The sequence below is a fragment of the Myiozetetes cayanensis genome, unplaced genomic scaffold (genome assembly GCF_022539395.1).
Source record: "Myiozetetes cayanensis isolate MyiCay16 unplaced genomic scaffold, myiCay2020 scf12, whole genome shotgun sequence".
NCBI classification, from domain to species: domain Eukaryota; kingdom Metazoa; phylum Chordata; class Aves; order Passeriformes; family Tyrannidae; genus Myiozetetes; species Myiozetetes cayanensis.
The window spans coordinates 16,776,151-17,064,508 of record NW_026086826.1 but is presented as its reverse complement, the minus strand read 5'-3'; the positions used below and the strand labels follow the sequence as shown (position 1 = coordinate 17,064,508).

Sequence of the window (288,358 nt, the reverse complement as noted above, 5' to 3'; positions counted from 1 at the left end):
CCATGTCAGCAAAGATACAATTGAAGGAATTTGCTGAAAAAGTTACCCAAGGGTGATGCTTGTTTATGATGATAGTATTAAGGAATTTGAGAATTTATGAAGACACTGCAGTGTTCTTAACCTGATGGGAATGAGGAAGGCTGTGACAATGTCAGTACTTCTGGAGCTCAGGCTCCGTTGAAAAAGCAGGAACATACCGTAATGATTATTAGCAATGATTCAATCCAGAAGACAGTGGCTTAAAGAAGTGGCTTGGGAGAAATTCCTAGTAACTTTTGATAATAAAGTGTAATTATATAGTATATGCAGGGTAAGAGGACCCTTTTAGTAACTGTTGTTAACAATCTGGAGGCCTGGAATGTTCTACTGAGCCTCTGGGATGAAGTCAGGGAAGAGCTATTGTTTGTTGTTGGCAGCCAGTCAAAATATGAAACTTTATTTGATACTAATTTGCTTCTTTCATTTCTAGGCCTCATTGTTGCTCACCTCAAATAAAGTGAAACACAGAAATATTTGATTCACTGCATGACTCTCTTCAACCTCCTGTAATATCAGCTGAGAAATAAATGGTTAACTTCATTCCTAATCCAGACACTGTTTTGTAGTTCCAACTAGAACACTAGAATATTTGCTGTCTAACAAGAAGATATAGGTGATAAAAGCGGAAAATGAGTGAGAAAAGGCCTTTTTTTATTATTGTTTAAAGATATTTTAACCCTTATTGTTTTCCTCTGATTTTGTGCTGGAGGTTCTAAGATGAGTTTGAACTTTGATAAATTAGATTTTTTAAATTTAAAAATTAAAATAATGTATCTATGATTTAAATCCAGTATTTGGATTTATTATACTGTATATTAAAACTAGCTCTAATGACTGATGTAACCAATTTCTTATTTCAGTTTCTTTTATTCTGTCAACAATATATATGAGTTTTCTTTCTGAATGTATTCAGTAAATCATTCTCCCATTTTAAGGTATGAACTGCTAAGGAAAAAAGACAATAACAAAGTTAAAAAGAAGTGCTATTTTTTATTTTCTCGAGTTGAGGCTTTGTAAGAGTCTTCCAATGTTTCAATAGTATTCTGATGATAGAACAGAGTTATTTTGTTGGTTCTAACAATCAACCCCCAGAGAGGAAATCAGTTCCTGCAAAAGGAAAACGAACAAAGCACATTTTCTTGTACCATGGGTATGAGTTGCATCCCTTGAGCGTGTTGCCATCAGGCAGAAAGTGTGTGCCCTTCTAAATAGTAACAGTCATAATTTGTGCTGGTGTCTTCAAGGAAAACTGAATGAACAGTTCATAAGTGTACAGGGTTGTTTCAGACTTTAAAAGAATTTTAATATTTATATAAATAAGCTTCTTCTTTAGAAATTGAATTTCCTTCAGTGCCTGTGCACTTTCTAATTGCAGCAGCCTCAAGCCATCAGTGATTTTATGAGCAGGGTGCTGCCCTTAAAGAGTGAAGATAGATGTCCACCATGACTAACCACTCCAGAAGTTCATGTACCTCCTCAACCCACGTGGAGTTCTCTACACATTTTTGCTAGGTACTATTTTTTATCATGGTTCTACTCCATTATTTTACTACAGTGTTTTGCTCTACTTGAGTTAGTAGCAAATTTAAATGATGTGTTTATTTTTTAACAGGTCTCTGTGTCTCATATTTGAATTTATATGTCAAATTCTCCTTTTCCTTTTGAAGGTAAAAATTCATGATGATTATGAGTCATGAACCTCAAAAACAGAGCATACAATAGTTTAGATTTTGTTGTATCCCTACTAAAATTTCATAAGAATTGCTGAATTTAAAAGCATAAAAATATGAGATCCTGTATTTTTTTAATATTAAAAGTGGCAACAAAATGGATTTGCTTTTATTAAATCCTTTCCAGACTCTGTTAATCAATATATATTTATAGTGTCTGAATGATAAACCTAATTGTGTCATAATAACTAAATGGTTTTTTATAAACTAATGTCTAGTAGTAAATACATCTTTTCTTGGAAATATAGTTTAAAACACAGATTATTCTAATAAATAATGCAATGGTTAACTGCCTTCATTACATGCAGTTAATATCCAGATTCAATGTTAATGACTATTTTATTCAAAAGAGATGCTTTTCCTCTCCACTGCTTTTTGGTGCCGATAAATGTGTCACAGGAAACAGCCTCCATACAAAGGAAAACCACGATTTTTCATGTGTGATAGTGTATCAAGTGCAAAATTAAATGGTGCAGACAATGAAAGGAACCGATCTCTATGATAACATCATCTTAAAATAAGAACAGAAAGCTGTTATTTTGCTCTAAGGTCTCAGTTTTCAGCTGTCAGCTGAGAAATGGCAACGCATCCTTTGCCACAGGTTAACTAGAAGTGTTGATGCAGAAGAATGAGCTTCTTTAGACAAGTCAGACTTCTACTTTGGAAGAACTGGATCCTCCGGAAAAGACAAAAGGTAAAGTGTTAGTCTTTGGATCTCAGCTTTGGACCACGCACTCCACTGGATTAAGTGGCTGGTACATTTATCAGCATATAAAAATCACAATTCCCTCAAAGAATCAAATGTGATCTTTGTGTGGACCACGTTTCTCTCTGCATGTGGCTGGGATTTCTGGCTGTTTATCTTGTGGTTCTGCAGGCTTATGGGCTGCTTTCTGATTCTTCTAGTGGATTCTGAGACACCTGTGTGTCCTCAGAAAAAGGGTCACAGGAAAGAATCAGAGGTCTGACAACACTTGGTCTGTCCTTATTGCACGACACCCTGTGCACCAGGTTGAAAGAAAGCTTCCCTTGTGCTTTAGACTTTAATCCTTTCCAAACTAGTTAGCTCAGACAGAAAGGAATTACCCAATTCAAGGCTGAGGATTTTCTATTTCCTGGGGATGAAGAAAGAATCTACATCTGAGCATTAGCAAAGATGAACTCTGCAGCAAAGGTGATGACCAGTCTCCCCAGTTCTTCCCCAGTGAGTTTATGGGTGTGTAGTGCTTGTCTCAAAGCTCTTACCAAATGGGTGGCAATGGATGTTGATCACACCTTGTGGACCCTACTGGGAAGGGTCTGTAACACTGTTCTGAGCTGTGCACAACAGCTGTCAGGTTTCCTTCTCTAATAATTGTGTCATCTGCCCTTTGCTGCTGGTAAGATTCTTTCTGGCTTTAAAAGTATCAGGCATGCATAACTTCCTAGGTGGTGGTTGGTGTTGTGGTGTTTTGTTTTTTGTTTTGTTTGTTTGTTTGTTTGTTTTTTTTTGTGGTTTTTTTATTGTTCTGTTTTAGAAAAGAGAATCTTACCAGAAAAAAAGTAGGAAATTGTTGCCTGGTGTGAAGCTTTCTACCGTTTTGCTGTAAGGATATGTTGTGCTTAACTAAAGCTATTAGGCAAAGTTATAGTGGAAAAAACAGGACTACTCCAGAAAACTGTTCTTAAGTATGCTCTCTTGACCAAAACAACAACTGCATGTGACCCATCTTGTCTTTGGCTCTGCTGCTATATTCATTGTTGTTATATTTTTGGTACCTGGTTGGGGAGGAGGGAGCAAAGGTAAAGAAGCAAGAAGGGCTTTCCTGGGCATGTGCTACAACCTCAGTTCTGAAGATACTTTGTCCTCTCTCTTGTAGGGAGGAGGAAAAAAGTGCCACGTGTCTGGACACAAAAATCCCATTGCTGTCCCTCAGAGCCCAAAGCCTGTGTTACAGGGTCAAAGGACTGTAGTTTCAAGTCTCTGCCAAAACACACAGAGGCACTAAAACAAACTGAAACACAGGAATGGAGGAAACAGACTGAGAAACAGGCAGGACATTGCTCTGTGGTAAAGCAGTGCCCTTGATTTTCTGTCATGACACGAGAGCTGGTGACTGTTCCAAGTCTGTTGAAAGATCTGGGCAATAAAGTGGTCTTTAATGGAATCTTCTATGTTATTGAATAAGGTGTTTGATCCTAATGTGTACATTTCTACCTGTACTAGGAAATTATTTGTGTTGAAATGAATGGTGACAAACCAAAAGTAAAGGTCGAAGAATGTTAAGCTTATGTGGAAGTCTTTTACCTTTGAGTAAGCACAATGCACAGACAGTTTACTAATGAGCTCAGCAGTGTTAAAGTGTGGATAAAAAAACCCCCACACTTTTTCTCCCTTGCATCTAATCCTTGTTGTAGAGTCATCTACTACCTGCTGCCTCTTCTTACCTCAGTGAGGATGCTTAGATAGTTCTTAGAGGAGGTAGAGAAGCCACTGAGTTAATGGCAATGCTTCAGGGCACTCTGATGAATCCTCACTCTTTCTGGGTGTCCTTTTGAAATGGTGAAAGAGGCATATAATAACCATGGGCACATGCTGCACTGGGCAGCACATTGCTGCTGTGAGAAGGGCCTGTTACTCACTTAGTGACTCTATGGTGGTCTATTTGTAAAATTTATTTTAATTTTTTTCTTCTTTTTCCAGCTTCGTTTTTTAGTGGAGCTTGTATGGCCTCTGTCATTATTTTTTGCCCTTGTCTGGCTGAGGAAAGCTAATCCACTGTATCGCCAACATGAATGTAAGAATGTTTAAGATGTTATAATGATCGGACTTGTTTTAGGTAGGGGCTAGAGTTCTCAGACAGAGATACTGGGACCTGCTTGTGGAGTATTGTTCTGGCAAAAGAACAAACTTTAGTTCAAGTAGCTTAGTTATTTATAGCCATATATTGTAAGAATTACCAGTGAGGAGAAAGAAAATAGTTCTAGTTTTCCTGTGAGGTGCTTTTTGGTCAGACACGCATGAAGTTTCAAGGTTCTACCAAGTTTTGGATTTCTGTAATTCTGTTACTGAGAAGAAAGTACTAGCACACTACCTATTGGAAAAACCTCCCCACATTAGTTCAGAACTTGTTTCTGTTGAAAATACCCTTATTGGTTATATTGGTGACTTCTTATTCTTTTGGTAAAAAATAAACCTATAGGATTGGTATCACAGTCCTTCTGTAGTGAATAGCATGAAATCATGCTATTTAGATTCCCACAGGCTGCATTAGACAGCACCTAACAATTTATATTTTGTGTTTCCATACTCTAGGTCACTTCCCAAACAAGGCAATGCCATCAGCAGGAACGTTGCCATGGTTACATGGCATCTTCTGTAACATGAACAATCCCTGTTTCCGCAGCCCAACCCCTGGAGAGGGTCCAGGTGTAGTGTCTAACTACAAAAATTCCATGTAAGCAGAGTTGTCTGTGTGAGACTGGGTTGCAGCAGTACCGGCCTGCAGGGCAGCTGCTGGTAACCTGCTCTTGGCAACTGTTGAGTGTTCCTGGGCATGAATGATACAAGGAGAAAAGACACAGTATCCCCAACCTGCTTAGAAAGGTCCCTCAGTGCACCCAGGAGTATTTTAAAGAATAGTTCTTTGGTGTGAATGAAAAGGGAAGGGTGAACATTTAATAAGGCACCAGTGTGCAAACAGTGGAATACAAAAATTTTCAGTTCTGGAGCATCGGTTTCATGCTAACAATGGTCAGCAAAGTTGAAACAGAGCTCATGAGGGTGGGTTTGGGCCTTTTGAAAGACTTCAGTTGTATTAGTCTCTAGGGAACACATGTCCATTTAATAAAATCCATCCTTTCTGTTGTTGACTGCTTACTGAATGTCTTGGGACAGACAGATCTTTTTGATATAAGAGCATGAACCCCCTAAGCCTTCTTTTCTCATCACTTGAGTTGTCCCTCCTGGATGAGAGCTCCAATAAAGTAGCAGCAAAGAAGAACCTGCACTGCCAGTTCTTATGTAGCACTTGTTTTGGCTGTATACTTGTGAGACTTATCAGCACAGTAGCCTTCAGTGCTAAGCTTGTTAGCAAAGCAGGAGGATGAGAGATTTCCTGACTGTTATTGAAGAAGAACTGTGGGAGTGTTTCCTTGTGTTGTTTGTTATAGCTGGGTTATGAAAAGCAGCATAGCAGACAAGGCCCCTTAGAATAAAAACCTGTTAGAATAAATATAAAAAAATGCTCCAAATCTCCCTTTGCAAAGTCCACTTTGGAGCATCCAATCATTAAAATTTGTGAGCTAACAATCTCAAGGCCATGGAAGCTCCAGTCATGTGAAAGTCTGTAGCTTAGGGTTAACTTACTAGCTGACCTCGTTTCCTAGTGAACAGGGTTTAAAATGGTCAGCTGAACATTTTTGTGGGATACAGTCGATCTCACAGTGAAGCTAGAGGGGTTTGTTTCCTTTATATTCTGGCTTTCTTAGGTTACTTGTTACAGAGCAAACTGTCACTTGGACTAAATTCAGTGCATTCCAACGGAAATAAATACATTGTGTTTTCTGAAAGAATTCGATCCTTCCTGTTTACTGTTTCCTCAAGCTAAAATAAACCATAAGGACTGATATATATGATTCTATGTATGGGAAAACATAATACTGTTCAAGAAATGTAATGGTCTGCCCTGACAAAAAGAATTTTCTATACTTGTTCATAAACACAGGACCTGATGGCACCCTTGCATGATCTGCGTGTTCTAACCCAGACCCAGCAGGTGAACAACTGCCTGTGACCATTTGTCCCTTGTGTTTTCCTGCCACTCCTAGAAGAAATGTTCTGAAGGGACCTAAACACCAGTGTTACATTGGAGGAGACTGATGTTAGAGAGGGAGGAGGATTCTGTGTCTGACTGATTTCATGTCACTTACCTGGCTGAGCAGAGCTGCCTGTGCCCAGCATGCCCCATTCAACCACTGGAGCTGAGTCTGGGCTAGAGTCAGAGCAGATTTGCACCAGAACTGTGGGATGCATGCAGTCTCAGGAAGGTCCTGTCTCCCCAACAAGATTAGCATGGCTAATGTAGGAGAGGTCAACCTTCTGCAACACCAATAGCCTTCTTAAGCCTTCTACGGACTTCAAATCTAACTGAATCTCACACTACCTGAGATTGAGAACAAAATCATTTATTTTTTCCTCATCCCTAAGACAGAGGAAGTCAACTTTGCCTTTTTGGTGTTTTGTGTTTTGGGGTTTTTTGTTTGTTTGTTTGTTTTGTTTGTTTGTTTTGTTTTTCCTTTTTTTAATATAAGAGGTTCTCAAGAATCATCGGTCTTAAATTATTGTTTGTTCACTATTTCTCCTTTCAGCCTTGCAAGGGTATATAAAGATGCTCAGGAGCTCTTGCTGGAAGGCCCTGAAATCCATGACCTTGGCAGAATCTGGGAAGAACTGATCATTATGACTCAGTTTATGGAAACAATGAGAACTAATCCTGAAAGAATTGCAGGTAATTGTTTTGTCTATATCCTTTAGACTATTTAATTTTTCCTTCTGAGAACTGGATTGTAGTTACTCTGTAGAGTGGCAACGTTATAATATATTTCACATGCAGCTGTTACTCGGCTTGCTGTCAGGGTAAGTTGAAACACTCAGTGTTGTACCACCTGTCATTTAAGAGAAAGGAGAGGGGCAGTCAACTCCATTCTATAATTATCTTCCTTAAGTAACAGTAGACAAAACTCAAAATCCAAAAGGATGGATTTCTCACCACCCAAAGTAAAGCATGTGGCTGAAGAGATTTCATTAATTATTACAGTAGGGGCAGAAGCAGTAAGAAAGTGTCGTGGAAGATGCAGAGGAATGGAAAGCTGGGAACATGCCTGAACATACTCTAGAAGCATAATCCAGAGAAGTGCTCAGAGATGCTTTGTTACAAGTGTTACCTGAAACATGTTTGGAGCAGTGAAGAAGGAAACACTTTCCCCTTGTTTTGATGATGTTTTTGAAAGAGAAGGCATTGAAAACTTCTTATAAACAAGACTGAAAAAAGCAAGTTGCCTGCATTAATTTTTGTTTAAAACAACCTTCCAAACTCAAAACACAGTCCTAGGGAAAAATAGGAAATGGTATAATAATACATTTTTATTTAATATTTGGACTTTAAGTACAGAATTTGAAAAGATACTCCTAAAACTAAAGGCATAAAAATGGACTGACTTTCAGAATTGATATATCCCACCCTCAAATCTTTTGCCATTTAGCAAATGTCAGAGTTGAGATTGCTCCTTTTGCTGATTCCTTAAACCAGATCTCACTCTTGAGTCGTCCTTGCTTGTCCCATTCTCCCCTTGCACTGACACATTTGATGTGTTCTTGTAGTGTGCTTTTTCCTCCATAGTGCCTGGGTGCCAGGAAAGGCATCAGTGAGAATATGAGGGACAGACGCCTACTATTGTTTTCAGTGTTTACTGCTTGAATAAATACAGAGAGGAACAACTGAAGAAGTCCTGCTCAGCCCCTACAGCCCTTAGGCCAGAACATGCTTATTGCAGATGGAATTGTGGAAGTTAGTTGGCAAACTCTGATAAGACTCTCTCGACTTAACTCACAGAGTGAGGCCCCAGCAGCACATTTGTGCTTGTTTATGTGGAGGTGTCTAAAGCTACATTCCCCATGTCAGTAGGATATGTTCTGGTCCTGGCAGTTTCAATTGCCTGAAGACTAGAACTAATGCTTTTCAAGCATTCTTTACCAAAGTTTCATGACGCTGTGTGAACTGACTTTAAAAAAGGCTGTAGTATTTGATGGACATGAGCAACATTAACTTCCCAAGCTTTCTCTTGGAGCGTACTGAGGCAGAATTCCCATTGAAATGATTTGTAACATAGACAAGTTAAAAAAGATTGTCACTGTTTAACTTCGTGAGCAGCAGTATTTTGAATATTGTTATAGGTGGGATTAGGGAAATTTGGTGGCCTCTTATATGTGTCTAATTTAACAGTGGATAGTCTCATTGGTTTGCCTGAAGGTTTGCCAGCTTTTAGTTTAGTAGTTGCTAATCTAGTTTAATATGAAGCATAAACTGCAATTTATGCTTCTCCAGGGAAATTGAGTTTTTTCTCATGGAAGATTCTCAATGGTCACTTTTGCAATGCTAAAGAGTAAGATTAACTAGCTAAAATTATTTGACAGTGAGTGATAAATTAGTGTAAATGTAAAGGTTTGGATAAAGTTATTTACACAAGACCCAGAAAGAAGGACACTAACAACAGTAGTGTACTTGAATCTGAACACTTAAAATAAAACATTGCATTAAAAGAAGGCAGACACTTTCAAATGCAGTCAAGGCTGCTTTCAGTGCATCCATTGCGGTGGCTCTAGTCTGAAATATCTTTGAGAGATCAGATATGCAGAGTTACACCACTCAGCATTTTCTGATTATCATTCCCGAACAAAGGATTAAAATGGTTTTGAATTGCAAGAATAATTTTATACTCTATTAGTCACTACTAAATATAAGAGCCAAAGTACATTCTTTTTGCAGGTTTAAGCCAGGGTATGAGTTGTTCTTTAGCTTCCTTTGTTTGGTATCTCACTGATCTGTGGATTCCTTTCTTCATCCAGGAAGAGGCATACGAATTACAGACATTTTGAAAGATGGGGAGACCCTCACTTCCTTCTTACTGGAAAATGTTGGCCTCTCAGATTTTGTTGTTTTCCAGCTTATTAATGCTCAAGTGCGCCCTGAACAGGTGGGTAGAGCTTAACAGGTACCAAGTTGTTATCTGTGAGGAAAGACTATCATGAGCTGGCTGTGCAGAGTAGCCTCGGTGAGAGCTTTGGACTCGGAGCACCTAAAGTCTTATGGGTTGTTTGTACAACTTCTCCCTCTGTTTTTTGTGAATTTAGAAGAAGAGATGTTTGTTTTGTCTTTTAAAAAGCATTTTGAATATGCATTAAATGTAGATATTTGCTCAGTGCTGTTGTTCCTTCCAAAAAATGAGCATCAAGAAACGATCCTGCCACACTATGCATCCATTCCCATGACTTGACTCAAAAGCATAAGGCATCCTTTTGAGACAGTAGTCCTGATGAATAGCCAGAGAGAATTTTTGGAGGTTTAAATTTATTATTTAAATTCTCTACCACAATGTCAGCAGAGTAATGTGGTGGCTTTTTGGCATTGTCTCACATCATGAACAGTTGCCAGTTGAGAAACAGATCCGCTTTCTTAGATTCTGATTGAATAATAGATCTGCTCAGAAAATTCAGAGTGAATTTAAACCCCTCCTGAAGCAGCTAAGGACTGTTTGACCAAGTCCAGGCTATTTCTGCCTCTGCATATACTGGTGGCTGGGAGCTCTGTGAGGAATGCTGTATTAATGAATGAATGTTGCTGAATCGGAGTTCTGGAACAATTTCTACACTGCAGTAGTGTGTGGGTGGAAGCAAGTGAATAACTGAGCTGAAAGACACAATTCGTCTTTTTCACTGCCACATAAAACACAAATACTGGAACTGTGTGTGGCCAGAAAGAGGGAGGGCATTCATGCACTTGCATGTGCTTCCTTTTTTGGATCACAGATTCCAGCTGGTGTGACCAGTAGTCAGATTACTTATCTGCTGTATTCTTGATTAATACCAGGGAAGCCTGCCCCTCTCCTCACTTTATCATGGAGCAATACCACAAGATCATACCAAAACCGGTGTCAATTGATATATATCCTACTTATTTTCACACCTCCATATCATCTGAGATGGTGAAAATTTGCTTGTGACAAGAATATATACAGATATCCTGCTGGGCTTCTCTTTCGCTCATTGTCCCTAACCTCTTCTTCACAAGAGATCTGCTGTGTCAGGAGAACTAAGTGCTGCTGTGTTAGTTTCTATTAGCTCCCCAGTGGCATTCATTCATCTACTGTTAAAACCTCTGCTTGCCAGTGTATGCAGGACTGAAGTTTTCAACACCACCACTGAAAGTATGATTGAAACCTGCTGGTGTCTTTCTGCTGTATTTTCTGTGCTGATGTAGAAAGAGATGTAGTTCTCTTTAAGCTGGAAATTAAAGAAATCTGAACATTGGTTAGAGAGGAAGCTGGAGGAGATCTGGTGTTAAATACCACTTTTGCTGTCCCCCATACAGTTTTCTTGGTAGCAATAATCTCAGGGATACAAGATCATCTCACCAGAGCTGATTTACAGCTGTGAGGGAAGAAAGTGCTGTGAATACTTCTTCCTCCAGGGGAAACCGATGCAGAAAAACTAATCTTGTAATTTTCAGGAGATGTCAAGAGAATTATTTTCAATGGAAATTGAACACTTTATTTCCTGTGGGAGACAGATTGCTTAGTATCTGTAGAGACCTTGATGAGCAAGTTTCTTGGGCTGGACTTATGTATGGTTGAGGTAGAAGTTGCAGAGCCATAATTAAACCCTAGATCTATGGTTGTCTTAATCGTCTACCATGATGGTTCATCTCTAGCTCTTCATGCTGCTCTGCCCTCTGTTTGCTTGCATATTGCTGTACACTCTTTCCCCCTTGCTCTGATGGCACAGAGCTGAGCAAACTGAAAGCAACTTGTTTACAAAAGCCTGACTGTTGCCAACAGCTGGCTGCAGATCTAGGTCTGAGCCGCCTGGGAGTCAGGAAATGACACACAGAGCTGAAAGCTAAACCTGATCAAACAGCCAACTAGCTGAAAAAATAATTTGGACTTCATCTTACCAACTTTGGCCAAACAGTGACACATTGATTAAAAAAAAAAAGTATTGAAGTTTGCCTCTGAGGACCTGCTTTTTTGAGTCATTCTAAGATAAGGATAAGAGACTGATGTTAAAACACAATGAGAAGTTCAGGAAAGATTGGCAGCAGCCCACCCTACCGGAAAAATTGGAAGGGCGGAGGTTTGATGTTTTTCTAATCCCATCTGTTCATGAACATTCTTGAAATGCAGTTACAGTTTGTAAATAACCTCTTTTTTTTTTTTTTTTAATATGTTTATCCTTCTCAGTGATGTTAATGTCACTGCTTCCTCATTTCCCAAGTCAAAGCAAGGTTCTGAGGCTGCCTCCCTGTGCAGTCCAGTTTCGTTGCAGCTCACTCTGCATGATGAGGACCATGACAGACGAGGCATATATGGCTGAAAAATGCTCTTCTTATCACACACGGCCCCAGGACATGAGAGACTGAACAAATAAGCAAATTCTTTCACTGACATAAACACAGATAATTCCAAATCAAATGTTCCAGTTTGAGGGAGGGCAGGGGTGTTTGGTTTTGAAGGTTTTTAGCAAGACAAACTGTATCTGTCAGCTGCATTCCCACTTTTGCATTCTACCTCTCTCCAGGCTTTCTCTGATCTTAACAGTGCCTTTATATGAGTACAGCTGTAGTGATGATAGTGCCTCTCAGATACTTTTGCTAGAAATCCACATCCCTTTTTTCCAATTTCCATCATAATTCCAATACACAATCTGTGTGTAATTCAGATGCTGTTCTCTTCTTTCCCCCCCCCCAACCTACTGCATCTCCATAAGCTGGAACTGAGGACAGTCATAGCAGACAAAATACAGTGTTGTACTTAGACCTCTCTGCCTCTGGATGCTGACTTTCCACAGCCACACTTGCACTTTTGTGATAGCTTTTGACAGATAGAGCACTTAATGAATAACTCCTCAAGCTTGAACCTACGCTCCAAAACAACTGAGTTAGGTTTTTTCTCATTCCTCTGTGTGTTTAAATATTCTCTTTACAGGTATCACCAAACCAGTCTCAGTTGCTATCTATAGGACTTTTGCAGATATAACACTTTTACAATGTTCAGAATCTCTTAGATGAACTTCCTAATTTGCTTAAATAAGAAACAAAGACGTGTTTATGTCTGACCTGGTATGTGTGTGGTGTGTTTGTTTTGATCCATATGTCTTAGAGATTGGAATGCTCAGCAGATTATTTTTCTAAAGAAAATTATATTCTGGGTAGATTTTGACAATATCTTCTTCTATGCAGCTTATTAATTTCATTTAGCCTAATGATGTTGTGTCAGTGCATAGTTCTTGTTTGTCTGAAGGTCTGTGTTTGTCTCAAACACAGTAGGCATTTACAGTCATCAAAGTGTTCTGAGCTTTTTTCCTTACAATTTGTACAGTGAAAGGAGATGAAGAGAGGATGGGAACATTAGCTCATGAGCAATTTCCAGTGCTGGTTTTTATTATATTGCCATATATTCTGTCCATTATAAGTAGAACGTATTTTAGTAGACTATGAAGGGGATTCCTTAACAGCAGTGTAAATCCCAAGTAAATCTGACTTCTCTGGAGTTATTCTGCCTTTACATTGGTTTAATTATAAACTAATCTGTTGTCAGTGTTGAACACTAAAGATAAAAATTGGGGCTTTTTCTGTTCCATATTTACAATAGAAATGGTAATCAGTAGGTGTGAGTTAATGTAAAATGGCTCTGTAAATTGTGGCTGTGTGCTGTGCACAGTGACAGTGAATAATGGCTGTGGAGAAGCATTGCAGTGGAATGGTCACCACTGTGAAATAAAATGCTGCGGGAAATCAAGCTTTTCTTGGGTAATTGACAGCAAAGACAAAATCAAGTAATCAACCTGAACACAAAAAGTAGAGTGATGTAGCACCGTCAGTTGGTACTGGGAAAATAATTTCAAGCAAGCTGTAGCTCTCCCTCCTTAGCCACAAGGATGGGTGGCATGACTTCATGTGTGCTTAGATGACAGAGAGGAAGGGAAGACAACTCACAAGAACTTTTTTAATGGAAGGAAAAATCACTAATGAGAGGAGGAAAGATGTGACTGAAGGCAAGGTGATCTAGCATAATATCAAGTGGAAGTGATTCAAGAGTTGATGCTCCAGCTGACCACGTTTCCGCCGTTCATTAAAATATTAGGAGGGATTGGTATCAAGGTGCCCACTTGTGATAAGTTTTAATTGTTTCTGAGGCGCAAGAAGGTTTCACAACAGTAAATTGAAACATTGGTTTTGTTTGCAGTTTGCCTATGGTGTCCCTAACTTGACTCTGAAGGACATTGCTTGCAGTGAGGTGCTCCTGGACCGCTTTATTATCTTCGGCAGCCGAAGAGGTCTCCCTTCTGTACGCAAGGCCATGTGTGCTTTGTCCCAGGAAAGTCTACAGAGAGTAGAAGATGCCTTGTATGCAAATGTTGATTTCTTTAAGTTATTTCAGCTGGTAAGTATTAATATAATCATCCTGCCTTATGTTGTAATTTATTTTGGTTGATATTTCACTGCCCTTCAAGAATTTGTTTGTGTTATGTCACCAGTTTTCCAAGTGGTCTTTGTTTATTTACCCCTGCAAATATAAGGATATGGATATGTGATAATTAACCTACCATCAGCAGGATACTAGGCAGTTCTGAGTATGCTTTGGGATGAAACAAATGAAATTCACAGTACAGCAGAACTAAGAGACTGAAATGCAATCTTAAAATCAAAATTTGTGTGGAACTTATCTGGTCTTTCCAGTCTGTGTAGCAAAACGGTATATAGCAAGACCTACAGGGACCTTGCTGAGGATTCTGAAAATACCCCATACAACCCATCCTATCTTTGTCCCATCCAGCATGACAGAATTTTATGCTGCAGTCAAAGCCATGATATAGCTTGAGCTGGCATAGCCATGTGAGCTTTTTTAATAAAAAACAAACAAACAAACTAGGAAGTTGTTCTGGCTTTCGTCACTCTTTTTATTGAAGCTTTTCCTTACCCCTGTTCATTTTCATTGCTCTTCTTTGTGTTATAACCACATCTGCAAACTTGGTTTACTATGGAGATATTATGCCATTTTAAATATATATAAATAAACATAAATTGATACATTTACTTTTGAATGTATAATAACATATAAAATATATATATAATAGCATATTGGTGTGGGTTTTTTCTTCCCTTTCTTCTGTGTTCTTTTCCTAATTTTTTTTAAATATTTCATTTGTATTCTGTACACTGATGTGGTGCCTTCAGGGAACTATTCATAAAGAATCCAAGGTCTCTTTCCTTGTGGTAGTGAACTTAGAGTCCATCACTGTGTATACATCTTTCATGTCTGTTTTCTCTATGATCATGCTTTTCCTTTTTCAACAATTAATTTAATTTACTGGTTTTCACCTTGTAATTTAGGGTCATGAAACCAACACATTGTCAGTTTGCTGTATAGAACTAGGCAGGATATATGAACGACTGCTAAAGTTACATAGGAAGTATTGATTGAACTTTTCTGCCACAGCAGTGTAGCATCATCATGGATTTTATTCAGCTCTGAGTTGCTCAGAACTGAGAAAAGAAGATGCCAGAAGCTTTAATTGACACACCAGCAATTCAGTTGTAGCACTCATGATCGGTCATTGTGCCCATGTGATTTTACCAATCCCGATAAGAATCTGTGGTGAGCTTCTGAAAGCTCCTGTTTTCCATTTCTAAAAATATACTCTTATATTTTCATAAATCTGATGCTTGCAGAAGTAGCAGAGAATTAATGCCATAGTACTTCTAAGGTAGATTTATGTGAATATGCACACTACGCTGCCCAGCTCTTTTACAGGTTGTTTACAATGCCTGTTCCTCTCCTCTGAGAACCCTGTATAATCTTTGCAGAGACTGTTTCCCCTTAGGGGACAAGAAAAGTGTATTTTTAAGCACTGTATGTGTATGGTTCCTGCTTGAACTGCAAGTGACAAATCAGAACATGCTAGTATAAGCTTTCCATAAAAACTCCTGCCTCTGTGACTCCCTGCCAGGTCCCTACACAGTGCAGCTGTCCTCTGCTTTCTTAACCACCTACTGACTGAAGGGAATGGCAAGCAATCAGCAGGGTGTATAGCTAGGCAGTTTTGGGGAAGACTTTTTAGGGGCTTATCTCATAAGTATTACAGCCTAGCTGGCTACAAGGCCAGCTTTTTTTTTTTTTTGGTTTTTTTTTTTTTTTTTTTTTTTTTTTTGTAATAGCAGAAGAAATATATACCTAATAAAGCCTCAAAAAGTGCTATCTCCAAGTGCATATGTCATTCTTTAGACAGCTGACAAAGAAGGATGCAGTGATGCAAACAAAGTGGTATGTGACAAGCACACCATGGTGTCACCTGTTTCTTTTAAGCCATTGATACCGAAAGTGTTAACTTCTGATGGAAAGGCAATTTGGTCAGTCTGCAGGAGCTGGGAAAGCAGTGGTTCCTGTCAGGTCTGACAGTGAGGACCAGACTGTCTCCAAAATCAGCGAATCTCTGAAGTATAAAGTACTACAAGTTATTTACCTCCATGGCAAATGGGGACTTCTGTATCACAACCTTGGCTAAATTTGAAAGTTACCGAGAGTCTGTAGATCTCACTGGAAGAGTGGCCTCTGTGAGAAGCAAATTCTCAGAAACCCCAGTTCCTGCATTCCTCCTCCATCTTTTCGCCTTTTGTTATGTTGGGCTTAGATGAGCAGAACAAATCCCAAGCTATATTTTTAGTGGACTGTGATTGTTTCAGCCTTGTATTAGAAAAAACACTTACGCAGGCTACTGTGTGAGTCTGCATGTGAGTACTGGATTTGTGGCCCCCACAAGATACTGTTCCAAATAACTCAAAGTATTTGAGTTAAAGAGATTCCATTTGGATTTTCTTCTTACTGTAATGGCTGTTGTAATGTAGAAACTAAACAAAACTCATCTGTATTTCTTATGTATTCACAGCTTCCCACTGTGTTGGACAGGAACTCACCAGGTGCTGACCTGAGGGCCTGGGGGAGGGTGCTGTCTAATGTCTCCCACGCAGTGCAAAAGGTGAGTGGTCTAATAATAGCTGACTGTTCTGCATAGCACATAGTCCTTGTTTTCCTTTGCTCTTTTTGTGTTCCATTTATCTGCTTTACCAGAAGGAAAGTAGATTTGTTTGGAAGAGTTGATTCCTTAAATATCATTCTCTTATTACAGAATAAATGTAGACATAAGCATTGGTAAGTATGAAGTGTATTCTTTCCTTCAGAAAAGATGTGAAAGAACAAGAACTGAACATGATGCCAGTGACCAGGACAGAGGAGATAAAAGGAGTGTGGTTCTGACTGCATTCATGCTTTACTGTCTGGGCACAACTGAGACCTCACCAGATCCTTACCCTCTTGGGAGAGCTTGCAATTAACAAAGTCTTGTCTTACTGCAGCTGGCTGGCAAGCAGAGTGTTCAGGACCTTTTGGTGGCCCTGCAGCCATTGCTACAAGCCGGAAGGCCAGGATCCCTAGGCCAGTTGGTGAGTTCCCTGTCGGATCTTTTCTGTGGCTACCCAGAAGGAGGTGGATCCAGAGTACTTTCCTTCAACTGGTATGAAGATAACAACTACAAAGCTTTCCTGGGGATTGACTCATCAAGGAAGAAATCCAGTTATCTTTATGATAATACAACCAGTAAGTTTTTCCACCATACCATTACGAGACTGTAGACAGGTGCAACTTTTGTTAAAGAACCACTGTTCCTTTTATAAAATAATATTTTTAAACAGTTGATTCAGGAAATTAGAGACAGGTGAAATGATTTTGCTTCATACTTACTTCATAGCTGGAAGGAGAGAAGCCCAGAAATATTCATTTGCTTTTAATATGGAGGCATAAATATAGTCATGATCATAATTAAAGACAGTCCCTCTACTTTATCTTCTATTATGTGCTACTGATATCACTAAGGAAAAGATGCCTCTGAAGAAGAATCAGGAACAGACAATGCTACATTCTGGAACTACTTTTCTCCAAAATATTTTTTCTAAATTCAGTTTTTTCTCTTAACTTGTTTGATGGCCTGGAGCACAGGAATTTAAAAATCTCTCTTTTTAAATAATGCTCCATTTGATCCATGGTGGCTGTTCTCTTTCTGCATAAAAGGACGTATATTTTGTAGCAAAAATATTCTACAACATGATTACATTTGATGTAGAAAATATTTCAGCTTTGATTTCTTCACTTCTTGTTATGGTGATAAGAGAGAATGCGAAGAGGAACCAATTTTATCTCTTTTACCTTTTGTTATTTTGTCTTTTTACTATGTCCTCTTCCATTTGCCATTTAGTTTTTCTCTACACTGAGCTCACCAGCAATTTTTCCATACTACCATCCATATTAGAGCTGGTAGGATATTTCCATGTCCCTTCTGCTGTGGTAGAGATGGTTGCACGGTTATAAAGTACAGATGAGCACTTAGCTTATAGAGAGACTCCAACCTTTCACTGTTTGTGTTGATACTTGGCTCTACTTATGTCTGAACCTTCAAAAGACCTGTAAAGGCCCAGTACTTTGTCTCTTCACCAAGGAACAAAATAGTTGCATGTTATCCAAGTAAACTAATTACTTCATAGTGCAGGAGTAAGATAAAAATATTTATGTTAAAATGTTTAATTCTAAATTACTGTAGAATCCAGTTCTGAACTGTTCCAGAGTTCAACATCCAAACCTGCTGGATCCACTTTGTATCAGTATCAACTAAAATATAAAAGAGCAAAGTCATTAGAAATAAAGCAATTAAAGCTCAAAATTACTCAGTGAGATTTGCACTACCTGGTTTCCTTGCATTTGAAATACCATATAAATGACAGCAACTTTCAAATGGTTATTCATGTTTGCTCTTCCAGTTTCTATAGTGTGTACTTTACAACTCCACATCTACTTAATAGTCTTTTCTATCCATTCAAATGTTGTGCTTCTACGTCAGAATGTTCTTTAACCCATTCAGATTCTGAATGCTTTAAACTGTCTATATTGCCAATAAAAAGCCTGACAGGATGTTATGTGTGGTAGGATTTGAGTAAGATTACATAAAGACTGTCTTTCTTTCTGTCTTTAGCACCCTTTTGTAATGCATTGATCCAGAACTTGGAATCAAACCCTTTAACCAAAATAGCCTGGAGTGCTGTGAAGCCCCTGCTGATGGGAAAAATTCTGTTTGCTCCTGATTCACCTTCTGTACGGCAAATCCTAAAAAATGTAAGAAGTTTTGAAATGCAAAAGTGTGTATTTCTAAAAAATTGCATCCTAAAAACACTTTTTGAAAAACAGTGACCCAACTACCCCAGTTTAATCAGATTTTCTTCTCAGAACTCCTTTTTTTTTTTTTTTCTTGATGGCAATCAGAGGAAGGAGAGTTACTCTTTGTTTAAAAAACAGGAGAGAGATCTTCACTGATTCATCCCATCTTGGTCCATGCTACATGCTTTTTCCAGCTCACTCGAGCAGCCTTTTGTTGGCATGATTCCATATTTACAGTAGTAAAAATAGTAATATTTATATTTACTTTACAGAGGTAGGAAAATGAACAGCTCTGTACCAGTAAATATTTAAATGGGGCAGCTGTGAGGCTTGGATAGACTCACTGAGACCTAATACTGAGAGACTGCAAACCAATAGCGACATTAGGGTTTAGTATTATATCTGTTGAAATGATAAATAATTTTCTCTTCAAGAAAATAGGATGAAGCCTGGACTCTTCAGTGAAATACTTGAAGTTGGGTGAAATGAATCTGAGCATTTAAATCAAGGTCACATATGACCGAGGTTTTGGCCCCCTCATAGCCAGCAATTCACTTACTCTCAACATCTATACAAGGCACAGAGCTGCTGCTCATAGTTCACACAGCAGAACATCTCATTTACAGCAGCCCAACATTTCAACTCTTAACTGATATCTTAACTATGGGAGTACCTGTCTTTTCCAATTACCTCTCATTCATTCATCTACCCACATCAGCTTTATTTTTAGTTCTTAATGGAGAGAAATAGTCCAGGGGAAAAAGAAAGAAATAATTAACTCTACCTAAAATCTGAGCATTTAAAGGAATTGAAGTTAACTAGGATTATTATGCACTTGTTTTTTCCATTACATATGCAACATAATTTTATCCTAAGTGACTTTGATTCTGGTTAGATTTTACAGATTGTTTTTCTGAGGATTATTAACATTTCTGCTATTTTAACATGTTTATTTAGTTTTGAAGGTAAAAACCACAGCATTTGTAAGTTGTGGGTTTCCCTGTCACTGAATCCTGGATGGATCATAAATTGTTTGTTTATCTCCTTCGACTTCTAACACTCTTTTCTGTTATTTTTTTCACCAGGCAAATACCACTTTTGAGGAGCTGGAACGCATCAGACTGTTGACCAAAGCTTGGGAAGAAATAGGACCTCAACTGTGGCACTTCTTTCAAAACAGCCTGCAAATGAACATGATCCGTGTATGTTATAACTTAGCAGGGATCCTCAGTAAGAGCAGCCTTTCACCATCCTTTATTTTTACTAGTGGAAAAGATAATTAATTAGAAAGCACAGCCTTTGCAGCAAGGAATCTGTGGCTTTCAAATGTGTAGGTTTGGTTACTGGGCTTGGTTTGAAGGCAAGTCATAGATGCATTAGAGCACTTCTGTGACCAAACCTCAGATCTGGGCAGTCAAGAATCTGACTAACGACTTCTTAATGAAGGCAGCAATCACTCCTTCCCCACCTCTCCAAAATGTTCTTCAAGAACAGACAACTTGATTTTCTTGGATTCTGTACAGGCAAAGGAGGACCATGCTTTTGCTGGGCCAAAAGTTTACTACTTTGGGAAATTGCTTATTTCCTCATCTCTTAGATTTGACTTTGATCAGCTGTGATTACTATTCATAGTTAAAGTTAATAAAGCAGTTTTCAGAAAAAACACTTGTTCTCCCTCATTTTTCTATATTCAATTAGACATTTATAACATATCCTCTTGCTTATAAGGAAGCAATGCTATAAGTAGTCAAGGGTAAATTTATTTTCATCCATTCTTGCAATTACCCATTTGTAAAATTAAGTCCTTAGCCTACCCTTTAGCACTTGTTCCTGTCTCGAAAGAGCTATGGAAATGGAAACCTTTCTAGCTAAACAAGGCTAGAAAGGCAGTCCTTGTAGTGAAGCTGTCCTGCTGTGTTTCTTCAGGACTCTCTGAAGCACCCTACAGTGAGGAACTTCTTGAACAACCAGCTGGGTTCTGAAGGCTTAACTGCTGAACACATAATCAACTTTCTCCACAATGGATCTCCCAGGAGCCGGGAGAAGGGAATGCCGGACTTTGACTGGCGGAACATCTTCAGTGCTGCAGACCAACTTCTGCATTTGCTCAGTCAGTATTTGGAGGTAAGGTCAGCCCACCCCCACTGGGAATACTTGAAGTAAACCTTAAACCTGTTTAGATGTCCTGGGGTCTGTGGTAACAGACAAGAATGTTGAAATCATAAGGCATCTTCATTTGTTTCAAATTTAATCTCATTATTAAAAGCACATGTTTTAAATAATACAGTGGTACCAGAACATGAATGCTTATTATTATGAAAAAAAGTTCAATTTGATGATCTTTAAATACTAAATTCAAAATGTTGCTTGAATGTCTGAACACACTTCACTGTTGAGGCAGAAGGTGAATGCAAACTGTCAAGGAAATATTTTTTTGTAAGTACTAATAATCAACAGGCCACTTGTTTCAGCAAGATTAGGACCAGAGAAACTAATAGTTCTTTGGTAAGTCACCCTTCAGGTTTTTAAGCACTGGACCAAAGTTCCACTTAAGTCAATGAGAGAGTTTCCACTTGTTCTGTAGCCACTTCTGACAAGATGTCTGTCTCTCTTTCCTGGAATCTGTACCCCTCTTCTCTAACATGCTGTTTTCAGTGATGGCCTCTGAGGATTTTTAGAGCTGCAGTGCAGCAAGTGAGTGAAGTTTAATTATGGAAAAAAAAATGCTAAAGATGTAGATTAAAATATAAAGGCATTGTGAATATACTTTGAATGAGAGGTTACTCTGGTATGGGCAATCCAGCTTACTGATGAGTTCATCAAACTATGTCCAATGTGAAAAATGTTATATTTTTTTTAGAGGACTTAATACTTGGGAATTCAGCACTTACCATATGAGAGTCAAAGTCTTTGTAGAGATGAATTACATCTCACAAACATCTCTGAAGGAAAAGTAAATATTTAGTTATTATTTAATGAATAAATAAACTGAGCTCAAGCTCACAGTGAAAATTGGTACTAGTTACAGACAACAGGACTAAACCTAACTTCAGTGTGGTTCAGGCTAAAAGACTATTCATCCCTTGTAAGAAGGCAGGAACTGAGAGTTTATCTATCTGCCTTCCTACAGCTACTGCAAGAGGGAACAATAAAGGTTTTCCACAAAGCTCTGCTGATTCTTTTGGTGATCTTTTTGCATCATACTAAAATTATTTCTTACTCAAACTGAGCGAAATATATTGCTTCCAGCAGGTCAGTGCTGGAACATCCACAATATCAGGGCAGTTACTGTACCTGGTAATAGATCTTTGTGTCCTAGCATTCTTTGTAATGAGCTTATTCTTTTAAGTCTGCTGTTTACGCTTTGTTAGCGTTTGAGAATGTTTTCCCACCGTGCCAAACACAATGGGAACAAATAGCTCCCTTTCAGGGACAGCCTACCCCTTACCATGGTATGCAGTGAGGAGAGGTGTGCTGCCAGCAGCTATCTTTGGAGACTCCAAATCTCTGCTGCAAGCTGTGGTGCAGCTGAGAATACTCTTATAGTAACCTCAAAGACTACAGCAAAAACTTGAAAAAGGATAACGTTTTGTTTCAAATGGACTGCTAAAGAGTTCTCATGGCCAGATCTGTTTTATAGCTGGGTTGATTTTATCTCCTGGATGAGGACTGTGGAAATGGTTCCTGATACCAGGACCTCAGCAGTGCTGCAGCTTTAACCTTTCCAATTCAGATATTTGCCTTTCTGAGGGAATCTTCCAAACGTAGTCCAAGTGGCAGAGTTCACGTGTCCATATCTGGATGATTACAGTGGCTTAAATGTATTTTAAAAAATATTTCAATCTAATTCATTGACGTGGAATGTAATACTCCCTATACATTTTGTACAGGTATATCTAAATTTGCCCTGTCGTGCTTAGATGGGAACAGCAACTCCTGTGTTTGTGGCCAGCATTGCTTGATTTCTTACTTGTCAGGATGGAAATGTCTTGAGTTTGGGGGAAGCAATCCTTAAATATCAAAAATAAGCTACTTTCAAAATTATTCCATCCACTTACACTGACCACAACAATGCTGAACCTGAGAAGTACAGTTCTTTTTAGGGAGAATTATGTTTCTGAGCTTATATTGATAATGCTGGGTGTTTGGTTTGGATTTGTCATAAGAATTAGACTAAGAATAGGGAACCTTTCAGGAGGGAGAGTCAACTTTTAGCAGATTCACCATAAGGTTTTAAAGTAGAAAATAGCAACTACTTCAGATGAACCTACCTCCCTTTTCTGTATTCAACCACTCTTGTTTGCTTTAATGTATATCTCTTACTAGTCTATTCTCTCTGTAATTATTTATAGTGCTTGACCTTGGATAAATTTGAAGGTTATAGTGATGAAACTCAACTGACTCATCAAGCCCTTTATCTGCTGGAGGAAAACAAATTCTGGGCTGGTGTGATTTTTCCAGACCTAGGACCTACAACCAGCAATCTCCCACCACATGTGACATACAAGATCCGGATGGACATAGATGCAGTGGAGAAAACAAACAAAATCAAAGACAGGTGAGTGATGGTTGCTTCTCAGTTCTTGCCTACCATAACAGGAATATGAGACAGAAGGATATAAGAACCTGCATTGTGTTACATTTCACATGAGTGAAATCCAACTGGGTTTGTTAATAGTTACTATGTAATGCAGTGCAGAATGAGTTCCATGTGAAATTTCTTTTGAGGTACTGGGATCCTGGTCCAAGAGCTGATCCTGTGGATGATTTACGTTATATCTGGGGAGGTTTTGCATATCTCCAAGACATGATTGAACATGGGATTATAAAGACTCAGACCACTACTGAAGTGCCATTGGGAATTTATCTGCAGCAAATGCCATATCCATGTTTTGTGGATGATGTGTGAGTAAAAGCAGTTTGTTTTAATTCTGTTGAATGCTTGGATTGCTGGATGTTTTGAGACTCTCAAGCACCAGAATTAATCCTAATTCTAAAGTGTATATGCAAGAGCAATAACTGAGACGTAACTTACTAAATTTGATTTTTTCCTTATCCTGTCATAACCCAGACTCCAGAAGCCACCTTGGCCAAGATTCTACCCCTAATCCCAATCTCGGCCTTTGTTGCATCCAGACAACATCTGATTTTTAGCACCTCTGAGCTTTTGGCCTTTAAAGAATCAACTCCATTTTGTTTTTGGGGTATATTCATTGAAAAATTGCAATGCCAGATTCACAGAAAATGTTTTCAGGTTTTTCACCCCAAAATCTCACTGGGTAATTTCTTTTTACTGTTTAAATTCTCTCACTCCTTTCTTCAATTTCTTTGTTAAGGACTGTCTTCTTGATCAGGCTCTCCTTTTCCCTCTTCTTCTCCTTCTTCTTCTTTCCCTCTGTCTAGTCAATGATATGGACTTGTTGTTCTCCTTATCCATCTTTTGTTTTTCACTACTGGGGCAATTCCTGTAGTTGCTGTTTGGGTCCCCATCTCAGCCATAGTGTCCTCAGATGCAGTTTGGGTCCCTGCCTGAGCTGGGAGTCTGAGAGTACTGAGCCGTGGCTCTGTGGGACAGGCCAGGCCCCGGTACAGGGCGAGAAGCCGCTGGTGTTCACTGGGGTGGCCAGGCACCCTTCCATCAGGTGACATTTCAGTTTGCCACGGTTGGTTGCCTGTTCAGGTGTGAAGTCCCAGGGTATGGATGTGATAACGACACTCGGAACCTGCCCAAATCCTTCCACATGCCCTGCCACCCAGGGACACTGCCCTGCCCTGCCAGGGCACATTTCATTATCCCCTCACCCAAAATTTGCTTTCTCATGCACCAAGACAACATGGGATTCCACAAACCCCATAATACGCTGGCAGTGTTAATTAGTAATAGTAATTAAACATCTCACATAAGGATGGAAAAGGACCCTGGGAGCCTGAATAATAAAATTATCCACGTCAATCACAGCTAGGGAGAGGGAGATGTATTTCCTCATCTTCTTCACAAGATAACTGCCTCAGCACAGCAAAAGGCCATCAATGCCAGGGCAAAGCACAGAGACATTTGTTGTGTTTACATGTTCCCAGACTCAGCAAAATGAAGAGATAAGCAGTGCAACTGACAAACTGTGTCCTGCACAGGACCTTGCTACTTAATAACTACTGTAACTATAGCATCCTTATGTAAAACTGCTGCTGTCTCACCCCGTGTTGGCTGCCAAGGACTGGGGTGAGTTGACCTTGGCTGGATGCCAGGTGTCCACCAAGCTGCTCTATCACTCCCTTCCTTAGCAAGGGAAGAAATGAAGATGGAAAACAACTCAGGAGTCAAGATAAGGCTCTTTAGTAAAGAGCCTTGGTGTTCTTGGTATTGATACTGTGCCAGCACTGCTCAGCAGTAGCCAAAATGCTGATGTGTTATCAACACCTTTCTAGCTACCAATGCAAAGCCCAGCACTATGGGGGCTGCTATGGGAAAAATTACCTCCATCTCAGCTAGATCCAATACCCTGAGTCATGGTTTGTATGAATTTCAGCAACCTTGCTGGCAGCCTCAGGTGCTGATAATGGCTAATTTGTTTAATTCTTTTGCCAGTGAATTTTAGGAGCATAAAAACCAATGACACTCCTAAACTGTTAACATTAGCATATGTCATAAAATATTCTTTGTAGATAACAGTAAAAGGATTATGGCAATTTACTGTGAAGAGAGTTTGTATTTTCATGAGCCACCACATGTTTTGTAGCCTTCAATAACCCTTAGAACTTCTTTGTAAAACAGAAATAGATTTATCTCATGGAAATGCAGCAACCACTAGTTCATTAATGTTTAGGATGCTTGAGAAGTTCACTAGTGACATGTTATTGATGTTTAGACTGAGAATTTCCAGTTCCATATTTAATGAATGCGTTCTTCCCCACTCCTTTTGCTTTCCCCCTCAATATTTCTCTGTTTTACCTAATTTTAATTTATTTCTTCCTTCTTGCTTTGGTAGCTTCATGATCACCCTGAACCGAGCCTTCCCCATCTTCATGGTGCTCGCTTGGATATATTCGGTGTCCATGACTGTGAAGGGCATAGTGCTGGAGAAGGAGATGCGTCTGAAGGAGGCCATGAAGAACAGGGGTGTAACTAATGGGGTGATTTGGTGCACTTGGTTCCTGGACAGCTTTCTCATGATGGCTGTGAGCACACTCCTCCTCACAGTACTGATTATGGTAAGGATTGCTACTCTCAAACTCACTGTTGTGTTTGCACTTCTGATACCAGTTTGCTGTTGAGAAAGAAGAGTAGCTATTGATAGGGAGATGTGAATGGTTGATGGCCTGTTCAGATCGTGACACGTAGCCGGCACATTCTTCTAAGCAGACCTCATAACAGCATCAGCTCTTGGCAGAGACAGAACCAGAAATTCACTAGCTAAAGATTTGTTGTGAGATCCCTCATAAAACAATCCATCAGGCTGATTTCTATATATATTGTATTTTCTATAGGCAACTGCACATCTCCCAATAAATAATAATTGCTTTAAATCAAAGCGACAATAATTTGAAGAATTTTTATCTTGTAACTTACTTTTGTTTTTAAATTTTGCCACTATTTCAATGGAAAAAGAGATTGCAAGACAGAACTTTCAGGAAAACCTGGAAAAAACCAACCCCTTTGGTGGCTCAGAATTATTGTAATTTTGTAACTTTTTAGGACAGTTTGGATGTTGTCTCTGAGGACTATCTCTTATCTCAGTTACCTGAGAACCAAACTCTATATTTGGAGCTTGCTGATATATTTGATTATATAAATCTGTAGCATTTTGATAAGGAAGAATGCCCTTGCATCTTTTCTGATGTGGGGAACTGATGTTGGTGTAAATGCACAGTTGGGGTTCGCTCTGCTTTGTCTTATCAGCATTCCCTGGTGTGTTGTTCTAGTTCCTGGTGGTTCCATTACAGCTTGAGTGTATAGAGATATTAATTTATTTGCTACACTGATTTAATTAAAAATCAAGAGGGAATTAATATCAGGGAGGAATGTGCTTTTAGCTGTAATTCACTTCCTTTCCCAGATTTCACTGTGCCTGTGTAAGGCAGCTCTGTAAATACATCCTTGTGAGAATTGCATCACTACCGATAAAGAAGTCAGTCTGTGAGGCCCAGTGGAATGTTGCAACAATGTTCAGACCTATTTATAGCCTTAAAGACCTATTAGAGCCTTATGTAAGTTGACATAATAAATAGATCTCAACATTGGTTTTTTAGGAGTAAATAGATAATTGGCAGCAGTCTGTGCTCTTCTTGAGAGGGAGCATTTAATCTACAAAGCTTTAATGAAGAAAGGTTGAAAAAAGTTCACCCAGTGGGTTAGTTAGTACACAAGGATCTCTGAGAAACTGCACTTGGGTTCCTCAGCTGTGTTACCCTTCTGGAGTTTGAATATCATTTAGGTGCAGAAGCTTTATAATTTCCTGTGGGTTTGTTGTTGGCTTTTTAAAGATGTTTTGTCACACTTCCTTACATTGTCTCTTCTGCACGTAGAGCAAGTGGATTGAGGAGGGGGTGAGAAGAGATCAATGAAACTTTATAATAAACTCTAATACTTTTATTTAAAACATATGAGTTTCCAAGCAGGCACATCTTGATTGGAATCATTTACTTATTAAGACAGGGGCAGAATGTCTATTTTCAATCAGTTATGATCTTAATTCAGTCATTGGATAGGAATATAAACTCCACAACCTATTGCACTAACCTGAAGTGACAATCCAGGAGCAGGAATAAAGTTAGATGAAGGATTTGTGATTGTAATGACCTCTGTTGTTGAAACTACTACCTGGGAGAGTTAGAAGTCATATTAGGTAAGAAAGATTGGCTTATTATTCATTACATGTTACGTGTCAATGACAATTCTGACCTTTTCTGCCAGTTCAGAAAGCAGCAGTTCTTCTAAATTTTTCTGTTTTCCTTTTGCTTACAGAGTGGACGAATACTACATTATAGCAATCCACTTCTCTTCTTTCTATTCCTACTGACATTCACCACAGCCACCATAATGCAGTGTTTCTTGTTCAGCACCTTCTTCTCCAAAGCGAATCTGGCAGCTGCCTGCAGTGGAGTCATCTACTTCACCTTGTACCTGCCCCACATCATCTGCTTTGTCTGGCAGGACCGTGTGACTGTCAATCTGAAGATCCTAGCAGTAAGCCTTCCACTGGTTCTGTGTTGTCTTTGCTCCCCTTCTCACGGTGCATATGTGAATTGCAAAGCATTGCACGGATCTTGCTCTCTGCTTTTTTGACTCGGAGAGGGAAACCTCTAAATCTCTCTCAAATAATTAAGGATTGCAAGTGCATAAACCTTTAACAGGCCTAGTGCAAGGGGTATCTTCATGGCTTTCAGAAAATTCAATAAAATTTTATTTTACTTTTTGAATGCTAGGAAATTAACCTACTGTTTAAATGGTTTTGAACACTTCCTTAGAAGTCAAAGCAAATTTAACTTCTGGTATGTTTAGTAAATATGAAGGCAATTCACAAAATGGGGAGAGTTACATTTCTCGTGTGCTATAACCTAGTTAACAGCATAATATCTAAGGATGAGAAGACCTCAGGTACACATTTCTTCTTGACCTGACCATAGAGTTAGGATTTGAACCCAAGAGCTAAAGCTCTGAGAAATACCTTTCATCTGAGACGTTGTAGACATTTTCCATGCAGTGCTTCCTTGTTGGTTCTCTTCCATTTTAGCTAAGATACATAAAAAGTCAGAGGAGCTGGAAACTTTTTGCTGTTTTTTGAAATGGAATTGTGATCTTACAAAATGACTCAGACTGATTTTATGTTGCTCAATGAATCAGGAAGGGTGTTTGAGGCCAGCCTCCCCATCTTTGCTGAGCATTCTAACAACACAGGTAAAAGAACCCTCTTCTCCCCTTTGACAAGGAAATCTATGGAAAAAGGAAGAAAGAAAACAAAACACTTGGAAAGCTATACCTAAGTGTAAATATGGCTTTGAATCAGCTTTCTTAACAGATGTACTATACAGATGTAGTGTGTACCTTGTTTAGTTCTCCCAGTTATGGCAATAAAGTACAAAACCTTATGCGGTTGTTAAGTCTGGAAATGAGTAAGGTTGGCCTCTGACAGACTCTGATTTAGGAAGAAATGTTACCACTGGCACACAGTCTAAGCATAAAAACAACTCTCTCTTCACCTTAAAGTGAAGGAGGAGGCATCCATGTAAGAAAGGATGTTTGCTGACCAGAAGCCATGAATATTACTATTTGTTCCTCTACTTTTGTCTTACCTTTGTTGTTCAGAGGTTAATCAGCTGAAGAAGAGCTGATTACAAGGGATGATAAGGGCAGGGTGTGCATCTGTAGGGGGCCTGAAGGAAAATGTTAGTTTTAAGGACAACGAATGTTTTGCTGAAAACCAAAGATTCTTTACTTAGCACACTATGATAATACCTCACTAACAGTTGCTATTGGGATCCCTCATTTTCCTAAGGTCTGGCATTCCTGGCTGAACTGCATGTCCTGTGAAACAGCACTGTATCTCTTCTTCCTCTGTTTTTGCAATGCAACATTGAGGAGGATATTTAGATACTCGACTGGGTTATTAGTTTGTTGTGTGAGAACCAGCTAACATGCTAACATAGCATGATAGGGGAAGGAGTGGTTATGGTTTTCCTTATCCTGAGCATCTGGTGTACTTTCTGTCTTGTTATTCATAGTGACTCTTCCCTGTACACTCAGGAAATATTTTTTTTTCTCCAAAATAGGCAAAGCTATATGCTGCGAGCTTCTAGATGCATCTGTAGTATTTTCTGAACAGAGACATTAATGAAAAAACCCTAATCTGTGAAGGTTGACTAGTAGTTAAAGAAAGTACAACCAAGGTTGAATTCAGTCTGTTGTGGCTAAAAACTGCTTAGAATTGCTTCAATTCAGAGAATTAAATGTTACAGACCAATATAAAAGTGAAACAACTTCTCCCGTGTCATTTGTTAGGCATTATTAAGTTTTGAAGTCCAGTCCCTAAAGGTTGTCTCTTTTTTTTTTTTTTTTTTTTTTTTTTTTAACAAAATACCCCCCTGTCTGAGTTGAATGTAATTTTTCCTTTATTCCAGAGTTTGCTTTCTCAAGTAGCTTTTGGTTTCGGTACAGAGTACTTGTCACGCTATGAAGAACAAGGTCTTGGCCTACAGTGGGGTAACATCAGAACCAGTCCCTTGGAAGGAGATGATTATAGTTTTCTTTTTTCCATTATCATGATGCTTTTTGATGCTTTTCTCTATGGAATACTTTCTTGGTATCTCGATAACGTTTTTCCAGGTATGTCCATTTCTTATCCGTATGAAGTGGTGATAGTTGTTGTAAATGTTAGTCTAATCAGTCTCTGAGTAATTCACTGTAAAAGTAGGGTGTTTGATATTGTAGACCATGAATCTTACCCACTTTAGCACCACTGGTTTATTAAGGTCTTCCACTTTTCTCTCTTTCTTTCTTCTTTCTCCTGTTTTATTCCTGAAAACAATGAAAAAGGAGGAAAGAGTAAAAAGGAGGATGCAATTTCTGGTCCCATTTTGTAATTTAAACAGAAAATAAATCCACAAAAATATCATCTGTTAAAATGCAAATTGTGTACATGTTTTCTTTTGAGAAATCCCAACCATTTCTAATGAGATTTCTTTAAATTTTTGAAAATATAGAAATAATAGTTCTAGTTCACATATATATTATGGCCATTTTAGGCAAAATATTTCTTAAAGGATGGTACTATTTCCTCAGACACATACTTTGTCCCAGGCAGTTGTGAATGTTCATGTCTGAATTTATTTTATTTCTAAAGAGGAGTCATGGTTCTTTTGAGAGTTGACAAAAGGATTTTCTTTGTTATCAATTACAAAATGTTGAAACTTTCTTGGTGAGAAAATGGTTTGTCCTTCTAGCTTAAATGGTTATCTTACTTCATATTGAATATTGTTACAGTATAACAAATGTAAACCCTTATGCTGTAAAAGCAAGTGAACTTTCTTTTCATTTATTACTCCTGCCTGCGAACTGCAGTTCCAAAATGTGTTCTTGGCAGATGGATGTTTTTTCCTTTTCTGCAACTCTGTTTATTTAAAGAAGAGTGGACAATGTACTATTTCCACAAACACAGCAGAAATTAAACAACAGCAGTTTCTTTGTTCATAGATACAAATCGGGGTTTTTTCTGTCATCACTTTACACAAAAGTAACACCTTTCAGGGTTTCTAGTTAGTAGCTTCCCATCTTCCCAGTATTTGCTCTGAGTGTCTTATTGGCTTTCTGCTCCTCTGTTTCTGTAGAATTTCTCATGGCATTTCTCAGTCACACACATGCAGACCTACTAAACCAATGCTCTAGTCTTGGAGGTTACTATGGATAATCCTTTGAGTCATATCCAGTTCCCTGGATTATCCTTTGAGTCATATGGTTCTGTTCCTGCTCAAGTTTGTTCTGCAGATAACCATTCATTGGCACACTGGTCCTTTGGCTGTTTGAGCATTCTGCTCCATAACAAATTCCACTTGGCTTTTGCATTCATCCTGAATAAGAAGCTGTCATTTTAGCCACCAGTTTCAGAGGGATATAGTCCAGTCCATAGCAAGTGCAAGGCAAACTCTTTGTGGATGCAGACAGAGCGTTTACAGGCATTAATAGGGGTATAAGTGGTTGCCTGAAATACAGATAACTTTTGTTAATTCAGAGATGATAGGCAGACACTTTCATAAACAGTGGTTTTCAATTAAGAAAAACTGACCATCTTTCAGTGAGTATTACAAATCCCCTTTGATTATTTTAAATAAGTAGCACAAGGATAATAACATTTGGGTTCACAAGGATGCCAGTTTTAAACATAGCAGCTCTAATTCTTGCATTCTATAAATCAATATGATTCAGGAAAGCAGTACTGACTTGCTGTAACTCAGACCTGACCTGACAAGAATTGATAATGTTATTGTATTTTCTCTTATCCAAACTGAATTAACCTGTGACAAAAACACCCCATTTTTGCTTAAGAAGAGGATTACTGTGTTGTCACTTTTCCTAAAAGGCTGTGTGCTGAAATAACAGTCAGAGTGTCTTTTCTCACTGTGACTTGTAATTTAGCCCCAGGGTAATAAGTGCAAATATAAAAAGCTTTTCACTCGTGTCAACCCTCGAGTGCTAAGTGGGCCTTAAAAGAAAATCCCTGAGGGAGGCTAGGATCCCATTTAAACAGTCAGCTGCCCCCTGGTTGGTAAGGATTCAGGGAGTAGCTTCATTCTGTAATTCAACTATACTGTACTTAAACCAAGGTAAGGCAAATCACATCACGTATTTTCTTAATATTTTACTGCTACCCAAAATTTAAAAAATATCAGTAAACAAAATTTATTCTGGCAGATACTTGGTGGATGGTTTGACCTTCTGATATGCAACAATGGGGTATAGTGTTTATAATTATACTCAGATTTAGTTTAATTGTATTTGTTCCTACTGAGGAGTGGGGTTATGAAGTGCACGTAACCTACTTACTTCTGTTTTAGGGGACTATGGGCTACCACAGCCTTGGTATTTCCCTGTGCAGAAATCTTACTGGCTTGGCTCTAGAAACCCACAAGATGAGAAAACAGCAACTGCAGAAGGTGAGTTCTTTTACAATTCAGGTGTTTAGAAATAACTTCATTGATCTGCTTAAAGGTGATGATGTAGCATTTCCATTACCTGAGCTGCTGCAAAGGGGGGAGACAGCCATGTACTGGCAATCTCAGCAGGTGCCTTTGAACTTCGAGTGGCCTGCTATTATTAGGGTTAGTAGAGGTGAGTCCCTGTTCCATCTGAGAGCCTTTGAAGTGTGGGTTGAGAAGCAGCATCAGACCCCACTCTCTACCCAACATTGTTTGAGACATTCAAGGTATTGCCCAACACAACATTTGTGAAATGTGGATCTTATTTACACTGAGGTTCCTCATCTTTCTCAGCCTGATTCTTTTCTGTCTAGTTCGACACTAATTTAGTCTTTTTACTTTCAGTTTCTAAGCAAGATCGTAATTTATGCCACTCTTGTACCATCTTGAATAAGCTCAGTAAAGAGCCACCAAGTTGATTAGGAGCTGCAGCACATAACATACAAGATGGTGAGAGAGATGGGTCTACTCAGCCTGAAGAGAGAAAGCTAAGATAGAGCCAAACTGCTCAGATGTGTCTAGAGGAAGCATGAGAGGCAAGGGATGTAAACTAGAAAACAGGAATTCTGATTCAATATAAGAAAATAAATATTTATTATGAAGGTAGTTAGAACACTGGAACAGGTTGCTCAGAAAGTTTGTGAAATCTGCATTTTTGGAGATAGTTGCCATGATCTGAATTGACCCTATTTTTTGAGGATTGAACTGGAAACATTTGGAAGTCACTTCTGATTTAAATTATTCTATTATTATCTCAACTAGCCTGATTGTGCTGATAGTTATTTCATCCTCTCTTCTGCAAAACATTGCCTTGGGTTCTCTCAAACAGGGACAATTGGAAAGGTCATCTTTGATTAATTCCTTTGTAGAAGACTGTGATTCTTATCTATTTGAAGAACCAAGACTCTTCAGTGTCTCAGCTTACTTGAACAACTGTAGAACTTTTCTCAACTCCTGTCTTCCCTTCAGGGATAATACTGAGCATTTTCTTAATTTATTGTAAGGGGTTAATGTATTGGGAGGAAAAGTGGATAAGGAAATATCAGATAATGTAAATGCACAGTTGAAAATTAAGATAAACTGGTAAATTATCTTGGTGCTTTTAAAATTTACTTCTATTGGAGCACTTTTGTATCCCCCACTTCGCCATCATCACCAGGTGATGGTGTAACCTTGTTTATGTGGGTATTTGTGCATTAGGTAATTTTATACAGTTTTATGGGCTAAACTTTCGTATAGCAGAAAGTTAGGGTGAAATTTCACTACAAAAATAAGTCCCAGACCATCTAATAAATTACAGTTGTTCCAGTTTCACTCTAGACTGCTAGCTTGAATTTGTGTTATGCAAACAATTCGTTCAGGGGCACCTGCTTTGAACATAACTGTTCTTCCTGCTTCAAGCCTGACCCAATCAGTGATTTTATGTGACTGTTTTCCTTCGTGGCAGCAAGGGCTAAGACCAAACAAGAAAGCCAGAAATTCTTGTATAGAAGTGAACATCAACTCATTCATTCCAACCTGCTGCTCTTGATTCAAGTAGCAGTTTAGCCTTTTGCTTTTCATTTAACCTTTTAATTTTGTTTTTCTTCTCACTCCCTGTAAATCTGGGAAGTGTTTTTATGGCCTTTCTTGTTCACTTAAGAGTTGGACTCAATGATGCTTGTGGGTCCCTTCCAACTCAGAATAATCTGTGAATCTTTATATGGTGAAGGATTTGGTCTAGAGCTGCATAGACAAAATGTCAAACATGCACCTAATATCAGTCAGGATCTTACTCTGAGTCTATAATTGCAAAATTGTCAGTCATCTTCTTTAAATATATGATCTTGACAATGTGAAGCAGATTTTAAGCTAGATGGTTTTGGATGCTGTGCTCCTAACTAATTGAGTTACTGATAGTTAATGCTCTAGGAAAGCTCAAATCTTAGGACTGCCTCCTTTTCCTTAAAATTCCTCTAGAGATAAGAATATATTAAATTTTGGTTCATTACATCTTGGTTACTTTTGATTTATATAGACAAAATTCCAGAGTCAGAAGGCTATGTGTATCAGAAGACCATGGAAGAGGAGAAAAATGAAAGCAGAACAAATAAATCTGAAGAACCTGAAAAAACAGAAGAAAAGAATGACAACCAGGGGAAGAAGGACGGTAAAAACAAACAGTGTAAACACAAACGAGAAAAAGAACCCGGCGAGCAGGGGAAGCCTAAGACAGATGTCCAGGACAAAGATGAAATTAATAGTAAGGAGAGAGAGCAACCTGAGCACTTTTGAGATGCCATACTCATTGTACTTCATAACAAATTACACATAGGAATGATTAGAGCCAAGTAGGCTACAGATGATAGGATGCAACTGCCAGAGCTAAGCACAGCAGAGACTGACTCTTACTGATTCCTCTACATTCATAATCCCTTAGAATATGTTAGCCACTACACATAAGACAGCTGCCTTCCTGAAGAGCTCCATAACTTGTTTTTTACCATGTGTTTAAATGCAGGCTGTTTCTTTGGCAAGTTAGTGTTCATGCTGAGGGAAGCTTCAAAGACAGATATATTGACTCCTTAGAATCAAACAGAACCATGACTTCAATAAAAATACTTATGATGAGAGGAATGTTCTTTCCTCCTAGCCCCACCCCTCCTTTTTTTTTTGTCTATCTTTAGTGTGTCTTGCATCTGTAGGGAAAGGCTGGTTTCAGAGGGATTTATCTGAAGTGCTCTGTGTTTTTGTCTGCAGCCTTTTCTGATGCTGACATTAGCCACCACCTAAGAATTCCTGAGTGACCTGCCTTGTTTTCAAGTCCCAATGTCTTTTTTTTGTGGGGAGCCAGAGGAGTTTTTGTATGTGATGCTCAGAGGAATGCATGTGGATTCTGCAGCACAAGTAACTGCTACTGGCAGCTCTGAGCCCATTCTGACTCTTGAAAAGCTAGAGATAAAAGTGGGGTCATCAGAGCTCCTCACGTAGGCACTGAAAACATGCATTCAGGGTGAATGGAAACAGGACAGGACTTCAAAAGAAAAAAGACAGGGAGAGGTCAAAGGTTATTTCAGTCAATCTTCTCCTAATACTGCCTTATCTTTGTGGTGCTGTACTCATCAGTTCCCATGTTCCAGCCGCTCCATGGCCACAGAGGAAGGACTTTCTGCCTGTCACTGCACAAAAAAAATGCCGTCTCCCCTTTCAGCCACCCACACAGAAACTGGGAGGCACGTGGAGAAGCCACAAACAGACCTAGTATGGTTCACTGATGCAGTTTCCAGAATTGTTTCATGTAAGAGCTAGTGCTTCACCTAAGAGTAATGGGATTGGAAATAGAGAGTGGTTCTAACAGCTTAACTCCAAAACCAGCACAGGTTGGCAGAGCAGGGCAGATGCTGTAAATATGTCCTAATTGCTTGCTACATTTTAAACAGAACTTTCACCAACTCCCTATCCACATCCCCCCAGTGATGGCATCTCTGAAGAAAGACCTGAAGGGCCCAAAATTGCACAGAGGATATAGGGTCAGAATGGAGAAACGTGAATCACAAAACAAGGGAGCTTAACCCTCCACCAGTATCCTTCAGGTGATGCAAAGCAGGTACTGGTGGAGATCATCAGAGAATTTGCCTCAGAACTTACCAGTGAGTCTTGTAGACAAATATGAGTTAAACTCATGATGCGTGTAAAACCAAGGAAGGTGCCTCAGTTGCCAATACATGCATAACTATTTAGCCAGACTTGATGTGGACTTCTGTCAATAGAGATGTTTGTATTTGTCCTGGTAAGGTAAATGGAAACCCAGATTCACAAAGCAAAAGACAAGTTATCTATGAACATGATTTTATTTAAAATAATACTACCCATTCTAGATTGATTATTTCATCTGATCTGTAGTATACACAGCTCTCTCATATGCAGCATGTTTGGGACTTTTTCCTGAGTGTTGTCTGTAGTGACAGTCACACAGGCTACTGAAGGAGGTGGAGCTGGTTTTGCCCAGATGGCATTGGCTGCTCTCCACACAGACCTGCTGGGTACTGAACAATTTAAGTAAACTGGAATTGCAAAACAAGCCTCTCTACAAAGCCTAAAGCATTCTGTGTAAACAAAAGTGGACAGGGTCTTTAGTTTTAGTTTCTCAACTCCCATAATTCACATTGCCCAAGGGCTTAATTTACTTCAAAGGAAGTTTGTTTTGTCTAGAAGCTGATGCAATAAAACATCCTGATGGTGTTATTTACAGTAATTCGTTTTTAATCCTGAGAGAAAACCATCTCATGTAGTGCTCATGTTAGACCATCTCATGTAGTGCTCATGTCTAAATCCTGAGCTGGCCTTAGCAATGGGGTAAATTTCACCTACCAGGATTGAAGGTAAATTGTTTTTGTTGTGCTTTGTTTGTGTTCTGGGGAGATTTTTTAAGTGTCATGGTCAAAGAATGCGCAGCTGGACAGATTATTTGAATGGCAGATTTCAGCCTAGCTAGAAGGGCAACCTGCTGTTTGTTTAATGTAATCTCTCAGCCTATCTAAGTATCTTCAGAAAACAATCCCAAATAATCTTCCAGCTACACAATGAGAACAGAAATCATGTTCAGCTTCACCTGATCCAATGAGTTACCTTTCCACAGACCACCATAATTCTGGGCTTCACTTTTCCTGTCATTGATATGAGGGTAAATCTAAATAAAATTGCACTGCAATTAGAAATCAGGCATCAGTTTGGTACTGGTGTGACTTGGAAAATCTGGCCCTGGAACATGATGCTGTGTTTTGCTGGGTATATGCTATTGCTTCTACTCTTACTGATGTGTCATCATCAAACTAGGGTTAAACCAGGTGTTTTTATTCTCTTTTCATTCTAATTTTTTGCCTTTCAAGTAAATACCTTCTTTGAGCCTGAGCCAACAGGATTGATTCCAGGAGTATGCATTCAGAACCTGGTGAAGATTTTTGCAAACAGGCCCAAGCCAGCAGTAGACGGGATGAATATTACATTTTATGAGGGTCAGATCACAGCCTTCCTTGGTCACAATGGAGCAGGAAAGACAACAACCATGTAAGTCTCTTATTTTAGAAGCAGCAAATCCAGGGCAGTGCTCTATTGCTGTACCCCGAGGAGCAGTCTTCTCTTTTCACTCTTTCCTCGTCTCTCTCCACCCCTGCAGCTGGCTTGAGACACAGATTCAGGCTTTTTCCAGACAGGGAAATGCTGCCCCAAGGCACAGAGAACGTATCCTGGATTAGCTAAAGCCCTGGGAGGGAGGCAATGCATGACACAAACAAGTGAAAGTCTAAAGAGAAGGAAGCAATACTCTCCCCCCCTAGAATTCATTTCCCATGGCCAAACTACCCTTAGGTGGAGAAGGAGAAGGTTCTTCTGGCTGAAAGGGCTGAAGAATTGCAAGCCACCACATTCCATGTGTTCTTGGTTTCTCTAACTGGCTTGAAGTCAGTCACATTTTTTGGTCTGTGTGCAAAGGAGTATAAAATATAGACCCTCTTTAAATAAAATGATTACATGCATGCAGGATCCACGTCCAGATTAAAATGTTATTCTTGTCCTAGAACTCTAGCATCCCAGGAAGCCGGACTCTAGGAATGTTTAATTTTCTTTATATGGAACTTTATTTGGCAAAATAGGATTAATTATTGAACAAAACATTTCATGAGTCTGTGACAAGTTTACCAAATGTTGAAAGAACTGAATGTGTTTCATTATGACTTTATCCAGCAGAATACTTTATGGTTTTTTTACTTTAAAAGACTCTTACTTCTAATGCACTTTAAGTTGCTTTTTAATTTTTTTTATTGTTCCACAAGAAAGGTATTCTACCCAAAAATAAAAGCATTCTAATGTGCTGAAATGTTTTGTAAATTGGGGTTTTTTGTTCTCTGGATAAAACCAATAATTTGTATTGCTTTGAACTTTTTAGAACTGAAAATCCCAATATTCACCCAAATGTAGTAACAGCTGCCACCCATTTGCACCATAACGTTTGGTGCCCTTCTATTTTATAGAAAATAAAGGTGTAGGGCATGAGTCAGTATGGCCAGAGACCTCAAACCATTATTCTCTATCTTCGTCCTAGTGAGCATCATTTTAGACCCCTTTATACATAGGGGTGATGTAACATGCTGAACAAGCTACCTGAAGCAGAGTAGGTGACTAAAACAGTTTTTTGATGGAAACCAGAATCATACAGACAGGTGTATCAAAAATTATGTTAGCAGATTCTCTCTGTAGCAGTGCAAGAGTACTTTTACACATGCTTTTCAAGGGAATTGTTTCATCAAGGCCTGTAGTAAGAGGTCATCATACTCCATCTAGTGGAATCATGCAATGTAGCTTCCTAATCCAGCACCGAAAGATAGGAGAGCAGGAATTTCCTCCTTTTGTTCTCCCAGGTCGATACTGACAGGCCTCTTCCCACCAACGTCTGGAACTGTGCTGATTGGTGGCCTGGATATTCAGACTCACATGGACTCGCTTCGGCACAGAATAGGCCTGTGCCCCCAGCACAACATCCTGTTCACTCGGTGAGTATCATTCCACACCAGCTTTGAGAAGCAGCATCCCAGTCTGCATGTGTGAGAATGCCCAAAGCCTGGGCTGCTTCTCTTACTGTGCTGGCAGTAGATGTGTTTCAGGGGCACTTCTCCATCTCTTAATACTCACGTGGGGTAAGTGTTGTCCTTCTGCAGTGGAAATCTCCTGCATCATTTTGCTGGAAGCACAGTATTTTCTTAGGAAAATGGAAGTGGTCTTGGTGTTTTCTGTTGCAGTGTGGGTTAGCAGGAGTCCATCCTGAGGCTTCATGCACTATAATATAGGACTCCTAAGGAAAAAATTCCAAGTTGACAGTGCAGTAGCAGGAAACTTTTATATCCATTTTGCACCACCATACAACCACTTACTGCCTTCTCAGGTGATTTCCAGCTTCATTACCATTAGTTTGCATTCATCTCAACAGCAGACTCTCTTTCTTAATGTAGCTCCTCATGTTAGCTCCCCTTTCATTCCCAAAAATGGATGGTTTGATGCCTGCTATACCTGTTCCTTTAGTAGCAGGTTCTGTTTTGAAAAGGCAGAGAAAGAGCCTATGACATCCAAGTGAAGTGTGTTGATCCCGAAGAAGATCTTCTAGAGTAACGCAACCTCTCTTCTTTAGCAAGACAAAGCTTGAGTGAATTTACTGCTGCTTGGGGAAAGAACCCAGCTTATTCATTGAAATTGTCTTGGTGCCTTTCTGTCTGATTTCACAGCCTTACTGTAGCAGAGCACATCTTGTTTTATTCTCAATTGAAAGGAAGATCCAGGGATGAAGCTGAGCAAGAGCTGGAAACAATGCTAGAAGACACAGGCCTCACCCACAAAAGGAATGAAGAGGCTCAGAATTTGTCAGGTGCCCACACGAATATTCTAAGATGGTTTTTTCTCCTTCCTTTTCTTTATCTTTCACAGAATGGTTTAAGTTGGAAGGGACTTTAAAGGTCATCTAGTTCCAATCCTTCTGTCATGGCCAGGGACACCTTTTACTTAGACCAGGTTGCTCACAGTTCCATCCAACCTGGCCTTGGGGCAATTATTATTTGACTTACATGTTTGAGGCCATATTCTGATACATCAATGTGCACTGGGGAGATCTTTATTCTCAAAGAGTAAATGGGACTGTACAAGTAGTAAAACTGGCACAACCTGTCCCTGAAGCTTCAATTTCTTTCAAATATACAATAAATTTGAATATACTTAAAGCTATTACTTTTAAGTAAATATATATTAAAAATTGGTTAACATAGGGAAAAAGCAAAATACAATTACTTCAAGGCAAATGAAATATTATACTATCATGCTACCCCACTGTTTGGATCAGTCCTCTGTAATACTGGATTATTTGGTAGGAACAATTTCTTTCATTCTAAAGGTCCAAATGCACATAGCATATTTGAACAACTCTCACTTTCAGATTCAAAAGCTGATTTGAATAAATAGGCAGGTATTCTTATACTACTTTGTCCTGATTGCAACTATAAAAGTGGGCTAGTTTTACAAAAGAACCTGAAAAAGTTACGTCTTCCTGCTTTTGCTTCTGGCAAGAAGCAGAAAATGCAAGGTATAGATGAAAAAAAAAAAAAGTATATATAGATATATATATATATTGAACAAGCTGTTATGAACTTCAGAAGAAAAATTACTAACTTTGCAGAAATATTCGAGGATGGGTTTTGTTTTATTTGTAGCAGTTTGTCCCCATACCAAAAAACAATGTTAATGCATCCCTACCACATATGTAACTCATCTTAGAGTCCTGGATGTGCTGTCTCCGGTAGGTGGAATGCAAAGGAAACTGTCTGTTGCCATTGCTTTTGTGGGTGAAGCAAAAGTGGTAGTCTTGGATGAGCCCACTTCTGGAGTTGATCCATATTCCAGGCGATCTATCTGGGATCTTCTCCTGAAGTATCGCTCAGGTAAGAAGTTGTTTGAGAGTAGAAATTGTTTAATTTTGTTGGTTTTTTTTTAAACTTGTCATAGATGGAACATGTGCCTGCTGTGTAAACCGTCAGGAGTAGTGGGATATGAATGCAAGCAAACAAGATTCTTTGGATGGATACCTATGGCTGTGGCAAACCCGGGACTTGATTTTGGTGCGGAGAAAACCCAGCATTAATTGACAAAAAAACTAAGCACAGCTTTGAGTTCCAGAGGAAGTCCATGCCTTGAACATTCATCCTTGTTCCTTCTAGGTAGAACCATCATCCTGTCAACCCACCATATGGATGAGGCAGACATCCTTGGAGACAGAGTAGCCATCATATCCCAAGGGAAACTCTTCTGCTCAGGCTCTCCTGTATTCCTAAAAAACTACTTTGGCTCTGGCTTCTATCTCACCCTGGTTCGCAAGATGAGAAACACAAGAACTGGAAGGGCTACAGTAAGTGTGTATCTCCCTCCCTGCATATGTACTCTGAGAAATACTTGCACTGCACCAAGGTAAAAAGCAATTAAGTGCTGCATGAGACTGTGTACAAAACAGAAAGCACAGAATCACAGAATGATCTGGGTTGGAAGAGACCTTAAAAATCATCCAGTTCCAACCCTCCTGCCATGGGCAGGGACACCTTCCACTGAACCAGGTTGCTCAAAGCCCCATCCAGTCTGACCTTGAACACTTCCAGGGATGAGGCATCCACAGCTTCTCTAGGCAATCTGTTCCAGTGCCTCACCACTCTCCCAATGAAGAATTTCCTCCTAATATCTATTCTAACCCTATTCCTTTTCAGTTTAAAGCCATTCCACCTTGTTCTATCACTACATGCTTGTAAGAAAGTCCTTCTCCAGCTCTTTTGTAGTCCCTTTTAAGTGCTGGAAGGTGCTGTAAAGTCTCCCTGGAACCTTCTCTTCTCCAGGCTGAACAATTCCAACTCTCAAGTTGCCTTTGTCCATATACAGGTCTTTCTGATACTTGCTTTTGCAGTACACTGATTTTAAACATTATATAGTTTAAGTAAGTAGCTCAGACACCAGAAGAGTCTACATTTATCCACAGCTAAACCAACCTCTCACAGCTTGAAAAGTTGTGAGTTCTGGAATCTTTCTGCTGCTGGTAGAGCATCCAGTCTTAGTAGCAACACAATCTGTGTACTCATGGCCACTGCTGATCGCATTTTCCCAGGCATTTTGCGTGCAATTTAGAAAGAACAGGTATGATTTGTGCAGTGGAATTATGTTTTCTGCATTGCTTAATCCAATCTGCAGATGACTTTCAGTCTAGTACGTTCAAGATGCTCTGGACATATTTTTCACTGACTCGAGCTGTTCAAATACCGACAACCCTTACATCCTGTTTTGTGTGTATCTGAAGCACTTTCATCTTTGCTCCTTGTCCATAGTCACTTTGTAGCTGTGGATCTGGGTGCTCCTGTTCCTGCTCCAGCTGTGTGCACAGGGATGACGAAGGAGCTCCGAGCTGGAACTGGATGGTAAGAAGTGGGATGGTTCAGCATTCCTGCACATAGTTATGTCTCCTGTTATGCTGCAATCTCATCTTACACACCTGTGCTGCCGAGGCCTCTTCTTCGGTCCTTGTGTCTAACATTTGTGTTGTATTGTAACAGGAATTTGACAAGGCTTCTCTGTGATTTTGCTTACCATTGCCCCTTTTTGGTGTATATGTGTTCTCAGGCACAGATGATGAAATGGAACTTTGTGTGCTTAGAAGTAAAGTATAGAGTTTTGAACTACTCTGCACCAAAATGTGTAATTTGGTAATGAAAACTGGAACATATCTAGAGCAAAGCAAACTGATTTTCTCAGGAAAAAAAATTTACTTTTCTGCATAAGAGGAGAACTTAAGTAGGTATTCCTGAAGATTTCATCGTGCTTTATTAACAAACCTGAACTAGTTTCGTGATACATAGTTCCAAAGCATTAATAGTAACATAACCCAGTCTAGTACAGAATTAACTGATATATCTGTGAGTTATGTAATAAAGCAGTCCCCTTTAACATTGTGCAAACAACAGCTTTTGAAGTCATGCTTAGTATGGTTAAATATTCATTCTATGAACACTGTTTTGACTTTTCACAGGAGATCTAAATGAGCTAGCAGAAGTAATTCATCATCATATTCCAGAAGCAAAATTAATTGAAAACATTGGTCAGGAACTCATTTACCTTTTGCCCAATAAAAACTTTAAACAGCGATCTTATGCCAGTCTCTTTAGAGAACTGGAGGAAACACTGGATGACCTGGGACTCAGCAGTTTTGGAGTTTCAGACACACCACTTGAAGAGGTAACACAGATTAAAATACCTGCTGATCTTACCATAAACCACCAAAATGTTTACTGAGACAGTTCCTATTCTTAAACATGTAATTCAGGATTCCTAGTATCCTCTTCAAAACCTATTCACATGTACTGTGGCCGCAGAGAATTTCTGAGAAGGGCATAGAGAAAGGATCCAGGCCTTATGTCACTGTAGCCCTGTGGAACATGACTCATTAGCCTGAAATATGTTGCGTTTTTTGTATCTTTGTTCATTCATTTATTTTTTGAGGTATTTCATAAGAGACCTCTGGTTGTGTAATAAGTTGAAGTACTGAGAAGGTATCCAGATTTTTTTTCTGTTACATTGAAGGATGATGTATGATGCTCTAAAGGTCAGATTATTGCAACTGTTCTTTTCTTAACTGGGAGATGTATTTGTCTATGGCAGGTTTTCCTAAAAGTCACAACAGAAGCTGACCCTGGAATGCAAAAAACAGGTATAGATCCATGAATCTGTATTTGATAAACTTTTCTTGGAACTGTTCTTTATTCTGAACACCCTGTAAAGAGGAGCATCACAACTTTCAATCTTTGTATAGCATTTTTTGACTAAATTTCGTGAGCAAGTATCTGTTTTTAGGGCCTGACGTGATATCAGAGAAACAAGATTAAGTCAGCAGAAAGACTTGGATTTAGATTAGGTGAGGTTCTTAACTATGTAAATAAGAGTGGAGTGTCAAGTACACAGCTGTCAATGATTTTAGTAGTTTTATAAAAAGTACTTTACTGTCCATTAGCCTGTAAACTGCATACATCATTAACTTATTCATCCTGCTGAGTAAGAGGAGTGTTAACCTCCTGGTGTCACTAAATACACCACAGTGAAAACAGTGGTAATAAAACAATCTGGTAATGTGTTATATACAGTTTGTAAAATCTGGAGATCATGAAAATATTTGTGCTACTTTATATATGGAGGATGAAGTGGCTTATCTGCTGCTCCTCATCTTAACCTAGGAGACACTCAAGAAAGTGGTTCTACTCTTGGCAAAACACCTACTGAGAACAAACCAGCTGAAAAAACCACGCTGCAAACTAATGACTCTTCTCGAATGCCAGGAGGCAAAGCAGGAGATCAAAACCAAGGCAAAGGGTCCCGACAGTATAAAGGTTTTCAGCTTGTACATCAGCAGATCAAAGCACTGCTCATCAAACGGTTCCACCGTGCCTCCCGCAGCCACAGGGACTTCCTAGCCCAGGTATTGACTGACTTTTGCTGTTCTTGATTCTTTCCCACAACATCCTGAACACTGTCTTTCCACCAGTGGAAAGCAATAGAGGTACTGCAAATGGATAACAGTGTTCCTAATTGTGTAATTATGATTCCAACTCTTCTGCCTCTTCTTGTATTTCTTTCTGCCTGGAGCAAAATTCATGGTTCAATCACTACTAGCCCAACATTATATTTTTAACATAATACAGTTCTATGACAAACGGAATCTTAAGTGAAAGCATTGGAAATTAAACTTGATGCTCAGGAGCTAAACTAGATCGGATCTGTGTGTTCCTGCTGTCCCTCCTTTGTTTGCATACATTATGAGGTGTGTACAGTATCACTATACAATGTGTATATAATAACCTAATGTGACATTTTCATGTTCCGTGCAGGTTGTTCTCCCTTCTAGTTTTGTGTTGCTGTCTCTAATACTTACAGTCATTATTCCTCCATTTGGAGAATATCCCGCCTTAACATTACACCCTTGGATCTATGGACAACAGTTTACTTTCTTCAGGTAAGAGGAATCACTTAAAGTACATCTATCATACACAGAGCTTTTTCTTCCTAGGATCATGGGGGACCATTTGGGATCATGGGGCCCTGTCCCATTGGACTTTTCTCATCTCTGTGATAGAAAAAAAAGATTAACTCCACTGGAATCAACAGATTTAAAATAGCACAGAATTGGTGCAAGTGGAGAATACAGCTGTTAATGCATCTAACAAATAGTCCTTCAAATACCTTGCTATCTTTGGTAGTCTCTCCTTCCTACCTGAATTCATGATCTCTACACTTACAAAATTACATATCCTGCCAAACAGGAGATCCCGATCTCAGCAAATGAAAATACAGAATATGTTTTTCTTCATCTAATTACTGACAGTGACAGTGCTGAGAGGGCAGAAATGAGGATTCAGGCTTTTTTGGAGAACACTGCTGTTGGCCTATGTCAGAAGTTACGCCTTAATATTAGGACAAAAGGACCATTTCTTATCCTGTTAACCATCTTGGAAGGTTCTGGGGTTTTATATAAAAAAAATAAAACAATGGAATTATCAGCATTTGGAGAGGGGCAGTTGGTTCTGCCATATGACTGTTCTTCTCTAGTTCCTATGTGTATTCCAGTGCAACAGCTTGAAAAAATATTTTATGAAGTCCTATTTTATCCCCTTAGCAATGAACGTCCCGGCAATGAGCAGATGGTCTCCCTTACTCATGCTTTCTTGAATAAACCAGGATTTGGAAATCGCTGCATGAGGAATCAGCCTCTTCCGTAAGTTGCTAGCTAAATTTCTCTTGAACAAGAGCCTAGCAGAGTATTACTAGTACAACTTGAGTAGTGAAAGAAGAATGAATTGGCTTGACTTTTCACTAAGCCAATGCTTCGGATGTGTTGTTGGCAATAATATCTAGTATCAGGTCAAAAGTAACAAACAAACAGCAAGACAACACGGCCACTTGATTAAGAGTGGTTTGCAGGGCTCAGTGTGTCTAACTGGAAACCAGCTCATGTAGCCTTGTACTGAGAGTTAAGCAACCTTGAAATTTATGTCAGTAGGTCAGAGGGCCCAAATCTTCACGGCTTCTGTGGTACTTTCCATGTGTGAGTCCCTTCAGGTTCCTGCTGTTCCCACTGGTGTGTATGGAAGCAATACCTTCAGCAATCGCTCAGACTGGGGAGAATCAATAGGACGATGTCTATGATTTAAAACTACTCTCACTCTGAAGCGAAAGCAACATTAGTAGAGCTCTAACTTCAGCTTTTGTTGTTGTACCTGCCTGTGAGTCCTGCCTTGGAGCCATTTGTCACTGGCTTGCTATGCTTTGACATTTTTTCCATGTCTCTTGCCTCTTTCCTAGTCATTATATCCAGCAGCTTGGTTTTTCTGGCAGTCTTCTCTTTTCCTTTTCTCTCCTCTACCTGGTACAGCAGGAACAAAGAGGAAACTTTAAAAGAGAAAAGATGCTACATGAGCAGGGAAAAGGATAGTTTCTTTGCAAAGATATGTGTCTACTGTGGATTTCTTGTGTACTAATGGGTCAAACGTGATCCCCTTGTTCCTTCAGTGTCCTGTCTGCAAGCTGAAGACAGTAAACTTGGCAGAGATGTGGGAGGGGATTATATTTATTCATATTTACCAAGTACTCTAAAATGCTGTTCTTACTTGTTACTCACAGGATAAGTGCTGAGAGGGGAATGGCTTCTGAGAGCATTGTGATTTTGTGGATATGTGAGTTCTCATGAACTGTTATCTCTGCACAGCTTAAAGCTCTGTTCCTCTCCACAGGAACTACCCGTGCAATCACACACCAACTGCCTGGGACACACCTGCTGTTCATCCCAACCTAAGCAACCTCCTCCTGAGCCAAGAGTGGAGCCCTGAGAATCCATCACCTTCCTGCAAGTGCAGCACTCACAAGAAACTCACCATGCTGCCAGAATGTCCTGCAGGCGCAGGAGGCCTCCCACCACCACAGGTTGAGTCCTTATGCTATAAAACTTTGTAGAAAAATTTCATGGCAAGTGCTGGAAAAGAGGTTACTGTGTAAGTACCTTACCATGCTAATATACATGGAAGGAATTGAGTACATTTTTTTTAAGGGAGTAAGAATTGCTGGGATTTGGAATTCAGTTTCAGAGGTATTGGAAAAGCTTGCAAATTGAAATGAAATTCGATTACTGTTTTCATCCAAATTGCAAACTTCTCATGTAGAAGAAAATCACAAAAATTTTAACAATTTGTTGCATAATTTAAAAAAAAAAAAAAGTCTTACTTTCTATTTCCTCAGTGAAAATTCTATTTAGGTTCCCTTTCTTTAAAGAAGGGAAGGAGGGAGAAAGAGGAAAGAAAAGAAAGAAAAATTTCACAATTTTCAAAAATGTGGAGTGGGGTCATCTTATTAAAATGGAAAAAATAATATTCAGTCAACCCCAAATTATTATTTTTTTTCTGTGTCTTTCAGTTCCATTTGTAGAAAAAATGTTCTAAGCTGGCAAAATGAATATTTGTATGCATGTGTGTGGAGATGAGTAATTTAATAACCACTGATGCTGTATGCAGGAGAATAAAACTACATTCCCACCTGCTCCTATCAATGAATGATCTTAGTAGTGCCCTTTATAAAATGTGCTTGATCTTTTCGAGAGCAAAGGAAAATTACAGCCCGTTAGTGTTTACATTTTATAAATGCTTTTCTAAGAAACTAAACAGAAATGCAGCCACTCTCAGAGTAATATCTCACTAATTTAATGTCTCACCATGCACACTGTTTGGCTTTAATATTGCCATTTGCCAGGCGGCACACATTAGCCAAATGACTAAAATATTTCTAATTTAAATAGAATCATAGAATCATTAAGTTTAGAAAACACCTCTAAGGTCATCAAGTCCGACCAACTAACCCAGCAGTGCATCTTCACCACTGAACTGTATCCCCAACTGCCACATCTAGACATTATTTAAACACTCCAGGGATGGTGATTACACCACTTTTCATGACATGATCTTGTAAAAATACTGATTCAGCTTGCTTTGATCTCTCTATCACTGTTCATAAAACAAGTTGTTTTAAATATCTGTAGAATTCCTGTTTATGAAGAAAAAAAATTTAATTAAGCAGTTGTATTCTGACTTACAGCATCCCAAGTTATTTCTGATTTCCAAGTAATCCCTATCCAAGAGACAGAGTTGAATTTTGCTAATTGCATGCTAGTGTATTTTAAAGAACTCTAGTCTAAAACTTCAATTCCAAGTAAGATGTAGGGGGTTTATTTGTTTGTGGAGATTCTAGTCCTCTAGATGAATTGTGCTTATTATAACATTATCCTGATAATTTTGCAGAATATTATAGTTTTGTATAACTTGTCAGAAAGAAACAGTTCACATTTGAGTCTGCAGGGAAGGCACAGTATGTAAATAATTGTGAATTACCTCTAAGCATAGACAACTCATTTAATGAAAGCACTGTGAGGATGCCACCGGTCTTCCTGTCTAGAATCAGCTAAACATCTGTAACGTGTCTTCTGTGTCAGCCGGCACTGCCTCTCTGTGGACAACTGTAGGAACTTCTGGAAAGTTCGTTAGACTTCTTCTTAGGACATGATCAGATCATTTCAGGCTGTGAGCTTTGCCCTCTGAAACTGCCCAGGAACCTTTCAAAGTATATTCTACCCTGGATAAACTCAGCAAGTGTGAGATCTTGCATTTCACAATGATCCTGTATTTGCAAAAAACTCAACAAATTTGTCATGTGGCATAATTTTCATTTAAAAACGAACAGAAATGTAATTTTCATCCAGAGTATCTAATATGCTAGTGAAGGTGAAGTTTTCCTATTACTTTTTACCTAAAGCTGCTAAAGTGTACAAAACTACCTTTTTTTTTTAAACTGGAGCCTCAGTTCGTTTGAAAAACTGAAGAAAAAGCCTTGAGCAACCCTGACCTGTGTTGCAAATAACAGTTTCAGAGTGAAGTGCAACTGTTTTATGTCGTGCATCACAAACTTGATTTCCTCTGAAGTCCTAGTAAAGCAGGAAAGTGAATGGGCTAGAAAGTGAATGACCTATTCTCTTTCAGTGATACTGCAAACCCTCAGCATTTTATCTGAATCAAAGCTACTTTTGTTGTTTTCCTGACAAACTCTTAGTTAATAACTTTAGAGACTGTACAGTTTACTGTCATTGATTAGGTTTTCCTTTCTTGCCAGAGAGTGCAACGCAGCACAGAAATTCTTCAAGATCTGACCCACAGAAATATTTCAGATTTTCTGGTGAAAACATATCCCACTTTGATAAAAGGAAGGTAGGGGTGAATCTCTCTTTATTTTTCACATTCAGTATTTTGTACCTGGCCACGAAACTTTTATTTAATGATAAACATAACAGCTGATTTGCCACATTGTTCTGTAGACTTGAGCACCACGTCCATATTTCTGATGTAAGACTGGAAGAGGCTGATTTTAGGGGAGTTAAATATTTTCAGTTATACCCCTTTGTGTAATTGGGTACTCCTTTACAGGCAGACTTGTTTCAATGCTGACAGAAAGCCGTGTTGATGGTGACTGTGTTAATGGTGAGAAAAACGGTGCCTTTGCCCAGCATGGTCAGCTGCCTTGCAGAGATACTGGTTTGTCTCCCTGAAGAACTATAGGCACACCAGCATGACCATCTGCCTCAGTTAATTCTCACTTGTTCCCAGAAGTGCTAAAGAGCAGCCAAGGACAATGTTACATGGGTACATCTATCCTACTGATAGCTCCTCCGCTTGCCTGAGTATTGTTCTGGCAATTAGCTGTGCGGGGTCCATGACCTATTATTTCTGATTCTGGCCTTGCTACTTTTTCAATTCCCGGCAGAGTTAATGAAATTGCCATTATGTTAGCTGTGTGCTGCCTGCCTTTGACTCATTCCTCTTAGCATGTGTCATAATTGCTTTAGGTACGTCTTTTAAAATCAATTAATTATGGATTAGGATAGCCCAGTGTGTGTTGCTTTAGGAATCTTTCTTGTCTCCGTCTGACTGGAAATGATCACGTCAGAAAACAAAACAAAACCCCAAAAACACTGCAGGGAATGCCAAAAGTCTTGTCAACCTGACAACTCAAATTAATAAGAAGCACACTGACGGTCTGCAAAGTATAGGTATTCAACTTTAATTTTCATTTAAGCCTGACAGTATCATTGACTTTGGTTTTGTGCATTGAGAGACAGGATTCTCTTTGTCTGTTTCAGCTTGAAGAGTAAATACTGGGTCAATGAGCAAAGGTAAGAAACCAATTCACAGATTAAGGTGGTAAATAAAGGAACAATGTTTAACCAGGCAGCCTCACAATGTTTCTGGAAATGGCCGAGGGGAATTGTGGCAGATAGTGTAGAACAAAGAGATGGCTTCAGTGGGAAATAGGTTGGGGATCAGGAAGGGTCTTATAAAGACAAAGGATTATATTGGTTTGAACTCCCCCAACTAGGATGAAGGCCAGAAGGGCACAATGGAACTATCACAGTTTTATTATCTACAGGAGTCAAACTAATGGGAACTGAGTGGTGGAAAGTTCTAGTACAATAGTGAAGAATGTTGTGCTAGTGCTCTGACATAGCTCTTTCAAAGTGCTGCAGAAAAAAATATAAACCCTCTAAAAAAAGGACCTGAAAAGATGAAAACTAGGCATCAGCCTATCAAATACAGAAGTAACAACCACAATTACTGGTCTCTGCTCTGTACACGTGCAGTAGTTATAAACCAGATTCCCCTAGTGCTGTACACTTAGGGAGAGGCATCAGCTAACCCCAGTTTGATGTCTACACTGCAGATACTAAGCTTAAAAAAATGACTGGTTAGCCTAAAGCATATACTTATTTAATTTTTCATCAGCAGTAGGAGTTCACTTCAAAGACAGCAGCTGGATGACTGGATTCCTTCATGGAATATCTACTTATTCATATGCAAACATTACTTTATATGGGATTAGACTTCAGTTCATCTCATGCAATAATATTTATCTTTATGGAGTACTGGCATTGGTGAATACCTACTCCTCAATCCTGCATGCTGTCTAAACCATTATATGTCAATTATCTTGATTTAAAGATTTTGTACTGTAGAAATCACTGTTTCCTACAGTTCATCTATCTAAATAATTTTCTTACGATGCTGGCATGAACCTCTCAGAAACTGATAGAACTTCTATTATTTGTTAGAGAAAGAGTAAGAATCACTATATGTGAAATACATGATTTATAGAAATTAAACTTGTATTAAGTGGATTTTTAGTGTTTCCATCAATATGCAGTTCTGGGTCTATGGTACAAGTTATTGATGATACTTTTCTCTTTGCTAGATATGGAGGAATTTCTATAGGAGGAAAACTTCCAATGCCTCCCTTCTCTGCAGACCAAGTTGTTGATTTTTTAAGTGATCTTGGCCAAATGATGAATGTAACAGGAGTAAGCAAGATTTTTTGTTTGTTTGCTTGGTTGGTTGGTTGGTTTTTGGCCCCTTACTAAAGCATTGTTACAAAGCTGAAAACCTGAAGCAGCAGATTTCACCCAGAATACTGATCTTTAGCCTTTTTTATTTTAGGGACAAACTTCACTGGCTGCCGCTAAAGAATTCCCTAATTTCCTTAAATACATGGAAACGGAAGATAATATTAAGGTATTTGCTGGAAATAGTGTGCTAACTCACAGTCTTGACATAGACTTCAAACTGTGAGAATATTGCTGGTGGCATTCCCAGATGCAAGAAGATCTGAAATGCTATACTTCCAAAATAACTTGGCATTAACGCTGTATCCTATATTATAAGTAATTCTTATTTATAGTATTTCAAATGTGAGATTTTTTAAAACTATGTTCTCAGTACTTCTTGCTATCCTAAATACTCAAAGTAGTACACTACGGTTTAAAATATGTTTCTATAAAATCCCTTGACAGCAGTTGTCCAATGCTTTTAAAAGCATAGTATGTGAGCTCCTCCTGCAGGACTGTGCCTAGGAACTATGAATTCCTGGTGCTGGGTTCACCCCTTCTGACAGTGCCCACCAAAGTAGATAAAAGGCAGCCAAGTTTTCTCCTGCAGCTCAGGGTTATTAGTGAAGGCTTCTTAAATGAATCTGTGCTTTCTGACTCCTCTAGGTGTGGTTCAACAATAAAGGCTGGCATGCTATGGTTAGTTTCCTCAACGTAGCCAATAATGCCATCCTTAGAGCTAACCTGCGGACTGGCCAAGCCCCTGAGGAACATGGGATCACTGCCATAAACCATCCTCTGAACCTCACCAAGGAGCAACTCTCTGAAGTCACTGTGTAAGTCTGCCTGTGCTCTGCTTCTGGCTTTTACCCCTCCATCTCCTGGCAGCTTGCAAACTCCAGCATACTCACGCTCTGAGGAGAAATAGTCCAAGGACACACTGTGGAGACCTTTCCCTGAAGTTTTATTCTAAACAAGCATGTGTTCCTGTCTCACTATATTCCTGTAAGAGTTCATTCCCACTGCACATAGGAACTATGATCAGTGGTTATACATGATTGCATGCTTCTGTTGATTCCCAAGCATGAAGATTCTGAAATCTTTGTTCATGCTCCAAATCCTATACATGTGAAATAAAATACTTAATGAAAAATGGAATGAGAAAATGTTTTTAACTGACTACTGGAAGGCAGTAGTCAACAACCTCTGTCTTGGTACCAAAGACATCACACAGGTAGATTTTTGATGGCATGCAGTAGGGCTGGTGTATTCCAGAATCTAAAAGTCATCGTTTCTTGAGAAATACATCCCTGAAAAGACAGGACTTTCCCCATCACCTATAAAGTTCAAAATTCAGTAAAACTGAAAACTGTGCATTATAGCACAGAGGCAAAATCTGTGCTTCATCTCAGTGTCTTCAACTTACCTTTCTCTTTTCCCAGCTACCAGAGCACTTCAGCTATTGTGCCTTTATGTCTAGTTTGAGATGTCTCATATGGGAAAGGCTGTCAAACTGATATATATATAGGGAGTTTCACAGAATGAAGGCAAGTGAAAAATCAGAGAATGGTGCCATATTTCTCAGCTACAGTCTCCCAAAACAGCTTGGGAAAATACACCAGCACACTTTGAAGTTATAGAAGTCTTCTTCTTTTAAGAAGTAGCATTGCTACTTCTAGATCTTAAAACACCCTCCAGATTCCCCAAATGCTCCTGCAGTGTTGTGTTGCATCCATTCCTTGCTCAGAGTCCCTTCTTGTGCTCTGTTTTAGACTGACCACTTCAGTGGATGCTGTTGTTGCCATCTGTGTGATTTTTGCCATGTCCTTTATACCAGCCAGTTTTGTTTTATACCTGATTCAAGAACGTGTAACAAAAGCCAAGCATCTCCAGTTTGTGAGCGGTGTGAGCCCTGTTATCTATTGGCTGACTAACTTCACGTGGGACATCGTAAGTAACTGCTGGTCTGATTTCACAGCCTGTGATTATCCTGGGTGTGCACGAACTGGGAACTAATCAGTGAATGAAGTGAAGGTGATTCTAGGCACTGCAAAGTATAAATTTCTTTAAGTGTTTCTCGGACAGCATGCTAAGGATCTGACTCTGAACTAATTACAGATGCAGAAATTAATAAGATGCACAACTCGTTATTCAACTAACGAAGCTGAAATTTTTGTCATCTTAGAACTTCCAGTCCTTACAACTAAATATATAATTTAAGTACAATTTACCATAGCAGGAAAAAGCCTCATTGCTTGGTGCTAGTCACTCCTGTCCTCTTGAAGACCCAAAACATGTTTTAAGATGTTCAAGAAATCTAAGTGGGGAAGATTCACTGGCTGCTGGAACAGTAGCTGTAGGCCTGACAAAACACTCTAGGGTGTCTAAAATGACATAGATATCTTTGTTTAGGCCTCTGTATTACAGTCACTGTAGTGTTCTGAAAAGATTTGTACCACAGGTCCAGGCTTGTTTAGACAGGGCTCAGCTTCCCTCCTGTCACTCCTCCGGCCACTTGGTTGCAAAGCAGACAGTTGTTCCCCTGGCTGAGGCACAAGGGCTAATGTTCTAACCATGCCTACTCAATAAAGAAAGCAGCCAAGGGCTTATGCAATAAGAAAAACAGAAAGTAGAATTGGGGGGGGGGGGAAGAAAGAAAAAAAAAAACCACTTTAAATACTCAAAAAGCCCAAAACTCTTCAGGCTTTGGAAAGTGCTCTCTCAGGAGAAGATAAATCAAAGCATTATTTTAGTAAATGAGGGGAAAAAAGCAGGTCTCTGAGTTCTTGTTCCCTGCTGTTCACAGCATTCTCCCAGCAACTTCCTTGACAGGAATTCTGCTTGGCTGTTGCCCTTGACAGCAGGATGCAAAGGTATTAAGTGGTGTTAGCAGTTCTGTGGAACACCACCTTCCATTCTGCATGGGGAGTTGTGTGCATTTCAGTTCAGTAGTGCTACTAATACTGAACAGAGAAATTGAGCAGCAGCCAAGCATTTAGCCTCCTCCCGGGAATGTGGCTCAAGTAACTAGCTTTTTCCTTTGCATCACCAGAAACACCACTTCCCTTGCATACCCGTGGCCCCTTTTTGTGGGAAGCTTGGTGGCAGGACCATAAAATAATTGACTCACACACCATAATCTAAGAAATAATAAAGTACATTGTATTTTTAAATGAACAGTCTGATACAAGACATCTCAAAAATGTTGAGTGTTGCCAGGGACCCTTTGATCCAAAAGCTTCAGCGTGACTAATCTAACTCCAATTCTGGTGTTCCTCCATATAAAATCTTTTTGGAATGATGTGTAGGATCTGGATATGTTTGCAGACCTTCTCAGGTCTTACACACTGATCTTCACCCTGTGCTGTGGCAGGTGAATTACGCACTGAGTGCTGGAATGGTTGTGGCCATATTCACTGGATTTGACAAGAAAGCCTATGCTTCTCCGACTAACCTCCCTGTGTTTGTTGCCTTGCTGCTTCTGTATGGGTGAGTGCTCAAGGTTATTGCTGTAGTTCAGCCCTGTATTTCACATGGAAATGATTTCATGTTACTGAGCTTGGTACTTAGTGAAATCCAGCTTTAAGGAATAGAACTGAGTGGATACAATACAGGTTAAAACTGGATTCTGCCTCTGCTGCGGGATATTTGCACACTCTGCCTGGACACACGCTGCAAAGGAGATTCTTATGTCACTGCCTTACATTTTTAAGCATTAAATGTGATCCTTACAGGAAAATATATTTGTTCAGTTTGCTGCTTTCTTCCTTGTACATTGTGTAGGAATTTAGTCGTTGTTCATTTGCCACATTCACAGCCACTACTAAAATATCTTTCAGCATTTAACCCAAGGGCAAAGAGTACCGAGTCTTCAACACTTTTTTGACTTCAAGTGAGCATTTTCATTGACAAAACAGCATTTTATAAGACTGACTGAAATTTACTTTCTCTCATTTAATTAGTGATCATATATTTTTATCTATAAAATTATACTCCTGATAGCCCTTCAGCAGATGTAGTCTAGGCAAAGCAATTGATAAGATCTATTTCTGGACTTAAAGAGAGAAATTATCTTTTCATATCCTCCTATGTATATCACAGATGGAGCCTAAGAGGGAACAGTTCTTTTCTGTGCAAACCAGCTTTAATTTTCTGAAGTTATTGTGTTCTTTGAATGAAAATCCTCAGAAAATGCAAAGCATTATCAGCATTTAATCTTGGTAAAACTGCTATCAGAATGTTACATTTTTTTAATTTTTCATCATATCTTTTTAAAGTAGAGTAGTTGTATCTTTAATAAGTTGTCTGTGGCAGTGCATATTTTTTTTAAAATATGATAATTCATGGCTGCGTGGATGGACATCTTAAATGTCTTTGCATATTTTAAAGCATCAGCCAAGATGAAATTTTCAGAAAAAAGTGGCAGTCACTTTTGGCAGTCACTTCAATAATTTCATAATTTGCTACTCAAAAAATGGAAAGAAAAGTCAATTTGTAAAATTGTATGTTAGCCCTTGTGTCCAGCTGCAGTCACAATAGGAAACTTGGAATGATTCTTTCTGACTGCATTTGTCTTGTCCTGTTAAACAATTCAGGTTGATGTCACTGAGTTTTCCCTGGTCAGACTAGTTGTTGCTCAGCATTTTAAGTTTATTCCAGAGGAATACCCCTCTTGTGCTGCTGCATGTGCATTTGCTATTTCCCAGAAATCATGGCACAGGAAGATCCAAATCAGGAATAAAACAAGCCATTAGTAGAGGGCTTAGAAAATAATATAAAAACTTATAGTTTGTAATTTCTTTGGGCAGTTCCAAGGGGTGAGGAATATCTTGCTAAGCAGAACACTGCATAACGTTTCTTTGTTTGTCCCTCCTGGTGTGCAATCCAGTGAGATGGAGTGATAACCTCACTAGCATTCTCAATTTTATCAGTGTCTACTGCCCTGCATTTTAATAGCAAAAAAAGACTGAGCAGCAAAAGATTCTTATGTAGTAACCAGGGAGAGAATACTGCAGTGGATCTCTGGTTGGTTACATCATTACATACACTTAGGATAAGAGGAAAGCTCAACTCTGTGTTTTCTTTAGGCCAACTGACATAAGAATACTGAAGTTACCATATTTTTCCTATCTTTTGGATGCAGATGGGCAGTAATTCCCATGATGTACCCTGCTTCGTCTTTCTTCAGTGTCCCTAGCACTGCTTATGTTGCATTGTCTTGCATTAATCTCTTTGTGGGGATCAATAGCAGTGCCATTACATTCATCCTGGAGTTATTTGAAAATAACCCGGTAAGTCATGTTTTTATTGACCCCTGGCTTTAGAGAGCTGTGCAAAAAGCATTCAAGCATAACCATCTCTAACAATAACTGTCTTTCTCTACATTACCATTTTTTTCTGGCAATAAATGAGTGAGAAACTTGCTGAGTAACTGCGGTACAGGTGAGCAGATAACCAGAGACGTGACTCAGAGCAATTGGGCTGTGCACACAAGGAATGACATTGAGTGTTTTTCATACCTAAGAGCAAACTTCTGTACACTTTCCCAGCTGGGGAGGTGGAGACACGGCACTTCATGCTTGCTTCTGCAGCCTGTGTTGTGTGGGAAGATGTAAATGGTAGGCACTTACTAGTGCTGGTTTTATTGTGTTAGAGGAGACGTTCTACTTATAGTAGCATTTTGAGAATTGCCAAAAAGATGAATTTAACACCACCAGAAACGTGACAGAATACGGTGAGTGCCAAAATTAGTTCTTAGAGAGGCTAAGAGATAATTTTATGAAGTGCTGTTGGCTTGTATGCACTATTGCTATCACCTCTACAGTTGCTGAAGCTCTGCCCAGTACATTTGACACCCATTCTACATCTGACAGCAGTCCAATTAGCTATCATTACTGATAGTGCATTTCCAAACATTTTGTGCTGACCAAGCTATAAAGAAGAAACAGATCTTGGTTAAATTCATGGTTTCAAGGGCCGACTTGACAATATTATCCCTGCTGTTCCTGCATTCACAGACATGCTTCTTGATAGCACAGAGTTCAGTCTAGTGCCATTTAGTCTGTGGGACATCATGGCAGCATTGTTACCTTTGAAAACTTGTCTCTGTTGTAGGTGTATCTCCAGAGGGAAGATGGCCCTTCTCTGGATTCAGTGCTGATGCAGCTAGATTGCTGCTGGCACCTGCACTACTTGCACCGAAGTCTACTGTGTAGTTATGCCCAGACACTGGTACTTTTCAGTATTGTGGCAGCCCTGACCATTGTCATGGTTTTATCCCAGCCATCAACCAAGAACCACACAGCCACTTACTCACTTACTGCACCCCACCCCCACCCCCTGGAATGAGGTAAAGAATCAGAAGACTAAAAGTGAGAAAACTCATGGGTTTAGATAAAGACAGTTTAATAGGTAAACCAGAAACTGCATGCACAAGCAAATCAAAAAAAGGAATTAATTTACCATGTCCCATCAGCAGGCAGATGTTCAGCCATCTCCAGGAATGCAGGGCTCCATCACATGTAGAGGTTACTTGGAAAGACAAATACTGTAACTTCAAATGTTCCCCTCTTTCTTCTTTTCCTCCCAGCTTTATGTGCTGAGCATGTCATCATATGGTCTGGGATATCCTTTGGGTCAGTTGGGGCCAGCTGTCCCAGTTGTGTCACCTCCCAGGTGGGGTGAGGAACAGAAAGGGCCTTGACTCTGTGCAAGCACAGCTCAGCAACAACTAAAACATCCTTGTGTTATCAACACTGTTTTCAGCACAAATCCAAAACACACCCCCACAGCATGTTACCACCAGAATTACATTCTCTCTGCTACATAGAAAAATACTTCATCACAAAGACTATTTTTTCTCCTCATTGACAGTTTTTGAAAAGCACCTTCTCTGGTGCAGTGTATGCCAGCATTCTGCTGTGCTGCGTTTTATGTTGCTTTGTGTGTAACTTGATAAATACTCTGTGTTCTCTGTTGTAAGAACACAGAACATTCAGTTTCTCTGATGTGGCAAGAAACTTTCCACTTATGTTGCTATGTTTTCTTAAACAGATCTGGTTTCAACAGCTTATTATGTTGTTTCTTTTTCTTATAGTCTTTGCTGAAGTTTAACAAAACACTGAAAAATGTGCTGCTTGTCTTCCCACATTTTTGCCTGGGCCGTGGACTCATCGACTTGGCCATGAACCAAGCTGTGACCGAAGTATATGCAAGGTTTGGTAAGTAAAGCCAGTAAGCAACAACTGATGTCCATGTCATGTGTCCTGACCTTGGATGAGATGTTTGGAAGTGTTAGAAAAGTAGTAATGTTTCTGCAATTCTCACCTCTCACCTCTCCTCCATGGATGAGGAGTATGAAAGTTCACCCTCTCTGAAGGAATCACAGCTTCTGATATTGCTGCCAGAGCTCTATGGCCCAACCAGTAGTCTGCATTGGAATGAACCCATTTGTGCAGTGCCAGACTCTGGTGTCTTTTTATCTTTTGTTCAGAATTCCTTAGATCATTACAGGAAAATATATTATGTCATTTCATTTGAATACTTTGGTTAATGTTTAAAGCGACTGCTGTTCTTCAAATACATCCTCTTAGGATGTGGTTGCCTTTGATAGCAGACAACTTACTAAAGGAATAGCAGACAACTTATTAAAAGAATAGTCATGCAGCAGGACTCATCTGTTTTTATTCAGAAAATAGGTGTCTTTTCACATAATCCATGCAATTTTCATGTTATGATACCTAAATTAGTGCATATTCAGATAGCTTGTATTTATTTTTACTCTCATGCAGCAGCTGAGCTTGGAGTGCATTTTGTTAAGAATCTTTGTAAGACACTAAAAAATGAAAACTGTTGGCTGATCATGAACAAATAAAGTAAAGTAAACCATTAGGATTAGACCTTTTGTTCTGAAGAGCAGTGGTTTTTTCCAGCAGTATTTCACCTTCCTTTCTGGTACTCTTTCTCCAAAGGTGAGGAGCATGTTTCCAATCCCTTTGAGTGGGACTTTGTTGGAAAGAACCTGGTTGCCATGGCTGTTCAAGGGGTTGTGTACTTCATTCTGAATCTCCTTATGCAGCACCGTTTGTTCTCCACAAGATGGTTTGTTTAAAGCTTCTATTAATGTTCCTTTGTTAACAGGATGAGTGTCTTTTTTATGTCTCTATGTCCCTCTTTTTTTTTGTTGTTTTTAATTTTTTCACTGAATTTGTCAGCTTTTTACATTTCTATTTACTTACCTGATCTCAATTTATTGACACCCTGAGTCAAGAAAGCTTTTACAAATGTGTATTATCTTGACAGGATTTAAGAATATTTTATTTTAAAAGTTGGGTTTTTTTGAAGTAAGACTGTAATGTAGTTTTTTTTTTTCATTTAAGACACTGCAGTAGAGAGATTTTAAAATTACTTGGAAAGTTTGTAGTGTCCTAAGTACTGTCTGCTTTACCAGAGTGCATCTTCCTTGATGAAAACAGGTGTGAGTGGGTCATTCACTCCTCTTCAAGATTGCCAATGAGAGTACCAATTGGTACAATTATAAAAATACTGTCTTACAGAGAGATCTACTGAAAACTTCTTCTTCTATGGGACTATCACTAGCTACTGAGAGCAGCCAAATAGGGAGAGCTGTGGCTAAGGGGCAGGTTATGTCGTATCAGTGACTGACAAGGCATGTTCTTTTGAGAGAGTCAGTTCCTCCCTTTTTAATATTTAGAGATTAACTTTCAAAGCTCAGGGATTCTCCCAGCAGTGGGAATATTCCAACCAATGTCCTGTTATGAAGTTTCAATCCCACTACTTCCACCAGTCACATTTTTGGCAATTAATTAGCCATTGTTTCACACTGTTATTCTGCACCCAGAGCAACTCAGTATCTTGGGTTTTTCCAGGTTTGCTGAGACTGCCATGTCACCTATTATTTGTGAAGATGAGGATGTTGCAGAAGAAAGGAAAAGAATTATGAATGGAGAAAACAAAACATATATCTTAGAATTACAAGAATTAACCAAGGTAATATTTTGAGAAGAATGAAACAAATAAATCTAGTGTAAATTCATTCTTTCAAAATGTATTTCAGCTGTGGATCCAGATTGTATTGTTTTCAAAATCAACCTCATGCCTTAGAAAATAATAAACATTTTAGAAGTCAAGGTTATTTCCTTTGATTAGAAATAAATAGGGAAGTCCTACAAGGACAATGCAATTCTCCCTGCTTAAATTGGGTTTTTACCTCTAATCATCTGACATGACTTATCTACTGAGTGTCCATTTCTACTACCAGTCTTTTCTTCTGCATTCCTTTTTTTTTCCATAGGTGAGTTTCAATCTCAAGTAAACTATTTAGTTGCTTTCATATTGAGAACTACAGTTATTCCTAAACTGTCTTCTTTCCAGACATTGAAGGCATCTGAGTTATGCTATAAGAATGAATGCAAGCTGGAGCTACACGAATGTAAAGATTGCACACATTGCTGGGATCTCATGAATAGATAACTGGGTATCACTCTTCAGCCTATCTTGCTATCTTGTTCCATTTTGGTTTGCTTGCCAGAGATCCCCTGACTCAGTTGGTTAGAGCCTTGGTGCAGATGATGCCAGCAGTGTGGGTTTGATCCCTGTACGGGCCATTCACTTAAGAGTTGGACTCCATGATCCTTGTGGGTCCCTTCCAACTCAGCATATTCTGTGATTCTGTTATACTTTGTCCCAGCAAAGCATTCAGTCTGTCTCCTAGTGCTAAATATACAAAATAAATGGTTGTAAGCAGAAAAACTGGTATTTTTAGGGATCATCATAGGTTTATTTACTGTAAATAAATGTCTGACCTTGCAGAATGTGTACTCTTATTAATTTTTTTATTTATTCCATAGTTCTAAATTAATTCATCTCAATAGCATTAAACTAAAAAAAAATCAGAAGATTTTCTTTGCTGTAGATGTCTTGAAATAGAAATTATTTTTTTCCCCCATCAACATAGATTTATGCAGGTCAGCACAAGCCTGCTGTGGACAGACTCTGTGTTGGCATCCGTCCTGGAGAGGTAGGTTGTTCAATAACACTAGATTACATTCCATAGATCAGTTCAGATTTTATGCCACTACTGATTTGCAAGTTGGAAATACTAAAGAATGTTATAAATTTTGCAATGTAGTGCTTTGGCCTTTTGGGAGTGAATGGGGCTGGCAAAACAACAACATTCAAAATGCTGACTGGAGATACTGATGTGACATCTGGAGATGCTATAGTGGCTGGCAATAGGTAAGTACCTTAAAAAAACCCCTGTGATAATGCATTTGCTGGGGTAGAATTGTCCAGATCATACTCTCAATGACCCAGCAGCTCTAAGGCACTGAGATCACAGCTAACACACATTTAATACCTTTAACACTCTGTTGTAAAATCTGTGGCTAAGTTGTAGTAATGCCAACAGCAGGACAAGGCAGTCAGATCTAGTGAAAGAGCTCACAAACATAAGATAACCAGTGCAGCAGGGTACTTTGATCTGAGTAGTGACCACTCTGAGTTGAAATCAACTACTTTTTTTCTTCTAGAAATAAACACCATTCTCAAAAAATGAGATCTGAGTGGCTGTTTAAAGAACTTCTTGTTAAGTTATCCTATACTTACACAGGAAAATGGGTGAGGGGAAATGGGCTTACACTCGTAACCAGCACAGAGCTGACTTAAGAATATACTGCTTGCTCTTATATACAGACAAATGTTTCAGTAGAACATTTTATAAGGAAGAATTCACTCTCCTCTTGTAAGAGTTGTTGTCCCAAAAAATAAAGTTTTGATTCAAGCTGTTCTTCTTTGTTTTAAAGCTAGTGTTACAGAACTAAGATTCTTTCCTATGTTTCTCCAGTATATTGACCCACATTTCTAATGTCCATCAAAACATGGGATACTGCCCTCAGTTTGATGCCATTGATGACCTGCTCACAGGACGAGAACACCTCTACTTATATGCACGTCTGCGGGGGGTTCCAGCAGATGAAATCAAGAGGGTAAAGTAATCTTGCTTTTCAGAGTTATAGGGATTATTTGTGATGATTAACTGCATTCATAAGAGGCCAGAATTTCCAAAGTGGACTTGCCATCCTGTGTGTTGAAGTCCTGGGAGTGGTTCCTGTCATTTGGACAGTTAAGTACGAGACTGCACGAACAAATGCAGGTTCTCAGGCATTAATAGTACTTGCAAAACTGTGGCAACAAAAGTGGAAGGCTGAAGATAAATTTACTATGGCTCAGAACTGCACTAGTTGCTGTTTTGTTTTTGTCTTTAAAGTTGTTTACGTATAAGAAAGAAAACATGAAGATTCCAGAAGAAAATAATTTAAATTCATGCAGATAGGAACTTTGCAACTGAGATTGCTTTATGGCTTTCTCTCAAGTAGTTGGAACTCCTATCATCACCATCAATTTTTTGCACTTCCCTGGTCCAGTTCCAAAATGAATATGCTAAAACCCAGGGGACTGTCACGTTCCTGCCAGAAGAGCAGTGTATCAGCAATCCTGTCTGTCGTGCATTAGCTGCTGTGTGAAAAACATGGTCTTTCTCACAGGTGGCTGAGTGGGGCATCCAGAAGCTGGGCCTTCCCTTGTATGCAGACCACCTGGCTGGCACCTACAGCGGGGGCAACAAGCGCAAGCTCTCCACTGCCATTGCGCTGATCGGCTGCCCACCGCTCGTCCTGCTGGTGAGTCATGTCACAGCTCTGTGACAGTGCAGGGAGGTACAAAGAGGTTTATGACAGTCCTTGCAAGCTTGGTTTTGCCCTCAACTTACATGTATTTTGATTTTCAGTTCTTTAATTTCAGGCATAGACTGGCACGCAGAACTATGTTTCCAATGAATCCCAAGTGATTTTGAAAGAAAGATCTTCAACAAAGAATGTTTTGAGATAAAATCTATAATCCAGATAAATCAGAATTTAAATCCTTGTTTGTTTTCAGTTGGCCACTTGTTGTCAGAGTGTAGCTACTCATGTAAAAGATGATCTTCTGGCAAATACCTTGCTGCTGTCTCTAGCAGAACAGAGGAAGATAGCTACCCTTTAATATCTTTGGAATAAATTATACAAACTTATATGAAACTATGCAATGCTGAAATGTAGTTCTTATCAAAAGAAGTTATCAGATAGCTGCATCTCTAAAGGGAAATTATACATGCAATTACTACAAAAATTCCTTAGATTATACTGTACCACCTTAATCTGTAGGCTAAAAAGAAATACTTTAATAACATTTTGCTAGCATGGTTCCCAGTGCCATTTAATATGGCTTTACGTGTATTCTGCCTGAATAGGAAACAGTCAGATAAAATGTTTTCTCATAATTTCTTAAGACAAAATGTTCAATGAAAATTTTTCTATCCAAGATTTTCTTTACATTTTTTGGCACTAACTGATTTATGCAGGACCAGATCCTTAGCTGGTGTAAGTCAGGGTAACTACTTTAGTTTCTTGGATTGAGTAACATCCTATATGTAAGTAAGAAGATTACTTGGTGAGAACTCATTCTCCTCTTACAAGCATTGCTGCTCAGAAAAGGCATTTCCTTCCCTGTAGCTGTGCCCTACACAGACAGCATTGTATTCTTACCTGCAGGTTCTTGTTAGTTCTTTTCTTACTGCTTTGTGCCAAGAAATCCATTGGTACCCATTCGCTCATACACTTCTCAAGGTGTACGTGCTTTCTCAAGGCACAGATTACAGTGGAGAAGCAATTATGTGCTATGGTCCAAACAATGACTTCATTCTAAATAGATTTTCTCTTTTTTGTCTGATTCTCTGAATCCAATTGCCCTAACATTCCTCTTATAGGATGAACCGACTACTGGGATGGACCCTCAGTCCCGGCGCCTCCTGTGGGACTCTATTGTTGGTGTGCTGAGAGACGGGCGAGCAGTGGTTCTAACCTCACACAGGTAAACACAGTTAGAATTCAGAATCCAAGAGTAACTGAAGTTCATCTGTTGGCTTTTATATCAAAAATCTGTTCTCTGTTTTGAAAGCATGGAAGAATGTGAAGCCCTCTGTACTCGTTTAGCCATCATGGTGAAAGGTACCTTCCAATGCCTAGGCACAATTCAGGAGCTAAAATACAAGTAAGTAGAATATTTGTATAGTGTTTTTTAATGAGAAAACTTAGCATATGTCCCATGTACCATTCTTCAGTGTTTAACCAGACCCATTTCTGGATGCAACTCTGTGGTAGCCCAGATAATCTGAGCAGATCTCATTTCAACTGTTACGCTACACATCACTTCTGCAGGGCAAATACAGGGCTTCCTACAAAGCTACATCTTATGCAATAGCTTTCAAATACTGTTCATGTTTTCATAGCTGCGGAAAATTAATTTCCTTCCTGAATGATGAAACCATTTCTTCATCCAATTCCCAAACCCACCCATGCTTTCCAGGTTTGGAGACGGCTACATTGTCACTCTGAAAATCAAAGCTCCAAAGTCTGGGTTGCCTCCAGATCCTGCTCCTGCTGAGCAATTCATACGCATGAACTTCCCTGGGAGTTTACAGAGAGAGAAACACTACAACATGCTGCAGTATCAGATTTGCTCCTCCTCTCTGGCGAAGATTTTTCGGTTAATAGTCTCCAATAAGGAAAACTTGCATATTGAAGAATATTCTGTGTCTCAAACAACTTTAGATCAGGTGAGTAAAAAGTAAAACATCCACGAGAAAGCCTGTCTTGTGAGAATTAGGCAACACAGCACAGATGTGTCCAAACAACTGAAATGCCAAAATGTTCAGAATAGGGAATTATCTTGCACCTTCTTCTCAGGTAAAATTCCCAGGCCTCTCCTCAAGGAGGGTGGATCAGTATGAATCTGCAACTTATTCCCCGTATAAATAGGTGCCATTTGAAAGCTGGTAAGACAGCATTTCCCAGATGACAGAATTCAGACAACCCATTCCTTCAGCAGCATCTGAGCAAGGTCAGCAGTTTGGAATGAGGTTGAGCTGAGAATAACATTTTATTTTAAATAAGAGGTTTGGAAGGTGTTGTGTCAGAGATGCTGTGAGAAGCAATTAGACACTCAAAACCTGGGAAGTCCACTGGGACTTTTGGCAACACCCACTTGCTAGAGGGTATCGGCCCCATCTGTCTGCTTTCCTAAGTAACTGAGGGTCCACATATGCAAAGCTGTCTTTGATGGGATTGCTAGAGAGACATTCCTGGCTGTCTTTCAGCTTCCTACTAAAATATTCTGTCTCCTCTTTCCTATCACAACCAAACTCACACTGTGCAAGAAGTGCAAACCTTGCTGAACCCATCTCCTCCTTAAGAAAAAATAGGATTTTAGTTGTCAGCAAGTGCGTTCAAAGGAAGGAAGTTACAAGAAAGGAATTTACAGGGAAGTTTATCAAAATAAAGGAGGAAATCATGATCCTGGCTGATAATGCAGTGCCTCAGTTCAGTCTATGGATTCCCCTGTCTCCTTCCTGAAGAGTGGTCATTCCAGTAACTCATCTCGGTCAAGAAAATGGTGACCTTTTCTGCTTTCCTCACACAGGTTTTTGTGAACTTTGCTAAACAGCAGATGGAGGATGAGGAAATTCCTTTGCATCCCCGTGCAGCTGGAGCCGGCCGAGAAGCAAAGGTGTCCCCTGCTTTGAATAAGCAGGCAGTTGCATAGATTGTTCTTACAGTCACCAGTGCTTAGGGAGTGCACAGGGCAAAGATGTGTCGTACCAGAGCAGCACAAGGCTATAACAGAGGTTCCCACACTCAGTATTATACTGATTTTTTGCACTTTTCTGAGCACTGTGCTCTCGACAACAACAGCCCTAGCAACAGCCAACTTCTACTGCTCTGCCAAGAACACTACCTGACATGACAGTGTCAAAGGAAAGGCAGGTCCTTGCAATAGAATAAAATCTTCCTCTAACATAAAGTTGATTATAAGATACGAGAAGAGAAGTCTCATTCCTTCTAGTTGACATATAAATAACATCAAAGACAGTTTCTCTGTCTGGTGCTTTCAGGCTGGTAGGTTTTTCTTGTTTAACCCTTATGTCAGCTGCTACCAGCCAGCAGACAGGTCCCAAGGCAGAGAGCATTGCCCGGCTTAGAAGGAGATTCCTGCACGAGACTGCCAAGGTCAGAACATCAGTGCTGGCTGATGGGCCTGGTGCTGGGAGATTGCTTCACTGTCTCACCAGGCTGCCAGTGAAAACAGATGGTTGTCTCAGCAAGAATGGAAAGAATTAATTCAGATCTCAGACCCAGACAAGAAGCATGCTTTAAAAAAAATTAATTGAAATGATCTCATACTCATCTTCAAGTTGCCTCAAACAGAGGCCAAATGTCAAAATGAAGATTAAAAAGAAAGAGAATATATCCAAATCTGCCAAAAGTTTTGTTTTCTCGTGGAGACCTGGAAAGATATCTTTGTTACTAAACAAGATCAAATTTTTCTTCTTTCCTGTGACTGGACATTAAGTGGCTGTAAAGTATGAATAGGTATGTGCTTTCTCTCTCCTTAGAAGGAAAATTTCAACCTGCTTGTACTCCACACTACACTCAGTGGGAAATCATTTGACATTTAACCCTTTTCTCTGGTTCACTAGTTCACAAACTAATGAAAAAAACAATACTGAAAACAAATTCATAATGACGTATTGTTTTAGTTATCTACCAGATCTAACCATTTCTAAGAAATCTTCCTTAAGATATATATACAGAAGTAAAATCTGGGTCATGTATTTCTGCTTTGAAAGGTCTTTTTCTTTAATTGATATAGATATATTTTTTTATAAGGACATTCTTGCTCTGTACTGTACAAAATACTGCAAAATTTCAGCAACCAGCTGTAGCCTTCTCTTTTTGCCATAATTATTTCAATTGATTTCAAAACATAGTCTGGAATTTATTGTGTATTTTGTCCTTACAAATAGTTGCAAAAATCTTTCTATACATTCATTATAGATAAATAAAGTAATTGTGAAACAAAACAGTATCTATGCATTCTCTTCGTATTCTAGAATAGCTTCTTTAAAATATCCTTCAGATAGATTTCAACAGCCTTTTTTACTGGATTTACACAAAACCCAGCTAAGTCCCACTGAACATCTTGTGAAAAAGAAAACACAGGAAGTCCAAAATGTAGCTGATTTTTCTCCCTGGCTCTGAAAATAGGAAAAGCATTCTGAGGACTAGCAGTCACTTCATGTATTTACAAAGTGTATTAAAAACTATTCCAAGAAGCCTGGTGTAAAATGCTTGGGTAAAAGGTCCTTTAGTATCATAAGGGCTTGTTACATGAAAACAGGCCAAATATCAAAGATATAGCATAGATCAGATTGCTTCTGAACCTTATTTACTCGTATGCAATTTACTAATGAAGACCAAAAACAAACAAAAAAACCCAGCGGAGGATGTTACATTCACAAATACGACAAATACTTCTTACTTCAGACTCTTTTGGCAAATTAGGGGTTCGACCCAAATCAGGTTTTTGAGATATTGCCTATTTCTTTATTCCAGGAACCATTCATAATCTTTGGTAATGTTATTTGTTACAAAGCACCTGCCCCCAGGCAGCACGCTCTTCTTCAAGTCAAAGAAGGCAGATCATGCAACCGTCTTCAGGCCAGCTGCCCGTGCTGGCTGAACTGAGCTCTAGTAGTTAGCTGGTATGTCCTCGTTCCAATGCACTTCTGTCTTGCAGAATGCCACTGCTAAATTTGGAGCTGCTTTTCAGCACAGACTTCTCAGTATTTCTGATCCATCAATCTAAATAGACTAGTACAGAAAAATCTAAGTCAGTCAGGTTACAGTGAACTGCAGGGGCTTTCAACTACCGGCTGTGCAATGAAGCTTTATTTTTTAAGGTGCTTGTAAGTTGAGAATTCTTGAATGTAAGGAAGTGTAGCTTTCAAGTGCGTACAATTTCCCTTGTGATTCAACATGCACCAAAATCCTTTAAATTAATTCATTTATTTGGCAGGAGGTTTATGAGGTTTTTCTTCTTGAAGTTCTGTGCAATATTCAAATTGAACCTTCTTTTCTTACAGCAAAAAGGGAATAATTGGCATTCTATGACTTGGATAATCCTTGAATTCTCGTAAGTAGGTGTAGTGTTTATCCTTTGCCCAGATTGTCATCTGAATGAAGCAAAGCAAGGTAAACAGCCCCACTGGAAGGAAAGGAGAAAAAGATTCATTATCAGATGAAAAACTTGCTCTTGCTGCTGACATCAGTTCAGGTTAAAGTACCAAAACATTACTCACCTGGAACACACTGAGTCATGATTGTGAAACTGATCCAGGTCCCCACCTGTTTTGGCCAAGGAAATTTAAAATATTTCTGGTGACAGCATTTGCATTTATGTCTCTATTGATCAAAATAACCTTGTCCTAGTACAGGTAAATAAAAAAGCCAAGATCAGCCAAATCAATTTCTAGTGTTAACAACCTTTAGCCAAGATGGTGAACAGTGCCTTATTATCACAAACAAAACCTTCGTGTTTGCTTCCATAGCTATTACAATAATTTTAAGCATTACAATGTCCTTTCTGTTTCTCTGCCTAATTTGTATTTGTCAGACCTCCATCAGTGCTAGGAATGGTAACTTTCTATAGTCTGAAATCAAATGCTCTTCTCTTTAACATCTGTTAATCTCCACTGAATTTAAAACCTGGTGCTGTCCTTCTGTGCAAGAGTGAATGTTACACTGAATTGTGCTGATTTTATCTGCTTTGGAACTCAGCTGGGAGTTTGGCTCCTGATTAAGGAATACGAAATTATAAATTGATTCAAGCTTCTAAAGCAGTCACCACCAACACAAGTGACTGTGTAACTTCAGAAAAGACTGCAGCCTATTTTCTCTAGCACAGTATCTTCTATTTGTCTGACCCTATCTTCCTGCCTGCTGTGATATTTCTGGGATCTTGTGTTACAAATCTACCAGACACCCCCATCCCCTCATTGCAACACACATTCAGTGGCAATCTCCCTGTCCCTGGTGGCAGAATTTGCACTGCTTTACAGTGTGTCTGTTCAAGTTTAGCCCATCAGTACTGCCTCGGGAGGGGAGGAAGAGCAGACAAGTTCTCATCCAGTCTGGTTTAATGGGGTGTAGAGGAGGAGGGGAAATGTACAGAGCTCAACTGTTTCAGAGGTTTCTTCCATGTTTAACATTCCAAAAGAAATGAAAATATATTCAGCAAAGCTAAAATCTGAATATCTTGTTTGAAAATACATACCTCATATGTATAGTTAGGGCAAGATACAAAGAAAAACAGCCATGTGAAAGGATTCTTTGTTGGATATGGGATCTTACGGGTTTTGGATCCTATAGATTAGAAAACAAATTACAAAATATTCACACTCCTAAATACATTGTTTCCTATAAAGACAACCCAACTCTGTCTACTCCCATGTCTCATGACTGTGAGAGGGACAAGCAGGATGTGGGGAGACAGGATATCCTCTGGACTCACAAGAAGGAATAGGATAACTGTGAGGAAATGTTCTGGGCATTAGAAAGTCATCTACTTAGGCCTTTGATCACAGTCACTCCTGTAAGAAGAGGTACCTCAAGTTTTAAGTTTAGAAGTTCAAGGTTTTCTCAAATTGTCACAGAATGGGATTTTAGCAGGCACAGCTGATCACTGTAAGATGTTTGGCTCATGCCCAAGAAACCCTGATCTGCACAGAGATCTTGTGCCCCCTACAGAAGCCAGTGAAATTACTTTTTCTTGCTCACCAAATCATAGCTTTTACTAGCACTGTTTCCTTTTGCACTGCTAGTGTAACCAATATAACTGCTTCAGCAACACAACCTGGCCCTTAGCAATAAAAATTACTGTAAGATAAGAAGTGCTGTTCAACAGTCTGATGTTGGATTCTTTGCACTGTCTGATCTCCCTTAAAATACAATCTTTACAATGCTGAGTAACCTGTGCTCCCACAGCAGTCAGCTAACAGGTATCAACACCCCCCAGGATCAGCTCTTTCACGAGGCAGAGTAACTTAAGTAGTACTGAATGGCTGAGCAAAATTGAAAAATGATTATTCAGTTTTTACCATTTCTCCGGAGGTCACTGAGTGCAACATGAATGGAAAAATTCCCAGCTTCACACAGCTGCAAGAAAAAGTATGACAGAGTTAAAAATGTGATTCGGTTCGATTTGTTTTTCTTCCTTTTGTTATTTCCTGGGCTCCTTTAAAAACTTAGGGAAAGGAAAATTACTTGCTATAAACATATTAAATATCCTTAACCGAGAGTGCTGTCTGACAGGAGGACGAGATATCTTCATTCAAACGTGAGTCTGTGTCATACTCTGTTACGTATTTATAATATTTTCCAGAAAATGTGGACTCTATGTCCAAAAGATCAAATTTAGTGCTTAGATGATACCCATGAGATCTAAATAAAACAAAGGGGATAAAAGTAAACCAGGAGATACTTGCTTTATCTTTTGGTCATTCTTATGTCTTTAAAAACACCCAAAAATGGATTTGCATAGAATCATAGAATTAACTGAGTTGGAAGTTTTGGTTTCTCAAAAGTTATTAAAATCCCAAGGAAGATACAGGTTGGACTCTAAGTAAGTTTTCTTCCCTAGAGTATAATTGCTATGAATCATGAAGTATAATGGAGCTTCCTTCACTGGTTTTAAAGGATGCTGCCCCAATCAATTATAAGGAAAGTGTATTGAAATGACCCCTTTATATGATTAGGGACAGTCTCCAGTGCCTGCAATGCAGAACTATTAAAGCAAATGACTAGTGGTCAGAGCTCCTGAGTTTTATTCCTAGCTCTGTGCTTTCTGTTATGGAGTCTCTCTAGAAAATCTGAATAGGTTATGAAGTCACAGAATTTTCATACTAGGAAGCTGCTCTGAGATCCTGCAGTCACTGACAATTAATTTGTCAAAGTGAACAGCTGATGTTGTAAACGTGTTACGCATATATAGGAAAAGTCTTTGTATATAGGTGCATCTTTGTTGACTACAGTAACGTTCTTCTGCATGTATGAAACGTTCCTAGGAACTGTGAGAATGAACAGTGATGAAGAATTTTGATTCATAAGGAAAGCTGTAAAATTTTCTGAAGCTCAGCAAAATGAAACTCTATCCCTGGACATTATCAGTGACGTACTTTCTTAGGTGGCCAGTTCTCTGAGTTTTATGATCTGTTGTGATTCTTAACCCTCAACAAACAGTTCACAAAACAAACTCACTGGCTTTTAAACATAGTGTCACAAACTAGTAGTTCCAGCTTCTTTTAAAGATCATCCCAGCAGTTAAATATCCTAGTCTTGGAATGGATACTGAATGAAAATATTCCCTTGTGTACAAAATCACATTAAAAGCTGACAGATTTATCTATTCTGCATGCAAGTGGTCAGCTTTAGTAGTATGTTCCAAATGTTCAAGTATCTGCTTATCCTACTCACTCCTCCACTTATACAACAGAAAAAATAAAGCAAGATATTTTAGCATTTTATAGAAAAAGCAACAAACCTACCAGAAACATGATCACAGCAAAATTTATCTGTTTTTTCCCATAAGCTATTAAAAAAAAAAGTTTACATGTGATTAGTATTAGTATGCAAACACAACAGTACTTAAATCATTGTGGGTTGTTTTGCTACTTACAGGGAGGAGTGTAAAGAGGATGATTGATGTAATATGCAAGCCAAGCTGCAAATCCCCAATAATATAAGCAATTCTGAAAAACAGGCAATTTTTCTTTGTTTTAGTACAATCCTCTAGGCCAGTATTCACTGCAAGGACTGTTGATAACAATGGGCTAATCCTTCAATTTACTGATAATACAACAAAACATGGTAATTCTAAGTGTGGTAAGGTGGGAACAGATAACAGGACATAATAGAAAGGATGTAGTGCTCACAGAGTTGATATTTCGTCTCAAGTATCTTGGAGCTGTTAAGTTTATAAACAGTTTAGAAAGTATGATCACACTATTGAAAACAAATGTCTGGAAAGATACTGGGCAAAGTTGAAGTACATACGCACTGTATGTTAAAGAGAGATTTGTTTTGCTGACAAAAACATGTCTTTGTAAAACCAGATGTAAGCACTGTCTTCTCTTCCCTACTTATTACTTTACACTGCATGCTGTCTTACCTGTCCTCTTCTCCTTCACTCCATCAGTTTGCTTTCTTTCCCATGCTTTAACTTTTCCTACCTAAAATCATCATGCCTGATGCTTTTCTCTGCACTTGCACTGCAATATGTTGACTTTGTCCCTTTTGCTGCTGTCCATCTCCTTCTGTGATCCAGCTTCCATTCTCTAAACTCTGACAGCATAGCTGTCCTTAATGGCTGTACTGACTCACTCCTGACCAATCTCAGAGCTTGTTCACAGGCTTCATCCATGATAAGAACTCCTTACAATGACAATCTTTACCTGTTGTTTGATTTCCTTGGCCCTGCCTCCTGTGGGTTTTTTTCTGATGCTCATTGCTACTTCTGTAACTTGGTGACAGGCTTATCTTCTCCCTCCTTATATATCTGTAGGTAGGGGGGAGGCCCTTTCTTGGCCGCTTCCTCCCCTTCCTCCATGCTGTAACCTCTAGGAGCTGTTTTCTTGCAGGCAGATTTTAACCGTCATCAACAACTCATAAATTTGCCTCTCTTCACTGGAGTCTTCTTCTACCAAACCTGGTGCCTCAGCATGTTTGTTCTGACCTGAGCATCAGCAAGACCAAAACTGAGCTGTTTTCCTTTCATCACTCCCCCTGTTCTTTTCCTTCACCTTATCTTTTCTTGCATCCTATTTTCAATCTTGAGTAAACTGATCCTCTTACTCTTTCTGGTGATGCTTTTCTCTTGGCCTTCCAAATAGGTTCCTATACCTTAGACATTTCTAGGTGTTCCTGCTTTCTCCTTCACAGCTTTCCTTTCCTGCTCATGCAGGCAAAATTCTTGTCCAAGGCTGCATTCTTTTCTGTCTGACTAGTCTAACTTTTTTTCTTTTACTTTGGATTTTGCAGCCTTTTCCCCCTGTATATACCAGAACTGCATTTCTAGCAATAATACGCTGAAAAAGTGATTACCTCAGCGTCTGGAACCCGCACTAGCTGACTGCAGTGTCTGATGGTGCATTTTTCTGAAAATGCTGGTGCCCCCTCATCTGCTGCAAACAGTAGTGTCAAACATTCAGTTGCATTTCCACCTTCTTTTCAGAGTTAATTGAACCACTGAAGTGCCCAGAGACCTTTTGGGTAGGCTGTAATACAAGCACATAGTATGTCCTTGCTCTCAGATTATATATTAAGAGATAACTGATGATAAAGAGCAGATTATTAACCAATAATTACAGGTTAGGTGGGACAAATGAGCAGAGAAATTAAATAACTTCCCTGAGATGGCTTCATTTTTCCCCAGGAAATGCAGGAGAATCAGAAGAGTGACTTCAGTTAGGGACAATCTATTTAGTATCCTATCCATAAACAACTTCTTTCTCCCTAACACTGGCTTCTTCAGCCAGCTCTTACAATTCACTAATTGCTGTACAAACTTAGGTGGAAACAGTTGCTTGTACTCTTAGAATGGTGCCCTTAGAAAAACCTTTCCCTAGTTTCACAGCTTGGCACAGGACAGAACATATGGCAATGGATTTCAGTACAGTAAAATTAAATACATTTATTATAGTGTCTCAGCCCCCAAAAATACACATTGTAATTAAACTGAACAAGTACTATTCAGCCAAAGAACATGATTTACTGCAAGAGTATTCCTCAGTTATAAGAAAAGGAGCTTTAAGAGGAGTCTACCACTGTTAAGGACCTTAGCAGTGATACTATAAATGCCCAGATCCCACTAGAAGCCTTATTGCTCATACCAAGTGAGGTTGAGCTAGGAAGAGCAGAGCACATGCAGACTTCTTAAACTCACTTGACAGAAAGTGTTTCTTTTGAAAGAAAGCAAATCTTTCGTATTCTAGGTGAATAATAAAGCTTTACAACCTTTTATAATGTTGTAGGTCAAGTTCAGGTATTGCAGAGATCCTATAAATAAATTCCTAAATTCATGAAGTTATGGTTAGGATTTTTGTCTTCTCTGCTGCAACTGATGATCCCTATTTCTTGATGTCCTGCCTATGTTTATTCATGACCAGCATGTACCCTTCTGTTTATTATATTGTCTTTCAGTTTAATGATATTTATGTAGGTCTAGCACTTCCTTTCCTCTAGATGTTTTTCTAGAAAGTGATGATATCCCTTCTTTTTACTCATGAAAATGTTCATGGGTAAAGAAAGACCATGTAAGACTAATCATGAGACTAATTTTTAAGGAATTCCACTGGTAGCTTCCTATTATTAAAGGTCTGACAGATCCTTTTCTGGAACTTTCCTTCAATTAGTTTCTTTATCACCACACAATTTCTGTATATTAATCACTATCTTATTCACCTTGAGCTAGTTGTTTACTAAGTCCAGATAAACCTATTCTACCTCTGCAATGCCTAGAAAAATCATGTATCTTAGAAAGAATTACACTATCTTAGTATGTAGCATGAAATGCTTTTGGTGAAGCTACTGTATTGTAGGACATAATTTATTCCCATTTTCATTTGGTAAACAAAGGATGAAAATCACAAATCTCATTATTTATGTCCTGTCTCAGATTTCTGCTTATGGAGACTGAAGTGTCTTCTTTAAAGGCAGCATTCCATTGTTCTTAAAAAATAAGCTACCTATATCTGCTGGTGTGTGATCAAACACTGAAAGCAGGAAAGCTTTGTCTGCCATTTGGATGTGATGGGAAAAGTGAAGATGATGTGGTATTTTTCTCACTGTCACAATTTTGGAGTAACACCACCAAGGTCAATGAAATCATAAAAGCAAATCAAACTCAAGCATCGCTAAGCACTTAAAGTAAGAACTGTGAGCAACTTTACAGATGAAAGGAAGTGCCACCAGCCTGAGAAGATGGAAAAGGGGAAGTGATCACAATGACTGGTACAAATATCAATACTAGCATCAACAGTTTGTATGGTCTGAAAGGAACAAGTAGGTGTCAGAGATGGCATCGAGAAAAAGAAGATTTATCACACTGAATGAATTTTTTTCCAAGGTAAAGTTGCTCATTTATCTGCTGTTTAGCATGCATTAGCTACTCTTGTGTCACGAACAAGAGATCAGCGAACCTTCTAGCAATGCCTGCACTCTTGCTGCAGGAAGCACAATAAATTGCTAGGGAAGATTATTTTGAAGGGCCACTGCTCCACTACAGGCCCTTCTTTCATTTCAAAAGCTACCACCAGAATGGCCAGGGCCACTGGACAGTAAGGAGTTAGCCACAAGGTAGAGCTTCCATGCTGCAAGAATCAGTGCTGTAATGCAGATTACAAGGGACTGTCTAAATTTCAAATGTTAAATACCCAAGTGCTGACACCATAGGCTTTTCCAGTTGAGATGATAATCTCTTGTCTTCCTTAGTGTAAGGCGCTTTTTTTGACAACTAGTGTGTACTCTGTTGCAAAGATTTGTAAAACAACTACAGCCATGCATAACCATGCAGTCATTGTACTACTCTGCAGACATCTGGGAAACAGGGAGTCTGAACCCCAACAGTTCCCCTGTGCCACAGTAGCACTGGTAATGTTAGGGAATGCTCCTGTGGAGAGGAAAATGCAGAACAACCAAGATGCTTCGCGCTGGATCAAAGGTAAATTAACAGTTGCTTAACAGGAAAGAGAGTGTATGGAGCAAAGAGGATGTAAAATGATTGTTACAAAAAATAGTTGTTGTTTTTTTTTTTTTTTTAAAAAAAGCAACTCTCCCAACATTGTGCCTGTCTGTATCACCTTTAAAGTTAACATTGTTACTAAAACCTTCACAGCCGAGGATTTGGCTAAGTGAAAAGGAAGGGTATGCTGAAGGTTGAAAGTTCTAAAATGTAACGAGACTACTATAACATTAGTAATAGTATGGCAGCATGTATGTTATACAATAGTGACATTAAGAAATCTTCTAAAAGAACTACAGCTTTATGGGTGAGGTTGGTTGTGCATTGCTACAAAAGCCACACCAAAAAGTCCGTGCTGCAGAGGCAGAGCATAGGTTGGGTAGGTTGGATTTGTAAGGGGGGCTATGGATAGATTCTGGCACAATTTACCTTCACAATTTTCCTCAGTGGCATAGTCCCACGGGAGAATCGATGAACAAATACTGTTTCAATCAACCTTTTGATGTAGTGGAAAGAATGGCAGATACATGCCAAGCTGGAAACAGCAAGACAAAAGCATTTAAGAGTGCTTAAAAACCCAAAGAGTGGCAAGACATTTGGAATAAGACTACAAGAAATACTGCTCACGCCTGCAAACGGACTTACTTAACTACCGGGTGCGGACTTGATGTAAACCTCTCATCCAGTCCATAGACAAAAGTCATGCGGAAATAAAACAGAAAATAGATGAACAATGGACCTGTATATTCTATCAAAAATACCTGCAAAAAGAGAGAAAATAATTAGACAGCTGAATTAGATGATGGGTTTGCTTTGGTTGCTTTGTGATAATTATTGCAGTGGGATAAACACCTCCACTGACCCAGGATGGCACTAAGAGAGGCAGGGAGGGAACAGCAGGTTTGAGCTTGGGCTATGAAACTGGTAGACATGCACCTAAATATTTTGCAATTATTTGCTTCAGTTGCATTCAAACAGCCATTACCAGTGCAGCAGACACAGTATGGGTATGAAAAGATAATAATGTCAGCCCATAGATCATGACAAACATGCATGCATGTTACGTTTATGCAGCTCTCACCCTTCTCTTGCACTCAAAAACTGTTTCTTTATTTTGGATTAAGATGAAATTTGGTGAAGAATTTGTCTTGAAAAAGAAGAGTTCTGCTTCTACTAAATGAATTTTGTTTAAACTGGAAACAGCTTGTAAGTGTTCACAGTGACCCCATCTGTGTGAACAGTTAGCACAGTAGTTGTCCTGGGAAACAATAATTTCATCCTGTGTTCAAACAATCTTTAATTTGAACCCAAAGAGAAAAACAAAAAAAAAAACCAAAACAACAACAACAACAAAGGAAATCAAAGAGGCTAGTCTCTAACTTGATTTCATTTCAGATAGGTGTGCATTTCTTAGGAACATCACTTTAAACTGAAGTTAACTTTGGACCAAAAATTAACAGTTCAATTTTCCATACTTCTGTAAATGAGGAAAATAGGCCTATACCTCATTTATGGAGAAAGAAGGGAAACTGATTGTACTTCTTTCAGAAAACCCCCAAACACACAAAACCCCACAAACAAACAGAAACCCAACAACAAAACAAAGCAAACAAAAACCAAACAAACAAAAACCAAACCAAAACAAAAAAACCACCAAGCTGTTTTCTACTGTGTTTAGAGTTATTTTGATACTCAGAAAAATTGTGTCATTGACTTCTGTTACAATCAGCATTTTCTCTGGGGCAGATCAGATTTGGTTGTAGATGAAAAGTTCATCTTTTTGATCTGATAACACTGAAGTATTTCTTGGCTTATGTTTGAATGAAGCAACTTGAAGGGCAGGGAGAGCAGAACGTAAAAGAAAGATTATGGAATGGCAGAAGCCTGGTGTTACTCTGCACTGTGATATTTTGCTATATATTAATGTATGTGTGTCTGGGAGTCTACACTGCCATTGCAAGTTTTTGCCTGCCTTCCTGGTTTTTTGGATTGTGTAACAGCTGCCTAATTTATCAGCATTGCATCCAAAGAAATAATGCGAAGATTCAGTCTTGCAGAACATTTGACTTTATTTTACCTCCTATTAATGTTCTTTGCTATTTGTAGTCAACACAAGATTTTATTAGTGTCTCATAGCTAAGAAAGGGTAAATATGTCTTTAAGTTACGGGGTACTTTTCCTTTGATGTCGTGCTGTTTTATTGAAACTACTGTAATATGTGCAGTGAGGACCTTCTAAAGAGTTGGAAGGGTCACTGGTCACCTCACTGCATAATAAACAGCAGTGCTGCATTGCCTGCCAAGGGAGTTGTGATAGAATTTGCATTTGAGCTAAGACAATAAATATGCAGGGTCCTTGTGGATGGCTCCTAATATTGCAGAAATTATCAGCTGTTGTTAGCCTGACACGAGCACCCTGGGACACAGTCACATACAGACTGATCTTGCTGTCTGAATTTCCTTGCTGAAGTGACTTCAAGTGCTGGCATGTGAAGTTACTCACATGCCTCTTTGCAGGAGAAACTCATAGCAGTATAATCCTAATCTTTGTCAGGAGTTGCACAGGTCCTGTGAAGCAGGTCCCCAAAGGCATTTAGATACCGAGTTCCTGGTGATTTTGCAGTAGATGTCTAAATCCATTTGAGAACCTGGACCTTAGTTCTGTAGAGTCAACCTACCCTGCAGCAAATTTTCCACTGCTACTCTCCCAGGGAACTAGGCATTCATAGTAACTGTTACTGCTTTCCCTGATTAAATGAACTGAAGCAATGAGGATTCATTGCCTGCATCCACTATCAGAGCAGACATCATGCAGAAATATTGGAGAGAGACAAAAAGTGGTGTAAGGATTAATTATGGAAAATTAGCCATTGAAAGGGCTCAGACTTGAAGCACAGCTCACCGTAGTCCATCCTATCTGTGGCCCTAAATCTTTAAAGTATAAGGTAGCAGTTGTGCCAACAGGGAGGTGCTGGAGGATTTCTTCATCCCTCAGGGACTTTCCTTCTGAGAAGGAAAGAAGTAATTACATCTCAGTGAAATTCAAGTCCACTTTGGTAACATATTAACTTTATATTGTGCTTTATCCAATCTGTGAGATTCTTTGATGTGGATCCTCTATTCACACCAAGACAGTTAAGAGAATTCTCAATCCAATGTGTTGCCTGCCTATTCTAGTAGACTTGCTTCATCACTGTTAACAGCAGAATTTGCTGATGGGTCACTGCCCTTTATCATAATTCACTGACCTCCTAGTCACCTGCACCTCTCTCTCTCCTCTCTTTTCCACTCTTCCCATTGCTCATCATCAAACAAACAAAAGATAGGATAAGATGTGACTGGAAATCTCTCCTACAGAAATTTTCATTGCCTTTGTTTTCCCAAACAACCAGCTAGGAGGTGATTCCACATGACTTGAGCTAGTACTCAAGCTTTTAATGTCTAGATTTGGAGGAGTCTCCAGAAGTCCAGCATTTTCTCATGGCAGGTCTGACAACACTGAAGGAATCTGACAAGGCAGACCTTTGAAGAAGGAACTAAGGTACTCATGCATCTCTTATCCATGGGTAGACTTTACAAAATGCACTAATCTTTTCCAACAGACTTCTAAGGGACTGTTTAAATAAAATTATGCTTAATGAAAGCAAAGGAAAAAACCATTTTATATTTTATACTGAATACTAAGATGAATTTACACAGTTTGGCCATTAGACTTTCTTTTGTGCACTGAGGCCATGTACTAAGAGGCTTCTAGTAGCAACACCTACAACTGTATTAATGAAGTCAGCCAGCTGGCATCAGCTTTGTCAGCAATTGCTACATCCATTGCAATGTGTTTTGCATTAGCTTACCTCAAAAGAACTGTAATTCCTGCCTGAGAGCAGAGGATTATGTGAATTGATCGCTCAGACTCACAGCCCTTTTTAGTACTCCCAGCTGAACCTCACCGTGGAAATCATCTCACTGCAGCTAAGGGAAAATTAATACCTAGATTCTGTGCTGCCTGTCTTGAAAGCAGAAGTTAGAAAGCTCAGTAGTTAGGAAGTGCACTGGAACAATGTGCAAACTCCTCAGTTAATTACCAAGCACCAGGCACAATCATGGAACTTTGTTCAGTACTTCCAAAGAATTGTATTTTTTCTGGATTCTCTTCAGCTTTCATAGTGCTAATTAACATAGCTGGAAACTCATTTTTAAGAGCTAATAGCCATTAAAAGTACACCTTTCATGCCAGGGCCCTGCTCAGAGTTTAGTTACTCTAATCCTCACAAGTACTTACTTGGGTTAAGTTTTATTGACTGCCTTGCTGGATACCACCGAGGATCTGTAAGACCATACAGAATAGTGTGATACACAATGTTTGGTTTAGGTTATCCACTATTATAATGAATGCAACGCAACAAGATAAGATTTAGTTAAAGATTTTTATGAATATTTATTCCACATTAATATCAATGATAATTTATGCAGCAGAAAATTTACAAAGGTGTATTAGGAGAGTATAAAATAATGATACTGAAATCTCACTGTGATCACATTCATGTGCAGGGTATCAGCACTATGGGTATATCACATGTTTCAAATTATGTAATTTTTTCCTATTTATATAGTGGATATTCTGATGTGATGTGAGCTGCTGCAGAAGTTATACTCACATAATTTATGGAACATCAATCTGATCTCTCTAATTGTGGCATTTGGTTCCACCTAGGCAACAAAATATTGCATATGTAAGATGCATATTTTAAAATACAAGTACTAGGTTTAAAACTATTAAGTCAAATAGAAACGTGACTTAGAGAATGTAACTGTAACTTTTGTACAGATGTCTAGCCTTGGTATGAATGATTCAAAGGACTGACAGGAAAAAGAGAGGACAATTTTTGATCCATGTTTCAGAGGCAACTTCTCTAGCAGTGATCAAGAGTTACTACAACAGCACTGAAAACTCCTTCTGGAAAAGGGCCAGAGTACACGGTAGTTAGTAGGAAGCTCACATAATTGTTGCAAGTGACTAAAGAAAGGCTACCAGGAAATAAAATACCCTTCATAACCATTAATTTTACTTAAGAAAAGTTATTAATTTCTAAAAAGTCACCTACCCTTTTAAACAGATTTGTGTTTTACCTTATCTAGGAAGCATAGCTGTTTCTTTGTCTCCCAGTCAAGGATTTCCACCTGATGGGACACAAAATGATAATTAATAATTATTGGCTAAATACTGCCTAAACTCTTAGTTGATTCCCAAATTCACAACCATTGTTCAGAGTGAGACACCATTTTATTCTGGTCTGCGAATTGTGTTAAAAACCCTCCTGATGTTCTCAAGAGACAGCTTTTAATCATAGCCAGGTTCTGAAAGCACTTCCAAGAAAAAAAAAACCATTATTGCCAAATGAATTGTCTTCCTGGATATATTCAGAAGCAGAAGTAGCTAACTTAGTGATCAAAACACATTGATCCGGGTATTTTCTTATACTAGAGTAAGAGGAACAAATAAGGCATATAGAAATTTCACAGGAATTGCTAGGGAACAGTATTTTTATTATTAATAAAATTAGTTGAGAAAAAAAATTAAATATATATATACATATGCATGTAAGCAAATATTCTGAGTACATACAGCTTAAAGATCAATGTGTATTTTTCCCAGAACATTTTAACTGTAAAGAGGGTGGAAAACATTGGTGGACCTAATGAACAAATGCAGCTAAATATCTGGACTTCAGAAACCCTGTTGTTATAGGAATGCTCAGTGTTACTCTTGCCTCTGAGATCACCTGTTTTAGTAACTACATATTAGTATTTTATATTCCAAGCAGTTGTTTAGCTACAGCTCTGAAAAGGAAAGTTTATTTTCGTGATCAGGTGCACTTTGGCAAAAAGTTATTATTTTAATCAACAGTCAAGCAGAAAAGTCCCCAAACATTTCAAAGCCAACTGCAGCAGGCCACCAAAACCTAAAAATACCATGATGGTGTATTAACTGAATTTGTTCAAACGCTGTAATGGAACTTTGTTGTACAGCTATGAGTGAAAATCCAAAGCTTATCTTAGTACCAAAAGAGTTTGTTGCAGTTGTTGGGTTTTTTTATATACACATCTAGCATTAATTATGTTTGGTATTAACTGGCCAAGAGGATAGATTAACATGAGACTTTAAATATGATTCCTCACTAAAAATAGGAGTCACAGTCCAGTATCTTTCTAATAGGGTTGCTTTGAAGAGATCACTTGTTTAGAGTATCTTGTTTCCATGTTTTACTTGTCCCAAATGGTTCTTTCTCTATTGGTGCAGCAATGGAGCTCCAGCCAGAACTGTCTCCACAAAAGATACTAATGCCATGATATTTTCTACCTGTGCATTGTAAGTCTAACTGGGACATCAGGGGAGGTAAGCGCAGTTCCTCCTTTGTGATATGTAACAAATGTGTGACAAATTATTGGGATATGTTTTCCCTTAATTTTTTATATTTGAAATAGCACAAATTTCAAGTTTCAATGTCTGTTTGTGTGAAACCTCCATGGGAAAGCAAATGAAGTGGATTCCTTTCCCAGAGGACTACTCTTGAAATACGTCATTCTGACTCTTGCAGCCCACAGAACAAGTGCAGGGCAAGGAATGGTGAGAGGCAATGTGTCCACTTGGAATATGGAAAAATCCACATACAAGGAATTTTGTCACCATGATCTCGGCCAAATATTGGAAGAAGTTGCTTAGCGAGGATGTGGAATCTCCATCCTTGGAGGTATTTAAAACTGGACTGGACAAGACCCATTGCCATTTGATCTAGCTGGATCTGCTTTGACCAAGATTTGGATTACATGACTTCCAGAAGGCCCTTGCAACCTAAATTGCTCTTTTTTTTTTTTTCCCCAACATTTCATTTACTTTCAGTTACTTCCAAGATCTAAGAAATATCAAACATTCTTTCCCTTTCCAAAAAGATGGATGCAGGAACACAGCTTTAGATTCCACTCCAGTCCATAGAAAGCTGTGCAACAACAGAGTGAAAGCAAGGTGACTGTTTCCTCGAATTATCACATCTCTTGGCTGTATCAGAACATTCCCCAGTGTGCAGATGTTCCCTGCATAAGGGACAGAAAAGCCTGATCCAGAGCAAGAAGTGGTGTCTTTTCCAAACAGAACGGCCAATCCCGTGAACTGACGTGGCACTGAACACGGTGTTTCCAGTCTTCAGGCACAGCACCAAGCCAGTTAATGTATTGGTTGGCAACAGTTTTAGATACCCAGCAATCTGTTCTTGGAACACTTACTGATGGGTATCATCTCTTTCAAACATAAATTGGTTGCCTCAGAGAACTTTAATTTCTTTGTGTTTTCAAAGCATTAAGCACAATAGGACACCAACGGTTGGTCTGCACTAGTGTTCCATGACTTACAGTCCACTTATTTGGGGAATTTTTAAAGGCGTTTTAAACTACAGCTTCTCTAAAATTACTCTGAGTAGAACTTAATCAATAGGCAGATCTGTGCAAGATGTTAAAAACTTGTATAAGTAACTACAAATATATATCTTTGATGCTTAGAAGACAAATTTGTTCTCTTGCATAAGGATTAAATATTGATAGTGTCATTAATAATAAAAGTAAAATAAAAGTAAAATAAAAGTAAAAATCTTGACCATTACTATTTAGAACAGGTTGAAGGCAAATAATCAATATGTGATATAAACAGCTGTTAAATTTTTCTTCAGAAAATAAAAAGGTAAAATAAAAGGGAGGAAAGTTTATTCATGAGAGAAAAACAGCTGAGAAAAGTGTTTAAAAAGGGTTTTTAAGGTGAGGTGTCTCTGCAATAGGATTACAAAAATATAGTCAATCAAATTCCTGCAGTTTAAAGCCATGTCAAGTGCTGAAGGATCAACAGATCTTCAAAATGATGTAATAACTATTATGGAAATACTGACACATTTATCATGTCTGTGCATCTTAGAAGTTTTATTTGAAGCCATTTGTAAGCAGCAGATAAGTAAACTGTAGCTGAATGAGACTTTGTATGCACTGACATAAGCATACATTGTATTGATTTCTTTTGAAATTACTCAGTTATATAAAAAAAAGCTTACTTCACAGTATAGGAACCAATCACCAGTCTGGGAAAGAGTAATACAGAGTGAATTGTCCCTGAACTGTTGGAATGCTTAGGTAAGTCAATTTCCTTGAATTTAACTTTAAAACACATTCCAGTGGTTGCCACAGTCCTCATTAAATCTTTCTAAACATTTTTCCTGTGGAATTAGCTATTTGCTCTATCTCCTTTGAGTTTTCTGGTAGACTGTGTTGTTCCTGAAGGAAGTAAGCATGCCTTAGTGTGATCTCACATTAGGGTGTATCAAAAATAGCCTTCTTGAGGTCAGTAGTTAAGCCAAAGGGAAATTGCTGTAAGTGTACTTACACTGAAAATTATGTTTGTGCTGCTGCTGTTACAACTGACTCTCAGTCTGAAACTTGCCTTGCACAGGAATGTACTGTTGCAGACGGTAAGTCTAAGGATCCATCTAGAATTGCATCTTTGTGTAACAGCCAGCAGCAGGTGACTCAGAAAATGTAATAAAACAGGGCAAGAATATAGTGACACCAGGGAAGGGAAGAGACAGACACAGTGATTGTGATTCTCCTGCATCAGAAGTGCTGCCTGTGTATTCAGTTACTTTTCATGGGGTTTTTTCCTCAATTAGTTTATCCACTTGCCTTTTAAACCTGTGTAAACTTTTGCATGCAGAGTCGTGAGGCGGGGAGTCCTGTAGCTTAGCCACATGCTGTGTGAGGATTTCCCAAAGCAGAACCAAGGCACATGTTCAACCACAAAGCAGTATTTCATCATCTTACCTGTGATGTGCTGTACCTTATTCTGTAAGTAGTCTAACTACATAAAGCCTTACTTGTCTGAAGCAACTGGCTCATATTCCATGAGACTAGAATCTTATTACATTATTTCACTGCATACAAAGAGAAGAGATACAGTGACGCCCATACTCAAAAGGTTTCATAAAATTAATTTTCACTTTTAGAATTTAGATATCTAACATTTACAGGTTCACAAGATATACACTAGGTACATACTCCTCGCCTTCTAAGTTCTGCTCCTGTGCGAGCCAAGGTGCACCAGTGTCTGACCTGTGCTGAAATTCACCATGCATTTTTATATCTTCCACCTGTTTCAGATTTGTTGGTTAGACATGCTCTCATCTAAATCCCTGAAGACCTTGAGCTGGTAAGCATCTTTATCCCAAGGTCAGCACAATGCACAGCATTTAGATTATTTCTGAATGAAACTAAACCGTCAGCAAAGGAGTTGATCTAGTTCTTCATGTAATAGGCACACTGCCAGGAAGTGGGAAATTGCTTTAGAGTGTCTTTTGCCATTCCCCACTACCCCTCCCACAGAGGGAGACCAAAAAGTACAGGCAGAGGAGGACAGTAGTGTATTCCAGTGAAAAGAGCAGTCTACTACTGCTGAATTTCTTCCTCTCTAGGCTCCTTTAAGCATTGCTCCCTTCCGTTGTAATTCTGTTCAGTATTTCTTTACAGAGGATGCCTTTTAGGATACCATACAATAAGTTGAAGTAGACTTAGATACCTTAACCAAATTATCATATCTCATCATGGAGCTGGGTGCCTAACACAGAGTCATAGCAACACCCAACTCGCTTCATGTGCCTGGACCTAAGGATGATAACAGATATCCTTCAGAGTGATCATCCTTCAGAAGGACAGATCCATTTGTGTAATTGACAGGAATAAAATGAGTCAGCATAAGAATGGTCAGGAAGAAAAAGGAAGGAAAAGGAAGGTCTATTCACTTGGTGGGGAGGCAGTTTATTTTTCAGGAAAGGAAGAACTGTTAGAGGTTTCACAGTGAATTCTGGCTCTTGAAAGTCTATGAAAGCTTTCCAGCTTTTACTAGTACGGCATCTTTCAGGATACACAAGATGAAAAAAGAACCTGCAGCAGTTAATACTGACTCAGTGGGTATTTACTTACACTGCTAACACAGAGCTGCACGTTGCCAGTTCCCCAGGCATACTAAAAAGTCCCATCATTCACTCAGTATCAGTGTCACTATGAAGCTCATTGGAGCGCCTCCATCTGAGAACCTGAGCCAGCTTTGACTCACCATGAAGTTGACATCCGGGTTTTCCAACACCACTGCATAGCCTTTTCTGTATGCAAGAGAATATCCATTGCCTCAGGGCTTTAGTTTATGGAGATTATTTTCTACGATGACAATACTGAGGTAGAAGACATTTACAAATTTTTTTGTGAAATCACAATCATATCTTGTCATCAGCGCTGGGATTTGGAATGTTGAACTTCAGTATCTCTAGTTTCTTTACTAATTTTCATGCATCATTTGGTGTATGGATGTCAAAATGTATATCCAGTGTATGCTTTTGACATGGAATTGAAGAAACAGAAGAGAGAGATTTTTTTTTCATTGTTTTTTACATAGCGGCAGCAAGGATGGCTCTGCTGTCTTTTGTTAGGGGAGGAAGACTGGAAGCCCTGGGAAGTTTAGAGACCTTAGATAGGTGAACTCACAAAATTTGTATTAATTTTTTTTAAAATATACTTCAAAAAAGCATAATTTTTTTCTAAAATATGACTTTTAATTTTGAATTCAAATTCTGAATAGCTTCAGGTACTTCCTGCCATGTAATGTTTTACTACGATCTTCTCTTATGCCAAATTAAGTTCTCTCTCAAGCTTCATAGAGAAAAAAGACAAATTGCTAGTTTTAAGTGAAGCAGCACAACTTAGTGTTGAAAGTCTTGGTAAGTGTGTGGAGAAGTGATAAGAGCAGAGAAAAGGATAATGTTTTTCCCTATCATCTCATCTCTTTCTGTGATAATAGTCTTAAGTGTTATTTGTGAAAACAGAGCAGATGTCCTCAAACAGCAGGGCAAGTTTCAGCAGTGTCCCTTTAAATGTCTGTTCAAATATCTCACATGTGGCCTTGTCTTTTCAGGCAATTCTTGGAGGATACAGAATCTTAAAATGTTCTGCAGTCCTGCTTTTGGCACTTGCTCCAAGTGCTCTTACTTGACAAGGCTTTAGACAGCATAGCTCCGAGTGGGAGAAGGCTTTGTAACAGGAGCTGTGACATCTCAGCCATGCTAGCTGGGCAGCAATCACCACCCCCCTTACATTCAGAGGGTTTTCGTCTCAGACAGAAGGGGGGGAGAACTTTAAATGCCAGCAAGGGGGGTCAGTACATTATTGCTTTTAGACTGTACTGCGTATGTCAGTTCAATCTGTCCTCAGGGCATGAAGACTCCAAAATATTTTTGGTTATCACTGCTCATAAAAAGCACTTCCCATCCAAACCAGTTATGGAAGCAAAAGCACAACTATGCTTCTTATGACACTAATTTTCTTCAGTGTGAGTGTATTTGTTCAAGGATCTTTCCTCTAGGAAGTCAGAATGCCATAGTATTTTCTTTATATTAAATGCTTTTGAGGACCTAAACCTGAGAAGTAGAAAAAAAGAGTAGAATTCATTAGCCAAATTCAGAGGTCTGCTACAGACATTTACATCTGAGCATGTCACCTACACATCCCTTGCGTGGAAAGGAGGAAATCAGGCATTTTTAGGATAAACTGTACCATAAGCTCTGAAACATATCTCAAATAGGTCATAGGAGTTATTCTCCAATCAGTTTGGAGAAATGAGCACTTCTAGAGAACATTAATCTAGATACAAGTCTCTGTCATACATCTTTCAATCTTTGGAGCTGAATCCCCTCAAATTATCAGGTGCAGTATTGTCTATATATATATTTCTTTATAGTTGTCCTTGCCAAGCTTCTTCTGAGCTATTAGTAATTAAAAAAAAACCTGAGGTGAAATTAGAAACATACCAATACCTAAAGTAAACAAGACAGTTGGGTGATTGTAAAATGCTCTGTGATTCTTATCAGGATGCACCCTGGAACAGCAATAAAGGGTAAATGGTTAGAATTGTACAGAGGAAAGTACAGATCTATACCATTCCTCTAACAGGGAATGCTAAAATTTAGAACACCAATAGAGAAGTGGAACACTCACTTTCTCTCTTCTGATAGCTCAGTTTTCAATGTATGGTGGGGAAATGCAATTCAGAATTCAAAGTCAGTGACTTTATAACAGAAAGCAAATCAGCAGAACAGTGCAGAAAGCACTACGTAACAGCACTGCCCAGTGCTACCCAGGCAGTCTTTGTTCACATCCTTCCCCCTGAGCCAGCTCAGACACATATTGGAGGAACTGGACAAATCTGTTTCCACCCATTAGCTGCTGTAAAGAGAAAAGGACTAAGACACTCAGGGCAGATGTGTAAATCCATGAACCATACTGAATTCGGATTAGTGCTGCTTAGGCACAGGATCTCGATTTAGGGCTCAAAAGACCTGAATCTGCTGCTATTGCACTGCCTAGTAAGACAGAACAGGTCATTCAACTTTTGTGTGTTTCCCCATCTGCAAAATCAGATAACAATAATGATGTCCATGCTTTTGAGGTCTTCTAGGAACTAGTGCTATTCAAAAGTTCAAGTAAGGCTGAGGCAGAAGAGCAAACCTGAAGACTCAAGACCAAAGACATTCAGTAGAGTAGCACACAAGTGCCTGCTTCAGCATTTCAATCTCTTGACAGTTTGGGACAGTGGTAGAAAAGCTTGGCTGTTTTTCCTAAAAAAAGGAAACCACCAGGAAAGTCAGCACTGCTGAGGAAAAGGCATTGTGCAGGTACTACATAAGAGCTGTAGGCAGCTTATTTTGATGAATTGTGATGTCCAGAACATTGTTACAGCTTTGAAAAGCAAAATCTGAACTTTCAGGTCATAGTAAGTTACTAAAGGAGCAGACGCTTTTCAGATAGTTTCGTATTCTATTTATGTTATAACAACTGGTTTGTCTGGGGAAAAGGAATTGTGTTCCTCCCGCTGTGCATTGTTTCTAGTAAAGTCGTGATGGAGAAACTGAAGTATAAGCCTGCAGAAACACATTCAGGATTGCTGTCATTTAGCTTGTACAGACGTTCAGCCGCTCTTAAGATTTTTTGTCTTAGCCAGCCTAACTAATTCGAGCAAAGAGTCTGTGTGGCTGTTTATGTAAGTCAATGAGATGTTACCCTTGACGCCCCCCAGATGCGCGTTACCCTACGCTTTCTGTAAGCACAAGGAGCTGACTGTACTGAACTCCGCCCGGCTGCTTCTCGTTCCCCACGCAAGATCGAACACCCCGTGCCAGCAGAGGCCCCCTCGCTCCTCCCGCCGCACGGTGGGCGCAGCTCCGGGAGCCGTCCTGAGCCGGGCCGGGCCGGGCCGAGCCGGGCCGGGGCGCTGCCTCCTGGGCCACGCCTGCACCGGGCCGAAGGCTGTGCGGGACGGCTCTGGGTGCACAGCGGCTGGCGACGGGGTCTTCCGAGAAGTTGGGGACAGAAGGTGCCGAGAACATTCCTCGCTCTCTCCGCACGGCCGGGACGCGTTGCCAAACCCGCCCCGCAGGCTGCCCGCGGTGCTGCCCGAGGCAGGATCCGCGGGAAGCCCAGAGCCACGGATCCAGCGCCTCCGCGGACGGCTGGGAGCTCGGGGATTCCCCCCGCCTCGCTCTCCGGAATCGCGTCCGACGAACACCGGGGACGCGGGGACGAGAAACGGAGAGGGGAACGTGCCCGGGGTAGGAAAACACGGGGCGGGCGGCAGCCTCTTTTGCCCCCTCGCCTCAAGGAAACCCCCGGCGAGCAGCGTTCTCCCCCCGGCTCCAGCGGCGGTCACTTCCCTTGGCAGACCCGGGAGCGGATGGCTCCGGCTCCCCGGTGCTTCAATGCAGATGGAGCGGGAATAGAGAGGAGCCCGCCGGGATCCCGGGCAGCCCCGTCCGCCGCCGGCAGAGATGCTGCGGAGCCCGGTCCGGGCTCGCCTCGCCCCGTCCGCCCCCCGCGCCCGGCGCCGCCCGCACCCACCTCGAAGAAGCCGGCCCTGCCGCCCATCCTGCGGCCACCGCCGCTCCGCCCGCGGCACCGTCCGGGCCCCGCGCCGCGGCCAATCAGGCGGCGAGCGGACCCCCCGCCCCGCCCGGGCAGGGGCCGCTGCCCGGCCGAGCGCGGGGGGCGGCGGCGGGAGCGGGGCCGGGAGCGCTCCCGGAGAGGCGGCGGCGCTGGCCGGGCAGCCGCAGCAGTGCGGGACCGCCCGCACCTCGCACACGCCAAGTTCTGCAGCTCCCGCTGTTCGAAAACGGAGAGAAGAGTGATGTTCACCGGCCGCCGGGAGTGACGAGCCAGTGCCATTTCATTCAAAAAAGGTGATTTATTTTTCTTCCAGCATTACCGAATTACTGCAGGAAATCAACCGCGCTTTTTCTCTCTCTCTCTCTTTTTTTTTTTAAGATCTGAAGTAGCTTAATGAGATAACCTGCAAAAATACAACTGATCATGAGCTAGAAAACGTCTTCCTTTCTTTCTTTGATAGTTTACCTGATGTTTCAGGGGTGATTGGACTGACAACAGAACTCTGCTGAGATCCCTTCTTCTCCTGTGATGTGTTCTGCTGTCACTGACACTGAAATGCATGGCATAAAGCAGTGCAGAGGCTGACGCTGTTTTCCTCCACCCGTTCTTCATTATGTGATATCCTTTTTTCTAGAGCTAAGGTAATTAAATAACAGCAAAATCTACAAGGCTACAAAGGAACATTGCTTTTTTACTGCCATAAATTTCCATTAAATAGAAAGATTTATGCTATGCACTGTTTGAAAACCTTCTGCTATCTCCAAGTTTAACCTGCTTGCATGGCATTATAACCATCAAAGCTACTTAAATGAAATATCAAATAATAAATTTCACCAAAAGAAAAGGCCTCTATTGGAAAGCCAGAAGGCTGATGAGAAAGACCTAACAGAACATCATTCATTACCAGAGTAAATCTGGACAAATATGGAGATGTACACTCCTTCCCAAGCCAACCCTGAGTCTGGAGGATTAACCTTTGGGTCCGGTTAGACCTTCTGGATTTTTATGTTACAGAAAAAGAAAAAAAACATACTGCTTTTCCAAATAAGCTGGCATTTCTTTCAGTATATTTAATTTCCACATGCTCTGTAATCATATACAATGAGGAAAACGTTTCCCAACATGAAAAATTAATGAGAACATAAATATAAGGAACACTTAAACTAACATTCTGTACCATGGAGCGATCAAGCAGTGCTTCAGACAGACAGAAGTTATGCAAATACTGGTTCTCTTTATTAGCACAACATGCAGCCTGAGGAAGGAAAATCTGTTAGAAACACAGTTCAAATTCCGAAGCTGACAGGAAAATTACAATATGTGGCTCACTCTTCCCTTTAGTTTGCGTTATGGGGGGGAGGGGAAAGCTACCTCCCCCGCCCCAATTCTCCAGTATAGAAGGACTTCATAATAGTCAGGATGTGGTGTTCGAGAAGACCCCCTGCTCGTAAAGAAAAATACAAAATTCCCAGACCACAATCCTTTCAGAACCACCTGGTGTAAATGTGGAGTCCTGCCCTGACATTGTTTCCCCCAAATGCAAATACAGCCAGCTGGGATAAGCGCTTGGGTGTCGTGTCTGGGCCTTTTCGCTTGGTGTCTGTCAACGACTACCTGTTACTTGAACGCGCATGATTACAATTCGGACGGTTTCATTAATTTACGGAGCCTGCCCAGCAGCCCACGGCCCGGGGGGCGTTATCGAATCCTCGGCCGCTACCGCCGGGCAGCGCCACGTGCGTCTCCGGTACTCCTCTGGGCGCGACCCCGGGTCCGAGTGCCGCGGCCGCTACCCCACCGGGGCCGGACCCCGGACCGAACCACCGGGCCGGGATCGACACAATGCCCGGCCCCGCAGCCGCCGGGACCGCCCGGAGCGCGGCGGAACCGGGAGCGCGGCCCCGCCCCCGAGAGGCCCCGCCCTGCCCGCGCGCTGCGCCCCGTCCGCCCGCAGGGGGCGCTGCGGGGCGCGGCCCCCGCGCCGTGAGGGAGCGCGAGGCGGTGCCGCTCCCGCGCCGCTCCCGCCGGGCCCGCCCGCCGCGCATTGTCCCGCAGCCCCCGCCCCGCACCGCGCTGAGTCACGGCCGGCGCTGCCCGGGGCCGCAGCTGTCGCCAAGAGCCCGGCGGCCGCCGCCGCCGCGCCAGGACCCCCATGGGTACGGAGGGCGCCCGAGCGCTGCTGGAGCGCGCCGGCAGGCTCACCCTGCAGACCGGCAACCTGCTCAACTGGGGCTGCCTGCGCAAGAAGTGTCCCTCCACCCCCGGAGAGGAGGTGAGCGCCGGGACGCGGCTTCCCCCGGGACGCCGCGGCGGGGGCTCGCCCTGGGGCGGGGGGGGCCGGGCCGCGCCGCGGGCGGAGCGGCAGCCCAGGAGAGCCGGGCGCCGCTGCCCGCTGTCCGAGCGGGATTGTTGTCCCGGCAGGGCAGGGGCTGGCCCGGTGCCCGTCACCGCGGGGAAAGGCTTTGGCCGCCCTCGCTCCGCGCCCGCCGCCGGCGGGAGATGGGAAAGGCAAAGCTGGGGGATGTTCGTTTCGTGTGCCTGGTGCCTCTGCCCGGTGGGGACGGCGGCCCCCGTGCCCCCGGAAGCACTTTGCCCTGGGAAGGAGCCAGCCCGGGCCTCGGGCTCGGGAAGGAAGGGTTAAAACCCTTGCAAGTTTAAGTGCTGCCCGTGATGGCAAAGGAGATCCCTGATACTTCTTTAGCAACGTAAAAATATGAATAGCTATGAGCTTGCATGACAGGTGATGAAAATTCTTTTTTCTAACCTGAAATTAACTTAATTTCTTGGTAGTGACAGGTCTTGGGAAAAGTAGTCATCGCTGTCCTCTTTAAAGAGTATAGCTGTCGTTCTTTGTTAAAAAGTTGAAAAGAACTTTTTAATCACCCCTTTAAAAGTATTACCTTTAGCAGTATATGTCAACACTTAGAACAGTTCTCATAATATATCTGGAGATCCTACAGCCATGAACTTTAGAACCACTGTATTTGCTGTCTCATCATGACACAGTAATCTCAGAATAGTCACTTAATACTTAGAAAACCTATGGGTTTGGCTATGTAGTAACACTGTTGATCACCTGGAAGCTGGTTGAGTGCATATTAGTCATGCACAAATGGTAAGAAAGGTGTCTGGGAGGATGATGTAACAAGAAGGAAGAATTCATCATGCTCTTGTTTAACTGTCATGTGATAATAACTTTTTTATTTGGCCTGGTTGCTTATTAAAGAATCTGTGACCTTTGTGAAAGAGGGCCAGATTCTGTCGCAAAGACATAGCTGTACCCTTACGGGCACCCTTGTGTGAGTAGTTTCTGGAGGGCTCTTAAATAAAGAGTGGCCAGTGTGCATAACTCGTTAGTTAAGAGTATTTAAATCCATTTGTTTACAGAGAAATCTGGCTGCTTTCCAGGGTTGTTGGATTTCCAAAAGCAAATATTGGTATTATCAAAAATAAATTAGCTTTTAAGTCTTCTATTTGGTGTAGTTAGTGTATGTATAGTTCTCAGCGGCAGAAGGTAAGCTAAAATTTTGCAAACTATGAACCCAGTGTTAGGAGTTTGGGATGCAGCTATGTTTGGAAAAGCTGGTTAAAGCAGTCAAATACACATGGCCCGAGGGCAGGGGAGTGCTTTGGAGTCAGAGGCTTGTGCATAATTGCAGTACAAATATGAACTGTGGCAGTTGCAAAGCAGCAACATATAGAGTATATGTATTTAGCACTGTCTCACCTTCAGAAAGGAGAAGATGACATTATTAATTGCATCAAAATAGGATAAAGAGTTATTTTATTAAAGAGTTGTTATGCTTAGCTATTTACTGGGTCAGTTCTGGCCTCTTGACTTTTTTTTTTTTTAATGCAATTTTAAATGACTGGGAAAGAATGTATAGAATGTGCTCACAAAGTATCATTGCTGTATTGTGTCTTTGTGATATGGGAGGGTGTTGACTTCTAGTTTGCACATGGTGTATGAGCTCTCTGAATTAATGGTTGGTGTCATAGGAGATTGCTGTTTAGTGGTACACAGAGTAAGTATGCACATAGTTATAAAATGTACTGCTGAAAGTGAAGTAAAGCAGCAGCTCGTGGAAGTGCTCCTACCTGTGGCAGAGGGCAGTGGGGCAGTACCTGTGCTTAACTCCCAGGATGGATCAGAGGGAAGCTGCATCATTGGTACAGCTGCCACACTGGTGCAGAATGCATTTAATCAGCTGATTTGGACTCAATAGTTATGTCTTGCTATGTTCAAGAAAATGTGTGATCAGAATCTTAGTCGAGTTTATTTTGATCTATTGTCACAGGAAAAATGCAAATGTGGGGTAGGATCTGAAGATTTCCCCTACAGTAATGAAGGACTTAAAAGCCCTAGTAGTTTGGTCTAGGTAGGCAGTAAATGAGAAGAGTTGTATGCATCTTGAAAAGGGAAGTAATTAATATAGTGAGTATTTAGTAATTGATTTTAAAGCCTCATTTCTACAATGTTATAGCACATATGCTCTTATCTGACTACTTTGTAACTTAAAAAATATCCACACTAAAAAAACCCCAAACCACCCAACACCCTAGTTGTTGCTGGCTTAGCATTATTCTTTCTTTAAATATGGCATTGGTCTGAGAAATAAATAAAGTTCAGTACTTGTATGGCTGCTAAAACTCTGTGAAAGAGGAGAGGAAAATATGAAAGTTAGCTAGTTTGAACAAGTTTCAGAAGATACAAAGGAAGAATCTTCTGTAGAATGGTGTTATTAGTTCACCTCCTCAGTCTGTCCTACCCTTGTATTTCTGTGCAGATCTAACATACACTTCAAAAAAATGTTTTGCAGGTGCGAGACTGCATCCAGAAAACACTGACTGAATGGAGCTCAAAGATTGGACAAGACCTAAATCAGGTAGGAGAGATGTTATGCATGTTATCCATGTTACACATGAAATCAGAGAAATGAGTACTTGGTTGCACTTCTGAAATATAAATCAATCTATTCAGTTTCTGTAAAAATATATGCAGCTCCAGATACCTTAAAGGAATATTTCTTAACTTCCTTTCTTTTTCTTAATGTTTAGTAAATTTGGAGAGGTTAAGAAATATCAAAGTAAAGAAAGAATCCTGTTGATGGCAGATAAGCCTGTTTCTTAGGATGATTATGAAAACCAAATCTATGTACCATGGAAGTTTGCTAGCATGCTTACTAAAACTCAGTGGAGAATTCTCTAAACTGTGGAGATCATAGAGAACTGAAGACCATCCCCTTTGGAGGGGATCTCTGAAGTGTAGTACCTGTTGTTTCAGAAATACTTCTGAAGATGCAGAGTTGGCAATTTTCCCTTGAGAGCTAAAGACTTCCACACAAGTCTTAAAGCCACAGACATGGGCATCTGGCATTAAGATCTTGGTGTATTTGCCTGCTTCTCTTCCACTTCTGCTTCTGAAATTCAGTAAAACAATAATAGGTTCCCACTAAATACATTACTTGCTCTGTGAAATGTTAGCATGTTTCAGGAAAAGAAAGGCACCCAAACCACCACCAACAAAAACAAAGCTAAAAAAACTTTCTTGATTGTTTCTTTGGGTTTTGTAACCAGTTCTGTAATGATGGCATCAGCTGCACGTTGCTGCATTCCAGACTGGAGGGTATGAGGCAGTTATTGCTGAATGATTTGTGGAAGAACTAATGATTGTTCAAGAAGAAAACATAAACACTTGTCTCTGTAAGATGTAGTGATCCATTAAAGTAAACTGTTTAATGTAAACTAGGTTTTACTGGCAAAACATGTTAACTCCATAATTCCTAATTCTGTCTTGAGTTATACTGATATCCAACAATTTTTTTTAAAAAAAGCTAACTTTTGTTTAAAATACTGGCTGTATTGAATAACTCAAAGGCTTACTTGAGAATCTTTTGGTTGGGCAGCAAAAATTGCCAAAGAATTTTTGTCTAGGGCAAAAGTTATTTGGTTGTGTGTGCACCCATATTATACAAAGGCTCATGTAGATAAAGACTTTAAAAAGTTACCTTGTGCCAGCTGACATGAAATGAGGTCAGAGGGTGAAAAGTCTGAAACTTTCCTCATTTTTAGTTTCAAAATTACTCTCTTAAATCTGTGTTTTACAGCATTTTCACAGGCTTCAGTGAAATTACAAAATACTCTTAATGCAAAGATGTTCCCATCCAACACTCAAATCTCCTAATTCTCGTGGGTTTTTTTTCAGCTGGTCATGAGGCTTTTTTAAAACAAGGTAGTTTGAATTAGCACAGCGGTCTTTTCACATAATAAAAATCAGAGCTACTAGAACTACTAAAACTTATTCCAATAATTCTTACCTGTAATTGATAATTTTTTATATTGGGGGATTTGGGGCATATAGGGCCTTTCATATATCTTCATTTTTCTGACTTCCCCTCAGAGATCAAGAAGCCTTGGGTTACTTTCTGTCATTGCATTTTTCTACTCTTTTTCTGTCTAACTGCTGTAAGGTGCCTTCTTTTTTTTTTTTTTTTTATAATTCTTAAAAACATTCTTCAGGAGCTTACTGTCTCCTCTTGATGAGTTTCTCCTAAGTCTCATGTACTTACTACAGGAAACACCGGAGGTTCTGGAATGTACTGTAGCTCAAGCTATAGAAAAAATAAATCCTGAAGAAAGGGATGAGCTGAAAGTATCAGGTAAGAATATAGTCAAAAATCCAGTGGCATAAAAAGGTTTCATATGCAGTCATTAATAGGATAATTCATATATGTGTATTTTCTTCTGTGTTTTGTAATTGCAAAGTCAGATGACACCAGTGCATACCGATGTGCTTTGGGTCACCTAGGCATTGGCTAAGAAAGACTTGAATTAATATTGCAGGTTTTAAAGCACCTTGGCATTTTTCTATTTTAACTTGCATCACCTCAAGATATTTTAAATGTATTTTGTCAGTCTTTGACTTTTTTGAAGCAAAATATTACAGATAATACTGGAATTAAGAAATAGCATTGGAAGCACATTCATTTGCATAATTTTTCCAGGTTGAATATGATGAACTTGAAGGAGGCAGTCCAAACTAACACTAGTACATTTTGAGTCTCAGTAAGTTGTGAAGAAGTCTGTTTGTACTATTACATTTGGGGTTTTTATACAGGTTATTACAGTTACTGCTTAGTGTCCTGATGCTTTACAGCTTATTAGATCGTCTAACTGGATGATTTCTTGTTCTGAGACTGCACGGCAACATTGAAAGTTAAGAGAACAGTGTCTTTATTGGGCAGTCACCTTTCAGAAAGCTGGGGTTTTTCCAATTTTTTAAGTAATTGGTGTATATTCTAAAAACCTTTTACCCAAGAACTCATTAATAGTGTATATGGCAAAAGTAAATGGCTATATATTAATAATACCTGGCTTGTTCAGTTATTGATTCCAGTTTCTTTGAAAATAGCAAAGCTTTTCATCGTTGGATCAAACTCTCCATCAATCAGAGATGCAGTTGACCTGGGTAAGTGTGAAACTCAGAATTGTGGTAGGATTTCTTTTTTACTCTAGAACTTTGATGGAATAGGTTCTAATTTTATTTCTAAGAGGTGTATTTAGTCACTGTGACAAGTATATCTTGTTTTCCTATTAAGAGACACTTACGTCATCAAATCTCTTTGCACATTAGTTCAGTCAGTAAACTTACTACGTGTGGATCACTGTGATCTTAGGTCCACAACCTCAAATGTGATTCCTTCCTTCCTTTCCCACAAAACTTGTTAAAAAGTGAATAGTATGTGATGTTTTAATAACAGTGATACAGTAGTTCTTGTTAGTTGCCAGTTATTTTTAACATGATAAACTTTACTACTAACTGTGCAGTATTTCAGAGATTATTTAGGAAACCACATAATGCTGCAAGTAGCTGATGAAATATTAAGTTTTATTGAAAATACCATATAATGTCTGTACTGATACATAAAGTTTGTTGGCCTAACATAGCAGTAATTGTGAGCAGCACAGAACTTCACTGCTTCAGAAAATTGTTGGGCATAAGGAGTGACCAAAAAAGAAAGGGTTGGGTATCAGTCTTTTCTATTGATACCCCAGTTAACAGCCTCTTTATTGTAAGCTGTAGTACCATTTGTTGAACATGTATTAATAGAGTCCTTCTCTAGAAGAAAATAATTTATTTAGCTTTGTTCTGTTCCTTTTGCTGTGCTGAAGAGACCTCATGATGTGCATCTTTCTTCCAGCTCAGTGATGCTCAAAGACTTCCACTTCTCTCTGTTACCTTAAATCTCCATATTTGGTGTGCTTTTAGTCTAACTCCTCACATATATTAAGTAGTTTTGCTAGCCCATGCCCTGTCCTTGAGTTATATTTCAGAGTGAAAGTTACAAATTTTAGAAGAAATTGAAAGTGGAAGAAGAGACAATTTTATGTCACCACTGTCTTCAGAGGAAAATATAGTTTTAACATTGAAAAGGAGAAAAAAGCTTCATGCTTTTGTTCATTTTCTGTTGGTTTTGCTGTTTGCTTTTTTTCTTTCCTTCGCAAGACCTACAGCTGGAACCCGGTCTTTAGCTCCATGTTTGATTCTTTGCTAAGAGGGTTGTGCTACTGTTCTTGACTGCTGATACATTTGCAGTTTCAAATGGTGAATGAGAGGCTGGTGGAGCAAAGCAGGAAGTGTGGGTTTTGCTGAATTTGAAGAGTCATGGTGTTTATGTTTGTGTCTCACAAAAGATTTTGCAGTGTCTTTGTTCTTTTTCCTCAGCGTGTTCTGCCCTTGGAGTTGCTCAGTTAGACTCGGTCATTATTGCCCCACCTCCCATTGAAGATGGAACTAACCTCTCCTTGGCATATTTGCAACCTTATTGGCAAGAACTTGAAAATCTAGTTCGAAACAAAAAGATTGTTGCCATAGGTACCTCTGACCTGGATAAAACACTGTTAGAGCAGCTGTATCTGTGGGCACAGGTGAGAACAAGCTTCCAACTCACAGCATTTCTTAGGACAGAGTAACTGCTTGTTTTATTGGCTGACACACTGTTATAAACATTTGTTATAAATGGGTTTATATACAAACTATTAATTAGCCCTGTAATCATCAGCATTTTATGGATGGTCACAATGTTGTTCGAAGTGGGGGAGGCTCAAAGTGTGACTGTTGCTTATTCAGTGTTCTTATGTACTGACCACCAAGAGCTGGAAACCACAGGTCTGTTCAGTAGCAGGTTCTTTGAAGTACTGAAGTTTGAGTTTTGAATGCTTTCATATTTAGAGAGGAGTATAAACAGTACACCTAAACCTTCAGATTTATTCCAGTGACTCTGAAAACATAGCTCTTTTCACTTAAAGCTGTGTTAATAATAGAGGAATTTCCCCCAGGAAAAATGCTGTTTGAATGGTAAGCTTAAATGTAAAGAGGAAGACAGACTCTGAGGGGAGTAGCATGGTATTATGTTGTCAATGAGACTAATTCATAGAATGGGTTGAAAGATCATTTAGTTCCAAACCCCCTTTTATGGTCAGGGACATCTTCTACTAGACCAGGTTGCTCAAAGCCCCATCTGACCTGGCCTTGAACACTTCCAGGGATGGGACAGCCACCACTTTTCTGGGTAACTTGTTCCAGTGCTTCACCACCCTCACAGTAAAAAATTTCTTCCTAGTATCTAAACTAAACCTGCCTTGACAGTTTAGAGCCATTCCCCCTTGCCCTATCACCACATGCTCTTGTAAAAAGTCCCTCTCCAGCTCTCTTGTAGCCCCTTTAGGTACTGGAAGGAGCTCTTCTCCAGGCTGAACAACCCCAACTCTCAGCTGTCTGCATAGGAGAGGTGATTGAGCCCTCTGATCATCTTTGTGACCCTTCTGTAGACTTGCTACACCAGGGCCATGTCCTTCTTGTGCCGGGACCCTCAGAGATGAGGGAAGCACTCAAATTGCCTCTTAACAGCTGAGTGATGGAGGATGGTACTGCTGTGTGCCCATGCTCACATAACTTTACATGAGAGGGGGAAAAAAAGACAGGAAGCCAGAGTGGGTTAGCACTCATCTTGCTATGGCAGCACCTGAAGTTAGATCCTACTCTTGTTTTGGGCTCAGTGCTGCAGGGAATTGCAGAGTTGCCTACATTCATTAGTCATGCAGAATTAATTAGCCTTGCTCAGACTTCAAAACAGTGGTCAAAGGCAAATTGTTCAAAACAAAATTTCTGTTGTAATAGAGGGCATGGAGGAAACAACTAAAGTAAGTCCATTAGTATATTTTTCTTATAAAAGTATTGTGTTACTTTCAGGTGAAACCAAGCAGCAATCAGGTGAACCTGGCTTCCTGTTGTGTGATGCCACCTGATCTCACAGCATTTGCAAAAGAGCGTGACATCCAGCTGTTAACTCACAATGACCCAAAAGGTAAGACTTTGCCAGCTAAGGTAATAGAAGCCTTCTAAATGCATTTATTCAATACAAAATTGGAAATAATCTTTTAAAAGTTTGTTACATTTGAATCCTGAGCCAAAGATTCTAGAAGTTTCTCCTTCATAAAATATTTCTACTAAGTTCTTGCTGTTGCTTCAAGGAAGAGAGGGGAGCTTCAGATAGTTTCTTGAAATAGTTATAATTAGAGAAAATAGAGTAAATAGAAGAACAACCTACCAAGAAATTTGTAATACATATGTTAAAGAAATTGCATATTTCCATAAAACATAGAATGAAAGGACAGTTCTTTTGCTGAAGGCAATAAATGACAAAAGTCTACTTGCCCAAGACTTGTCTGTGAAATAGATTACATAGAAATGTTAATGGTCAGTTGATTTCTGAGTAGTTTGGTAATACTATAAGATCTGTAAAATTTCTATGCTTTTAGTATGATTCTTTCAAAGTAAAACTTCTTAAAATAACATTATTACAAAAAATGTTTTAAATTCTTCACTTGTTTTATGTAGTAATTTGTTTGCTAAATGATTGAAGAAGGCTTTCCTTTGGGCTGCAGAACTGCGTTTCTAGCTCTCTGGGTTATTATATTAGTTTTTTTCAAACATCATCTAATCTTCTTCACTATAAGGACACCTTAAATATCTTGCTGGAGCATGAGAAGTCTTAAACAATACTTAGTTAATTCCTTCCCTACATTCTTCGTTATGACCAACTGTTCATGGTGATCTTACTTTTCCTTCCTTCTCCTTCCTTTCCATTTGGCCCCAAAGAAAAAACTATATGAAGTGCTACTTCTGAAGTATGTGCTTCACAGTACCACTCTTACAACTAATGGACTTCATCAGTGCCTGGGCATGATTTTTCACTGCTCTGACAGCATGCGAGATGAATTGCCATTCAATCTGACAATGTCCATGTCCTGTGAAGTCCAAAATGCAACTTGCAATTTAATGAGTACTCTCTATTGTAAGTCATGAAATGAAGGAGAAGAGGATTTCATAGAAAACAGCACAAGCAGTGATTCCTTTATATGTTATTTGCTAAGCTTAACTTTTCTGTAATGGCCACCTGAGAGTATTGAGACTATCTTTTGGGAGCACCCCTCATCAACGAGATCGTTCTCTTGACTAACTTTTTGGAGGAAATAAGGAGGATTTGTACTTGCCTTCCTTTCCTGCTTTCTGGCATTTAAACCAAGTTATGGGAGATGCTATAAATGTTGAGCTTCTAGTGACTGCAGAGGTACCTGTGAATGCTCAGTACTTTGCTGATTTCAGCCTTATTCTTAATTCACCTCTAGTTTGTCTATCTAGCTTCTCAAATTTAATTTTCCTCTTCTCCTGCTAATGGCTCTACTCATCAACTCCATTTGATATGGTTGAAATTTCAGTTAATTGGTTTTGTGGGAAACACTCACAGTTGCCAAAAAAGTGTCCTGAAGATTTGCTCTGTAATATTCAGCTGCTTTTCTCCTACATGCATTCTGGAAGAATGGATCTGTGGAGTATGTGGCATTACTTAGGATCTTTGACTGTAGGAAAAGGCTTCTCTTAAGTAAGTGTTGCTTTTTGCAGCTGTTTACATGACATTATTTTAAGCACAAATGTCCCTTTTTAACTTCAGAATTACTTTGTGAAGCAAGTTTCCAAGAAGTTCTTCAGGAAAGCATCCAGAACGTGAAAGCAAGCGAGTGGATTCCTTTATGGCTTCTGCGGTATTCAGTCATTGTTAAAAGCAGAGGAATTATCAAGTCCAAAGGCTATATCATGCAAGCTAAAAGAAATGCATCTTAAAACCCTTTTTTCTTTTTTTTTTTAATGGCTAACTGTTTAAATTTCTTTGGGATGGGGGAACATTGCATTTTTCATAGAAACACTTTTACAGCATTTATAACAAAATACCAAAAGTTGTAATTATTCTGTGTGATGTCAGCAGGAGTGTCTGTAGTGTTCTAACACTCTTTTTCTTTCTTAACCTATTGACCAGTTCATTTAAATTATGAAAATTTTTTTTATTTGAAGCTATCCATAGAGTAACAGTTTAAAATATTTTTCTTTCTATGACCAGTTCACTGTAAAAATTATCATTATATTTTAGCTGCCATTAGGTAGTATAGAGAAATGTATATTTTTGGTTTTTTAAAAAACAAATTTCTCCTAAATAATACTTATCTGATAGGTGCATAGATTTCAAGCATTCAAGGACTAGTTTTTTACAGAAAATTGTCATCTTTTATGAAAAACTACCCCAAAAAATTAAGCTGGTATCTCATTGCTTGGTATGTATATATATGCAAGTCAGCTGTTTAATTTATGGGGAGGGGAAAATTGGTTTATTTTTAATAGAGTGTAAAAGATTTCTATGATTTAGAAAAAAATGCTTCTTCCAAATTACTTTCTGACTGTTACTTGAATTCCTTCTGGCTTCTTTGTGCCTCAATACGCTTTGTTTAGTGTTCGCACAAATGTGATGGCATTTTTACTGTTTGAAATAGAAAATGTATTATTTGTGAATGTTTAAAATGAGATTTGAAAACAAGTGATGAAGAAATCTGTAAATCAAAAACTGAATTGTTCCTGTCTCCTTCTCGACTGTGGCTTGTTTTTTTGATACTTGTGACCTACACAATCAATTGGCCAAGTAGAATAGACAGTAAATGTTGGTGCTGTTCATTATAGGATTGTGTAAAATTAATTACATTTTTGCAGTTGCCTAGGAAACTTTGTTGCTTGCGTGCTGTTCAGAAATGACAAAGCAAGGGTTAGCTTGAGGGTCGGTATCTTTCTGATTGGTAGGAGCTTAGTGCACTGGCTTTCGAATCCCAGAGAGATTGCTGCAGCTAAGGCAAAGCTTTTGGTTTAAGGTAGTCATTCTATCAAAAAGACCTTTTCCTTCCCTTGGCCATTCAATCACAATAGATAGCAAAAGTTCAACTTGTAGTGCAGCAAGAACTCTGATACAGAGTGTCTAAGACAATAAATTTCATTTTGATTTCAGGCAGGGGCATGACCTCATACTGGCAGTACTCATTAATTTAGTTGTACATATTTTGAGACTTGGACTGTGAGGGAATGAATTTTCATCAACATCTTTTAAATTCTGTCATATAGACAACTAGTGGAATCTGAACGCCTGCAGGTAGCGTCTAGAGTGTCAGCCTCATATAGTCCATTCCACAAAGTTAAAAGATTAAGGTTTTTCAAGGTACCTTTCGAGTCCTCAAATATCTTATTTGTAGGTGGTAAACAAGGGGAAATTTTCTTTGCTTCTTCAGTTCTTTTGATAAATGAGAGAGATGGGGAATTGGAACTAGTAATGCATCAATAAAAGTTTGAATTTTTTCTCCTAATCAAAACGTAGTGGGTTTTTTTAACATTGGACCAGTGTATGTCAGAGTTCAAAACTACATGAGTTTAATATTAAACTTCCCTACCATCTATGAGTTGTGTGCTGCTGATGATTAACCACTACCTGTAAGTTCTGTCTCTATTTAGCTGATACATTCTGTATCATGTTAACTTCTGTGTGTGTGCTCAGTTTTATAAATTGAAACCAAACAAGAATTATTCTAAAACAATAGAAAGGCTCCTCTAATGGGATCATGATTTATTTCCTTTCTGTAAACTGTTAACAGTGTGCTTGCTGTACAAAAGGACCTTTTAAGACATGATATTTCTAGAGGTAACCTGATAAAGCGTTACACTATTGGTTTCACATCATCTCATTCGTTTGTTTTGCATGAAGGTGAGAGAAATGGGATTTCCTTCCACGAGAAACCTTTTGAAAGCTTAACTAAATTTTAAATTCTTGTAGGCTTTTTCTTAGCTTGTGCTTCTCATCTCAGTAAGAGCATTTCACGCTGCCACAAATAGTCTTTTGCACTCCTTCAAGTGCCTTACATCCCGCGATTCCCCCTTAGCGGAACCCGCCTCCCCTCCCGGCCGCGTTTCCTGCAGCCCGCTGTTCCCCCGGCGGGGCGGGGCGGAGCGGAGGGGCCGGGCCGGCGGGGCCCGGAAGGAAGGAGAGGAGGAAGGAGGAAGGAGGAAGGAGGAAGGGGCGGGCGCGGCGTGGCGGGGACATGGTGAACACCAGGCGGGCGGCGGCGGCGCGGCGCCGGGAGCTGGGGGCGCGGGCCCGGCCGGGCGGCGGCAGCGGCAGCCCCTCGGAGCCCGGGCCCGATGGTGAACCCCCCGGGGCGGCGGAGGTGAGCGCAGCCGGGGCCGGGCGCGGGGCCGACATCGCCACACACCGCGCGGCCTGGCCGGGCTGGGGTCCCCCGGTACCGCGGGGCCGGCAGGGCCGGGCGGGAGAGCCCCCCCGGTACCGCGGGGCCGGCAGGGCCGGGCGGGAGAGCCCCCCCGGTACCGCGGGGCCGGCAGGGCCGGGCTGGGGTCCCCCGGTACCGCGGGGCCGGCAGGGCCGGGCGGGAGAGCCCCCCCGGTACCGCGGGGCCGGCAGGGCCGGGCGGGGGAGCCCCCCCGGTACCGCGGGGCCGGCAGGGCCGGGCTGGGGTCCGGGGCCGGCAGGGCCGGGCGGGAGAGCCCCCCCGGTACCGCGGGGCCGGAGCGGCGGCAGCTGCAGTGACGGTGACAGTGTCGGTGCCCCCGCCCGCACTGCCCGTGCCGCAGCCCGCCCTGCGGGTTGGGGGCGGCCGCCGTAGGGCATTAAGCCACTTAACACTGCGAGTTAAAGGTATATTTCTTTCCTTTTCCATTACAGATATTTTAGCATCTCTGTGTTACTTACAATAGCTTTTAGTAGATTTATATCTAGTGTTGCGGTTGCTGTGAGGTCAGCTTGTTCCTAAAGCTGCTAAAATTGGTGGGGGAAACCGTTTTGGGGCACATTCTGACAGTAGTTAGTCTTCAATGTTTTATAGTTGAGCAAATAATTGAATATTTCTGAACATTTCTTCTGCATTTGCTTTCTATGGCAACTTGCCAGGACTTTTTAAAATCAGAAGATATTTGTGTGTTTCTTCTCCTGCCTTGACCAAAAGACAGGATAAGCAAGGGATGGTTTGTACACACTTCTTACACATGGATAAGACTACACGGAGACATGTAATATGTTGTCAGTATGAGTAGATTTGTTTAAAAGAATTCTTAGTGATTTTTATAGCATCCTTTTTATAGGGTTATTTCATGTGTCAATAGTATACCTTTTTTTTTTACTCCTTTTCTAGGTGGGATCTGCTGAAATTAGTACTCCTGTTACTAGGAGGATGACTAAAAGAAGAACTAAGTCAGTTCATAAGCCAGAGGTGATTCAGGAATCTCAGTTTGAAGACTTGGAACATGCAGAAACAAAGTCAGATGTCAGTGATAGCTTAGAGGTGCAGGTTACTAGGAATGAGAACACAACTGTTCACTCAGCACAATCAGTTGCAGAACCCCAAGTTGATGGGGATGTGTCAGAAACAGAATCAAACTGCTCTTCTGTGTCTGGTCTCCAGACACCTTTGTTTGTAAGAGTAACACGAAGGCGACAAATTGTAATTCCTCATCAGCCAGATTCTGCTGACAAAAGGAGACATGACAGTACACCTTTTATGAATAAGTTAAGCAGGATTCTCGATGAAGATAATGTCTCTGAAGCTGAATCTTGTTCCTCTGCTGTTTCTGGTGTCCAGATGCCTAATGTTACCAGAACTACTAGAAGCAGGCAAAGCAAAAAGAAATTACAGCCAAATAGAGTTTGTGAAACCCAGAGCGAAGATACTTCTGATGCAGAATCATGTTACCTAAGTTTTGATATGGAACCATCCATCACTAGCAAACGAGTTACTAGAAGCATGCAAATGAAATCACAAGCAAAAACTACTAAGCAGAGTGAGGAAAAAGATGGATTTGTTTCAGAAGATGAGAATTTAATTGAGGACACTGTTAAATCTGAGCCCTTAATAATTTCTGATTCTAGACCTGCAGAACTTATCTCTGACACACAAGATGCTTCCACTGTCATTGAGGGTAATAAAGAACCCACTTCACCTAAAAGCAAATGTTCTTCCAAATCTGCTAATACAACCCAGAGCCCAGATGCAAAAAAAGATGTTTTAAATGATTTGACACCCAGCAGTCTTACAAAAATGAAACAAATTGACACTAAATCACCTGCAAAAAAACCAGTAAAAAACTCAGAGTCTCTTGAGGTAGACCATTCAGAAGCAGCCTGTGGCCAAATACAGGAAGATCACAATAAAATACTTGAGAGGGAAGGGAAATTAGAACCAATGGATATTTCTTTGACTGAGTGCACGAGTCCCAAACAATTTCTAGAATCCCAAGAGCAAATAACACCAGATGAAAGTAAAAAAGTTTCAGAATGCAAAAGACCAGATGCTGAGGCAGATGCACAGCACCCTTTCACACATTCTGATAAATCAAGGAGTAAGCGAACTAGTGCAGTGAGCAGCCTACCAAAGGACATAGCTGTTGCTCAGAGAACTGATGGCATCGATAAAAGCAGGGTGCTTGACAGTGGTGAAGACCAAGCAAAAGAATATGAGGTGTTCCACAGCAGTGAAAGGTCAAGCAGTGGTAATGATTCTGTTGCATTGTTTCTGAGCAACGGTGAAAGTGATGAATCTGAAAAGAGTGATGTGGCAGACATAGATACCGTTGATGAGAATCTGTGTTATAAGAAGTCAGATGAGAGGACTCCTTCCCTCAACAAATCTTTAAAAAAGGGTTCGCTGCATGTTGAAGGTCTTTTTGTAATTGATACTGAGCCTGGCATGAGTTCCAGCCAAAAGTATTATCTAGATGAGATGGACCGAGAGAGCGATGCTGAAAGTAAGCATAAAGGAAATGAAAAAGGTGAAGAATCAGATTTGGAAGAGGATGAAGAAGAATTGGTAGATGAAGATGAAAAAGATGAAGAGGATGATTTGTTGAAAAATAAGATTGACGTGTAAGTATCTTTCTGGGAATAGTAAAGAATATGCATTTTGTTGAAGAATACGCATAGGATATGTACATTAAGTGCTAAAATGATGCAGAATAAATGAAGGAGTATTCTTCTCACAAAAGTCAATTTGGTGTGGAAAATAGGGTTGCACATATTATAAAATACAAATATGGTCCATAAAGTGAGGGTTTCAAGTTTTTTTCAGTTTTTTATATAGCATGAGCAGAATTCTGAAATTTTTTGGCATCTGGAGGCCTTGTATGTGTTCAGCTTAAAAAACAAAAGTGTGAAACTGGGTTAAACTGGTCAGGCTGACTCAACTGTGTATTCAGGTCATAGTTTTCTTAATTGTGGGCTTTGGTGTTTTTTTATTGTGTTTTTTTACTTGGAATGTAAGTAACAAAAAGTCGAGTAAATTCCTTACACATTGCCTAATTAGATCATGCTTTTTAATCATAAACAGTTGCATATAATTTTGTGTGTCAGTTCTTGCTGTGCTGTGGATGGTCACACTTCAGGGAAACCAGCCTAGCATAGAATAATTTCAGTGGGGTGGTACTTCCTGACTCTTGTGGTCCAACTGCTGCTAAAATCCCTTTTTATGCTTCATATGTTTAAAGCGTAATACCCTTGTTTAGGTTGGATAAGTAGGTCTTAATCTTCTTTTGATTCTAAGGACAGGGTTGGCTTTCTGGGCTGTGAGTGCACACTGCCAGCTCATGTCCAGCCTCTCATCCACCAGCACCCTCGAGTCCCCCTCGGCAGGGCTGCGCTCTCTTCATCCCCCAGCCTTCACTGGCACTGGGAGTTGGCCCGACCCAGGTGCAGCACCTCGCACTTGGTCTTGTTAAACCTCAGGAGATTCCTGGGGCCACCTTCCTGAGCTTGTCCAAGTCCCTCTGGATTGCATCCCATCCTTCAAGTGTGTAAAGCACACCATTCAGCTTGGTGTAATCTGCAGATTTGCTGAGGGTGCACTCGATCCCTTTGTCTATGTCATTAATGAGACATTAAATCATGCTGGTCCCAGTACGGACCCCTGAGGGACACCCGTTGTCACTGACATCCGTAGGGGCTATGGCCATTGACCACTGCCCTCTGGATGTAACCATCTAACCACTTTCTTATCCAAGTTTAATAACTTTGTTCCTAGTATGGTTATACAGACAAGGACTTGAACATTCCTACAGTGAATTCTAGTTTGTAGGTTTGTGGTTGGGTTTTTTTTCTTCAGCTAGCAAGCTTCTCATGGTTTGGAAGGATGCTGGTCATGAGTTCTTCTGGCAAGGCTAAGCAAATTTAAGAATTCAAATTTACAGAGTATATTAATATAACATTACAGTTAATATGAAAGATTTGTGGAAATTATTTCACAGATATTTTTCAGTAATAAAATCTCACTTCATGTAATGGCATGAATCCCCCTCATTTTCTGTCACTTCTGAATTAAATATTCTAGATATCAAAAATCATTGCAGAACTGAACCTAAATTGGAAGAATAAGAAAATATTTTTTCTGTTTATCTTTGTCAGAGGACAATAGAAGGTTTAGCTACATGCATGTTACAATATTCTAATAATTAACTATTTCTCTTTTAGTTTACATCTTTCCAGCAGCATAGACCCTGGTTTGAATATCAAGAAGCTTGGAGGTTTATATATTAGTTTTGATGCAAAAAAGCAGAAGCCCAGGTCGAGTGTAATTGAAAATCCGAAGGAGAAGAAGAAAGACCAGGTAATGTGTTTACAATTAGTCAGTTATCTGTGACTGCAGTAACACAGAGATGTTAATAAGGTTGGTTTGTTTACTTTTAAAGAAGTATCCTTTTTGTGGTTTGCTGAGAATTTTCATTCTTTTTGGACTGAAAGTATGGATTTACATTTTAATGGTAAAATTGAAATATATACGTGACACTTCAGAAATTGAAAAGCAGTGCAAATTCCAGCACCCTCTTGTAAAATAAACTAAGGTTGATTATACCTGCAGTTCTACCTAATGGTACATGAGCTGTCAGAAGACATGAAGGTCTTCTGACAAGATATTTAGTCCATAGCCAGAATGAACTCCAGTAAAGAGAGGTCTATACTTTCCCTAATATGGAATTAGCAGTTTTATTTCAAAAGCACCCTTTGAAATAAAGGGAATGTATTATTTTTGTTGACACTGTTTTCTTCGGCTCATCCATGAAAGCCTTCTTTATTCCAGAGCTTTTGCTGTTTCACTACTTCCAGAGCAAGCCAACTGCTTTCTGCTGTTGGCCAGGATTCTGGGTTTTTTTGTGGATACTGCATTTTTTGTGAATCAAAGCAGCTTGAGTGTTTCATTAAAATGCTTGCTTAGATTCCATCTGATTCCTTTAGTAGGTTCTGTAAATATAGTTAAGCAGTTAAATTTGTATCCAGAAGTGACTGTTCTAATGTTGAAAAAAATCCTTACAGCTCTTGCAGAAGAGTGTAATAACTCCAGACTTTGAAAAAAAGGAATGTGTCCCACCCTTCAGGGAATCACTTCACCAGCTAAAGAAGCAACGCAGGGTAAGTGAAGAGCTGATAGTGCCTGAAATAACAAAACAAGCTGTGGTGGAAGGCCTTGTGCTGGGACTGTGTGCATATACAGGCCTCACTGGAAGTGGAGTGATGAACTTCAGTTTAGTGTCTTTGAGCTGTCCTTTGAAAAACCATCTTTTTAGTCACCAGGACAGTGAAGTGAAAGATAATATGCTCAGATGGTACAGATCTGTCATTGGTACAGTGCTGATGACCTTCTTTGTAAAGGTCATAGCATACACCTTTTAAAGGTACGTACTTATATTCTAAATGCTTTATCCATCTTTTGTAGGAAAGAGTTCCCTGTTCTACCCCATCCTAGTTCCTGAATGCAAATTCATTTTTTTTGGTATTGCATCCTAGGCAGAGCGAGAGAAAACAACAGGTGACGGCTGGTTTGGTATGAAAGCCCCAGAAATCACAACTGAGCTGAAAAATGATCTTAAAGTTTTGAAGATGAGAGCTTCACTGGACCCTAAGCATTTTTATAAGAAGAATGATAGAGATGGTCTGCCCAAGTACTTCCAGGTAAGGAAGGAGCAGAAGGTGGCATTGTACTGCTGGAGTTTTGAACAGCTGTTTAAGAATGCCTATTTTGTAGGTAGCCTCTATGTTGATTTAATTTCATATCTTAATTATTAAACCGTTTTGATTACTTTGCTGCAGTTTGCCACTGTTAATCTCTGTATTATATATGTGTATATGCTGGGGTTTTTTTAGTTTTGGCTGATCTCATAGTTGTGAACAAATATCTGACTGAGTCCGTATTCTGAACCCTCAGAGGACTAGATTTTCATTGCTTTTTAAAGTATTAGCCTTTTTAAACAAGCATGTAGAAAATAATTGGCATTTATTTTCTTACTAGCTAATGCAGTTTGAATGGAGATACCTGCCTTTGTGATCAGCTGAAATTTCTGCTGCTGTACTTGTCAAGTGGTTTGCATAAAGAAAGAAATTATGCAGAAGCTACAGAAATAGGCTTGCAGCAACTTTGAATAGCTCATGTGCATGAGGCAATGTTTTCATTTCTCAAAATATTACCACTTCACTCTGAAGCACGGGGGCTCTTTTATGTTTTGAAGTTAGAAAAACTTGGACGGAAGTTTTCCACATAATTAGATCTGTGCAGGTTTGTTTTCAGTGCATGAAACTTGTCCTCCATGTAGCTCTACTCCTGACGTGAACTGTCAGAGCTGACTGACGTGCTGCTTGGAAACACTGTGATGCATTTCAGGATCAAGCCCTTGTATTAAATTAACTGCTCTGTAGTCATCCAGCAAAAACACCACAATGACAGAGACAGGGAAGAGAGTTGAGGTGGTCATTAGGGTTTCCTTTCCCTTATATTTAAAATGTTTAAAAATTGAGAACTGGATTTTATTTATGAATAAAAGCATTGATATAGCAGTCCAGTGTCGAAAACTGTACAGTCCTAAAGCTCAGGCTCTCCTGTCTGCACAATGCAATGAGAACAAAAGTGACTGCATACAAAACATGACCTAATTATTTTGGTACTTTGCACTTTTGTTAAGCAGCTGTCATTCTGATCTGTTCTGTAAGTGTCTTTACACTTGGTGCTGAGGATTTAAACAAACAAAAAAAGCGCAAAATAATCAACATCTTGCTGTACAGTAAGAATGTTTTCATTTTTGCTTTTAGGTTGGAACTGTGGTTGATTCTCCCATAGACTTTTACCATAGTCGAATCCCTAAGAAACAAAGGAAGAGAACAATTGTTGAAGAGCTGCTTGCGGATTCTGAGTTTAGAAGGTATTTAAAAATAGCCTTGTAATTTTAATATCCCGTGTAAGAGAGGAGTATTTTTAACCATATAACTTTTTTCTTGTTTTATTCAGCTTGTGTGGTGGTTCTTTTATACTTCAAAGAAAAAATTTCAATCTTTTAGCACTTCAATAACACTGCCATTTAGAAGGCCTAAGTGATGGGATAATTAGAACTGAGATAACATGTATTTTATCTTCATAAAAGGGTTTTATCCAACTTGGGTTATCGCTATTGGCAGCCACTCCTAAAGACTGATTATTTTTTCTTGGCATAATTGATAGAAAAGAGCAGTAATTCTGTTAATGTTGATATTATTTCATTTTATAAATATATCAGTCTGCCACCTGTCATGGGAATCAAAATCGTGATAGAAGACTTACTTCAAGATTATGATTGAATTAATTAATGTCTGCATAACATACAGTTTTTGGAGTAGATCCTATAGTTGTTCCGTTTTCATATTGGTTATTACATGATGTTAATCTGCACTTCTCTTTTCGCATAATGACATGTTTTCTGTGAAGTAGTGCATGATTTGGGATTATAACGTTAATTTTGTGTGACTTGTAAATTAACTATATAAAATCGGGAAGGCAAGCTAGTATAGCTGTTTCTTGACTAGTTTTCTGGCTTGACCTGATTTGTAAGGTATTTAGTAGAAGGTGTTTTTAAAAATGATTATATTTGAAATTTGATCAGTTAATTTATGTTGTGGTTAATTAAGGACTTTAACCAGACACTTCAGCATTAGTGCAGATATTTGTCAGATTTCAGTGTTGCATTTAAAAGCCTCAGTACTGCTCAGTGCAGTGTCTGTCGTAGCAATCGGTGCAGGTGCATAAGAATCTGTATTAGGGGGATAGCAACTCATAGTCAATGTATCCTCTTAATTGTTTAGCGTTCATCTTATGTCAGTTTTCAGTCTTGAGTAGAGCGAGATTTACTTTCTTGAGTTTGGTGAGAAGGCAGTATAAAAGTGAGTATAATTCACTCACAGTGTTGTCAAAATTGATGAGTCTTCCCCTTAAGAGCAGTAGCAGTGTTTCAGCAAACTGTCCAAAATGGGATTGCATGTGCAATGAGGAACCCCCACCAAAATTAATGATTCTTCAATCCAATTTAGTTCCAAAAAAATTTACCTGCATTTACCATTGACCCAGTGTTGCTTTCCCTTTACCTATGCATAAGTGTATAAAATCAAAGAAATTTGATTCAGAAAACAGAGAGAACTCAGTTTGGCAAATTATGTGTATAGAGTACTTTCCATGTTATCTTTTCCTGAACTTTGGTTTACCATGCTTAAAAATTATCTATTTTGTTCAGATATAATAAAAAGAAGTATCAGGAGATCATGAGTGAAAAAGCAGCTTTTGCAGCAGGGAAGAGGAATCGGAAGAAGAAGAAATTTCACAATTAAGAATTGAAGAAAAATACCAAGCTGGAACAACTTATAAAACTTTTTACAGAATGCTTTGGTTGTGGTGGTATTCTTTTTTTTTTTTAAGATTGCAGGTCATGTGGAAATTGAGATTTAGGGAAATTCTTGCAGTGAGAATTTGGTAGGGAGCTTTATCAAATTATCAGGTATCTAAATTTAAATTACTTTATATTTTAAAATTAATTCTATTTAAATTAATGTTTATGTAAAATAATATTTATATGAAAGCATATTGTTAAATCTGAGTAAAAAATCTGGCTTTGCAGATTGTTTGAACTGAACTGAGGCTTCAGTGTTTATATCAATTAATTAAATTCACTTAAAGTTATACGTGTAATTCACCTTGGCACATGCTGTGTGCCAGAACAAATTTTTCCATGTCTTGTCAGGCACTGCTGGCCGACACTGTAACAGAAGGTACTGAAAAATTGTTTGGTTATGAAGGGTTTATTTCAACACTGACTACAACAGGATTGAGAATGACCCAGAATTCAGTGCCTACACATATACTTTTATATTTATGTGCGTATTATAATATAGATTATATATATAATTTATAAATAAATTTAAATAAGATACAAATTACCTATTGTTTAAGAAATAATACAATTAAGTAATATTTATATTTAAAATTTTAACAGTCACATGTTGTTTTACTACTTTTTTACGATTTGATACTTGTCTAATCTTTTTGAAAATACTGTGCCATTGGCATCCCTTCTGTAGGGTGTGTTGTGCAGGTTGTGGCTGGGAGCTGCCCTGGCGAAGCTCTGCAGGTAAAGGAATAGAGTGAGTCTGGAAGGCCTCTGCTACCATTATGGAGCCAGAGACGTCACAGGCTCAGTTCCCCTTTAGTGACGAGTCAAAGCCTTTTGGGATTGTCAGAACTGTTGTGGCGTTTAGTCGGGTTTTAATTACCTGGTTATTGTATTGCTGTTACAATTAGTGTAACTCAGTTACTCCCCTTTGATTCTTGTAATACTTTCTGTTTTGTCACACTCTGTGCCCAGTAAGTGCCCATGTTCTATGCAGACAAGGTGAGATGTGCTGGACCGTTCCCAGGGCTGCAGGGTAGTACTTGCAGGTTGTGTTGGCCGGCTTGCCTGTCACCTGGAGCCTTATCTCGTGAGCACCCTGTTAGTTCAGGTGCTACATACAGCACCTTTTCTTGAGCACCAACTTACATAAGAGCACAGACAGGTAGTATTTGAAATTGATATAAGGTTTAAGGTGCTGGAGAAAGAGTAAAAACAAAATGAACCATGTGGTTGCCCAGGCTTATTAGGTTTCTCTGGAAAAACAAAAACCATTTTTTACCTATCAGTTGAGAGTAGTATTTTAATGGCTGTCAGACATACTTGTGTTAATCTGTAATTCTGCCTTCATTGACTTAAACCATTGCTAACAAGAAATTTCCCTGAGATAAAAGGGCAGTAGGTAGTGTGTTGGGTTTTTAAATATGTACCTATTGCTGCTTGGGATGTCACTGGAATATTTTATACAGACAGTATTAATTCCTTCCTCCTCTTTCTTTATGCTCCCCTTGGTTTTGTTAGTATTTCTTTTTCAACTTGGGCCAGAGATAATGCACTGGTTGTACAGCCCAGGTAGTTCACAGTCCATCTCCTTAGAGATGGAGCAAAGACTGTGGTAGGGATCAGGCTGATGGTAGCTGAGATGTTGCTGGTATGGTTTGTGAACAGAAGTAAAATAGTTCTTTTTTCCTGTCATGCTTTCATTCTTCACACTTCCTCGTTTTTTCCTTCTTTGGGGGTCTTTAACCTCTGCAGTCAATTTAGTCTCATTAAAACTGAAGGTATCTTCTTCTTATCATTGCTATTTTCCATGTGGTAAAACTGTTCTTATCTCATAATTTTTAAGAAGTCCTTTCTGCATCACAGGGGCCTGCCTAGGTAAGTCTTATTAAAACTTGGAATCTTGCCATAGCTGAATTTGGAAGGGACCATGAGAGTTTGTCCTGCCCAGCCTCCTGCTCAAAGCAGAGTTAGACCAGGTTGTTCAGGGCTTTATCCACTCAGGTCTTGAAAACCTACAGGGATGGAGACTGCCCAACTCCCAGAGCTCCAATGCTTGACTTTCCTCATGGAAAAAAAAAATAAATTCTTTATATCTAGTCAGAAGGATTATTAATGATTGTTGTACTGCCTCATGGACCTTGCATTTGCTTTCTTTTTTTAAAATGACTCCATAAATTTGTAGCAAGCAGCATCAATCTAATTCATAGTGCTTGCTATAATCTTTGAGGTTTTTCCTCCTGATTCTCTTAAAGCATTCTGAAATACTGTGTTGTCTATGCAATATTTTCCTCAAAACACTTTTCATACAAATATATTGTGGAATTGTGTTCCTGTACTTTTCCACTGGAATTCACATTAGAATCTATTACACAGCAGTATCTCAGGAGAGCTGTCCCTGTGCTTACCTCTAGAAAATGCCCAGCTCCTTGAACCAGCACTTTTATTTTTTTCTTTTGGACTGTAGTCCTTTATTAACTTTTGCATTTTTAGAGAATTGATTATGTAAATATTACTTGCAACATGAAAACATGTGTCTGTAAAAGCCTCTGCCTTCAGTTTTTTTCAGTAGGAACTAAGGAAAATTTTATTAAGCTTAAATACAAAAAGTAGGAAGGGAAGCATTGTATTTGGACTGAAGTACACTAGAAGTGACAAGGAGAAACATTTTTTCTTCTGTCATCTGATTTAGTTGCTTTTTATGAGTTTACTGTAGGGAGGTTTTGGTTTTGCTGTTTGCAAATTCTAAGGAAGTTTGTTTCTGTGAAGGACTGCATTTTATAAGTAGATGGCATTTTTGAGTGGGTTATTGTGCTGCATAACAGCGATGGATAATGTGCCAGATAGTGTTTAATTTTCAATTTTTCCTTTATTGTTTTTAAATAAGCATTATTACAATTGGAAAGTTACACGTGCAGGATTACAAGCAATTTATTAAAAAAAAATTGAATAATTCAGGAATAATAAAACAGATTTATATTTTATTCCACTCTGCACAAAATCAAGGAGGTTTGTTTAGTGCTGCTATTGTCTTGATTTACCATCTAATTTGATTGCTATTATTAAAATGGCTCTTCATCTTCTATCTTGTTAGGTACGAGTAAGTCAGAAAAGATGATGTTAATTCAGGTGTTCAGTCCTTCCGTGTTATCTGCTGCATTTCGTGGACTTGTTTTGTTGCTTGTAAGTAACCAGGAATTTATCACGGGGGCCCATTCTAACTGAAGTGCCTCCAGGAAAGACGGCAGCCGTGGTTTTTCAAGTAAAATTCCTTTCCGAGGGCTGTCCCGGGAGCGTATTATCCATGTACCTCTGGGCCGGTGTATCGGTCCTGGCCGCGTTGGCGGAGCGCGAGCGCTGCCTGAGGGCGGCCACGGCGCCGTGAGGGGAAGGAGCGGGGCCCTTGTCACGCTGCATGAGGGCGGCGGCACCGGGAGAAGGAAAGGAGCCCTTCTCCCGCTCCGCCCTCGGCCAGCCCGCCTTCTCGCTGCTGGGGAAGAAGCTTCATGTCGCTGGGCTGAGACAGCACATTCGCTCGATGGCGGCTGATACCGCTGCCTCCGCCCGCCAGGGCCGGCGGGAGGCGGGCCCAGCGAGCCTCGCTGAGGGGAGGCGGCCGCCGGGAAGCGCCAGGCCGGGGGACTGGAGAGCTGCAGCGGTGAGGTAAGGGACGGGAGAGCGGGGCGGAAAGATTTCCGCCGAAAGGCGCGGGGGCGGGGGTGAAAAAAAAAAAAAAAAAAAGAAAAAAGAGAAGACACGACTCCGCCGGGACTCGAACCCGGAACCTTTGAATCCCTTCAACCCTCTAGAAGTCCAATGCGCTATCCATTGCGCCACGGAGCCACCTGTTGGAGTCTCCGCGCGCCGCCCATAGAGCCTGCGTGCGCCGTCAGGCGTTGGTCGTGGACGCTCCGGCTTTTTTCCTCCTCCTCTTTTAATTTTATTTCTGTTTAACCAATACGAACAGGCTTCGTCTTATACGCTGCTGCACAGACGAGTCTTGCGGCAGCCTCTACGTGCCGCCCGAGCGCTGCCCACGGCCCGAGTGGGGCCCACCGCTTCCTGTGCAGCGCTCGCCGTGGCGCGGCGTCCTCATTTCTTACGGAAGAATGACTTTTTATAAGTTCTTCAGTGATCAGTATAAAATATTTGTTGGCATCCCACTCCGGCGTTTTCAGTATTATATGTCCTTATGTTTGGAGGAATCTAACTGTATTCCACAATTGCCTTGTGTTGATGAACTCTTTCTCCAAACGGCCTTAAATTCACAGTAACACTCCTCCTCACCCTGCTTCCCCCCGTGGATTCAGTAAAACAAAATATTCCCTTAAAAGCTGTAATTATAGTCTGAAATAAATCTATGATATTATCTTTTTAAACCATGAGTAGACATAGAAGGAACCCCAAAAGACAAGAGGTTATTCTTTCTTTAACCCTCCCCAGCCGGGTCTTCCAAGCGGAGCTTGTGCCTTTCTGCTCCTGGGGGTCTCCCTGGCAGTGAGATGTGACCCGGGTCATGCAGTGGAGCGGCTGTGTGAGAATCTCGTGCTGCACTCTATCGTAATGTAAAAGTACCAGCATCCATAACAGTAGAGAAGAACATGAAAATGAGCGCATCCTCAAATCCGAGGCAGCAGGAAGCTAATCAAATCGATGTAAAATGACGTGACTAACATACACAATCCACTCCCCGTTGCCTCCAGGGCTGAGATACCGAGGGTAATGAGTAACCGGCGTGACTCAGGCACACGGGCAGCGTGTCCCGTGATTCCCATGAAGTCAGCTGGAGTGCCGGTGGCCAGCAGTAAGGCAAAGCTCACGAGCTGGCTGATGACCTAATAGCCCCTACGCTGCTGCCGAGAAAAGGGGGTTGCTGGAAGGCTTCAGTAGTTACAGCAAGTACCAGATTGGAGGTACAACCCTCAAGTTAACAGTGTTATTGAACCAGAGCAGTTGTAAACACAGACCAAGAATCACTAAATTATACAAGATTCATTAAGTTGTACAGAGCTGGTCGAATTTACAGTCTTTGGGTCCTTATGGTCTTGCCACAACTGTTCTGTTATGGACAGAACTCTTCATAGGTGCTCCTGGTAAAGGAATGCAAAGTGTGGAAACTTTGAGTCCTCAGACCCCCGTACTGCATAATACCCAGAAATCTTGTTTTTAAGAGCTGAGTCTTGAGAACAATAACCTTAAATTAAGGTTTGTTCAACACAAATAAATCACTTGTAAGTAACTAAGAATCGCTGTAAACGTCTTGTAGTTTGTAAATACCTGGGCATGTGTATTGTGGGGTGAAGGGAGTGTTGGTATCTCACCAGTGTGACCTTTGGACAGCAGATGGTGAAGAGTCCGAGTTTGCTGTCAGAAGACTGGTTCTGAAGCTGTAAGAGGGAAGAATCGTGACACTCATATGATTCTTACTTCCTCTCACGTTTTCGTTTGGTTAGTTGCTTTATAAAGGTAGGTAAAGGCTGTTGTTTCCATTCATGCAGGAGGACTGACTGGGGCAGCGTTTGGACATTTTCCAGAAATATTTCAAATTATTCAAGTCATTTTGCTTTTTCATTCTGTAAATGTAGTCCCAACGCAAAGTCCACCTTTGCGTTTGGACAGCAGATGGAGCTGCTGCATGAGAAACAGGACAGCTCTTGGGTCATGAACTCACAAAATGTGATGTGTTGCGCAAAACCGATGGATCTGATTAACCTTTGCTGGCGCCTGGACTTGGATCCGTCCTTTGGACTTCACCTCTTCTGGCAATGTCTGAAGTCCACTTCTGTTGCAAGCTGGCTCTTCAACTTTATGCTCTGTTTCAGGCAGCGGAAGTTTCTTGGAATACAGTTGTGCTTGTTTCAGTTACTGGCACTGAGAGAAATTGAGCTGAGCTCAGCTAGGTGCCATTTCGCTAATTTTAAAGAGAAGGAGAAACTGAGGTAGGAATATCTTGACACAAGACAACAAGTGCTTCAACAGCAGGCCAAAACCAACACTGTCATATTGCACTCTTCTATTTAAAAAAAAAAAAAAAAATCTAGAAATTATTGATGAAATTGAAGTGTTCTTTGAAAGACTTTTTACAACATGGGTTTCAACATTAACTTCTGTTAATGTACTGTAGTGCTGTGTACTGTATATCCAATTACTTTTGGTAAGATTTGAGCTTAAAAATTTATTAAAAGGAAATTTTTGGATTTGCAGAGCTTCCCCAGATGTTTGCTGGGAGTATCATCATCTTTCTCTAAGAACAAGTGTAACTAATACACTTGTTGAAAGCAAGAGGTCAGAGAAGGCTGGAGGCAAAGAAGCTGTCATGTATAGATCACCTAAATGGGACCCTTACATAGTCTGTGTATCTCAGATTCTTTTCTTTCTTTCTCTCTTGGTGTGGGATTATTCCAACCCTACTGCTTTAATGATTCACCTGCGTAGTGCAGCAAGAGAAAGCACTCTTCAAACTGGCAGAAAAATGCTTGGATGCACAAAGGTCTGAGGATACTGAAAATTACTCTTTCAGGGAGTTTCTTTGGGTAATTTACAATTTGATTGGGGTTTTTTTAAATTTATTTTCTTAGCATGAAGATAAATGCTTCACATTGTAGATGCTTCTGCATCTCTGCCTGTTCCTCAGTGGGGCCTGTATTTGCCAGGTGACTGTCAGGGGATTGGAGAATTACCTGTCCTTGTTTGCCAGGCTGCCAGCAGGCAGACTGCTGTTGAGAACCTCTTCCAGTTATCTTATTTATGACTGCTGTTGGACTAATGTATGTTCTGTCCCAATGAGTATATTTGGGTAGAGGGAAGTACTTCCCAAGGGCAGTGCCTTGTGGAGTTGGGGAGACATGAGCAATCATGGTAAATCACTTCTACGAGGGATTATAATGTGTTCATTCTGTGTAGCTCTATTAACAGAGCAGCTGCTGCAAAGCCAGCTGTGAGATGAATGCAGTCTTTTGGGGGAAAAGTTTGAAGTCCTTTCCTCATGTTCCATAAGTAATTTTTTTTCATAGTAAATTTTATATATCTGGTAGGCAGTCCATGGGTCTTAATGATTGTTCTCTGAGATGATACAGTTGGTGAAGAGCCTAGGAACTGGTTAGATTGGTATCACTTGCAGTTCACTCTTACTTGCTCAGATTCCTTCTAATATCTTCTTTTGGAGTAAATGCAAAATTATATTTTCATTATTTGTATTTACAGTTTTACTATGTAATGTATTTATGTGCCAAGCACTTGTTATTAATTTCTCATTAATTTATTCTTTAGGTTATTGTATTTCTATATTTACTGTTACATTTTCTTCTGTAAGCAAAGTACACAAAGCCAGGTGTCTACAGTGACACTGTTTATGTGAAGGTTTTGCCCCCCGTTTCTCCTGCTTCTTGAATATGTATATTTGAAGGCCATTCACTGCCTCTTGCCAAAAGTGGAGTCATCTGACTTCCAAAGAGATGGGAACCTGTTTCAAGACAATTTCAATGTTTTCTGTTGCTAACTGGATCTGTTTTCTTCATCAGAGAATGAACGTCATCAATTTTTTTTTCAGAAACACATAAGATTTGTGTCAGACACCCTTCAAAAATATCTGAAGTGATGCCTTTAAATTTATTTTAAAATTCTGTTCTTAAAAGCCCCCTTCCTTGTTTTTATTAAAAATCACATTTTATGGGTATCTTCATAATTTCATGCTTATTTACACTGGAACTTTGCTTAGCAGACTTATTTCTTGCTTCCTTGGTGGGCCTTTTCTCCTTTGAAATTTTCTGTTCATGTTCTGTATCTTAACACAGAATTAGCTCCCAGCATATTTTCTCAGATTTTACCCTTCTGTAATCTCTCAGCACAGCTTTTTTCTCTGTTTGAACAGCCATAGTGGATGAACACTGAACTAGCAAGTGATTTTTATAGCTAATCCTTGTGCAGCCATTTCTCTATATTCTTCCTTCCAATTTTTGTCTCATAAACCCAGTCATTGAATTAATGCAACTTATCACCCAGCAGAAGTTACAGTATGAAGAAACAAAAAGCTGCACATCAAAGGGTCTTCTGTGCAGACAGAGTAGACACAAAAGCTTCTTTGTGATGAATGTGCAGAGTTAGCTCTGCCACTCTAAATCAGCAGTGAATTTTCTTCAATTCTAGCATTGAAGTAAAAGAATGCCCTTTGTTCTTGTAGGGGGTTTTACTTGTATTTCCAAAATGCTGGCAGGCAGTAAGCATTGACTTTACAACCTAAAAATTAATTTCCTGTGTTCAGAATTGTGATATACTTTTATAGAAGTTTATCTTGGTTTATTCAATGTAGTAATAGGTACCAGTCATTTCTGCAGTGAAGTGAAACAAGCAGCTTCCAGAGTCAGTGACATCTGTAAATCATAGGAATCACTGATAACAAGACCCCTCATTTTTGCCACACCCACTGTAGAAATAATGTTCTTGTTGTTATTGTTATTATTGCAATATATGACTGTATTTAATTTTGTAAATACCTGAATTTGCATCCACTAGAATGGAGAATTCAGAAAAATAGTCTGAAAAAAGCCAAAAGAAATGCCGTCACAGCTCCCATCCAAAATTACAGAGATTAGTGTAGACATTTATACCTAGATAGTATGTCAGGGATGTCTCAATCTGGTTTTGATACAAGTGGCTTTTATTCTATAAGATTGCTACAGAATTATCACTTGCTTGTGTTAGTGTTGTGATGACAGGATATGCTTTTGTGTGCCTAAAAGTGGGAACATGGCTTCTTAATTTACCTTCAAGTGCTAATCCTGCTCACAGCTGGTCTGGAAGGGCAAAAGGCCTTTGGATTTGGTGTTAATTGCTATGTAGTTGGTCTTAGTTATAGAGGCCTCATGTTTTTTGACTGACGAGTTTGCATCTTGTTTGTCAGCAATGCAGTTCTCTGCTAGAGATAGTTGTATGTTTTATGTTACTAATTAGAATGAGGAAAGTGAAGCGGCATTTGGTGGAAGTGTGAGAAATGGTATCTCTAAGCAGGCTAGACAAGTAAATTTCACTGAGTTGAAATTGAAATAGAGAAATCTGGCACAGGAGTTACTTTGGAATCCTTGGAAAAAATGAGAGTACAGGTGAAAAAAAGAAGGGATAAAGGAGAAACTTAAAGACCTGTGCTGTGGAGAATGAGAGTAATGTTGATGGTGCTGATAAAACTTTGGTGGGGGGTTGGCTTTGGTTTGAGATTGTTTTTTCAGAGTCTTCACTCTTACAGTGCAGAATGGGTTTGGGGTGAGCATGCAGCTAATCCATGGTAGAACATGATGAAATGAGTCCCAAACAGCCTATACTAGTTTAGGTCTTTGTAAAATCAGGAATTTGGATTGGTTTTCAGTCTCTGTGCTGGCAGAGCTTGTGTGACGTACATCCAGCATGGGAATTCACACCTGCAAGCCATATATAAGCTTAACTTTAACATACTTACATAAATGACAAAATCACCAGTTTTCAGCTCATGGATTTTAACACTGCTGACATGATGGCTCTCTTCCTTTGGGTCATACCTAAAAGCAATCTAGTGACCTGTTGATTTGCACCAGGAGATACTGATTTGTTATGGTCCCAATAAGGAAGACACTCAGACCATAAAGTATTGCTTAAAACACCATTTATTGTGGCTAACTTTGTAAAGAAAAACAATATAAGTAGTTTTATGTCCTTCCAGATACTGAGTTGTGTGGTACTGAACAGGTCTCAAATCAGAGCCCAGCACTCTGGGCAGATCCTGCCCAGGGAAAGGTCATCTGATATTTTGGTCTTCTGAGCACTTGAGGGATTTTCTTCAAACAATTCTAGTTCTCACTTCTACTGTCAGACAGAGAGCTGGTTCACTTAGGAACTGTTTGCTGCACTTTTAGATAAAGACGAGGATGCCCAGGTGACGTCCTCACAGTACTGAGGGGGAGCTGCCTGTGGGCTCCTCTGTTCCCAGGCTGTGTGTCCTGCAGCCCTGGGAAATGTGCTGCTCAGCACAACTCTGACAGCCCAGACCTGCATGCAGCACAGCACTGGCCTGTGCATCACTAACTCCTCAATAAAGTGATCTTCTGGTTAGGATCAATAATCTGTGACTGAGGAAAAAAATCCCTTGGATAAAGAATTGCAAAGTGATGCAGTTAGACATTTAGATTTTGAGAGCATCAGTGTTTTCAGGGCAGATATACAGCCTAGGTGAGTGGGAAGTGATCCTAACTGAAACTTCTAAGTAGTTTCCATAATGTAATAATCATAATAATAACAATTATAATGGTAATAATGCATGATAATATACATAATAAAATATGTGATGCCTGGAGTAGTTAAGTTTACCTGTCCCTATTAGTCTTTTGTGCTCTGGACTGATGGAGGGTGTTTTGAGCTTGTACGTAGTGTTACAATTATGGAAATGAGTTAACTTTGTTGTTATTGTTTGAGGGGTTTTGTTGGATTTTTTCTTTCTTCGATAAAAATTTTTAAAATATTTTTCAATAGGAAATATTTTTTAAGAAGTAGCCTGCAAAGCTCTCAGCTGAAAGTAGGAACTTATTTCCTAATAACTCATTGGCAAATAGGCAGCACTTTTCTCACTTAGTAGACAAGTAATAATAATACTAATAATTAAAAATAAGGTGTGAAAAAAATTATTGAACACAGTATGTAGATTCCCCTTAATTTAGAGGGGAAAAAACCCAACCTCACTGCTCAGTTCTCGTCACTGTGATTCATCAGCTGCCGTCTCCTGGGCAGGTCTGGCTGCTGATTGGGCCCAGGGCCTCTCAAGGTGTGTCCTTTGCCAAGAAGCTTTTGCATTCTAAGAGCACACAGTAGACCATGATAGCCTCCTTCTGTGGTAAGAACTGTTGTATGTCTGTTCTTATTGTTATGAACAGTGCTTGGTGGTTAGGAACAAATAATTACATGTGCTAGCAGCTGTTTCCAAACCAACTTTTTGTGGGTTTAAAATCTGGAAAGATCTTAATCTTGGATCTTAATTGTGGCAGCTGTTGCTCAATATGCTAGTAATACTTTTTAAAATTCTGAATTAAAGTAAATGTGATTATATAATAATGAGGGGTACTCTCAAATCCACAGAGAATTACATTAAAATATCTTTTCTAATATTGTACAATTTTGAGAAAGAATTGTTTATAATATTTTACGTGGTCTTTATTTTTCCAAAAAATTGTATGTGTTAACTATTTGCAGGTTAAGTAATACATGGAAACTTCCTTCTCATTTTGCATTATGTTGAGGGCAATTTTATTTTTTTCAGAGATATGAATTGCCTTTATATATTTTTTGTCAATTTATCGGTCTAAATTATTTGGAAGAGAAAATTAATGTTACTTTAACATATCTTTGCAGTTACCTTTGAAAAAATAAGGGAAAACTTTGAGGGAAAAATACTGGAGGAATATATTGGATACATTTTTGTTTTGTAATTGATAGTTTTATGTCAACTTTACTATCAAATGAAAAGGTGCCATCATGGCTTTGAGAGAGACACACAGGGATTGAAAAGATTTGCAACATGCTATGTAGACAAGTTTGCATGTAAATGTCTGTGTTCCAATACTGTTGGAGTATGGTAGAAAAGGCTTAGAAAACAGCAGCTGTACTACCCGGGCAGTGTAATGTCTGCTCTCCTACTTTTACAGCATAGTGCTTAGAGCTCATTTCACATGACTGTACTTGTTTCTGCTCTTGGAAAAATGTTGCAGTCATGGCAAAAGCACCAACTTCTTTGTGAGGGATGATACAGTGAGCCATACTGAAAAGAGGGTTTGGTTTTAATATTGCAGTAGTAAAGATCTTAATTTTAGCATAAGATATAAGGGAAAACAATGAACCTTCTAATGATAGCTGATTTTAAGAGACATTTAAGAGTGACTCTTTTACCAAACTGTATCAAAAAGATGAGGATTTTCTGAGATATTCATACAAATGTTTCTTGCTATTGAGTAACATGGATGGGGTTCTAGTGCTTCTGCATATTTCTTAGTTTTAAAGCACCAATTGTGTTGTTTAGAATAATAGGATCCTGCTCTTTATGGACATTAGGAGTGTCTTCAATTAGTAATGTTAGAGTGGATTTTTGCTCAAAATTTTAGCTCAACACCAGAGGGTGCCAAAATGCAATACAGTATTCTGAATTTCCTAGTAAATCAGTATAGATATGTACATAATATACTTTTTCTGAACGGTGTTGTTTGGATCTCTCCCAGCCCTTTCTTATTTGCATATTCACCACTGTGATACTGTAAGACCAGCACACCCCTGGTTCTAGGTTTCCTTACAATGACAGCAGCACACTCCTCTCACTAGCAACTAGTGCTGTCAAAGAAAGATTCTTAAGTATGCAGATAAACTTTACTTAGCTACAACAGCAATTCATGTAATTTGTGTCATGTTCTTGTCTTGCTTGTCCTGGCCTTAGTTCTCTGTGCAGGGGTCAGAGATTGGTTTCTATTTATATATGTTGTGCTGTCAGCAAAGGAAGAAGTTAGTAAGAACTTTGAAATGCATTAATCATTCTTGGGCAAGACTTCATGGTGCAATTAATTTTACAATTCCCTTATTTATGTGATGGTTTTGTCCAGGCTGAAGCTTTTAGGATCCATATGTGTTCCTCTCTTCAAGATCATTTCCTCATGGTGCAACACAAGGGGAACCAAAGTGTGGTTGAAAGAGGCAGTTGCATTTTATGAGCTTAGAAATTTGACTTCAAGAAATAAGATGATGTGCATTTGTTGCTTGAGTGGCAAAATTTAAGATACTCTGACTGAATTACATATTTAGGTAGCTTTTGCTTTCAAAAGATAAAGCATACCCATATCTTATAGTCCCTACTGCTGAACCACCAGAGTGTATTTCTAAATTTGGCTATGTATCTGGCTAAAGAATACTCTCAGACAGTATTTGTCAGAATTGAGTCCAAGAAAATCATGCAGCAGTTTCCAGTCATTATCCTGGTGGACAGATCAGTGAGTGTCTGCTGAGTGCACGTGCGTTCCCTCAAGTGCTCCTAAAAGAGCAAATGCTTCCTTCCTTGTGTCTTCCTCTTTGGTCACACTCAGTAATAAAGTGTATTCAAATAATAAACTGCTAAGTCTAAAACTATTGAAAGCAGCCATTCATTTCATGCCCATAACATGTTCTTTCTGTCCCAGCAGCTGATTGCAATCCCCAGTGCCAGTGTTTGGACTCTTACATATCTGATTTGTTGGATTGAAGACACGTATTTAAGTGCATTATTGGTTCCTGCAGTAAAGTACATTCCACACTGGGAAAGGATTGCATAACCCTTTGCAGTGGGTTATATGCTTTGAATTATAATTAGATGCCAGGCTAAGAACTCTTTTTGTCATATAAAAGGATTTCTGAAAAAAAAAAGGAAAATAATCTAGTCACTGTTGGAGTCTTTTCTGTATTTTTTTAATGAAAGGCCTGCCACTTTATTTGATGGAGTAGTGTCTTCAGATTAGTGCTGCTTTCTTAACTGTGTCTAATCTCATTTGATTTAAGCATAATGGAATAAAAAAAAAATCAATGTAGCATAGGTTTGTTTTGAAGTCAAGGAGGGGGTTAGAAAATCAGTAAACATCAGGTCATCATGTTTAATTAGCTAACAGAAATTTTCTGAAGCTATTAACCAGGACCTTAACAAACAGATTGGATGTAGGCTTATTAATTTATGGGGAAGTTCTGGTGTGGAAACTGAAAACTTTATATCTAACTGTTTTCTTTTATACAGAAATTAGGAAATAGTTTCTCTATATACTTTTAGTAGCTCTTTCAATAATATTCCTTTTAGTACCCTTCCACCAAGCTATGAAATTGAAAAGATTAGTATTTGTCTCCATCATTTGCAGGAACTAAAAGATCATAAACTGAGAAATTCCTTTACATATCAATACATCAAATGCAAATTAAGTGAGCTGTGCAGCGTTAGAGCAGTGACCTTCAACCAGACTCTGTGTCAAGAATTTCTGTTTCCATGGCTTCTCATTATTGCTGAGTATTTTCCTGGCATAATGTATGGATCTTTTGTGGTGTGTTTTTTGCTGGAGAATGAATGAAGGCCCTCTGGCTCATTTATCCTACTGTCTCACTTGGGATTTGAACTACGTTGCTAGAAAAGAACGTCTAGTGCTCTCACTGTCAATTCTAATCCCCCCATCATTAAGCTGTAGCAGTTCCCTGTTGTATGACTATTTTTTCAGCTATAGAACCTAGTGGTAGTTTTGGAGAGTCCACAGAGGCTGAGTGGTTCTGAAGAATAGCTAATATTTACTGGATATTGTATGGTTGTACTTTCAGAGCTTGGAGTTATAAACATTTTGTATCTTAGAATGCGAAAAAATACCTCTATTTTTAATAACTTTATTTCACTTCCTCCATACATTTTCTTTTTTCAGTTTAGCTGGTCTTTCTGTATTGTTGACATAAAAGCTATAGTAGACTGAAAAGCACTGTGGATTGTTTTGTTTGGGTTTTTTGGGGTTGGGGTGTTTGTTGCTTGGTTTTGTTTTAACAACAAAAAAAAGGCTCATTTTTTATGCATTTAATTTTATGCATTTTTATACCATTTAAGAAGAAAAATAGTTATTAAATACAACTGTCTTGATTTCCAAATCAAGGAAATAGGAATTTCCTTGGAATAGATCATGTCTTTTTTGTTCACTACATGTAAGACACAAGAGTTTATACGTAATTAATAAAAGGTTTCCCTTTAAAAATACTAATTAGATCCAAGTGAAGGCAATTTCAGTGTAACCATTGAAATTGCACATAGATTCTGTTTGACGTTGTGTATTTTCAGCGTAAATACATTGATTTATGTGTGAAGTTCATTTAATAGATTCAGAAATACATGCAAACATCTAATCTGGTGCACGTTTTGTTAAGAGTAAGGAACAAATTCCATTTCAAACATTTTTAGTGGGAATACAGGAGACATTTTTTTGTAGTAAAGAACTATTTATATTTATTAACCTCCTGTTAAATTTAAGAAATGGAAATCTATTAGCTAGGCAAGTGTTGATTTACTTCTAGAGTTATTACCAGGTTTACAGACTCTTCCACTAGTGAAACTGCACTATTGCTCACATAAGGGTGGGTGTCATTGTTATGTGACAGCTTTTTCTCTAATCATGTTTTACTACAGGGTTTCAGCTATTTGTTTTGGTCTGTGCTAGATTCTTGTTCTCTATTCTCTTTCCTTACTAACTTTAGCTTAAAATTTTCTTAATGTTTTATGGCTAATTTTAGCTACTGTTTTTCTTCCTCTTTACTGCATCTCACATCTATCTGTCTGTGCCTTTCTTATTAATATGGAGTTTATTTCCTACTTTTTGAAAATACTCTTAGAAGGACTTGTCTAGAAGTGCAGTCTATGAGACTGTAAGAGGGAAAGTGAGAAGTTAATGGACAAGATGGCATGAGGAGGAAGATAAAATAGAGTTGTTTCGCTATACACTTCAGATAAACTGCAATAAAATTTTAAAATATTAGAATTAGCAAAAGGTCTTTAGGAAACCAATCTTATACTCTGCCCATGAAGTTTGGGAACCATCAATAAGTGCAGTGCTCTTGACAGGTGTTCCACTGTCTTTCCGTGTACAGGTTCTGTACATCCAAGCTCAGCCATGTCTTTAGAACTGAGAGCTGAAAATTCCCTTACAGTGTTAAGTATCTTGTGGAAATATTCCTTTTTATTGTAGTTTACAGTACTTGAGAGTCTTTAATATAGTCCTCTCAACTACATACTTTAGTACAATAATTCCTGTGTTACAGACCGGTGCACTTCTTTCATCAAATTTCTGGATTTATCAGATAATGTTAGTGTGACTTTTAAAATTATCATGGATACTTGTGCTAATAAACAGCACGTTTCACAATGCAGTGCTGTCAGCCTTGAAATTTGCTTGCCCTCTTGTTCCAACAGAGAACAGACCCTCCCCCCACAGCAAGCCTAATGCAGGCTCACTTTGAAAGCCTGTGTATTGAGCAAGCCCTGCAGGACAGGAGAGGAGCTAGGTTCTGGTTTAGTTTTGTTCTGTGGGATTCTGCTGCTGATGTACAAGTCTGTGTTACTTTTGCATGCAGATTTGCTTTTGTATTGTAAACACTTGGAATGTCTTTGAAATAGGTGAGGTATTAAATGAAGTAAAAATATATCAAAGCAGAACGGCAGTTACTACGGCAGAGTGTTGTAAATGAGCTGTCTCTGTCTTCTTTTGCTCTTCTAATGAGAATACGTAAAGCTTCAGACAGATGTCAGAGGAAAAGTTTAAGGAGTTAAACTCCAGTGCTTAAAAGAAGCTTTCCTTTCAGGTTGTACTTGATACAGTATAAAATTTGAGATGAGTTTATCTGGTAATTGCAAGATTACAGATAGCACAATCAAAGTAATTCTACAGGTAGAAGCCCAGTGCCTCAGCTGAAATGTGTTGGGATTTTAACCCAATATAAGCTACACTTGTGTCACTGCACAGGTGCTCAGATATTGCTGCGAATTAAGGGCTTGGCTGAAACAATCAGCCTGGCTCTGAATCTCAGCTGAGTTCCTCGAAGTTACACTTGAGAACCAAAGTTCTACTTGAAGGTGTCCTTCACTGCAGCAGTATGGATCATCCTGTCGCTGCATTTGTGCTGTTGTGGGAGCAGATTGCTACAGAATATGCTGAGGCAAAGCTGGAGAAATTTCTGTTGGAGGGGGTCAGTGCACAGCACAGTGTGGATAGAAGCTTGTTATGAGGAATGCTGTAGTACAGAAGTCAGCAGGTAAGAAAAGTTCAGTGGTGATGACAGAAATCAGTAGAGTACAGCCTGCATTTAAGGGTGGTCTGTGGCTTGAATGCAGTAACACTGCATCCCAGAGAAGGAGGGAAACAGGAAGGGACTGGAAAGAAATCCTCTGGGCTATCTGCAGAAATACCAATAAAACTGATGTGTAGAAAGACTTGTTAAAGAATTAAGTTTGCTACCACAAAATTAATCAAAAATGCTCTGAACAAATTTGAATTGGCATTGCAAGTTTAGACTGGCTCTTTATCTATCCGCGGTGTTTTTTATCTGGCTCTAGGACTCCTGGCACTGCTTGTACCATATCTTCAAAGGGAAAGGAAATAGTTTTTTGTTTTTTAAGAGACTTGCCCTGCATTCACAGAAGTATGACTGGTAGCATTTTTGTATGTAAACTCAGTTGATTCAAAGAAATTCGTTACTTGCTACTAGTGTTTTCTCCAGCTAGAACCCAAGTATTTTAACATTTCAGCTCATTAGCAGTTTGGGTCCAAAGGCGTAATACAGGAACGAGCTATTGCTTTTTGCACATATGGTCAGATGTAAGTAAAGGATCTGACTCTACGGGCAGACTGACTTACTAAGAAGGTTGATGAGATTGACCCATATTGCCCTTTATGGCTGAGCCCCATATAAAGCAGCTTCTTAAGTGTTGCAATTTTCAGCCCAACTTATAATGATACTCAGACTGTTTTTTTTTTATTGCTAGTTGTCTCAATGCAAGTTCTGTAGCATTTTGAGTTCTAGCTCTAACTGTCATGTATGCAAGGATGTTCAGTTTAGAAAACAGAGAGAACATCAATCTAAAATTAAAACAGAATTTATATCAAAACTTAATTTCTCACAGCTTTGTGCCAGTACCTTACAGAATTATTCTCACTGAATACAATAGTTTATTCTAGTAAACCTGCTTATTTGGTCTTGACAATCCTAAAGGTTTTTCCCAACCAAATGATTCTACGATTATTGATCATCTTCAGGAAATACACTTTTTTTCTTTTCCCTTGTAATTATGAGTTGATTAAAAAAAAACAGATCAGTGAGAGATTTTACTTTCTGAGGGTATTGAATTTACAATTAAATTGTTTTTAATTTCAAAGTTAATTTATTCTTATTGCTTATTATGTAGCTTTTTGTATATCTGGAGGTAGCAACTAGCATGTTGTGTTCTGCTCTAAACCCCGAAACAGTTCTTATCACTTAGTTGTAAAATAAAAGTCAACAAAAACGGATAGAAAAGTGTACCAGGCATGACTGTGGCTTGAAGTACCAGACTACTGGGGGGGAATGAGAGGCAAAGAGTAGGAAGTAATTGTGGAGCCTGATCAGGAGTTCTGTGTCTATGAACAGCCTTAGTAAAAAAATATGTGGCAGTCCTAACATTTGCTTCCCATTCTGAAGGGCAGAAGAAATGAAGAGGAATACACTAAAGGATAAAACATTTCAGAAACCTATTGCAGTAGTAACAAGTAGTTAAAGAACTTGAGACTTGCTCTCTAAGTGGTTCTGGATCTGCACATTTTTTAAAAATGCACACTCTGCAGGGGAATGGTTCGGTTTTGTTTGTTGAGTAAAATTTGCACCATTGTGTATGTCCAGTTTAGCATTTCACCACACAAACAGTAGACTTATTGCAATGGAGGTGAAGAACTTCTGGATTGCTATGGCTGAGGAACTAAAAGGAGCAGGACTAGTGTTTTTGAAGTTGGATTAGTCCACAGTAAAATTTTAGCAAGGAATCGCAGCTGTAATTTCATTTTCTCTTGATCTCCTCTCCCCATGGAGAGCTTAGCATGCTAGCTTTAACCAGATTTCTGGTTACACGGCATATGTATTTACAGTCTGCTACTATCTGGCTGTTCAAGCTGAGAAGCAGCTGTGGAGTCTTTTCAACAGTGTACTCTGGCTCAAGTTCAGCACTGAACCAACATGCTGCTTGTGATTGGCTTCATGTGCAGGTAGGATGAACTCCTATCTAACTACAAAAGACCACACAGACATACAGAAAGAGGCAAGACTTACTAGACTGTAGTGATCAACACTTTCTATTGAAGTGTTTTATTATCTTAGTTCTATTTATTTATTTAACTGGAGTCTGATCTCATAAATACTGTTACAATTAGCCCTAGCCTTCAAAATATCTGCTAAGTTGCATGTGCTGAATGTATTTGGAGATTTGTATTCGTTTTTTCTGTTGACATGCTATGTTTGTTAGTACTTGATCACCTGATTGCTGTCACATCACGTGCATTAAGCACGAACATTTACCATTCCTGTGAATGAAAATACATGCACAGTACACTGTTCATTTTAACTCTAGGCCAGTTGTGGGAGGATGTACAAAATAGTCTGGGCATAGTGATGGAGTTAAGGAATATGCTGGGTCTGTTGTTGAAGTCTGCAAGAGCAAAGTGACACTTTGAAAATTCTTTGAACAAATTTGTACTAGTGGAGCAGCTTTGTGCCACATCCGCACTGCAAGTGAAATGCAGGAACATTTGCATTAGTCAGACCAAAAGTGTGTAAGTCCCTTCCTAGGACAAGCTTTTGCTTATAGATGTATACAGGGATATTTATTACCCCAGCATGTCACCACAGCTGCTGGTAGTTCATCCTGGTTTTGAGCTTTGGCTTAATAATTAAAAATATGTTGATGTTATGGAATGGAGAAAGTTGCACTCCTGTATGTAAGGAAAGTAAAAGAAGGGTGGTTGGTCTATGCCTTCCATAAGCAGCACATAACAAATGATGAACCACTGTCTTAGTTGTTTCTAGTAAGTTACTGGTGATAATTATTGACTGCTCCAGAGCTGAAAATACCTGATTTGAAGTCTGACATAAGGATAAAGTAGCTCAGTGTTTGTGGTATTATTTGTGAAATGTCTGGAATGAAGATCTGCTGTGCGGTTGCTGAGCTAGTGTGTATTAAAGTCCTGATTGGTACTTTATGGACTATTTATCTTTACATAAACATTGGCCAGAACAGCATATACTAGTTGAGTAATGTTTTGTATTTGTTTCTCTGTAGTCTGCAACAGATTTGCTAAATTTTGTATTGACTTAAACGTCCACATCAGAAGTATCATTTCAGTAACTAGAATGCCAACAATATTTAAGGTAAGGGTTTCTTTTCAAAGAATTCAGTATCCTTATTTCCTTCACAGCAATTTGTCAAAATTTTACCAGAAAAATATTTTGAGTATAATAGCTTAAAACAAATTGAACAAGGAAACGTGAAGCAAATCAGGGACTAAAATAAATGAATGAAAGTATTGATAGTCTGTTCAGCATATTACATGCTACTGCATATTCCTACTAGCTCTGTGTGCTCTGAGCTATTCTTGTAAAAACCACTCCTCTAGGTTCAGGCTGAACAGCATGTGTAATGTCTGTGACAGTTTGAGCCTTGGAGATGGAATTGGTTGAACAGAGTAGTCTATTCAGATAAATGTAGGGGATTCATTCACATGGAAATTATTCCTGGCACAGTAGAAACAAAGTATGAGTGAAAGAGGAAACAAAAAGGAGCCACGGAGAGCTGCACTCCCAGCACCAGCAAATAGCAGAACTTCATTGTTCACGATAAATGTAAGTTACTTTATATCACATTAGTCTCACCCAAAGTTTTAAGAAGTAGTGGTGACTCATAGTCCTGTAGTAAAAGATGGCTTTAGATTAATTTGAAACCTGGTTCTCATCTATGTGTCTAAATAAACCATGTTATGCCAGTATAACAGCAAGCTTTAAAGTGAAATGATTTTCACCTTCCTTAAAAGCCCAGAGATGTTTTCCTATAGTACTGAAAAGTTGGATGAGACTAGTTTAAATCAGAAAAGGGTAGAAAAAATGCAGAGCTAACTAGCACCAGCAAAAACCCAGTATGATACCTATGAAATCTGTATTTTTCCAAGTTTTGTTGTATCAGATGTGTTTCCACTAGGAGGAGTTATCATCATGTCCTTACCCTGTAAGATTATCAGACTTGTGCTTTAAGTCATTTGATGAAAATGCAATTACCTGTAGTGACATTGTGAAATATCTGTAAAGTTTACGTACACTCTACCTAGCTTGTAGTGCAGAAACTGCTAATTGGTATCAATATAAATGTGAAAGGATGCTTGCAGCTTGTGATATCCTACAAGCAAACTTATGTTTGTTATTTGCCTTTAGCACAAAAATTCAGTGCATTTCCTAGAGATTACAATTTATTTTCAATTTCATGTTTTCCATAGAATGTTGTGATAACTTGAGAATTTCAGAGTTTTAAATCATGTTTTAATACAGTTAAGGGAAAACCTTGAAATGAAATGTCTAGAAAGTCCAAGAAAGAGTCAAGAAGGGTAAAGCATAAATCTCATATATACACAGTTTTAGGATTTTTTTTTAGCTCTTTTTTGTTTAATACTTCTGTTGCAAATGCTGATTATGATTCTTAAATGTGATGATTTAGAAGTTCCAGTGGGACATTCTTTCATTTATATTTTAAATGCAATTAATAATGTTACTGCTTGGATTTAAGTGCTTCCTTTGATCTCTTTGCCACTCAAGTGTTGCAAGATAATGGTATACTTGGAGCTACACAGTTTTGCTTTGTTTCTCCTACTGTTTCCCAGTATTCATCTCTTTTCATCAAATCACGAAACATGATTCTAGTAAAATGTATGTTTGGTTGCTTTTCAGCAATGCAGCTTCTGCATAGACTCCCATGACATAGAGAGACCTTCATCAAGCCTTATCCTTTCATTAAGAGAAGGGCACTGTTTAGGAATATATCAACTTGGTATGCTTAAAGGACTTCAGCATATGGGCAACTGCCTAACTCCATCTCTGTGCCCAGACTACTTATTGTACATCTTCCCACAGCAGGCCTAAAGCTACATCTATTTTATATGCTGCTTTCTAAAGCAAAAGAAAAGAGATGTTAAACCTCTTGGGTATCACATATAAAACACCTTTCCTTGTGCTTTTGAATCAGATATGTCTCCATATGTATGACTGCAGCTGTGAGCATGTTTAAGATAACTCAGAAAAGCACTCTGAAAGGGAAAGTGAAGGTCAGTTCAGTAGACCAGAGAGCCACCTTAGGAACCTCCCATTATTACTCATTTGATAACTTTTTAGCAACAACCTAATTTCATAAAAGCCTCTGAACAGCTAGTGGTCAGAATCAGAATGATACAAACCTAGGTTGGATTCAAAATGCTTATTTTTATGTAAAACCCCCTGAAAATGTATAAATTACGGGGGTAGTACTTCAAGACCTTCCACATGAGGATTCCAGAGTAACTTCTCTCTTAAGCTAAGTGATAACAGAAGAAGTCTAACTGAATAAACAGAAGCAAGTCATGGAGCAATAGTGGTTGTATCTCATAAAAATCTGGTGACCTCACTAAACCTATGATGATGTCTTTTTGCAGGTCCTGAGATGTACAGGAATTGACAGCGTTTAGAACTGATAAATAGAACAGAGGTCTTGTATTGCCCTCCAATACCTGCTGTCATTTATATTTTTGTTCCCTTCCTTACTCTGGAAAGGAAGGATATGGGGAAAAAATATGTGCCAAACATCTGCCACACGCCTTGCCAGTGTGTTTATAACCATATTTTGGATCTTAAAAAATGTTGGCATTACCTGTCTTAAGCAAAAGTTAATCCTATTTTCAGAGATAAAAATAAGTGGTATAAAAGTAGAAGAATAATAGGAAACTCCTTCTGCCTAGAACCAGTTCTCATAATGGTATATTTAGTGTTTTTTACAACATATTTTGTAACTTCATTTTACTCTTAACCTTGATCAGGCTATATCTTGAGTCCTGATCACTAGGCTGTACCCTGCATCCAACTAACAGTGTCATATTGATTAAATAAGACTTGTTTGAGTTAATGTTTTTTGTTATCTTTCTTCACCAAAACTACCATTAGCAGAAAGATCAGAAATGCAATTTGTTAACTTGTGAGAGAAAGGAGATTTTTTTTTTCCCCTTTAGCTGTAGGAACCAATTTTTATTAAAACAAAAGGGATAAATCTACACAGGTGTTAACAAAGACTTAATAGCCATAAAAGAATCCCATTCTAGGGTGTAATTGCAGTATGTTTGAAAGCAATGCCTCTTGTACCTCTTCTTGTCATATAAGGGCAACATTTCTTGCTTGCAGCTGAATTTTGTTTTGTATGGGGGTTTAGAGAAGGGGGGTATTGTTATTTTAGTTTGGTTTTCTTTGTTTGGTTGTTTGGGAGTTCTGTTTGGTATAAATTAATAACAGAGCAAATGCATCTGGCCAAGTAAGATTAGACAGCCACTGTTTATCACTGTATTGTTAAAAAGAATGTTCCTCTGTGGAGATTCTGGGATTCCTCTCATGCTTAGTAGAGAATTTCTCTTTGTTCTGGAATGATAAATGTGATGACTCTCCACCAATTCCTGTAGATATTTTCTTTAATTGTCATGTACTAACATGGAATCTCAGTATTCACAATGAAGTACAAAATCTGTAGTCTTAAAAAATATATTCTTAGTGAACTTGTCAATTTTGAAAACAAGTTCCTTTATACAACAAATTTCACGTCTGTTACTTTAAAATATATGAACCAGAAAAGAGCTATTTGTCCATGGCTTTACTTACATTCTAACTGAGTAGCTTTTATCTCTCTGAGCATCATATGGCTTTCATGCTGACCATCTTGCAATCTGAAAGTACCTGTTTAAAGCAAGCCAATAAATGAAAGACATCAGTGGCTGAGCTTGTCCTCGCCTCACATAAGAATGTTCTCTGTGGCTTTCACATTCCTCGAGGAAATTCTTTTGTGGTGTGTCAATTAAATGTTGAGATTTTCTGGTCAATGTTACTCCACAAGATGCTCTTAGTTACTGTAATACCACCCATTCTTTAGATGTTTACTCGTCATCCATAGCCTGCAATATTTTCACAATAATAAAAACTTACAATAAAGCAAATAATAGATCAGAGTCTTTCAGTGGACAGTAGAAGGATTTCACAATGTGATTTGCAAATTAGCAGGTTTGTTCTTTAATAGATCATGAAGTGTCGAATTCCAGAATTCCAGCTTTCCCAGTGTAATGGTGTATGTCTCTCTGAAGTGTAACCATTTTGATTTGTTTCCAAAGTTGAGCACCAAGACAAAATTCATAGAGGCTTCCAAAAACAATGTCTGGTCCAAAACATTGTGTGTGTTACTAATAGTAGCTGTTCTAACTGAAATGCTTCAAAATATTTCTAAGAATGTATTGTGCTTTAACACAGGTAATACTGCTACTGTGGCCTACCTTTCTGCAGAACATTAGTTTTAGGTTTGCAATTTATATTAAAAAAAAAAAAAAAGCTTCAATGCTTTTCTAATGTTCCAAGAATTATGAAAATGCTCCATGGCTTTCCCCATGTGACCAAAAGCAATACTGACTCTTTGCTGACCATTACATGTCAGCCTTTGGGCAGCTTCTTTTGCGTTCAGAGTAGGCAGATGTCTTGGAACATGTGGTCTGTAGCTGGAAAGTCATAATTCCCATTGGTTTATGCAGAGTTAATGAGCAAGTACTTTTCCTGCAGTATAGATGAGAGGAAAATCTTCAACTAAAAATAAAATATAAAAAATGTACAATTAAAGTCACTAGGTGTCTGAACATGAGAATTTCCTGCCTCTGGCATCAGTGTTCTGATAGGAAATGCTCAGATCGCAAGTTACAGATTAAGAATTGGGCATCCTTGAATTGATTTAGGATATGTTCAAACTTGCACATAGAAATCTGTTCAGAAACTCAGCAATTCTTGGAAGCTTAAGTATTTGTCTGTGTAGATCTTGCATAACCACTTACATAAAGCAGTGATATTGAAAGAATATTTTGTGTGTCTGTCTTTTATCTTCTGATGTCTATCATGTGTCCATCTTTTATTTCATTTTAGCAACTGTAACAAAAACTTATTTTTATTTACAGATAACTCAAATTCAGATGACATGATGGAGAGAAAACTGTAAAGAACTCTCCGTTCCTTTTCTTCTTAGAAATACTCCATAATGGGTTGACTTTAACTATTTTGTTTGTCCCATCTTGCACAAACACCCACCACAGAATCATAGTCAAAATTACTGTCTTACAGAGAATGCAGTTTTATTTACATCATTCATATTCCTACAGAAAACACTACTGCATTTGCTATTGCTCTTCATCTAATGCATTTTGTCACGTGTCACGTGTGTAAGAAGAGTGATATTATCACTGAAGGAGTGACTTTGTATTCTCATTGAGTACAAAGGCCGAGTATATTTTAATTAATCCTACAGTATTGAGTGACTCTGTTGATTCATCTTCTAAAAGATTCACTCAGCTATGAGAACTAAACAAAATACAGTCTTCAACATTCCCTGCTTGTATGAGGATGACAATGAACTAAATATTAAGATCCTCATGCATGGATAACTAACACTTTCTTGACTGCGTGGTAAGAGGTAATCTCTGGCCACAACAGTGAAACTTGCGTGTTATGAAGTGCCTTCTGGGTTCACTCCTAAGCAATGTTATTTGTAATTTTTGTTTTTCAGAGTTATAGCCATTGTGAGGTAATAGATAATGAAGTATCTACCCATTTCTAACTGGCTAAGCCAGCTTGGTCTTGCAGAGTATTGCACGCTCTTTGAACAATATGATGGCATAGAGGTAAGAATTGTCCTCTTTTAATAAAACTCTTGAGAAACTGTTAAGCAAGGTGATGTAATACAAATGAATAATGTTCTGTGATACGATGTTGGAGCAAAAAAACCCTTAAGACAGATAGTTTGCTTTTGTCTTGAGAAAGAGGGAAAATGAAAACAATGTCTCTTGCAACTGTCTGCTAAAAGTCACAGAGAAATAGAGTCGCTGGTGGGCTAGATAAAAGGAACATTTTACTTTTATATATATATGTTAAAAATGCTGCTGTAATGTTTATAATGCTACTTGCCCTATTTAGTCGTGGCTGTCTCAGATTGCTACAAATGGACGTGCTCACCAGAGCAAGAACACATAGATAACTTCTGTTCTGCCAAAACTAACAAATAAGTTTCTTAAAATTCAGAAGTAGATAAAAGATGCCAGTTTTTATATGAAGATGTTTACAGGTAAAGGGATTCTATGTGACTTAAAACTTGCTCTACTGAGCAAATGCCACATTACAGAAGGACCTTACATTTGTAATCTTGAAGATCACTAGAAAATTATTTACAAATTCTTAGGAAGCCCTTTTATTATTTATTTAAAATTGTCTTCTGCTTTTCATCTGTGCTGCTTGTATATCAGAATTCTTAGTGAGTGTCGTGGCAATGTCATAATCCAAGGAAAATAAAAAGATAAGTATTTCAAATGTAAGTAGAATATGTCCCAGCTAGAAAAAGAACAGCTTTTTTTACTTTTCCAAATGGATTCAATCAGCAAGTCACTGGCAAATGTTCATGTGCTTCACACTGCTGTTGTAACACAGAGGACAGTAATGTAGAACCCTGTGGCAGCTGTTACAACAACCAACCAACAAACAAACATCCTGCAACACAGACAGCTTACAGCTTACAGAGCCTGAAAGCTGCCTGTAAGAAGTTTTTGCTGAAGTGCAAAACTTAAAAATAGACTTAGTGCATCATTCTGGATACAATGGACTTTCTTCAGTTTCAAGGCCATGAGTCAGAATTTCAGTTCTGCAATATCTGTAGATTACAAACATTCTATGATCTCTTAGTTCTTCAGCCAAACTTAGTATTTTTCTGAAACAAAACTTTAATTTGAAAAAACACCTGATGAGCTTGACTTCACATACCAACCTGCTTAATACTAGACATGTGTTTAAGACCCATGGTGAACCAAGCTTCTAAGTTCTTGAAAGTCTAAATAATTGCCTTTGATGTCTTCTACTTTTAAAAATAATTACTAATAACTATTTACACTGTGTTTTTATCTCTGCAGGAGAAGGTATGATTATATCCATTTTACTGGGGAGGACAGTGATGCACATTTTCTTGACTTAAATTATTTTTTGCTAAGTAGTAAATTCAGGGAAGCAGTAGACAGAGTTCTTGGGTTTCAGTCAACTGCTCTAGCCGGTTCTGAAGCCAGACAAGAACGTGCTTATGATCTTGAATGAAGAAAGAATACTTCAAGGCAGGACACAGTTCCACCTGAGAAATAAAATTTCCACACAAGAATGTTGTCAACTTAAAATGCAGCAAGTTCTTAAAAGCTACTAAAAGAAACCCACCGAAATTTTTGCATTTGGGAAAAGCTAGAAAGAGATAAAATAAAAGTAATAATTACTCAACTCCCTACTTTCATGTCATTAGTTACCTATTAGTTATCATTTGAGAAACACTTAATATGACATTTTCAGGCATGATTAAAGTTCTCTAACAGCTTTTGAAGCAGTGTTAGCTAGTGACAGAAGAAATTGAGGCTTTCAGCAGTTAGAGCACTACTCTAAAGCAAAGAATGCCTTTGCAGTGGGTTTCGTATGAAAGAAAGGTTTTTAAATTACAATTTCAAAACCAGGGGCTCAGAGTAGAAATTCTGTGTCAATTGCCTTATTATTTACATAGTGAATCAATCAGATTTTGTATTTTAGGTTCCTAGGCCTGAACTGTCAAATCTCCGTTAGAAAAGGCTACTCGTAGTTAATGTCACTTGCCAATAGCAATATGGAGTACATTCTATGTGCTTCTCTTTATCTAACTTACAGTGAAAATACAGAACATATTTTGCAATATATTGCAATATTTTCTGTTTTTTCTGAAAGTTTCTGTCATCAGCTGAAGCTTTCTACATGCTTATAAATCAACATCAAATTGAAATTCTGTACTGATTTATAAATAATGCCTTGAGTTATTCAGAAACTTATTCTGAAAGTAAAATAGTGATGATTTTGTGGAGAGAAAGAGTAATAAAAGAGAACAGTTCAGGTTTGATTACCCAAATGCATTATATGGAAATTTATGTTCTTCTAAACAGTGTCACAGCCCATATTATCTACTGATTACAATTAATATCCTCTTCATTATACAAAACTTTACTTCCCAATATTATTATTCCCATTAGTTCACCCTGAGATTTATCTTCATTAGTTTAAGTGTAATTAACATATTAGCACTCTTGGGTAGTTTGGGGGGTTTTTTTGCTCAAAGGAATTGTTATTCTTAGAAATTCTCCAGCTAATTTGACCAGTTTTATTTTGAGAAAAAATTGAGAGACAATGGATTAATGTTTTAATAGAAAAATCCTCATCCCTTCAATGACAGAGCTTACCATGATAAAGGGACTTCAAATAACATATAAATATACTTATGTTAGCTACTATGTAGCTTATGGTATCAGAAACAACAGAACCATCTGAAAGAAATTTGAATTATCCTGTACTACTGTGTATAGTATGATCCTTACTCTGGCATTTGCTACAGGACTTACTCCACCTTACAGAAGTTGACCTTAAAAAGCTGGGAATTGAAAACCAAGGGCACCGAACACACCTCATTTCCAATATCCTGCTGCTTCAGGAGGTAAAAAGAAAGAGAGGTAAGATTTCCTAAAGACTAAGAGAATGAGTTAAGGCAACCCGAGTTCATCATCACAAAGGATGATAAACTGATTCAGCCTAGAACACTGCCCTGACTGCAGATCACAGGGGTACTTTATACAGAAAGTAAGAATAGTTAACTATTAGTTTAACAAAAGTTTAACATAAATATTTTGCCAGGGTTTTACAAAATAATATATGTAGGAGTCAGCATAACCTGTACTTTTTTAAAAAGTTGCCATTTAGAAAAGGTTCCACTTTCATTTCAGTTTTTCTTACTCTCACAGTCTTCAGCTTAATAAGACACAGTAATGATAACATCCCATAATTGATGGAAGATTGTGTCACACATGCTTTTCTCATTTGGAAAGATGGTATCAATAGGTCTAAACCAAGCTAGTTTGTGTATGTGCCATCTCATAAGCTGAGGAGAGCTTACACAGCCAGTTCTGCTCCTTTTTTTCCATTAGGGACTTTGCTATAAATCAAGAGTTAATCACTGCATCATTTGCTGCTTTTATGATGTTTTTATCACTTCAGTATCAAAATTCACTCAAGTTCATGAGAGTTGTAACAAGCTCTGTAAGACATTCTGTTTTGAGTGGCAGGATATAGTGAGACATTATGCAGCTGTGACTTGTACAGGATATTTTGAGACTTGTTCACAAAATGATAAGGCACAGGTATTATACACTCTGGCCCATAATTCTAAAGATCACTGCCTAAGGCTTTTACAAATTTAGTGTGATGCAGTTATTTATTTGGCTAACAAGTAAATAACTTTTACCTTCTCTTAGTCAAGATAAGACTTTTGAAGGATGTGTAGAAATCAAGTATTCATAAAATGTCTTTATCTACATAAGTTTTCAGAAGAAACTAGAACTGGTTATGTACAAGTAGATTAGTGTACGTCTTCAGTGTTTTCTAAGGAGTTTAGAACAGGTTTAACAATTGCATAATTTCTACAGTTTGAAAGTCTTAAAATTTGAATATAAATATGACATTTTTGTAACTGCTACTGTGAACAGATTAGGAAATTATTTAAGTTGATGACTGCAGTGAAACTAGATGTGTTTCTCTTGATACTTGTTTTCATGTGACATTGAGACTGCATTTTGTAGTCTTTTCAGGTACTGGAGTGAGAAATATATTAGTGTTGTCAATGTACCACTTTTTTTCAGAAAAAAAGAACTGTTCAAACTGCCATTCATGTGGTAAATTGATTTATGTATACTCAAGTAACATTTCAATCACCTCATTGGAATGTTCTAACTCATGGAATGTTGAGCTTCAGATATGTTAAGCTACATCTAATCATGTGATATTGATGATGATTTCAGTGAATTTGAATTTGAGTGAAACATTTTTTTTCTAAACTGGTGTGTATCTCTGGGCGTGGTTTGTCCTTCAGACATACGTATTGCCAAGTGACAATTTTAGGATTTGGGGGTTTCTTTGGTAGTTAAGTGCTAGAACTCAGTTCAGTAAAAGTAGCGCTGGTTCATGTTTTTATGGGAAGTTATCTTGAGCAATGTTTCCATTCACTGTGCGGTTTTGGCTAATGAAAACAATTAAGTGTGTAATTGAATTACATGCTTGAAAAAAGAGACAAATTGATCTCTGAGATCTGTTTACACCAGGTTATTTCCATACTAGATAGATTTGCCTATTGTATTAAAGAATTCTGGGAAGATTGCAAAGCGTATTGGTTCAGTCAGTCATACACTAGTGCAGACTGTTTTGTTTTCACAGTAGGGATTAATGGTTGTTATCTGGTCTGCAGTCTATTATGACAGAGCTGTGTTTTGTGTCTGTCTTTGACACAATGCTATGTCTAGGAGCAAAGTGCCTAATCAGTTAGACTGAAATGCTGGTTTTCCAGAACTGAGCTGTACTGTAGTCAGACATTAGAATAAAACTTTAAACAAAATAAACTTTAAAAAAAAAAAATTTATTCTATTAGATAAATACTAATGTCCTGCTAATGTACCTACCAGAACAGAACAAAGGCTTTCTTATTCTGTTTGCTGTTACTATGAGCTTTGAACAGTTTCCACACGGTTCTTGATAAGTCACTTTAATATGTCAGAATTTTCACAGGATTAATTTTATAGGCCATTTCTTTGTCCAGTGAAGTTAAATTTCAGAAATTTTTGTGAAAACTTTTTCTTTTCTAAAATATTACCTTGGTTCTGAAACTACTTTGAATAGTCTCACTGTCTCACTACACTAAGATTTGGATTCATCCTGTCTAAAGTTACTTGGGCTGTGTTTCCACAGTAATTAATACCAAGATCTGTGCATTGACATAAGTTGACTTGGATGAAATATGTGCATGTGGTCACATATCTGTTGAATTAGGCAGAGTATACAATATGAAGTTCATTAGCTTGATGCTTTTACACTACCTTTATGCCACCAATGATAGGGAAGTGATTAGGATAACTGGTTTGGTGTGATAGCATTAGCTAATCAATAGGAAAATAGCCATTCAAAATTGTTAAACCACTTCAGTCCAACAGAATAAATTTTATAGTGGATCAGTGCATAGAATAATGGGGCTCTGATATTTTTGATCAGTATCAGATAACTGAAAGGCTGCTGTGCTGTTGATTCTTGACCTTATTTGAAGCTGGGGTTCCACAATGCCAACCAAAGCACTTTGTGCCTTCTTCAGCTTTCCTTTAGCTACTTTTCCCCATCTCTATATCATTCCTTTTGTTGTCAGTAAAACTATCCTGCAACTGCATCAAGAACACACTGGGGAATATATCTAGCTGGAAAAAAAACTTCCCCCCGCCCTCATGTTCGTCCCCATCAAGTCCCCATGGCAGCTCTCCGTTCAGCTGCTCAAACACTCCTACAAACAAGAATGGCCATGGGGGAGACAGCAGAGCTGAGCCCTGGTGACTGAAACAGCCCTGCTGCCTAAACTGAAACCACAGCTGCAGGTGTTAGTGGGAGGCAAGTCACTCTGCTCCCTCCACCATGGAAAAGAGACAGATGAATTCAGCAGATGATTCAGTTCACCAACTTTTGTAGGGGTCTATATTTTTTTATTGATTGCATAGATATCCCAGGAGGGTTGACTTTCACTTAGCAAATGCTGACTGCTGGTGGAATTAATTTAGGCCTAAGAGCTACAACTGTGGTTGCCTTGTAACATTTCATCTCTTCTTTTGAGTGCAGCCTTACAAATTTCAAGCAAGCATTTGTTTCTTTTTCTCTGAACGTTGAATGATCTCCGATATTTGTTAGTGTTTATCACTAAATTTCATTTCCTTGCAAATCAAAGTATAGAAGTCGAAAAATGTTTCCAATTTCTGAAAACTTCCTTCCTAAGTGCAAAATTGTTACCAGTTCTAAACATGCTTCCTACCACTGTTTCAAGAACAGAAGACCATATGGAAGTGTAGAGTCAAAGTGATAGTTGCTGAAGTCTAGGATCTTTTATCAGGTAGTGGCAAAGTAGATGTCAAGTGAAAACATGAAAGAGCACACCAATCCATAGTGATGCTTTCCCAGAATACTTTCTCAGCCTCTAAGCATTTAATCTAAAAAAATGAAGTTTCAAAAAGGTATGAATGTGAAGAGGCATGAATACTCTTTCCACAGTCCTTTTGCCTGTATCTTGGCTTACCTTTTGATGTGCACTGCAGCACATTCTGCATCTTGATGTCCTACCATCTACTCTCGTAGCTGTTCATGTATTCATAGCATGTTGTGCCTCCTTTGAGAGGTACCTTTTGTTTTCTGCTCCAGGGAAATTGCAGAGTCAGGGGGTGAGGCATCCAAATTTTATTTTTTTTTTCTAAGAAAAGCAGAATACGGGCTATGCTTATAGAAATGTTCTCAGTGGCTACCTAGCACCTTTTTGAAATACTTGCTTGGCATCTTATGAAAGTCAGGAAATGGCATATCCTCTTCTAAAGGTATTTCTTCTGGTATGAGAGAAACTGATGACAAATTAGGTGTGATCTGACTCCTGTATTACTCAAAAAGATCTTCCTTTCCTGAGCAAGAGGCACAGCACTCTGTCCTGTAACAACTAGCAAAGATTGTTTGTTCAGGACAAACATCCTGACAGCTCCAGCCCAGTACTTGTGGAGTAGTGCTCCAGGAAGGAACTGTGGTTTTCTCAGTACCCTCTGACACAACTGAAGCAGGGTTTGATGCTATGTTGATTGGAACAGAGCATTATTTAACCATGTTACCATGTGCTATAGTCCTTAGGAGTATGATTTTTTTACGATTTCCTATGACCTATAGTAAAAGAATAAATCATGTTTCAGATGTGTTGAGGAATCCTACCATAAGGTGACCGACTCCTTCAGTGCAGTAGAAATGTTACCTATAGAGAGGGTAGTGTAAATGTGTAAATGAAAATGTCTATTTTGATACAATTAAAAAAATACTTTGGGTATTTCCAGACATGGAAGATATTTCATGGTTCCTTTATGAATGTGAATTTAAATATAGGATTATATTTGAAAGCTTTGTATCATTTGACTGTTAAAATATTTGGGTACATTTGTATGTATTCGTGATGTACATCATTGGTTAAGTTTTGAGTTTAAATATATATAGAAAGCTAAGTGATAAGAAGCTTTTTAAAGGAGGTGTTCTAAGAGCTGGAACTTTGTTTTTCCAGTACCTTCTTCTAGCAACATGAATTTTAAATAATAGCATTTTATGGCTTAATGTGATTTCGTTAACATCTTGGAGTGTTTTTCTTTGAGAGAAAACAGATACAAAGAATATTTCCCTTTTGTCTCGTACTGGTTAGCTTATGCAGAGTTTTAATAAGATATAATAAGATTTAATAAGATATATATCATATAAATATACTTCATTTATCATACAAAGAAGGCCTGCTTTAGTGGATTTAAGTGAAATATATGCATCGACAAAATTCATTGTGAGTAAATAGAAAATGGAGCCCCTGCTGGTCTAGTGGTAAAGGCGCCGCGCTATCACCGCGGAGACCCGGGTTCGATTCCCGGTCAGGGCCACTCCCGGGCAGGTGGGGCTCGTTAGCCCCTAAAGGCAACCCACCTACGTCCTAAGGACCTCGCTGCCACCGTCCAAGCTCGCTTGGCCCCGGCAGATGAACCTTAGGATTAAAGGGTGGGCTCAGTTCCGCGCACACTGTGTCTCACCTAAAAAATCCAATGCACAGGCTGGAAGGTGTAAAGACCTTCCCCGGATCTTCGCTCGCGAAGACTGGCCATTATTATTAAATAGAAAATATTGTGCAAAATCTGAATTAGATTAAATGCAATTAGTATTCCATAGCTTCCTGCATTTGGTAGGGAAAATAGAATTGCATTTCAATTCTTAGATAACTGTTTCTGCCTATGTTGTATTTCTTGCTGTGCTGCAGTAGTGTGAAGTTAAACATGAAGTGCCTTCTTGCCATGTGAGTCTTTTCCCTGTCTTTATGTAGAAGACCTAAGATGTGTTGTATTAAGAAGGAAGCTGAGCCTGGCTCAGCTTGGGACGATATAAACACAGACAAGTACATCTTCAAAGAAGGTGAAAAACAACTGAGGGACTCCCTTATATGTTTTTATTAAATGACCATTATAATTAGCGTAAATCCATGACTGGTTTTGCCTTGTCAACCCCAAATATCTTGCCTTTGTCACGCCCAGGTAAAGTCCTTTAACTCATTGTGGTTTTTTGCTTCTCTTTGAAACATTGCAAATGCAACCAGAGTGCTTTGGAGCAGTGGTATGTAGTGTCAACCTGTCAGATTCCAGACTCATGCTAAAGAATGCTGGTAGCTTTGCCAATATATGGAGAGGAAGCTGCTTTGAACACTTTGAACTGTGTTGAAGGTGGCATTGCTACCTGTGTGGTCTATTTTGCTCTGACTGAGAGACACAAGGATTTGAAGTTTTTTGCCATTTCTGTTTGAGAAGGTCATAAATGTAAATGCTGTTACACAGTTGTTAACATACACCTCTGACAATACCATTTCAGCTGGTGAAAGTTCCAGATTTCCTTACTGGTGCTTCCTGGTCTTCTGTTTATGCTTGCTTCTATGTCAGTTATGTTCTAAATGGAAAACATCTGCCACAGGCAAAGAGAGGCTGTTAATTCTCCTGTATATGAGGCTTTTTACAAAAACATGGAAACCCAGAAACTTAAAGGAAGTCTTGGCTCCACAGTTAACAGTTCTTCCACTGCTAAAAACAAAGAGAGGAAAACAGACCCTCTGGTGAAAAGGGATACAAGTTGCTTCAATACCAAATTGAAAGAGGGAGAGAGGAACACAACCTATTATTGTCATGGAATCCATGCAATAATTTATGTTTAATAGTTTTTTTAATTATTAATTGGTTTTGTTAAAGATGATTCTCTGTTTTCTTGTATTATATCTAACAATGACTGTACTTGGGATTTTTGGCTCCAGCAGTGGCTGATACCAGCTGACTCAAAACACGTGGAATTCTGTAGCTTTGTGCACCTCTAATAGCTTTAACAGTGAAAATTTTTTTTCAAATTCTTCCAAAAGTTTAATTTTATTTCTGACTTAAGACTTTCAATAGTGATCTGCAGATTAGAGGAGTTTTACAATAAAGTAATTCCTACTGAAAAACACTGATTTGTGAGAACTAAATTTTTAAGCCAGCAGTAAATATCATTCTTCTGGTATCATACATATCCAGTCTGTACTTATCTAGGTGCAAAAATTAAATGTGCTGTAGCCAGAAACTCTAGCAAGCCAGAGCATGTTTGTGTTCCAGTTTGTCACTGAATGAGCTAAGGTTTATATAACTCCTGAAACTTTCTATCCATACTACAGCATTGCTTACAGGATGATCAGCTATGGGCATTTTGCTCGCAAACTGTTCCGAGGCTGGGGATCATGAGGTTTCTTAACACCGACTCATAACAGATAATGCTTTGGGAGTTTCTGAGAGACCTTGTGTCTCCAGACCTAAGGCAGATCAAATAGCAAGAGTTGATATTGGTAGTTTTATTATGGAGGTCTGGATAACTGCTGACTAAACACGCCTGTTTCAGTTGGCAGCCAGGGAGGATGTTAGAGAGCACAGTTGCCACAGCTCATAGTTTGCAAACTAAGTATTGTCAGATTTCAAGTGCTGGAGCATTTGGCATTTCATATTGTCATTCTTACTGCCCCAATATCTTCAATTAATTTGAAAATTACCAGTAAATAAGCTTGATTTCCTAGCCAATATTTATGCTGATTGTTACTTTTTCTGTGTGGCATCTGTGGGAGTTGAGGCTTGAGTGTAGCATTTTGTTTGTTTGCATCCTTTTTGTTCTAAGACAAGTCTACAATAGAAACTTGCTTTGACTTTTGTTTATCAAGGAATAAGAAGAACTGCTGTGTGAGCAATCCATGCATGCCATGTCCTGATCGTGTGTAGTTATTTCTGCATTTTATCACTGCAGCTGCAGAACAGTGCTTTTGGAGTAAATGTATTTTCTCCTGGTTATTTTAGGAAAACTGGAATTCTGATGCTTAAGGTCAAACTGAAAAGTTCCCATGAATCCTTTTGTTTTGTCCCATCATTTTTTTTGTCCCATCATTTTTTATTTCTATAAGCCAGACACATTTGAAAATGGTCTCAAGAACTTGCACACAACTTGGCATAATTAAGGTATGCAAGCTACAGCATCAGTCCTCATTTATCAGTTCAGATAGCTGCTTGTAGAGGTGTCTGGGTACTAGGTGGAAAGGTGCACCTGCACACAGTCCCTTCCTTCAGAAAGCAGAAGTCAGGGGTGACCACAGAAGGGCACAGCAGTGTGTGGTGTGTGGCCAGCCAGGGAAGGGGTATGGCAGGTTTACAGGGAATGCTGTTGGCCAGGGCTTGACAGAGGTGCTGTGCTTCTTTCAGAACAGTGGTGCTTCCAGATTTCATCCCACATCTCAGTAAACACATTTATTAAAGTGGATATAAAGTATGAAAACAACAAAAAGTTTTGCAATGAGGAGTCTAGTCTAGCTTAATTCAAAGTAACTCACAACTCGTGGAGCTACTATAGGCAGTTCTGTGAATTCTTCATTCTTGCAGCTTGTAGGAAAATTCTCTTTTACAGCTTTGCATCAAGTATGTGCAAGGATGGGCTGTGCAAATTGTCATCTATGAAGACAAAGACCAGTTTTCAATTTCACTGGAAGCCAGAATAAAACTTTAGGAAGAGAATGTAATGACTCATGCGAGAGTAATCACAGTTTAGGCAGGGCTGCCCAGCTACCAGTCCCACTACTTAGCACATGCTCATGTTACTAAGGAAATTACTACTCCTTTTCTGGTTCTTATTCATAAAAAATGACAAGCATGACACTACTTCCTATGTAATTACAGCGCCTGAAAATTTCCTGAGTTCTTAGAATCAGCCAATAGAGATCATCTTACGTGCTATGGGATCAGCGTTTTGGGCATGGTTTTAGATGTCTTTTACCTGAACTGTGGAATGTGGGGTTTAGATAGAGAAGCAATCAGGAAAATAATGGTTTGTACTTCTGTAGCATCTTCCATTTGATAAGCTGATAAAGTGCTATACAGTCTTCCCTGTGAAAAATATCTTCCACTCTGACAGATGTTACAAAAATGTAAGTATATGTCATACAGGAAGTAAGTGGGTCAGAGTATTAAACCTGAATGTGGACTCCAGGTAACTCCTCTTTCTCTCTGCTCACCCTAATGCCATTTTTCTTGCACTGTACACATTAATGAGGGATTTTGGTGTCCAAAATGAGATCACAGTTTGTTCTTTGATTCCTTTCCTCTCCCCCTTCTCTTTCCCTTCCCCAAGTATATTTGGAAGGAAAATCCCATGTGAAATATCCTGTGGGAAATCTCCACAGATTGTTACATGTGGCAGTGGAGTTCTGGAATCTGTCACTGTGCCTGAAACATTTCTGGTACCTCTCTATTCTCAATACTTTCCCTTTTTTTTTTTTCAGAAGTGGCAATGACAAAAGCACAGTGCCATCAGCTGTTCAAGATTTGATAGCTTTCCTGGTTCATGAGTAACTCAAATAACAAGGCATTTGGGGAAATACAATTGACAAAAGAATTAAGTGAGGTTTTGCTGTGCTTTTAGGCCTTATTTTATGTAAAATTAGTTAGAATTTAGATCTTCAAGGCTCTGTTCCGTTTCAAAAGAATGTTATAATTTTCTGTTGATTTGTGGGGAGAAAAATATGTAAGTGTAGAAGTCTGTCTGTCAGCCACAAGGGGTGACTTATGTCCCAGCACCAGTGAATGGATCTTTCCAAAAACTGTTGTCTTTCACATTTACCTCAACTTTTCTGGTTTGGAAGTTGTTGTAAAAGGTGTGTGGCAATACCAACACTGATAATGCTTCCCTATTTCTCATGCCTGCCCTCAGGAACCAAAGTGATATTGCTATGGGAAGGGGAGCACCAGTCAGAAATGCCACTGTAAGCTTCCTTTACTGTGGTATATTAGATAAATTCAATTTTCTAATATTTTATGTCTTCTTCTTCTATGTATTTCAGCACTCTCTGCTTTTATTTTTTTCTCTCTTACTTTGTACTAACCTTCATCCTTCTTGAGCTTTTTAGGCAAAGATTCTACTCATACCTATGAAAATTCACAGACTTTCCCAAGAATTTTCATCTTCCTTCCTACCTACTTCTGCAATATACATGATGGCTAAAGAATCTTGTCTTAATGACCTAAATGTTTCTTAAGCTCTAGCTACACTTCAAAAGAAGGTCCAGTGTTTATTCTGGGTCTAATTGCTTAATTAAAAAAATTAATAATAATTGCTGTGAGATATTTTAGATAGCTTAGATTGCAAAATTCAGTGTTCTGGACAATGCATAAACCCCCAAAATATAATGAGGTAGATGTCCTAATCCTACTCTGCGCCCAGAGATGTCACTGTGGTAAGTCAACACGTGGAATTTTAGTCCTGCTGCTGTCACTATTGGATGTAGTTTAGCTTGGTTAGAGTGACAACGCCGTAGTTTCATTTATTTTTGATGATTGGTTTGATAATACACAGAGGTCCTGGAAGAAAAATAAGTGGATCCTTAATTGCATTTTTCATTTAGATAGCTTAGGACCCCAACCTCAGCAACATCGTTGTAGTCAGGCTCTGAAGCAGACACATCAGAAGCAGTTTTTAAAGCTAGTCCTGATAAAAACGGAGAAAGTGAACAAAAGGATTGGACATTAGAGTGAAATGAAAATAGTGTATGAAAAGGTCTTCCAAAACAGAACCACCATACAACTAGTGGGCATCAAATATTTAATGTCAAAATCAATTAAATGTTTGGTTAGGTGGAGAAATATTTGCCTCTGGAAAGCTAATGCCCACGGGATAGCCATGAAAAGGTTTGCAGATTGTTGGCTTCTGAATGCTGATAAGATGGAAAGAACAATGTTACTGAAATTGCTTTGAACAACTGGAATAACTATGGCAAAACCAGAGAAATGTTGGCCAGGCAACCTGGAAGACTGAACCAATGGAAAAGCGACAAATAAGGTGTTAAAGAAAAGTTTGACCCCAACAGTGCTTTAAAAGTCAACTGAGTGTGCCTTAATTTGTATTTAAACAAAAGCCCTCTGGCTGGGTCAGTGGTACAGCTGAAGGTGCCTGAGGTAACTAGTTGAAAATGAAGGTTGTATCTATAATTACCTGAAGGTAATTATATTGAAGGTCTGCTTTACCAAAGGAGCGTAACTGGCCATCTGTTCTGTCAGTAGCTCTCGATCCTGTACAGCTGTTTAACCCTCTGGCACAGAAAATGCGGTTTATCTCACCAACCTGTTGCACGGATAACTCCACAGGACCTGGTGGGACGAGGGGGAAATCTGCTAATGTAAGTAAATTGTGTGTGTAAAGTACACAGTAATAGTCTCCGAGTTGTCCGTGAACAGGCTGGATTTAGGAAACTGTTAAATTTTGCTGTAGAGCTAATTTGAGCGGCGAAATTATGGAAGTCAAGTTCTTAAATCCATGGGAAAGAGCAGCGAGCGGTCACGGCCCGCCAGGCGCTGGTGTGCCGCGGCTCGGCGAGACCCATGCGGACGGGGCGGAGGGTGGGGCCGGGGCTGTGACTGCGGGCCCGGGAGGCTGCGCAGCGCCCGGAGCCGCGGGAGCCGCCGGAGACGCCTCCCATCTCCAGGTGAGCGGCGCCCGGCAGGCTGCACACGGCAGAGACACCGAACCAGCCCCGCACTGACCCGGCCCGGGAGAGCCAGCGATAAGGCGCTCTCGGAAGGCTCCGGTTGAGTCATCCTTACTTAAGTTATCGCGAACTGCGCTTCTTTAGGGCAGGCTGGAGCTGGTGTACGTGCCGGCTCTGCCGCGGCACGGCCAGACCTTGCGCTCTCCCGAGGACGTCCCAGTTCATTTTCTGGAAGCGCTCCGCACCGCTGGTGTTGCGGCTCCGGCCTCCGGCCACCCATTGCTGCTGCCCGGCTGCCGCTCCACCGAGGGACCTGGCCGGGAGATCGCTTCTCCGGGACAAAACCTCCAACTGATCCGCAGAAAGCCTGGAAAGAAGCAGCAGTGATCAGACCTGGTAACTGCGGGGACAGCGTTGTTCTCTCGGGCAGAGAATGAGGAGTTGGTTTTGTACGTGAGTGTGTGCGAGCGTCCCTCTGTCCCCACACTGCTGTCGGGGCAGGGACGGGAAGCAGGGCGAGCCCTGACCCTGCCCGCGGGCTCTGGAAATGCCGTAGCTGGAACAGTGACTACTGAGACGTTTGATAAAGTGCTTAGGTTTAGTGGGAACGGATTCCGTGTAAATCTGTTAAACGCTCTTTAATTATAGAACACTGGTGTGTACTCGAAATGTTTCACAGAGTAGAAAGAAAAGAAATAAGAAACACTGTGTATTTTTTTCTCTTTTTTTTTTTTTTTGTCAGTTAAAGAGGAGCATATGTAAAAGCACTTCTTTCTGTCTGAATTTGTAATTTCCATAAGTTGGTTGTTAGTTCAAAATAATAGTGCTGAAAAGGTCTTTTAAATGTTTCATTTTCAGTTAGAGTGGGTTGTCGGTTTTGGTTTTTTTCAGTAACATTGTGGGAACAGAGGAGCAGGCAAAATAGTAAATGACTTCCTATGCCAGAGAAAGAACAAAAGCTTGTATGTTGAAGCATTAGCTAAAAAATGCTTAGATTTGACTGTAACCTTGGTAAAGTTCTCTGTTCCTGCCAGCAAAATGGGGAGGGAATGTTTATCTTAAGTCAAGGCTTCATACTGTTCAGATTACTAAAATAACTGATTAGGCACTTACATTTCAGAAAATAGGCAAAATGAGATGATCTCCACTTATTATTGAACCCTCTTCAGTGATCACTTTTTCATGACATCTTTTGTAGATATCAAGGCATTCTACGTGTGAAAACTCACAAAGAGAAGTGTGGGGTTTATCTGTTTCTCTCATCTTGGAAAAAAAGAGACATTTCAAAGATAACTTATCCTGGCCTGTGTGTTTTCTATTGTGTGAGAACAATAGTTAAAAATAACATTTTATAAAGGTTGTCAGATTACAGTGCAAAGATGTCTGGGGAGGGGGTGGAAATTACATGACATATATAAGGAGAGAGAAGGAAAGCACGAACATTGTGATAGCACTTCAATACCCTTTGGAAGCACTGACCTGACTAATCTTGTGGGGAGTTTTTGATGTTTGACAGACTCATGTTTTTTTCTGATAGTAGCTTAAAGCCTTTGAACTACTGCGTATGCTTTCTCAGTCTGTGTCTCCGTATCATAACAGGCTGTAGGTTCTTGAACCTTCCTGTTCTTCTCAAAGTCCTGTGACCTGTTTGCTATAGCAGCTACTGCGTCAACGTATTTTTTTAAAAACAAAATAGAGGTTGTAGAAGACTTCTTCTAAGCCATTTTAGGGAGCAAGAATCCTCTCTCTTTGGTTACACTAATGAAGAACAAACACTACATTGCTTCTAGGAAGACAGTTAACATGAAATCCACCTTGAATTTATAATGGCTACGGTTTTAACTGTATTTCTTCCTATGACATGTTAACTTTAGTGCTTTTCAGATATGTTTTTTCTGTTTCCCTAACTTATTCTCTTACTACACTTACTCTCTTACTACATTTATTTTCCGTGTGCATCTGCAAAGTGCATGCGAATGTGCCAAGTAACTTAGCAGGGAAAAGGGAGTAATGTATCTCCCACTCGTCATAATTTATTTTTGCTGATTTTGAGGGAGGGCGGGCGGGAGGAATTTGTGAGGAGATTTGATATGGTGAAAGTAAGTACAGTTTTCATGAAAGTTGATTACATCTATTAAAGACATGAGAACATAAAGCAGTTGTTCTTCAGCTGAATGTATTACCGTGTTCAAGCCCTCTAAGCTTCATGGCACATGTCGTGGTAAAGACATCCTAATACTTTGAGGGAAGTGCTGCCCTAACACCAGGTATAGACTTCAGGGCATCTGATCTAACAGGGAGAATCACCCAGACTGCAGATTGATAAGGCTGAGAGAAATGTGGATCCTTTCATGTCCAGAACTGGTTTAGATATAACTCAAGGTGTTGCGAGTCTGATTTGGAACTCTGAAATTGCTTTTCTATTTCATTTGATGAGATTTCCATTGGCATGAGCATATCCATCTTTAGACTGTTTGTTATGCCACTCATGCATCTCTGAGGCCAAACTGGAGATTTCCCTTTCCCTCACTTCCCTTCCTCCAAAATATTGAAACAATAAAGTAGAAGCCATTGCCACTAGTTGTGTAACACTGTGATATGGAAGGGACACTTACTCCTGTACCTGTGTCTGTTTGAATAAACCATCCGAACACTTCTTCAGATTGTCTGAACTTCAGAAAGTTTTCATGAAGATGAGCTGAACCAGAAACTTTGGATTTGCATCCCAAAGCCAAGGGGCCCTGAGCAGAAGGATATATTTAGTATGTTGCTTTAGGGAGTTGAAATTATTTGTTTCATTGTTCATATGGCTCGTTTTTGTTTTAAGCAATGATGTGAAGAGGTGCACAATCCATCAGACTAGAACTTGATGCGTGTTTGGTCTTGCCCACCAGATAGGTATATTATTCCGTGTCCAGTCTCCTACTGTTATCCTAAATGCCATGTTGATTTTAGAGACCTCTTTGTTTGTATTTGGTCGCTCTCATTCATAGCAAAAAATTAGAACATCAGAAGTTACCTGGAAACCTTTCATGCCCTCCACCTCTCTGAATTCAGAATAAGACTCCTGAAAATTCTGTTCCCATATATTTTTCCAAGTTACAGACTGAAGAAAGAAAAAATGCCACTCAGTATATAAATATAAATACAAATTCACTTCACATTTTTAACATTATATTGGCATGAGTCTATCTTGTTTGCACCTATTTGTTTTCCAAAGGGCTCTGTTTTGTTAGGTGCTGTTTTAACAAATAAGAATGTACACAAATAAATTTTGGTTCCTTTTGAGCTCTCATTGTTACAATTTTTACCATTTCCATTGTTGTTGTTGATGTTCAGAGCACACTGTTTCTTAGGGAGTAACATTTTCAGGGTTTCTATATCTAGAAAAGTCAAGCATTCTTTGAATCATATACTGAAGTATTTGAGACATTCCGGAGTCCTCAGCTGAAGAGGCTCCTTCTTTGCAGTGTTTATATTCAATGCAAGAAAAACGTATGGATAGTTTGGCAGGACTTTTGTTACTGAGCTGATTGTTGTAGTTCTTTGTTTACATTTATGGAGAATATATAGTACAGCAGCAGATAACAAGCAGATAAATTTATGGGTAGAAGTAAGCAGACCTGTTATTAGGAGGTTCTGGGCTTTCTTGGTTTTGTTGGGGTTTTTGTTTGGTTGAGGTTTTTTGGCTTTTTGGAGAGGTTTTGCAGGGAGGATAGTTAGAAATATTATCAAAGTTTCTGCACACATAATTGTGGCTAAGTGTCTTGCAAGTTCTTGAATGTAGGTATTTTTGTACTAACTTTGGAACTCTACCTTGATTCCTTAAAACAGAACTCAGGTGTGACTTTGAGGATTGGGTACTGAATTTGTAAGTCGCGTGAATGGTACTGAGAGTACTTCTTAAAAGAAGAAATGATTAGGACAACTCTGGGAGTTTGGTTTTCATTCTTAAGGGCTTCTTAGGAGTGGAGGTTAAATGAAAAATACAGTACAGCAGGGGGTCATTGTTTATGTTTTGAAAACTCTGAGATTGTTGGATTGGAAACCTACTGGATTACCATAACAATTACCTTGTGATTTGGTGAGTAGAGGGAATTCTCAGCTTTCTTTGTGGATCCTCAAACATGAAGCAGCCAACAATTTAATATCATGGTAAGCATAATGTAGGCTCACCTGGTATCAACTATTAAACCAAAGCTTTTGTTGATTATATTTATAACTGCTTAGCTTTGATACTCACTGGCATGTAATGTCACATGTACCATTTCAGCATAGCAGTGAGAACTGCTAGGAAAGGCTAAGGAAGATCTCATTGGATAACCTGCACTGAAATAGTTGGAATTCAGAGGTTTGGAAGTGGGTTTTTTATAAACCAATAAGAAAGTACAATAATTAAGTACAGAATTTCAGCAGCCCCTGAAAGGAGAACAACATGTTTGTGCAATATAAGCAAACTGGCTTCCAGTTTTTCAGACTCCATAAGTGATGTTTGACAAAAAGCTGAGTTTTCAAATGATCATGTGAATTCTAAGCCTGCCTTTCCCCCCTGTTGGAGGTAATTTTTATCATTCTGTTCTATAGAAAAAAGTTGAATGTACAAGAAACAAGCTCTGTCAGTTTACTTTAGCTATAGGAGGTTGTAACTTTGTGTTAAGCATTTGGATTTTAGATCTTCCTATCTGTGGACCAGTTGTTTTGTTTAGCAATTGTAATGCAAAACTGACTTTATAGCAAGTATTATGACAATAACTATGGGATATTTTTAATACTAGCCAGCAGAAACTGTGTCCTTCAACCACAAAGTAAATGGAGATATGATTTAATATTTCGTATTAAGGACCATGTACTAATTTATGGCAGAATTTTTGTCAGAGTGTGTTTTGTTTTCTTTAGGATTTTGAATTCTATTTGGATCCATATAACTAAAAATGTCAGTTCTTATTAATGCTTCAACTCTTTTCTATTCTTTTCAGCAAGAAACTTGACCTAAGTCAAAGAGATTCTCTCTAGGCAGATGTACTGTTTCCAGAGACAGGTACATAGTACCTGTGCTCTGACAGAGGCTTGGCAAATTGAAGAATAAGAAAAAAAAAAAAGAAAGAAGAAATCAAGATGTTATTTGTCATCTGTAATTACTGACTATTTATTGTAGGACTGTCAATAAGGGAGAAGTGGGAAGGGATTTGTGGCTGAAGTCTGAAAACCTTATCCAGCCTGCGAATCTCTGCAGTGCAGCTGACAGGAAAAAGCAGACTTTTTTCATAATTTGAGGTCAGCTTTAACATTGCTGTAAAACTAAGTCTGTTATGATAACCGCGGAGTAGAAGTAACAGTAACTTAAGAGCAGAAACACTTTGATAGTAGCTGTGATACTGAGGCTGGAGAAGGGAGCAGAAGGACTATAGAGGCACCTCTGTTTTCCTTGCAACCCCTGTGCATTCCCCAAAACAGGAGGAATTCTTGTGCAACTGTAAGCAGCTGACTTCCAGGCTGCTGGACCTTCAGGGTGCTAGTCTTAATTTTCATCATGAAACTTGACCAAGGCCAGAACAGATTCCCCCTGTCCATAACTGTTATTTCCAAAAGTACTTCTGCTTTCTGATTTCATATCAATCTCTTCTGCTCCTGTGGCATTTCCAGTTTTTGTGGGAAGCACCTGGTTGACTAACACCTAGATTAAATAAGATAGGACTTGTTGCCCTTTGGGTCTGGTGGCATGTTCAATAGAGTGGTTTTTGCAGGCTAATATAACTGCATAGAATAAGGCAGCCTGTCTTCTGTGATGCCACACTATAAACTGAGCACAAGGCAGCAGTTTCTGAGGTCCAGAACAGCAATCTGTTAATGTGCCTGAAGTGTTTGTTTCACAAAGCTTTTTGCTCACGATAACAGAAAAACCTGTACTATAGGGCAGAGTGTAATTGAATGTACAAGAGACTGACAGCTTTGTGAATCTGTAATGTCAACAACGATTTGAGCCAGCAGGCTGGGCATGCTGAAGAAGAGAATTCCAGTAATCTGCTCCTGCCCTTATCTCTTGAGCAGAGCCGTTTAGTTTACAGCCTGTTAGAAATATGTGACCAGTTATCTACTAGATTTATTACTTGAGCAAGACTCCTCAGCAACAGTTTTTCCTCACAGTGTGCCAGCTACTGGGTTCAGAAACATATTCTTCCAAATCAAGCTGTAATGTCCTTCATTTTTAACAAAATGTTTATAAAACTTGACTTTTGTTGGTGATTTCAAGTTGATGTCTGCATATTCAGAGGATGTGAAGGAGTAAAAAAGAGGAACTCTGTATAGAAATGGAGAATTTTTCAGGGCCTGCTCTTGTATGTGTGTCCAGATTGGTTGTTTTTTGTTGTGACTTTTCATGTGTGTAGAAGTTACATATGGGTGTGCTTGGTGTGCGGATGGGAGCAACGTGACTGGGTGCAGGCGACACCTTGAGGGATCTGACTGCCTCAGGGCAAAGCAGTTCAGTTTCAGATACCTTTGTTAGTCATGCTACTTAACTTCGTTAAAGGGAGGGTTTTGATGATGGGTACATTATAAGAAATGTTGGTTTTGTTTTTCCAGAACCAAAAATGATTGCTGCGGGAAACTTTTCAAGTCTTCCCAGAAATGGCCCAGTGAACCGCCAGTTCTCATTAGCTTCGTCCATGGACCTTTTGACCAGTAAACCTTCACCAATTGAGCGTCGCTCAAACTCCTTTCAAGGCATCTCTATCCATGGCACTCTCCCCAGGAAGAAGAAGGGGACAGTTCCCACTAGGCCTTGTGATATGTTTAGCCACGTGGGAACGTTGCCTTACGCCAGGACACACCGGCAGCAGCCACCTTTTGTACAGGATGTTATAGAAGAGTACCCTCCAGAAAATGAGAAGAGCAGCAAACTCCGTGGCAGGTAAGTTGTAAACCCTTAATTTACATATGTTAGTTGCATAGGAATCCTTATGTATTCTTCTAGACCTCTAAATGTCCACTTATAGGTACAGCTGTTTTTTATTATGTATTCTAAGTTGAGTTTTCTCCCTAGTACTCAATTTAGGTCTTGATGGAAGACCTAAATAATTTTTAAGGACTAGATCTTGCCTCTGAATGTTTAAAAGTTATAACATTGTGTGTGCTATTCCCATAAAGGAAATTTTTACAATCTAGAAGTCATTGAATTGCTTTGATGTGACCCATTGCATTGCTCTAACTGAGCAGTTTTAAGCAAGAAGTCATAAATGTTTAAACTTGGGTTTGTTTTGTATTCAATGGTTATATGGATGGAGGGCAGAGAAAGAGAGGGTGGTTTTCTGGCTGCCTCCATCCTAGAGCTACATGTGAACTGTTTTTCATGAACACTTAGAGGAATCCAGTGTATACTGGGCTAGTGGCAAATTATCCCTGCTTATTATTCCTGCCTGACTTCATGGTTATCATATCCATGACTCTCAAGAAAGACCTATAATCTTATAGCTACCATTTCTTTTGGGACTCTATCAACTTCACTGATATTTCATTGCTTACAAAAAGTAATGAATTTGGTAAATGTCCTTTTTTTGTTTTGATATTGAGGACTATAAAATGGGAAAAAATTTCCAGCTAACACAAGAAAAATTCAATGTAATGCAGTGAATCTGTTACAGGCACAAAGATGAGAGAATGTTTGGTTGTTTGGCTGATGGTGTTAAAGCTTGAGAAAAGGTATCCAAATTACAAGTTCTGAATTAGGATTAATAGTCTCACTGTGTCCATCACTATACAATTTTTTTTGGTTTCAAGTCTTGTGAGGGAAGGACCGTTCTAATTAGATAAAGTTGTGTTTACATTGGTTTTCTTAGGATTTTTGATTGTGGTATGCAGGATCAGGCTTTCTTCTCGCTTGAAAATAAGTTCTCTCTACCCCATTCATTTTAAAAGAAGAAAGGACCCAGGTGTGTTTAGTATTCCTCTGTCAGTGATCTCTGAGATGTACCTGCTTACATGAACTGGCTTTTTAACATCATTTGCTTCTTTGATTTGGGTACTTTTAGAGTATGCAAGCAGCCTGGGATGCTGCCATGAAAAGAATATGGTGATATGCAATGAAGTCTTATGTCTTCCTTCTCAAGAGCAGTCACTAAACATCATTTGCAATAGGTTTTCTTTTATTGAGAGACCAAAGCTGACTGATAATTTGACTTATGAATATGATAACCTTGTCTTATGGAGAACACTTTGGCACAACCAGTAATAATAAGAACAGAATGCTTGAGAGGAAAAACTTGGGAAGGTCTGCCTCATCAGAATTAAAACACAATGCTTTTGAAGTAGCAAGAGATTCAAAGGATGTTAACAATGGCTTGCTTTAATTTTTACAATGGGACTTTATATGTTCTGCTCCATGACCTGACTGCCCAGCTGTATTAGAGCAGAAGACACTTCCAACTTGACAGTCAGCAAATACATCACTTCTTGAGTCTTCTTGCAATGCCACTGCACTTTTCATTAGTGTACTTTAAAAGAAAACTGAGAGAGAAACTCTGCTTTCCTGTGGTACACGTTTGGCTGTATGTGCAAGGGTGTATGTTCTAATGCCTGCTCTCACCTTGACATTATCTGGGCCTCACAGTGTGGGGGAGTCTAGCTTACCTTATCAGAGTTTTTTAAAAAAAGCCCTGTAATATTTTTACTTGGGTGTAGGAGCCTGTGAAATAGTGTAACATTACATGGATATTCTCATTCAGGAATATAGCAGTCTTTCATTGCTATAATGCTGTTTACAAAAACTAAAACCGTGAATGCACATTTTCATGAAACCTTTTCATGATGCATTGTTCAACCCTAGTGCTGTTTGATGCCAGTGGGCCAGAACTAATAGCTATTGGGGTTACAGGGTTCACATGCACATGGATCTGATTATTTTGAACTGTGGCGCAGGCATGGCATAGTTTGGTTGATTAAATTTGATTTAAAAAACATAACTACGACAACATTTTCAATAATTCAAAATGTGTAATACTCTCTTTAATATATAAATACTCTGCTCGTAATTTTGCTAAGCAAAATGAAGCGTAAGTAAGAAGAATAGGAAAACAATAATGAACTGTGCCATTCCCTAATGGAATTCTCCTGATTTTGAAATTCTTCTGAAAACTTGGAGAAATTCTATTGCCAATTTTCAAAGCAATAAGGTTGTGTTCTCTTCTTGGTTTGGGAATGTACACCGCTGTTAGTTATTTAATTCAAGGGGAAAAAAGTTTTCTTTCTAAAGTTTTCTTTTCTAAACTCTTGACTTTTAGAGTCTCTTAGAAATAATTAAATGGCCAAAATCAGATGCAGCTGAGCTCTTGAGTTGGTTTTATTAGCTAAAATAAGAATTAAAATAAGAACTTGCAAGAAGTTCTTCACTTACAAAAGAGATATCTCATTTTAGCTTGTAAAACTAAAGCTACTTGTGTGTAGTGTTCTTTGTTGTCTGATGTTGATAATTAAACCTAAATAAAGCATAATTGTAATTTCCCTTTGACACGTGGTGCATGTGTTATCTGTATTTATTTAGCTTTGCCTTGTATTATGGTACCTTTATTTAAAAGAAAATTGTTCAAATTTACATCTGTCACTAGAACCTGGAGGGTTTTTTTTTTTACCTGTGTCTTGTGGCTGCCATTATGAAACCCAGAGTTTCCACTGCACTTGGATGACTGTAGTTCTTCATGACTGCCATTGCAGTTTACCTGACTTGTGGCATTTTCATGCTTCTTCATCTGTGTGGCCAAATATCCCTCAAATAAATAAGACATAGAAGCACTGCAGAACTATCACTATCACAGCAAGTTCCAGTGTACTGATGAAGGCAGCTGTCAAAGGCCAGTTTGATATTCTGTACCATTTCAATTGGATGTCAACGGTATCCATGTAGTCTTGGGTTAACATGGAAGTTATCTCTCTTGGTCTGGTACTGACTCTGATATGAACATACTTAAATGTTACCTCACTGTAGAGATGTGGGGAATTTCTGAGGGCTTGTTAAGAAAATGGAATAGAGCAAAGACTTTTGCAAATATCCCAAAGCAAACTAGATTCTGGTATTGATACTGTGCTCTGTTTCACGAGGCAGTGTGATTGCAAGAGATAGCAGAACAAGTAAATGCTTCTTGGATGGTCTGACAGCTGACAGCTATGGTATTCTCTGTTCCTAAACTTCCTAATAAAACTGTCTAAAGAACAACTTCATAAGAACTAAGTCTGGTTCCAAAAGACATGTTTCTCATGCAAGGCTTATGTTTTGTTTGAATTCAATAGGGCTGCAGATATACTACCCATTATAGAGTCATAGAATCATTAAGGTTGGAGAAGACCTTAGAGATCATCAAGTCCAACCATCAGCTCGGCACCATCACCGTGTTCACCATTAAACCATGTCCTCAGGTGTCATATCCAAAGGTTTTTTGGACACTTTCAAGGATGTTTGACTGCTAAAACTACGTTTATGAGAAATTTGGCATATGAAGGAAAGAAAGATCAGTTAATTTGGTCCTTACCCTGTATATGTAATATCCAACTCCTTGTAGAATGGAGCTTTGGATATTTTGGGAGAAATATCCTAACTGTGTGGTTACACATTTTCATTAAATCACTGTGTTCCCTCTGCTGAGCCTTCCCCTAGGAAGTGTTGAAGCACACCATCTGCCAGAAATGATCACTTCAAGTTTTCATGCTAATTAAAGCCTAGAAATGAATCTGACATTAATTTACACTGACTCTTACATGTTATACAGGATGTTTGTGAATATTCCTCATTTAATTCCTGTTTACTAATTGTCTTTCCCGTAACCATTTCATCTGCTTGTACTTGCAAAGACAGTTTTTTATTCAAATTCCATTCTTTGTCTGTACAGACATTTAAAAAATGGAGTCACTGATAAGCTGTAGGGTTGTATTGTTCAAACTGACTTTGAATCAAAATACTTTGTGCATTTCTTTAAATAATGTATAATGCCCTGAGTGCTTTGTTTTATCACTATTTATGAGAGGTTCTGACCTACCGTCAGAAATAGATTCCCCCCCCCATTTTTAGAGCTTTACTTTTAACTGTGTATGAATTTGAAGTGTAGAGTTCTAGCTACAGAGCTATAATTTTAATCTTTTCTTCTGTCTTGATTTTCTGTTTTCAAGCCCAGCAAATTCCTGGATATGCTGTAAGTCCTGTTTGTGATGGTAGTTACAATACTACTTCTTTTTGTATTGATGTGGCCACAAACTATTCATTTTTGTAGGTAAATGAGGCATAACAGCTTTTTTTTTTCTGCCAAGGTCTCAAGCATGAACTGTTCATATCCAGCATTTTTTTGACATGGTTCAAGCATGTTAAAAGAGAAAAAATTAATCTAGTGGATATGGGGAGGTGTGGAGGGAAAGGTTCAAATGCTTGTTGAACCCTGTTGCAAAAGATCAAAATGTGACAAGTAACCTGTAAACTGAAGTATACTTTATAGACTGACCCTAAGTATCTACATACAGATGCAAAGAACACTGTTTCTGTTGTTCTGAAAGAATGTCCAAGTGCATATTTAACCAGAATTCAGACTCTTACTATGAGTACTGGTCAACAGACTTTTTTCCTCTTGTTTTCCTATGTCAACTTTTTTCCCGATCATTTCAGATAAAGTGCTATCATCTAGCATTGGACTTTGTATTGTGTAGCAGAGAGTGATTCTGTATGTAGAGCAGATTAGTTTATTTAGTCATTTAGGATGTTCTGTACTCTTCAAAATTTCTAATCTTCAAGGCTCTGCATATTTGGCTGGGTGATACTTGTGTACTTGTCTCATATAACTGTCCAGGAAAAAATACAAATACATTCTGTTTTAACCTTGACTAGTAGCTCTGACATTAGTAGGGTAACTTCATCAGCATAAAACTAAGCAGGCTCACTGTCCTCTGCAGGACCTTGTCCTTGGAAGGTCAGCGCATTTGGAATTTAGCAAGGTTTGGAATAAATTTGGAATCTATTATTGAAATATAAAGCTACTAATGACTGAATTCTGGGTTCCTGAAAGTTTTCCTTTTCTCTTAGTGGTATTACCACAACAGATGAGGCCTGCTGAAATCCTTGAATTGACAGTTGATTTATAAGGGCAAAGAGCTGGCCAGGCAGTACTTGGTGAGGAGCACACTGTTCAGGGATTTGCTTTTTCCTTGTCAGAATTTGCAGCCTATTTTGTTTCTCCAGATGCTGCAAATTCTGGTTTTCTTTGGGTTTCGAGAATGGGGTGGATCAGATATTTAGACAGCATTTACTTTAGTAATTATTTTGATAGTGATTTTGAAAATGTTATTTGTTGGATAGTTTTAGTTTGAATATGTGTTACTTCTTTATATGAATTCTTTGTATACACTTATAGCAATACCTTTGATTCCCTCTATATTTTAGGGTAAGGTAGGGAGGAAATTTTTATAAAACCACAGAACTTCTAAGTAAAAGCAGTTATGGTTTTGGTGTAATGCCTGAATCTACCTCTTAGTGTGTGTTGTTTTCAGAAAATCCCGAACCAAACGGGGAGTTTGTGGTTGTGTTTCCTTAACAGGAGTAAGACAAGTGTGTTGAATTTGGGGCCACTGAATATCTTGTTGACTTCTTCCATGCGCAGCCAAGTGGATTCTTAAAGGAAGAGCTCCTTAGATGTTGCCAGCACTTCATGCTTTTTGTCACAGATGCACCTGCAGATGTGACCTCTGCTGTCTCAGAGGAGGAACAGAGCTACCCACTGAAGTGGTAGATGTTTGGGGTAGAAGGAATACTGTGTTGTATAAGTAGAGAACAGCTGATGTTATCTGCTTACATTCAGTAGCAAATTCTCTTATCCATTAACTCTGGGGTTTATTTCTGTTTTGGCTTGTCTGCCTTTTCTTTTTAGCCCTTCTGTCCATTGTTGGGTTCAGATTCTTCTGTTGTGAAGTTCTACTTCACTCTTTTGTTCCCATTTGATGCTGACATCCTCTCTCTTTGCTTAGTGGACATAGACCTGCAGAACAGAAGCTGCACTTCTTGATTTTTGTGGGGATTTTTTGAAAACTGGCTACAGGTGACTATTACTGGAAACCTGCCCATGTGGGATTTTGGGAGAGGGAATGAGGAAAACATGACAAAATGTCTCAAAAAAGAGACTATCTCTCCACTTTTGGAGGTGAATTAGACCACAGTCCTTCAGCTTCTGAGCAGAGGAACTGAAGCACCATATGGGATGGGCACAGTTGTATCATTGTTTGAAATTAATTGTGGGATCAGGACCTTTTTATTAATGAATAACTTACCAGGGAAACTTGAGTCCAAATTCCTCAAAAGACCCAATCAAATTTAGTTGATGTTATTTTTCAAAAACTTCCTAAAAACTTCTATCTTTTCAGGCTGTTTCCTCTTTGAGCAGAGGACACTCTATGTAGTGGAAATTTTCTTGAATTACTCCTTCCATCACACCCCGAGTTCCTCTCCTGGCTCTGCTGCTTCCTGGTCTCTCTTGTAAAGATTATGGAGTGCCCTATTCACTTGTACCAAGTGCTGTATTGCTTCCTCAGCTTGCCTCTTGTCCACATGTGACCATTTGTTTTCCTTTCTCCTCCTTTTATGCTTTAAATGGTAATGAAATGTTACATAGGGGAGTATATTCCTAATGCTTACTTGCAATATCTAATGCAGGGAGACATCTGATGGAATGAGCTTTCTAAGCTGAGTTGAGGGAATAGACAATGAGGGCAATTCTTCCTCCCTCCATTGTCTTCTTCAGTACTAAACCAAAGGATTAACATTCCTGTGCTTCAGTCCAAATACACATTCCTGAAAGACATGTCAGCCAGGTGAAAAACCCATAGTTTGTGAATAAACTGTACCTACACTTAGATGAATTTCAGATGAATTGAGGGAGACAGTGATTCTACTGAACGTTTGTCAGTGTTTTGGAGATATACATATTCATTTCATAAAGTTGCATTGATTTTGAACACTTAAAATTTTGTGGAGCTGGGTTCTGAATAACTGCACAGCAACTAAAGCACTGACTATAGAGGGTTGCCAGCTGAAGGTATGGGTCAACAGGCAACAGCACAAATATAAACAAGTTTGTAGAAACAGTGACTGTTTTGGATAAGCAATAGTCTTGCTGCCCAGCCACGCTTTCACAGCATAGGTCTTGGGATAGAAGATTTAAGAAGGGCTTTGAAGGACAGAGTTTTGGCTCTGGTAATGCTAAAAGTTAAGGTAACAGAGGAAAAAGAATGCAGGTGCCTAGTCTGAGCTTTTGAACAAATTACAGAGACCAGTATTGCTTGTGGTGCAGAAACAGAAATTCTTTCAGAAGAAGGTAGTAAAAATGGTGTACATTCTTCAGCTTCCGTAGGTAAAATGGAGAAGGTTAAAGGGATGCAGACTGAAGTGGTTGGAGTAAATGGCTGGGGCATTCTAAACGGATAGGAGTAAGTTGAGATTTCATTTAATTCAAGGAAAAGTACGTTGTATCTTTTCTTGAGGTTTAATTACTGAAGAGTCCCAACTGTTCTTATGTGAACTGCAGGTCATTACACAGTTAGTCATAGCAGTTTGCACTTGTTTCCACTGGTGTTTGAATGAGTCATGTCCATGGTACTGTGCAGCTGTAGATGGAAGGGTGGAATGCCCTTAGGAATGTAGTAGGAGTGTGTGTGGAGCAGAAGCTGCTGGGGGATAAAATCACTGGGTCTTTTACTCTAGTTTACAGTACAAATAACATCAGTCTGCACTACATATACTTAAACACACCATGTCCAGCATGCTCAAACTTGCACCTTCATACTTAAGTAGCAGTGTATTTCAGAAATCTACACAGATGGAGAGATTTCAAAGACACAAATTGAAGAAGGCATTTGATCCCATCTGGTCATTTTACTGCAGTTGTGTCTGTGTTAGCAACCATGCAATAACTTGGTACATTCTCAGTTTCTCAGGCTCCTTTTGAGCCTCTATTGTATTTTCACTCATATTTGGCATTGGCACCATTGGCATTGGAACTATTGAGAAGATAGTTCTTCCCATGATCACTCTTTCCATGTGGCAGAAAGGAGATGCTTTTGAAAATGTCTCCAGCAAAGGTCACTTTAAACAAGCAAATGTATTTTCATCAGATACTGGCAATGTGTCCTAATGTTTTTCCCAGAAGTACATTTATAGAAGTGTGAAGTAGCACAAAGCTGCTTCAGGGCCATTCAGCAGTTTTCACCCTGTAAGAATATCCATATGGGGAGTTGAGTGATAGTGAGGATTTGGGCATCTCTGATGATGCTGTTGTACCTGTGCTTAAATTTCATTAAAGTTATCACCACAGCTAATTTATAATTGTAGCTGATATGTCTGTGAGGATGCCACAGGCCTGGAAGAAGCAGGTGCTTAATATGGCTTAGTCTGGGAAGGTCTGTGTGTTGCAGGATTCTTTACAGCAACAACAGTGTGAGGAGGTAATATCCAATGTTAGTAGAAAGTTTTTGTAGAATCAGCAGCTAAAGATTACAGACACCTGCTTAAAGGTTCTTTATTGAAGCAGTGCTGTAGAGAACTATTGACCAAACCTCAAAGTCTGAAAAAGAGACTGTCTCAGTTACTGAGATTCTGGATATTCTCCTGCACCCACTGAACTGAATAATTTATGTTGCAGTTGAACTCTAGGATTTGGCTTTTCAATTCCAGTGCTGATTATCAGTACCTAACAATTGTATAAATTATTTAAAATAGTGACTAGTTACCTGGAAGTTAAAGTTTTCTCTACCAAATTTTCATGTTTTGTTGCTCATTCAAAATCCATGCAAGATTTCAAGTTAGCAGTATGGCAATATTTACTTTGTCATACCAGAAATATGATTCTAGTTGCTTATAGTGGTTTTTTTCTTCCTTTTAACCAGTGACTGTTGATGTTGACAACTTCAAAAGGCTTTTTTTTTGTTGCCTTTTTTAATCTTTTAATTCTTCCTACACATTTGACTGTCATTTAGAAGTGCTGGGAAGTGGAAGAATAGCATCCAATAAATATGAATTCCATTCCCTTTTCTCATCTCAGTCAGCTGTAGCTGTATCTCGAAGGAGTTTACATACAGTGATAATCCCTGCTTTCTGAGAAGTTCCATTGGTTCTCACAGTGATCAAAGGTATCAGTACTTGCTCATAGGCAGTCAGTTCCAACCAGAATGACACCAAGCTCTTCACTGTTGAAAAAAAAAAAAAGTTGCTATGGGAAGAAGGAAGAGAAGAGAGAAGCAAAAGAGCAACTCCACATTTTCTGTTGTCTTGTCTTCATCTTGTTTTGAGGTTGCTGAAACTCCACTCTTGACTTGCAAGCTCTGTATATTTTCTTGGCAGTATCAACAAGAAACCAATACATGAAAAAAAGTGCATAATTCTAATAAGAGTCTTGAAGCTGGACTGAAAAGAAATTGAAATGGTTTCCAAGGATTACTAGGAGAGATTAAAGGATTGTGTGTCTGTAAGATCAGCCAGCAGAGAAAAAGGTGATGTCAGATGTCAGTCTAGAGAGACTGTTTCTGGCTAGGAAAAGCTCAGAATCATGAAGGTTCAGACTGTGATGACTGCTTTCTTTTAGTGATTAGTTATTACTGGAGGAGTGTTTATACTGCTAGAGTTTCCACACAGACTTATACATGTGAAGGAGGGTAAAGAAAGGATTTACACTACTCAGGAGAATGACTTAATTACATGTATCAAGTCAGGTGCTTTTTTTCTTCTTTTTTGTTACTATGAGCAATAAAGTGCTGGAAAGGGATTTTGTTTTGTCATGAAATGACGTGATAGAGTCTGGCAGCAATATGAATACCCAAAATAGTTGTGGTAGTGTGTTTGCATCCCTTAAATTTTTTTCTGTGACAGATTGAGGATGAAAAGAGCATGAAGCCAATACTGTGTGTCCTATTGCATACTTAGTCAACCCCTTGACTTGAGGTGTTCTGACAACTTCCCTATTCCAGGTGACAGACATCTTTCTGTATTAAATATGCATTTTTAATGAATGGAAGTAGGTCTTATCTGCTTAATAAGAATCTAAAATGTAAAATAAAATCCAATCCATGAACCCACAGTTTACACAGTACTGGTTGACTCTAATGCGTGAATGTTGTAGGTAAGCAGGTGCAAATGAATACAGCTGTAAAGTCAAGAATACAATGAAGATAAACATTAGCATTATTTGGAAGGTAATAAAATCTGATGAAAGATGAAGAACTTAGTATTATTGAATCAAACTTGCAGCTTAATTGATTTTGAGAGATGGTAGAAACAGTATTTGTCATCAGATCTGGTAGTTATCTGAAGTATTAATTTTTTTCTTTCTGCAGATAATCTAATACAAGAAGGGAGAATTTGGGTTCACCATTTTTTATTAAGATTCCTTGAGAGGGAAAAATGGAAAGGAAAAGAGATGCTTTATTTTTTGTTTTGAAGTTCATGACGTCCCTTTATGGGGGCATATGGCATAAAGAAGCACATCATCATTGCTAACAGAGAGCTGAGATTCAGGAGTCAGTTTTATTTTGTTGAATTCTAGTTTTTTTGAGCTAACTGATAATCTGGTTTTCTGCATATGATGTATGATAGTACTGTGGTGAAATCTAATGAAGGAAAATGCAGTGAATAATTTTTACTCTTAGTTGCTGCACATCAGTGAAAGTTACCATCCCTTGAAAATAACTTCAAAAAATTGGCACAAAGATGAAGGCTTAGACAACAGGGGAAGATGGGGAGAGAGAGGGGTAGATCTGCTTGGAGACAGGTATCTGACATGAACATCTTTCTATATGAGCTGTACCTGTGATGAATTGCAGGGTTTCATGCATTCTGTTGTTGGCCAGCTTACCAGATAAAATATTATAGTACTTGTGAAGATACTTGTTACACCATCCATTTCCTAAAGCCAAAAATGTTCAAAGCACTTCTGTTGTGTGGATGCTGAAGGAAATGTAGGTCACTTCTCTCCCCACTCTCTTCTGGATTTCCTGCTTTATATAGCAGTAAATAAACTGTTTGATCTTAAAACTTTTCTACCTCTTTCATTTTGCTTTGGCTTGATCTGTCCTAAGGATCATTTGCCTTGTACCAGGTGGTGGGAACAGGGGAGTCTGTAGCGAGGCTGCTGCAGGAGTGGAGGTTGTGAATGCAGCCCATAACAAAATGTGCTTGCTGACAAAGTAAGCAGGTTTGTTCTTTTAGAGTGTGTTGCACATGCAGTGCTGGTAGACCCTTTGTCCTCAAAGATTCCCCAGGCAAGCGAAGAACTAAACTGCAAAGTTTTTCAAAAGCACTTGGTACTGGCACAACTTCCCACGGACCATTTGAACGTGAGGAGAATTCAACCATGCCTAATGACTTTGTTGAACTGATTAAGAATGGGATTTTTTTTCCAGTCAATTTGCAATGTGTCAAGAATGAAAATGTTTCTTCTGTTTCAGAACTTCCTTTTCTTTTTCCTCTGTGTTTCACCCATTTTCTCTGGTATACTTGCACATATTTTATTCTCATACAGTTACCAAATTGCCCCTTCTTTGTATATTGCATAGGGAAAAGTTTCAAATGGTCCAAATTCTATTTCCATTGCATTTTCCAGCTTTTTTTTCTTTCTTTTTTTTTTTTTTTTAAACTAAGCTGAGAATGAAACTTGACCCTTGGTAAATATTGGGATAATGTGAAACAGTAACTCATGATAGAGCGTGAACAGCTGAGTACCATCATATTATGGGCAGGGCTAAGAGGTGGGAAGGCTCAGTTTTACCTCTGTGTAGGTATTCTGGATTAAAAACTGTTAAGGAATCAGACTAAAAACTGTGTATAAAATAATAACATAGTTTCATATTATATGCAATTACATTCAAAACAACACAGGGAATTATTAGGTGTCCAGTGTTACATCATTGTCACAACTTGCACCAAACAGGGTTGTGGTTCTAAATGTGTAGGGTTTATGTTCTCCATGGGTCAGTCTTGATTCCCTTACAAGTGCCTGATCCCTCTGTAAGTTTGCACGTTTTTCATTGTGCTCTGTTGTATGTTTGTATTTAAGGGCACCATCAAATATGTCATCCCAGGCTCTGTAGCAAACATCCAGTCATGAACTGCAAACTCTAACCTGCTCGGTCCCAAACAAACATACAAAGTGCTTTGAAATAGAAATAAACATATATTTGGGTTAAAGAGTTGGAACTGATCACAAAGCTCTTCATTTTGGGCTTCTGTGCCCTTTGCCATCTGCCTGTAGAGAAAACCTGTGACAAGATCTTTTCCTTTTGAATTGGGGCAGTGACTTTAAAACAATTGTGATGCTGAATTGGTGATAACTTTGAGAACTTTTTCTCTGTATATATAAAAAGTGAATGTTTCAGTTTCTACTTTCTGTTAGCAGTGCCCTCTGACTGCGATCAGCAGCAGTAGCTTAAATGGGAAAACAAACAAGCAAAGAAATAAATTCAGAAGTCATTGAGAGAGCTCTCTTTTAAATTTATTTCAAATATTTTGGGTGGCATGTAAGTGTTTCAGCCATCTGTTGAAATTGCAAGATTGTTTTTGATTTACTTAAAATGGTATAGTTAATTTTATTCCCCAAATAATTACTATTGGCTCTACTACCTGTTCTTCTAGAAGAAATCGATGATTTATGTATTTGTTAAAAGATAGATAGCATAAACCATGTAGCTCTAACACACAGTTTTAATGAAGATTTTAATGTGACCTAGTAGCCTATAGCTCATATGAATGCATCTCCAGTATAAAGTTATATCTGGACTTACCTTTTTTGTTTGTTTGTTTGTTTTCTGTCCTGTCTTCTTCTCTCCTTGCCCCATTTTGTCACAGAGATCAGAATATTCTGGACCCTACTTTGGAATACGTTAAGGTAAGGTACAATTTCTTACTCTCAAAATATTTTACTTGGTGTATATACCCAGCACTGCCAGAGCATTTCCAGTCATTTGTGGTTAACTAGTGCAGCTGTCCGTCTTTTGCTACAGAGAAACTGATGATACACGTCAGACTGTTTTCTTACTGCTTCAATGAAATACTTGTGGGAATTGTGCTTTGGGTGTAGGTTGCATTTTTATATTGAGGCTTCTTTACACTTATGTGGTGACTACCTAAATTTTTGCTTTTGTTGACAGATTAAAAGACTCTGCATGTCTTGCTTATGGAATTCTGGGGAAGTAAAGGAACACATCTGAAAGTAGCATAAAAATGTCAGGTTCAGGTTTATGGTTTTAGCAATATACTTACCAACATTATGGTTAAAAATTCACTTCTAGTTCAAAAAGTAACTGGAATCCTGGAAAAACTGTGAGTTCTGTTTTCCTTTTGTACAAGATCAGAGTGTGTACTTTGTTAGAGTAAATAAAAAGTACTCTGGAACATTTATAAATTTGATTCAAAAATCAATCCTGGATTGGCAATATAGAAACTTTGAAAGAAGCCTTAGGGATGTGATTCTGTACTGGGAATCTCTTGCAGTGCTGTAATTTCTACTGAATTAGTGCCTCTCAACATGTTTAGGTGAATATTATTTCTCAGAACCTTGCAAGAATTTGACTTATACATCATGTCTCTCAACAATGGGCTTCTCTAATTGTTTTTTTAGGAATCTTTTAGAAGTTTTCTGAGAAGTGTCAGATAAACACAGGTTATCCTTAACATAGGATATTTCTGTAGCTATTCATGCAAGTCTGGATTTCTCAGACACCTGAATTTCTGCTGCAGGTTAGAGATCAGGAGAAGAAGAGACTGAACAGAGCCGGTCTGGGTTTTGCTGCTGGAATTCCCTCTGTGGATATTCATAGTTGAGGGAAATGGAGAGGTGCCCAATCTTAGGGTTCAGGCTGATTGAAGAAGTAAACTAGGAGAATGTGTTGAGAGGGGATTGTCATAAGAAAGTGCTGAGAATTAATTTATCTGAAAGTGTGTCAGGGTCATCTGCTGTGCTTTCTACCTGGAGTTGGGATAGATGTAGGAAGTAGGGTTTCAAACAAGAGGAGGGGAAGAGCAGGACACAAAGGTCCATGGAAAAGTGACTGCCAGAGGACTCTTAGAACAGCTGCTGGATTTCTGCTCTCAACAGTTAGCTCAGTGTTGTGAGGTCCCTGGCCTCAATCCCAGCCTAAATTTGGGGTATGGTAAAGTACCAGAGACAGAGAAGGCCAAAAGCCTTCTCATGAGTGCTGTAGAAGAGGGGATGCCAGAGGCAACAATGTGGTGGACATGTTAATTGCTCTATTTAATTTACTATGTATCTTGCATTATGCTGTACAGAGTATGTTGTTAACAGTTTTAATAATATGACCAAGTAGAAGGCAGAGGTATCATGTGCCAATTCATCAATATGGGTGTCTTGTCTTGTTGCAGCAAGTTCTATATTATAAATGTGGTTTCTGATCTTTTCAACTTTTCTAGTAGAAGCTTGTCTTGGACTCTTGTCAATAGCAGTAGTGCTAAGCTTTGTTATTAAAACTTTGATGTTGAGGAGGAAAGCCTGGGGAAAAGAGACATATGAGGGAGAATACAAGGGTTGCTTATCCCCTCTTCTTCCTTTTTCAGTTTTTCCTATCTGTATCTTTAGGGAACTCTGAGTTTGGACCCTAGTTCAATGATATTATTATAGGAATTCTAGACAAGAAATCTTAAACTACAACTTTGAAAAATATGAAGAAATTGTTTTCTAATAAATATAACCCCCCAAAACACTTTGTCTGTCAAAGTCTGGGTTACTAACTAAACTGATTCTAGAAATGTGTTCTTACACAGAAGATGGTGCAAATAAAGGAAGACTCATCAATAATTTGTTATCAGTTAACTCTAACTGTAGAAGATGTGCCTGAATTCATACTAACAGGATCTTGGACCCTCTTTATTGGCTTAAGTTTCAGCAAGTATGTGTTCATTGTCTTCTATAACCTACCTTATGTTAACTATTATATTACTGTTTATAAACTTTACAGATCCTTGAATAAGTTACAATGGCAGTGTTAAGTCAGGTATAAACTGCAGAACACTAATCTACTCATACAGAAAAAATAGATTTCTGTAACCTTTCACAATGTTTGTATCACCACTGCCATTTGCACAAGTCTCCTTGATTATAGTCTGTGCATGTGTAGTTTGAACAAGCAGGTAGGCTTTGACAGATGTTGCTTAAGTGGTGAAAAAAATACCTTTGAGTGAAGAAGACATAGTAAGAGAAGAGGGAGAAATAAGAAGCACTTTTGGGAACCATATTTTGCTGATGTAGGATACTGAAGTTCTGAGCGACAGATTTATATTTCTGATGCATGGGAAAATATAGTTGGGATTGTCTCTCAACAAAGAAGTGTTAATTTACTGACTGAAAACATGAACTTGAGTATGAAGTACATATGATGTATCAGTCAGACATAAGAACTAATGCTGAAACTGATTGTACACAAAGTCATGATACTGATTCTCATGTTGCTATTCAAACTGTGAAGAGAAGAGAGACTTTGGATTAATTTGCATTGTAAAAAATTGCATTATCCTGAAAATAATACATGGCACAAATTTAAGTCATACTGGGTAGTTTGGCTACTGGTGAGTCTACCCAGGAGTTACAGTCCCAAACAAACTGTACTGTCAGGCCCTGAGGGCACTCGTTTTTAAGTGTCCTGGACAGCCTCACTTAGGACCTCCACCCACACCCACCCAGCAAGGGCTCTACCAGGCTGGGGCCTTCAAACCCTGCCCAAGTTGTTGAGGAGGTGCCTGCCCCTAGTCCTGTTTCTCAAGTGCTGTGTGGGAAGCCCTGGACGGACTTAGACCTGGCTGGTCTTGCCTGAGGCTCTCTGGAATGTGATAGGACCTGTTGGTGTCATCACCCTGCTCACCTCCCTTGCATCTTGGTGCTGTGGGACTGCACCTTGTTGGTGAGCACTTTGCCCACCCTGTGCTCCCAGATCACCATTCCTTAGGGAGCAGTCCCACTTCTGTTGCTCCCTGACACACTAATTGTAGGTGGCTGTTTTGAAAGATACAAGTGATCAAATAGATGCCATTCTCATAACTGATCCACTTTTTCAGGCTGCACAGTCATACCTATTCTCCTTCAAGGCAAGCAGCTAGTTTTAAACTAGCTAGATTTAAAAAGTAATTTTACAAAACAAAGCAGGCACAGAGCATGCCCTAAAGCTTCATCGTTGCAAATTAGCACTGTTTCTGCAGTGATGCAGACATGCTACTGGATTTTCTGGAGAGTCCCATAAAAAAGATAATACTTGTTTAGAATGTGCTCCTTCTGGGCAGTAATCAGCATCTCTTCAAAACTGGACTCTGCTGTAAACAGAATGTGGAGAATTCATTCAGGCTTGAGGAAGAGTGAGATGGTTCTAGTTTTGATTCAGTGTGCTGGTTCACAGTGAAGAAAATATTATCATGTTTGTTCTGGCAGCAGTGACTACAAGCAAAGAGACTCACGGTAAACATTGAAGCTGAGTGTATCAATTTGCTTTTTAACAAACCTTTCCTTTCTGGCATCTGGTGACTCAAAGTAATACAAATAAATCCTTGTATTCAGAAATACTCTGAACAGAGGAAAGGCAAAATAAACTGTTTTTTCTGCTATTTTATTCTGTTCAAGGTACAAGGCAGAAAAGCACTAGTTATAGGGCACTTGCATTTTTTTTTTTTTTTTAGAGAATTCTCTATAGGTGCACTATGGTTTCTAATTCTTTAAATTACAGCTCACAAATGGCAGTTCAGTTTACTACATCTTGACTATTGATGTATTAGTTCATTCGATACATAAAGAGAGCTAATTATGCAAAAGCAAGTTCTAAGCGGGAGGAAAAAAGCACTGATTTGCTGGAGTTGGAGTACTGAAGTGTCCATATGGCTTCAACCCTTCCTTTGTCCTCACAGTGCTGCTGAAACCATGGTCACAGTTAAATGGCTCTTTCAAAAAAACCTTTTATGGTAGAAGTGAAAACAGGCCAGACTGCTTTGAGTCAGGCTGCTACCCAAGTCATGAAAGAGATTTAGGGACACAATAGCACGTTGTACATTCTGTGAGATTTTTACAAGTTTTATGAGCCAAATAATAGATCCATTGGTAGTCTCTGCAGGTTCTTCCCACACCCTGAGTCTGCACATCCACAGAACAGATTCCTGCAGCAGGAGAGAAAGAATCAAGTGCTGGCAGATTTGAGTGTGTCAGAGAACTTTTTGTGAGTCGGTTTGATCAAATTCATGTGAACTAAAGATAGCTTTCTGTCCCATTCCTATTCACTATAAATACTTTAGGTTCTTTTTATAGAAGTCTGTGCTGTAATCACTGAAGCTATATCAGGGCAAAAAGAAAAAAAAAAACAAACTAGATTTCTCTCTTCCTCTCATGGAAACCTTTCGAGCATTTCCCATGGAAATAGTGCTTAATAATTACAGAAATACATATCAGCTACAAGTTGATGAGTATTACTACAGCCTGTGGTTTTAGAGTTGTATTTTCATCCATTAGTGGAAAATTACAAAATTTGTGACTTATTGTCTGTTCAGCATGGTCATGAGGGAAGTTTATATTTAGATTCGGACTTGAAAAAACTGTTACTGGCCTAAGGAAGTTACAGCTGCAGAAAAACATTCTCTTATGAAGTTCTGCTGAAGGATTGTTGTTTGTCTCAGCCCCACAGTGTTCATTTTTTCCCTATTTTTACAGCTCCTTGGTTTTGTTAGAAAGCAAACTGTCATAAAAGTTACTGTCATTTATCATGGCTTTGGTTAATGCAAGTGAAAATAAAATTTTAATGACATTCCAGCATCTTGATCGTTATCTGTAACTTTGCAAGATAGGACAATGTTTTGTGGGTTTAATTCAACTTTAGAGAACTTAGATCAGGTGATGAGGTTTATTGATGCACAGTTTATATAGTTAATTGCACAAATTCATAATATTGTGGATGCCAGTACGTGTGGGTGTTTGACTCACTATTCTTTTGGCTATGCCAAGAAGATACTATGGGAAGAGAATCACCAAAAGTGAAGTTTTTGTGTGTAGTGTGCATATTTGGGAAAGCTTAGGAAAAAATCTGTGTCAGCATGACAAGTAGCCAAGTTTGGGAAACAATTCTTCCTGATGACAATGAAACTACATTGCAAGGAGCCTTTTTTAGATGTGGAAATATATTAGAGAAATCCCCACCTCGCTGGAACAGTTGCCAAGTGCAGTGTGTTCCTGTTCATGCCGTGGATCGCTCTCCTGCGCAGACTTGCCTGTTGAGATGCGAGTTGTGACTTGTGAGCAGAAAGTCTGTGGAGTTTCTGCATTGTCTGACAGTGCTGTGCATAAAGTACCTGAGCTGGGAGGAATGCCTGGCGCTGAGGCACCATACCAGCAGGAGGGTCTTTTTAAATCCTTATGGTAGTTCAGGAATTTTTTTTCCACACTTTTTGCAACTGCAGCAAGAGCAACAGTATCACAGAAGGTGGAATTATCAGATGGGATGGATTTTGTTGAGGAGAAAACGAGTATGCCCATGTGACTAACTTGGACTTTACACATCTCTTTGTCATGACAGATTTGTCATCCAACTCAAAGATCATCAGTGCTGTCAGTAATGTTTCGGTCAGACATATTTACTTTTATTTCACGTTTCTATACTTAGCAGGAACTGAAGCTAAAACATCACATCATTCCATAGCAGTTGCCTCTTGTACACCAGCTGTGTAATTCAGAAACGTAAGATTCTGTTAGAGCCAATCTGATGTTCAATACGTGTCATTTTCTGTCTAACAAAAACTTCCGCTTTGATTCTTGCTGGGTGGTTGCTGGTTATACGCTGCCCTCTGCTGGAGAAGAAACAATGTAACTCGATATTTTTTTAATCAAGTCGTGGCTGTTAAAATCACATTTTTCATAATAATTTCATTGTAACTTCGGTAGTTACAACACTTTTGGAAGTTTGTTGCTTTTTTTCCCTCAAGAGGCCCAGAATGGGGGGGAATCTTTCCCCTCCTTTCTGTCATTAAGTTATAAAAGTAGGTCTTGAGGGAACTTGAGAATTTTTTTTTGTCAGTGTGTCACTGAGATTGTTAGAATTGGTGTTCTGATTAGTTCAAAACCTCCAACAAAAGAGATTCCATAGCCTCCCAAGATAATCTGTTCTACCTCCCAAACTAAAGTAGTCTAATGGTCTTTTAATTGTTACTGAGGAAAAGCTTTTCCCTAAAACGTGGTATTTTGCACGTAGAGATGGGGGGTTTTTCTGTTGATTGGGGTTTTCTCGGGTTGGGGTTTGTTGCCTTTTTTTTTTTTTTTTTTTTTTTTTGGTCCATCTGTCTTCTATATGTTACCTTTACTTAATTTTCTAGTGGGATAAGTTTTGGCTATTGCAAGAAGTTGGACAAAGCATCTTGTAATTTACTTTTAATCCTATTCTGGTAACAATAAAATTTCAGGTAGAATTTTTTCTTCAGCCTTGTAGTGGGCTTGTTTTTTACAACTTGTGCTCTTTCTCTGCTTAGAAAGGGCAGTGATTTCTTTATGTATGTATGATAATTATTCCTAAAATATTTCATCAACCAAGTACAAAATAAAAAATACTTAAGGAGTTACATATGTAATTAAAATTTAGAAGCTCTCAAGTAGTTAATTCCCCTAAAATCAGGGTGAAAATCTTGCCCTGTTTATTTGGAGTTAAAGAAAACTTGTTTTATTTGATAGAATGCAGTTATCCATAATTAGTCATGGAATCTTATGCCTAAGTTTGAGTATTTTCTAATGTTGAATTTTGTTTGACCAACAGGCTTATCTGCGAAAATATGGTTGAGTCAGCAGTCCTGTAATCTACTGGATGCAAAGTGGTGATAAAATCTAAGCTGATGTTTGCAGTGAACTGTGCAGGAAGTTGATTCTACAGCTCTACAAGACAATGTACCCTCAGTGTCCTGTCCTAGTTCATGTTTCCCTAATAGAGAGAATCCCAAGTTAGTTTGTTACTGTTGGAGCTTTTTGCTGTTGCCCAGCCCCCACTCCTGAATGACCTTATTAGTTTTAAGATCTGTGGTAGCTTTTTGTGGATGGGTTGGTTTTTTTCTTTTTCCTTGGTTGAGGTTTTTTGTTTGTTTGTGGGTTCGTTGGGGTTTTTTTTAGCATACTGTGAGGAGAGATTTTTTTGTTTTGTTTTGTGACTGATAATCCTTATATGAATTGAGGCAAGTGGATAATGGCTTTCTAATTATTCTGACTTTTATTGTAAAGTTTTTTAGCCGTGGCTCTTGCATCCCCTTCTCCTGATGCTGAAATGGAGTTTAGGGTATTTATCTTACGGAGCATCTTCTGTAATGCTGAATATGCTTTGGTAAATATAGAATGCTGATAATTCATAGAGCAGGGAGCATTCTCTGTGTTTGTGTTAATGGTTAATCTTACATCTTGTCCTGTCATGGATCTGACCCTGTTAATGTCTGTATTCTATTTCTTCTATTATTACTCATTAACTCTTAAATGATGGTTGATCTGGAGTCATCAAAAGCCACTGCATGCACTGAGATTGCACCATGTTTTTAGTTGAAAACTATAAAATTATATCATTTGTACTGATTTCCTTGGAACCAGTAGTAATACTGGTGGCAGTAGCTACTTAGTTGACTTTTTCAATATCTTTGCTGGATGATCAGTAACTACTATCAAGTCTTATTTATATGATGGCATCAGCTGGAATTCTTACACCTTACAGTTTTCTTCTATATACATATATGAGTAGGTCTGTATATATAGAAAATGCATGAGTGCATAATTTTAGTCCTTTTCATGAGGTGTTTAACCATTAATAACATCAAAGATCTGACTGCAGTTTACCATCTTTTCTATTCATCTTTTTGCAACTGTTGCTGAGTTGTGTCTCTCGGAATACTTATTTTTCTATTAATTTTAGGCTTTCAGGATTGTTCCACAGGAACTCTGTTACTGATGATATTGCATTCTTTCATAGTTTAGAAGATGGACTAGTAGCAAGAGCTGACAGGGGCATGAAAGTATTTATATTTAACTCCTTCATGCAAAACATACTGAAGTTGATGTTTCAATGTCCATAAGCATGTGACCCACAAGGGGGAGTGAGTATATAGTGTATGGAAAGCAGATGGTGATGACGATTATTGTTGTTGTTGTTATTATTATTATTATTAAGCAGCATTTTGGGTCCTCTTACTGATAAAGCCTAGGGAGGTAAAGCTCCTAATCTCTCAGAGCTGTGTTTATAGCTAATAATTAGAGTAAGAGTGGAACACTGTGTGTGATCTGTACATCTTGCCTCTTTTTGGAGGCACACTGTTTAGGCAGAGTTTAGCCTATGGAGGGGCAGCAGAAGGAGCACTGGGACATTTCAGCTGTGATAACATCTGTTGATGTGGGCTGTCCAAGGAACAGGTTGGTCTGACATTTTTGTGTGTCAGATACTTCTAGAAAATAAGAACACCTACACAAATAATGGACTGTGTTCTGATGGCTGTCTAGAATACCCAGAGATAATTTGCCTCCATGTCCTCAAATCCTTGTGTTAATAAAACATAGAAAGGGGCTTTTGAAAAGCTGAGCTCAGACAGAGCCTAAGTGACTTATAAAGCCTTATTTTTGAGTGTTACACATCCAAAATATACATTCTTTGGATAAAATGGAAGTATTTTAGGGTATTTGAGAGTTTTAGATAAATAACTGATATTTAAAAGTTGACCGTTTACCCTGGTGAAGTAGCAGAATTTTTTCCTCTTTGAATTTTATTTGAAATTGGTGTAAATCTCATACAAAAAGCACTTTACTTCGATAGGACTGGGGAGGCTTTCAAAAACAGAAGTCTGAAGTTAGCGATTGTGTTCATGGCTTACTTTTGTGTGTGAGAGAGCTCTTGTGTGCTGAGCAGCAAAGCTAGTTGGACTAGTGACAGCTAAGTCAGCAGGAAAGGGAAGAAAGTATTAATCATAAATTGTGAACTAATTCTGAACAAAACAGGAAATTCATGCATTTTCAAAAGTTTTTAATTTTATTTTCCCAATCTAAGGAATAAATTGAATTAAATACAGGTGAGACATTATAAAATTGATTCATGTTTGTATGTGGGTTGGCAGACAGTAGATGGAGCTCGAGAATATGTATGCTAGTTTTTGGTAGGATCAGTAAAACATGCTGGTGGATTCATAATGGGAAGGTGGCTAGTAGGAAAGTCAGACTTACTGCCAGTTGACTTTGAAAAAATCTGATCTTTTATAACTAAAGCATACAAATCTCAACAGCATTTGGATGTCTTAAAGTGCAAATTAGGACCTAATATGGAACTCATAAGCAGATTGGGCATTTATTTCTTGTAGCTGCCAATCTGGGTTTTTATATGAGGCAGATTTTCAAAGAGGTTTATTCAAGCAGCAGTGTAAACTAAATAGATGCAAATTCTGCTTTCTAACTGTTCCTGTCCAACTGCAGTGTATTTCTGAGCCAGCCTCCCGGAACCACGATGGAGAGGAGGAAGAAATTACACTGACCTCTCCCATACCACACCTGTGCAATGCAAACAAGTGGAATTAGAGCTGCAGATCTATCTGTTGATTTATGTTTAGAAGCTGCACCAACAACAGCTTGCAGGAAGTGAGGTTATACAAGAGAACGTGAGTCAGTTCTGTTGAGAATTGACTGAAGAATGGTTGGACATGAGCTGGGTGGTGGAACTTCATGAACCTGTAGATGTTTGAGTTAGGAACAGATAAAAATAAGATAAAAGTAAGCTAAACTCTCTGACAGTATTGTCATCTCCTTTCTTCCACTTATTCTACACTTTAAAAGGTGTTCAACTGTAAACAGTTGGGCACTACCTGTGTTTGGAGGCATCCTCCATGGAATTTTGTTAGAGGTGATGGGCCTTATCTGAGGGACTTCCTAACAAAACTAAATGGTAGTGGGCATTGTGAAGATGTTGTTTGTGTGGGCAAATTATTTACCAGTTGTCCCCTGTTTCCTGATTTCTCCTTCAATTAAAAAGAACAAATAGCTAGTTATGGAGAAAACATCTATGAAACACAGAAAGTTTCAACTGAAGATTCAAGTGCTTTGATTTTCTTTTTTTTTTCTTTCCAATTTTATACATTTTGTACTTTATTACAACCTCACAGGTGCCATTTTGTAGCCACAGGGACTCAAATCCGTAGTTAGATTGTGCCTGTTCCCTGTGTGACCGCGGGACATGTATGTGTTCCATCTGACGTCATCAGATCAGCAACAGTGAGCCGAGTGCCCTGGATTGGCTGCGTGCTGCGTCAAATCAGAGGGATGTTGTTGACCCTTGCACGGTACACCATGCCTTCTTTCATTTACAGCTGGCTTCCTGCCTGGACTGTTTACTTTCAGTTAGTGGAGTGAAATCTAAAGCATAACATGTATTTCACTGCATACTGTTAAGCTGATTTGAATGCTTAAGTGATTTGTTGATGTAGTACAAAGTAAAGTGTCAAGCCACCAATTCCTTCATCCAATTTAACCTGAAATTATTTTTCTTTCTCTTATATGAAATCACAAATCACAATAATGCCCTGTATGAATTATAAGCACTTCCCTGAGCATGGTGTTTGGTTCAAAATAACTTGCTAGAGCTCTGCAGACTGTTTCGATAACTTCAGACTACTTGTCACTTTTCAAGCGTTTGTATTTGTATGGAGTTTGGTTGCTTTACTTTAACCACTTCAAACTTTAAAGCCAAATAAGGGGGTTTGGGGGGTTTTTTGGTGATGAGATAAAAAGAAACCAATCCCTAAAAAAGAAATTATTCCTACATTTTATCTTGTTTGACCTGTACAATTAAAGCAGCCCAAGAGGATTCCCCCTGAGAAGGTTCACACCATCCCAACGGGGAGGACCTTGAACTCCTGCATATGCAGTGTGCTGTGAGTGGAGCTGGACAGATTTTAGGAGTCTCAAGGGAACACTGAGTAAGTGTAATTTAAACCAGACCATGAAAACATCCTGAATAACTCTAGAGACTTTGGAATAACAGATGGGGTTAGCAGAGACTACTTAATTTCTCTTCCTGATGGACTATTAGGAACTCAACACAGAATATGTGTTCAAATGTCCTTGAACTCATGTGACCTTGAATTCTATGAATTTAGAAATCTTCTCTTAATAAGCTCAGTTATCAGAATTATCAAAAATACTCTAGCCAGCCATCCTTGGAAACAGATGAAGGGATTATCTGACATGTTAAGAGTCTAGGTAAGAATCTTTTAAAACAAAGAAATAAAGCTGATGGTTAATCTTTTGGTGCTGGAGAGCATTAGAAATACATCATAATGGATGACTTAGCAAAAGGATTGTATTTGATGTTTCTAAACTACAAGAAACAGCTGGTTTATTTCTCATGTGCAGAGTCTAAGAACTTCAAGTACCAGCAAAAAATTGAGAGACAGGAGAGTGAAAGTATGGCCAAACCATCCTCTGTTTCTCTGAGTCAGTAATTAAAAATGTAAATGTTACCTATGTATGAAGCATAATTTGGAGCAGCCTGAAGGCTGTCCTCAGTCATGCTGGCTGAAAACAGCTCCATGATAGCCATCAGTGCAGGAAATACCATACAATTTCCCAGAGCTTTCTCACATGCTGAGATTCCTTCCACTAATCTTAATTTTCATACTGCTGCGTCCCAGTGTCACGTAAAGGTTGCCATCCATTGAACTATGTGGGCAGAAGTCATGCTAACCTTTAATAAAAAGAAAAATCCCATTAGTTTAGTTTTTTAAAAATTTAATTGTCTATCTAAATCAAGTATATCCTCTTTCCCATAATTTATACTGTTGATTAAAAGCTGCAGCTGTTATGTGAAATTGTACAGCATTATTTTTTAAGTTCATTATTTCTACCATTCTCACAACATGCATAATTTTTGATTCTTTGCTTCATTACAGACAGGAAATAAGGAGCTGGCAATTACCATTTGTAATTTATGCTCTGCTGTTCATGTTGATCTGGGAATGTAACAAACTGTTTTCAGAACTGTTTAGTAGCAAGCCTTTCAAATGAAATATAGACACACTCACATTGCATACCTCTTAGGCCAAATTTGCTTTCCATATTGAACTGTGCTATTCCCATTGAAGGAGGGAGATTTTGCCTTTTTTTTTTTTTTTTTTAACCCCATAAAGAACTCCTTTTTGGAACTTCTAATTCTTTTCGGAGCAGAAGTGTCCCACCTTATTTTGCATTGCGAAGTCAGTTGTTTCTGCTGCCAAAACCAGATCAGTCATCCTAATAGCCCTTCTTGTCCCCTCCTGTAGTTTGAGTTACTTGTCTTGATAATTTTTGTTTGTGATACTCCAAGTGAGACCTTAGTGTGTTGTGCAGTGATACTGTCTTGTCGCTATTATAAAGAAAAAATGCCTTAACTGATGCAGTCTTCAATTTCCTTTCCCTTTTTATTGTTTCTCCTCTTCCCCCCACCTCCTTTTTAAAATTGGATTAGGGTGTTATTATGACAACTTTTGATGACTTCTTCAAAAATACAGTACTTGATGAGATGTCCTGCCACAGTATCAAAAAACTTCAGACAAGAAGCAAGAATCACTGCTGAAGCTTTTGTGTTTGGAGTTCTACAGAGTATCTTTTAATCTTCTCTTCTCTGACTACCTGCTGCAGCAATCCTGTGGATTTTCTCAAAGTGGAAAAAGAACTAAAAGTAAATTAAATATGCTGCAGCACAGAGCAAAGAGAAGAGGAGGGCAGTTTCACAGTCTTATTATATTGTCTACTCATTCACTGTTTGTCATAAACTACTCGGATAGGCATTTCCTCTCCCCAGCTCTACAGCAGGACTCCATCTACAAAATCAGTATTTTCAGCTTCTTTTCTGGCCAGTCTTTTATCCTTTTTCTTGCCAGGTTTATCATTTTACAGACCATGTAATATTCTGTTCTTTTATTCCTACATTGTTTTCCTTTTCTCAAAAGCATCACAGGCATAGCATCTCCTACACATGCCCAAGTTAGTCTGACCAGCTTTGTGAGCATTCTGGTTTTAGTAACTTGGTGCCAAGTACCTGCAAACCTGGGGTGGCCAGACAGGTAAGAGAACTTTACACATCCCACTTCCTTTTCCTTGTTATTAACACTGAGGTTTCCTTTTCTTTTTGGATAGGCACTCTGCCCCATTTCCCTTGAAAGACAGTGCACATTTTATGTCCATTCTCTGCTCAGTGCTGCTGTTTGGTTTATGAGCCAAGTTCCATTGCTGGGTGCAGGCACTGAGGGCACTTCCCATTGTTCAGTGAGTGTAGGAAGGAAGTACTCCATAATCTCCATAATTAGGTGAGAATTATTGCCTTGCAAGTAATACCTGAGGCCATCCAATAAGCATTTAATGTATGTGCCTTCCTAATTATCTAATATATTTGTTGCTGATGAAAAAGGCAAGTGATTATTCATTTTAACTGTACTTTGGGATTAATTTATTCCTAATCTAAGACCTGAAATATCTGTGACTTCTGGTCACACCCAAGTAATAAATGATTGATCTCTTCAAAGTTTCTTTTTCCTAAGTGCTGCAGGTTTTCTTGTACCCCTCAATCCAGTCCATTTGGTTTCCTTTCACCAAGTCTATTAACTGGGCTGCTATCGAGGTGATGTCTTATCTCTTACAGCCATTATAGTTACCCACGTTTTTGCCTTGGTTCTTGAGAGGGCCTTGAGATTTGTAGGACAGTCTTTGCTGATGAGCAGTTTGCTGACCGGTCAGTAAGCTATGGATTATGCTGTCCAGGGGAATAGAATCAAAGGCATAAATAAAATTTCTGCTTTTTATTTTGTTGTAGTGCTTATTTTTACTTTGCCAAATCAGACATGTTCATGAATTCAGTTCTTTCTCGAGCACTTTGCACAATCCCGTGGGACTATCACCAAAGTAATGCTTTCCACAGATAGCTTTCAGTGCTAAAGGTACCTTGGTTGCACCACTAATACCAACTATGCTGACAGGGTTGGTTTTCTTGCTATTTTTTCCAAGGGCTGTTTGCCAGAAGCTTCCTAATTAAAAATAAACAGATTTATCATTTTACTTGGTTACCGAAGCTCAGAGGATATAATTCTTACAGTCGTCAAACAGTAATCAACTGCTTTTCCTCTTCTTTTTTTTCCTTTTATTTGTATATTATTGATGATGCAGATAGAGATGTTCCATGGTTGAGGTGGAGCAACTGATTAAGCCTTTACCAGCCCAGGGAGACAGCCAGGTACTGTAACTCATCGAGAAGAGAAGTTTGTCTTGTGCTGTTGGCTTAAATGCATCTCTGAGCCGGAGGATACGAAGATAGAGGAGCTAGGATTTCACTGGTGAGTGCAGCAGATCACATGAGGATCCTGGCACTCTGTCTATGGCATGCTGGAAGCGAGCGTGCCAGCAGTCACTGAATTGATAGTATCAGCTTCAGCTGTGGAAAGTGTCCTGCACTGATATGTGAGTAGGGGAGTGTAGCAGCTCTGGTAGGCAGTGCTGGTACTAAAGAGCTTGCTTAAACCTCAGAAAACTGCTAGTAGTGACTGTTTTATCTTCAGTCTTGAGGAACCCCAAACAGCAGAACCGAAAATGCCGAAGGATTATAATGCTTTTCAAGTCCTGATTGCAGCACTTTGCTGCTTTTATCATCGTAAGTCTGTTATCAGAGTCAAGGTAGGTGCTCTTTTTCAGTAACAGTGTGCTAGTCAGTAATGCTTTGAGGTTTTGTTTAGAAGTGTTTGTTTTTATACCATGGTTGGGTACAGTCTGTTTCTCTTCTAAAGAGCACCTTTAGAATTCACAATTGTCTCAGAGAGGAGCTTAAACAGTTTGCTGCTTTATGAGCCTGAAGCTGACTGTCTTTATGTTTAGGCACTAAGTTAAAAATGCCCTCGTTTGGGACTTGCTGAGGAGAATTTTAGCAAACTTTCAAGTTTACAGAATTTAATTGATCAGACTTACCTTTTTCCACTGTGTTAGTGAAAACATAAGCAATTGTGCTCAGGAGCCCAGTCTTTTTAAAAACTTCAGAAAATTTTGGATTTTTTCCTTGTATTTTAGAATTTTTTTATATGGAAAGATACATAAAAGCATGTACTCATAGAATGGTTTGTGTTGGAAGGAATCTTCAAATGTCATCTAGTCCAATCCTCCAGCCATGGGCAGGGACATCTTTTACTGTATGGAAAAATGCATTATATGCACTATATGCACAGGAAAAGCCTTTATAAACATTTTCAGCCCCACTTACAGAAGTCTCTCAGTGACTTGGGAACTGTAGTCAAGTGGGATATCTAACTACTTGAGGATCTGTGAGCTACATTTAAGCATTTAAATCTTTTTATTAAGTTTTATGTGTGAATTGTTCTTAGACTAATACCATGTCAGCTCTGTAAGTCACTGTGTATTTGTGTATAGGTTTTCTGGAGCACTTGCAATGAGGAAAGATATGGAGGATCTTCTGGCCTGTTAGCTTTCCAATTTCAATGGAGGCACTTAAAAGTTGGGAACAGATGCTCCCTTCTCTCTCTTTCAGTGATTTAGCCTTTTGGCTGACCATTTCTGAACGTGAGGTGTGGGGCTCAGTCTTCTGGGCACACTGAAAAAGTGACGCTGATCAGATTGACCTCAGAAGTTATCATCACAGTAGAGTGCTAAAGATGCTCTATTGTGCTGTAATTAATTTTCATTCCTGTTTTAAGCCTAAGGCTTAATTTTTCTAAAACTTTTTAAATTACAATGGGTTTTATTATTGGCAGTCAGAACAGTTGGAAAACTTTTTATTGACCATGCATGCCCTTTGTTTAACTTGGCACGAATTTCTGATACCTAAAATAACGGTGATGTTGTCATGGCAACTTTCCATTTAGTCTAATCCATATAGTCTCCAGAGAAACAGAAACATTATTAGTGTTTGCTGTATGGAGGGTAAAAAATAAAACCTTTTATGTAGAAACAAATTACAGTTGGGATCTTTAAAAATAAGGTTCTATTTAAAGAGATTTGCAGCATTGAAAATAGATTTGAATGCATGTGTTCCAGTATGCAGATTTAGCATTAGTTGAATTTGATGAACTCCTATTTTAGGAAGTTTGGATGATAGGGAATGGGGGTGCATTCGCTGAAGAGCAAGTGCCTGTAGGTATAGAAATAGCTGGTGGTCAAAGGAAGTAAGGTCTGAACCTTGGAGCCAAATGGTGTGGGTTCTGTGAAATGCCAAATGGCCTGGGATGACATGAACGACAGGATGGGATGAAATCAAACTGTCATCTTTTTTCATTTTTTAAAACATAGCGCTTTAAGCAAAATTGGTTTGTGTAATTAGATGAGGTTAACTCCTGGTTTTAGTAGGAATTACAATTGTAATGAAATACCAAATTGATCCATAAATAAACATCTGAAGTCCACAACTACCTCTGAGAGATTCAGATTTTTTGCTGCATTTTAATTCAACCGAATTGAAAACAGTATGTGGCCAAGCTCAGAGATGCCTTGTTGTGTCCCATCGAGGCACAGGGAACAGTACAGCACTTAAACACTCACATATTGCTGCACTTAATTTTAGCGTGAAATTAGGATCTCAGCAGCTGATGTTTGGTTTATTTTCCCATGCGTTAATAGAAAATATAACGATCAGTCGAGAACATCTCAACTCATAACTTATTCTTCAGTTGTGATGTGTCAGTACCTTTTATGATCCCATTTGGCTTTTATAGCTGTTTGCTGTCAAGGTCGGCTTTTACATTTGAGCAAAATAAAGAGAAATTTCAAGGTAAGGGGCCCCTGTTTGTGCTTAAAGAAAAGAAAGTAAAGAGAAAATACTAAACTGTGACTCGTGCCACTTCCAAGACAAAATATGGTTCCTTAAATTTTCATTTTTTGGAAGGGAATTAAGTTAAAGCTAAATCAGTGATATATGGTGACTTTAAAAATGTAGAAGTCTAAATTAATAAAGTCGGCTTGGCCATAAGACAAGGGTTTTTTAGTACTAGTCAGTATGGTTGTCTTGCTCAGAGGGAGAAAGACCTTGAAGTTCAAGTATTTTCAATCTTAATTCTCTGCTGTGATTCACCCTCAGCTGAAGCTGTGCAAGAGGGGAAAACCACTCCAGTTATGTGGACTGCCAAGTTTTAAAACTTCCAGCACACTGATGTAGCTCATTTACTGGGTGATGTACTAATGCTATGAATGTGACATGAGTAAGCAGCTTTTTATAAGAAGCTACTTATTGCAAGTGCCATCTCTTATCTTGGATGAATTGCAAACAGTTTTTATAGATAGCAGATCTTAATTAATATTCCTTCAGTGTGTGATGATCTAAATCTGTTTTACTGGCATCCTCAGGCTTCATATATCCAGTTTCAGCATGTATGTGGAAGCAGTTGGATTTGGTAACATGTGAGTTACAAGTCATCACCACCCAGCATTACAGGTCTGCCCTTTTGATGTTAGATTTGTAATTGTTGGAGAGGTGCAGATGTGAAAAGACTGGCTTATCAGAATTATGTGGAATTTTGTATAGCTGCCTGAACTCTGTTGCTGTTGAGTTTGAGTTTTGATGAGTCTTATACTATAATTTTTTTTTCAATTTCCCATGATAATTTATCAAACTGACTCTGCAGTGTGTCCTCTATCATAAATATGTGGATAGCACAGGGACCATTGGTGCTCTGTAAGTGATTTCTGTTTGATGGGAATGGGAACGTCCTGCAGTAGGTATTTATGCATTTAACTTCTTAGTAGTAACTTTTATTTGGGTATGTCTCAGATTAAAACAAAAAAAAAAAAAGAAAAACCCTACACAACTGCTAAAATCCTTTTGATTTGGTAGTCAAAATCCCTAGGGTCACTGAGTGAGTAGATTACAGTTTGACTAACTCTCAGCTCAGGATTTGTCAGGATACATATTTCAGGAATGAGGCTGTCCTCCTAGGACTGAATGTGGTTACCTAGAAAATTAGGGATTTGTTATCAGTGTAGAGTTGTAGTGGAAAGTGGATGTTGAATCCACTAGAGTTAAGTTTTCCCATTACCATCACTTAATGTTTGACTGAACTTTGTACTAAAAAACTTTTTTATTTTCCTTATCCTAACAAATATCTTACTTATTAGTTGTGATGTTTTAAGCCCAACTGGGAACTAAGCACCATGCAGCCACTTGCTCACCCACCCCACCCCCCCCGCTGGAATGGGAAGGAGAATCAAAAGTAAACTCCTAGGTTGAGGTAAGAACAGTTTAACAATCGAAGTGAAGTAAAATATAATAATAATAATATTAAATAATCGTAATGATAATACAAATAAAAAACCCCAAGTGATGCAAAATACAATTGCTCGCCACCCACTGACTGATGCCAGACCTGTCCCTGAACCCCAATGCACCCCATTGCCAGGTACCTCCCCAGTTTATATACTGGGCATGATGTTCTGTGCTGTGGAATATCCCTGTGGCCAGTTTGGGTCACCTGTCCTGGCTGTGCTCCCTCCCAGCTTTTTGTGCACCTCATGTCTGGCAGAACATGAGACATAAAAGTCCTTAACTTAGGATAAACACGACTTAGCAATAATCAAAACATCAGTGTGTTATCACATCATTCTCATACTGAATCCAAAACCCAGCACTGTTCCAGATACTGAGAAGAAATTAACTCTATCCCAGCTGAAACCAGGACACGGTTAATAAAAATTAGCTGCTTTTCTGTGAATGTCCGGCAGGTTATGTTGTTAGTAGTGGCAGACTGAGAACATGCATGTGATGGAGTTTATTTGATTTTAAAGAGCTGTCACAGTCACAATGAAAATTTTCATAGTAATTTGTTATCTTTTCATCAGTAACCTCAAAAGTTGTCACTGTTACCTAAACAAGGTTGTGGAAACCTTGTGGCTTCAGAATTGCCATTGTCCTGTATTTATTCATCTGTTTGAGTAGTTTGAGATTTCTCCTCCATATTTTGGGCATGGTGAAAGTTTGTATTTGGTCTCTCTCAACCAACCAGTTAAGCCACATGAAAATAAAATCCTGCCCAAGATGGCATTCATCTATGCAGTGAGACTTTTATCACCCATTTTGTACCTCCCATTACTTAATATAGTACTTGCTATAGTCCTGTGGGAACTTGGTGCACTCTAGAAGGTTAAACTGCCCCTGTAAAGAGCATTGCACCAGTTGTACTTCGAGATGTCCAAATTAATCAGAAAGTGGATTCATGTGTTTAGAAACTCCCTTTTTCCAAATAGTTCTTTCTCAAAAAAACTGTTCAGAAATGACTCTGTCCATGTGTTTTTGTCGTTTTGCAAGTTCTTGGCCAATGATGCTGCTTTTCTGTAAGGAGAAATGAAGGACTGACAAGAGTGCTTTCCAGCAATGATGGAGAGTTTGGTTCCATGCTCAGTGCCAGTCTGGTTGGTTTGGTGACCAATTAGGAGAGTTATGAGTGAAATGGCATACCTAGTACTCATTAAAATAAAATTAAAACATATTCCAAATTGATGTAACTGTATATTTTAAAATGCTTAAATTCATAGTGCCAGATGGGCAGTCTGATCAGGGTCACAAGAGCACGGGATTAAAGACTGAAGAGATCTCTGCAACCAGTGAAGTATATCTTGATCCAGTATTGGAACTTTGACAATAAAATGTTCATTTTCAGTATGAACAAGTTGATTGCTCTCTAGTGGCTTGGAAATAGAGGAATTTCATTGATTTTTCACTTTTCCAGATGTTTTGAGTGTCCTGTGTCTGCATGTCCTCTCCCTTCTTTCTCATTTCACAGCTTTGTCTTCCCTCTTGGTATTTCCTGTCCCTGCCCCAGCATCCCCTTTATGTTTTCTGTTGACTGATCTTTCTGTTCAGTGCATTTATTAAAAGTTTAGGAAAAGTACTAGAAGTTTAGGAAAGGTACTGCTTGACTTTTTTTCCTTAGTCAGATCCCACTTCAATTTTCACAAAGCTGTTCTCATTTATCCCTAATAATTATCTCCTTCCTTATTCTTTTTTTTTCTTGAAACCTTCAAGGCAACAAGAAATCAGGTGGTTCCAAGGCTGCCTGTTGGGCTTGTTTAAATATCCGCTGGCAGAGCTGTGCAAAGCACCAGGAGGTAATTGAGATTGAATGGAAAGGTGGCCACTTTTAGTCTTGTACCTGTAACAGTCCTTGGCTGTGCTTTGCCTAAATAATACTTTGCCAGAAGGGTACAAAGAGAGATTATGTGAATTTTGGCTTTATCAGAACTGAATGAGGTGATCTAGCATGACAGGTTTTGGACCACTTCCAAACAGTATCTAAAAGTAAAAGCCTTTCTCTCATAATTCAAGCTGTTTTAAAAAAAAAAAAAATCAATCCCCCCTCACCCCCTCAATCAACCAAACAAACCCCCCAAACCAATAAACCAAACACTCAATTACTGTAGGGAGAAATTAATTAATAAAAATTGAGCTAAGACATGAAAGCTGGAACACATAAGATGCAATGGGGGGTATATTTGTGGGATTCTCCTCCCAAGTATTTTCATATTTCACTGGTATATGTACTTCACTGCAGTTGTACATGATGTGAACTGGAGAAAGAATTCACTGCCAATAGGCAACAGAAGTGACTGTGGGACTTCTATTTTGTTTACTGCCAAACTCATACAGTAGATTATTCTGATCTGATTAATTCAGTTAGGATGGTTGGCACAAGAGCTTCCTGTGTTTCTTCAATTGTGTTTTACTGCAGAATACATGGAAGTCTTTAATCTTTGCCTTAAATTTTTTTTTTTAAATTTCTCTTTACCATCCACTTCCCTGTCTAGCTGAAAAAGTATATTCAGATTGCTTTCTGTCATTGAGTAGGAGCCAACAAAGTGTCTTAGACAAAGAAATGAAGTGAGGGCATACTGCTAAAGGAAGGTTTGTCACTAGGAAGTTAGTGCAACTTTTCAGCATACCATTGCTGCCCATTAACTTTTGGGTGCTGTTAGAAAATGAGGCTGAAGTATCTGCATCCTGTTGTGTGGGACAGGTCACTTTTTCATTTAAAGGAAAGCCCACTGACAGCTAATTACACTGTCCTAAGCTTGCACTGTTCTTTATTTACAGACTAACATGCTTGCAGCAGGCTGGGCCTGGAGTGATTTTTGAGCCCTTGCATGATGTGAAGTTCAGAGTGTGCAGAGCTTCTTGCAGGGCCAGAGGCCTTGGGTACAGTGTTTAGCATGGAAAGGAATAGGCTGGTATGATGACAGACAGTTCATCAGTCCCAGTTTTCCTGTAAAGGACGTGGGTTGTATAAGAAATCAGTCTCAGCTAACAAAAAAACTGTCCAGGAAGACATGCTGTTACTGAACTTGCTTACCTAGGCAGTTTTCCCCCTGTGTATTTTGGGATTTGTGCTAGCCACAGGAGTTGTTTCACTAAGTTCAGAGTTGCATAAGGGTTATTTAAGCATGTTTGCTTCACCTCAGGAGATGTCTGACCTCTGGCAATGAGAGTATACTCTGTGTGGTAGACCATGGTGGGGAAGATTTTTAACAAACCAATAATCTTGAACGTTAACAATTTAGTTGGTTTGGATTCCTTAAATGTTTTTCTTGTTGTGTTATTAGATGTAATTCAAGTGCAACACGTGTCTCATTACATTTATTTGAGTAGTGAAAAATCCATTTAACCACCAGAAGAAATTCTAGGGTTTTGTGCTGTATTTGTAATTGATGTCTATCTCTAACTTGATCATCCTGGGTTTTTTAAGGTAAGTTGTGTCAGTACCGTGGATAAAATTAGTCCATACACAAAGACCTGTAGTTCTTTTTGTTGGCTAAGAATCTAATGCTCTACGCAAGTTCAGTTATTGCCTTTGCATCCTGTAGTTTAGTCCATTTCCAGTAGTTTTGTCTACCACTGAGATACAGTGAGATGCTTTTGGAATGATGGTAGCAATCTGTACAGTAGCTTTGGGTTCTTTAGGATCTCTGTTCAGTCAAAAGCATCTTTCAAAACATTAAATACAATTCATATTAAAGTAGTAGTTCCTTTCAGAGGATTGGCAAAACACACAGCTGTGACTGTAAGAGCTTGGTATGCCATTACAGCTGGATGCTCTTCTTTACACTGGAGGGGGGACTTTAAAAGTTCTCCAGCCATTTCCTTGTGCAGTCAGGGGAAAAGGGGCTCTTCAAAAGTCTCCGGTCCATTTGTGTGCTCTTCACTCTACCTTCAGGTTATGTAAATGCTATAATCCTTGCTATCATTCTGTAAGATGTGGCTGTTAACTTTGGAATCAATGCCATCAGCTTTAAATGGATACCCAGCCATTTGAGTTGGGAAATTCAACTACACTGGTCTGATAGGGCACAGGGATTTGGAATGGAGGGCAGATTTTTGGCCTTACTTGACTATGTTTTGACACTTCAATATGCTTTTGGACTTCAGTCCTCACCCATCCCCTTCTATGACTCTTTCTACATTCAGTAACTTCACCTCTTCACATTGTACATGGCTTTATGAACAAGTCCTTGCAGTGAAGGTCTTCTTTTTCTGTGGCATGGTTTCTTCCTGAAGGATTTACTCCTTGTCAAAAATGCTTGTCCAGTGTGAACCACATTTGTGTGGAAAAATAACACCCTATTATGGTTCACAGAGGGGAAACTAGAGTGAAAAGTTATTCTTTACCAGGTTGTTTTTATCTTTTGCCCTTCTGTGCAAGCTACTACGTTAATTTGTGTTAGTCTAAGAGAAGCCTTAGCTCTCTCCAAGGAAACCAGAGAGAAGAGGAGAATTTGTCTCAGAATTTCTCTGGGCTCCCAGCATGCTTAAATAGTCTTGGCAGCAGGATGCCTCTTCTGGCATTATTCCACCAAAAATCTGCTGTCTGGTAATCTGTTGTAATTCAGTCTGCTTGAAATTGCAGGGAGGGTTGTTGAAAGAAGTGTTAAATGTGTGCCACCTGCTCCCACGGTTAGGTGCTGTGTGTATTCAATGTGAAGAAGAAAATGCTATAGAGAGCAAGTGTTCATGGAAAGAACAGGATTGGTGGGCAAGATTTCCCAGTCCTCTTTTAAATAATGCATGTGTTCCATATCTGCCTCAGTGTATCCGTGAAAGGAACCTGTGAGCTTTGGCTCATATCCACAGCTAAGAAAAGAAATCCATAATGCACTGGAGCGAAATTTTATTCTGTGCTGTGATCTTTCCCTGAAGAGAGCGTGTACTCTCATTCTTTGATCAGTGTAGAACATGTTCCCAGGCTTTTGAAACTCTTCAGCACAACAAAGAAGGGCTGGAGTCCCAGCCCTTGGAGAATGAAAGGAAGTCCAGAGTACTTCCCTCTACTGAGCAGTTATGAAAGACTACATGGTCTTTCTCCAGAGAAGATACCACACCTCACGTTGTTACCAACACTGCATCCATAAGGACTAGTGAGCCAGAGTGGCCCAGCATGAAACCTGTACTCCAGAAGATAGAATTTTTCCAGAAAATCTTACAGTGGTTGTATGGTGGTGATGGAGATATCTTCAAGCAGATCTCATGCTTTTTGTGCTAAGGGGCAACAAGAGATTTTTTTTTTTCCTTTAGGAAGGGAACATCTTGGACATGCAGATTTAGACAGATAATGACCATCAGAAGTAAGCCCTTTATGGCTGAAATTTTACTTTGGCAAATTTTTTCTTAGTGCAACAGAAATATTGAACAACTGTGTGTGTCCGGGTTAGCCTGTCTTGATGCATTTGAAATGTTCTTAATTGGAAGGGTTCAGAAGGGGTTGGCAGTAAAGAATCTGAATTTAAAATGGAAGTTTAAAGAGGAGGAAGAATATTGGAGCAGGGCATTTGTGTCTAGCTCCATTTTTTTGGATATAGTTAGAATTCAGATTGGAAAGAGGAAGTAAGAGAAGTGACTTTGTAGGTGTGTCGTTACTAGTTTGGTTTACAGACAGAACACTTTGCTCTGTTCCGTGTGGTGTAGAACAATCACATGTTATCTCACTGAATGCTGGGTTTTGCAAATACAATCTAGAGAGCAAAGCCAAGCCAGCCTGCTGAAAGCAGCACCTGCATTCCAGTGCAAGTCATGTGATGGAAGTTATAACCCAGGTAAAATGTTAATCACTAAACTTGGCACAGTTGAAGGTTTTAATCTTTTATTGCAGTTTTCTAGGGAGAGGCAGGTTATGGACAACAGCCCGGAAAAACTGAAGAAGGAGTTAGAGGAAGAACTGCAGCTGAGTGGTGAGGACTTGCGTAGCCATGCCTGGTACCATGGACGTATTCCTCGGCAGGTACGTGGTCTTTGCGTTGCCAAATGTGCTTTGAGCTTCTGTAGACGAGCACAATTTCACTGAAGTGCTATACACATCTCTGATATTTGCATTAATTTAGTAGAAACATAATGCCTATTTGTATGAAAGCTATTTATGTATGAAAGGTATTTATCACGGCTTGGCAAAAAATGAGGCTGAGGAAGGATTTAGGGGAGACCCTGGTGGAAAATAAAGATATTTCAGGATTGTTGTGCACTGAATAAAGGTGGAAACAGAATTTATGCTTTATTTGAGAATATTATGTCCACATATTGTTCAGACACACTTCCTTGAATTTGGTTCAGTATTCTTAACCAAAGTTAAAATGTTCTTGTTTACTTTCTTTCTTGTGCTTGGAATTTGGGAGAGAGAAAAAACCCGCAACAAAATCTGTGCAATAACTTAATTTCGATCCTTACAAACGCAGTTAAAAACTTATTAAGGCTGTGGTTGGATCGGAGCTTCGGTTCCCGAGCACCTGGAGCTCCCCCTGCGGGCCTCCCTGCCCGCCCCTCCCCGCAGCAGAGCAGGCTCAGCGCCCACTCACGGCACTTGACTCTGAGTGCGTCGGTTCTAGCACATGAAAGGAGTAACTCAAAATAGGAAAACAAGATTTCTCTGACTCCTCCTAGTCAGTACTATTCACGTACAGTATTCACAAAGAATAAAAAATGAAAGCTTCTGTTGCTTAAGGTAATAAGGAAAGGGCAAACTCTGGGATCTCGTAGTAATGGCTTCTGAACTTCAGTGTGACTGTCTATTCAGATGCTTTAAGCTCTAAAATCCTGGATCATTGCTTTCCCTTCATGCCTTATTTTCTTAGCGAACTAGAACATGCAAAAGTGGGTCATGCTGCTGGCTGCTGCCTCCTTCCAACAAGTCCCTCCACATTTCTACTGTGGGATGAGCTTTCAATTTTAGAATTGGAGACATTATTCTTATACCACACTTCATGCGTTGCTTTATATTCATGGCATGTCTTAATTTTGGCTTTGCCAGATTAATTCTTATGTTTAAGAATGTTTTGTTGCAATGTGTTGTTGGCTACTTGCTTTTTAATTCTGAAAGTATTTTTTGTGTAACTCTTTTTCCTCCAAGGTGGCAGAAGACCAAGTTCAGAGGGATGGAGATTTTCTGATTAGGGATTCTCTCTCTAGTCCTGGGAACTTTGTTCTTACCTGTCAGTGGAAAAATACCTCTCAGCATTTTAAAATCAACAAAACAGTTCTAAGACTCAATGAAGCCTACTGCCGTGTTCAGTATCAGTTTGAACTGGAAAGCTTTGACAGTATCCCTGACTTAGTTAGATACTATGTTGGGAATCGCACACCAATATCAAAACAGAGTGGAGCAATTATTTTTCAGCCTATCAACAGGACTGTGCCTCTCAGGTTTCTAGAAGAAAAGTATGGTGTAACTCCAGTCCAACAAAAAGAGCCAAGTACCCCTGATGGTAAAACAGAAACTGCAAAAAGGCTGAGTCTTGGTACATCCAGCATGCAATCCCCGGAGCAGGGCATGCCCAGAGGAAATCTTTTGAGGTACTTAATTTTACTGTCTTTATGGAAGGAAATGTGCATTTTCACTCTGATTTGAGATGGAAGGCTAGGCATGAGGGTTTGCTGATTTTTAGCAAAGGATCAGCAAATCCACGAAGCGAGAGCAAATGTAGACTCTGGAAGCACAACAGCACTGCAGCTTGTTCTTCAACAACTTGGCAAGGCTGGACTGTGTAAAACAAAGGATTAAAATAAAATGTTGTTGCTGCTCTGGAGAAGTCTGGTTTTCCATATTTGCCTCCTGAAATAAAAAAGCCAAATGTGAGCAAATGGATCCTAATTTCAGTGTCCAAATCAAACGTTCCATTAGAAGTTCTTAATGTTCAGAGAAATACCCTCATAAGTGCTGCAGAGTGACACATGGCATAGCCCATTTCACTGCCACTGCAACAGCATGAATTACTTTTTATTATTATAAGCTGCCCAAACAGAAAGCTAATGATCCTTGCACTGTTTATGATATATTCTGGCAGTTAGATATGTATGTTAAGAGTGTTGCGTATATTGATGTGGTTTTGTTTGCATTTTTGTTTACCCTAGAAACAAAGACAAAAGTGGTAGCCAGCCAGCTAGTTTGGACCATGTTCTGGAGAAAAGATTCCCTTTGAAGGCTCACCAGTCAGAGAGCTATCTGCTAATAGGTATGTTTTGTAATTAAATGTTTCACACCTAGAATTGGTGTTCAGGTAGTCTGTAACTCTTCAGAGCAAAGTGAGAGTGCCGAGTGTTCTGGGCACTGTAAATACAGTTATATTTAATGGCCAGTGTAAGCTGTGGTAGTACCCTGCTTGCTTTTTAGGTCACTAGAAGAGGATTTTTATTTACAATGCACCAGCTAGTTTGAGTACCTTAGCACACAACTCAGCAGGCTTTCAGTCCAAACAATGACAACTACAGTTGGCATTAATGTCTTTTTTGATGGTATTACCTTTCTTCACTTGTGCTTTACAAGAACTGACTTGTTTCAGTCATGTCTTTCTGACAGAAGTCTATTAAGTAGAAGTGGTGTTTCATGGAAATTCTGGTAACCTCTTTTTCTCAGGGTGAAGTATGCGGATGTGGGAAATGTTCCTCACTGGGAGACAAGAACTATGAGGGCTTTTGTACTCAGTTATGTCCTTCTGCCTCCCTCAGTCTCTCGACCCCCATCCCTTTTGCTTTTAATTACTTTTACTCTTTCTGGTTCTACAGCCACTATCATCTTGCTGGAGGGTTACAAGGTGTGCTAGCACTTGACCAGTTGTTGATTGTAGCCCTTTCTTTCTCATCTTCTTCTGAGGTTTAAGCAATTGTTTCCATACTAACACATGGAAACTTGCAATAATGCATCTATTTCCATCTGGACAAACTGTAGTGTTTGACTTCCGGGGCTGCTAGTCATTTTGAATACAATACTGTTAAAATTCATAGTGCCTATTGTGGAAAGACTTCTCATGACAAAAAGGATGTTAAGTATTTGTGTAGTGAGATTGTAATCTGATTGATAGAAAGGGTGTGCTCCTGTGTTTAACAGTGGGATGGACAGATATTTATGAAGCAAGTTTCTGTCCATCTGTAGCTGAATTGATTATTACAGTCCATGGCTGCAAAACCTTTTCTTTCTGTGCTATAACAGTCCTGCCATGCATTTCGTAATGGGATCAGCTACTGTTCCACAAAAAGATTAGCATCCCTGAAATTCATTCCTTCCATACCTTATTGCAGGTTCAGGCTTGACTTTGGAAAGTTTTGCTTTCATCTCAAACTTGTCATTCTCAGAAATGACTCATCTTTTATGTGGTGTGGCTGGAAGTTGCTGTTTTTATAGCCTAGATCAGGTTTCAAAGAAACCTCCTATTCCGAGCCATGGAGGCCATCCAGCTCTGACAGTATAGCCTATGTATGCAGCAGGGACTGGAATTATTGTCAGCATTACCACAGAATAATACTATGGTGCAGCTGTTCCATGTATTTGGGATTTGGGGAGGATCAGCAAGTGAATGGAATTTGCTGGCTAGCTTATTCCTCAAAATATAATTTCATATACATTTTTGCCAGTGAATAATTTGCATGATCTAACAATATTTTCCGTAGGAAATAGCATTAAGAGATGAACTCTGGGACAGGGATCAGGAGTTGTATATATTTTGGCCTTCTAAAATGACATTTTCCCCTGCAGGTTCGAGACATCCATCTCGATTACCTGAAGCAGATACAAACTCCTGTCCGAGTTCACCTGCATTTAGAACAGGCAGTGAACCATCTCTAAGCCCCACAGTTGTTCAGAAACTCACCTGGGAGTCACAAGCAGGGGAAGCTCTAAGAGGATCAGACAGTCAGCTCTGTCCAAAGCCTCCACCTAAACCCAGCAAACCCCTGATGAAGCCCCCAGATTCTCCTTTGGCTTCTCTCAGTTCAGAAGGACACTACTGCGAACTAAACCCTGCCAGACATCCTGCAGCAACAAAGCAGCACTTATGTCAGAAGAACAGCTACGTGGAATATCTGACACGAAAGGAGAGGGGAACCCACTCATTCAGGAACTCTGAAACGAGCTATCTGATCCTTGACGATGATCCTGCAGTGAACTCTGCAGATCCTTTAGAAGCTTCAACTCAGATTGCTGAAGAAGACAACATCTTTTCTGCACCTGTTTTTGAGACAGTGTCTAGTTTTAAACCAAATGATTTTGAATCCAAACTACTTCCTCCTGAAAACAAGCCATTGGAAACATCAATGTTAAAAAGAGTTAAGGAGCTCTTCACCAACAATAACCCAAAGATTATTGCACAGCATATTCTTCGAATGGACTGCAAGGTAAAAAAACCCCACAAGTTCATGCATTTTAATTTGTATTGTGCAAGTTTAGGCTTTTCAAAGAACTGATATGAAAAGATTAATGGGTAGATTTGCAGGTAATGCAATGTTTGTATTGGTTGCAGGAATTTTTTTGGTTTTTTCCATTTGAAGAACAAGAATGTTCACAAACTCTTTGGACCGAAGGTCTCTCATCATCCTTGACTTGACTTTAGACTCAAATTCTCAGTGTTCCATACATCTTTTAAATCTCTTACCAGTTGCTGCATCTCTAGGATTCAGCCTTTTTCCTGTATTGAAGGAAGAGCTATCTGTGCTGTAAACACTGGAAAGAATTGCTCATGACAGGAAATGCTTGTATGGGCAAAGAGCACACAGACATTACCTGGTTGCCATATGGCTGGTTGTAAGATACCGTGTTCAATGAAACTAAATATATTTAAAGTTCTAAAACCAGCTGCTCTTCTAATCTTGGTCTGAGTTCCTGTCTTACAAATGGATAGGTGGTGTGGGAAAATAGCTATCAGGACTAATGCCTTTCTGTCCTATGAGAACTGTATTGTTTGCAGAATTGCTTAGAAAGATGTGAAAATAAATATAAAAGAACTGTTTTTCACAATGTAGACTTTGGTCAGGTGACAGGACTTGGAGCTCAGCTGTTGAATCAGAAAGACAGGAGAATCATCTCCTAATGAGGTGATGACTTTGTGTAATGAAAGAAATGTAACTGCAGCTGAATCTGCACCACTTTGCTGGGATGACTGAGTGCTGTACCTGCAGGGCAGCTAGAGGAACCAAGTGGCAGGGTGGATATCTAACCCCCAGGCTTTTTTTGGGTTTTAGTTGTTTGGGTTTTTTTAAGAGCAGTCTGAGAAGCAAAACGTGGCTACTTACTGTGGCTCTGAGGGTGGGTGAGTGCCTGTCAGCTGCTGGGGTCCTGCTGACAGCAAACACAGCTCCTCTCCTCAGTAGCTGCTGCTAACTGAGGCTTCATGGCAGGCATGGTGATTCAGAAAAACTCAGCTCCACAACTGCTTGCTCTTTTCAGAAATGGTAGGTTGAGGCTTCCTTACTATGGTTCCAAAGTCGTAATAGCATTCTCTAATGTTTAGTTCCAAAATTCACTTTTTCCTTCCTTCAACCTAATAACAACTAGAATATCTTTAATACATTGTTAAGTGTTGCTTGAAGGCATAGGATATGCATGCTTTAGAGAAGTAGTAAGCATTTATATGTGTGTGTGTATATATTATAATCAATTAGCTCATTACTAGACTCCTTATTTTAAATACTATAAACTTTGCAATGGATCCAAGGAACCAACTGGCCTGCTGGAAGTCTGAAAGCCTGCACAATTAATAGTCACTGGGGGTTTTACAGAAACAGATTTTTGGATTTTGGAGCAGGAACAGTAACTAGCTGGGACAGGTAGACACGTCTACTTGATATTCATCTCTTAGTGCTGAACCAATGCCTGTCATTCATTGGAACTTGTTGCATAGACTGCACTGATAAGAACTGCATGATACAATGAGATTGGCATGTGAATTGGGCCAGAATGAATGCTTTGTACTGAGATCCCTGATAAGGCTGAAGTTCTTAGGTCTGCTACGTGGCATCAGTTTGCCTTTTAAATAATGACATTTCTAATAGTCAGTCATCCATATGGTAAGTGATGAAGTGAATGTTTGCCACGTGTATGTCAATGACAGAGTAGCAATCACTGTGTCTCGGGGCTTCTTATCACTCTAGTTCTCTAGAAGTGAAACAGGTTTCTCTGCAGTGCTACATTTTGTACTAGTGAGGCTTGTTGTGCAGCCCAGATTGCTTTCATCTTTCACAACCATGAAAGCCTGCTGATGGGTGTATCAGAAAACTGCAGGCAGATTGGTTTGTAAATGTGTCAACATACAGGCCTTAAACCAGTAGATAGTCTTATATTATCATATTAATGTAGTTTTTATTATTATTAGCATAGATAATTGTCATTGAGATAACCAGTAGCTAATGCAATATGTTTAAAAAGCAAAGACAAATTGGTGGGGGTGTCAGCTTTCATATACTGACTTCATTAGGCACTCAGCATCCTCCTTAGTCCTTTTTCTACTTCACCTTTATGAGGACCCTGTGGTGTAACCCAAAACATTCTGAGCAGTCATCTTTTCAGAAAGGAAAAAGGCAAAGCAAGGTGTACATCTTTAAGGCCAAAGAGCAGTGCCTCTCTGACAAGGACTGGGCTGAGAGCACTATTTCCTGGAACTTCATCCTCTGCTTCCAGAAAGAGATGCAAGTCTGATAATGCATTTTGGTTACAACTTTTATGTTTTCTGATGACTGAATAATGTAAAAAAAGTATTTTACTGGCCTTTTTGTGTTAGACACTGAATGTACCCAAGTTGATTTTGGTGCCTGTATTCTAAGGTTGCATTTTGTGCACTTAGCTGTGTAAGCCCTGCACTAACCTGGAGTTCTGCGTGGCTCGGGGTTTTTGAAGAAGGTTAATTTCAAAGTTCACACAGAGTTCTTTGCCTTTGACAGGTGGCAAGGATAGTAGAAGTTTCTGAAGAGATGAGAAGGAATATGGGAGGGAACTCTGGTCTTGAACTGATTACCTTGCCTTACGGACATCAGCTGCGCCTTGACCTCATTGAAAGGTAAATGTTCCTGTTACTCATTTCCAGGGCAGATGGCCAGAAGCTCAGAGCATGGCTGCACTGTGCTCCTCATTTCCTCAAAGAATGCTCTCCTGCATGTTTCCTGAATTCACATGTACAGATTATTTAGTGAGATGGCATGTAACTTCTTTTTGCATAGGAAATTCCTGAAGGTCATAAGGCAACTCCACACATATCGTACAGGGAAAGAAAGGGGAATGGCATTGAAAGCAGGGTCCTTGGAGCAGCTCAGTGCCATCAGCTCCCCTTCACGAGCTCAAGTATTAACTAAAATTCAGGAATCTATCTGAGCGTGTAAGTGTGTGAGGAGTAGACTGAAAGGTAGCAGCCTTCTGCAACTGGGTAGACATCAGAGGGTCTAATAAAGTAAAAAATGATCAGCAAAGCTTTCTGTAAAACCTGTGCACAAGTTAAGGGGGAACTCTTGGGATATTCTAAGCCTGATGTACAACTTCTGCTTCATATTTTGGTAGTTTGATTGCTGAAATCTAGGAGGGAATGTCACAGGATTTGAGTGTGGAGGACAAAGAGAATTAGGGCAGTTTTCCCAAAAGTGTTCATTCATTCATTGCTTGAGCAGAATTTTGTGTAGTTCCTAGTATTTTAGGAGAATTTATTAAAATATTAATATAAAGCTTTTGTGTATATATTCCATATGATGTCACTGATGCTTTAGATGCAAAGATGTTGGTAAGACTTCAGTTTGCTGGGCACACCAAGGTAGAAATATACCTTTGAACTGATCTTTAAACACTTGCAAATTTCATAATTTGTAACCAGTCATATAAATTGATCCACTTACAGGCACAATACCATGGCAATAGGAATAGCTGTGGATATCTTGGGTTGCACAGGAAACGTAGAAGATAGAGCAGCAACATTAAACAGGATCATCCAAGTTGCTGTGGAGCTGAAGGATTCCCTGGGGGATTTATATGCATTTTCTGCCATTATGAAAGCACTGGAAATGCCACAGGTAAAAATCTGTTTCTCTTTATGTTCCAAAATGTGGAGTTGTTTGATGGGTTTATTTAATTTAAGCAGCTTCTTCAAGACTAGAGAGATTATCAGAACAGAGTCTTCATGACTATTCTACGATTCTATGACTAACAGTGTACTTTTTCTGTGGAGTTACTAATGGGTATTCCCTATTTTGTTTGAACAGATCAGTAGATTAGAACAAACCTGGACTGCTCTAAGACATCGTTACACCCAGACTGCCATTATGTATGAGAAACAGCTGAAACCATCTTGCAAAGCTTTGCATGAAGGACAGGATGAGTGGAATAGTGAGTATGGGACACTGGTTTCTCTTCAGCCTTTTACCTCTCCCACTACTGACTTCCTGTGGAGGGAGATGAGGCAGCTGCTCCTTCCACAGCTGTGCATTGTACGTTAAAATGACTGTGTAAACTTGTATAATGCAGTATGACAAGGAAACAGAAGCTAACAGTCTGCCAACCAAACATCAGTATGTGTTTGTGTGCCTGTATCCCTGAAGAATATAACATTCTTCACACACCCATACTTCCTCTTTGTGGACAGAAACTGAAACACTGCATCATCTTCCCTCAAAGACAAGAAAAGATCTCCTTCCTCACAGGAGAGTTAATTTTGGCAGGTTTTGCTTTTTAGTTGTTTGCCTGTTGGATCAGAAGATGAATCCTCAAATAGGAAGAATCAGCTAGGCAATTACTCTGGTCACTTTAAGTGCTTCTGCACCCAATTCTTTGCAGTTCTAGTTTTTAAAGGGGTGCAAGGCAGAGAAAAACATTTCTACAAGAGAATGGGTAGACAGTGAGAACTTTTTAGCCCCATGGAATGTATTGGAATGACCTGGAATTTGAAAATGTTTTAAAATATCTGTTTTTAAAAATATGTGCATAAAATCTCTGTGCTGCTCTGTAGTAATTCAGCAGAGCCTTCTCCTGTAGCAAATACAGCTTTCCGTTGCTAATTTGTCTTGGTCTTCTCCCCCAGCCAGTTCACTGGAAACTGGTAGGACAGGTATATCTGAGGTAAGGTGATAATTTGAAAGATGGAAGACAAACAGTAGTTTCCACCTTAAAAGAAGAATTCTGGTAGTTACAATACTTTCTCCAACAGGCAGGCTTTAATGTCTGATGCTCTGTTTGTTACTCTCTATCCCAGAGACCATCGGTGCTCCACAGGACAACATAACAGTGCCACTGCTGCTGCCTCTCCTTACGCTGATGGAGCGCCAAGCGGTTGTTTTTGAGGGCACAGAGCTGTGGGAGAGCACTGACCAGAGCGGTGAGACGATGCTGCGGCACTTGGGCGCCGCTCGGGCCATCGCGCAGGACGCGCAGCGGTACCGCCACGCCGCTGAGCAGGCGCTGCAAGGTAAGAGAAGCTGCTGCTCGGCAACACCAGGGGCTGTGTCTGCATCGGGGCCACCACCAGGCTGTGAGAAATTCCTCTCCTCTCTGACAGGAGCTGAGATAGCAGCAAATGTCCTGCAGGAAACTCAGCCTGAGGACAACATCAATATTGTTTAAAAGCAGCCAGTAAATTATTCATCACTGTAGTTCTCCAATAAGCATCTTTGCTAAACATACTCAAAGTTCACATGACTTAATATGCTGACCCTTCTAGCAACTGGAGTACAGTAAGGACTGAGGATCACTTCCTGTCTTCTGTACAATTTAGAATTCCTGCTCTGATTATTGCAAATAAAACACCACCCGTGATAACAAGGTTCTTTACAGCAGTGCAAGATGCAACACTGAAATCCTGACCGCTTACAGCATGTTAGTTAGGTTGTTTTGGTTTCTTTTTTTAAACAGTGGAAAAGTTAAGGGAGTGGAGAAAAATATAACGATTTCTGCAGGCAGCATGTATGCATCAGTAATGATATTTAAGGTCAGGCTATAATGACAATTCTAGACCATTAGAACTGAGCCAAGATAGCCTGTCTCAGTGTCCCTAGAGCCATCTGCGTGCTACTAGAATGTCAAAGATGGAAAGGATTTGCACTGTTTTACTAGCTTGTTAAAATCATTGTGCAAAAGGAATGCAGCACATTAAAGCTTATTTGGGGAGAATACAGTTTAAAAGCCATTTTTAAAGAATAAAAAGCATTTGCCTGATGGTGGTATTGTGGGATTCTTTTTACTTACTAGGTTTCCAGCCAGATGAAGAGCTGAGTGAAATCTTCAAGACAGAATTTCAAATGAGATTGCTCTGGGGCAGCAAAGGAGCACAAGTTAATCAAAGTGAAAGATATGAGAAATTCAACCAGATTTTAACTGCACTTTCCCGAAAACTGGAACCTCCTGTAGTGAAGCTGGTGGAACAATTAAGTATATAAGACTCTGTAAACACTACTTAAATTTATTTACTTGAAATAACCTTAGTGTTCTTCTGGCAATATGATACTGCACAAACCTCTTGCATTTCACAAGATGTTTAGAACTTTTAATGCACAATGCACACTTGTTTTAAAACTACTGATTTCTAAACAAATTATTTATTTACTGTGACACCAAGTCATTTAATGATCCCTTTGAACAGTTGGTTATCCCTTTATTTCCCCAGAGTTGCAATGTTTTAATGATGCCAATGAGTAAGGGCATTGGCATCTTAGTATTAAGATGAAGCAAACAGTGTAAATAAAATGATAGATTAAGTATCTGACATGGCAGAAAAACTGTTGTATAATATTCCTTTAATGAATATAAAACACTGTAAATAGAACTGTGATTGAAGTGTATCTTTATGCAAAATAATTTGCATATTTACAGATCACAGAAATACTGCAGGTTGCAGAAATGATCCTTTATCTGTGACCACAAGAGAAGGCTCAAATGTCACGGTGCCTGTGAAAGTAGAAAATGAGTTTTTCTATGTGTTGGGACAACTTATGTTTTCTTTAAGACAGCATCTGTAGTGCTTTGGCTTTTGCTGGAGCCTGCACAACAGCCACGCTGCCAGGAATGAATGATGAAATGGCAAGAACAAACAATCCAGATAATTAAAATGCTTTCAGACATGAGTAAGTGTGGGTGTATGTATGTATTAAACTTACTTCATTTACTGAGCTGAATGACTTTGCCTTCATCCAAGGAAAAAGAAAAATTACTTACCAAAGTAGAAGATGGTGTTAGTGTTTTTTACAGGAAATCAGCATGCACAGTATTTGTTATATAAAGAGTGTTTCAGCAACACATTCCACTTTGTCACATACAGAATTGGTATAAGCACTATCCTCAGAATTTATACAACTAAGTAAGAACTACAGTTAGAGCTGCATGTGCTGCTTGTTGTCAGTAAGTCTGTTTCTGGAGTGAGATGTTACTTAGAGCATTTGAAAGTATTTGAGTATGGTAACAACAGAACCACCAAAACGCGTTCCCCCTATCCACACTCACCACAGAGGTTTCTACCACCACAGCGAGAGTTTACAGACCTTACACTGAAAGTCTCCCTGTCAATCTTAACAAAAGACAAATGGGGAAGCTAATTACTTAGACCATGAAAAGATTTTTTTATTCCATGAAAATATTCTCAACAGAGAACACTATTTTTAAACAAAGCATTTAACATTTAGGAAATCAATGTGTGCACAAAAAAGGATTAAAAAATTACTGGAAAATGTCAGATTCTTTAAGACAACTCACATTCAGAATTTTAGAATAAGTGATTTATAACTAGCTGTGCAAGTACAAATGTTTTTTCCTATGTTTAATAACCCTCACACAAGTTGCACTATCCATCTTGAAAGCAACCTGCCTCCAAAGGAAGCAAATCCTGGTTTTAGGAAAACAAACAGTAGCGTGAAGAGAACATTTAGTCCTTTACCAGGAAGCGTTATTACTGACCTGCAAGGCTGTTAGCCAGGCAGACCACAGGCCCTTTAGCAGAAAATACACAGATCACATTTCCTCCTTTTCACAGAATTACAGAATCACAGAATATTCTGAGTTGGAAGGGACCCACAAGGATCATCATGTTTTCTCTAACTTTAAAATAAAAAAGCACTAGATTTAAAAAAAAGAAAAACAAACAAAAAAAACCCAACCCCGAGCCCAACAAACCCCCCAAAAACCCCAAACCCAAAAAACTACCTAAGTAGTTTTGTCAGTATTGAGTAATGTCACATTATTATATAAATAACCCTGTATACAAGCTCCAAAAATCTAAACTTTAGAGTTTAATAGGCCCCATAGTACACTAGGTCAAGCTGTGTAATAGTGGTATACATAACAAAAGGAATAAACCTCTACACAAGTCACTCAAATTCAGTTTTACTGGTAGTACAGTTTCTAATAACACTGAAATGAAACAGAATCCAGCACTGCTGCATCCAAATATTGCTTCAGACCCCAGAAAAACAGGATGTTTTAATTATTATTTCATAATATGCTGCTGAACAGCAGGTGGCTGGGTTGACAAGCTTTCTTTGATACAAGTATCCCTCCCCCCAACATCTCTAGTCTAATTCTTATCACCTTAATCAATCAGATATGATGTATGTATTAATAGAACCACAAATGGGAGGCAAGACAACATAAGCAATAGGGGCACTGCAGACAACTATATTTACACGTATAAACATATCCAAATTTCAATTGTTTACAAGTAAAAGTGCACATAGATCATTAACGAAGTATCACTCAAATTTCAACTGGTCCGTACAATGAAGCATCATCACCTGGAAATGGACTAGCACTGCAGTAATTCAACTTGGAACTTCATAGTGAAAAACTAAAAGACAGTTTCCATAAAAATCTTTTAAAAAAATATTAAAGTCAAATGAAGAGATACACATTTCAATGTATAAAATTCATGAGATACACATTTCAATGTATAAAATTCACGATGCACCATGTATCCAGTAAAGTAGAGCTCTAGAAAACACCTACCGTGGCTACCTCAGCAGCTGCAGCACTGTGGAAAGAGCTGAGACACAAAGCCCTTGTGGGATACTGTAAGTGGTAGTGTTGGCAAACAGCAGATTTTAGGCACTCTAGTTTAAGGCAGCATTTGAATGGCAAGTGGTTGACTTCTGAAAACAGTCATTAGCTCGCAGTGGTGAATCCTCTGGTTGTGTTCCAGGTTTTCAGTGCTCACAGGTTACTGAAGGGCTGAAGATGGACCACAGGTCTAGGAGTTTCTCTTGATTGCATTGTAGGCTAGAGCTGAGATGTATTAGTTCCCCAAATTAACAAAATACATTACGGTCTCTTATCAGTTATGCCAAAAATCTGGAATGTAATGATGGTTGCAGTGGTATTGTTATAGCAGCATACATGGATACTGGGATGAAACTCTAGTGCTGAAGATATTTAAAGAAAATGATTTGTTACAAAATAAGACAAGCAGTGATGGCAAAGTGTTACACAGAACATGCCTGACTGTCCTAGGCATGCAGGAGGAGGTTAACGGCGAGCATGGAGGTGGCACAGGCAGACTGAAAACTGACATGGTTCTAAATGGCTGCCAATTAAAATGAGTTGGAAAAGAGCGTAATTGAGAAATCAAAACATCGCACAAGCTAAAATATAGTTTGTGCACCTGGGACAACCTAGGACAATGAAAATAAAGCAATTTTAGGAGCAGTAGCCTTTTTACTCTGGTAATGGAACTCTATTTTCCTGCACGAATTGAAGATTCTGTAATACATCCTTACCTATATATGGAGATGCTAAGATGTTAGTGACTAAATGTATGTCTGCATGCAGTCATGCAACTAGCTTTTACCCTTGGGCCTCCCAGTCTAGTACCCCTCCCCTCCCCCCCCCTCCCCCCCAGCAGCTGCATGTAACCTCCTTCAAGATCTCGCCCATTTTCTCAGAAACCCGCTTCAGGAACCTGCAGTCCAAGAGGAAAAAGAAAAGAACAAAGTTACTGAAGGCCTTTAGAAGACAGAGAAGCGTGCTCAGTTCTAACAGGCCATTCTCAGTGGCTACACATCAGCCTTGTACTTAATTCCACAAACTCTCAGTAGAAATACGAGTTACAGTTTTTAGATAAGTGTCTTTTTTTTTATAAAGTAATCAAGTAGTGCAATGCAGTTTCCAATCCTCAGTGATTTAACAATGAGGAGAATTATTGTACATTTAAGACCTTGATTTCAAACTAAACACGATACAATTCAAAGAGTTAGTTTACAGGCACAGATTAAGAATATAAAATCAATCCCTTATCAGGAGCAGAGAGAGGTTCAGTAAGACATCAAGCATTACATGTGGTCTCTTTTTTGTTTGTTCAAGGTATCTAGAGTTAAAACAATGAAGCTGTGACCAATACAGAACATTCTACATTACAAGTACTGAAAAGGAAGGAGACAGGCAGGTCAGCGAACTTTCTGTCCTTCTTAATCGTAATGTTTTTTCCTGAGTATTTTTGTTGAACTTTCAGAATCAGAAAACATTTTCCTGTTTAAGAAGTGAAAGCTGCCAAGTATTTGCAAGGAAGGAAATTAATAATTTTCAGTAACTGAGTTCAGATAGTTATTAGAGGAAAAAGCCCTCTGTTTTAAGCATATAATTTAAGTTATAAAAGTGGGAACAGTAAATCTTAAAAATCTTTAAAACTTAAGTATTTTTTCAGTTCTCTGTAAAAGTATTCTACAGAACAAGCAGGAATCCTGGTCCAATCCATAGCTAAACTGGATTTAGTGCTTTGTAAAGCAGGAACTCTAGATCAGTTAAACAAAGCAGAAGATGTTGGTCAGAATTACAGACCAGTATAAGATGCATAATTTACTGTGGTTATCTCTGAAAAGAACTATAGCAAACTCCCAATGCAAACAACTGATCATTGCTGACTTCTGAAATTTTAATTCTTTCCATGAACCTGTGTAACTTACTATTTATCCACTATTTTCCCTGGGGAATGTACAACTGAAAGCTGCCAGTTTACTGTTAGATATAGGTTACTGCACCTTTGCTGTTTTTCTCTAGCGTTACATCTATATATGATGTGGGCACATAGCCTTCCTCTCCATTATGTCTTCGAGCTCTTGTCCACCCATCTCCTTTGTCCTCCTCAATAATGTACAAAATTTCCCCTTCTTTCATTGCTAGAGTGCCTTCATTATGACCTGGGAAAAACAAGAGGCAAAGAAGTCTCAGTGTTCAGGCAGAATTTCAAGTCATCTTTTTCCCAGGGCGCAGTTTTCAAATTATATATAAACAGGAAGAACAAAAAATCTGTTCAAGAGAACATATGGCCAAACAGACTTACAGAAAAGAACCTAGTCCAATTTGTAAAGCTGACCATTTGCCAATAGCTGTGCTAATATTTATCTTAAAACAGCACAAATGTACTGCTTATGAGTTACAGTAATTCATAAAGTATTTTCACTGATCTTGTAAGCAACTGGTTGCTCATACCGTTAATTTACTTTAAATCATTTTACCTGTCTTCTCCATAACAACTAATCCATGCCTTATAATAAGCCAAGGAGTCACAGTGCACGTTTTTAACCTTACCATCAAATGGATATATAGCCTTGCAATGTCCTATAGCTGGCAATGGATCATCATCTTCAAACTCATCGTCAAACTCATTCGGATGAGCGTGCTGCTGTGGTGGGCTGCGAACTTCCTGATTGGCATCATCCGTGTAGCTCCCTTCAGGGCTGGAAGGCAATGATGGGAGCATGAGGACTCTCACGAGTTCTAAGCTCTACGACTCAGAACATGTGTTCATCACCAGAGGTGATTTTCTGAAAAAACTGACCTAGCAAAAGCTTAGACTGAATTCTGCTACGAAAACAAACATAAATTTGACATACTTGTCTCTGCAGAACATGGAAAACGAGCGTGAGCCTTAAGCAATAGAGTAAGAGAGCTTTAAAAGGCACTGCTATTTATTGAGCAGGTGTTTTTATATGTTACCATAATGGCATGAAGTGACCTCTCAAAGTCAGAACCAGCAAGATTTTCCTTTAGAAGGACACAGACTTTCAGAGGGTAAGTAACAACCATCACCTCCTGTTAACTACCAGAGAGAGATGTACTGATTCTGGCTAAGACATAATAGCAGTAGAGACAGAATAGTGACCTCTCTCGGCCCTGTGTTACAAGGTGGTTGATATCGCTGCTGTGCCGTCTGTCACTTCTGGCTGCCACTTTGCCTTCAACTTCAGAGAGCCAGGCCTTGGGGGAGAAAAGACAAATACTGGTGTCAAAGAAAACTGGATTCTACACCAGGAAATGTAACAAATGCACTTCAGTGCATACAGTCCACGACCACAGAGAGATTGCATGCAGATGTCAAGCCTCATAATTACTTCACATGAAGCATGAACTTATACTTAGCCTATACTCCATACTAGTCTTAAGGAAAAAAATAGTCTTCATCATATATGAATTTCTGAATAACTGAATAATAATACGTTCCCCTGAACAGTTTACATCTTTAATAACATACATCCTATTCTAGCTAGATGAACACACTTGAAAATACGGCATCCCACAAAAAACACTATCAGGAGCATTTTCTTAAGCAGTTTTTCTGGGTGCTACATTTAAAAGCTGTAAGGCAAAGTACAATTGTACCAATCCTTTACATTTTCCAAGGAACTCTATTTTAAATAGAGTCTAACCTCATTCTTGTGTATTTCCATCCGAAGACGGTCCATGTTGCTCATAGTCTCAGTTAATTTTGGTTGCAAACTGCTTGGATCACCCATTTGGGGATTCTTCTCATAAACATCCTTCATCTTGATGAGGGCATCTCTAAAAACATTCAAAACACAACAATAATTATGAAAATTACATACATCAGTACCGATTCAATAAAGCTAAAATAATGTGTGTGAGATCCAGACCTGTGATTAGATGCCAAGCACAGAGATGAGGAACAAAGTCCCCCACACCTTGCCTAAATCCTTCTCCCATTCTGTCATCTTAGCACTTTGCCTTCCTTTCTTGTGCTGGGTACAGGCACACAAGGACTCCAACTGTTGACTCTTCTCTATCCAGTCTCAGTGCTGTTTCCCATATTGTTTGTTACAGATAATTTCCTAATTATTAGTAACATTCTTAAGGCACCAAGTGGCAGCTCACTTGCTGAACAGACCTATGCATTTTTTTAATGCATGATTTTAGAGCCAATGTTTCCTATGCAGTATTAGGATCAAAATGAGTAACACAATAAAGCAAAAGGAAGCAATGGTAAGAGAACCTACATACAACAAGGTATGAACTTTAAAATGCTTGTGAACAGCCTGGCCTGGTAGATTGTCTCCTGGCTTTTGAGCACTGTTGCCTTAGGTAGAGGACTCCAAAAGAAACACGGTGAGAGAACCATGACAGAGTTCCACAAAAATGCACTCACTTTTGGTCTGTTTCTTTCTGTAGCTCTCTGTTAAGCTCATCAATCCTCTGCTGCAGTTTCTTGCGCCTTTGTTCTGGAGGGAGATGGCTGAAGTCTTCTAGTGCAGGGCCCTGCAAGCAGAAGTACCATGAAACAAGTTACAGGCACATATCTGGGCAGCTGAAGTGACATATCCACACATGGACAGTGTTCACTGGAAGCAGGATGGACCTTCTTAAAAACTCTACTCGACAAACAGCTCTACAGAAGACCGCGACAGAATAAATGCACGTTCCTGCTGCCAGTGTAGTCACTCATTCAAGGTTCTTTCTGCCTTCTGTAAGTTGGCTCACAGGGGTAATTCAAAATTTGTAGATTAATTATTTTTTTGAAAGGCTGAGTCATGTACCTCCTGTTACATCCACTGCACTCAAAGCAGATTTAGAAAGGACAGAATTCATTACTACAGAATTATTTCAGAACAATAACCTAAGATGTATATACAATAATGGTAGGTAGGTATCATTGTTTCTTTATCTGGAGTGTGTTCTATAGTGATTTGGATGGTACCAAAAGAAAAATACTATATTTTGGATCTTCATTCCAAAGTTCTATTACAATTCTCTTCCAGAATTTCAGCAATCCTAGAAAACATATTAAAACTTACAAAGTTCTGATGGATTTTACCTAGAGTAAAACTAGTTCATGGAGCACAGAAAAAGCCTTTCTAATATCAAAACTTTAAGTCTGTTAATCTGAATCCAAAAGTGCTCAAACATTCCAAGTCACCTTTTTACTATTAAAAAAAATCCAAAAAACTTAGGGAGGGAAAATAACTTCCCAAACCTTAAAAAAGCCCCAAACCAAGCAACTTAAAGACCACCTATTGTTATGAACCCAAACCCGCAAACTTGATTGCAAACTTGTGCCAAGATTGTCAGAGGGATGAAAGGGCCTGGGTATGAAATGCATGGGAAGATTTTTACGTTGTCTTTTGAATTTGTTGTGAAAACTCTTCCCCTCAGGGTGACAGGCAGCGACCACCGTGTTAAGAAGGAAATATGGTACATGTTGTAATAACAATAGTTTAAATTCATCTTTTGTGTTCCCAGTTGCCTAAGGAAGTTGGTTTTAGCACAAGAAACCTACTTGCCATTACAGCAACCCTCCATGGAGGCAAACCAAACTGGACAGCATTTCTTTTGTCAAGAAGGAACTTTACAGAAACTTGACTTTTAAGATTTTTGCACAAACAGCCTCAGGCTCAGGTGCCAAGTTTCCAATAAACCCCCTTAAGATTTTCTTGCCCCCTTCAATTTCTTGGATATTTTGCACTTGTAAAAATCAATCTCATTGCTTCTTAGGAAGGCAATACAAGACATGATAAAAGTAGGAAAATCAAGATATAGTGTTTCCAAAATACAACAGAAGCGTTCATTTATGAAGGACAAAAAGCCCTGCAATCCTTTCGTGTGCTTTTACACACTACAAAGAAACAAAAAGACAATCACATCCTCTGTATCATTCTTCCTTACAGGTCAGTTAAAATCAGAGTATCCTAAAAGAAGAATCAGAAGAACAGAGGTCTTTTTGTGGATTTTAGTGATTTACTCTGTAAAAAACCAATACTGATTAAGGTGTGGTTTTCATTTTATGTAACAGCTTTCTATATTTCTAAGCATAAAGGATCATCCCTCCCCCGCAATTTGTTTTTCCCAAATTCAAAGGAGTGCAGTGTTCAGTGTTTGTTCTTTACACAAATTTTGTAATCTTTTCATCTAGTATTTTATGCTGCTTGAACAATTTTCCTGACAATGAGAAATCACCAAGTATTTTCCATCATGACCAACTCGAATACTGGTCAACTCTGAAAGTCCCAGATGGCAGATTTAGTTGCAGCCAGATCACAAGTCTAATTGCCTTACATTAAGCATGGATGATTAAGAAGACTGTGCATATGAGTGGAGAATCTGAAGATGTATTTCAGCGCCTGACTTAAAGCAGTTATGATATGGAAACACTTTCAAAGATTACTTTCATGCTATCTTAGGAGAAGTACAGCAGACAGATCAGCACACGGGCTTACCATCTTCACCGACCACTGCACAGTTCATTTGAAAACAGAAAGAAACGGGAAATTACTGACATGCAACGACCAGTCACGAAAATGATTAATGCCTAAAAGTCTATCTTTAAAATATTACTTAAGGATTGATGTTTTCATTTAAAAAAATACATTTTACTATAAGCACAAGAATTGCTTTAAGAATTACTGAAAAAAAATTACTAGTGATAATGGGTACTTTAACTTATGAAATTTTAATAGACAACTTCATTAAACTACTTTTGAATTTTAGTGTTTTGAATAATAGGTTAAAGACCTTCTATTGTAGGAAAAGAAACACACACAGAGCCAACATTGCACAAAATAGCAGAATTTGATGATGATGGACTGATCAACCATATGCAAATAATTCCTTAATCACAGCTCAAAATCCATTACCATCACTTTTACAAATGTAATTTTTACAATGCATTTACTTTGTTATCACAGTAGATCTAGAATAAACAAAGATTTTTTTCAAGGTTAGAAGTAATCAGTTCTACTTTCTGAAAACAGCATTTGAGTTGTTGTGATCTAAAAATGTTTTAGTCCAGATAAAAATAAAGACATTCAAGACTTTATCCTTAGAAGAACCAAATAAAACATGGGGGTCTCAAGTCGAATCTTGGGTTTAACATTCACAGCATTTTGAAGATCTCCCATGCTCTTAATGACTTTGGATAACCCTTTCCAGAGAATCACCAAGCAACTTTGGAGACTGATATCTCAACCTCACTTATGACCCCCTCAGCACTTGTTAAGGTTGTTGATTGAGGCACACACACAAAATTAGAATTTCTAGCAACGAGGCAAAGCATCTTCACAAACGATACTTTGGTAGAAAACTCAATACAGTTCAAGGATGCAAAATGGCATAAATAATCTTCCTGTTCCCTTTAAAAAGAGCCTTCCAAGCAAACACCATTAAGGTTCACATATCGCTGCTGCTGCTGCATCTGTTTCTGTACCAACTGGCACTGAGCACAGGCTCTCACAAGCACTGACACTTCTGGAACTGCTGAGCTTTCAAAGGAGAAGCAGCAGCAGGTAGCAGCAGTACTAATAAAGCAAGGACAAAGGAAGCCTGGTTTTGTGATCTCCAGTGCCTTGAGAGAGATCTTGTACAGGGCACGTTAAACACAATAACCAGCATTCTTACTGTCTGATATCTGCCAGCTCATGGGCAGAGCTCGGTAGAAGCTGAAGCAAATTAAATACATTTTACACAGGCAGATACTGATAGGACCAAGGGCAATGGTTTTAAACTAAATGAAGGTAGATTTAGATTAGATGTTAGGAAGAAGGTGATGGGGCACTGGAACAGGTTGCCCAGGGAAGTTGTGGTTGCCCCATCCCTGGAAGTGTTCAAGGCCAGGCTGGATGGGGCTCTGAGCAACCTGGTCTAGGGGAAGGTGTCCCTGGTCTAGGGGAAGGTGTCCCTGCCCATGGCAGAGGGGTTGGAACCAGATGATATTTAAGGTCCCTTCCAAACCTTTCTATGATTCTATGGTTTGGTAGTTCTGCATGTCAGTACCACTGGGACATCATTTTTCAGGGACAAAAACGTAGAAAACAGCATCATGTATGAGCATATGTGATAATGTGATGTCTGTTAAAATGCTTGCAAGGAAATTCAAAATATATAAAAATTAGATGTTTATCTTGAAGATTTTACAGAGATATTTAATCTTGTGGCTTATTTGAGTTAATCAAGACCTGTAGGATATGAGTGATCCTCCCTAATTTTAAATAATACTATCCTGTATTAATTCAATTTTACAACATGAACAGTGTATTTAAAAAAATCAAAGACACAGTTTCATTTTCCATTAGCACTCCGTAGTTGTTAGCAGATGATCTTTTGCTTCAGTAAGAGGTTCCAGAACCACTAGTACTGCAAAGGTAGTGATCTGTAAGCCAGGAGTCAATACATCTAGTGATCAACAAAGCCGAGGTGTAATCAAGACCTGTGCTATCTAATCCAGTAGTTCCTCACTAAGTACTGAAGAGGAAACATCCCCTTCATGAGCAGCCCAAACTATGATCTGAGTGATTCAGAAGGGGAAAGCAGACACAAAGTCCTCCACATGTACTTAGAGGACTACAAGAATTTTCTAAAAAACGGTCATGGTAGAAAGGGTATTTCCAAGATATCCAGGGGGCCTGAAATTGGATGCCACAACACGACTTCAGGGAAATAAGTTTTAACTGGAACTCATTCTATTTCAGAATGACAACAAGGGAGCCTCCAAATTATACCTTTGCTGCAATATAACAACGTTGCACCTTAATCTCCACATTACGTCAAGAGTAGACAACTATTCTTGATGCAAATGAGGCAGCAAGTCAATATTGTTTTGAAACATTAAAAAATTATTAATTATGCATCATCAAATGCATCCAATTATCTCATTATTTGGATCAATAAATATCATTAAATATACATAAACTGGGCAGCCTATGCTTTTCTGACATACCAGGGAAGTGCCAGTACATTTATCACTAGTACTATAAACGTTGCTAGGAAACCATGGAGTATTTCCCTTCTACTGCCTTCCAAATAAATTCTATTTGCAGAATATGCCACTACAAATTAGTAAATTAATTGGTAAGTCTCGGTAGGTGGCATTTGGTAGCAATTTTTTCAGTATTTTTACCCAAAAGAACCTAAGACAAACAAAAACAATTAATTAATCAGAAAACGCATTAAAACGATAATGCTTTAAAAATCAGTATTCCAAAATGTGCAAGCCCCATGTGCTATAGCAGTTGAAGTACAGAAGAAATTAAAATTCTCCCTTCTCCAGTACAGTATCTCATCATCAACTACTACAATTTCAATTCAAATTCAACAAAGAAGACCTACCAGATCTACCAGATGATTTTTGTGGTGACTATATGGCCAATGATAAATTACTGCAAAAATATGTTACATGATGGTAGGAAAACATTTGTGAATGTGAACAACAATGAAGAAAGGTATCAAACACATGCTGAGCACCCTCTTTATAACACCTTTCTTTTAGGCACAAGTATTTCAAATGTGATAAGGAGTATTTCTGTTTTATTTTTAATCCGGTGGTAACTTCTGTACAGTATGATAAAAAGTATCCTAGAAGTGACCTTATAGCTGAAGTGTTACTTTTAACCAAGTAAGCCTTATAACGAGGGTGAAGAGCATCAGAAAAGCCACATCACAAACACACTGTTCATAGCCCATCATGCATTTCAACTTGTTATTGAACTTACCCCTCTTTTGAGGCTTCTGAAAGAAGGAATTCTGGGCTTCCCTGTTTTTATGTCACTCATGCAATAATGCACTGGTTCAATGGAGAATATGGGATACTGGGACCCATTAGGAGTACTGGATGTGTATAAACTAGTAGGGGTTAGGGGTGGGGATTGTGGCTAATGTGGAAATAAAGAAAGCAATAAATAAGCCAAATGTTCAAAGTGATTTTAAAATGAAAATTCTCTCTTACAAAACTAAAATTTCCATCCAACACAGAAACAGCTTGTAACGTTCCAGACACATTAACACTATAACTGTATCGGGTTTAACAGGGTTTCTGTCATGAATTAAGTCTTCAGAGTTACAGGTTGCTGCAGAGAGTGAAGGAATATTCAAAAAAGCTTTAGACTCAACGCTGCCACAGGGTCCTAACAAGGTCCCCAAGTTCCCTGTCTCTTTTCTTAAAACAAAGTTCTGCTATTGCCAGTTTAGTCACAGTCATTCTGGAAGCTCATGCGTTCCTGCTCCAGGCTTCCTCCTACATACTGAGGTACCCTACCAGGTTAGCCAGAACAGAAATATTAGGTACATCCATGGAGAATGACTAAAACAAAAAGTGTTCTTGATCTCTGTAGTCAGGCTGGACTGACATAATGCCTTTTTCAAATTGCTCCCTTCTCCTCCCTTTTTTTCAAATTGTTTCTCTAATTTTTTTCTGTCAAACCTCTGCTGCTCTTTCCCACTTCAATTTTTCTGTACTATTTCCACTCTTGCACAAGTCATTCCCTTTCAAAATGACTTTTAAGTCTTTGACAACATCAGAAAATAGGTAAATCCATACCTGGAAGTCAAGGCCAGCCATAGTTTCAGCTAAATGAAGGCCCAAAGGCTACCATGAATACTCTAGCTGCACTAAATCAGCTAGTTTTGCATTAGCTAATTTAAGAATATATTTTAAAACCTGTGAATAGTATTTGGAATTAAATAGGTATCTTCTGATAAGTATTTTGCTCCCAGCTGCTGTTTTGTAGAGCACTCCTCCATTCTACCCAAAAACAGGTGACAAAAAAGGAACAAAATCTTTCATTTTGTCCAGGTCCTTTAGGAAGAGACACGTGTAGTGTGTATAACAAATGTACACCTGTGATTCCACACAGAAAACAGTAAGGTTGACCCCGAATGCCACATACAAAGTGAACAAACTGGGGAGAAGAAAGAGTAGGGCAAGTGCTGACAGCTTTCCTCATACTCAGGGACTTCTTATAACTACAGTAAATGCCAAGGTCCAGGCTGAAAAACAATGTAGATTTACAGACTCTCAGAAAGATATCTTGTGGACAAACTGGCAATTATGATCTGATTTTAGACCAGGCTGAATCTCACCCACCTCTGAAGACAAATGCAATAATTATGCTCATATATTACTGCATTTAAACTATTATCAATAGTTAATTATATTGCATGAAAAGCAAACAATCAGTTTTCACTTCAACACACAGCTGCAGTTACATAATATATTGAGCATGGAATAAAAAAATCAGCTGTATCCTTCCTTTCTATAAAGATATGCTTTCTTGGAATACTATCAAGTGGAAACTAATTCCTACCAGTAACAAGCTTTAAGAATAGTTTCCTGTAATAAATGACAGACACTAGCTTGGACCATTAAAATAATCTCATAGAAATTTGTGAGAATCATTAAAGTGGTTCACTGATATGTTCCAATACTAAACAAAGATATAGCATAAAATCTAAATATGTGTATGCTCCATTATTCATTTTTATGTAACTAATGCCTGTATTGACAATCTTTTTTGTTGATGCATGAAGGCATCTTGCACAGAAAGTGCTAATTGTAATTCCCATTATAAGAGACCAAAGGAGTCACTTCTATGCTTTCAATATTTTCTTGAGCATAGAAATATTTTTACCTATTTCACAGTAATATTTTCTAGGACATTTACCAGTATGGAGCTTCAACACTATGTTTTATCAATGAGGTATCATAAGCTTTAATGTTTTCAGACAAATCTCAGAAGTTTTCAAAAGCAGCAGGTCTAATAAAAATCCATATAGCATTTCTATATATAAATGTGACATTTAGAAAGGGGTTGCTTTTTATATTACAAAAGAGAGATCTGAAGTCTGGCTGATTCCAAAGTACACTCCCCCTTATTTTTACATTCACAATTAACACCTTTTCTGTGCAATTGCAGAAAGCCTTTACAGAATCTTAGAAAGATTTCCCATTACAGTAATGGGAAGCTACTTTTATCAAATGCAATGAAACATTCCCAGACACAAATCAATAGAAGGAATGTGGGAAGTATCCAACCCTATTCAAGGCTTCAGATCTCCTTACACATATTTTAAAAGACAGTGGTGGGTAAGGGGAAGGTTATTTTAAAATAAATAAACTGCTGCTTCCATGCACTCTAGATGTTCACATTTTAATTTTCCAAATAATAATTTCTTAATTGTTACCTTTGGTTTCTTTCCAAACAGCCACAGCTTTCCTTTAGCCTTGCCAACTGTAGTTTTTGAATCAATTCTCATTCCTTCCTGCTTTGGTGTACTGATGGTTCCATCAGAGATAGTTCTGTAAATATTCTGACTGTAGTCTTCAAATGGAAAATCTCCAGGAGGTTCAAAACCAGATTTGAAGCAGTCTATCACTAGTTGAGAGTCCTAAACAAAGGACATTAAGGAGGTTAAAAAGCAAATCCATCAAGAACCAGAGAGAGAAAAAACAGGGAGACAAATGTTTCTTTGAATTGCAGAGATGGGACAGTAAGAGCAAGCTCCAAACACGTGCTGTTGGACAGAGTGAGTTAAGATAACACACGCTCTTTTATCTCAGCAGTGCTCAAAGCACGCTCTGCTATTCAGAATCCAGCAAGTATTTCCCAAGGGTGATCACAGATTTAAAACAGGACATGCTTCAGGGACAATCTACTACTCCACTTTTTGATCTTTCAACATGGGCACTGAAAGGAAGATAATGCTGAGAAACCAGATGTAGTAAGGTATGATCAGGAAGAATCCGTATTATAAGGAATAAGAAAGAAGCACCAACAGCTGGAATCAAACAGGACATGGAATGATACTCTGTTAACTGAATACCCTTTATATGATTTAATGTCACATAAAGGAGAAAATACCAACCACACTGGTATTCTAAGGCATTTCAGGATAACCAAAAGGTGTCCAAAATCAAACGCAATGAGAAAGTGTCAAAGATCTTCAGATCACATGAGATCAATAAAACAGGGAGAGAGCAGACACCACAGTGGAAGTGATCACTTAAGGTTTGAAATCACCACACTTTTCAAGCTGGCAAATATTTGACAACAGAAAGGAAGATGCACAGGTTAAGTCAGCCTTTCCCCTCTCCACAGCTTCCCTATCAGTTCAACTGCTCACGCTCTTGTACAAAGTTACTCAGTTCTACTTACTCTGTGTTCATCGACTGACTTGGCTGCAAGGATCATCCCTTCTAAACATTTAGAGATTATTGGAATAACTTTGCGCTCAGAGTCAGCAAAGCCTTTGTAACATTCACTAAGTTTGATAGTCCTTCTTTCATCCATTTCTTGAAGTTGCTGCAAGTGCAAAGAAAGACAAAATAAAGCTTTCATTTTGTCCCCTCGATCATGGTACATGCAGTCCATTGTGGCCACCACAGTGTAGTACAGGATTTCTGTGCTTTCCTAATATTTTTATTTGCTTAACAACACAGAACTTGGAAGTTCTTTCAGACATAGATTTAAGATGCCCAGAACAGTAGTTACAAAGAGTTTGTACTCTTTGATTTCTAAAAATTATATAAAGGACTGGACTTCCTTTTCCTCCTTCTTGTATAAAGCACATGTACAGGTCTATGGGCAACTCAGTTTAAAGAATTTGTTTCATGCCCAAATGAAAGCCACAACGAAGAAATTTTACTGATTTCTACATCTCCTCACTCTCTTCTTCTACTTCCAAGTAATTTCTCCAGTGATAAATATCTCCATCTTGCTTTTATTTTTATGCTTTCCAGTAAATACTAATTATTTAAAAATAGGAAAAATTATAATTATCTGCAATTTAGACACAATCTCTGATTTGAAATACAAACCATTTCCTTTAGAAGTGTGCAAGAAAATAAAGAAAAGAATACCATTACATAAGATTTGCAATAAAAGTTTACCGAAACAGAACAAAAAAGAACAAATTCAAGAGAAATACTATTAAAGTCATAACCCTGGACTTTTCACCTAATAGAAGGTGGGGGGAAAAAAAAACAAAACAAAAAAACCAAAGACCGACAGCACATACACCAATAGGTTGTCAAAAACCAGGGAAGAAGTTGGATCTTTCCTGCAATTACACTAAGGCAGATGTCTCTGACAGTATTGAATTTCATCTCTCAAAAGCGAAACAACCTAGTCATGCTAAACCCTTTTCCCAAGGTTTTCCCACAGAATGTTACCAAATACTTGCAAGGAAACAATAAAAGTGTAGTCCCAAGAGAAAGTAGAACTAGGCCTTTTTACTGTTACTGTAGGGTTCAAAAAACGTAAGTAATATCTTACAAGGATAATGAATTTTAACCCTAGAGAAATAAAGGCAGTAAAGAAAAACTCTGGTCCATGCTACAAAGATGATCAGACTGTTTCTCCTGGGAGCTGACTGCAATTCTTCCATCTCTGTGTTAATGTCAGATCTACTGCAGTGCTGCTTAACAGTTAAAATATTAGAAAACTCTTTAATAAGCCAAGGCAATTTTCTCCTGTGAATCCTAGACCTTCTAGTAAGAATTTAAAAAAAAAAAAAAAATGAACTGACTTGTGCTTGTGGAAAACATCAAGCATACTTTAATCAATATACCTTCAAATAAAGTCAGTACTTCCCTTGCCATTTCCTGACTCCCTGTGTCAGAATCAGTTCCCATGTCTATTCTCCCACGTGGTTGGAGGTAAATGCCAACACACTTTTGAGCTCTCCTCACCTGAGGTCCCCCAAAGTACTTTAGTTTTTGAAAGACTGTTAAAAAAATATCCTAACAGTTACATAAAGCACCTCAAGAAATCCCCATTTTAGAATCAAAATATTGAACTTTTAACTTTTTTTATTGTTTTAGAGAGGTCTGTGGATTGCTGGTAATATTGATGAAGCAAAGACCAGCTGGGGGCCAGGGCTGGTACTTCTGCTTCCAATCACCCATTTTACATCTGTGCATGAGATCCATGAAACCACCCAGTCACCACGTGCTTTCCTTCATCTCTGCCAGGGGCAAAGCATTCACACACACACAAATACCATGAGAACTACTGATCAAATCCTGTTAGAATGATTGTTTTAAACACTTGCTGTCACCTACATGTCTCAAATGTTTATTTTGTCAGACCTCTTCAGCAATATTTAAACAGTCTATAAAATATAAAATCTTACAGATAATGCAACTGAGCATTTTTGTTACAAATCTAAGTATAAATATGGTAAGCAATAAGTCTCATGATAAAACACCAGGTTGTACCAAGATTATGCCAATTTCTCGATGAAGTTATCCACTAAAATACTAAAACTAAAGTTTAAAATGTTAAAATATACTTCTTTAGAAGATCAGACACACTTTATCTGTTAATTATTTTACCTTATAAATCTGAGGAATGACAATGTAGTAGTGTTTGTGCTGTTCCCCGTTAAAGTTCTGTAGTTGTGCAGCATATTCATTTTTGTTTTCATCAGCCATATGTGTGCGCAGGTTTAACTGTTGCTTGGCCTAACAGGAAAGTGTTACCAGGTTAAACACGTCTTGTGCTTCTCAATGACACCACAGCATTATTTTATTATACCAACTATGCAAAAACACTGGCCACAAGTCATCAAAAACAACATCCTTGTAACTGGAATAAAAAGAATGTGAGACTTGGTATCTACTGACACTCTACAAACCTCACTCGTCACATACAGAGAAAGCAAGGATCATTTTAGCTCCCTCAGCCACCCTGCTTAAATGCATATTCTAAAAAACACAGAAGTGACTGAACACACATACCACAAGATACCAAACATCAGAAAGCCTTCCTGTTTAAGGAAGACAGTCATCCTAACCATCCAGAGGGACCATCACAGTTCAACAAGGTCCTGCACCTGGGTCAGGGCAATCCCAAGCACTGACACAGGCTGGGCAGAGAAGGGATTGAGAGCAGCCCTGAGGGGAAGGACCTGGGGATCCTTGCAATGAGCACTCACAGCCCAGAAAGGCAACTGTGTCCTCCTGGACTGCATCAAAAGCAGCGTGAGCAGCAGGTCAAGGGAGGTCACTCTACCCCTCTACGCCACTCTGATGAGATCCCACTTGGAGAGCTCCCAGCACAGGAAGGACATGGACCTGCTGAGGTGAGTCCAAAGAGGGTCATAAAAAAGAACAGAGAGCTGGGGCATCCCTCCTATGAAGACAGGCTGAGAGAGCTGGGACTGATCAGCCTGGAGAAGATAAGGCTCTGGGGGCACCTTAGAGCTCCTTCCAGCTCCTGAAGGGGCTACAAGAGAGCTGGAGAGGGACTTTTTACAGGGGTCCTAGTGATAGGACAAGGGGGGATGGCTTCAAACTCCTAGAGGGCATATTTAAATGAGACATCAGGAAAAAATTCTTTACTATGAAGGTGGTGAGGCACTGGAACAGGTTGCCCAGAGAAAGTGTGCATGCCCCATCCCTTGCCGTGTTCAAGGCCAGGTTAGCTGGGGGTTTTCAAGATTCCTTCCAAGTCAAACCATTCTGACTCTATCTACGCAGCAGAATGGTCTCGAGACTAACGAAGCATCCTCCCTTCCCATGCTGTCTTACATTTTACTGTAACTTTGATTTTGCACATAATAAGCAAGCATATTTTATACACAATTTTATACACTCACTGAATGTTGTTCCAGTAGTGCTGATAAACATACAAATAACATATCATTTTTAATAAAGGTCACTGCCCTTACCTTCTCAACATCAGCCTTTGTCGCGTTAGTGTCATTGTCCAGTCGTTCATAGCTTTGCTGGGCCTTCTCTGCCTCTCTGCATTCTCTCTCAAATTTCTTTTTGCTCTACAAAAGGCACAAACCTACTGCTTCAACAGCCACTATTCCCATTCAGTTTCATATATTAATGCTGAATTCTAAACATCAAAGCTTCCATTTAAGTATCTTAGATTCACTAAGAACCTTTAAATAAGCACATTGTTATCACAGCAACTAGATCTAAACATTTTTCAACTTTTCTATTTAAAACTTATTTCCTTGAAGTACCAGCAAGGAAACTGCAATTATGCTACAAAGTACAAAATATGCAATAATCCATTACAAAGAGCCACAGTTTAAAATAATCACCCAAGTCCACTTTCTAGCCTGACTTCAATAACCTAAATAAAAGTTATGGGGCAGAAAGCTTAAACCTGTGTGAGCAAAATTTGCAAGTTCCTTCTTCGGTGATCAATTTCACTACAGTAAATTTAACTGAATTATTATGCAGGCAGTCTGAAGGATGCATATACATGACGATCATCATCAGTATTCACATCAGCTGGCACAGTTGAAGGTAGCACAGGCAACAGTATTCATTGTGCATGATGTTCAATATATCCAGCTGTTGTCAAGACAACTGCTGTAGGAAAAACAGTTGCAGCTCAAGAATTTAGCATCTCTAGAGACAAACTGCAACAGAGACTGTGGGAGCACTGCTCTCCTGCTTCAGTGCAAAGGCAGGCAGCTGAGGTTGTGTGTCCCTTCAGGGCTGTGTGCATGGAAAAGACTGACTTTGCAACCAAGCAAATACAACGTTGTTTGAGCTGAACTCTGGGAATTATCTTGGTGAAGGGTGACAGCACCTAAAACTTCCACATCTGCCCCTATTCTGATCCTCCAACAATGAATTAAGCTCTGACATAACAATGAAGCAAGACTCAGCTCATCTGGGACCACAACAACAAAGTAAGAAATTCACCTCTCCAGTCTTATTTCACAATAATCTGGACCAAAGGTATAATAAATTTTTAAGACACAAAACCAGCAGAATATCAGAATACATCTTGAACAGACTTGACTGAATTTTATATTTTCTTATCTTTAAAAGCATTTCTTTCAAGAAAAAGAGGTTTATAATCTGTTCTAGAGACATTTGCTTTCTGCATTTCTCTGTTAAAATTCTACCTCCTGAAAGTACAGTTGTCTACTGCGGTATGCTTGAATAAAATCATGTCACAAGCCCTCAAACTCAAGTCAAATACACTGATTTAAGATTTTATTTTCATATAAATAAGTTGCCATTATTAGCAGTCCAAGGAGAAGCAACCAAAGTCTGTACCCATATTAAAAACAGATTCCTTTATGCTGGTGACGCTGGATAAAAGCCAAGGCTTCCCTCAAACATACACACAGGAGCTGTTTACAGGAGATTGTTTTAACCAGGGAACTATAAATACATTGAACTATATTTTGGATGTTACTAAGTTACTTGGACATTCAGTACTACAGCTAAGTATTAAAATCTAAGCAAGACAGCTGACAACAGCTCCATTTACACACTATATATTATTTAAGTTCAACAGCAATAAAACCCCAAACACCAACTCACATTATCCATCTGTTTCCAGCACATGTCCAGATACTGCTGAGCCTTTCGCCCTTCCTGAAGATGCTAAAAAAAAAACCCACATATAAGTTTAACTTGCCTGTCTTTTTAGTATTGTTACCATTAGTTAGTGCCTGCTCTAGCTGACAGCCTATGATGTGCAGTATCTCCCACAAGTTACTGGTACTCTTTGGAAAACATTACTAATGACATAAAAACAGCACCACACACGAAAATTACACTGGCAAAAAAAGTTTACTAGTAAGCAATGTATTAATTTTTAGGTTTAATAACTGTAGTAAACCAGTGTGTATAGACATATAGAATAACTTTAAATGTGTTTTATAAATGTATTACAATGTATTACAAAACTTATTGCCACGTTCATTAAACTGGCTACGCAAATACATCAATTCATTAAAAAACACACATACATTCTGACATCCTATTTATAAATAAAAAATATAAAAATTACCATTTTTCTCTCAGTTTTTAGATCATGAGAATATCTCATCAATTCTCCATACACTCTGTGTCCCATCTCTTCTGCAACTACTTCTCGTTGTCCTGCATAGTCATTCAGCTCATTGAGGATGTTAAAAAAAGCAATACACGAAGTAAACCTGACAGAAAGCAAACACACACAAACACACACACACAAACGGTCAGGAAGGTTTTTTTAGATGGACTTCTTTTTGCATAGTCTGTACTCCTGATTAAAGTAAAAAAAAAACCATACACATTTTACAAGAAACCTTATCTTAATGCTAATTGAGTCAGGGCAGAAAAACAAGTTGGGAATGCCTACGTTAAGCCTGGCATGTACTATAGATGTTGCAATGTCTCTTCAAATACATTTTATAAGAACATGGGGGTTTGTGGATGGAAAAGAAAGAAGAAGAATACTACCTGGAAAGCCCTGTAGTATAGTGGTATCTCCTAAGCTGCCAACTGAGAGGCCTGAGCTTGGGAGCGGATACATACGTCCCTAGGCTCGCAGGCTGAACTCGCTGCAGAGATGATGTGCTTGGTAGTCTTGAGGGTGGAACATGCCAATCATCCCACTCCTATGCATCCCGCTGGATGTTCTACAGAACAAGTTTGCTGTCAGCTCTGGAGACAGCTGCCTGTTTGCCTGCCCACCTCTTGGCTGGAAGTAAGGTGCCACTATGGCTGGCACTAAAAAAGGGGGAAGAGGAGGGGCAAAGGGTAGACAGTGTGTGTGGAAGGGAAGAAAGGAAAAAAAAAAACCAGGCACCACATTAAAATATACACCTTTCTCTCTTTTAACTGTGGAACACTGCCATCTCCATAGGCTTGGCTCTTGGGAATTTCAAATGCCACCCTCGCACTGGAAGGCCTATTCACTGTGGTCCAGGATCTTTACATAGTTAAAAGAGCTAGAAGAAATCCTACCATCAATTCTCAGGCACTCTGCACAGCACGTGCTCTGGCTGCAACCTGAAACTTGCCCATTTTTTTTACTTCCTAAGACTTATCACTAAAGGAAAAAAGTGTTGTGCTTTTCTAAATAAATTTTAAAAATGGCTACGGCCACAGACAACAAAACAAGCACATCCCTGATAAAGAAAGTTGCTTAGCACCAATTGTTCCACCACCATTAGACATTCACTTATTTGGCCTCCAGAGCCAAAGCAAGTCAGCATTTTGAAAGCTCTTCTTGCCTGAAACATGACAATCTCATGTGCATTCAAGTCCCAGAATACAGATGCATTGTTACATTTGTACTGCCATAAAAATGCACTGGAAAACACTATTAAACCAAGAAAAAAATAAAGTCTAAGGACACATAATTGCTTTTCTTTAAAAAAACCAAATAGTAGACTGTACACAGCATGCTTAACTTCTGCTTTCAAAATTTTGGTTACCTAAAGATTAATTTGGGAGCAAGTACAACCTGCCATGTTTACTACATTAAAATACTAAGAGGAGTAAACAAACATTTCATGCTTAAGAATTACAGGAAACTACAAGAAGCCCAGCAGAATTCTTTTGTTGTCTTAGCCAATTCAATACTTTATCTTAAAAAGAAAAATCCTTAAAAGGACAGCACATACTGTTAGTCCTTGTTTGTTTATACATAGTACTTGAAATACACATTTTTACCTGGGTTCCTCATCTTTTGGTGAACGTTTAGGACAGTACTTCTTAACCAGATTCCTATTAGGAAAGAAAGAAAAAAAGATGCTATTTTAGAGTCTCCTTTGAGAAGACATGCACATAGAAAACTGCATGAACAAATTGTTTCTTTTTAATGACTTCTAGGAACAAACCTATTCCCTCTGTCATCTTACAAGGGTCCTTTAGATAACACAAGACAGAAATCTATGGCATTTTCAAAGTTCTAAGTCACTTCAACCTAGAACAAAATGAAAATATTTTCAAACCTCTATTGCACTGTGACTAGACATAAAATAATTAGTTCTTTATTTAACATCGTTTTCACACATGCAGAAGCAGCTTGCAGACAAGAACAAAGCAAATGTATGATCAGTGTGTAACGTACAGACAGTGCACACCGTATGCTGTACCCATGAGCACAGAACTCCATGCCTGAATTCAGCATTAAATGTAGATTCAGGTTGATGGTTTTAACCACAGTATCTCCAAATCTTCAATAAGGACATTTCCAGAACAGAAAAGACAATGTTTATTTTCAGAATAAAAGTTTACAGTTTGCCCTTACCACCAGCATTGCAAATACCAGGTATTTGGAATCAAATCTCTAAAAGACAATCCATAGGATCAGCATTTAACACAGTATCACAGTCCAATTTCTGGTAACATTGGTATGAAATAATATGCTTATCATAAAATGCAGAAAAAAGAGGAAAGGAGGAGTAAGAGAAGATTCTAGGAGAAAAAAAACCCTCTTATGCAATGTTGTGTACCTCATCCCACTGTCTCTGTGCAACTTCAGTTGTTACAAACTGTGTACTACCTTACCATTAAAACAAGGGTCCTAATTTTGCTTTCATCTAAAATAACCTTGTGCAGTTTCTCAAATCCATTTATCTGGAAGTCACCTCTACTGTACAAGAGTATATGCAGAGAGATTGTGTCCAGCCATGAAGAATATACCAAAACATGAGCAGGGAGTTGGTGTGGAAACAGCAGCTTTAGACCTTCTGCCTCTTCCCACACCCTCTGAGACTACAACCAAAAGAGCAACTATGACAAGACAAGTCCTCCTCACATCAAAATGTACTAAGAAACAGAATAAACACCGACTTTTTAAATATTGTCTACACATTTTATAGTAACTTCCTTATTGATGTTCAAGCAAGAATCTCTTCTTGCTGTCACCAGAATCTGTTTTAACATTCTACTTGGCAGGGATTGAAGGCAAACGTTTTGATAGGAAAATGCATAAACCTGAGTAATAGAAAAAAAGCCCAATAATATTCTTTAAGTAACTTTCCTGTGTTTCATTTTCCCTTACGTTCCTGCTTTGCTTCTCAGTGCTTATTAATGAATAGGAAAAAACTCCTAAAATTCGCCTTATTATTATTCCGACAGTGAAATGCATAACACACATACAGCGCTGTAGCTAAGCAACCACACACGAGCCTCTTCACAGGGAGATTTGCAGAGTTGGTAAAAATGAGAAAAGTAAGGACTTACTAAAATCCATACAGTTTAAAGAGAGAGAAAGGTCACAAATAAAGGACAGAAGGGTCACAAATACAGATTATTTACTGGCATGGTGATTTCTGTCCTGGTTTCATTCTTTAATGCAATTTTTTACTATTTCTAGAGAGAAAAGTATTATATAATCCTTTCTCCTACAGTTTCAACAGTCAATTCTGTCTACCTTGAGACCAAAGGAACATGCAGATTTGAGACACTGTGTGATCAGGATTTAAAGTTCAATAACAGCACAGGATACAATAATCAAAGGCAATAAATATGAAATGACAAGCAAATGCAGAATTTAAAGATCAAAGAAAAGCCAGTGTCCACATGAAGAATTAAGCATAAATGGTTTTTCCTAGAACTGAATACCAACACTTAATAAAAACAGAGCAATTCAATTTAAATCTTTGAAGGAGGATAGGTTGACAAGCAGTCAGTGTGAGCGTGGATCTGAAGAGTGAAGCACTACTTCGAAGAGGAGTCAGTTGACACTTTTAAGGGGACGTAACATTCTCTAACATTTTTATCTAAATCCATGTGCAATCCTCAGAATCCAAATACAGATCTGAACTCGTTTTGAAGAAAACTGCACAAGTAATTGTGAACCACCAGAACTGAACCAAATCTACAAGATTAACTGCTCTGGGCTTCCTTAGAGAAGTGTAGTTGATGACACTTCAATCCTCTTTGGAAGTACAATTTAGACAACTTCTACCACACTCTGTCTCTTAAGATCTGGAAGCAGATTTCATACAGACTAACCTCCTGTAATTTTATCAACGTCTCTTCTTGGTCTCAGGTCAACATCAGTGAGACAGGAACCTGATTTTTAAGAGAAGTACCATCTCAGTACTTCTCAGCACTCCAGTTATTAAATTAAAAGTACTTATAGTCATGTACATAAAATGTCTACACAAAATTTTACAGATGTATACAAAAATTGTGTTTATCAACTCAAAACTACGTTTTCTTCCATCAATTAATACAGAATGTAAAGAACAGAGGCAGCACTGTCAGTATGGTATAATTTCTATTAAGGTAGCAGTTCAGGTACTATGGTATCTGCTTATACTAAACCTCTAGAGCTTCTATATCACACTAGAGATGAGTCTGGGAACAAACCTCTTTTGCTTTCACAAGTTACTAAAATTGCACTAAGTACTTAAAGGCATTCCATATTTATACATCATCGTTTCCATATGGTTCTGATGACTTTGGTGATTAAGTATCAGTATTATGGACTGGGTGAAAACAATGACAACTGTATTTAGTAACATCTATCAGAAGAAGTTTTAACTGAAGCAATGAATCTTAAAAAATTGTAACCTGGAATTTGAGTTTACAAAGCTGAATATTCTTGGAACCAGTGAGAACTTGTATGTGTAGGCTTGGAGAAACATCACTATAAAAAAACCTGCCACAACCATTGCTGGATAAGCAACAGTGTAAATTCTCAGCTCCAATGGAAGGAAGAGAGATTTGAGAAACGATCACATGTGATGATAATCTGTATCCTTAATTTAACATTTGAGCTTACACCCATTTTAAATAATGTTTCCAAGACTCTTCATATAAAAATGTGGAAACTAGGTCTCAATTTGACTAGACACAGGCATATATTATTATCGTATTTTGAAAAGCACCACTTATACCCAGTAGTATGCAGAAGGAACATGAAAAACCATTTTCTCAGCGTAAGCAGACACCTCCAGAGATCACAAAGTACAATTTTAATGGACAACAAACAGCTCAAGAACAATCATCGCTATTTGCTTTAAACTGACAGTAGAGAAGCTGAGCACAGTCAGAAATTTTATTCCGCGTGGTAGTTTGATCTACAAGTGCAGGCAGAACTTGAATTACTGCTCAACATCACAGAAAACTCCTCTGTCTGCCCGAGAGCCTTAATGCTTCAGACAGGACAAGAAGGGTGTGAACCTTCAGAATTGTTTTGTGTGTGATGATGTGGAAGTAAACAAAGCAGACCTTCACCTCACCCATTTTCAGAAACAATGCTGATCAAAAGTAACATCTGAGAATTCAATTTAAAAATTCAGCCAAGAGCCCAGTAATTTGGAACATATTAAACCTAATTTTTTCCAGTTAGAAAATATAAACAAAGTAAACAATCATATCATTAAAATGAAATGTGTTAATCTACACTACAATATGTCCTGATTCACATTACTGTAACTCAACAATGGCCTATAACTTTTGCAATCCTTGGGGTAACATAATACATTAGTTGAGACCTATGCTACAAAAACTTTAGATTTTCCTTTAAGTTAGATCAAAGAAAATTAAATTATAGTTGCCTTTTTGCAGAATAAAGTATATTGCAAAGACAAGATAAGCTCTGTAGACAGAAGATTTCAATTTTTCTTATACTTTTTTCAGTATCAAAGAAGAATAGCAAGGAATTACTTGTAAACTAAAACCAGCATTTGGACATTATTTTCACCAGCTATCATTTCTGGAATTACTCAGCAATCACAAACTGCAATAACTGCATACAGTAAGAATATAGTGAGTTCACTCAAACAGTTCCTCCTATGCTGTACATGCATCACTTGTCATCTCCTAGAAGACTTGGAACAGCTGTTGCCCCTGGGAAAGCCTCATCACTAAGTTGTGAGAGCATAAAGAAAAACAAAGTTACCAAAATGCAAGGGTATAAGCAAAGTGAATATGACTTTCTGCCAGGACACAGACTCAAAACTGTTTTGAAAAATTCACTCCAGTTTTCATCACTGGGTTTAAGTCTACAAGAATAAGGTCCATCAATGACCTCAACAGAATGTTCACAGCCCACACTGAACCCGAGAGACAGAAAAAAATACCACCATACATCACTGGCATTATCTTCCTGATCAGCAACTTGTTTTTTCTTGGTCTCCGACCCAAGTACTGAGAGAGCCAAAGAACTACCAAGAGGTGACCACTCACCATTCTGTTTATACATCTACTAAACAAGGGCATAATTAAATTCAGTTATAAAGTTCATAATGAAAAGATTCTCAACACTTAGTTTTCAGATTATATTTCATTACAAAAGGAAAAAACAGTGATATACTAGAAATTTCCATCTGAGATATTAATGTCTATCTCACAGACCATAAGCTGCCAGCATTAAAGTTCACCAGAACCACAGTTCATCCCCCATCAGAACTTCCCAGGAGCTGCAGAATGGCTAATCCTTCTGGAGGTAAAACTGTTGCTCGATCTCAACCTATCCTGGGCCTCATGACTGTTTTACGTGGTTAAAAATGGTGAAATGTCCTCAGGAGCAATGATGGCTGAAATCAACTCGTTATCACAACACAGTTCACAGTCAAAGTCTCCCCCAAAGAACACATAGGGAAGAATATCAAAGAGCAGCTTCATGAACTGGTCTACTGGCAGAAAATCAGTCACCCTCATGTGTGTGCTGTCCAGACCCTCGTTGGCAGCAGGCAGGAGGTGCGTGCATGCACTGTACAACACGTGTGCAGCAAGACCTGTGCTTCCCAAAACTGTCATACTTACTGCACACAGTCAGTCCAGTCATCTGACAGAAGGAGTACTCGACAAAGCTCTTTCATTTTTGAAAGACACTTCAAGAAAAAGCAATAGTTTTACCCCGAGTAAAATGATGAACAGAGAAAATTTCCCATTTTCAGTCAAATCCTGAAGTAATAATGTGGTGTTTCATCTTGCTAGCTGTGGAATGAACCTTTAAATACAACTAAGCAAAAGGTATTTCTTCATACTATTTAATGACAAGATGTCAATAGATCTGTGCAAATAAAACATTTCTATTTTTAAACAGACAACTGAAAACAAATCAAAACTGGGCTGTGAACTGTGAACTTCTACACCAACTTTGGAAATGTGCTATTTATTTCCTTCCTTAGAAAAAAATTCCTTCAGAAAGTCATGAGTTATTATGTTAGGTGAATATACACAACTGGATCAAAAGAAACTGATAAAGAAATCAAAAATATTATGAGTAGCCTCATGAATATCCATACCCTCAGCTGTGAACCTCATTACTGTATTTATGAGGAAGGATTTCTCAGCTCTCTATCTGGTGACAATCTAGTTTGCCAATGATGAGATGATGGAAGAAACCACAGGAGAGAATTTGCTATCGGTTTCAGTGTGACAAGGGCTACGCTGCAGCTTCAGCTGAATCCCCAGGGCAATTCAAGACAGCAAAGCTTACAGTGAAGGCAAAGATTGTGGTGAAGACCAACTTCACAGGAGTGTCTTACCTTAAATTTTGTTCTTCAAGCACTGAATGCCCCTTTTGGTAAAAATCAATCCTAGTTTATTCTGAAGAATGTGCTTCTCTGCCATTTCACTGCTGCTACTCTCCTTGCATGATCCCTGAAGGGAAATTCCTACTGGACCTAAAAGATGTTTCACTTGGCAGCAACACAAAGTAAACTGCAGAGGTAAGACAAAGGGTGGCTGGGTTACAGTCTCACCCAAAGGGAAAAGCTCTGGAAAGGGTGCACATTAAGGACAGGAAGATCTGCTGCTTTCTCAAGTTCTACTCAATCATTTCAATCAGATTTCTTAACACAATGTAGGGTACCTCTTGCCAATTCAACACGAGAAATTAATTAGCAGCAGAGACTTGAATACTGTTGAGTGATCACACACACACAAATGTAGATAAGGATAATGCACTTTACAAAAAACACACTGAGAGTCAGTGAAAAAAAAATTACCATGGTTTTCCTTGTTCTGCATCTTTAGGTCTTATACTGTTTTAGTTCAAAGATCTGAAGGGTGGGAGGGAAGAGTGGGAGAGAAGGCAAAAACAAGCAAGTGCAAACCCAAAAATGATTTTCTGTGTTGGACTGGTCTGTCATGAAAACAACTAGTGATCTAATTCACTCTGTAAATGAAAAACAGTCATTAAGCACGACATTACATACTTGCCCATCATCTGATACCGTGATTTTAAGTAATTGTTAAGATCCTTTTGAACGGAAAAAACCTTACCTCAGTTGTTTTGCATAGTTTTGCTCAATTTCTATCCTTTCTTTCACAAATTTTGCATATTTCTCCAAGAAGTCAATGCCCCACTGTGTATGCTTGTCCAAGTTATCGAACTGATCCTTTAAAAACAAAAGGAAAAAAAATACCTAGAATTAGTTAAGAATCACAGTAGCACCAAAAATTACACGTAATTTACTTATGAGCTGTGCTGTGAGGGAATGCTTGCTACTTGGATAGAATTATCCAAGTTATAAAACAGTCATGTGCCTATATACACATACCAGGCTGTACTGCAAGCACAGATCTACCTCTTTCTGCAAAAACAGCTCTAAATAGTTGCATTTTAAGTTGTAAGCAGTCCTTGACGCAAATAAGTCACAATGCAAATATGTCTTTTTTTCCTCTCAAAATCCTTTATTTCAAAAGTGGATCTCTTCCACCAAGACAACACACATAACCAAAGAGAGGTGGCAGTTTTAAAATGCTGGAAGTTATAATTTCATTGGATACAAAAAACTATTTTCATGATTACCCACTGAAAGAAAAATAATATAAATTACAGTTGCATGACTAAATTGGGTGTAGTCTGCATATCAAAAACATTTATTAAATCAAAACTATATACACAGTTCATGGTCACCTCCAGGAGGAGATTCCAAAGAAAGTGAACCTGTCCTTAGCCATTAAGAAAGTTACAGCAAAGCAAGGGCACAAAACACAGAGAAGAAACAGTTAAAAAAAAAATAAACCACACTTCCAAAAAAAAGTTGTGGAATTTTTAATACATTAAACCTCTTCAAAACCAATCTTTCACTGTATTCTGTATTGATCAACAGGTGGACGATACACTAATCAGGACAAGTTGAAATTAAAAAAGAAAAAAAAAAAGTAGAAATACGGGGATAAAGAATTAAGCAGGAATGAATAAAGGTACAAAATACAGCCTAGTTGACATTTTACTCTAATGCATATTCTCATTTTATACTAAAAAAAACCTACCACAATGGAAAAATCAATGATTTTCTACTTACATCAGCATTTATAATAAATGTTTTTAATAGTTATTTAGTAATCCAAAAAGATAAGCAACTGCAACATCAAAGGTTGTGTCCTATATATGCTGAATCCAAATACACTTCACAGTAAATTTCAAAAATAAAAAGTGGAAAAAGAAAAGCAATAAGGCTCAAAGTTTATTTAACTTACACAAAACACTGTGAGGGTGTTTATCAGAGGCTATGTCTTGAAGATTCAGTAACTTGCCTGAACCTAATGAATGATGTTGACCTTTGGCATTAACAATTTCCGTTCAATTTCAACATGCAGCAGGATGATCTAAAGTTACATCAAAAAATGCCATAAAATGCTGCAGGGCTTAACACTCAAGAAAAAGACATCCACTTAAAGAGATGCCACATCAACACAACTACATACAACCAACAAGAATAAAAATGAAAAGAACATAACAGGATGAAGGCTGCTCTCAAATCTTGCCTTGCAGGTCTCAGTATCCTACACCACAGACTACCAACCACCGCCACTGGTGCCTTGAACACCTCAGCCCCGTGACAATGCAAGTACTGCCAACCAAAAGTATCCATCCTGTTCCACCACAGCCTCTGCTCCAGCCTCTACCACTCGCTCCACCAAAATCACAGCCACCTTCCCTGATCTGTTTGACCAGAGAAACACATAAACACCCAAGAGACAGGAAAGGGGCTAAAGATTTTAGTGTATTATTCTTATGTCTTACTTTACGCCAACTGGACACTTCCACTCTAATCTTTTATAAATAAAGTGATGTTCCTGCTACTGTTTCCAGAAAAGTTATACATGCATTGTTTGAGTGTGTGAAGAAGGAGACAGTTACCGTGCTGCAGTGTCAAAACACAGTTGCAAATATGCGTGAAAATACAGCATCAATCTAAAGAAGAATTTCTTTTTTATATTCCACTCATTTTTGTAATTACTCCAAGATTAACCTAGCATCCAAAAGAAGTTTCTAAAAGGTGCTTCTGGCATGAAGTCAACATCTAATGCCGTTAAGAAGAACTGACTTCCTTCAGCACACAGCAGAACAAAGCCTTTGCTGTCCTACTTAGGCTCTTTAGTGCACAAAGCTCTCATTTGCTGCTAAGGTTTCATTAGCATTACCGAACACCACATTACTTATGTTTCCAAACATGCAACCAGAGAGGGTGGCTTTCCAAATATTTTGTTCAAACAAAAAAGAAGTCTACTGGTGAAAGTTCATTATCTGCTACTATTATGAAACTGGAGTGGAAAAAAGTAACATTTGACATGCTCTTACATGCTATATAAGCAGTATTTCACTACTGACCAAGAGAAAAAAACTCTTTTTTTTTTTTTTCCACCTCAATTCATCTTCTTCATCTGATTCTAAAAACAGTATGCTCTGTGCAAAGACAGCTTTGTAGGATTATCCCATAACTTCACAATTTGTCAATTTATCTATGAACAATAAACCAGTGAATGAAAGTCTGCAGTCACAAAAATCACCTTACACTGCTCTGTAAAGTTAATGAGCAGAAGATAAAGGCAACATCAATGAACAAGCAGAAGGGAATGGTCTTTTCTAAAAGCTTCTAGAGGTGAGTCACAAATTTACTCATGGTCCTTTCAACTTCTCTCCAGAAGCATTCATGTTTGAGCTCTGGGCCTCAGTTAAGCAAAAAGCTTTCTTTTCATACAGGAACACAATCAGCAAATCTTCCAGACTGCTACAAAGGAAATCAAAGTAATGCACTGAGATATAAGACAAGTGATGTCTTCAATGGGGAAAAAAAAAGAAAGGAGCAAAAATCAGGCAATACTGTACAGATGAAAAAACGGACCAAACAATTGCAATAAAAGTTAAGTCTATAATTTCAAAATAAATATATCACTCTATTAATTTAGCTAGCTCCATTACAAGAAATGTGAAAACTGCATTAACTAGAGATGAATAAAAGGCAATTAAAAAAAAAAAAGAGCACATCCTGCAATATCTGGTGATCTACACCTCGATAATGAAGTATGTTCTCTACAATATTTCCAGGCAAATATATATTGCTGTTTGTCTAGTAACTCCCCACACCTCCTAGCAGCTGAGCAGACAATTTTGGTAAAAAAGCTTATTAAAACTGAGGCTGACTATTATTAAACCAGTTAAGGTCAGCGAATGGATGGTGGCCCTAAGCAGGAACTGCCCACTCAAAAGCTGGAATGTAGTCCAAACTGCCTGCATCAAAAAGAATCAAATCTGACACTTGACAAGGAGTTTGTGGTAGGTCAATACAGACTATTCCAAAACAAATGTCACCTCCCTGAATTTTCCTTCCAGATTATTAACTGGAACCACAAATCAATGTTACAAATAGTTCAGGTTCACGGTTCTAAAGTTATCTGCAGATACCAGGAAGCTTTACAGTAACAGCAGCTGAAGCATCAAAGCAAGGAGCCAAGCTGAATCAAATCTGCAAGGAAGACAAAACAGACTCTCCCGGGTTAAACTCCAGATTTGCTCTCCCCCTCTTGCAGACACTTGGGTTTTCCCCAAACAAGCCTCAAGAACCAATAGAAAGAAAAACATGGAGATCTCTTCAAAGGGATAAGCCTGGACGGAATGCTAAGCATAAATACCAAACCTTTAGTCTTCCTAAAGCTGCCGGTAACTACTCCAGACACTGGGCTAGTGTGGGAGGTTCAAATAAAAGGCATTAAACCAGACTGAGATTTTTAAAGGGTTAATGTACCCAGTTTTCATAACTTTGGAAAGCAATTCCACTTGCATTTAAAGCTAGGATTGTGGTATCCCAATCTGTAAAAAATCCTTCTGTTTTACTACATTATGCTTTCACATTAAGTAAACTAGTCTACTGCATCAACATCAAGCTGTTGAACAGTCTCCCAATTTCACTGACCTCCAGACAACACAGCTGAAAAGCTGAATCACATCAAATACAGAAGTACATTGACTTACAAGTTTAAGAAACCTATCTCAATTAATTACATATACAATATCTTGAAAATCTACCTAATAAAACATTTTATTTGAAATCATGATACTTTGCATTAATTATTCTACAATCATGTTAGTCTCCTTTGACTCAAATGTACATCATTATTTCCATACTTTTATCTGACCACAATTTTAGTCAGCATTACCCAAGTGATCTTATTTGTAGCTTTGAGCACTGGCTCAAGATTAGTTTTTTTCCCAATTCTTTGTTCTCCAGGTTGCCCAGCCAGTCTAAACTTCCAAGTCAGTGAGTGGGAGATTAAAAACTCAATCCTGTATTTTGCTCTTTGAATTCTTAACGCTTATGCAGTCTGGTACAAGGAAGTATATACCATGACAGCGTTCAGAGCATGGAAAATCAGGAATCAGGTCTTGTTTTGGGGGAGAAAAAGAAATTAAACCCTTGGCATCAAAAAAGCACCAGTGCATTTATGGATAGAAATGTTGTATTTTATTATCACTTTATGAAAAGCAATGAAGTACTTTCAACTGCAAGTTCACAGTAATCCAAGTGAGAAAATGTAGCTGATTATATAACTTAACACTGATCACAGAAGTTCTTTATTCAATTAAAGCCCATGAGGGTTTATCAAATGAACTTGAATTATGGATAAACTTTAATGGCAGGTTAAATTCTGCATAATGTCCTTCTTTCCTGTATGAGCAATACTGCAGAAGAAAAAAGGACCCAACTCTATTCAAGAAGTTAAATATTTTAAGTTACAAAACATTACGAAGTGACTACTTCACATATTAAGATTTTATAGAACTCTTATGAAATATCCAAATTGTTTCTATGAAACATTATGCAGCTTTTTTTATTTTTTTAAAATAAAGATCAAGGCCTTGAATTAAGTTCAAATGATCCAACATTTTATATGAACGAGGTATCTCCAGATAAGTTCATTTATTTAAAACAAACAAGCAAAAGCAATTAAAAAACCCACCACCTTTGCAGTGTTTGTACAAAGAACTACCTGATGTGCTACACTAAAAATTATGGGAATCATGAACAGACATAAATATATTAATGAGAAGTTCCCAGTAGAGTGTAGTGTACCCTTCCCTATTTGTCTCCAGGACAAGTTAATTATAAAACTGTGTTTTAATTAGAGCATTTTACACTGATCTACTTCTGACAATACACTTCAGTTTTTCTGATCGTGGATACCTCTTCACTGTCTGTTCTGGTTTCTACTTTTGTCTCTATCTTTATGCATTCCTGCTTCCTTTTCTATCCTAGGATAATAGCTCTTCTATTTCACTGTCTGAACTGATTATCACTCCTCTGTATTCCTGCCTGCTTGTTTTTATAATTATCAATTTGGTCTTCTGGTCTTTCTTTTCTCTTTGCAACTGCAATGTGCTTCTTTCTAACAGGCAGACAAAAGCTGCTTCCAGCTAAACAGTAGTTTATTTTTTCGAAACACCCTGTTAGTTTTATGTCTAAAAACTAACAAAGAGCTGTTTCTATATCAAGAACAAAAAAAAAAGTGGTTTGCTTTTCTGTTTTCTACAAGTTCTGGATTGTAGATTCCAGACTAATCTGCAAATTATACTGAATTCCTCTCTGAAAACAGTCTAGGTATTACAGTTAAGGGAGTGGAAAAAATGTGGCTGTGAGCAAACTTAAAGGCTAAGCATTTTAGAGACTCAAAGATTAATATCAATGAGAAAGTTCAGAGCATCAACATCAAAAGCCATTACACTGGAAATAAAGCAGAGGCACTCAGGTTTAGATGAGAAAAAAAAGTCATAGGTCCATATACATAAATTAAACAGTACTTAACGTTTTAATTTCATATTACAACAAAACTTCACTGTAGACTGTACAGGCATATGTACGGGATACTATGAAGAAATTCTACTAGTCTTCTGGAGACATGAAAAATAATTCCTGAAAAAACTTCTGGAAACAGTTTGCAGGTTGACCTTCAGGACACAGAGCTATTTTGCTTGCAAAAGTTAGGATGCTGGTGTTAACAGTAAACTGTGTCACAGCTTGAAAATATTTAAGTGAGAAACTGTTAGAAATGCACAGTGCTTGATATGCAAAGGAAAACAACAGGAATTAAAAAAATCACTTTTAGCTGCGGCAAAAGACTACTTTGCTCTAAGGAATAAAGAATTAATAAATTCATAGCATGAGCACAGTATGAAAAATCCATTTGCCCGTTCAGCTTTTGCATATAATCTTAAAAAGCAATACCACTGTCAACTTTGATTTTAAAAAGTCCACTTCTATGATTAGAAAAAACATTTACGTGATAAAATGAGCAAAAACCTCAAAAGCAGTTCTGAACCAGTGGAGCTCAAGCCATGCTGTAAGATGAACTACACAGCAAGTCAGGTTTCTAAAGCAAAGCTAAAAATGGAGAGCTGCAATTGAGGAAGAGAAATACAAAGTCTGTTTTTCTTTTTAAAGATGTCCTCAGAGCAGCAGCAAAGGAACTGTTCCGGGAACTTTAGATGAAAGTCAGGTCTGGCAGGAGGGAATGTCTTGTTTGACAGTTCACAACTTCACAGGTGTGACAGACACATTTATTTTCCAGGAAAGGGCAGGAATCTACCACAGGCAGAATATGAGTGGAAACATTTGTGACTGCTTTTGGAATTAGCAGCTAGAATTACAACAGAACCAAGTTCTGCCTCTGGAGATTAGCAGATCAGCTGAAAGACATTAGAGATTACAGCTGTGCACTCCAGTTCACCCACGCCACTGAATGGATCAGTCGGACTAATCATTAGATTTTAACAGCAATAGTTTTGTACCAGCAGAGCAAACTGACTGAAAGTGTTCACAGCTGGGACACTGAACACCCACATGAAGAGAAGAGAGGAAAGGAACACACTGCCACAGACAGCATCCCAACAACCACTCCTATTTGTCCAGCTAATGAATCACCTCCAGAATTCTTCGCTTAATGTACTGGCACGTTCATAAGAACTAAAATGGTGCATTTGCTTCACTGAATCATGATGTAAATTTAAATAAAGAAAACTTCAATTCTTTGCAGGTGCACCTATGGGTCTGCTTCTGTTTCTCTCAGGGAACCCCTGCTGTGTTTCCTGGCAGGATCACTGCCTGCCACAGACTGCAGGGAGGGCAGTTTCCTAAATGCACCATCTCTTCCTCCTCAGGAATTTCTACCAACACAGTGTGTAGTAGCCACAACATGGTTACAGTTATCCTTCCTCTCTGCTACCAACCACAGATTCCTCACCCTGTGCTTGTCAAGGAACAGGTTGTTCATTGTAGGTATGTGTCAGCTTTTGCATGTCTACCTAAAAGTCAGTAAGGAGGTAAGACACTGTGTCCCAAGCAAACAGAATGGACTTCCTTGCCACCACCACGTGAGAAAAACAGAAACAGATACACATGCTCCTATGAAGCAAGTATCACTAGAACACCAGCACACATGAAATACAGACCAGGAACTCCTACTCTGAAAACTAGATCAGAAGCTAATCACTTAGCTTTCAAACAACCCCTTCATGTCATTAAACTTTTAATTGGGAGGAAATTTTTTTAAACAAACTTAACCAGATTTTTTCACATATGCTCTTTATAGAGATTTTTAGAATACTTAGGTCTTATCTGCATTTGAAACAAAGCTTAATCCTGAAACACATAATTATCCACCCAGTTCTACTTTAAGCTTAATTCCCACTGTAACACACAACAGACTATTTTCAAACATCTCTATCCAAGATAATAGTAGATCATAAATCATATATTTTCAAGCATTACTTGATTAAAATAGCTGCCACCTTAACACAGGAACAGCATTGCACCTGCCTTGTATATAAAAAGGACAAAATTATGTCCATTCCAGTAAACACAAAGAAATCTTACTTTCACCTTAGCCAAGCCAGAAAACAGGCACTTCCTGAGTCTCCTGGGAATGGCTGAATGCTTTTAACAAATGGACTAAAGCATAAGTACATTTTAGTCCTAGTTATGTCACTTGGAAAAGGAGACAGGAAGACCAAGTTTAACCCTAAATGAAGTAACTGTGATATGATGCATCACAGTAAAAATTGCTACTACTGGTTGTACAGTGCTTAGAGATGCTGTTGCTCATTATAAGAAATAGCTGGAGAAAATCCCATCTCCACAGCAACACTGGAATAACAAAGTATTGAGCAGCAGGGCTATATGGCAATGAAGCAGCACAATACTGAATCTGCTGTATGACCAAAAGCCATGGGAGGCCTCACATGAAGCAGAAGTTCTGTACAAAACCAGCACATTTACTGCATGATTAATGGCAGCCTGCAGAAAATATGCAAGAACAAAGTATCTAGCCTGGGAAACAATGCTGCAAGACTTTTTTTTTCTGAAAAACTGTGTAAAGAATCATTTAGTTCTTCAGTTAGAAAATATTATTACACTCAATGGACAAGGTGAACGCCTTAGTGCATGACTAAACCCATTGGTGGAACTGCTGAAAACTTCAAAAACTCTTAAATGCCTCTCTACCAATTACAGATACTTCCACAATACTATTACAGATGCATTCACAGGACACTGACTCAGCAAGCAGCCCTGACACTCTCCAGTTCCTGCATATGTGACTTAATCTCTTTTTGCATTCTGAAGGATGTTTTTTAAAAACTTGTAGAAACGGGAAGGAGATCTTACCTACTTCCAACTTCTTCAGCAAGTGGTTAAGCTCCTGCTGTGGCCAGTCTGGCAAGCCCCTAACAAGCAGAGTATGAGCTGGTTTTTTCCTCTCCATACACTAAGAGAGTGAACAATGTGCTCAAGACAAGAAAGGAATGGTACCAATGTTACAAAGCAAGACAAGAGGGGAAAGACAAAAGTTTAGCAGAACACCCAGATGCCCTACATCACAAATTCAGAAAACAAGATGCACTGGCTTTGCTGCTCATTCTGTTGCAATGAGCCTGCATCCTCTGCTTTGCACGACACAGTCATTGCTCCATCCCTTAAATGTGCAGGCACGACTCTGTGTGTACAGGCTGTACTACAACATGCACAAGCACACGGGGATACAACGGACCTTACCACGAACCCAGCTGACCCTGCTCTATTTAGGGAGATTTGCTGAACTGAAATATGACATTTAAAATAACTGTTTGTTGGCATACAACTTCAAGGCTATACCATAGACTATACCAGAGTTCAGAACCATAACAGTCATAGCTCTGAACTCGTCAAAAAGCCAAGATGCCTGTGATAGCAAGTGATTCAAATTTAAAACAAGGAAGTACTTTCTGCCAGCTGAGGGAAGCGAAAAAGAAGGGAGAGTATCAACTTCCCTCCCATCCAAATATCACTTCCTTGTATTTATCTGCTCAGCTATTAAGTAGACCGTTCTGAGGATACCATTTTAAACTGACCTAAAAACTATACACTGTTTAATAAGTATGATGCACAAATCCCACGCAGACAAGTGAATTTGGTGTGCTTCACAATTAAAAGATGCATATTTAGGCCTTGTCTCAATAGAATAATTAGAAACAAAAGAACCTATCTGGTATGGGCTAAATCATATTGTTTATCATCCTGACAATAAGAGCAAATATAGTATAAAATATCTATACAGAATCCAGGCACTGAGTATCAGCAGTTGAACTTCACCATTTCAACACACAGAGAAAAAGGTATATCTGTGATATATCCCTTACAGCTTTTCTCATATGTATTTAATAAGGGTGCATATCGTTTAGAATCTGAAACTCATGTCAACAATTCCTTAAAAAAATGTATTTCATGGCACTATTTCTAAACAGCGACTGGAGTGAACAATGAACTCATAACATAAAACTTACAGCACAAGAATAAAACAAACATATCTTTGTCTGTAGTTGATTTCTCACAATAGGTGCAATTACAACATCCAGTAAACCTACAAGAACCTGGTACTAAAATACTATACAGCAGATCTTCTGGTAACATGAATCTTTTAGCTTTAAGCACACACAGACAAAATCTCCTTATTTAGCATAGCTCTGATAAACTGTTTCAACTACTCTCTATTCCTATATGCAGGAACTTACAGTGAATGCAACTGGAATATAAAAGGTATTTCCTACTGTCATTATCAGCTCCCACCAGACAGATTTAAGACAAAGGCACATACCTTACATTTGTTGCTACTGGTATTTAACAGATACAACCTACTATATAGCTTGACAACAAGTATTTGCTCGTCTAAATCATTCAGAGTAAGATACCTATACCCAGGTATTTTGATCAGCCCTTCAATGTTATTGAACTAATTCAGTAGCCTTGTATGGTGTAGGAAAGGCTGCAAACACTAACACAGTCGATCACCCCCAGACTGTTCTGGGCACGCTCCCCATTACATTGGAGCAGACACTGTTCAGTACTTCAGAAGATCAGAGATCATGGGGAACCACTCAGGTAAAGAGTTATGGAGCTGGAAGGCTCTGGACTGATTTGCCATATGCTGTTTGGTTTTGTCAACTCAGCAGACCAGGGGATTTTCCTGGGAAAAGTCCTACTGCAAGGTGAACTTCCCTTTTCAGTATCACCTGTGAATACTTTAGTGTTCAAGAGAAAGACTACAGTAGCCACATCTTTTTCCCTTCACAAATATCTTGCAACAGTAAATACTTTTCAAACTTGATTATAAAACCAGATCCATATATTTAACAGGAAATTACCACAGTAGTAAATTAGAGCTTTCCTATCTTCTTTGGAGCATTATTTCAGATACAGATAACACCTTGGAAGAGAAAAACCAAACACAAACCCCAATAACAACAAAACAACAAACACCCAAACCCCTAAAAAAAACCAAAACAAAACCAACACCCACACAAAAAACATCCTCTATTTGCAGTGGAATCTATTGTACTCATTGTTTTTAAAGCAAAATTCATAGCAACATTAACATAACTGAATAAAGAATTTAAACTAAAACCAGATGTTACTACTGGCACCTTCAAAACAATGGAATTTTTCAACGTTTTGTGATTCAGATAACATCGAAATGTAACACAATTCTGCTGTGTATTAGTTTATCTCAGAGTTTTTGAGATATGAGCCCAGAAATATACAGTAAAGTCTTCCTGTACTTCACTACAGACTTTAGAATCATAACTTCTATTGGAAGAAGAACATTAAAATTATTCAAAAAAATTTTTTTTTCCTAGTAGAAACGTGCTTTTTTGGTAAACCAAATAATACAAACACATGCTGCTTCTCTTCCAGAAATGTATTTTTCCTTGCCAAATAAATTAAAAAGGAAACAAAAAGAGCAATGTGATTTAAGCATAAGCATATGCAATTCCATTACAACAATTACATTTTTAGAAAGGTAAAACAACCCTATTAGAGCATATTTGGACATAAAAGCTGTATGCACAAAAGCTGAGAACTCCAGTGTACTGAAAGAAAACCCCACATTTTTAAACTGTCATAGCTGGGTTCCTCATTCTTTCCAAAACATATAAAAAGCCCAAACTCAAACCAGCTCAGTTTCATACTGTTTCTGTAATCCAGCTCATAAAAAAGACAATGGGCTCCATAAATATATTCCACAGCACTCGAGGAGTTCAATAGTGAAAGCAAGCAAACTTATAGCATAATCAGTGCAAATACCTGAAGCAAGACAATTGTACTCACAATTCAGGACAGAAGTCAACACGAATGACAGGGTCACATCTGGCAACAGTGACACCAGACTACACCAATTTCTTTTTGGAAAGCCAATTTCTCTTTGAGAGTCAAACGAACAGCCAGTGTAGAAATTAAAAGGTACTTCAGCAGAAGCCAACTTTCTGCAGTTACTGCCTTCCTGACTAAACTAATAAAACACAAAGGTATTCACACTAAAATACAGTGGAGATCAGAGAGGTACAGACAAACAAGCATCCAATCTCTGTACTTCATCTGTGACTGAACCTCAAGGTTCAAAACTGGGCCCAGTATAGTTTAACTTGTTGATCAAGGTCTTGGATGAAGGGGCAGAAGCCTCCTTAGCAAGTTCACAGCCCACACCGAGACGGAGGAGTGGCCCCAGAGGGCTGGGCAGCCCTTCAGAGGGACCTCAACAGGAGGGACAGATGGGCAGAGAAGAACTGTCTGAAATTCAACAAAGGCTTTGTACTTGTACTTTCCTTCCAGAATCCAGTTCTAACCAAAGAACCCTAAAAAACTGATAATCTTTATTGCATGTTGATCTGTAAGTAGAAGAAAGCACCACAGTCTTCCTCACACCTCATATACCATATATATAGTATACACCATAAATACCTTCCTGTATTTCATGTCACTGGCACACCACACTCGTTATGTCCTTTATGCAAAACCTAATTATTTGCAATTTTGCTCTTCAACATGAAATGCTACTCATGTCTTTACTAAGCACTCATTTCACTAAGTCTTCATGGAATTAAAACAGCAAAATATTAAACAATGAGTGATGAATCTCTGCAAATAACCCATGCTCTAGGAATTGTCAAAAAATACTAAAGAAATTCTGACAGCCTCAAACATTGAATAGAACATGACAATGACAAAACCACAAAACCATTTCTTTCATACTGAATAAAATTTGTCCTTTATTACATTGACTATAAAACTGAAATCATCTAATTGCACACTGGTAGTGTGCAATTTTGTTTTTAACATTACGAGCTGGATTAAAAAAACACTGAAAATTGACATGTCATATCTAGGGAGTCTTAATACTTTATATCCTAGCAAAAACATTTTCAGACCAGTGATTAAAGCATGGGAATTTGTAGCCAAATCCACAGTACGATTTTGTGGTAGAAAAAAATAAAAATCAAGTGCCTTTCCCCACGTATCTGTCTTTTTAGTTTTGTAAGTCATGACACATCAATATTGTATAACTTTTTGAAATAAGAGAAATAAAGAGAAATAAAAAAATGAAATAAAGAGAAATAAAAAAATGAAATGTTATTCACTTAATTAATCTCTGTCAGTATCTGTATTTAGCATACAATAGGAAATTAGACACCAATCACTTATTTTTTCTCTGAAGAGAATGATTCAGGAAGGAAACTATTTGTAACTATTGTCCCCATGATTCTCAGAGAAATACGAAATATTTAAAATGTTCAAAAGACCATTTATGAAAATATATTTGACTAAACTTTTAGTGTTCTTCTGTATCATGTCCAGCATCACAAAACAGTCACCTGAAGGATTAACTTCCCAGATGCTTTAAAATGCCTCATAAGAATCAGCAAAATTATTATACTTCTATGAAAGCAGAACACACAATTCACATAAAAAATCACAAGATTAATTATGAAAGCAATATTTGCTTTCATATCATAAAAAAGCATTAACAAAATATTTAACTGATAAACTAAAGTGCATTAAATAATATTTTGCACCAAGATTAAGTATATCCACTATCCAGCTTCAAAGCAAACTAATAAACTGAAACAGAGGTAGCAAACCTCTATAAAGTAACAGTCAAGAATATATTTTTATCTTAACCTGTCAGCAGTATCCTGAAACATCTCTTTAGAAATTAAATCCCCAACACAACATCCTTAAATAATACTACATTTCTTCACTCTGAAGCAATTTCACTCCTCTGTGAATTGAAAATAATCTTGCACAATCTAGAAAGACTTATATAGGAAGAGAAATACAGAAGAGAAAGATTACTGCTTGCAATTTGACCTTGGCATATGAAAGAGTCATTCAGAGAATTAGATTTTAGCCCAAATCATTTAAATGAATGTGACCCTGATGCTAATGCCATGAAACATAGGTTAACTCTTGGTATTTCTTTAATTACAAAAAGAAAGCCTATATTGTAATACATGAATACATTTCTTTTCAGTTCCCAAAGTTATACTGGACTTGGTTTTATTATAATTGTTAAAAATTTATTTTTTCAATTAGGTTTTATATATATATATATAAGCAGTAACCAACTCTGATGAGATATGCTCAGCATTAAGACACATTTTGCATTAGTTCATTAGGCTGGAAATACTGATTTGAATCAACCTGCTCCAATGACAATACACTCCTAACAGTAAAATTAAAGTTTCTCTTTTTTAGTTACATACAAACAATACAATATTTTTATGCTGCTCAAGAATACATAATAGCACAAAGTAAATGCTTGAATTGCTAGCACTCCACAAAGCAGCTCATTCACAAAAGCAAATGTATCATCTAGTTACATCATACAATCAACAGTAACAAGAGAGCAATTTAAAAATAATTTAATGTTCTCTGTTATGGTTCCCAGCATCCATCTTAATGGCTGTCACCAACATTAGTGTCATTTGCTCTACTTGCATGTTAAAATCATGCTGAGATACAACGTACTAATATCTTAGTAATAACACTTTTAACTAAGCCTATATGAAGTGTTTTGATTGATACAGAACTTCGTTGCTGAAGATTATTGCAAAGATTTCACATCGGGGATTCCAAACTCAAAAATAAACTAAAAAGCTACTTAAAATTTTCACCCATGCTGCAAAAGTTTTCCCCATTTCAACAAACAACTGGAGAGATTACACAATACACTTATCACTACATCTGCACAGTCATCTCTGATTTCTGAATCTGTGTATCTTGGAAACAATTCTATTAATTTCTACAACTGTAATGCATAAACTAATAACAGCTTTTTTGCAATAAAACAGATGTAATAGGTAAAGAACTTAAATAGAAACAAGTAGATTCCCAGTAATTACAGCAGAAAATTGAATAGCAATAAAAGTGGGCCACAACATCAATAAATGCACAATTAGCAGATAAATACTGAGGTGAAATCAGGTATGTAAAATGATGGAGAAAACAATGAATAAAGGTGCTTTTCCAAGATGCAACTTGGGTTTCCCAACATTAATGTAGGGTAACAGCACACCAAATGTAATGCAAATAAACTACTTGCAGCTGAAACAGTAAACGGTTTCCAGCCAGATTAACGTAATTGGATGAGAAATAAGAAATACTACCTTCTGTGCCAGAGGGTATTAAATACGGCTTCAGTGGAAATGCCTCTTCACTTACTGTCCTTAGAGTCAAAAGTTAAACACATAAGCACATTTAAACACTATCTAAAACATACCTGCTATTGAAAGTTAAAGCAGTGATGGTTGCTGAAAAGTGCTCTTCGTATGGAAATACTGATTATGAAAGCCTTCTGAAATAGGAACATGAAAGCCTTCAGAAACACCTCTCTAGGTGTTGCAGCTGTTTTATACCATATTATAGAGATGATAAGCACAGATCATACAAAGACCAGAAGGAAACTACATACATCAGAAAGCGTGCTGTACCCCAAAAGACCACCCTACAAATAATTTAATGTAACTTGTACTTCTTCACCATGCTCTTTGTTCTTCTCCTTTCCTCACTAAATAGAGGTTAATACTAATCAGAATACTAAGCTGAAGCAACTGAATTGTTTTGTACAATTATGTACAAAGAGAGTCAAAACAAACTAAAAATTGAGCAAGTAAATCATCAGGAACTTGTAGCAAATGAAGATCAAACGCAACTGTGTTCAGGAAAAAGACATGAAGTCTGATGGCAAAAAAAATTGCTTACGATGTTAGGGTGCCATTCCTGATATAAACTTACTATTGAATCAGCTGTAGTGGCAGAGACTATTGAAAGACAAAGAATCCAACTACAAGCAAAGCCTCAAACCTCTTTTACTTATGACAGGAATACACAGATTTTTACTTATATTTTTCAAGCACCTTCATCAGCTCTTTACAAAATATAGTAACACCTTAAAAAATATTTCTTACAATGAAGGTAAACTGCATACTGTGTTACTTTGAGATAATTAAAATCAACTAGAAATACATGAAAAATTTGCAAAGTGCTCTTGAAGAAATGCTGTAAAACTCACCACCTTTCTTAAAGAACAAAAACCTCTTTACAGCACATAAAAGATTTTTTTACACTGACTGATAAAGGATAGGAAGAACAAACATCATGAAGAGTTATGCTGTCTTCCTAACAGATTAACTGTAACAGTCCTATTAAGTACCACAGGCAACATCCAAGCAACAGTTAGATTAACTTGGGAGATAAGGGGGCATGATCCTCTTCCCACAAGGGAACAGAAGTCAGCAAAAAAAAAAAAAAAATCAAACCTCTTTTCCAATGACATCATGAAGAAAAACAGTCAGGAAAGCCACAAGTTTCAGGTCTGACTTACAGTCTGATTATGCCTGTATGATAAAAGTTTGAAATGCTAAGTACAAAGTACTACAGACAGTCTATTTGTATCATAAGAAACATTTACATATAAGGTCTTAGAAATTCACCATTCCCAGTTTTCCAGTATCCAGTATATATAAACTAACAGCAGTATTCCCACCTAAGGTCTGTATAAAGATGAGACAACAGCTCTCCCTCCTTCCAGAATTAAAACGTAAGGTAGAAGTTTGTGTTTGAAGCACTGATATTCCACTGGACCCCATAACTGAGGAAAGCATGAATCCTGGCTGTTCAGCACCATCACCTCCAGATGATTACATATTTTCTCAAAAATTGTAAGGCATTTTATACAAATGATGTCCAAATGTATTCATTACACAGCCCACAATTACAGCCTTGAAGTTTAAACCAGAGAGAACTTGGAAAAACATTTTATCTAAGAATCACTAAGCATAAATACCACTGGCACCTCATCTTTAAGAATTTATCTGATACCTCTAAACAGATTACTTCAGTTCAACTATTGAAATTTCAGTGAAACTAAATGACAACCCCTCAGAACCAAAACGATTCGAAGTCACTGGGTGCTAAGACATCCAAGCATGAAGAACAGCTCACACACAGCCTCACACTGGTTTTGTTTGCACCTACTAAGGTTTTAATATGCAGAGCCAATTCCTGGTTTTACAAAACTCCAATTCCAATCCACTAATTGGATGTTTCTTCCAGTAAAAACTTCTTGCTGAACACAACTAACTAGTCCTACCTTGCTATTTCCCTCTCAAGAATGCAGAACATAAAGCTGAAACTCAGGGAACCACCTTTGTATCTCCTAAGTTCTAGGCTAGTGCAGGAGGAACTGAAGCATTGTTCCTGGAGAGGTAGCAATGACACTCTCTAGCACCAATACCAACATGAAAATGTCTTTTAAAAAGCCATTTTAGAAAGAAGTTGCCCTTGTTATTATAGAGTGTGATTATTATTAACAAAGCCTCAAACTTGGGGAGATAGGTCAAAAGATCTGGGTTAAGAAATGGAAAACTTCAGCAGAAATAACACAAAAGGCCTCGAGTCTTTTCCTAAACAAAGGAGCAATTAAGATAAACCAAAACAAATAACCCACCCCCTATCTCCTCAGTCTCAACCTAAAGACCTAATCAGACCACCACACCTCTTGCTACAGGAGTAAATATTTGAGTATCATGCAGAGCCAGGATACTTCACAGAACTGCTCAGCTTGCCTCCCATGGTGACATTTCTATTTAAGTTCCATAGAACTGTACAGTCCACATTCCCCTCACATTACTTATGATGTAGAAAAATCCCAAGCATTTGGAGTTTCCTGATAAGTCACTATTTATTTTCAAGAAATTAATTTTTCCTCTTTTAAACATGTCATCTTCTAAGACACGAGACCTATCCAGATATTCCAGTCTGGTTTTTACCATCTTATTACAACATGCTGAAGAACTTTTCAAGACAAGTTCATCCTTTTCTTCCCCTCCTCCAGCCAAATATGTAACATCCTCTTGACCATACTGCACAGATCTCAAATGTCATCATCTACTGTTTAGCAAATTTTCCAGATAATAAAAACCACAGTTATTAAGATAAAATGTTTAATTAAATAATCTATAAATCCTTTGAGAGCAAAATTTTCTCCATTCAGAAATGCAAGTACATGACCTTTTTCTCCTAAATCACAGTTCACGGCAGCCCAAGCTCATAAGCCTGAAAAGAGATCCATTAAATAATTACAGAAAATAACAAAACATCAGTAATTGTTGCTGATTTAAATAATGCACTGCAGCAAATACAAGCTACAGGTAGAGCTAGTTTGCAAATATTCCCTCTCAAAAAAAAAAAAAAAAAATCCTGCTTTGAAAATTTCCTGGGGTGCAATACTTATTCTCAAGAACATTAATGAGTTTCACTGACCCTGTAAGATCTTTGCTCATAAAATGAACAAATACCAGTAAAATTAAATACGTAGATGAGTACCTGCACTATTAGGGTCTAAATAAAAGTAGATCTTAGGGGGCATGAGGGAATCCATATTTGACTTCAGAACAAAACTGTTTTATCAGTCCTCATTAACAGACTTCAAACAGTTTTCCATTTACTAATCAAAAATTTCAACTTCTTTTCAGAGAAAAAGATAAAACATGTTTCATTAAAATGCATATAATGTGCATCCTATCTTTAGAGCTACTGCACTTTATATTCCTTTCTTTCACCTGAGTATTTGACTTCTTTCCCGAATCTCAAATCTATGTCCTATCCTAAATATTTCTTTTTTTTTCCCTTTTCTGAAAATCAGTCTCTTTCCAGCTGTTCTAATATCTGCAATCTTTACCCATTCTCCAGCCATCTCATTTCTCAATTACAGCACATCCTTTTCTCTGGGACTGGGAGATCATCACTTCACCCGCGTGTTTCTTAAGCATTATCCCTTCCTGTCTCTTCACATCCTTCTCTATCGCATCAAACAAGAGCTTCTTAACCTCACTTTCCAGGGCACCGCTGGTTGACTCCAGCTTATTAGCTCATTATACCCAAGGATTACTCTTTGCTGTTCTTGAGACTCCAACACTCCCTTGTACATTTCAACAAAAATTTCCTGCATTCTCTTAGGTTGCTTGTGTGTTCCTGCCCTGCAAACACGACAAAGGTCCACCCCATCGCCACCCTGTGCTTGCAAGGGTTACCAAAAGAAAGTTAAGATGCTGCAGTTGAGATCACTGCCCATCGTGCTAAACAACATTAGATTTTGCATAACTCTCATTTGGCATGATGACTAAATGACCCAGCCCCTGCTGGAATTCAAAGTTAATTGGATTGGGGATGCTCTTTATACTCTGAGTTTGTGTAGAACGCAGCACAACACAAGGCCACCGTGGGACTAACAGTACTAGGTACTACATCAGCACAAAACAAAATACACTCCAACTATCGATTACAGATGGCAAAAACCTGAAATACTCCTCTAATTGTGACTAACTTCATGTAGATAGGGTGGAAATTGCAGCACAATTAGACACCATAACAGGTCGCTGAAACAGGAACAATTTATCCACTTATTATACAGATAAAAAAAACTGCTGGGCATTATAAACATTACAGTTTCCTCTTCCAGAATATTCCTCTGCTGCAGAGACAGCCAACTGCATTGCAGCACAGGTGTTGTTGCCTTGGATTCACATGAATCAATTATTTTCCCACTCATAGCTACAATAAAACTCTATGCCATCTAGACCAAATGCTTATTTGATGACATCACTAGAAAAGGAAAATATTATTTACCTTCTCTGAAAGAAATTAAGCATCTGGGGTAAACACAAAGTGTACAAGACACACTCAAAGAAAACCCTCTCAATTACTCTGCCAACCAGAATTTACAAAGTGAGGTTTTCACACCCACTTGAATTGGGCATCCATCACCAGAAGGAATCCAGCAATCACATGCTCTCTTTCCAAATGATGTACAAAGCAGACAAATATCCAAAAGGCACACCCATCTCCACCACCTTCACTCACATCTGGTTCCCTCAAGTATGCCAAAAGTTAGGGCTGCTTCTCAACTCTATTGTAATTCCTGTCTTATTTCAGAAGTTCTTTAGTACTTAAATAACTCCAAATGCAAATCTAGTGGATGTCATTTCACTGCAAGGAACTTAATGTGGAACTACAAAAAAGCATGTTGTACTATTTCCTGGGTATAGCCAGGGAGAAGTGATTTGCATGGTACTTGCCTCCTCTACATCCCAAGCACAGCAACTCTACCAGTTACTAAGTAGCAAATTAACTCTATCCCAGCCAAAACCAGGACACAAGCCGAAGGGTTACACGGGGACTACAAAAGAAATGGTGAACTTTTCTCAGTAGAACACAGCAGGTTTTTCACCCACTGAAGTGAGAAGTTTTAAATGGTTACTCCAAGTAGACATTCTGACCAAAGGCTATCAGGTCAAGAGTTCCACAGTAAAGCCCCCAGAAAATTCAGCTACTGCAATATTAGCATTTTAGCTCATAGTAAGACTGCACTTCTCCTTTAAAAGCTGTAAAAAGTAACAAAACTATGGACATATGTACAAACCACGATGCCAAAAAACAGTTTGAGCAGTCTAATGCCCTTTCCTTTGTAAATGACAAAGCAGAAGCAGAGTTCTGACTAGAGAAAAAAAAAATCACCGAAAATGTATTTGTGAATCTCACATGTAACTATAGCAAATTTCCATACAGTGGAAATTATCAGAAAATTCAGTACACCCAAAATTAAACCCTTTCTTGTTCTTGTCACCTAGCAGGAAATACCATACTCCCACCACTCTCCTCTTAGACTAGAACTTGCAGCCGAGAAAAACAAACAGCAACTCAGAAATTTATTGCAGATAATTCTGTAAACAAAGTCAGTGTAGAGGGTCTGCATTTTAATGAAAACCAGGCGGCTTTCATTAGTATAATACTTTTTTTCCTTCTTTTCCCATCCAGCTGAAGCACTGACATACATCTGAAGACAAACCTCCTAACTTTCTGCCAAGAGAGCACTGGGCCTGGGGTATGTAAGCTCACTAGGGGCAGAATGAAACAAGCTGATTGGAATTTTCAGCTCTCACTGAACAGTTTGTTCACCATTACAAGGAAAAAGCTGAACATATCTGGACTTTGGGGAATTCTTTTTCTACCAAAAAGAATTCAAGTTGCTTAAAAAGTATGCAGATGTGTGCTAGGAAGAAGGAAAACTTAATCTGAAATGTATTAAATAACTTCCCCTCCATAAAAAAATAAGACACCCTGTGCTACTCAATTACTGGCTTTACCAAGCACACTAAAAAGTGCTCTACAGATGTAAGGACTGAAGTACTTAACTACTGTATTAATAACAGAGGGTCTCACCAAGATCAATCCAGCATAAGAACTAATTTAAATACAACACTAATTAACTTTTTGAAATTTTAGACTTATTTTGGTAGGTCTGCAGCATCAGTGACAACTCTATACAAGCACTAACACAAACCTTCTGTCTCCCAGTATCTACTTGCCAACGGTTGAAAACACAAATCATACCTACTTGGGCACCCCTCACCACACGAACACATCGACAACAGACTTTTCTCTACTCATGCTTTTCTTCATCCTGAATTCTGACGGATTTGCCATTCCAAAGGATCATCATTTTGACAGATTCACTCTTTAAATGAAATCCTCTGCTTGGCTGAGATAAGAGATCTTGCAATCTCTGACAACCTCCTGCTATTCTCACTCGGGAAATCAAATGCCAGCTGTAGCATTCAGAATCTTGATACAGGCAACTCTCAGATTTTGTATTACGAGTAAGGATACTACACACATTTTTATAAGAGGCAGCAATATTTATTCCAGATTAGTAAAGTCTCATGTTTGTTTGTACAAACTTCATTGAAAAGCATATACATAAACAAGTGGGGCCATAAATAAAAACAGATGCCTTTTTAACAGATATCAGGTGATAAAATTTTCAAAACTGAAAAAGAAATATCTTCTAAACAGATAGTCAAGGACACGTGTGTGCATTCTTAAATTAAATTATGCTTAACATCAAACCCAAACTGTTAAAGTCTCATGACAATGACACACCCCTTCCCGGAAAAAATCAGTGAGAAGGTCAAATGTTTACGAACCAGACAATTGCTGGAAAAATGTGGACAAACATTATTTCCAACTAAAGCTCGATACAATTGTTTTCACTCCAAAGCCTAGAGTAACTACACTTCCAATAATCAAGCGTTTGATCCCGACGTAACTTTCTGTTTGGAAATCTCAGAGCTCTTGACAAGGATGAGATAAGCCACACAACAGTCCTTGGGAAGGACTGGAACCTCACAGAGGCATTTTATCTAGCATGTTACCCAAGACAGAGGAAATGTACAGCCATCCCATGCATCTGGAAAAGTCTGTCATTTTATACTTTAGCCACGAGACACATTCCTTGCACACATCTGCAGACCACGACAGCAAGAGCACTGAATGAAGAGAGAATCCATACAGAGAACTGATTACAAACTGCGGGCTGAGGAAGAAATCCCGGGGCAGGGGGGGATGATCCATATTCCATCTCTCAAACATCTACACATTAAATGCAATACTGCCTTTACCAAAGTATATGGTGGCACACTGGAAAGTAAGTTTACAAAATATTAAGATTCAAAAGCACAAAAGAACTTCCACACGGGATATGGTTTGATGTTTAGAATCATTTACCATGTTTTTACCACTGCTTTAGCAATGCTAGTGACTACATAACCACAGTCATGTTAATTGTGGAGAAAGGTTTCTCAGTTTCAAACCACTTGGGAAAAAACTTTTATTTAGCTAAAAATAATCAAATTTTCTAACCTAGTGAACAAAAATACAATAAATAATTACAACAGAAATATGCTGTGTAATACTTAGCTACTTCTTGAAGTTAACTTTTACATATTTACACTGTGTGGATGTTTTCCATATATAATCACACTTAACAACTTTTTAGATTAGACATCACACAATTTATCTTTTTCTAGAAAAAAAGACCGTGATTTTAAAAGAAGGAAACAATGTCTGAAACAGGCATTGAAAGCACAAGAATATTTTTAAGAGCTTTTGAAAAATTACTGATGCAACTGAGAGTAATTTAATATTTTTATAAATAGAACTAAGGTTTAGGCACAGAATAAATTTTGTTTAAAGAAAGATTAAAAACAGCACATCACCAAATATACTTTGGTCTTTCTTTGGTCCAACATAACTAATTTCTAAAATACTATTCTACAGTGCCAGTGGTTTCTTAATTATAAAAGATGGTGTGCTTCTGGCCCCAAGGAGCTCACAACAATGGTATCATTAAATCTTCTACAGCCTTTTTTTTTTAATCATGAAATCTTAGCACAAAAGCCCTCAGCAAAATTTCTGCTTTAAATATTTATCAGGAGGTGAGAAACAGATGGCTAGACTGGTTCTACAGACTGAAAATGTTCTGACATGGTATTCAAACTCTTTTTCTGCCAACTGCCATTAAGGGGTTCACAGAGGTTTGAAAGACAGAACGTGCATATACAGTCAAAAAACATCCTTCCTGTTGGTTTTTTTTTAAAGAGACAGCACAAACTCTTTAATTAATTTCCAAAGAAGCCACTTCAGAGTGCCAATCACGCAGTGTCTCCACTCATTAAGCCAAGAACTTCATTATCAACTATGCTCCAGCCTCCAAAGTTCAGTGAGCCTTTAGCATCAAAGCAAATGCACTACATATTCAATTTAACAGCACAATAACTCAAGATGACAATAACCAGAGACATTTTGTTAAATATTCTATGTTAATGCTATTTGTACACTTCACGCCCATCACAAACAGAACTCCAGATGTACAGAACATACACACTGAACAGATGCTCATGCTGAGCAGATTCTTAAACATATCGTAATCCATCATTTTTATTTCCAAATATTTAAAGTTACTAAAAAAAACCCACAATTTTAGTTCCATTCATCTAATCTTGACTTGGATATTGCAGCACAGTTTGATAGAAGTCAGACAGGGCCACCTTATAAAGCAAATATGCAAGTCTGACCACAACTTCAGTGTGTAAAACTTCTTAGTGCTCATAAGGTGAACATAAGTGTGCTGCATTTTGAAAAAGCATGAAAAAGTCAAAGAGTTAATTATGAAAAGTGTACCTAAATAACAACAATTTTCTATCACTAATGAAGTGTAGCAATGCCACTTCGTGATTGTGTGTCCCCTTTCATCAGATGATTACTGCTTTACAAATGCTACCTAAGAAAAAGTTAAATATTACAGACAGAAAACTTTGGCACACAACAGTCAAATTCTCAGAAAATATAATTTCAACTGGAGTACAGAAGACAAGAACTCCCTACTCTGTTCTAACCATTAAGCGAATATTATGTAAAGCAGTTCACTGAAGTGTCTTAGGTTTTGTGTGGTCATACCACAAGGAATATGCTGCAGAGCGACCACAAAGATATATACACTGAGGAGAACGAAACTATTTGAGGAATATTACTTTCAAATCAGAATTTTCTGTTGAAATAAGAAAGGAGAGAGGCGAGTATATTTCCCACTGCACAGAAAATGTTGTGGAATGAAACAGTTCTAATGACAGGATGGCTTAGAGGATTCAACATTTATTTTACTATTCATTTACACTACTTTATACAACACTATCAACAGGGAGCATGCTGTTCAGCCAAGACACACTGAAAAGCACCAAGTGTCTCGAAGCACTTTAGCCCACTCAAGACATGTATGTTTTGTACAATGCACACCCGCTTCAGAGAATTGTGGTGTACTTAAAAAAGTTGCTTGAGAAACAAAAAACCAAAAAAGAACCAAAATCCACAAACAGAAAGAGTAGCTCCCAAATTTAAATAATTAAAAAATACTGGACAACCAAAGAATATCTTTCCCTTGTCCTGTCCCTGATGTAACCATTTAATTAGCATATGTATAATTTCAGTAACAGAACAGCCATATTAAACAAGTAACACATAAATACCAGACATGAGTTGCTTTCCTAATCACCTGATTTTTCTTCTGGCTTCTTAGTTGTCTCTATTCATTCATGCCTGCTTTTTACTTTATAAGAAATACCACACAGTATATTCTTATATATATAAGAAATACCACACAGTATAAAGACTCCAGAACAATTAAAAAAATACATCAGAACTGCAAATCAGCATAAAATACCAAACAAGAGCGTGAAGACATACAATTTGAGAAGGCAGAGTTAAGGAGATATTAAAACACCTGATACACAATCAACAAATTTGCTTCAGGGAATCAGCAATGCATACATACATATCTGCAAATGTTCAGACAAACTATCATCTAGACACCAGTGGTATCCTGAAAATTCCACTCTATGATAACAGGTGAAAGCACTAATGAAGGAGAGCCTTAGGCCCAAGGAGGTCTCCAGAAAACCTGTGCAGAACAGCTCTGAGCACCTGGAAACTTTGAACACAGCAAGCTGCTCGTGCCCTGCTGCCGTGAGCAAACCCAGAGCAGCTCAGGCTCCTCCTGAAACTCCACTGATGCAGCAACAGGACATGATGAAGGAACAGCTACAGTAAAACACAAACATGTCGAATAGTTTATTTGTTCCTTGTTCAGAGCCCTGTTTTTGAAGGTCCACAAATACTGTTTTTCCTTGTGTTAACCTAGTTTTAAGTTGATTTTTAATAAATTTAATTTTGTGCCAGATCTTGAAAAAGTAATCCTTAGGTGCCCAGCACAAGTTGTTAAAACAATCAACGTTTCATACTCTTTACAGTCAGTGAGAAAAACACTTAATATTTTTCCAAGTAAGAAACCAGTTTGCTTTACAACACTGATAGATTTAACCATGATTAGATTCAATAAGAAAAAAATAACCCATTTAAAAGGCACGCTGCAATGTAAAAACGTGCATTGTCAGAGTCTAGTTGTATAGATACTGACCATTTTATGCATAAAGTTACCTCATTAGTGTGGAGTTGAAGGTCAGCTCCTAACACCAAAGGAAAAAAAATACTAAATTTTGCTGAAATAAAAGTATTGCAGTAAAACTTCTAGCTTCAAATTTTGGCATTATTTCTTCAAACTAGCACATAATTAGTGATTTGGGAAAAAAAATCTAATAGGCCAAGATAAATTTCAGCTAACTTCATGAAACTGCGAATTAAATGCCCATCATTAAAAGGAAGTCTGAGGTCAAAATCCATCTTTATGTATATATTTCTGAAGTGCGTGACAAAGAAATGCACATCTGAACATTAGACAGACTACAAAACCTTCAACTGTCACTTATAAGCTGAACAATGAAAAATACATTTAAGAGGCTACAAAAATTAGCAGACAGGAGTAAGTTATAACTTTTTTCTAAAGCAATACATACGTGAGTGCTTATAGAAGAAAATTCAGGTCACCTCAAATGACAAACCCTACTCTTCTAAAGTGACACTGACCTTCACCTCTCACCTAAAGAATATACAAGTATGAGCTACACATACATTCTTGTGCAGCCAATATAAATCACAGCTTTTACTTACTCCTTACCATCAATGTTACAACTGTTTTATATTTCAGGCTTGTTACAGCAGTGCTATCAGTACCTCCCAAGTGTATTTTATCTGAATGCTCGTCGTGCCTATAAATCCTAGGTAAGTACAAGGTACCATGCAAAACACTAAAATAACCCTTAAATACCCTTAAATCAGGCTTATCCACGCAGTACACTTGATGCAATGCTATTACATCTTCATTTTGCATAGTCAGACACGACTTCCTCAGGTGGCTTGAGGAGCTCCGCCGGTGTTCCCAGCTCCCTACGCCCCACCCAGGCACTGCCTGCAGCGCCACGGCTGCCCCGGCTCCTCGGGCAACCACTTGTCTCGGCGTGGAGCAATCTTTGCTCCTCTAGAGACTTATAGCCCTGTACTACAAAATGCTGATAAAGGTTTTTAATTCAACTTTACAAAAAACCAAAAAAATCCAAAAAACTATAATGCTAGCTAGGTCCAGTTTAAGAGTCCCTGAACAGACGTCAATCTGCAATGTTTAGCTTTGTGTAATTTTTTTTCCCCTTAGCACAAGTGTCTGTGCTTCACAGTCTTTGAAAGCAAAAAAAATTGAAAGGCAGGCGGTATTTAAAACGGGGACGTTAAACCCTCCTTGGTACTATTGGTTTGTATGCCCACGCTTTCCCACGATCAGTGTCAGCTCCAGGCAGAGCGGCAGCAGCAGGAAACCCGGCCGAGGAGATACAACATCCCACCGCTGCGAGCAGACATCGCTGTGCCTCGCTCCGGCACTCCCCGGGGAGAAGCCCCTGCTCTGCCGCCCTCGGCACAGCCAATATCCCCGTGGAGGGAGACGGGAGACTTAAGAAAAGACCTAACGCAAGGCAGACACTGGCGCGCACACACTGCCCATCTTGCTGCCAATTCTTCGCGTTTAAAACAAATACAGCGGAGTGTTAGCCAGTGTTCGAGGGCACTTTTAGAGACAAAGCTATAGAATAGCTGCTTCTAACGAGGGCCAACAACTCAAAACGCTTTGCTCGCCTAAGCAGCCCGCTGGTTTTCGGAGGAGCAGCAGCTCCGCGGCCGCCCGGCCCCACAGCCCCGAGAGTGCCCGGTGAGGGCCGCGGCCGCTGCCCGGGCGGCGCCGGGACCCCGCCCCAGGCCGTCCCAGAGCGCAGCGCCGGCCGAGCCCCGAGCGCTCCGCTCTGCGGCCACAGCGGCGGGCGGGGGGCGCACAAAGCGCCGGTCCCGCCCCGGGCGGGCGGAGGGGCCGCCCCGGGAGCGCCATGGCCGCGCAGGCGGCGCCCCCGCCCCGCCACGGCCCCCGGCCCGGCGCTCCCACCGCCCCCGCGCCGAACCCCGCCCGGCCCCCGCGCCGAACAAAGCAGCGCGCCTCGGCCCCCGCCTGCGCTCCGGCCGCTCCGCGCCTCGCCCCGCGGCCGCCCGAGCAGACAAGGGAAGGCGGCGAATCTCAGACACAATGAGAGGCGAGCCGGGACTCACCCACAGCTCCGTGCCCCAGCTCATGGCTGCTCCGCGGGCAGTGCCGGCTCCGGCACAGGCGGCACAGGCGGGATGAGGCGTCGGGCGGCGGCCGGAGAACGAGTCCCCCCCGGGCAGCGCCGGTGCCCTCAGTCAGCGGGGAGAGGCGGCGGCGGCGAGGAACGACGTCGCTCCCAGCTCCAGCTCCGCCTGGCTCGGGAGGGGGAGCCGCGGAGGAGACTGGGAGAGGGGCGGGTCCGGCTGGAGCGGCGGGGCCGGGACGGGAGCGGCGGGCGCTGCCCCGGGCCCCGAGCGGCCGCGGGGCGAAGGTGCCGCGCCGAGGGCACCGCGTCGTTACTGATTAACCAGGCGGCCGCCCCGGGCCTTTGTGTCCCGCCCGGCCGCGGGGCCGCCGCGCCCCCGGAGCGCTGAGTCACGGCGGGGGCCCGGCCTCGCACCCTCCCCCCCGGCAGCGAGGGATACTCAGCGACCGCCTTACGTTGTACACCTCAGGTGTACAGGGAAAGCAGAAACTGAGATGCGAGGCTGGCAGCTCAGGAGAAAAGAAAAGCGCCCATTTTCGGTGGAGTAGTCGGATGAATCATAGTGTTGACTGTAACAGGGAGTTTCCTCAGCAGCTAGGAAAGGACAGGTGTTAAATCCTTGTCGAAGATTATTTTTCCACCGAAGTGTTATGAAGCCAGTACTAGAAAGGAAACGTTTTGAAAGCCTTCTCCATTCCGTGATTTTCCTCTCATTTTTGTATAGAAGTCATTCTTATAAGCTCAATAAAACCTCAATATAATAACAATACTGCTAAGTCTCTATATCATGAAACAAAAAAAATTACAGAAATCCAACCATTTTTTCATTTCCAAGTCACCTTTCAGGTAATGTTCCTTGGCATCACACTTAATTTAGGTTTAGTTCTGTTTTCCATATTAAAGGAAAACACACGTTTTTTCAGATGGATATGAAATTATTGTATTAGAATAATATTAACATCAGAACATCAAAATAAGCAGATGAGCTCACAGATCAGTGTAACTTTCAGAGTGAAAGGTTAGAGGTATTCACACAAGATAAGCATCTGAGTCCGTGAGGATGCACAAAATGAGTAAATGTGCCACATGCTGTGTGTTTTAGGAAGTTGGTGGTCATAAACCCCACAGATTTTAGAGTCTCATGCTGAAATTCCACAGTGAGCACAGTTCAACTGAAGTCTGGCACATTAACTCAGTTGGCAGACTGCATACATTACTGAAAATGATCAGCAAGCAGAAAACACATGTTGAGGATTCAGGTAATGAAGTAAAAATATTAATAAATGTATATTTTTATACACTCAATTTATGTCCCTTTCAGGGTTAGGAAAAATAATTTCCATTAAATGCTGTAAAGATCAATCAGCCTTTTGCTTAGCTACAAGCTTGTCACAAATCTTCATATAATTCTTAAAAAAATTTAATCAGTTGATAATGAAATAACACAGGTTTAAAATACAGATAAGTAAAAATTTTAAAATTGGTCATTTTGTATGGTTTTTAATACATCTCTTTTAAATTAATACTTATAATTGCTGCACATGCAATAATTTTAGAAAGAGGCATTTCAACAGTTTTTAATCACACATTAATTCATACCCTACCATGTCCAAGGTTTATAAAAGCACGCAATGATCTGGGCACATTTGTTTTCAGATGCCTGATCTGGCATGTTATTTTATTTAAAAAGCATCGTTTTGAGAAACAAATGTACACTGAACCTTTAAACATCAGAGATGAGAATCCTGATCATTTCAGTGAATTTGAAATTTGTTGCCAGCTTTTGGAGAGACAGGATTTTTCACTTCCTGATCATTTCAGAAAACCTCGTATTTCCAATTGTTTCAGTTTAGTTATCTAAAAATTAACCCTAGAACAACAACTTCAGAGTTAAAATTTTTAACTTTAGAAGCCCCAATACAGTATTGAAAATTAATCTACTGGAAAATTGACCCTAAATTCTAAGTCTATAGGTTCACAAGTTTTGAAAGTCAGGCACTTACTTGGCACACAGATTTGAAATACTGGCCTTTCACTGCACGAAACATACAGCAAGAAAGTTTCAATGTGTAATATAAATACTTATATTTGTGGTTGGTTGATTGATACATAAACCCTCAGGTTCCTTTACTTAAATGTAATTTAAGAATTAACTAATTACTCCTATTTCTGAAAATTATTCAAGGCCAACATTCTCAACATGTCTGGATCTGTTTTCAATTCAGAGCAATATATGAAAATTGAATGTTTTATGGTGATTTTTTAGGAAAAGGAAATTGCAGCCAGTATCATAGGTATACAATACTTAGCTTCTCAGTAATGCTTAAAAAGCCTAATTCTAGCAACAAGAGGTTTTCCCAGGACAAACAGGATTCCTTATTTCCATGCAGCTGTCTTCAAAAAACACCTTTACGAGCCCTAAGGTAAAGCAAGTGTCAGGAGTTAGGGGATGTTACAGAGATTCTAACTTCACAACCTCCAGAACAGGTTGAGAGGCTGTTCTGAAATACTGTGTAAAATAGGACAGGTGTTATCACAGCAGCCTCTGAGCTGTACCTGCCTTTTAGGAGCTCATGTAAAGAGGAGCAATCAAAAGGTATTACTGAGCAGGCTTTGAACAAGCCAGCACTGGGATAGGGCACTGTCATTGCACCAGAGCACCACTGCAGTCTGGCTGATTATTCATCTCCAGAAGTTAACAGGTAGGCTTGGAGAAGCAAGGCTGGTTAGACACGGTACACAGTAACGCTGCTCCTGGGCCCCAGCCTAGCGTTCGTGCATGGAAGCACAGTGGACCCCTCAGCTGTATCAGTTCTCTCTCAACTAGCTCAGCTCTTGGAGGTTCATTGTGCAATGTAGAAACACCCCCAGAGAATTAACACAAAATCTGCCTCAAAGGATGCTGTCCACAAATATCTGAGATACTGCCACAGCTGTTGCTTCCTCAGGTGAAGAAAACAAAAGAGGCTGGGGAACAGTAGTACAATGTATATGCACTAGAGGGAAATGGAGGAATGAATGATTGCTTCCGATATTCCTGGGAAGCCAGCAAGTATTTCTAAATCTATTCTGGACAAATTATAATTTTTTAAATAATTTAACAACAACAACAGAAACAACAATGTAAGCTTAAAGTCTGTGAGGTTTAGGATAAAAATCTTCATAACACAGTTTATACAGTTTTCATTTTACAGGATTTCAAAAACTCAAGTGCAAAGCCTATTCCCTACAGCAGCTTTATTAGTGTTTTAATTTAAACAAGGGCACAACTGTTTTCAAGACTGTTTTCTGACTTTTGGTTTGCTTTCAACCCATACTTCCTCCAAAACCAGAAGTACATACCTGTATCAGGTACATATATGGAGATGAGTATTTCACCTTTACTTAAACTAGGAGTCACTTAATACAGAGAAGATCACAGCTCATCACAATAAATGGCAAAGGCAATTGATATGAAGTTAGTTAAATGACAAAAAGCACTTAGATAAATTTGAAATTTGTAAACAAACAGTATACTAATTAAGACCATGCGACCAAAACAAATTTTAATTTGATTAAAATAAAACAGAAGTCTTAGCAGCATAATTCTTACCACTTCAGCTTAGTGAGAAGCCTGACATCAGTCATCGTTAGGCCCTCTTCCTGCTTAAGTACACTCTTGCTTTGGGAGATTCCCACATGAACACAGAGCTATGCTGTCCTCCAGCTCAGGATGTGAAATGACCGAGCTGCAAGACAAGGGGAAGAGTCTGCTACATCTCTGCAGGATACTGTCGGAAATGTTGAATTAATCATTTACAATTTTGACATTGTTTCCATTATCAGCGATTGCAACTGGCCCTAGGCCTAGAAGTAATTAAACAAATATTACCCTACAGATTTTTATTCTTCTAGTCACATCCTTAAAATCATCAGCTGGGGGAGGGGATGCCACTGAAGGGATTCAAGAATACATTAAAGACATATTCAAGTAATTTTTGCATGCAGCAAAGGGATCATGATAAATTGCATTGTTCTAGTATCCTTGTAAATCAGTAGCTTTTTCTGGAAGCTGATGACAACTTATTTTTAGCGTAGAAAATTTACCAGTATACTTAGTTGGTTTTCCCATCACTGACTAATTAATGCAGGCTTTAAAAAACCTGCCCAATTCTATTTTTAGACTGAATCCACATAATTCCAGTTATTACAATAGTTATGTATTTTGTTAATTCTCCTCTCACTTCTCAACAGAACCTACTTGAGTCTACAAGTGTACCTAAGGATATTATCTTGGCAGAAAAACAATCTGCATGATTAATTTGGAGCGGCAGAAAAGCTGTCTGGCACTCCCTGTGGGCACGCTTTCTAAAGAGAGAAGCAGCTTAGCTTTCCACTGCCACAAGAATCAGCAGGACCAAACAAATTACTTCCAAATATCTCTGTCTCAGTGTGAGGTGCCATTAATCCTTTTCTCTGCTAGCCAGCAGTCTCTTTGTCGTATTAAAATTGGATTTTTACTCCACAAAGACAATAAGTGTTACAAAACCCGCATTATCTCTTTTTGCTTCAAAACCAAAAGAATTTAGCTCCCTCCTTGCTTTACACACGGACTTCCCCCATCACCAGCGCTCTTTAAGTGCTCTAATTTTAAAAATTATTGGTGTTCATAACACTTCCATGTGGTGAGTGGGTAATCATTACTTCACAGCTCAGGAAATACTTTGAGACAAAAGAATAGGTGTCTTGACACTTCAGCTTGTGCCGAGTTCCCCACAGACTTCCTGTGTCTCCCAGAGGCTGGTTAACCATAACCAGCACTGTGCAAAGAGTTGGTAGCTGTGCCTCTGCCTAGAGGCTTTACTCCCACTGGGTTCCTATTTCAGCTGTTAGGCAAAATAAACTTACAGTTTTACTCTGAGTACCGATTTATTTTTCTTTTAAGCAGAAAATTGTCAGGAAATTATATTAGTTAGACCACACCACTCCTGCTTCAAGGCAGAAGAAAAACTGCACTTATTAGTGCAACCTAAGGCACTACTTAAAATTCTAATTTTACTCCTATCTCAAAATTTTTGTTGAAAGAACTGTACCCCTCCATCTTTTCCAGTCCAGTTCCAGTACCAAAATGCATTTTGTGTAGCAAAAGAAAGGCCTGTTTCTTTCTTTTCAATTCTCATCTCAGCAAATGGAAAGACATCACCAGTGATTGGATAACAGAACTGAAAGGACACTACATCCACCAGCTATAAATAGGAGGAAAATGAGAACTTCCATCTGCTTTTATGAAATATCCTGTGTTTGCTTTTTTTTGCCTGCACTATAGCCAAGAGCACATCTTTCTCCGCCATATGTAGCAGAAAAATATGTTGTCGATCATCACCAACTAGCAATATTATAACTACAAATTATTTCACAGGTATTTACTTTTTTACCAGTGAAACAAGACTATCACTTGATAATTCAGCATTTTCTTTTGATAATATAATCTGTATCCCAATCTGGAGGCTGGGCAATTACAAAATATCAGGTAACACCCATAAATCACGATTTTAAAATACTATTTTCAACTTCTTAATGCTTGCGTTACCTGCTTGAATACTACAAATCCATTTGTTTACATTATACATGCCTTCAGAATTATATCAAAATATAGCCATAAATGCCAGGGCTTTGCTACCTTAATTTGTGTTACCTCTAGCTCACCTAACCCATGCCTTCTCCATTCTCCCATCAACCTCTTCCATACACATTTCCATAATTTAAAAGAACATCAATCTGTATCCAATGTGCAGAGGTAGGTATGGCTATGGATAATTCTGATAGTCAATTTTTGTCATTACCGTATTATTTAGAGGCATAAAGATTATTAATTTTGAGATAATAACCAAAGACTCGAATAGTCAGTGCTATTGGTATCAACAGCAGCTTTCATACTATATCAATAGTGAAATATGCAGACTCTGTCGTGGTACTAATTCAAGCTGTAGAAAAACGAACAGTGGATGAACACGAGGCAAAGGATCAGCACCACCCATTTTCAGACTCGTTAAAATATTCTACTATCATCTGACTTTGAGTTCTGATCAGAAACAGAAATGTACATGCAGTTGTACAAAATGTGCCTTTAATGCTGAGCGTAATCAGTATCCTGTGCTACTGTTTAATCTCACTAAAGGAGTTTTAATACAGAATTGGTTCATGCATTATCACCACAGACGGCCCGGCTCAGTTCACACTTTCAGTAGTTTTGCCTCATCCACCTGAAACCCATTCCCTGAGCTCGACAGCCTCCTGCCGGCCACGGACAGCCCCGCAGCGGGACGGACCCGCCCGGCTGCTGCATCAGCCGCATCCCCCCGTATGGAGTGAGGGGTCAGGGACGTCAATGGGAAACTGAGGGCAACGGTCCCTTAATTGTCCTACCTTCCGTACAACTGCAGGTCTGGAATGTTCTCCTTCAAAGGACTTAATTTCAGTGGCCAGTGGTTTAATTTCAGATGTCCTTCCCTTATTTCACATCTGTGGTGGTTCCTCCTTTTCTCATGAGAAAGTTGATGTCCACGATGCATAATACCACATTTAAATGATGCAGAAAATCTTTCTAAGGATTACAGTCTGGAGGGAAACTCAAAATTCATATCCAAGAAAACTCCCTCCCACTATTCATCACTTTAAAAGAACAAAAACCAGTAAATAAATCAACAGTGAGAATGAGAACAGTGTGCTGTGCATAGGATATCCCATTAAGCAAATAATTTACCCTTCTATGTCTCTGTCTCACATTAATGAAGATAGCTACAACCCAGTTATCATTTTTATTTGTTCTGAGTGAGATTCTGACCAAAGACTAACTGCAGAAATTTTCAAATAATCCCAAAGAAACAAAACCAAAAGTAAAGAAATTACTTGTTTATGAAAAAATTTTGATTTTGTGACATTACATTTTTGAATCTCTATTTAACTAAATTCAAGGACCAATACCTGCTCTGTGGACTTCAAAGGCAGATCAAATCCAACAAGCAGCCAGCTAGTAAGAGTCTTGTCCTCCACACCCCCTTATCTTTGTACATTCTTCCCCATCACCCTGAAACAAGGTGAGATGCAAAGGGAAGAATACACATTTATGTGTATAGACTCATCTTCTAGTAGACAAGGTTTTTCCCTTTTGGATTTAACCACTACTTTGGGTACTCTTCTTATGTTCAGATCTCACCAGCTGACAAATTTTTGAAAATTAAATACACAGAACATGAGGGCTTGAGTTGTGCTGCTACTACCTTTGTGTCCTTAATAGCTAATCCACAAAAAGAAGTTACCACATTACTATTTCCTATGACCATTTTTCACATTAAAAAATGCAGAATTTTCAGCACCAAATAAAAAATTTGACTAAATTTGAGGAACAAATTGCCCCCCTAAGTTGGAATATATAGACCACTGAGGCAGATTACAAAAATATATCCCAAACCAGACATGTATTCAGAATTCTATTTAAACATTCAGAAGCTTTATTCTGTATTCATAAAAGAGAAACTTTTAAAATATGCTATTGTAACACAGCCAATACCAGAGATTTCATTTTAGGGAAACATCCAATTCTCAATCCCCTTTTCACATGATCAAAGCAAAAGCACAGCTAAAGCAATCAAGGAAATGTCCTCCCTCCAGGCTTGGCCTGCTACTGTTCTTCCCGCAGGACTGTGATTCATGCCCTAGATCCTTTGCATCTAGGAAGGGACACATCATGCCAGTTTGATCATCTTCCTGAGAGGAAGGTCTGAGAGGTGATTTTTGTCTCAGAACATCAATTAGCACTACTAAAAAAGGTAAAAGAACTTTTTTTTTTTTTAACGTATTTTGGAAAAGATAACTCACCAACAATAGTGACAGACAGTTTAGACCTGTGTTTTCACAGCCTGCAGATAGGATAAATACCTCTCTTGTATTCAGTAAAAACTGCCCCTTTAATTATATAATATATTCAGCTAGCCTACTTTTGTTTATAAAGCTTTTGTTTTGTTTAAGCTTTATTTAGAACTATATTTTTAAAAACAATTTTTTAAGCATCTCAAAACCCACGTAATTTTTGTAGAAATGAAAACATGATTGTTTCCAGCAACAGACCATATTGAAAACAACAGAACGAGTTATTTGTAATTTAAGGGCAATGAGTTTAGTTGCAGACAACTTGCCCAGTAATCCCAGACAACCAATTTACCACAAGTATAGAACACCTAAGACCACCAGATAATATGGAAGATGTATGTAAATACATATTGAAGAAACAACTGTATTTAAGTTTTGAATTTTACCTGTTTGAGTATTAATTATCTGCATGTGAAAATTATACCAGTTAGGTGTTTGCATAACAGTATGAAAAAATAAATCTGTGCTGCTCACCTTACTCCTTCATACATATTTCTAATGTTTTCAGAGAACGAAGTCTCCTTTACTGCAGCTGGGACGGGGAGGACATTCCGACTGTGCATCACTAACACTGCCACTGCCCTGAGAAATTGAGTTCTCTTCCATGGGTTACACTGCTGCCTAACTGAGAATACAAACTCTACCTGAAACAAAAACAATATTGAGTTTTATTTCTAATTCCGCTGTGGTTTTTCACTCTGAGGTGAGAGAATGAAACTTGAACACAACATTACTGAAACAAAGTCCTAGCCCATAACCAGCAAACCAAGCACTGTCACATTACAAATAAATGCTTTAATCTCTGACAATGACTTTTACAACAAGCCTGTTTGTTTTCCCAATTACTTGCTCTCTAGATGAGTCACTGTACTATGAAGATAACATCTTTTTCCTCTACACAGTGCACCACCTTTTAGTTCTGTAGCATGTGAGTGTTAACTTCAAAGCACAGTGTAACATTGCCCACGCCTAACTAATACTTGTACAATGCTTTGAAGATGTAAAAGTCTATGATTACTGACTAGTAAGTTTTGAACTAATACCAAAATTGGACTAATAACCACTGAAATGAGTGTGGAAATCATTCAAAGTTACACCATGCAATACTACCATTTCAACATTAGTTACCCTGGGTGGGGGCTGAGGGAAAAAATCCATTACTTCCTTTGAAACAAGAAAAAAAGAAACCTATGAAGTACTATAAAAATTAACCACATGAACATTCAGCCTGAAGTGTAATCTTTACATAGTGTAATATGCCTCTTACAAATCTTCATCCCAGATATGTAAAGCAGACTGTTGTCCATCCTTACCTGAATTTTTGGTTCAAGCTGGGATGGAAGTCTTCATCTATTCCAGTAGTTGATGTAGCAATAAATCACGGCCACAATGAGTTAAAATCAAATGTCCCTTTTTCCAACTTTTGCAGGAGCATTACCTGCTACAGATTTCTACCCGAGGTTATTGAAGTTTATGCTAGGCTCATCCACACAGCAAAACCCATGTTTATTAGATCTATCAACAACTGATGTGTGGAATTTGGAGCATCAAATTTGATTCACTGTCTAATCATTTTGCTGCAATCACTCCCCAAGCAGTGGCTTCAGCTGCATCACAGCACAGTGCCACAGAACAGAGCAGCATTCAGCCAATCTGTTTCCTTCCAGGAATGCACAGCTCTAGCATACTTGTTGCCCCACACACCGAAAAGTACTTCCAATGACGTTATTCTCAATTACCCATTTCTGTAGCTATGTTTGCATGGTATCAAAAAGAAAAGCACTCATTTCAATCAGGGAAAAAAAAATATTCTAACTAAGCACAAACATATTTTGCAAAGGAACCTTTTGGTTCTGATTGCCAGCAAACCTTAACTGGCCTGCACTGCTTTTTATGACCGAGTTGCACCCACACAGCATACTTTAGTCACAGATGGCACATGCATTGACTGAACCTTTAACAAGTGGAAGGGCTCAAAGAGCCAGATTGTCTGGTACTGACTGTTAGTAAAATCCATCTTAACACTGGCCTGCATCCCACTGATGTGCTCTTTGCTGTGTAAGCTGTGAAGTAAAACCTTTTCCATCTTAGACAAGTTAACAGCATAACACCAGAAGTAAATCTACCCACAGCATGTTTTACCTTTTGTATTACACTTCTCCTCCTCCTTCCACATTGTTTTGTGCATGGTTTATACAGAATCACAACCCAACACTAGGAGACTAAAATGAGGTACACATTTCAGAGTAAGGGTTTTCTGTTCCACAACAATCATTAAGTCACGTGACTCAGCATTGTTTCAAATGACAACAATCTTTCAACACAAAATGATCAACAGACGTTATTACATAAGTCCTCCCCAATGGAGGCACTTTTACAAAATCTGAAGAGCATCATTTTTATTTGTGGCTTTCTGGGACTTTTTCCATTCTTGTAGAAATGCCACCGTTTCAAAACCAAACTCAACCTGCCACACGTAAATACTGAAATTCAAATACCATTATAAGCATTTGATGTTTAGAATCCTTAAGACACTCCTTTGAAAGTACCTCAATGTAGTAAATACAACTATATTCATCATCCACCATATCAAGCAGATATACACTTTATTAAAGTAACAGGAAAGAAAGATTTTATAAGAAAGTCACTTAGTGAAAGCGCTCTGAAACAGTGTCAGAATAATTAAGGAAAACCCACAGACAATTTCATCAACTCAATATTTGAGAAGCAGACACATCCTCATACATGTTTCTTCTGAGACAAAGTAACAATACAGTTCACTAACCAAACTTTATGTTCCATGTACCTGGTGTGCCAAAAACATCAGGGGTACCAAAACTTCAGAAATCTGTCTTCACTGAACACCCAGTGCATGGAAGCACAGTTACACAGGAGTACAAAATTCTTCATTTGCTGAAAGACCAGTGAAGATTCTTTCCCTCTAAGTGCCAGAGTTCATTTTTAATACTTGATGTGGAATGGCGAAGTAATCTCTAAATATGACTATTAAATTAAATTCTTGTTTCCTCAGTCTCTGCCTGTGGCCTTTCACCTTGTGAAAGTATTTCAGTAACTGATACACAATCTACAGGGTTTTTGTTCAACTTCTCAGATGAAGAATGTCAGATTACAAAAATGCATATATACAAAATGCAATTCCCCAAAAGAAAGAGAGCAGGTCAAGCCCGGAAATATTGTTTGCAAGCATTAACAACCCTGGTGAACAGGAATGCCATCCAACAGCACTCCGGTTGTAAAGACTTCGGGTCACAAAAATTGTTCAGTGGGCCAAAATAACAACAGGGTTTAAGTCACCTTAACCTTTTTGGGTTTAAATGCAATGAAGAAGACAGACTATTCATTAAATATAAAAGCAATTTTATAAAAACACATCAGAATTTTATTGCTTGAAGAATACAGCATATGAAAAAGCACAAGAATGTCCAAAAAGAAAGGTCACAAGAATCCAAACATATTACACCATACATACCAGATGCAGTAAAATGTTAACCTGATTTCTGCATCAGAAAAGAAAGGTGTGAAAATATCCCTAGTATTATTTAGAAGGAAAAGACTCATTTAAAATAGAAAGTGTGAAGGTGTTACAGTACAAATTAGAAAAGCCAACACTGCACATTAACATTGTATCACTAGACTAGATTTTCTACCTTTGGTACTTAAAACCTTTACAGAAAACCACTTCCTCGGTCAAACCTTGCCTAACATCTTTCATATTGGATCCACAAAAGGTTTTGTTTTTCTTTTTTAAACTTAAACATTCAAACAAATACTTTTCTGAGTTTTCACTGCACTAATGCATTTATCCAATATGCAACTGAAGACATCCCAAATTTAAATCAAAAGTCACTATGTGACTGAGATCTGAGTATGTGCCAATTATATCTTGTCCAGATCTTCATATAAAAATGGGCCCCCCATTTCCTGTTTGCATCCTTACGTAAACAGACTGCTGCAGCCCTCCTCAAGAATTCTAACTGGACCAGCTTGCTGAGGACATAAGTTAATAGAACAATCCACGTTGTTAGAGAGATAGAGATCATCTACAGCAGCATGCAAGTGGCTTTTCTAGTCTGCTCAGATTAGTGTACCAGAAGATATGCCAGTATTACTTCAAGTAACACATTAAAACTCAGCAATGGACACTACTGTGCTTTATTTCAACACAAAGGACAGCTGCTCATCCATTAAATCAACAGAACTATCAAAAGGACAAGTACATCATTTCTGTTTCATGTATTGCTGATCACTCGTGGGGAATAGTTTATCAAAAACCTGGACTTACCTACAAACCAATCTGAGTGAAGAAATTGCTGTCTTTCAACAAGGTATCTTAGTAATCCAGTGGCAACCTAGTCTGGAGAATGTTAGCATTATGCTGACAACAAGGACTAATCAAAGTTAAATAAATTCCCTCTTTTATGATAAGCATGCTCTTAAGGTCAGCTTTTGCCTTCTTAGGCTTGAACACTTAATCACTCCCAGTCACATCAGCGGAACAAACAGGTTTGTTTCATTAAGTTCCAGCTTTGTATTCCAACAATATGAATAAATCTGGACTACGAAATATCATCAACAACAGTTAACATTAAAGTGGAGTGAAATAATAGAAGAGTTAGTTCTTCAAACCAGGCAGTCTCTTTGAAGAGAAATAATCAGTTAGGACTGTCAAAGGATGTCATCATAAAACCACGGGTTTATTTTTTTCACCCCTATACAAAAAAATGACTGAATTTGTACAACTCCTATTAAACATACCTTTTCCTACCTTGGTGAAAATGTATCATTTTCAAATTTTAACCAGTGTGGTATTCGAGCATATATAATGTTTATTGCCATTTTAAAAAGAACTAAGAATTCAGACTCTTCTATGCTGAACTCTGCTTTTTCCCATTAACAGATTATGTCTACTGTACCATTCCCCCAAAAACAATTAAAAATTCTAAGTAAGATTTTATAGTTTAGTTAAAAGGGAAGAAATGCAAATGTGGATTTAGAGGTTTTTGTATAAATCTCACTATATTTTATAAACTTGTTGTTTATTGTAACACTGTTTATTGATCAAATAAATGACGCACCGCTATCTAAAATTTCCATATACACCATTAAAAATCCAAAGTTGATATGATACTGAACCTTAATTCTTCAAGAGTTCAAAAAAAGACAGTTTATACATGTACAGCACACAACAGCAGACACCCCTAGAATACCAACTGCCAGTCCACGATGCATACAAACTTACAGGTAAGCATTCATTTCATTGTTTTCGTTGTGCAGGAAAAGTATTTCTTAGTAAGACAACTCAGCTGGTGATTTTCAGATATCATCTTCATCATCTTCATCCTGAGAGGATCCTGCCTGATTGGATGCACTGGCTGAGGCAGCAGCGAGCTGTGCCTGTTGAGCTGCTTGCTGCATCTGTAGCCATTCCTGCTGCGCCAGTTCTGCTTGCTGTTGTCTAGCCTAGAGACATGAATTTAATAGTTAGGGCCATACAGAGCTTGTGAAGAACCTTTAGAACACATTAAAAGCATTTTTATCTGTACCTGCAGGTTTCTTTTGTATAGTTTTTTATTAATTGTACAAGCAAAACCTCGAAGTACCCTCATTATTTGTACCCAGACGCTTGGCTACTATTCTGTCTTCCTCTGAAGGCACCACCGTTTGGAGGCCTCACAGTTATGGAAACAACAGACAGAAGACAGTGTACTGAAGTTTAACTGTAGGACTCTGCTGAACCACTTCCTAATGAAAATTTAAGTGAGGCAAAGCAATGGAAACTTTAGACTTCAGTTTCAGGGGAACTTAACATTTAACCACAGTTCAGAGATGAGAACAGCCTCATTTTGTTGATTACAAACACTAAAACTTCCAGTTATAAAATCACCCAGTTGTACCAGAGGCACACATTATTACAAAAACATAAAGAAAGCCATTATCTTGCTTTGCTAAGCAATCTTTGGAAAACAGAGGCCTTCTCAAATTCAGGTATGCAGACTCAGGATGGCTATGCTACAGAAACATAGTCCTTTACAGTAAAGTAAAATACAAGACATTCTGACAAAACATTTCAAAGAGTTCAACTGATAAACCCTGGGTTTTCAATCCAGGCTTTTCACTTGTTTTTCAGCACCTCCTGTTGATTTCAACAGTACACTTATCAATTGTGTTCAAGTAAAAACTTTAGTTTCTGTTTTGAGTGAAAATTACGAAAAAGTTCTTAAAATTAAAAATTTTCAAGTCTTCCTTTCTAGTTTTACAAGTCATCATGAAGACTGCAAAAATTTCCTTTCTAATCCTATTGCACTCATTGAAAATTCTTATTATTTTCCAAGGCATCAACATTTTTTACAGTTTTGCAAACTTTAGGATGCCAAAAAGATGATGCTTTGGAAAATGACCAAACCCAGTTTACCTACTTAGCAATGTGAAGAAAAGGGGTCTTCCCTTATTATAATTGTCACAGTTCCTCAGTCTGTTCTAGCAGTAAAAGCAAATACTTCTACAGAATTAGAAATCTCTTCTCAATGAAGACTTTTTACTGTTTCAAACTTGAAGCTGTGGCACAGTTACAAGGGCTGGAAAACAATTTAAGACATCGTAAAGTTTCAGATGAGGACAAGCAACATCTGTGCACACAGGAGAGGCACAAACATTCCTCACACAGGAGATAAACAGGGCTCCCAGTGACCCTGCTAGGATGGAGTTATCTGCACACTCCACCAGGTGACACCCAACAATGCACCAGGGAACAGGGGCTCAGCACCTCACACCAGATGGACCCTGCTGTCAGTGCCCACCCTCCCTGCCACATTTATAATGGTAACACTTGGCCATGGCAAACATGGAACAAAAAAAACCAACCAACAACACAAATTCCACTGAGTTGTATTGACCAAGAAGCTTTACAAGCATCTGGTAAACTTAACTCATTTACCACACAACCTCAGTGAGGAAGCCTTAAAAAAAACCCCAGTCCACTGAGACCCTTGTCTTGCACAAAAACTTATGGACATGCATGAATATCAGGATAAGCCATTCCCCTGAGTTCAAATATTCACAACCGTGCAAGACACAGGTGTCAAAACATTCATAACAGTAACAGGCAGGTATTTTAAAACTGGAGCAATAAGTTCAGCATTAGTGTCATGCTCTAGAATATTAACAAGATTAACACAAATAAATAAACATGCACTTGTGTAACTATTTCTAAAAATAATTACAGTACCTCCAACAGCATATCACCGCTACTATTTTTGAAAAATAAGACTCCCACCTTTGAATCTAAGAAACATTTTCCATATTACCAAAGACCATTTTTAAAAATCATTTATACAGTCCTGTCAAACTGGCATGCCTTGCCTTAATTTCGACATTAAGGCACAGTAACACAGAATTTTAAAAGAATACACTTCAAGCTGTCATTCCTTAGACAAAGTGGGGCTTGCATAAGGTGGCCACAATTTCAGCATTTTTAATTTATTATTTTTTTTTAATGCTACTCAGGAGCTAGTAACTCCCTTAACACACCTTGGGCTTGATGCTTTTTTTATCTTGTACACCATGCTGAGTTATTTGAACAAAATAGTAAGTAAAAAACAGGTTTCAAACTGACTCTTATTTGTAAATCTTAGCCAAAATTCAGAAGCAGCCATATTGGTCTTTCTAATGTTAGTACAGTCAAACAAGAGTTAGGCACACGTGACTTGATCATAAGTAGTTCACTGTATGCTGGCAATAGCTACGTGGTATGCTGTAACTTTAAATGTCTTAAAATTCAGCATGCAATTAAGACTAAAGCTGGCATGTTGCAATAGGAAAAACAACAGTTTCAGCAAGATACAAGTCCAGCAAAGGGGAGAGGTCACAGTAATCAGACATTAACTGAATAAGCATTTTCATCAGAGGAAATTAAAGTAAGAAAACTGAGAAAATTAGACTTATGCCTTGGTTAAGAGGAGAGAGAAATCCCAGATAACTTTCCCATCTCTTAGTTTAGAGAATGGTCCTGTCAAACTACGAGAATAGTAGAGAGAAAGATGGTGTAGGAAGATACATAAATGAAACTGGTGTTTCGTCCTTTAAAATGAGAGATGTTCACAAACTACCTGGGAAAGCTGGACGGGGATAAAGCTGGGATGAAGGAGAATGTGTGTGTGTGTGTGAGTGTGTACTATTCCCAAGTAAATGCTTTTTCCATGCCTCAATTGCCTCTTTAAAAATTTATGCATGAATTCACCCAATTAGAGTCTTGCCAAGAGTAAAGTTTCTTTCAAAGGATAAGAAATAACATTTGTGCATTGATGGTCAGAAACAGAAAAGCTATTTTCACTTTTTAATGCTTCAAAACTGGTAATTTCCTAGAACACCAGCTGTCATTCTTTTATTTCCTCAGGCAAGTAATTCTTAATGTATTCTCTACAGCAGCATGGAAATACCTATACAGCAGCAAAACCCCATGCTTTTTAAACCTAGAGTACAAAATCTGTTCTTATACAAAGTCCTGTATGCCAAATCATAGAAGGAACAAGCAGCAGCATCTTATTTGTTGGCTTCGCATTCCCCAAATCCATCAGGCCAAGGCCAACAGCACCTCAGATGCCACAGCAATTCACAAGGAGACACTTCTTGAGGTGTGCACGCGCTTTTGTGGCCCTAGACCTGCAGCATTAATTATTCCAACCACATCACTACAAGTATTGCTTTACTTACTTGTGCAAATAATTCCTGTTGCTGCCTTAGTAGCTCTTCTTCCGGAATGCCGAGGTTCTCCAAGCGTGAACTGGCCTTTCTTCTCTTTAGTGCTACTGTTTTGCATTCTTGTAAGACTTCTTTTACTTCACTGATATAGGAGCCAAATCCCAAACTTTCTAGTGCTGGAAAGAAAGAAAGAAAACACATTGTTTATTTTTTACGAAGTTTTTGATAATGCACATCGATTTGTCTATTTAAAAGGCAAAAAAAAAAAAAGTAAAACATTTGATCACTTTTTTATCACCTAGTAACAAAAATATGTTCCTAGAAAAGATCCAACAGCTTTTTTCCCTGTCTCTTTTCCTATGCCATTCAAGAGTACAGGTTTTCAGGCTAAAAAAATTAAGGTTAGTCAAGTACAACCAAAGAAGTCTGCGCTTGCAGAGGATTCAGGGCTTTTGGATACACTTTTCTGGAGACAGGCATTATTCTTTGAGACATCTTTTTTCCCAACTTCTGTCAGAATCAACAGAACTTATACAGTCAAGAAGTCCTCTCTGTCTGAATTGTTAACCTTTAATCTCTCAGGGCTTCTATCTTTCCAGTTTTGTTGCAAGTCTTTAGTAGAAGGTAAATTAGTGACCTATAATAGAGCAAAAGTGATGCATGTAAAATGATCACAGATCCTTTATTAAGGTAGAAATAATTCATAATATCTTAGATGGCTCAATTTTAGCTTTTAACTTTAAATATCTAAATTCCTATATATAAAATGCATACTTCCCACATATAAAGTTATATAAAATTATGTGTAAGCTCTTTATTGTTTTATTTCTCAGCAGAAACCCTTTTATCTCCACACTAAAATCTATTCAGAAACTGAAATTTTGCACTTTTATCTGCCCAAAGAAATCTGGAATGCAGCTATATCCTGCAACAACAGGGATTTTTTAAGAATGCAAAGGTAATAGGAAGGATTATAAAACCCCAGGTAGAACATGTGACAAAAGGCCCGGTTTCCTGCTGCACCATTTACTGAGACATGCCTCCACACACACCCAGAGTGAACCTGTTACAGAATATCCCAGAGACATTACACAAACACCAATTACACTAGAAACAAGTATCAGTTTAATAAAAAAACTACTTCATTTCCAGTATTTACTCAATTCAGAGTTTACAGTACAATAGTTGTTTTGACCTTTATCTTACTTTGTTTCAACCTTATGTGACAACCTATTCAAGAAACAGCACTAAAGTAGACTGCACAACAGCAATCAACAGAGATGGTTATAAACAAGCTTAGTTACACCAGCTCAGACTATATTCTAACACTAATTTTGGAGGCAACATTTTCCTACCCATAATTATGGCAGCATGTCATCGTATCATAACCTAAACAATAACCCAAAGGTGTTCTTTAAGTTTTCAGCTTCCAACCTGTACTCCAGGGAGAATTCCCACACTGTCCTCAACAGGGCTGTCTGTGCAGCTGTCTAGTCATGCAGCCCTACCATCCCTTCAACAGACATTTGGCAAATGAATTAACATAACTTATTTCTTCAAAAATAAAGTTAAAAGACAAACTGATTTAGAGATCATCAAATTGCTTCAGAGACAGTATGCCAGTTCAGCCTCAGCCCACACACAGACACGGGAAACACTTATTCCAATTAGCCCACAGTTTCTAGAAGAATTACCAAAAAACTTTCAGAAACTTGTTCAATTCAGCCTCAGCAGATAGGAGGCAAATCCATGTCTCATGGTCCAGAACTGGTTATCTAAACAAACTACAAATATTTAAGAACTCGTTCAATTTTAAAATGTAAACAATACGTACAGGAAAGTTTTTTATAACTAAAGTATAAGATTTTAAGAAATCTACAAGTCTAACATCACTAAGACAAACCATCAGAGCAAAAACAGAGGTGTTTGTCAAAAGAACATTCACAGGGATCAGGGCTGGCAATCTGCTGCCTCAGAATATGAAGAACTGGTAGTCTGAAGCTAACAGCAAGATGTGTTTTTACAAAAATTTTAAGTGGTCCTTAAAAGAAAATAAATGAATGGGAAGAACTTACAGTTATGTATTGAATGTAGCACATGCACACACACACACAAGTAAATAACCCCCCATGATATAACCAGGACAAATTGGTACAACTGCTCAGTACAACAAAGCTATGAAGAACCACACACACATCACAGCTCTACTGCACCAAAATTCTGCTGGCTGTGAAATGACTTACCAAATTTACTGTCTTCTTGAAGCACATCAGGGCTTTATAGAACATATGCACAGAAGGATATGGATCCCTTTATATCAGCATGGTGCTAAAATGTGGGACAAGTGAATACTACCTTATCAGAGCTGCTGTTCCATCAAAACTCAATGTCTTTCTATCTTCTGAGTCTGAAACCTTCCAGTCTGCCCAGATTGCTGAAAATTTGGTATCTTACTGAGGTCAGGATGATCACATCAAATGTAAACAGCTCAATCCCAAAACACAGCAAACAACTCATGTTTACAAACACCAAATCACAACTATCCTTTCCCCAGTTTCCTCCCACTCTTAGAGACTGCATGAAGGTGCAGATCTGATTAACCAGCGACACCCAGCTAGGACTACTTTTTTTTATAGACTCAGGTCATTCATATCTGAGATTTAACTCATCTGCTCCTTTCAAAGAAAAAATAACTTCCAAATTAAAATCCAAAACATGAACAGCTGTGTGGGATTTCTTTAAAGTTAAATGCTAGCATAAACACTGTCAGTACCCTAACAGCCCATGAAAAGGAGTTGCAGGATTTGCCATCAATTCACAGCCTACCTTACTGCACAACAGTTCTGTGCAGACCAAGTAATCAAAGTACTCCACTTCATAAAGCCGGTCATTTAGCAAGTCACCATTTTCAGAATTTAATGGAATTTTAATTTTTCATAAAAAACCTACTTTGTCACAACTGCTGTAACTATCAAATGAGTCTATTTTCTGTTCCGGGATGGAAGAACATTCGTTTGTTACTAAAGCCGCAGACTCACAGCTGGGTTCCTGATGGTGGGATTCAACAATAAACATGGAGACTATCTCCACTTACAACTGTGACATAGCCTTGGTATCTTTGGATACTCTCCAAGGAAGCTCTTTTGCATTTTATTCCTAGTAGTGAGTGCTTGGCACGGTCTGAGTACATCTATCAAATCACATCTCTCATGGGATGCAGGAAGCCTCTGCTTTCCTTTCCCTGTGCTGCTGACAGCCCTGTGCCAGTCAAGCGTTCGTGCTACCACACAATAAAACACAGCAGGGACCTCATCCATCTGAAACACAACCCACGGGCAGGGGGAAAGAGTTCTTGCTCAGCACACGGCCATACAGTCATTTAGTAGTGCAGCAAAGGAAGGGGTGTCCTAAGCACCAGTGCTGCAAACACGTGAGTACCGTCAGGACACACTGGAGCAGTTCCACATCACCTCCCATACAGTCCGAAGGCAGATGTCACCAACTGCAGAGTGCCTGTTTCTCTTTCCTCCTTCCAAATGAAATACCCTTCCCATTTCTTGTTTCCTACCTAGTACCTTCTTGTTTACAGCTCCAGTCAGACCAGCAAACTCATCTGAAAGGAAACCTTGCGCCCTCCCAAATTCTCAAAATGGCCATTAGCCTCATTTTACCTCTAAGCATTCAAAAGGAACAAGATACATGGATAGCCACAACCAACACATTTCAATTACCTAATTTGTTAACATCGTTGTCATGGAGCTACACTGAGAGTCAACACAGCAAGTATTTAGAAGGTACAAAGATGGATGAAAATGCTGAAATACTCTACCTATATAAACATAATGTTTCCAAAAATGGCAATCAATCTAAACCCTCATACCTCACAGAAGGATCACCTGCCAACCGACCAGCACCTGAAAGGAGCTAGGAGCACATACACCTCCCTAAAGACTGGAACAACTCCTACTATCTCTAGAGCACTGCAAAAATGGATACATCTCCAAAGTATATGCAATATTTGGCTAAAAAGTATAGATTTAATTTGAAAATAACTTTTCCCAACTTGAAAACAAAGATAACTTTTCCCAACACAAAGACATGGAACCCAGTGAAATTCTTGGTATGGGTCTACCTGATGATGGTATGAACACACAGTTTCAATTTGTTTTCCAAAAAACCTAGACTAACCCTAGGCCAACAACAGGTGAAATCTTTTCTAAGAACCACCAACCACTACTGGGCACAAAACACTTTCTTTGTTGTCCTCAGCATTAAACACCATGTCTATTCCTGCATTAAGAACTAAGCTCAATTGTTTTCATGATGACTTGAAGAAACTATCCATGTATTAAAGAGCATTACACCCAAAGTGTGCTTCCATGTGCAAGCACAGGTTTTGCTCTTCACATCCTAAGCTTCTGTGAGGGAGTTACTTCGCTAAGCTTTCAAGTTTACATGTATTTTATTTCATATTAAAGCTCATACATGCTATATATTTTCTCTTACTGCTCATACTCCAGTCAAGTACTTGAACCTCTTCTGGTGAGCAAGCTGACAGACTTTAATTTTTTTGTTTCAAACAGCAAATTATTACTAAAAAACAACCAAATTAACAACCTTTTTAAAACTAACCTGATACCATCACAGTCCTGAAAATAGCTCTACTACAAATGCTACTGTTAGCATCTCTACTAGGCACAAAGTACTCCTGCACTATCTATTGCTGCTGTAAATCTGTTTGCAGCAGACAGGGGTATCAGCCTTGTCTCAAGGCAAAGTGAGTAAGTCCTGACAAAAGGTGCCCGATGAAGACTTCAGGATGAGGCAAGAAAACTCCCTGTTTGCAGCAGAGTTTAAAAGACAAAGCAAATGAGACCCAGAGAGAACTCGCCTTTTATTCGAGCAAGGGGAAGTGAAAGTCAACAGCAGAAAAAGATAAAAGGGCACAGGTCACGTTTAAATGCTTTCTGCGACAGATACAAACATTTGGCATTAAACAACCAGACTGTAAAGACAGCCCTAGAGAAATATTACATTCTTCAGAGGTTCCAGACAGAACTACCACAGATTAAAGCCTGGGCCCCACATACTCAATTAATCTCCAATTGGAAGCACATTTAATACATTCAGGGTCTTAAAACATGCTGCATATCCATTCGAAAAAGCAGACCTCGTTTCACAGGGACGAAAAAGAGCAAGAGATTTGGTGACTTCACTCGGAGCACCACGGGCTTCTCCGAACCACAGAACCAGAGCTGGTGCTGAGCACACGCAGCAGCCGCTCCGGCCGCACAAAGACAGCCTGCCGTGCGGTGCGACCGGCGAGCCGGGAAACACCCGCCTTTCCTCCAGAGCCTGACGAGCCCCTGCCTTTTGTCTCCTACACAGCTACGAGCGACCGGAGAGGGAAGAGCAGCGCGGGGCAGAGGGCGGTTCACAGGTGCCCGGGCCGGCGGCAGGACGGCGCCTGCGGGAGCTCACCTTGTATGACATGCTCGGGGGAGATGGTTTTCTTCTCCGATTTGTTGCAGATCTCGTTGGCCTCGGAGGAGATGAGGTGGATGAACTCAGTGCAGCAGTTGACCACCAGCTCCCGGGCGTCGTTCGCCACGCGGACGTTGGGCAGCGTCTCTTTGATCATCTTGTTGATGGCAGCCCTGGGGATGGTGAGGTCGTCGTCGTTGCCGGACGACGAGGCCATCCTGGCTGCGGGGGCTCCGGGGCTGCGCTCAGCGGGGCTCCAGGGCGCGGGGCCCGGCGGGGGCGACGCCGGGGAGGGGCGGAGGGCGCGGGGGCCGGGCCGGGGGTCGCTGCCGGGCCGGGGTGGCGGGGCCGGGAGGCGCTGCTCGGGCTCAGGGCTCCCTCGGCCGCGGCGCCTGCCACTGCCGCCTCCGACACATCCTTCGGGCGCCGGCGCCGCCGCCTTATGACCGCGCTGAGGGGAGGCGAGCGGCCGAACGGCCCGCGGGGGGCTCGGCTGGGCTGGGCTGAGCTAAGCTGGCTGTGCCAAGCTGGGCTGGCCGGAGCCGTGCTGCGCTCCCCCGAGCTGAGCTCCCCGGCCCGTCCCGGCGGAGCGGCGGCCGCGAGGCGGAAACGCTCCGGCTCCGGCTCAACCTGCGGGGACGGCGCTTCCGCCGGAAGCCGGAACAGCTTCCGCCGCGCGCCGCGGGCGCCGGAAGCGGCGCGGGGCCACGTGCGGGCGGCGGGGCCGGCGAGGGGCCCTCGGTCCGTCCGTCCGTCTGTCCGTCCGTCAGCCCGGGGGCTGCCCCGCCCGGCACCGCTCGCCCTTCGGCCCGGCTGCTGCCGCCGGCAGCTGCTCCGGGCGCCCTCCCCTCTGTTCCGGTGGTAGTGGGTTCCCGCAGCGGGGCGCGCGGTTGGCGCTCGGCTCCTCATCCGCAGCTTCTCCGCGACTCGCAGCCACGGGGGGGTTTGCTCGGGATTTTCCGTCTGTGAAGCTGCATTTTGTGCTTCCAGCCACCCCATAACCAGCAGCGTGAGGGTTGTGTGAGGCAGAGTTAACCAGACCGGTGCCTGTGGAAGGCCCTCACACCCCACGGCCCAGCCCAGCCTGCGGGCCGGGACAGCCGCAGCTGAGCGGCGCGGAGCTGCTCCCTGCACGCCTCTCCCTTCCCAGTGCTGTCCGTGCCCAGCGCTGCCCCGCGCTGGTGCCGAAGGGCTGCAGAGGGCGAGTGGCCGCGCTCCCTTCAGCCCCAGAGCACTGCTGGCCTTCGGTCCCTGCCTGCTCCTTTTCAGCCTGGCCGCTGTTCCCACCGCTGTGCCACGCACAGGCTGATGCGGGGCTGCGGGCACCAGCCCGGCGTGTTCCCGGTTCGCTTTAGGAGTGGGACGTGGTTGAGGCCTCCAGCCGGGCCCAGGGTGCTGCTCTCCCCTCACTGCCCTGCCTGCTGCCCTGGGAGGGCCCTGCCGCCCCCACACCTCGGGCCCCACCTGCAGAGCAAATCGTGTGTGCCCTGCAGTGCTTGGCATCCCCAGGAGCTGCCC

The 288,358-nt window shown here is 38.9% G+C and overlaps 6 protein-coding genes and 1 non-coding gene across 15 annotated transcripts; 3 read left to right on the top strand and 4 right to left on the bottom strand.

Annotated features, from left to right (window-relative positions):
- The first annotated feature begins 2,113 nt into the window (after nt 1-2,113).
- ABCA4 (ATP binding cassette subfamily A member 4) lies at nt 2,114-66,595 on the top strand. The gene is given in 50 exon segments (XM_050306831.1): nt 2,114-2,463; nt 4,453-4,546; nt 5,065-5,206; nt 7,119-7,258; nt 9,376-9,503; nt 13,770-13,967; nt 16,471-16,560; nt 16,937-17,177; nt 18,604-18,743; nt 19,871-19,987; nt 20,712-20,909; nt 23,138-23,343; nt 23,514-23,690; nt 25,772-25,994; nt 27,748-27,969; nt 29,901-30,105; nt 32,331-32,429; nt 34,489-34,713; nt 37,340-37,517; nt 38,867-38,998; nt 39,725-39,864; nt 40,790-40,927; nt 41,204-41,391; nt 42,350-42,416; nt 42,419-42,439; nt 43,048-43,253; nt 43,677-43,725; nt 44,246-44,487; nt 44,897-45,021; nt 45,682-45,780; nt 46,796-46,985; nt 49,215-49,309; nt 50,239-50,271; nt 51,345-51,450; nt 51,587-51,661; nt 52,141-52,310; nt 53,247-53,424; nt 54,848-54,963; nt 56,618-56,765; nt 58,571-58,694; nt 59,445-59,574; nt 60,363-60,483; nt 61,451-61,513; nt 61,625-61,731; nt 62,339-62,480; nt 63,039-63,173; nt 64,298-64,401; nt 64,489-64,581; nt 64,897-65,146; nt 66,010-66,595. Coding segments are annotated over 50 exon segments (6,999 nt in total). The 5' UTR covers nt 2,114-2,397; the 3' UTR covers nt 66,133-66,595.
- Nucleotides 66,596-67,116: 521 nt separating this feature from the next.
- On the bottom strand, nt 67,117-90,742 carry LOC126635507 (very-long-chain enoyl-CoA reductase-like). The gene is given in 14 exon segments (XM_050306832.1): nt 67,117-68,634; nt 68,729-68,774; nt 69,703-69,791; nt 70,526-70,583; nt 71,972-72,015; nt 72,103-72,175; nt 76,594-76,699; nt 76,810-76,925; nt 79,066-79,169; nt 80,443-80,487; nt 80,819-80,870; nt 81,291-81,341; nt 90,642-90,712; nt 90,715-90,742. Coding segments are annotated over 14 exon segments (1,011 nt in total). The 3' UTR covers nt 67,117-68,506.
- A 1,500-nt stretch (nt 90,743-92,242) lies between these two features.
- On the top strand, nt 92,243-104,286 carry GCLM (glutamate-cysteine ligase modifier subunit). Its single transcript, XM_050307067.1, has 7 exons — nt 92,243-92,448; nt 94,997-95,062; nt 96,751-96,835; nt 97,588-97,644; nt 98,902-99,104; nt 100,429-100,543; nt 102,191-104,286. The coding sequence occupies exons 1-7, from the start codon at nt 92,329-92,331 to the stop codon at nt 102,358-102,360; spliced, it is 816 nt and encodes a 271-aa protein (XP_050163024.1). The 5' UTR covers nt 92,243-92,328; the 3' UTR covers nt 102,361-104,286.
- Nucleotides 104,287-104,633: 347 nt separating this feature from the next.
- Nucleotides 104,634-208,105, top strand: BCAR3 (BCAR3 adaptor protein, NSP family member). Of its 7 annotated transcripts, none has more exons than XM_050307324.1 (14): nt 111,775-111,792; nt 138,647-138,761; nt 141,518-141,632; nt 159,365-159,692; nt 172,632-172,671; nt 196,911-197,039; nt 198,159-198,601; nt 199,160-199,260; nt 200,778-201,415; nt 203,954-204,069; nt 204,895-205,066; nt 205,256-205,379; nt 206,242-206,454; nt 207,234-208,105. In XM_050307324.1, the coding sequence occupies exons 2-14, from the start codon at nt 138,675-138,677 to the stop codon at nt 207,419-207,421; spliced, it is 2,694 nt and encodes an 897-aa protein (XP_050163281.1). In that variant the 5' UTR covers nt 111,775-111,792; nt 138,647-138,674; the 3' UTR covers nt 207,422-208,105. The 7 variants fall into 7 exon arrangements, with proteins under 7 accessions (XP_050163283.1, XP_050163285.1, XP_050163281.1 ...); XM_050307323.1 differs by lacking the exon at nt 111,775-111,792 and adding an exon at nt 118,730-118,746; XM_050307325.1 differs by lacking the exons at nt 111,775-111,792; nt 138,647-138,761; nt 141,518-141,632 and adding an exon at nt 152,816-153,178.
- TRNAR-UCU (transfer RNA arginine (anticodon UCU)) lies at nt 117,038-117,123 on the bottom strand. The gene is given in 2 exon segments: nt 117,038-117,073; nt 117,087-117,123. It is a non-coding gene; the product is annotated as a tRNA-Arg (tRNA).
- A 468-nt stretch (nt 208,106-208,573) lies between the features above and the next one.
- Nucleotides 208,574-264,905, bottom strand: FNBP1L (formin binding protein 1 like). Of its 3 annotated transcripts, XM_050307332.1 has the most exons (17): nt 264,708-264,905; nt 236,965-237,080; nt 230,443-230,496; nt 228,791-228,938; nt 228,319-228,381; nt 226,689-226,793; nt 225,352-225,480; nt 223,172-223,318; nt 222,201-222,404; nt 219,734-219,892; nt 216,467-216,481; nt 214,402-214,511; nt 213,668-213,800; nt 213,124-213,218; nt 212,550-212,698; nt 212,000-212,158; nt 208,574-210,924 (listed from the first exon to the last, which is right to left on the bottom strand). In XM_050307332.1, the coding sequence occupies exons 1-17, from the start codon at nt 264,729-264,731 to the stop codon at nt 210,917-210,919; spliced, it is 1,818 nt and encodes a 605-aa protein (XP_050163289.1). In that variant the 5' UTR covers nt 264,732-264,905; the 3' UTR covers nt 208,574-210,916. The 3 variants fall into 3 exon arrangements, with proteins under 3 accessions (XP_050163289.1, XP_050163288.1, XP_050163290.1); XM_050307331.1 differs by having other exon boundaries at nt 210,863-212,158; XM_050307333.1 differs by lacking the exons at nt 216,467-216,481; nt 219,734-219,892 and having other exon boundaries at nt 210,869-212,158; nt 264,708-264,901.
- A 10,322-nt stretch (nt 264,906-275,227) lies between these two features.
- Nucleotides 275,228-287,438, bottom strand: DR1 (down-regulator of transcription 1). Its single transcript, XM_050306612.1, has 3 exons — nt 286,838-287,438; nt 281,369-281,532; nt 275,228-278,119 (listed from the first exon to the last, which is right to left on the bottom strand). Exons 1-3 carry the CDS (start codon nt 287,055-287,057, stop codon nt 277,973-277,975), a joined length of 531 nt encoding a protein of 176 aa, XP_050162569.1. The 5' UTR covers nt 287,058-287,438; the 3' UTR covers nt 275,228-277,972.
- Nucleotides 287,439-288,358: the final 920 nt, after the last annotated feature.

Bases quoted from the DNA above. Each gene is read 5' to 3' on its own strand.
- GCLM (XM_050307067.1), top strand. From the start codon at position 92,329: ATGGGTACGGAGGGCGCCCGAGCGCTGCTGGAGCGCGCCGGCAGGCTC. The intron at 96,836-97,587 runs GTAAGAATATAG...CTTTGAAAATAG, and splicing joins GGATGAGCTGAAAGTATCAG to CAAAGCTTTTCATCGTTGGA. The intron at 100,544-102,190 runs GTAAGACTTTGC...TTTTAACTTCAG, and splicing joins AACTCACAATGACCCAAAAG to AATTACTTTGTGAAGCAAGT.
- BCAR3 (XM_050307324.1), top strand. From the start codon at position 138,675: ATGAAGTATCTACCCATTTCTAACTGGCTAAGCCAGCTTGGTCTTGCA. The intron at 159,693-172,631 runs GTAAGTTGTAAA...ATTTTGTCACAG, and splicing joins AGCAGCAAACTCCGTGGCAG to AGATCAGAATATTCTGGACC. The intron at 172,672-196,910 runs GTAAGGTACAAT...CTTTTATTGCAG, and splicing joins CTACTTTGGAATACGTTAAG to TTTTCTAGGGAGAGGCAGGT.
- FNBP1L (XM_050307331.1), bottom strand. From the start codon at position 264,731: ATGAGCTGGGGCACGGAGCTGTGG. The intron at 223,319-225,351 runs GTAAAATAATTA...TTGCACTTGCAG, and splicing joins TCATTCCTCAGATTTATAAG to CAACTTCAAGAAATGGATGA. The intron at 212,159-212,549 runs GTAAGGTTAAAA...TGTTTTTCCCAG, and splicing joins GGCTATATATCCATTTGATG to GTCATAATGAAGGCACTCTA.
- DR1 (XM_050306612.1), bottom strand. From the start codon at position 287,057: ATGGCCTCGTCGTCCGGCAACGACGACGACCTCACCATCCCCAGGGCT. The intron at 281,533-286,837 runs GTGAGCTCCCGC...CTTTCTTTCCAG, and splicing joins CCCCGAGCATGTCATACAAG to CACTAGAAAGTTTGGGATTT. The intron at 278,120-281,368 runs GTAAGTAAAGCA...TCATGTCTCTAG, and splicing joins AACAGGAATTATTTGCACAA to GCTAGACAACAGCAAGCAGA.